General features: G+C 38.4%; 1 protein-coding gene and 1 long non-coding RNA gene across 14 annotated transcripts; one reads left to right on the forward strand and one right to left on the reverse strand.

Annotated features, from left to right (window-relative positions):
* The first annotated feature begins 7,977 nt into the window (after positions 1 to 7,977).
* TDRD15 (tudor domain containing 15) lies at positions 7,978 to 213,880 on the forward strand. Of its 10 annotated transcripts, XR_010830659.1 has the most exons (17): positions 7,978 to 8,109; positions 8,666 to 8,746; positions 38,653 to 38,723; positions 38,819 to 38,961; positions 52,258 to 52,295; positions 65,745 to 90,811; positions 92,786 to 92,862; positions 98,161 to 98,340; positions 99,923 to 100,035; positions 102,569 to 102,947; positions 104,637 to 104,728; positions 121,297 to 121,494; positions 132,791 to 133,019; positions 133,763 to 133,864; positions 183,052 to 183,119; positions 210,034 to 210,129; positions 211,978 to 213,880. XR_010830659.1 is itself a non-coding variant. In XM_013194843.3 (3 exons), the coding sequence occupies exon 3, from the start codon at positions 10,687 to 10,689 to the stop codon at positions 16,669 to 16,671; it is 5,985 nt and encodes a 1,994-aa protein (XP_013050297.3). In that variant the 5' UTR covers positions 7,978 to 8,109; positions 8,666 to 8,746; positions 10,682 to 10,686; the 3' UTR covers positions 16,672 to 23,941. The 10 variants fall into 10 exon arrangements, 1 of the variants encoding a protein (XP_013050297.3); XR_010830661.1 differs by lacking the exons at positions 132,791 to 133,019; positions 133,763 to 133,864; positions 183,052 to 183,119; XR_010830663.1 differs by lacking the exons at positions 121,297 to 121,494; positions 132,791 to 133,019; positions 133,763 to 133,864; ... (1 more) ...; positions 210,034 to 210,129; positions 211,978 to 213,880 and adding an exon at positions 104,951 to 121,289.
* Positions 213,881 to 252,443: 38,563 nt separating this feature from the next.
* On the reverse strand, positions 252,444 to 274,309 carry LOC136790542 (uncharacterized). Of its 4 annotated transcripts, XR_010830669.1 has the most exons (7): positions 274,171 to 274,309; positions 272,878 to 272,938; positions 272,299 to 272,541; positions 264,065 to 264,225; positions 257,142 to 257,226; positions 256,136 to 256,329; positions 252,445 to 253,964 (listed from the first exon to the last, which is right to left on the reverse strand). It is a non-coding gene; the product is annotated as an uncharacterized lncRNA (long non-coding RNA). The 4 variants fall into 4 exon arrangements; XR_010830671.1 differs by lacking the exon at positions 256,136 to 256,329 and having other exon boundaries at positions 252,444 to 253,964; XR_010830668.1 differs by lacking the exon at positions 252,445 to 253,964 and having other exon boundaries at positions 255,534 to 256,329.
* Between the last annotated feature and the right edge of the window lie 14,049 nt (positions 274,310 to 288,358).

Here is a 288,358-nt window from a genome sequence, read left to right on the forward strand (position 1 = left end):
GAAGTCTAACACTGCAAGGCCTTTAAGAAAAAAGAACAAACATGGAACTAGCTTAAAACCATAGACCTCGGCTTCAAAAAGATGCTGAGCGCTGCTACAGCAGGAATTAGAGATGACCAACATGCCTGAATAAAAGGGTCTTTTACAGATTATAGACCTGAACCTGAGATGAATAAATTTAAATAATCAAAGCCTTTTCCTTTACTTTTTTTTCTTTTTTCTTTTTTTCATGTTTTAATGAAAAGTGTGCGCAAATATTCCAGGTAAAACTGCCATCCTTAAACTTTATGCATCCAGTGGATACCTTCATAGACAGGGTCTGAGCCAAAACAATTATTTGGTTAATACTGTGGAAAGTTTGATTTTAACTTGAACGTGTAAAATTCACACACAGGTCTGCTAAAATTTTAAGTGAGCATGAATTAAGACCATACAAGTGTCGTCAGACCTGCATAACCCAAAACATGTACCTCTTCAGACACCCCACAGTGTTCATTAAACTCTGCAAGAGGCTAAACTTCCTTCTTCATATCCAGCTTGTAGGGCTGGGGCCAGAATTAGTTAATCGATATGGACCATAAAAATGAATAATGTTAAAAACCTATTAGATCATTCAGTTTGTCTTTTTAGAGAAAACTAGATGACTGAGAAGGTTCTTTTCCACCTCTTAGTTCTTGTGATCCCACGACTCAAATTTACGCACCATCACTACATGCAATAGATTGTTCGACTCTGCATCAGAATTATTATTACTCAATATTTCTGATGCATTTCAATATTGAAATATTATTCAATAACAGAATTGCCATCACACATGCAACTTCATTTTTCCCTCAGAGAAAACTAATCTCAGTATATAAAAAATCCCAGACATCTTGATCTACATGCAAAAGTTTTAGAAACACAGAATTACTATGAGAAATAGAACTTTTGAATCCAAGGAACTAAAATTGTTAAAGTTCTATTTTGAAGCTGATTACTCCTCTTCCTGTAGTGATATTCAGCCTCTCCATTAGCCTTTCTCTTCCACTGCCATGATGAGGAACTGGGAATTTACCCACTGAGAGCAAAGTGTAGATTCACTATGGGTGCTTCTACATTAAATTTAGTTTAGAACAGGTGAATCTCCATCCCCACTTACCTCAGTTTTATCAGCACTGCAGACCTGTTTCAGTGTGCGCAAACCTGAATCCTTTGGAATGAAAATAACCCCCAAAAAATCTTTTCAAAATTCTAGTGGGCATCCAGTCCATGTGACCACACTAGAGTTTACCTTAAGCAATCCCTCTGGCTTTAAAATCTACTCGATGTGGATAGCGGGTCATCAGCACCAATCACTTCTCTTTACAGATCTACTCTGAGTGTGCAACAGGAATTGCTAATGTAGATGGAGCCTGAGATTCTCTCAACCCGCACAGCAGATTAAGTTCATGACGTGATGTGATTCTCCTCGTATACTTTGCCCCTGTGAGACCCCACCTGCAGTACAGCATCCAGGTCTGGGACCCCCAGCCCAAGAAAGACGAGGACCTGTTCGAGCAGGTCCAGAGGAGGGCCACAAGGATGATCAGAGGGCTGCAGCACCTCTCCTGTGAAGACAGGCTGATATAGCTGGGGATATTCAGCCTGGAGAAGAGAACGCTCCAGTGAGACCTCATTGAAGTCTTTCAATACTTAAAGGGGGCTTGTAAGAAAGATGGAGAGGGACTTTTTACAAGAGCATGTAGTGATAGGACAAGGGGCAATGGTTTTAAACTGATACAGATTTGCATTAAATATAAGGAAGAAATTCTTCACTCTGAGGGTGGTGAGGCACTGGCACAGGTTGCCTAGAGAAGCTGTGGATGCCTCATCCCTGGAAAAGTTCAAGGCCAGGTTGGATGGGGCTTTGAGCAACTTGGTCTAACGAAAGAAGTCCCCACTCATGGCAGGGGGGTTGACCTTTATCTTTAAAGGTCCCTTCCAACCCAAACTATCCTATGATTCTTATACACAGCTCTACATTATGTCTAACTGACATGGAAGATGATATAGTGGCATGGCCTTACTACACAGCACCACGGAAACTGCACAGGAGAGAAACTCATCCTAACCACTAATACTGGGACTTTATCTACATAGCTGTACTGGTATGGTGTAGTTAGTACAACAAAACTCATCTGCTTTGGGTGGCCCCAATTAACAGAAATTCTACTTTATGCTTTGTTCCATTGTTTAAGAACAAGTCTCAATATGCTCTTTTAACTGTAAAATGGTTGTATGTTCTGATACAATGGGCATATCTCCTCCTTTCTCTAAGAGTCATTGCCACTGAGAAGTGGAATGTGTATTTTAAGAAGCAATAACTACTACCTACTGCTGACAGTATTTCATAAAAGCTGTCTCCGTGCTCTGCTTTTTGATATGTAAACTGCTAAGTTAATGGCTATCTTTGTAGCAGCAATTATTAAAAAATACATTAATAATAATAAAGCAAAAGTAAGATGACATGTCATTTACTAAAATAATTGAAATGGAAGTCTGACTGTGTACTAGGTAAATAGGTATAGCAAATTAAATATATTTCAGAGTTAGTCCAGGTTGCCTGGACTTTTCAAGTGGTTTCAAATTGTGCAATTAACGTGATGACCCTTCTAGTGAAACTCTGCAGCACATGCACTCTCATAGTTCATTATAGATCAGGCTGAATTAATCACTCTAGTGCTCCTTCCTCCTACTGAACTAACACAAGCCTATTTTCAAGCATCCTGCTAAACTTGTGGTTGTTCCTGCCACCTAGTGGCTATCACTCAAGTTAACAGAAACATAAAAAGGACCCATTGAGGATACACTTTAAGAAGAAAATAGAAAAAAGCGCACAAATTTTTGTTTTTAGATGACCATTTAGAGTCCTGCTGTTTAAGTCTGTTGAATACTACAAAAAAAAAGCAAAACAAAACAAAACCAAAAAAACTTCTGGATTGATTTCAGAAACAAAGAAAGAACAAACTGGTATACTGATCTTGCAGTATGGAAGGTTCTCAACAAATTGTTGAGAACTTCAACAACAACCTCATCTTTTCGGGAAAAGCTAACAGAATGATGTGATTATTTTTATATCACCTGTTTCTAATGTAATTTTCATAATTTAAAACAATAATCCTGGGCTTACCTAAACTGGAAACAGTGCTCCATCTACTGTGCGATTTATCTTAAATAAACAGGCTTTCTTCATTTTCAGAAGTTGGCAGTATCTTGTATTTCTGCTGTTGCCACTCAGTTATACCTGTCTGTCACATAAATATTCCCTTTCAAAGACACTTTCATAAAAGACAATCACAAATGCTATTAACAGGAATGCTATTTTGACTTTCTGAAAAGCATTTTTTTACATACAATAAACAGACATCAACGGCTGCTGCGTTTATTTTATTATAAGCACTGCTTTATTTTCAAGTTTTCATGAGCCTCTGAAGTCAGAGGGCTGGAATCAAACCATGCAGAACAAGTTCCTCTGCCCATAAACTTTAGTATGTAATGACCCAGTAAACAAATCCTATAGAAGACAATTTCAAAAGTGCTTTGTTACAGCAGACTGTCCCTAAAAATGAATAAGTGTAACAGCCATCTATTCTAGTAAGTTCTATGATATTATTCAGAAATAATCATAACAATAAAGGACACGTCCCGGAAAACAGATTAAAAGTAGGATGTGCACTAATTCCCCTCCTCTCCCCCAGTGGAATCAAAGCAGTTATGATTTTTACATAATTCTTGCTGAGTATCAGGTGCTTCAGAATGAGATTCAGTCCAGTCAGAATACCATTTACTGAATCATCATCAGGAAGGAAATGTTAAGTATAGGATGAAGTCTTAAAACATTCTCTTCCCTTCAGCTGTGGACATATTCCCCTCTTTTTTTGTAAACCATAACTCTTGCCTTCCACAGAGGTAGGTGGTTAACCAGCTCTCCCACCCCTCCTCCAAGGAATTCAGTGAGGTTCACTCTTATTTTAAAACTCTTACAGAAGAGAAGCTGACAATTCCTCACCTCTTCTTATGTGGTATCCTCCTGATGGCAATGTATTTCCAGGATTTTTCCAACTGCTCAGATCAAATCAAATCAAATCCGTATTCACCCCCCACCAAAGGTGCTTTAGGAAGGCTGCAGACTACTGAGACTACTGTTGGTGTTCACACTGGGAGATGAACGTCTATGCCATCCACAAGGCATCCTTTGGATAATGTTTCAGCATCCATGTAATTTTTTTTTAATAAAGGATTACATTCTCTTATGTTCTGTCCCCTCCAGAGAAGAGTTCTGAACAGTATTTTCAGCTGTTGCTCACCCCCCCACATTGCTATGTTCTACCTCCTGGCAGACAGCAGGCAGTAGAACTTCATTTCTGGTATTGTGCTAACATGTAGTAAGAAGAACAGGTTTGCTTTCTTTATAGCACACTTCCATCCACAAGGAAAACTAATATCCAGTTCTTCACAAGAAACCCAACATGAAAGCATACTGAACACAGTAAAACAGTCAGATTGTCATCTCTTACAGAATTAGAAAAAGAGTACATACAGCCATCTCATACCATGAGCACAAAAGGCTTTTCTAGTGAAAAGTTTTACTTTTTCATTAACTGTTTTTAAGGTCTATGTAACAGTAACAGCAAAAATTTCCTGAAGAGAAGACTAATACTCTGGCCTTACACGAAGTGCTTCCTTGTTAATTAGTTTGATATATACAAAATACAACTTTAGGCTCACTTCAGGAGTTTCATGTTACACACATTTTTTATTCAAGACTTGTTAAGAAAAGCCTCACAAATAAAAAGATAACGTTAATTCTTCTTTCATATTATTTTACATTGTATTATTTTACTTTTATTTCTGTCAATGTGATATAAATAAGCTTACCAGAATTTGTTAACTTTCCATACTGGATAAAACAGCAAAAATATGGTTACCTCACAATAACAATGAGGAAAGAAAGCATAGCTTTTTGTGGGAATAACAGCAATACAGTATTTGTAAAGTTCAACAGAGGAAAAACTGAAAACTTGGAGCTGGATGTTCTACTTACCCAGTAAACAACACTGGGTAAACCACTTCAGATTTAGTACTAACTGACATGCAGTTTCAGCAGTATTTTAAAACATTCACTACTCAAATGTGAAAATTCAGTAGATTTTGCAAGTTTGTCAAAATTCACTGTAGGGATGTTATGGGTTGTATCAATACTGTTATTTCTGCTTTCGGCCATTATATGCTTCCTGAATGCTTATAAAGGCCTCTAGTGACCCTTCCCATCTCAGAAATATTATTGGAGGAGCTAATTTTTGAGATTTGGAAATGTTTTATGTACACCTGACACTTTCCAATGTAGATATCAAGTCTAGTAAAAAAATGATACCAAAGCAAACCAAAGAGCTATCAAAAAATGCCACCCTATGTCAGAAAAGACAATTCCTTCACTGGTTGAAGTAATGTAAAATCGCAAAGAAGTTTTGTAACAAAGGCATAAATAGCTGTCCTCTCTTCCCAGAAAGAGGTGAGAAAGCTACATCATCTAATCTGCCCTGACAGATTGTCCAGTCATCTTCTCTTTTCCTTTCCTCCCATCCACAGTGGCACAACTTCAAAAAGGAGGGACAAACTGCATTCCACCATGCATAACTGCACATGGTTAAAGCACTCTGCAGGGAAGTGGCACACAGTTTTTAAACTCAGTCATGCTGAAAGAATCCATTTCTGATTGTTCTAGCCCTAAGATTATTATATTACAGCTGCCATCGCCACTGTAATTTAAGTAAGAAAGGATGTAGATATTGCTGCCTTTAAAAAACAAAAAACAGTGATAGCTCTGTGCCTTTAGAAGTGAATTTTGGATTGTAATCGGAGAACAGCACTGACTTTAGCTGAAATTACAAGTGAAAGCATAGCACCACCCCACATCCCGCAGTAACATTTAGTATTCATAAACTCAAGATTGCTCCTTCCCTATTGCCATACGGAGGCAGCATTCTCCCTTCGCACTGAAGAGGATGACTAGATGTCTACCTTGGATTGTAAATTTCAGTCTGAGGTTTATAATCTTGCAATAATCTAAATTCTTTACAAGTTTCAGTCTTACCTTTGCTCCCTATAAACACGATACTAATGAACTCCATTTTTACCTAACTCAGCATAATTAGACCAATATGATGGATGTGAAATCTGATAATCTAACACCAAGTAAAATACTTACATTAATCTAGTTAAACTGCTTAAAAACACCTTAGAGAAGGGAAAATTTCAGTACTGCGAGTCTTTCATTCATCTATTACTATGCTAAATATAGTTGTATACTACCTTTAGAAATACACTGGACATCCATCTCTAAAAGAGCTAAACATATGATGATCTTTAGAATAAGAAACCTTAAATTTAGACTACTCTTAAAAGAACACCCAAAAAGCCCTGTCAGTACATCAATGCAAAATGCAGTACCTCCAAATCAACAGATAATACAGTATTTGCAAATTAACAGATTTATATGAACAAAGTGCGGTATGAAATTAGCTGTTAAATTACTGTTCCAGATTTCTTGAGATACAGACTCATTTATTTACAAGATTTGAGAAGTTTCCTTAAGTTTGCACCTCCAGTTAGAGGTGTTCAGGAAGGGTGAGATGCCTCCTGCAGGAAAGCCTTCATGAGAAACTACCTGAAGACAAGTACGGATGTGAAACCCTGCTGCTACTTCAGATTGCCAAGGCCAGTTTAACAGCATATAGGTTCTGCAGCTCAAAAGAGCCAAAATGGGAAGACTGGCGTACAGGGGAAGTGCATAGGACATTTCTACACTGCATTAATGAAGACAGTAAACAATCCTACAGTTCAGAATGAATACGTATACCCTTATTTTCTATCAAAGAACAAAACGAACTGCAACAAAATTCAGTCTTCCAAAGCACTCTGCCAGTAATGACGTACTGTTGGGCAACATAATAATTCAAGAATACACTAGGCATTCTTTCCAGGTTTATAAAGCTAAAGGTGTACCAGTGATAGACCTGTACATTTTTAGTTCTGAGTAAATCTTATGAAAAAAGATAGAATATCATGGCCATGCATGCGCACTTACCTGCAAAATTAAACTGAGTACTCTCAATTTTAGGGTTAATTCAAGTAGGTATAATAGATTTAACGTATATAATCCAGCCTTCACTGTAAACTGTACTTCGAGATTACTGTACCTAGACATTGCAAAAGCATCTTTTCTCTCCTGCCAGTTTCGAAAATATTAACTACAATGCAAGAACCCTGACCTGTGGCAAAAAGCTGTAAAAAGTGAAGGTAAGCCCTTAGAAACTATTATACACGTACAAATTAATTCAAACTGTGAGGGAGAAGTACCGTACATCTTTTGATATTTGCAAGACTGTTCATCATATCAAGTTTCTTGTTGTGACCACTTCACTAAACTTGCTTTCTGAATAAGAAATTTTAAATAAATAAATAAATGAACAAATAAATAAAAGCACAACTTTCTTGTAAAGGCCCTCCCCTGGTTCCATGCACCAGATCCTGCTGATGTGGGACATTTAAAACTTCCTATTAAGATGCACTCAGTTCCATTCTGGAGAAATTCTTGATGATGGGAAAGAATGAAAGCTCTCAGAGCCTCTTCAGGTATTTCCTGAAGATTTGATGACCTGCAACTCACAGGCACCTTTAAAAAAGGTTAAAGACTGTTATGACAGACAGCTGCAAAAAGTAAATATAAGAAAAAAACGAACAAACTAAACCAACAACGTGACCCTGTGCAACAAACTAAACCCACAAAGGGACGACGCCTCAAACCCCGACCGCCTCCCCCCCCCCTGCTCAGCACAAGATGGAGGCCGCACCTCCGTGCTGCACCGTGCCGATTGGTTGGGCGCCTCCAAGGCACTGCTGCCAATCAACCGTAAGCCCCGCCCCTCCCAGGAGCGTGTATATGTGTGTGAGGAAGTAGGTGCGCCGCCATTTTGCCGGCGTGGGACGGGTGGTGGTAGCGGTGTATTGCTCGTCGGTCCGGCGTTGAGGTGGTGGGAAATGGTCGTGCTCTGGTGGTTATGGCTCTCCCACGTCCCTTTCACGCTTGTGAGTGTTAAAGTTGCTGCTGCTCGGGGGTGGCGGTTGCCTGAGGGTTATGTGTGTGTTGTGGGTTTGAGCCCAGCTTCACGCTCTGCTTCTGCCAGGGTGTCAACCAGCCCTGTGCAGAGCTGCTGCTGTAGAGGGTGTGCAAATCCCTTAGGCTCTCACTCCTGTCCTACTTTTGGTTGCACTTTAGAAGTTCTTTTGTCATTCTGTAAATCTGCATTGTAGTGGTGTGTGATAGATTATAGATTTTTGGTTGGCTGAAGCCCAGCAAACAAGAGTAGCTGTGTGACCAGTCTTGTTTAGCAAGTATTTGTAGTGTTCTGGTTATGTGTTCTTTTTTTTTTTCCCCCCTTTTCTCTTCCTAACTTCTAATGAAGAAAGGTCTTACTATGGTTTTAGGAAGGTGGGTTCAGTCTTGTAATGTTGTTTTTTGAAATCTTAACATTTTAATTAAACTGGATATAAAGAACTTCTTCAGGGTGTTTTTGGGAGGAGGAGTGTTTAGAGAAGGAGAACAGGAATTTTACTTTCTAATGAATTTATTATTATCTTCTAGAGAGGTGCAGAGCTGCTATTATAAGGGCTCAGGCTTCTAAGAAGTATGTTCTGAAAGCATAAGCCATATCTGGTGTAGAAGGTGAGTAAAGAGCAAGAAGTCATTTTGTGAGCTCTGAAAATTTGATTGTTTTGGTGTGATGCTATTTGGGTTATGATAACTGGAAAAAAACACTGATGCCCAAATTGGAACACATAACAAATGAAAACGGTGGAAGAAACGAGATTTGCAAAGCATTGATGATGCACCTGGTGTGATTTGATTCTGTCTGTTACGGTCAGGTGTGCCTGCTAGGTAGACAAGATCATTTTCTGAAGGTTGTTTTCATTCACTTAAAAAAAAAAAAACCACAGAACTTAGCTTTCTGTGTTTTTTTTTTTTTTTAACCAGCAAAAGCGCAAAGCGGGGGGGGTTGCTTAAAGAAGGTATAGTCAGATCTGGATTTGGTACTGCTTTTATTGAGAGCGTTGGTTTTTTTTGGTTAGTTTTGTCTTTTGGTTGTGTTTATTTATTTATTATTTTCTGAAAAGTCAAGTATCTACAGTGTCATCTCATCTTCCTTCAGCTGAAGATGTCCTTGCACATGGGAGGGGGTTGGAATTAGATGCTCTTTAAGGTCCCTTCCAATCCAAACCATTCTATGATGGTAAGCTTTACAGTGGAATAAAGAACAACAGGGATCAGTATTTCTTCTGAAGATGTATGATCACTAGCTACTTCACGTATGCCTGCGATAAGAGCTTCTATTCCAATTCTGTTGAAAAATCTTTTGCAAGATGAGGAAAGTCTTGTACTAATAATTTCTAGTTCAAATTGAAAGCTTCAGTTTTAATGTTATGTAAAAAGTCATAGATCAAGCATGTTTTGCCCATTTTGTGTGTTTATGAGCTGTCTTTGCATTTGACAGACATTGACTGCCATAATTACTTGGTTAGAACAGTGGTTTAGTTCACAGAGTTTCTTGGTTAAATTATAGGCATGTATTGCCTTTTTAAACAATATGGAATTGCAGATCCATTGAAATGTCTAAATTTGGATGAAAATGGAAACTGATCTTGAAGACCAAATTATAGATGAAGGTCAAGGCATAGTTTGAATGGTTTGAGGGTATTTAAACTGTCAGAACCAGATGTTACAGAGCACTACAAGTTAAGACAGTACAAAACATATTTGACCCAATTGTTAGTTGATGGGCATGGCAGAAATGTTAGACATAGATAATGTATTCTGTATGTCCTTGCAATTAAGAAAACTTAAAATAAGCTAAAGCTATATGTGATAGTGTAATGAATATAATTCAAAAGGTGAAGTAAACAGTAAATCAGAGCATTAGATGTGGTTGGTTTGAAGAAATGATTCACATGAAAAGTCACATAAAAAGAGCACAGTGTGAAAAGAAGTCCTCGGTAATTCCTATATTAAAAAAAAAGAGAAATAATCTAGAAATACTTCTCCAGGTAAATTCATGTAACTGCAGGTCTAGTAGTACAGTGATACTCTGGATCTCCTTTGGAGACCACTGCGGTTGAATTTATTGGATACAGATCAGGTCACCAGAGATTTATAAAGGACATGAATTGCCTTCCACTTTTTTAGAGCAGAAATACATTTTTTTCAAAAAGAAACAGGTATTTTCCTGGTCTTATCTGCCCCCTTCCCTTCCTACCTTTGTGATTCCCCTTACCAAGGTATCTGATATCTTTAGTTCTCTTTATCATTGTGGGAACCACTTTCTGATGATAAATTATGCTCAAGTGAGAAATGTAGACTGCAGCAATGAGAGCAGCTCTAGAGGTACTTTTTTCAGTTATTACCTGAATATCTTTGTAAAAAGACAATTGTGTCAAGTATATCACAATAGCATAAAACGTGACAGTTACACGTTCAGTATATGTTCTAGCCAGAACTGTAAGAATATGCTGTTAAAACATTTTAAAAACAAATTTCATATAAGGAATTAGTTAATAAAGGAAATACGGAAAATTGTCAGGCTGATCTTGCTCCTTCTCTTTGCAGACAGAATGAAATCTCTGACTCCTTCACCAAAAGTAGTTGATATGAATCTGAAGATCACTCATATAGAGTGCCATCCAGAATGTGTGGTCATAGTATTCAAAGGTCAATGCAAGGTGGGGTGTGAACTTGACTACCACATACTGCAAAATGAAATGCAACGTGTATTCAAAGTAAAAGATAACGTTGACATTGGTGGACCTTGTTTGGTGGAAGATGCGGAAGGAAAATGGCATAGAGGAAAAGTTCTGGAAAAGAAAGAGAATATCTGTAAGGCCTTTCTTATAGACACTGGACAGGTGCTAGTGGTTGAGGAAATACATATTGCTTCTGCTGGTGATGATTTTTTTCAGCTACCTCCAAAAGTAGCTTGGGGGATTTTTGCTAACATACTTCCTCTTGGAGAAAAATGGGGTCCAAAAGCCATAAACTATTTTTCATCACTGGTAGGATTGCAGATTACAGGTCATGTGAAATCTGTTACATCGTACCAACTGTTTATTCTGGAAGTACCAAAGGTCATTAGTGATATTCTTGAACTGCAGTTAGGAAAACTTATCGATGGAGATTCCTTTTGTCTCATTGTAGAAATGTTGAAAGTGTTTCCACCAGAAACATTTAAGAGAATGCCACAGTTGTTGCAACAGAAACGTCCAGTCCAGGAATTGCTTACTTTTAGTAATTCTGAGAAACCATCAGACTTTTGGCCAGTTCCAGATCTCTTTCCATGTCTACCAGCTGGTAGTAAAGTAAATGTAAAAATAACTGTTGCAATAAGCCTGAGTGAATTTTACTGTCAGATACAGGAACGGCAGAAAGAGCTGGAAAATTTGACAGAAGCTATGTGTTTGTACTATGAAGCTATCAGTACAGAGAATAATACATCTTTTGATAGTTTAGGGCTACTTTGTGCTGCTAAAAGGCAAAATGGACAATGGCATAGAGGAGTGATAAAACAGCTGCAGCCCAACCACGTGGAAGTCTGGTTTATGGATTTAGGTAGTATCGAAACTGTGCCATCTAGTTGTGTTCAGAAACTTAAAGTAGAGTTCATGTCACTGCCTATGATTTCATTTCCATGTGCGCTGTCTTGTTTTGGGAATCAGGATGAAGCAGTAATAAATCTTCAGCTGAAAAGATTTATACAGGCCTTGACAGGACAGACTTCTGTGTGTGTCTGTGTTGATTTATTCAATGCCAGTAAACACTTGTATTATATTACGCTGCAAAATCAAAATTTTGGAATTAATGTTAAGCATCCAGAGAACTTGAATGAGGCGGGTGCATCATTTGTCTCACCTTTGGAAACAAAAATCTCTAGCATTGGTGTAAGCTACAAAGCACGTGCCTGGAGTTCATCTAAAAATCGCACTGGAAATAAACAGACAAAGAACTGCTTACCTGAATGGGATGGGTCTTTATCAAGCCACTGCAAAAGAGTAAAAATGCAGGTGAATAGTTCCTATACTGCTTTCGTGGTATATGTCATAAATCCATCCAACTTCTGGATTCAGACATGTGCATATCAGAAAGAATTTCGAGCCCTCATGAAAAATATTGCAGATGCATATAACCACTGTGGAGCTGGTGACTGGGTCCTTGAAAACCCAGAACCTGGATTACTGTGCTGTGCCCGGTATAGCAAAGATATGCATTATTATCGGGGTGTTGTCACTGAAGTGCTTCATGTAAGCGTTACTGTCTACTTTTTAGATTTTGGGAATACAGATACAGTTCCCTGTTATGATGTGAAAACATTGCTTCCAGAGTTTGCTGCTTTGCCGGCTTTAGCTATGTGTTGTGAACTTGCTTGCACTTCTCCTGTTGAAGATGTGTGGGTTAAAAAGGAAACTGATTTCTTCAAACAGATTGTATTTAACAAACTGCTGCTGTTTCAGGTCATTGGAAAGCAAAACAACAAATACATTGTTAATGCACAGTACAGGAATGCTGTGCAGGAAAGTAATGTTGCTGCACTTATGGCTCAGGCTGGATATGCAGAATACTGGGAAAGAAGACCAGTTTCTGCTCTAAATCTGTCAAAAAAACGTCAAGCCCAGAATCCCCTCCAGTTAAAGCAAAAATATGTAAATGCACGGTGTACCTCTGATATTTGTAAAAATAATGTATTACAAAATAGACAGGTATTTGAAAAGGAAAAAACATTAAGCACGTCTTCTAGGCTGAGAAAATCAGTGACACTGTCCTCTTTTGGAAAAGATGCTCTCTCTGAAAATCATAAGGTCAGGTCTCAGTCATTTTCCCAGGTCCCAGTACCTGAGAAAAAAATACTTTATAAAGAGCTTGTGTTTAAACCAGGAGCTGTTTTTGAAGTGGTGTGTTCTTACAGTGTTTCCCCAGCAGAGTTTTCATGCCAGTTGCAGAGTAAACTGCCAGAGCTAAATACTTTAATGAAGCAAATCCAGACTTACTATAAAGAGCATACCATTCCTTACAAAACTGGACAGGTTGCCTGTGTTGTTAAGTGTCCCAAAGATGGGAAATGGTACAGAGCTAGTGTTTTGCAGCAAGTGTCCGCAAATGAAGTTGATGTGTTTTTTGTAGACTATGGTTATCGGGAAAGAGTTCTACTTAATGATCTTCAAGCTGTCCTTCCAGATTTCCTAACTCTGGAAAGTCAAGCCTTTCAGTGCGCGCTTAAAAACGTACCCTTACAGATTGATGCACTTAATTGGCCTGAAGAAAAGTGTAGACATTTTAACGACTTCATTTCTGCTGCTAGAGGACCACTGACTTGCACTGTCTGCGCTCTAATTCTTTTGAGTCCAAACTGTTTACGCAATATAGTTGACTTCCAGACTCCATATATTAGTGCGGAGGAGTTTCTCAAGGAATGTGGACTCAACCGGTCTGAATATATTGGATTGCAAAGACTTGCACCTCTGGGTTCCATGTACAGTTTTTATTACTCATCTTTTAATATAGAAATTGGAAGCGAGGAGGAGGTTTATATAACTCACATACATAGCCCTTCAAAATTCTATTGCCAGCTTAATCGAAACAGTGAAACGATAGAGGCATTGATGGGAAGTGTTACTGAAATAAGTAAGATGGCAAATAATGCAAAGTATGATACCATCAGTACGCGATTATGTATAGCCAGATATTTTGAAGATGGTCTGTTTTATAGAGCTTTGGTTTTCCCTGTGGAATCAACATCCTATCTATGTGCTGACTTTGTGGATTTTGGAAATAAGCATATGGTAGAGAGAGACCAATTGATGCCTATTCCAGACTCTGCCACTGACTTAATATTCACACCCATGCAAGCCATTAAATGCTGTCTGTCAGATCTTAAGGACGCAAAATTTCCAGCAAGGGTTATTAGATGGTTTGAGGAAACTTTCCTTGGTAAGCTGCTGAAAGCTGTAATTGTATCCAGAGAATCAGATGGCCAGATTGTTGTGGAGTTGTATGATGGACAGCTCCAAGTAGGTCAGAAAGTTAAAGAAAAAATATTGGAAGAATTGGCTTATGTGACAAATTATACCGAACAATTTGTTGGAAGTTACGGAGTGATACAACACACAGATAACAAAAATAATGGTAAAGTAAATATTAAAAGTCCTGAAAGGATTCAGTTGAAAAATGAACTGGAATTTCAAGCAGACAATAAGTATTACCAGGCAGATAATGGACAGAATTTTGGAGATGAAGAGCAAATTACGTGTAGAACACAAAACCAGTGTTGTGGGTCCTCAAAGCTGGTAACTTCAGAGGGCAGTGAAGAGCCAGGTTTTCTAAAGCCTTACAGTGCTGCTATGGAGCACAGAGAGGAACCTCTGGATGGAAAGTCTGCTTCTCAATCACCATGTCATCCTTCTTTAAGTTTAAAGGAAATAACTGTAAATGCTCTCTCTGAATCTTGTACTGAACAACTAAATTATACAGGTCAGCAGGAAAGGGATAATGAAAATATTCCAAAATTAATCAGTCTTCCTCAACGTGATATTCAGGTGAATTCTGAAGTAGCAGGGTATATTTCTCATATAAATAGTCCATCGAGTTTCTATATTCATTTTGCAGAGGATGAAAACTTAATAATTCAACTAGCAGAAGAATTAAATGAAAGCATGCTGAATATAGGTCATGACAATGGCTTAGGTGAGCTCATGGTAGGGGATCTCATTTTAGCAGAGCATGCCATTGACTGTTTTTACTATAGGGCAGTTATTAAAACTCTGAAATCAGGAAACTCCTTTGAGGTTGAGTTCATTGACTATGGCAATACAGCAGTTGTAAGCCTTTCCAAAATGTGCAGGATTCAGAAAAAGTGGTTAACTTTGCCAAGGCTCAGTATTCATTGTTTCCTTAGTGCAGTGAAAAGTGCTCCTGATGAAAGCTGGACTAATGAAAGTACTTCCTATTTTGTAAACAAAATAAATAATAAGTTAGTCACTTGCAAATTCTTAGAGCAAGATAGAGAGCAGTGGAAAGTAGATATAATTTGTGATGGAAAGTCTATCTCTGATGGCTTTCAGCAGAAAAGTGGCAGGACAAGTTTGCAAAACAAACCAATATTTAGATGGGAACATATGCCAAAACAAATTCTGGTTACAAATGATAATCCTCAAGATAGAAAGTCTGTGAGTGACTTAGGTGGTCAAAGGAAAAATCAGACTGCTAAGATGAAAAATAATTCTAAAATGTGCTTAAACATCCCTCCTCAAGATCTAAATACTGATCAAGTAGAAAGAGCAGAAATAATTAATGCTTCAGCGGGTGGAGAATTTCATGTACAGTTACTTAAAAATCTGCAAATATTAAATGATTTAAATGTCATGCTGGTCAAAGAAGCACAAAGAAGTGGTTTACTTACGGTGGATAACATTGAAGAAGGGTTGGAGTGCATGGTAAAATCTGAAAGGAACTTAAAGTGGTATCGATCGAAAGTGATAAAGATGTTTATCAGGGAGAGGTTAATGCTAGTTTTTTTTATAGATTATGGCAACTATGAGATGGTGTCCTTAAATAATGCAAAGATTCTCAGTGATGAGATGAAAAGTATTCCTAAACAAGCTGTGCTTTGTGAATGGGTTTGGTTAAAAAAAATGAATAAGGTTCCATTTGTCCATGTAGTAAATGCACTCCTAGATGGTGGAATAAGGATCTTGTTTCTGAGATATTTGGAATCTTCTCATATCTGGGAAGTAGATATCTTAGTAGGGAAAGTTCTGCTTCAGGAATATTTGAATCAGCTCTTAACAACTATTGTTGGACTGGAAAAATCCAGTAATACAGACTGTATGGAGTTCCAGGAGTCATTCAGGATAAATTCAATCACATGGACACTGCTGCAGAGTGGCAGAAGGTATCCTGGGTTTGCAACTGCAGTTACTGATCCTTCAAACTTCAGCATCCAGTTTGAAGACTTATTTGATTCCATGAAAAACTTGTCTTTGCTGCTCTCTGATGTTCCTGATGACTTGCCAGCTTTGCCAGAAGAACTTGTGTCTCCTGGTAACAGCTGCTTGATCCAGTTTGGACTGGAAGCACAGTGGAACAGAGTACAAATATGTGAAGTGACAAGTCAGTCTGTTGTTCTTACGTTTATTGATTATGGCTTTCTGAAAAGCATCCCCTGCTCAGAAATCCATAGACTTAAAGTTATTCCGGAAAGTCTGTCTTATTTACCACACTTGGCTTACTCTTGCTGTTTACATGGTATAGTTCCTGCCACAGGGGAATACTGGAGTGACAAAGCCAAACTTCTGTTTCAAAAGCTTCTTAGTAAACCAGATCTCATATTCCATTTTAAGCACTATGGCTCTGGAATGAGGTTAGAGGTTGATGTTCTGTATGAGGGGAATAATCTAGCTTGTGCCTTAGTTGCTGCTGGCCATGCAGTCTACTCTGCAGGTAGGTGCTGCCGCATTCCAGTTGATGGAGTTGAATCAGCCAAAACGTGCTTGCAGCCTAATTACCCAAATTCTAAGTGCTGTGGTTTCTTTTGTGAACCAGATTATAACTAAGCCAAAAAAAACTTTATTTTTTCTGGTAGACGTAAAGCAAAGAAATGAAACAAAAGTATCTGAACGATAGGACTGCTTGTGATAAAAGTTCCAGAAAAGGTGTTGGGAAAGAGGGTCCTGATACATCGCTAATAAGGGATCTGAGTTCTTGTAACACTGGGGGGGGCATGTGTGTAAGACTGAAGTCTTTCAGCACTGTGATGATACAAAAAGTAAAATTGATTTCACACAGAGTAAATCTACTATCAGAAGTAGTGGTTGAGACTTGTCATTCTGATGAACCCCAGTCTCTAAAGACAGTGTGAAGATACCATCAAGACATTCATTTGAATAATAATTAGGCTGCAGATTAAGAAAAAGTACTACTTCACTGCATGAAAAAGCTCACTCAACTCACATTGAGTGATAACTGTATATTTACTTCATGGGGTTATGTTCTTTGTAGTGCCAAGTAGTACTTAGTTTAAGTGCCTCTGGATAAAAGTTTTAAGGGTTAATTAACTGTGATTCTAACTTCTGGCTATCATTCAGTTCTAAGAGCACATCTTGGGTGTCTGTTTTTTTAAAAGATTATCCAAATACCTTAAATGGCAGTTCTGTTTGTGTAGTATTAATGTGCAACTAATGTTTTAAAATTTGATTTTTGCTAATGTAAAATAGACTGTGTCTTAGCTCAGGTGGCTGTACAATACTTACCTAATGTTACAAAATGGAGCCTAGTAATGACAGGTTGTTTAAAAAGAAAAACCAAAGAGCTGTTATGAGTATGATTTTGATGTTCTGCTAATTGCACATTAGCTTTATTTGCAAGACTGTGTTTTATTTTAAACACGTAATGAATCTAGCTTGAAATTATCATTTCTTTTCTGCAGGTCTGATGGCCAAGCTCCTTAAGGTAGAGATTAGATAATGGGAAAGTATTTTCAGGATTACACTGTAAATGAAAATAAAGATAACAGCTTTAGTCATTGTTTGTATGAACTATCAGAAAGGCATTATAGGGTTATGTTACAATTGTGAAATGAAGTTGCTGGGATGTCTTGCTAAGGATTTGATTCCCAGTCTTCTTTCTTTGTTGTGCACTTCCCCTATCCCCAGCCGCAGCTGTAACAGCATCCTCCTTCCAAGTAGTAGAAGAGGCTATGCTTGTGACCTAGCTGAGAGGGATTGCCAGAGGATTTGGGAGTTTAGATGACTTTTGCTATTTGTCTTTGGGCAGGCATAATTCTGAGTAAAAATACTACTTTGATTTGGTAAAATTTAATTGGAAGCTATTGCTTATCATTTGGTTGTACTTACTAAATATTTTTCTGTACATTATGCATTTGTTTATACATGTCATTGATTACTTTGATTTTTTTTAAGTATGTAAAAGTGATAAAGAGCCAGTTGCATTTGGAATTAAAAATGATGTATACAGTATTCTGCTTTTTTGTTGTGAATAATAAAATGCTTATTTTCTGTGCGTAACATGCCTTGCCTAAATCATTCTGAATGTTTTGAAACTTCCTGTGACCTCCGTGGTTGGTGAATGCGTTAGAGAGAATTTGAAGCTACGTCTCTACTTTCTTTGTGGGATGGTGCCACAGAGCAGTCCTTGCCATCTAGTCCAGCAGCTGTGAAGCAGATTGTATCTGTTGCGTGCCAAATCAAGTTTTAGTTTTTAATGCTGTACAAATGGCACAGCCTTTCTGTGGGCTCACTTGTACAGCTTGCTAGCATGAGATGCATGCCTCCCTCACCATGCATCTGCTCTGTGCTGCTCTTGTACTCTTAACTCACACCTTAAAGGGAGCCAGGCCTCTTGTGGCAGACAGGTAGGTATGCTTTATATACCATACTTGCAAAGTAACTTGCAGTTACTTTGGGAAACACTTTGCATTATTTTTAAAGATGTACAGTGTGTATTGACGACCATTTGAACTCTGTTAAAAAGATTGTGATCTTTTCAAATGCTCTGACATTTTACAGTGTCCCCAAAAGCCTACCTGGTATTTGTGGGAGTGGGTGTCTTTTTCTTGGTTATATATATTTATTTCTTAAGGTAGCTGTAAGATGGTATAACCATACAGTGAGATGTATCTGAGTTTGAGGAACTTACCAAGCAACATTATTCTCTAGTTAAGACTACCTCTTGCTGATTTTGGTGCTCCTTTCTGACTGATTTAGCAGGAGCCCTATGCTGTCTCCAGAGGGAACTGTGTCAGAAGAAATTGTGGGCCTGAGAGAAAGAGATGATTAAGGATTCATCTAGCAAGAAAGGCAGAGGGAAGGAAAAAGGTTTTTCTGGTGATATGGGGTGGTGATTCAAGACTGTTGAAATGTCAGACCAGTTACTAGATGTTAGTATGGGCCAGGAACCATAGCTATTTAGGTTTTCAGGCATAAATTTAGGTTTCAGTGCTCACTACGTGTGAAGGTTTTTCCTGTTTGCAAATGAAAAAACAGGAAATATGAGTTAAAAACTTGACGAAGAACTTTTAGAAACTAATAAGTGATCAACTCTTCCATAAAAGCAAACTTAAGGATGCAGAAGAGCCTCTGACATTGCTTTTAATGACTGCAGAATCATAGAATCATAGAATATCCTGAGTTGGAAGGGACCCACATGGATCATCGAGTCCGACTCCTGGCACCACGCAAGTCAATCCAAAAATTCAGACCACGTGACTAAGCACACAGTCCAGATTGTGTGTATCCAATTTTGCAGTGTCAGAGGTGGCTTGTACCTAATTTGTTGCTTTGCATTGAATAGCACATACTTTATACTGAAAGAGGATGTTTATTTCCAAGTGGTGGAATAGAGGATTGATTAGAGATGGGATCATCTTTTTTCTTACAAATAGCTATCTTTTTATGTATTCATATTTAAAGTTGAGTCAAACTGGAAATGCTTGGTCAGCTGATCTCAGCTGTTATCCAAAATTATGCTGAAAAGGTAAGAATATACACTTAAAAAGATAGTGTTCTTCTTAATTGTGTACACTTTATATTTGGGTTACTTAATTTCTTGTAGACCATTTTATCTGTGCATTCCAATTTTTAGTGTCACATTCAACGTTGTTTTAAGGTCTTTAAGAAATAATCTGTTCTCTAGTCTACCTTAACATTTTCTTTTAACATTTCAGTGCACAATTGTTCTTTTATAGACTGATCTTCTAAGGAACAAAATCTTAGTTTTGCAGGCTGTCAGTTTTCTCTGATGCTCGCTGCTCTTATTCCAGCATTCAAAAGTTGTGATTCTACTGACCAATTTCAGATGTCTTGGTTAGAAAGGAGGACTTAATGGCATTACATCTTGTTAATGCTGGTGGCTGGATAGGAGAGGAAAAGCAAGTTTTGCTTCTTTATCTGAGGGAAAGTGATCCTGGGCTGGTCACCAAGCACCGTGTAGTACGGAGTCAGCCAGTGCTTTCTTTTAGTCAAACATGACAGAAAACTGAGGGTGCAGTCAGGCTCAAGGGTGTGGAGCTGGGGAGGATGTTTAAACTGCCGAATACGATAACAACTGTACATCCCTGCTGAGCAACTTTTTGATTCTAAAGCTCTGTTTTGTATTGTGACATTTTCTTTGACAAACCCAGTAATGACAGAAACAGTCATTTTCACTTGATGTGAAAAGAGCTTGTGATTTTTAGCTTAACTCCTCTTTGGATTTGTTTAGGAGGTGTTTGTATGGTGACAGGGCCTCTCAAAGACAAATTCTGCTAAGCATGTTTCAGAGGCTGAGGAGGCTGCTTGATCCTGATTAACCGTGTTTGAGCTGCACTGACATCTGGTGGCTCTGTGCACAGTTCCTGGTAGGCATTTTCAAGCTATTTATTACATAAGTTTCTTTCAAGTGATGATCTTGTTGTATTTGTCCAGAGAAAAAGTGAAATGTTAAATTAAGCAGAGAAAGGAAAAAAGGAAGTTATTTTAAGGGAGGTCTGATATAAGAATGTTTGCCAAATGGTTTCTCTAGGTATATAGATATTTTATTTGCAGACTGGGTATGAAAAAACTTAGAAATGCTTGTTTCCATTAATGCCCAGTAAATTTCTATTTCTTAATTGTTTAGACACATTTGAAAACCTCCCTGATTTGTCTCTGAGGAAGATTTTTTTTAAGAATAATAAACATTGTGAAAGCAGAATCATGAAAATACTTATCCAGCACTGCACTGACTTTAGGGAGAGCCATCTTGATTCCTGCAGATTTAATAAGGTTTCTAGGACTACCATGTCTAGATCTGCATAATGAAGGAATTAAAATTGTCTGCAGTGTAATTTTTAGTGAGCAGTAAACATCAGGAATCCAACTGGGTGACCCTCGAGTATAACCAGACCTAGTTCTGTGAAATTATTATGCTGCAAATAAAAGGAAATGGAGTAAAAGTGGGGTTTAAATGAGTTTAATATTTTTTTCTACTTTAAAGGAATACCAAGGTGTTGAGAGCAAAACCACTATTTGACAGACTTTGATTCCGATTAATTCTTTAGTGTTTAATCACCCTGATTTCATAGGAGCTTGAACTTAACACAAAATACATGATCAAGCTTTTTAATTACGTTCATTTTCTTTAAAGCCATGGAACCACTGATCTCCTCTAATCTGACATTCCATATAACGTGGAATTTCACTTACTTTTGCATTAAGCCAGTATTCCCCCTTTTGCCTCCAAGGGTTCAGACCCTCATTTCTCACCTTCAGGCGATAAGCATGCTATTCCCCCCCTTGAAGCTGTTTTACTGTACAAAGATTATACTGTACAGTATTAAAGAGCTGTGATACGTCTCTTTTTCTCCAGCCACAGGAGTCAAGTCTAGGAGCTAGACAATTCTTTGGGCAGGGGGAAACCTATGCTCCAGTTTCTGCTCGAATGAATTCTTCGGCATTTGTATGTAAAACACTCCTTGATGCAGCAGCTAGGGGAGCAGGCACTACGACTTCCATAATCCAGTCATGTTCTCTGTGTTTTCCACCCTTTATTTTCCCTAATTAATTTTGCATCCTTTCTGCAAAGCAGGGCACCTCCAGCAAGAGAACTTGAATGACTGATACCTTGGGACTAAAGCACACACCTGAAAGAACTGAGGGGGGAAAAAATCAACTTTGGTCTGAAATAGAGAATGAACTTTGTATTTTCTCCAGTTGGATTGAATGTACCAGCCTGCTTTATAAAAGAGTTTATCCACCTTATGTGCTTTAAAAGGTGAAACTTCAATATGAGACAAATTAGGCTTCTAATTTTGTGAGGAACTAGAGGATGGAAGAACCACCTACCTGCAACATAAGGTGGCTGAGGAAGGGGTGGCATCTCAGGTGCCTGTGCTTGGTGTTTCAGGTCGGCTGCTTTAGGCAGTTCTCCCTTCAGACTCACGAATCATTTGGAGCGTGTCCTGAAACATCTGCGTCTTGTCATGGTGCGGGCTGTGGAGTCTGCTCTGACAGCCGGCTGCCTGAAGTTGGCTTGGTGTGACATCTAAGTGGGCACTTCTCTCGATGCAGTGTATTTTCCTGAGCTACATCTACAGATAGCTTATTCAACATAGTGAGCAGTCATTCATAAAACATAAGATAATGCTCATTTTTCCTATAATGTGCGCTGTTTACATCACTGGCTTTGATGTTAGGAGTTCCAAGAACAAATTCCTACTAAACCACAGCCAGAAGTAAAAGCTCCTGCAGATTGTATGACATTTTGAGAAAAAACATTTTCCCTTCTTACTGAAGCTGTATAGCAGTGTGTCAAGGTACTTGGGAGGGACAGAAGGGAGAGGGCATGGTTTTATAGCTTAGCTGCTAGGGCACAGAAATACAGGGGTTAAGGTATGTGCTCTAAAGCCTCGCTTCTGTGATGCGTTCACTAATTTATCCACAGTGAAACAGTTTTGAGAGGAAGGAATGAAAAATGACCTTATTGTTATAGCTTGGTGATGGAAGGTACGGTTTTGGACACTCTCAAACTGAAAATGTCTCATTTCCTGCTTGGATGTTTTAACAATTAAGCTATTCCTTTGCATTTGCTACCCTCTTCTCTGGCAACTCTTGGAGGAAAAAAAGGCTAAAAAGCACTGTCCCATGCTGTTTATATGGGGTGTTCTCTCAGAGTACCCTTATTGTAAGTGTGGACCCCTAAGAGCTAGGCAGTAAGAAAGAACACCAGTTTTGAGTGCTTGGTTCCTAAAGGATGTACGCTGAAACAGGCCCTGACTTGGATTCCGGCTGTGTGTACGTGGGAGATAAGCACTGAGGTGCTGAAATAGTTCAGGACATGTTTAGTAGCGCAGCTCCGAGTGCCTGGGGAGTTGGGATATCAGACAGGAAGGCAGCTTGTGACTGCAGGGGCCTGCAGGTACAGCAGCTGCTGAGCAAGGTTTTTTTAAATAACAAGTCTGAACCTGAACACTACCATTCTGCCTAATGCCCGTTGTCAGAATTTATTAAACGTAGTCCATGCACCCTAATTCATGCTGTTAGCTTTCATCAGAAATATTCTGGTGTATTGTAAAAGTTAAACCTATTGCTCACTTTTATGTTTGTTTCCACCAAAAGTTGATGCTTTCTGGTATTGAAGTGGGATGGAACTATCTTGTACAACAGTACAAGCTGGGGACCAACTGGCTAGAATGCAGCTCTGCAAAAAAAAAAAAAAAGTGTATCCAGTATCAGGTGTTTGGGTTTCTGATGGACAACAGGCTGAATATGAGTGAGCAGCGTGGCTGTGTGGTGAGGTGAAGGTCTGCCTTGGTACAGGGCTAGATCACTCTTCAAAGACCTAAACTGAAGTTAGAGAGAAAACAGACTCTTCACAGGCCGCAGCACTTTACAGAAGAAGGTTGAGGAATGATGGACACAAATTGTGGCAAGGGAAATGCCAGTCAGATACAAGAAAAAAAAGGATTTCCAACAAGACTGGCAGTTTGCCTGGAGAGGCTCTGTATTTTCCATTCCTTAGAGATCTCAAGCCTTGACTGAACGAGGCCCTGGACAACCCGCCCAGGCTCTGAAGCTAGTCCTGCACTGAGTGGGGGTCAGACAAGTCTGTTCCAACCTTAGCTACTCATAACTATTATTTTCTTGGATTATGCACAGTGTATAGTAGACATACCTGAACTAGTTCAGGTGATAGTTGGGGAAGGGATGGTTTCATGTGGAGAGCTTGCTCCAATCTGGGCAGTGGTGTTAGTGCTCCATACCAGACTTTGTACTGCATTCAGTCTAGGTAATGTATAGCAATGCACATACGTGCTTGATGACATAGAGATGTAGTATAGACACACCTAACTTATCTCCATGCCATTCTCTGGGAACAAATTTAATTTAGTAGGGCTACCAACACTAGGGTACCATCATAATGTGATTTAATGATGACAGACAATGTACTACAATACCCAAAACCACTTTCCCTGCTTTATTTCCTTCAATTTTGAGACTTTTCATATAATGGCTTTTCTTCTCAGCATGTGCTTTATGCAGGTATGTGTGCTTAGGAAGGTACATTTGGCTGAGCTAAGTAGGGCTTAGGAGTTTGTTAGGAGACAAAACCAGGAGTTTGTTTTGTCAATGATTGTTTATTCCATCCAGGCAGTAAGAATCTTATGGCAAGTTTCTGACCCTTTCCACTTTTCAAGATGTTCTGTACTCTGAATCTTTTTTCAACAAGCAGGGTTTTCAATTTAAGGGAATAGACATACTTGATATATTTCCTTGGTACTAATAACTCTAATTGTGGGGTGGGTTACATTTGTAGAACATTACAACATTGTTATATCTGTTATATGGTTATAAATAGAAAAAATTTTGCTTTTTTTTTTACTTTGAAACGTTTCATCAGAATGAAATTCATTTGTAAAAGAAAACTGTTGAAATTCATCAGATTAATGATGGTGAGGGTTAGCTGTGCTTTTTTTTTTTAAAGGGGGCTATTTACTGTATTTCAGAGGTTTACTGTATGAAGTATAATACATATAACTAGAAGTAATGGGAGGAAATTAAAAATAATTTAAACTTCCTGAAAATGAGTTCTATTAGACTGTAGAGTAAGTTCCCAGGGGAAGCTGTAGAAGCCTCATTATATGGCTTATTTAAAACTAGATTAGATGAATTGCCTGAAAGGAGCAAGCTTAGGTTGTTTCCTGTGAGGCTGAAGGAGGTGACCTCAGAGGTATATTTTGCTTCTGAAATATTTTATTCTGTGATGTGGTCCATCTGGGAAAGTCCTGTTCATTCTTATATGATATTTTGTAGGTGCTCCCCTTTCTGTAATACTTGGTTTATGGTTTGGATGGGTACACAGGAGAGCCTGGAGGTTAATTTTGAAGCTGCGCTGTAAAAATCCAGGTATATTTGTTGAGTCTGTTCTCTGCCTCAGTGGCTATATAAGTACTTCATAGGAAGTGGAACAGTCCCAAAACAAAAGGATGTAGGAGACCCATCTCAGAAGATGTCTATAGCAGTGTTCAGAAAGCTCATCTCAGCAATGATAAGCCTTAGTTTAAATAAATATTTGAGGTGGTTCTTAGAGCAGAAACCACAGCTCTTCCAAATTCCCTTTTACAAACTGAGCCTGGCTTGACAGTCATCTCTGTGTTTGGCTACTCTCATGAAATGGGGTTTCACACTTTCTGAAATGGATGTGAAAGACTTCAGCTGGAATGTAAACATCTGAATTTGAGCTAATTACCACAGGCTTTTTTAATAAAATGGAAAGAAACAGACTTTTGTGTTGTGATGCATCGCACTCCAAAGTAGATGTCTGAAATAGGTTGGGTGAATTGCTCCCCAAAAGCACACACTTCTCTCCGGTGTCTGCCAGGGGAGCTTATGGTGTTTGCGATGGCTGCAGCATAAATGATCTTATCCTGATTAGACCCCTTACCTTCTTGTCCTACTAGCAGCAGTCCAAATCTAAACCGTGCTGCTAGATTTGACAACAAATTAATTTGAAATCAATTAGACAGTATGTTCTTCCACTTTTGCAAACCCTGGCAAAGAAAGCGACATTCCTGCAGGCCAAGAACCACCCAGCAATGTGCAGGAAATGGTTTCACACGCATCAGTGACTGCCTGAGATGGCACTTTGGTCTTCTCACCTGCTGTTCTGGGAAGAGCAGCATTGTACAGTTACACAGAATTTCTCTGTCCTGTTCACATGGAAGCTCTTCAATGCCCCTTTTTATTTTTTTTAAAGTGATCCCTACATTAGTTTCCACTGAAAGCTCATAAGGCATGTATGATCTGAGCTTTCTTTGTTTGTAATGTTTATAGAAATCTACATTAGAAATGAGACAGTTTCTTCTAGGGTGGCTTTAGAAATGCTTTTTACAGCATTGTCTTTTTTGCAAGTTGGAGTATAAACTCTCAAAATTACTAAAAGACCCATGGGCTATAAATTTGCAGTACTCCAATGTGAATCCACAGTATCTGCTCCAAGTTATGATTTGATAGCTGATGCCAAAGGGAGTGTAGACATTTGTTTAATTTTGGATCATCAAGTCCAAAGCTGTCCTGGTGATTATAGCATGCTATTATTTTTGTCCCTGTCAAAATCAATGAGCAGTTACACAAGTAATGGGCTTAGCTGAGCAGAGATGCTGAAAACACGAGGTTAATGATGAAGAGCTGGATCAGGCACAAGAGTGTTTCAAAGAAGATTTAAAGGGGGGGAAATTAAGTTGTTGAAAATGAAATTTTCTAGTATTTTCATTAAGTTTACAAAATAATTGCAGTGCTTTCAACAAGAGAAAACTGTGGTTTATGGTACATTTAGACGATGACTATGTTTTTTAAATTCTTACTTGGAATTAATTTTTTTCCTAATAATTATTAAACTTCAGTCATGTGATGCAAAATTGTCTTCCTCACCAGATGGTATATTGTCATATGTTGTGGCACTGAAGTGACCATTCACATCTGGCAAATGGGAATCCACAAACAAATTTCTTTAAAATCACCATTAGATTTTGCCACTTCCGATGATGCTAGCAGATGAACTTTCAGAGCTTTCTTTGACCAACTATCTTTTCCCCCTAATTACTGTTTTCTTGTTTCTCTTTATCTTAGAGGGGATTCCATTTGTTATCTCCAAATGTGCTGTGAAATTTTCAGTTCCTCTCAGGAGGTATTTGCAGAGTTTTTCAGTTTGTGTTGTGTACTGCTCTGTTTTTCTCTGTTTGCTTGGGCTCCTTGAGGATTGTGCGTATAAAACCGAGTAACAAGACACAGATAAAATAGTGTACTGATCAGAATGACTGTGAAATTACAAATGTGGGAGGCACCTGTGAATCACTGTAGGCTGGAGATAATATTGTATCCACAACCCATTTTTGGCCTTATTTAATCGGAAAAAAAGTTGAAAGAACAATTCGACTAAGTCGGTAAGAGATTGAAAAAGTGTGCTGGACAGGTAGCACAATGTTCCTATTTCACCAAAATACGGTTGGCCACCAGGTGGAGACTTTTCATTAACTATTCCTGAACTGAAGATACAAAAGACAAAAGAAGTTATCGGCATAAGAAGCCATTTGCACAAAAATAAAATAATCCCATTTATTTTTCAGTTCTTCTTATAGATAATTCTTGCAGTGAAAAGTTTCCCAAGCTGATCTGAGGAGGCGAAGTCTTAATTCTGGGGAGGAAAAAAAAAAAAGAAGCGTATAGTGTAAGATTTAGCAACATAATGCTGAATTGTTTTATGAAGTGATGGAATTTGCTAAAATTGAATATGTTCCATCTGCCTGATTTTGCTTTTTTAAGTGACCAATCTTGAATTATTTTCATTTTAAATGACCTAGTTATGAAAACTCTTTGGCCTTTGGAATTTGCAGCAGGTTTAAATAACATTTATCTTTGTGTAGCATAGTTAATAGCAAAGACATAATTGCATGCTTTTCTGTAAGTGGAAGTCCTTAAATGCATATACTAATAGGCAGCATCATCTATAACAATCGTCAAATTTATGGAGGAAATTGGTTTTCAAGCTATTTATGTATTAATATGGAGGAGAATAATACTAAATTGGATTTCCACCATTTTTCTTTCTATTTTTATGCAATGAATAGGACTTGTTGCCCTCTAACTAATCTGTCTGTGGACTTTCAGCAGTGGGTCAGGAGGATAAAACTGCTCTATTCCTCTCCGATCAGCAGTAATACCATTTTTCAGCTATGGACTGGTTAGTTGGAAAGGGATGAGAAGTGAGTAAATGTGGATGCTGAGTGGAAGTGAATGAAGGGAACGAAGGATAAAACTGTGAATCAGATTACTTAGTTTGTGCGGAAGATTAGCCAGAAAAATGAAGATGAGGTGATCTTGGATTTAAAAAAAAATCTGTATAGACATGGTATAAATGGGTGCATGGGAAAGAGTGATGTGAAAAAGCAGTGAAAACTGCAGGCAGGTGAGGAATGAGGCTCTAGTGAGAATGGAAAGCAGAGGGATCTCTTTGGGGTTACAGCTCTGTGTGGCTGTACACTTCAATGTGGTTATTTTTTATTCCCAGTTTTTCATCCTGAAGGAATTTAGGCTTGGCATCCCTTCTTTCTCCCATTGGTTCTTGTGGCATATCTCACCAGAAGATACTTTTAAAAAACTCTGCATTTAAAAGAAAGAGTAAGTGGAGTTAAGGCTCATGACAGGGCCAGTGACATCTGCTTTGGGCCTGGGGACAAGACAAATGTTTGGTTGTAGCACAGGGAGGGAGTTATGGAACGGAAGGATGTGCTCTGAAAGTAAAAAGGTGATGCCAAGGAGGATCTCGCTGCCTGTTGCTGATTGTAAGGAAAATGTCTTCCATTCTTCCCTTACTCATCAGGGATGCTGCTATGCTACATCTAACTCGTTCCTTGGTTAAAATATTATTTGCAGCTACATAACAATAACAAGCATGAATTTAACCCCCTGTTTCAAAAGAAGGAAAATTTAAAGCGAAGTTCACAAATATTAGAAATCCAGTTTTAAAGATCTCAGAGGACTTTTATGATCAACTGGTTTGATTTCTGATGTATGGTTCCTGGGAAATTAAGGAATTTGCTACAGATTTTGAGTACCTCTTGATGGGGTACAAAAACTGCAATTATTTTAAAATTGTGAACATGTACCTGGTAGGTTCTGCTGTAGGGTTGCAACTACATCTAAATATGATGCTATGTTGCAATTGTCCCTTGTGTGCTGTTGACAAGAATTGGAGTGCCTTAAGGCGAGTAGGTCTGGATGGGCTTCCAGTTTTCAGCATTTTGTGCTGTACAACAGTAAGGACTTTTTTTCTTGTTATCCACATTAATCTCATAATTTTCTCTTGAGATACAGAACAACTTTTGAAAGGTATTCCATGCAGTTATCAGATGACATCATTCAGTGTAGTTAATTGGCCATCTGCCATTAGAAAGTTATGCTTTTATTTTTATTATGAATTTCTTTTTTTTAAGCTTCCAGCCACTTCTTTGGTGCTTTGCAGTTTGGCTTTGTAAGGACTTAATTGTGAATCGTGAATGCTTAGAAAAATAACCAAAGACTTTTAAAATAAATGCAGAGCCGTGTAGTTAATGATAAAACAATGTGCTGTTTGTATATGAATGATACATAAAACACTCTAAGGGCAGGTTCTCCTGCTTTTATTATTCTTTATCAGTATCTTAGAGTGGGTTGCTTGTGCAGTAAGACAATTCAACATGGTTAGAAGGAGGAGAATCTAGCCCTTAAAAATAAAGATCTGAAAATAGCCTTGTTTCCCTCATAATGTTGTATCAGAAAAGCAATTCCTTTGGTGCCAGTGTTGGTGTGAAATTTTAAGTGAGGGAAAGCCTGTGCTCACAACTATAGGGTTCATCCTCTTACCAATTTTAGCTTTAAGAAACTTTCTATGGTGGTGCAATTCACAGCTCTTCAAGGTGAGGTGGTTACTCTTAGGTAAATTCAGGTTTGGATGTTACGAAAATTTTCAACAACAGGGTGATCGGGCACTGGGACAGGCTCCCCTGGGCACTGGTCACAGCACCGAGCCTGCTGGAGTTCAAGGAGTGTTTGGACGACGCTCTCAGACATATGGTCTGATTTTGGGTGGTCCTGTACAGAGACAAGAGTTGGACACCGTGATCCTTGTGGGTCCCTTCCAGCTCAGGATATTCTATGATTCAATGATACTCAAAAACTGAGATTTCATTTATAAAAGGAGACAGTTACATAATCTGCAGGTCTTAACTCTTTTCCCCTCTTTTTAAATTTGCACTAGTTGCTTCTGTGTATTTCAGAGGAAGAGACTTTCAATGGATTCCGGAAAGGGCATTAAGATTGGAAGAGCTTATTTAATGATTGGACAGTATACTTAAGCCAAAGAAGAGCATTAATTGCAGCAAAATATTAAACCACTTATTGAGATTATTTTTTTTAAATATAGCTTTTGAGATTTGTTGAAATAAATCAGAATAACACAGACTGTCATTGACATTATTTGCATTTGATGAATGCATGTGCTGGCCTAAGCTGCTGAACTATTCAGGCTGAAGGTTTCCACCATTGTCCTTGTTGCTGTAGATATCACAGAGGAGAAGATTAAGAGCATTATAACTTTAACACAAAATTCAGAAATATTATAATAGGAAAAGATAGTCTAAGTACAACAAAAGGCAAATTTGCATAGACTTACTTTTATCCAAACATTTGACCTCCAGCTTAGATGGCTTAAAAAGGAAGAAGAAAAACCTGTACCAGTTTGTCTTCTTGCAATAATCTGAAAGTTATCACATTGAGAAACATTTCTCACTAACTCTGAACTGGATATGCCAATTATTTTTTAATTAAAATCTGCATTTCTCATACCAGTGCTGTAATAGCCAACTGACCATCCCATTGGAAAATATTTTGCATGTATTCATCTTCCTTAATTCAAAGATCTACAAATTGCTTTTCCAGTTGTTTCATCATTCAGTCCTTGCACTAGCTCGCTCTTTAAGCAACTTTGAGTTTGAACTGTCATCACAGCTCTTGACAGCTCTGTCTCTGGTTGTAGCTTGGATTTTGTGTTCCAGCAAGTCCTCTTGACCTGGCTCTTTAAACCTTTTGGAGGTTCAAACACTATTTTTGCTGTAGCTTTCTCAAAGTAGTTTACGATTTTACCCTGCTGTCCTTTAGGAGAAGAACATTTCTCTTTCCTCCATTCACTTGACCACTCCTCTCTCTTTATTCAAAGACTTAAAATTTGATTTTTTGACACACATACTAGAACTGAGTCAATAGCAGTATAAACTACATGAAAAGAAAATCTTAAATCTGAGTTACCTCAAAAGTCTTGAAGTATAGCAGTCTACCACTTAAAATAGATAACATTTCTCTCTTGTTTTAATGAATTGTCTGATACCAAATGAAGAATTGGTAGCTGCGGAAGTTGCTTTCACCTGTGAAGATTTCTGTCATTGGTGGCTAGAAGCATCCAAGCAGAAAGGGGTGAGGTGTCAAAGGCATCATTTTTAAGACATTTATTATCTTCACTATTATTAAAAATTTCAATTGCAAAATGATGGGTCCCATTTTTATTTAAATTTTTATATCCCAATAATGAGACTATTTGTTTCAAGAAGGACTGTATTAAGTAAGGTGGGTCTACAGGAGCCTGTAGTTAAAAATGCTCAGGCAACACTTCACAGTCATCTTCCCTACCCACAAAATTGGATCTGCAGGGATTTGAATGTGCTCACCGCATTTCAATCTCTCTTTATTTGAATCCATTATGTATTTTATATTTCTTATTCTGACAAAACAATCAAACAGAATAGCAATGATGTATTTAAGGCTGGTTATAGTAACATTTAAGGCAGTAGAAAAAAGTGAGATGGTCTGGTTACTAAATCATTCTAATAAAGGACAGCATTGCTTAGTTTTATTTTACAGTCTCCTGAACAATAACAACAGTAGCTTCACTATTTTCATTTCTAGTCAAAGCAACTGGAGAGTAAGATGGGAAAAACATCAGAAGTATTGAAATAATTATGCTAATATTTGAAACAATGATTTGCAAGTCACTGTTATATAAGAAATGTTTCCTTTTTCTGATTTTGTTGTTGTTTTTTAATATGAAACATCTATCAAGTAAACAGGAAAGGAAAACTGTCTTTTCTGAGTGGTTTCATTTCCAGTGTTTCTTTGGCGTCCCCTCAAGGGTCAGACTCAATAAACAGCTGTGCACTATGTGTGAATAAAATCAGCGTTGCAGAACTGCATAGCACACCAGCAAAAAAGGGTTTTAATTCTTTTCTCTTTGAGTGTAACTGGGACACTTATGACTTTAACTTTTCCTATTCCAGTATTTACTCTCGGTGCTTGCACCAAGGAAGAATTCAAAAACAAGAAACAGCTGGAGCCTTTTCTTTACACTTCACCTGCTATTCACATCAATAACCCTTCAAAACACAAATGTGCAGGCAACTCGCACACAATTTTCACTGCACCCACTTTTGTATGGAAAAGAAAAGTAACTTCATCATCTCACTTGGAATAATAAATATCAGAAATCTGCATGATACCATTTTGTGTGAAGGCTCTTATTTCCTATATTAAAGGACAAAATGACTTGCACAAGAAGGATATTCAGTTCTATAAAGACACATGTATATGCTTCATTTGTCTGCATGAATATATATACTTTTTTCTCTTTGGATCATAAAGAGCCAGATAAACCTTGTTACTAGGCATGAGATGTTGCAAGCAGCACCATCTATGCAGGCAGAGGGTGTATTTTAAATGAGGTTGTTCTTCCTGAATGGGTGCAGGGCATTTCTTGGACACCCCAAAGGGCTTGGCTGGAGAGGACTGCAGCACACTTAGCTGAGAGAGCGGCATTTGGTCTGTAGGAATTGTCCATCTGCATTGGGTGGAAGTACCTTTGGGTAAAGCAGTAGCAGAGAGGAGAATGGTAGATGCTTGCATTGCGCATGTGTCTGTGTCAGGGATACTTCCAGCATATTAAAAATGTTTTTGATTGCTCTATCTTCTTGTAGCAGTGAGGATGTCCAGGGGTTCCAGCAAGCACCCAGATCTTCGGTTGCATGTTTGGGCTTCCTGAATGGCTGTAAATGTGTACTGTTTATAAGGACACGATGGCCATTTTGGAATAGATCTTGGGGGGTTCAGATTTCATACAGCTTGTGATAGTTTACTGGCTTGTTCAGTGTAAATGTATCCAACAGGGTCTGCAGTGAGCAGTCATGGAAAATACAAGGATAGGAGAAGAGATTGCACTATGTCAATTTTTGTTAGCAGAGGTAATAAAAAATGTTGGCTATATACCTCGTTTTTATATAGGTCTCTACATTGCTTCTCAGGTAGCTGCCTGTGGAGGCCTTGTGAGTGGGGCAAGGACACAGAGATAGATGGGTGATGGAGTGTTGCAAATCCTCATAGATTGACTCAGGGAGATTTCAGAGTGTCAGAACGGATCCCATAGTTCATTGTATGCCTGGCTAGCTTGCAAACGTGGGCTGAATGAGTCTTCCTTGATCATCAAATTTGTCTTTTGGCTGTTTCAAGTAATCCAAAGAAACAGCAATGTTTTTATACTGATCTTGCCAATGTCCTCCTAGTGTTACAAGCAGTGTCTTCTCTTCCACTTCCCACAAGCTCTGACGTAACTTCGGTTACACAGCAAGAACTTTTTGTAGGTCCGTGGAAACTTTTCAGGGATTTTCTGCAAGTCTAACAATATTATTTCCTTTATACACCTGTCTAAATAGTTTATATGTAGTAATGGTTTCTCTATTGCTTACCTCAAAACAAAACATGGCATAATGGTGTTTTCATGTCTCGTGGTTAAGATTTGTAAGTAGAATATATTCACGTTCCTGTACATGTCATGATATAGGATATAATATAACTTGTCCTACATATAAATTGTAAAATAGGAAGGGCGAGTCATTTTGTGACACAAGGTAGTTCTGAAAACGAAGCTGCAAGGCGGGGTCCTGACCTCCCGTAAACATCTCAGTCTGGGTGGGGATGGAGGGGAGGAAGGGGGCAGATCTGTGGCGTAGCCATTCAGGTGTTGTGCTGGTCTGTTTGGGATGGCACTAATGAGGGGGTCTCTCATTAGGAAAATGGTCTTCATGAGCAACAAATACACGTACTGAGGCCTGCCTCCCAAGATGTGGCCGAATATCACTTGCTGAGGGGAAGTAGAGAATAAGTGTTTTCTCCTTTTGTTTCCATGTGGCTTTTGCTTGTTTTTGTCTCTTTTCCTGTAATTAAACTGTCCTTATCACAACCTGTGAGACTCTTTTTCCATCATATTCTCTCCTTTTGAGGGGGAATGAGAGCGGTATGGTGGTTAGATGCCCATCAGGGTGAAGCCACTGCAGTTGTTGACTTAAGCTTTACTCTGAGATAAAGTTATCTGCTCAAAATATGCAAAACTTATTTTTGCCTGCTCAAATCAGATAGTTCTCATGAGTTATAATCTCAGGAATACCAGGAATTCTCTTAGAGTGACGTACATTGAGGAATACAGAAGAACTTCATTGACAAATGAGAAAAACAGAAGTTGCCTCTTTTGGTCCATGTTAAAACAAATATTAGAGACACACACAGGAAAAAAAAAAGGAAAACTAGTAATTCCCATAATGGTCCAGCCACTGCAAATAAGTGATATCGTAGTACTATGAGTATATATGCAGCTATGTAACTTGATGGAAAATAGGTTAAGCCACCTTTCGTCTCCCTGAAATGATGTGCACATATATATGAAAGTTATCCATGCAAGCCTAAGTCAGTGGAGACAAATACAAATGGGCACATCTAGGGAAACACTTCACCTCATGTAACAGAAGGTAAAAAAACATCCTGCTTTTCTGTGTGGATTTTAAAGGTAACATGAAGACAGACAACTGACTTTAAGATGCTTAAAGTTAGGGAGATGTATCCTACCTCTAGCACATAGCCCTGGGTCAGACAGGACAAGGAGTTACTGTCCGGCTCTGGAGGGCTCCACATCAGTGTGTAGGGTAGCTCTATAAGGGTTGTTCTTTAGGTGTAGTGCTACATCAAGAGACTAAAGATGACTAACTTATACTCTCTGAATCACTATGCAAGATCTCAACATCTTTTTTTTAGGTGCTGCTGTTCCCTTGATTGTTTGGATCTGACCTCCAGTCTTAACAGTGAAAAAACAATGTCCAAGTTTATTTACCTGGTTAATCCAAGCTGGTAATTCATTTCACTCTAGCTTCAGTCTTGGAGGAGGCATGTGCCTTTACATGAATTGTCAGCGGATCGCGATAAAGTAGTGTGACTCGCGCTACATATCCGTTCTTTAGCAGTGTGCTCAGGGACAATTTCTTTTACACGTTGACAGTTTGACACATGATTTTTTTTTCCCTGATACTTAGAAGAAATGAAAGGATTTCACAAACTTGCTAAAGATGCTGATTCCCAAAGCTCTGTATTGTGAGTTTTTTATTAAAGCGTTCCAGCGTCAGAGCATCCAGACTCGTGCCCTCTTAGTTGATAGTCAAGGGGGACATTTGCAGGACTGACTGCACAGTGACCTCAGGCTTCCAGCAGCAGAAAAAATGCCTCAGGGAAACTCAAGAGATTTATCATAATGCTGTTTGTTTACAGAAACTTTCAGGTGCAACAGAGACTGACAGGTACAGTACCACATAGGTTAAACAGTAAAGAGCTAAGCAATAACAATATAAAAAGACAGACAGTCCAATATTTACATTGTATACAAAATTTCTCTTTGTTGGATGATGTTTAGAGTTCCCTAGAGGTATTTTCCTTGATATGCTGACGTTTTTGGGCCTACAGTTCAACATGCTGTACTGGGTAGCAATTCATGAGGCTTTTTTTTTTTTTTCCTGTGATGTTTTTTGCAGCTGGTCAAATTTTGGAGAAATAAAATATTTTAAGGAGGCTTTTGCCTAATACATCCATGCTAATATTTTTCAGAGCCACTGCCATGATAGTTTGATACAGAGGTAGAGTAAGGTCATAAAAATTTACTGGCCACAATTTGGCTTTTCTGTTTAATATGTGGAAAGGAAGAGTCAAGTCCTCACTGGTGAATTGAAGAGTCTAGCTAGCTGGAAGGCAAGTTCCAAGTAAGAATCTCAATTTTCCTTTGATGTAAAGTATCTCTCTTTGATACGTGTACATTTCTGCAAAATCTGAATAAATCACAGAAATATATTTCTCCACATAAACTTTGTAATAGAAAGGGACAGTGGTATCCTTGCTGGACAGATAGGGTTCGGAGACTCAGTGTCCCAGCTCACAGACTTAGTTGCAGAAGTTGTGTTTTAGCAGGTTGAAATTAAACACTGAATTCCAAGTATACAGTCATTAAAATCTCTGTATAATCCTCCAGCTGTACAGATTTTTGCCAGTGAAGTTTCCTTAAATGCTTGCTTAGGCCTTAGGGTGGGATGAATCACTCTGCATGTTCTCCAGTGACCATGAAGGGAACATCAGCTTCCAGATTAGACTAGGCACCTGCCTTGCATGACTCAAAAGATCTGTGAGGTAAATCTAGGTATAAAACAACTAAGCCTCCAAGACACATGATTTCAGGCACAAATCCCACCTTGATTTTTGCTGTTGGTTATGCAGGTAGCTCTTTGCTCAGCTGTGAATACTCTGACACCTTTCTCCAAGCTATTGATGTTCTCTGGAGCAAAGGTCCCTAAAAGTCAGGCAAGTTCATCTGTGAATATAGATCACATGCCATTAGATTCCTGAATCCCAGGCTAGAAAATTATAGGAACATTTTTCCTTCCAGTCATTACATGAAATCTTTATGAAGCTTGATTCAAAATATTTTGTAGCCATTAGGAAATTTTTTTGCACTTTCAGTAGACAAGGCATTCTCAAATTTCAGTTTCACAAATGTGAAACACATTTCACTGTCACAAATGTCTCTCTCATATTCAGCTGCTTTTTTAAAAAAATCACTTTATTTACTGAGTTTACCTGTTGAAAAAGTTTTCATGCTTTTACCTGGAGGTGATACAATTCTTTATTTATTCTAAATTCTGTGGGGGTGAATCATGCTATTCCTATGCACGTTATTACAGTTCATGAAAAATAAAATACAGGTATACATGAATTGCAACACCCTTCAGAGTTTCTGCTCTCCAAACAAGGAAAATAATTTCATTTATGAGCTAGATGATAGCAGCTAGACAAAAAAAAAAAAAGTAATAAAGTAATGCAAAACATCTTCAGGATTTTTTATATATATGTAATATATATAAATATATATGCATATGAGCATGAAAAAACAATGCATAAAGTCTTCTGATCAACCAACCTTGAAATAAACCACAAGCAAAAGGGACAGAGAAATGACACCTATATAATAGTCTCTAAAGGCAAAAAAATAACTATCGGTCTTACAAATTGGTGGTTGCTTGAAGTCTAGACTGCAAACCACATTGGATTGTGCAGCTCTCAAGCCACACAAGGATCGAGAGTATTATAGCAGCTGTTACCGTGGACGTTGACAGAAATCTGAAAAGTGCAAAGGATAAACATAACAAAAAAAAATAAAATAAAAAAAAAGCCTTTCCAGATGGCTTTACAGCTTCCTAAAATACACACTACCACTGAAGGTTGGCTGGATTGAAAAGAAATGTCTAAAATAAAAAAGCTGTAGAAGCTGCTGCATGTTAAAAAACAGTAAATTAGAAGACTTTTTAAGTGCAAAAATTCTCTACTCTCTGTAGAACTTAAATATACAGTATAAAGTTGCAGATGGGAGGTATAACTAAGATTGGTGCATAGATAGTAATGTGAGCACCATTTAAAAAAGAATGGATGGATGGTTAAACGATAAATGCCATATAGCTGCATTTTGATAAAACAGACTTAATGTTGCTAGACTAAGAGAAGCAACTAAAACCAATGTTGACTAGAAAGTCTGCCTGCTGCTTTTCTGTAGATATCTCATCACGCGTGCCCATGCCTGTGTCACCTCCAGATGATGCTAATGTAACTGATTTATTGGGGTCTGCTTTTGGTATGTGGTCCCCAGCAAGCAAAAGAAATGAAGCTGGAACTCATGCATGAGAGCTTGTCAGTGTCTGCAAATTGTAGTTTCCTTGAATAACTGCCTGCTGTTTAAGATGAATGGCAATTCCATATATCATGACACATAGTGAACACCATTAACAGATACATTTCTGGATATCAAAGTGTTCCTGTTACTACCTTCTACTGAGAAACTTCCACCAGTTTGGCTAAAAGTTTCCAGACCCATTTTTCTGCAAGAAAAGTTGGACAATAACCATCAAAACTCTTCCAAAATCAAAACTTAAAGGACTTAGGGCTGCATTCCACGTGATCTAAAATGAGAAATGTGCCATTGTTGCAGTGTTACAGTTATGACTGCTGCAATAAGAGAGTTAAAATTTTGGCAGGTTTCTGCTGTTGTGACTGTCATCAAGAGGCTGTACTGAGTTAGGACATTCCTTCCGGTCTCTAGCATCGAGGTATTCATGGTTGATATACACTTTTTTGTTCTCTTACCAACATTAATCTTTAGCTTTCACCATTTTTCCCTTTAATTTCTAATTTCTAATTAGCTTTATCTTTCCACTTAAGTTTCATTTCCTAGACTGACTGAGCCACCTTCTAGAGGTGTACCTCGAGGTGAGCAATTGCTTACCTCTCATGATCTATCTCCTCCTCTCCCTTGGCCAGCCTTACAGGCCATCCCTGCATTTCTCTCAGTTTGATCATGGGCAACAGCCAGAGGTTCATGAGATATTCCAGTGCTGGTAATGCACCTGAAAACAAGGAAAGGAGAAAAACCAGAGCCTGACATCTTAACTTAAGAATTGTTACTTCTGAGCATTTAATTGTGATGTCTTAACACTCTAAACATTTTTAGTACCATAGAGGCACATATAGAGCAGAGAGTGATATTTTTGAAATAACTGTCTAAACTTCCACTGTCTGTCAGTATAATTCCACACTCTAGTGCTAATTTCAATCTAAATTGCTTCCTTTCAGGCCTAAAACCATGCAATCTAAATAATATATTAAACATGAAGGATCCAAATGAAGCCTGGCAGTCACTCAAGGTGAGATTACAGGCTGTTTAAAATGAGCATGTGCCATTTTAGAGGCAGGTGTCTCAAAGGTAATTGTCATCATCTTCTCCTTTGGATTATTCCAGAATTCATCAGGAAGATTGTGTACTTCCATTAGCCTCGACAGCTGGTTCCGCTGACGCCTGGATGTCATAAAAAGTGTTGTTAGAGTGGTACATTTCTCATGGAGAGTGCATGGGTACATGGAAGAAATACTGCTCTGAACCAGGTATTCGCCTGAATGAATCCTTCCTCCTATAGGATAGAATAATCACTCGTTATTAAAGAAAAGACGCCATTGAAAACATTGTCCAAGCTATTACAAGTGCCTTGGCATGCAACCTCCAGATACAACTTCTTATTGTAAATTCCCTTGCAGGGAAATGATACAAATAACATCTCATTTTAGATGATAGACTTTGCTTTCCTAATCATATTTCCTAGCCAATCAACAGAGTAATAATTTTGTTAAACAATTTAAAACATATCTATGGCTTTATGAATGTATGGACATTGTATACAGCCTCTTTATCGTGCCTTAGCTAAATTAGGAAGTTATATCCTGGCTCGGTAAAGTACTTGCATAAAGAACAATTACTTGGAATATTTATAGCAGTTGCTTAGGTGTTCCCTAGCTGTTTTGATTAATTAAGCCTCTAGAAAGGCTCCCTCCCCAACATCAGCAATCGTTGTTTATTAAAACCATTACACTGCTTTCTCAGGATCTTCCTGTTGAGCTATAATTTCATTATCTCAGTGACTGGCTCCACTGGGGTGTTTCTGTTTGAATGCAAGAAGATTAGTGTGTTAACCCTTTGTTTTGTATATTGCATACTATCTCTGACAAACAATTATAAGTCAGTCATTGTAACTGCACTACATGCAGTAGCTCTAAGCGAAGCAGAAGAAACAAAACTTAGCTCTAAGAAGCAAAGCTTAGATTGCTCAGTGTGACAAAATCCAGATAATCTCCATTCTAGATTACTGAAGGAACTGGTGCAGGAAATACCAAGTCCAGCAGAAAGGATTTTAATGAACTTTTATGTTCATTAAAACATAATGGGTGCAGTAGGATCCCACAATTAGAGAATACCAATCTTTTTGAAATAAGTCCCCATTATCCTCCACAATTTACTGTTTTCTTACTTCTCTCTAGAGCCATCTCAAGGCTTCTTAATTGTGAGCAAAACTGAATTTTGCCACTGCATTGGGTGAGGATCAGGGATATTTATTTTGTCCTCTTTGTAGGGATATTTCAGTTTTGTGATAGTGCGAAGGAGGATTTTGGGAGGACAGAGTAGACAATAAGGGAGGGGATGGAAGAGTTTTTAAAATTTCGGGTGAAATAGAGACAACTGGAAGAGATAAGTGAGATTTTGAGTGCCATAGGTCTCAGGTGCTTTTCCTCTTTCACTACTGTGCCGATCAAATTGCTGTTTTTTCCCTGAGAAAGCCTTCATCCCACAGAAAGGATACTGGTGCAGGCTCAGCATGGACTATGTGCTGAGGACATAGCCTGCCTTACCAGGTCTATGAAAAGTCAGAACTAGAGCTCTCAGGCTTTTCACCTCCCCAGAGCCTCATCTTTTTTTTTTTTTCATATATCCCATTAATACAAAATTTACTCCTGTGTCACCATCCCTTTATATATACCTTCCTCTCCCTTCACCTTCTTCCAGGATAAGATTTATTTCCATAGGGTGTCCTTCTTTTGGCTGGACTTCTCTTTCTCCAGTCCATAACGGCACAGAACACAGTCTCCTACTTTCTCTGAAACTACCCTCTTATTCTTTCTGTTATGACCGGGAGCTCCTTTAATTTTATTTTTTTTTTCTATTTTTTTGCCCAGTCTGGCCCCATTCTGCTTTCTTCCTCTACCTCCATCTCTCCACTATCACCGAGAGCAGGAGCTGGCCGTGACCCACTCTTGCCTCCTGCTCCCAGTGCTGTCAGGGAAGCAGAGACAAGACACAGAGGACGTGGGGGGCAAGGTAAACAGACATCAAAACAGTGGCTCCCCTTGACAGCTGCCATCCCAGTCTATACCTAAAATCGGCCCTATTACCAAGCAGAGAATTAGAAAAGTGTTTGAAGGAAAAGATAATTAAGGAATAAAGGCAAATGGAAAACTAGATAAATTACTGCAGAGTTTTATCAAAGGTAATTTTTGTCAGATTAGCCTATTATCTTTATTTTTTCTATTTCTTCCCTTCCTATGCAGGGTAATGCAGAGGCTTTATCTACTTAGATTTCAGAAAAGCACTTGCTACAACCTTGCATAGGAAATTCGTATGATAGGTGGGATGACGACAATTAGTAGGGAAAGTAGGGTGGATTAAAGAGCTGTTGAAAGGAGAGGATATGCAGAAAGGGGATACTGGGATGGAGAAAGGCTACTGCTAGTATCCTCAAGGGATCAGTCTATGACAGATCCTGTTTAATGTATTCATTAATGACCTAAATGTAGGGAACTAAATATGAGCTTCTGAAATTCATAAATGGGTATAAAGCTGGGAGGTAGTGCTGAAACAGGGAGTGGGGTGGGAATCATCCATTAAAAAAAGGGTGAGGGGAGTATCAGATGACTCAGGCAACTGAAATAAGAAGTATGAAACTCTAGAGGTTCAAATGACTGGGCACTCAGAAACTAGTAATAAAAACTTCTGCTATAAATAGAGGATTTCTAAATTGGAAGACAGAAAACAGCCTTCCTTAGCTGGAAGATGGCTACGAACTGTGAAGGATTTTGCTCATCTTCATGTGTTTTCCATTTTAAGATGGCATTCATTGGTTAAACCTTATTTGGCAGACTAAAAGATTTTGCCTTTTTAACCTAAACAACTGAGTATCAAAAGTGATAAGGTAACTTTCTGCAAATACTTTCAGAGAACAAATATCAAATCGGAAAAAAGTTTTGAAGTTAAAAGATAAGATGTATACAAGATCAAAATTAATCTTCAGCAAGTCTATGAACGACAACAAAAAAATAAAATAGAAAAATTTTGAATTATTGGAATCGTCTTCCACATAGCAGACTGGAGAAGGAAGGGACATTGTTTTAAGATGATGCTTGGTAAACTAATGAAAGGAATTGTAGACCAAAATAGTAGAATTTAAGGAGACTGGAAATGAAGTTTTTGATACAAGTTCTTGGAGATTTGATGTCTTTGAAAACAAGACCAAGTCACTTGATCACACTGTATATTAGTATCTTTCTGGGCTTGAGGTTGCTTAAAGGAGGGTGGATTTTTCCCTGATGATCCACAGATAACTTCTGGGGATTGTGTGAGGAGAGTTGCTTTCCTTTGACCTTCGTGCAAGAGCAGAAATAGGCTCTCTTGGTTTCCCTGGAGCCATTACATGTTCAAGACATGATGGTATGAGTCTTCAGCTTAGATTGACAGGTACTAGTTTTCACCCTCTCTTCTGCACTGTAGGTTATGATCTGCTTTCTGGATTCATAAGATTCATCTGTTCTTATGCATGACGAATTAGATGAGAGTAGGTAAATGGCAGAGACTGAGCTTGAGTCACAGTAAATCTTTATTTATTAAATACCAAATAACAAAAGTGGTGCAGGACATTGGGAACACATTCAGTCCCTTCACATTCCCTTCAGAGGTTCACTGTAGTTGTAGCTTTGAGTTTTCTACTTTAGGTCATCAGGTTCTTTGAGGTTGTACGAGAGGAACTGCCGATGCTTTATGTGAAGCGTCACACAAAGGAAGGACAAGTGAAGTCAATGTGCAATGGATCTTTCATCTGGTGTCCCATTGCAGAAGCAACATTCAGTAGCACAGGTGATCCCTTCTAGTCCTACATTCCTGGTAAAAATTGGTTGAAATGTGAAGTCATTAATCAGGCAAAACTTTTCTTAGAACTCTACTTGAATAGAAGTTCCTTGTAATATTTTTTCTGTGTAGGCTCCCTGCCTTCTCAATCATTTTTTTTTCCTAAACAATAATCCATTCTCAAATCATGGTGTGCAAAGACTCTATAGTCTCTAAAAATTTTCCCAGCAAGAGTCATCAATGGTAAAGAACTATAATGATAAAGGAAGGCATTAAGAGATAGGAATTGAAAAAAAAACACAAACAATTTATCAAAATAAATTGATAAATAATTTCTTTTGTTCAAAATCTCCACCAAAACTTATTTTGTTAATATGTGTTTTGCCTCAAAAAGATTAAATGAGAAAGAAAAAAAGTAGAAATCACAGAATCACAGAAAGAATTAAATATTACTGCTCAAAATAAAAGGAAACATTCAGTTTTGCTTAAAAAGCAATATTTTGAAAGAACTGAAAATTTTCTATTGAAAAATGTTTCTAAGGAAACATACTTTTCATTCGGAGTGTTTTTGACAACCCATAATTATCTTTATTTAGTATTAACAAAACCAGAATTGTGTTTGATTCAGACACAGACTGGACATAGAAATAGGCAATGAGAGCACTCAGGATACCACTGATAAAAGCGATCTGGAAGATGCATTTTGAAGCATAGCCCAAGAAGGTTACAGTATATAAAAGGACAAAATCTATCACGATAGCTTCCTTCGATTTTTTCTTAAATATTTTTAAAGCTATTCTCTTTTGGCATCTATTTGAGGCACAGACATCATTCCCTTCATCTAATTCAGCATCTCTCATGATCATAATAGAGTGTTTTTAAAAGAGCTTTTAAAGCGTAGAAATAATAAGTTCACCATGATCTGAGGAATGCAGGTGATTTAAATTATGTCTTTTTAGAATTCATTTAGATTTTTGGAATTTAGAGTCGTGCTGTGTTGCAAAAATTTTCTAAAAAAAGCTTTGTTTATGGGCCCCAGACCAAGGATATCATGCTGAATGTGGCCCTTTCTGATTTTATGTGAAGTAAACCACTACCTGCTGACTCTAATTCCCATGATCCATATTCCTTGTTCAGGTACATTTTATGTGAATAAATATTTCTTACTATTCCTTTCCTTTAATGAAAGTCTGTAATTCTTGAGACCCGTGTGAACAGAAGAGAGGATACACCTTTTCACTCTGAAGAAATAATTTTGGACTGTTTGGTTTCTAGTGTGTCTATCCAAATACTCGAAGAAATCAAGGTCAGTGGCACAGATGTTGTAACTTGACTGTTGCGTGGTCCCAAGGATTCTCGGCATCCCTCTGGCCTGAGGTAACGTAGTCTCCCAAGCTGTTCCTGTGCATGCTCCAGGAATAAGCTTGTGCCAGGGAGCATTCCCTATTGGCAATGTAGATGTGGCCGATGTGCTGAAGAGTTCAAGCGTGGGCATGAAGAGGATTGTCATGTGTTAGTTTATGAGTGGAGAAAGGGCCATGGCATCCTGTGTTAGAAAGCTAGAAAGTAGGGATTTTGTCTGTTTCAGACAAATCTTTATGTGCCTACCCAGAGAAAGAAGTAGGTGTAAGATGGCTGGGTAGCAGACGGTGGTGTGGGAAACAAGACCAGCTCAGGTAGAACAATGAACTCATGCTGGCAAAGAATGTCACAGTAGAAAGTGTTTTTATCACAAGAGCATAATAGCTGTGGGGCTACAGGAAGTGTGATTGTGGATGAAAGTGCTAAGTACACAAAGTTGTGATTATGTGGGAGTGGGGGTTGTAGAATGATGCATGGAAAGGCATCAAGAATTTTAAAGAATAGATTTTTTTTTTTTTCAAAGGCAATAGAGTTAGTTGAGATAAACAACTTATCAACTTTATGGAAAAAAAAAAAAAGGCTACATTACATTGAGTTTGAATAGACCACAGAATAGTTTTTCAGGGAAATCAGAAAAAGCCATGCCACCGGCAACTTGTACAGCTAAACCGAGTAAGTACTAAAGACTTGCTGCATGGGAAAGGCTGCCCTGAGAAACTTGTCTGGAACTTCTGGAGACAGTCTGTATGGGACATTCTTAAAAAATGAGAAAGGAAGAGAGGTGAATAAGCTGAACCTCAGAAAGTTACAAAACCTAGGGGATTATTACTCCCAAGCATGGTGTCTGGATCACAAGATTATTATTATCATTAGTATGTACAGAGAGAGACAATTAATATTGAGGGATAAACTACTGCAGATTTCATAGGAAGACAAGGAGAGAAGAGCGTATTCATCAATGAGTCATGGAACATTAAAGAAAAGTAGTAGTATGTTATCAAAAGGTAATTATATTGCTTCTACAGAAGTTCTCACCTGTTGTAAATCAGCAGATTTCTTTTGCAGTGGGAATTCTGGTGGTTTATAAACAGAGGAGAACTTGGCTGGCTGCTTGTGTTCCCATGCTGTCCTTGTAACACTTTGGACTGGAAACATTCATGCTCATGTTTTCCTGAATTTTAAGATACTATGGATTGTGAAATATTTGGCAGCCTGAGAAGTGCCATCTATCACTGCTGTTAGCATAATGGGAAAGCTGTTTGACCACAAAGCACACTCCACAACGACAACAAAAGAGAAACTCACTTGAAGTGTCTGCAAACTGGGAACAATGAGCCCAGTCTTGAGAGGTGCAAACCAGGCATAGCTCTCTTTGGAAGCAAATAAGGCAGATTTTGAATGCAAGAAAGAAAAAAGTTCTCTAGGGCTTATTCCTGAAAGGAACTAAAAACATATAGAGTACTCAGTGCTCCATATTGCCACTGAATTCTTATGATTCTGTTCTTGCTTCTTTATTACGTCTTCACAACAAAATGTAGAACATTGTGCTTCTAAATCTGGAGGCTGTTTTGTTTTTTTTTTTTTTGGCATAATGAAGTGTAGTTTTATTTTCATTTCAAAATACATGCTCTTAAAAACCATAAGAAATTGTGCTTTGCAAGTTATCTGACAAAATGAAACTAATAATTTTGTTTGCTGCTAGTATCCTCCAAGCGGTAATGTGAACTGAGGTATCAATTATTTAGGACTATGAAGCACTAATATGGATATGGTGATTTCTCATTTCTACTAACAACTTCAAAACTAACTTTCATTAGCTTGAAATAATTATTTAGCTGCTTAGGAAGTGATTAAATTCAAACAGAAGTATATAATGCGTTTACAAAAAAGGAATTGGTTGACATTACAAAATGTTAATGGCTTTATTCCTTAAAACTGATTATTGGATTGGCCCATACATTTAAGGAATGTTCTTAAAACTGTGTACTGCCTTTTTCTTTCATGTAGAAATTGCATCTAATTTGGGTTTTAAAAAAAGAAAAAAAATTTGGGGGGCTATCAGCTACAAATTAAGCAACAATCATTAAAAACAAAAAAAATCCTAGACGTATGTAATTCAGATTTTAATGAAAAAGCAAAATTATTTACCTGTAATTACTTGGCTAAGATTGTTCTTTTTTGTTGTTGTTGTTTTGTGTTGTTTTGTTTTGTTTTAATATTTGTATTTACAGCACTTAAAGATGGGAAATACAGTAGCAGAAAGAAATCCTGTCACTCATTTAGAGTCCAGAAACTCATAAGTAGGGAAGACTCAGACTCCTAGAACAGACATGAAGTTTGGGTCTCTGTGTTCCTTGCTTGAAATTCTTGAATTTCATTCTTTGAAAGCTTGAGGCTTCCTTTTGAGGGAGACACCTTCTTTGGTATATCTTCTTCAGTTATCTTCCAGGTTTTAGGATTATGTACTCAGCAGTAATGAAAAAGTACTGAGAAACAAGTGTAAAATGAAGTGATGGGAAATGTTCTCTCTGCATTATAACTTCCATCTTGGATGATGCACAGGGAGCTTAAGTGAGGAGCTCAGAAGCAGATGCATGGATGCTATTAAAGCTTATGTGCCAAAGCATTAAAACTAGAACTGTTCTTCTCCATAAAGGATAGAAAAAAGAGGGCCCTCTAGCCATAAATTCGCCAGTAAAGTGCATGTGCACTGTATCATTTGGCTCAATAAAAAATGCAGCATGTGGCAAAATTTTAGACAGATAGATGTAATTAACACTGAAAGGCAGATGGCAAGGAAAAGGGACAAGGGAAGAAAAAATATTTAAGACTGGGATACAGTGAAACTCTATAACATCATAAGTACATTAGGAATTCCATCCTCATAGCAATATTTTAATGCTTGCTTAAACAGAAGTATATGCCACAGATTTTTTCCTGAATTAGGTCCTAAGTTTTCAAATGAGGGTCAGTATATATTGGTTTATGCATTCACTGTTACACATTGTTGTTATCCAAAGTATAAATTTCAAGCATCCTGGAGTTAAGAAATGTGTTTAAGGGTGGCAGTTATACCATTTCTTAGAGGTATGATAAGAAGTGTCAGTGCCCTGCATAACAAATCATGTTTATGTTACAGTAGAAAGTAAACATTTGCATTTCAAACCCACGCAAACTGTGGGTAATACGTTTAGGTTGCTCAAGTCAGCCTTGCAAAAAGTTCTGGAGCCTGCATTCTGAGCAAGGTGACTGTTCTCGAACTAACATGCACTTCATTTCAACCTTCGCAACCTATGGTTATGAGTGTCAAACAGTGGGGGGCTTTCAGTACTTGGATTTAATGGAGAGATAATGGCAAAGAGCGCATTAGAAAAAAGGGAGGAGTGAGGTGGAATTAAACTGGGATTTTAAAAAATGGAAAATCAAAGTATGAGGTTTCAGACCTGTCAAAATGTTTAATTCTTCTTGTTCAAGCTGCAGATGGTTTGAGTCATCTTGTGCCAGAATTAACTTGGTGACACAGTAAAATAACCTTTCAGAAATACGTTTCCCATATTTTATTCATTGTTGCACTTTAGCTGAACCTATTCTTTGCATGAATAAGGTATTTGAGATCAGATGCCCTCTTCATACTTGCTTGGTGGGAATTAGAATGTGACTTGTTAAGAGCTAAGCCTAATTATGAAATGAAGGCATGAAATGTTGCTTTTGCTTACAGTGTGTTGTGCATCTTCATCTGTCTATGCAAAATACTTACGAAGTGTGCTAAAAATGAAACCCTTGTGTCTACATCATGCAAACAATCTGGAATGCCACCTTCTGTTATATAATAAACGCAGCCTCATTTATTATATAGAAGAAAAATAAACCAAATGTAATATCCGTACCGTTGAACTCGCTATTTAAGATAAAAGTGTCAGTTCTACTGTTTGGATGCCAGAAGATACTGTTTGTCAGATGCCAAAGTCAAGTAGAAGGTACGGTGTGGTTGCTGCAGTGTTTGCAGGGGTTTAGCAGGTCAAGGTAGCAAGTAAAAAGCTTGGAATGAGTGTCAGAAGTTACCCGTTTCAAAGGTGGCATGTTTTTTCCTTCCCCTACGAATATCTTCTGTCTTCTACCAGCCAGTCCCTTTTGCTGACAGACGCTGTAGAGGTTCCTTTGTAGAGTGGAGACCATTAGAGCAGGACTCTGTGCAAGATCCAAAAAATGGTCTGTATATCTGGGAGACAGATTTTGAACGTGGTTTTGATACTGCACAAATCAGTCTCATTTAGCATAATGTGTCCCTTTAAGGTGGAATCAAGCCTTTTCTTAAAGACGTATGTAAAGAAGAGAATCCACTTTGAACTCTTAAGTATTACTGGTTCAATGGCTGTCAATGAAATATGTGTGTATATATTTTCACAATACACATATCTCATTATACAATTAATTACAAATAAAATATTTGCTCAATGCAAGCTGCATACATATTTAAGTGGTTTCAGTAAAAGGATTATTCTGATTTTTAAATTCATTTTGGATTTTTTTTCTATCTGAAAAAGTTATCTGTACTTCATACAAGGGACTTCATTGAAGCAGATGACATCTTTCAAACCAGAAGAAGCATTTTAAGTTCAAGTACTACATTTTGGTCCGAGGCAGGTGATTACTTTTATAAATCAGCTGTAAAAGGTAATCCTGAAAGCTCTCCATAAATAATAACCAGGACTGAAAATTTCTGTGTAGTGTGTGTGTATAATGGGAGGAAAATAGAGTTGAGGGAAATGGAGTTGAGGTTAAATGACTTTCCTTATGTAGCTAAATGGGCGTTTCTGCCATGGAAATCAAATGAGGGGTATGCATATGGAAAGAGGGCAGGATCTGGTACAAGCTTTGCAAATGCTTCAGAAAATTATGCTGAGCAGCCCAGTCTGTTACAGCTTTTGAACAAAATCTGGAGGAGTGTTCATAACAAGTATAGAGCAATTTACATATTTTTCAGTTGTCAGACACTGTGCGCCACAAACTAACAGAGATGACTGGGTAGTATGGAAATCTGCTGCTGAAAAGTTGTCCAAATAGATTTCAGTTCAGCATGTTCTCCCATTATTGTCTGTGAACATTTGTACAAGTAAGACTTTGTTTAGAGCTGGTGAATTATAAACCTGCACAGAAAGTTTATTTAATCAAAGCTGTATTTGTGCCAATGTGGAAAATGGTTTAGCACAGTCAGGTCACATGGTCAAGAAACTAATGCTATTTGTTGCATGATTTGGATAGCTGTTCATGAAACTGCAGTAGCAAATTCGTAGCTGTAAGGGTGATATAGCCAACATTTGCAAATAGATATAGCTCAAACGCCTTTTAGAAGTAATTTCTTTAAATTTTCCAATAAATTATTTTCCAAATTCTGGAGAATGTGTTGCTTTTTTGTTTGTTTGTTTTTCAAATACCAATATTTTATCAAATTATTAAAAAAACATATATACTTAATCATTAGGGCTTGGTCTCAATCAGCAGTATGCTGAGTAAGTACGTATAAAGTAATCTGATTTTTCTGGTGACTTCATAGGTAGAAGAAAGGACAAAATTTATTGAATTAATAAATTCAGCCTTGAATTTGTAGAGCAAATATTTCAGTTATTGCTACTTAAACATGAATTTAATGTTCCTCTTTAAAATTTAAACAAAAATATAAAAGTACTGTGTTACCTTGTCATGTATATCTGGATGCGGTTCAGATGGCACTTAATGGGAGTCTTGACACTGTATATAAGTATTGCCTTATAAAGGAAACTCTGAAGAGTTCCCATAAACACAGGAGAAAATTCTAGCTCTATTATATAAAACATTTTTTTTTCACACCAAACAGAGTAGATCCCAAGATTGTTGAAAATGCTCACTTTCGTGTTGTAGAGATTTATGAGAAACAGAAACCATTTTTAAATGACAGAATGTTTATTATTAACTGATGACTGATGAGAAAATGGAAATTGTATCCCTTGAAAAAAATGTTTTAAAAAAATAACCCTTAAGCAAGATGAGAAGGCAAGCCCCCAGCATTTTTGTGGCTAAGATTTGATGGAAAATTCCATTTGAGAAAACTGCAGTGGAATTTTTCAGCTTTCCAGCTATGGCCATAGAAGCATTTTGTCAACTGGGAGGAAGGGAAATGGACAAGAGCCTTCCAGTGCAGCATCTGGGAAGCCATCATTTTGGTTTTCCTAAAGGAAAAGTGTTCAAAAATTTTTTCAATGGCAAGTTCCAAACCTGCTTGATTTGTTATTGTTGCAGTCACAGCTGTCGACAATAAAAATTCCTTAGTCAGGCTGAAGGATGGATGCAGGTCCGTTTTTCTAATAGCTATTTGATTTTCTAGCTGTATTAATCTCTTTGTTGTGCAAGCCTTCAACAACATGCTTTTTTTTTTTTTTTTTCTTTTCTCCCATGGTTTCCCTTCCTTTTGAACCCTTTACCCATCCGTGTTTATGTTACTGCTTTTGATCAGCACATTTCTGTAGTTCATTCCCTCTAGATATTTCATTTATTTTGTGGGTTGCTTGTTTTTTTTTTTTTTTTTTTTTTTTTTTTTTTTTTTATGTGTTCCTGTTACAGCTTTTCTTACCTGCGAAGGTAACAGCTTCACCATAGCAGCTCAAATATACTGCAAAAAATCATTAAGAATTTTCACTATAACCTAGCATTTAAAATAGCGGTCAATCTTAAACTGTTTGTCTGTGCACTGCAAGTTATTAGCTCTCCCCAAGAATGTAAAAATATCCTTGTCAGAATTTATATATTATTGAAAGGGTCAATATTGAAAGGGTCAAAACGCCTGACAAAACATGGTATTGTTTGGTTAGTAGATTTTAAAAACCCAGGAAGGCAAACTGCTTGCAGGTTGCAGAAGGCTTAACATTATCTCCATATTAAGATGGAATGGCAGAAAAAAAAGGGAAGGGAAGGGAAGGGAAGGGAAGGGAATAGTTCAGTTGGAAGGGACCTACAAAGATCGAGTTCAACTGCCTCATAATACCAGGGCTAACCAAAGGTTGAAGCATGTTTTCAAGGGCATTATCCAAATGCCTCTTGAACGCTGACAGCCATGGGGCACCAATCACCTCCCTAGGGAGCCTGTTCCAATATTTGACTACCCTCACGGTGAAGAGGTTTTTACTCATGTCCAGCCTGAACCTCCGCTGGTGCAGCTTTGTGCCGTTCCCGTGTGATCCTGCCATCAGTGACCAGGGAGCAGAGACCAGCACCTCACGCTCCACTTCCCCTCCTCAGGAGGCTGCAGGGAGCTCTGAGGTCACCTCTCGAGTCTCCTTTTCTCCAAACCACACAACCCAAGTGTCCTTGGTCTCTCTTCACAAGACGTGCCTTCCAGCCCTTTTATCAGCTTTGTTGACCTCCTCTGGATGCTTCCAAGTATCTTAGTATCCTCTAAACTTGGGAGTTAATAAAGACAAAGGAGCATACAGACATCTGAGCAAAATGGCTTTTCAATTATTTTTCATGTGTGCAATAACATCTTCTGCGTGCATATTGATCAGAGGACTCGTTCTGTCCTTGTAACAATGTGATTTTCCTGTTTTAATGTCAGAAATGAAGTTCTAATAGTCTGAATTTATAGTTTCACTGTCAAATCAATGCTTTGTCAGGTGTCAAAGATGATGACTAAAAATATGGTGTATTTTATAATGCAATTATTTTGACCAGTGGCTTACACTTGCTCTTTAATAGCAGCAACTGGTCATATATGTAGTAATTAAGGGCCTAAAAATTGGATATCTTTCTGAAACACTCATTTAGGAACTTGACATTTTTCATGCTTGTCTGTATCTGGGAAAATAGTATATTTGAAGAGTTAATACAATTGGAGATACAATTCCTTTAGCTATTTCTGAGTTATAGGTTTATGTTGAAAGAACACTTTTTTCTATTGTTTAAAAATACATATAACTACTTTTTTATTATTATTTCGAACAGAACTGCAGCAATATGTTTGAAGCTTGAAACTCAAATCTTCACACATAGCTTCTTTTAGTGCTTTTCTTGGTTTGAGGGAAAATAAAAATAAAGAGTCATACATGATTGAAAAAACATTTTTTTACTTACCCAGTTTAACACAAAGCTCACAGAAAATGTAAATGTACTCACTAACATTCAACTCAGTGAACGAGGAACTTCAAAGTCTAACTGGAACATTTAAAAATCAACTTATTATGCAAGGGCTCTTTCCCCTTTCTTTTTCTTAGCAGAGGAACAAGAAACTCAGTAATCTGCTACTATTAACTTTTAAGTTCCTTACCACTTAAATGTCAAAATATAACACAAAAGGAAGATTTCTAATAACTGTTCCAACTTCTTTTTTTTTTTTTTCCTAGTGAAATACGAAGATTATTACTGTTTTAAGTTGCAAAAAGTAAGTAAAGCTGTTTGGGAATCTTCTGATAAAATGCTTCTTGGTAAAATATGTCAATTTGTTGAAACAGAAAGTTTTGGCAGAAATACGTTGGCTTTGATTAATCTTTTATTGGGAAATGGTTTCTTGGGCTCAAAATGGAATCTCTCATCAAAAGGAGACACTGAGTGCACAGAATAGTCGATAGCCCAGACACCTGTAGAAGATGCACTTTCAAGTCTTCGCTGTGCTTGATTCAGGCTACTGGCTTGGATAGGAATGTGTTCATCTAAGGTAAAGGCCTAATCCTTGGTCTTGCTTGAGTGCCAGTCCTGTTCTCTCTTCTCTCTTCCTCATGTAATTTTATGTTGTCCTCATGTGAAGCTGGAATATTTTAAAATATGCAAGTATTCTGTGGGAAAGAATGATTTCCACCAGAGCCCTTACAAGAAAAATTGCAGAATATGCATGGTGTCTGCATTAATGTTATTTTTGGCACCTTACCATTATATTAACACCATCTTTCTTTTTTTTCACTCTCTGTGGTTATGTAGAATAGTAAAGTTTAAAGCACCTTAGAGTTATAAATCTCATTAATTTTCAGTGGAAGTTAGTCACAACTGGAAAATTTACCGTTTTGCGGTAGAGAGTAAGTATACATTTAGGAGAAAATGATAATACTTGAGAATAGGATTAATCTGACAAGATGGGCATCTGTAGAGCATTGACCCATTTTAGGGGTGTGCTTCAGGATCAGATGAATCACTGTAAGAGTTATTTCTTTTCATTGACTCTAAAGAGAACATAAGGTTGAGATGTAGATATCTTCACTGTATACGTCTAAAATGAGATGACTATGGGCACTAGTAGTAGGGGCTTTGCAAGTCTGTAAGTGAATCAGGGACATGTGGAAATAATGCTTATGATTTTAACTATGGAAGTGTGTTCTCTGGAAATTCCTTCTCTAAAGAAAGACTTATTGAAGCACCAAAATAAGAGTAGACTTAAAAATAATGCTAGAAAGTTTTTAACTCTTCTGTCAGCTCCCATAACCCCACCATTCTGGTCGTATCCGATTCCTACCTTGGCAATGTGATTTTTATAGTCTCTACACTGGGAACGCAAAATACATGGGACTGAGATGTGGGAGGTGGGAATGAATTGGGGAGATTGAAACATTCATCTGTTGTGGCACTGGGCTGATGCCATGAGGGGACCACATGAGAATATTCTCAATAGTCATGGTCATTCCTCAGCAGAAGGCCCATTGTGACCTTAGCTGCATTTATAATAATTGTACAAACCATAATGGACTGTAAGTCTTAGCTTTTCCATGGCAATTGCTGGGAAACTTGCAACACATAAGGACACAACAATTGAATATTTGAAGAGACTTCATAATTTATCCTTCTGTGGAAGGGGTTCTGTTGAAGTTTATATATGCAAGTGTATATGTACAACATTGCATCTAATCTACTGAACATAGGTTAAACAAACGGAGTCAAGGTTAAATATCTGTCAAACCTTAAGAGTGTCCTATAGCCATCTCTTACCCATTCATGAGTCATGATGTGGCAAATAATTTTCCATTGCTTTTCATACATGACATCTGCTGCCTTTTGTGCCAGTAGCCCAAGGATATATACACATGTTGCTGCTGTGCAGACAAGGCTCATAGCCTTTACTTAGACTGTACTTGCATATTGTTATGAGGATAGTTACCCCCTGGAAAATAATGAGAAAACAATTAATCTATTGCACTAGGGGCTTAGGGCTGGAGCCAGCCAACTGTTGCGTATCCATAGAATCACCCAGCCCTAAGAAAGAATGTCTTAATGATTTAATTACTTTTCTCATCTGAGTGGATATTGTAATTCTGATTACAGAAGCTGAGGGTGAACACGCTTAAAACTAATAAATACAAAGTGCATTCATCTGAAATGAGCATCATCAGCACTCACAATGAAATTTCATTTATGGGCATTGTTTCATTAAATGTAACCTCTGGCTTATTACAGATGCATTATTTTTCATTTTTTATGCATGATGTCATTCCTTTATTTAAACAGACCATTGTAAATATTTTATGAAACCATTAAAGGAACAAATAAAAAATTGCTGCATTAAAAAATGGATCTGTGAAAGGGTCTGGCAACTAAAATACAAACAAACAAATAAACAAAAAGAGTGGAATTATGTTGCAATCTGTCAGAAATTCTCCTGGAGTTTTATCTGTGATTTGGCTACTGTTACTCCATTTCTCACTCAGTTGGCCTATTAACATGAGATGTGTAAAATGGTAGAGATATGTGAGCTACCTTGGGGCACAATATGATGATCTTGCTCTACCTCAGACTTTACAGGATGCTAATTGTATGCTGGGCTTTTTGTTTCCCCCAAAGCCCTATTTCATGTATTTAATTAGAGATTTTTAACTTTTAAAGCATTTGCTGTGCACACTGGCAAGTATTTTTAAGAACCATGTCCCACGTATTGCGGCAATTGTGCAGATTAGCTAAAACAGTCATTAAGCATATCTGCTTGCACAAGACTGCCATAATCCAGTCTCCTAGAATAATTTTATGGCTTTTGCAAAAGGCAGGGTACAGATGGGGTGTTGAACTTAAAGCTTAGCACCTCCTTTGAATTGCATTGATTTCAGCAAAACTGAGAGATTTTTTGAATTTGCGAAATCTGGCCCCTCAAAAGATGGGAACTAATCTAAAGTCAATCCCCACAGTCTTTATGCAGGTGAAACTCACACAGCTTATTGAGAGCTCAGTACAATTCTAATGAAATCAAGAGTAAGGTTCGCATCGACTTCATAGTGAGCTGGATCAAGTAACTAATTACTAAAGATGTGATCTTGCAGGAAGCTGGGCCAAAGCTTCATTATCTCCCAAAGGGGATGATTGTGGTGATGGTGGGAAAAATTCATAGTACTCAGCATCTTCCAGCACTGCTTAGTACGTGAGAGGTTTGAATCTTAAATGAATGAAATTCAAGAGACATTCTCTTACCACTTCAGAAAAAAAAAAAAAAAAAAAAGGCAATGAAAGGAATCTGCATACACAGATTTGAGTTTCAATACTAATGTGTCATTGGCAGCTATTACTTTTCAATTTTCTCATTGCAGAAGGGAGTATTTTTGTCAAGGTCATGCCACAAATAAATCATTTCTGTTTCAGCAAGGTCTTGGTAAACCAACAGTAATCAGGACTGTCTGTAAATTAGGGTTTCCTTCTGAGGAATGGATTCTTATTTCAGATGACCCGTTGCCTCTTTTTCTTTTCCTCCTTCTGTTTTTAACATCTAAGAGATTTGCAAACTTCTTGTATTTCAAGGACATAATTAAAAATGCTGATTACATTGACATCATTCTTAACACCAACGAATGTGAACAGGAGTGCACTCACTGCTTTTTAAATATTTTTGTCCTGTCTTCTATAAATAAACATAATTAATAGAACTCGAGAAATAAAACAGGGCATGGTCTCTCCTCAAAAGGTGCCAGACTGGGAGTGTAGATATTTATGCATCAATAAGAGAATGTAACCAGTGATATGTTGTCTTTAAAAGAGAATAACCTGTGTTTTTGACAAGGCTTGGGCTTGATGAGAGTAAACGGATGCTACTCTGATACTATTATTTCTTCAAATTGCACATTAATATATTTTAGATGCAAGTCATGGCTCTCATTAATGCTATTATTATGGATTACTAAGACCTCCATCCATTAGTTTGGTCATAATGTTATTAATTAATAGGTGACCTATATTTAACCAGATATCATATTTTACATAGATTGTCTGCTGATAACCTGAGACAAACACTGATGCATAATTAATTTTATTTTTTAATTAATTCTCAATCTATGATGCTGTATGGATTCAGAAACAGAAAGGTAATAATTAGAATTTTGTTTTAATTAGCTTTGCATATGCTAAGTGTATTCTTCAGTGCTCATTGTAACAGAACTGGTGATGAGGAGGATGGTTTAAAACTCTTGATGCTGTTAGAAATATGGCTCATAGCAACATAAGTGCTACCAGTGGTGCTCAGGAAGGAAAATTGCAAAGCCATTCTCCCATGGTCCTTCTTCTGGTTGTGCAGGGTCCTGTCTCCAGCTTTGATCCTAGAAGAGTTTCAAATTGGTAATGAGGTGAAGAGGTGTGGATGTTCATGTAGTGGTCTGTAGCTGGCAATGAAGACAAGTGCCTTTTCACCCAACCATAGCTTACTCTACCACTTGTAAGGCGCTGCAAGAACTTCTGTGTGCCCCTTTCTGTGAGGTGTCGACTGGCAGATAGTGAAATTGTCTGTAAGGAAGTTTTGTATAAGCTAAATGCCCCAGGCTCTTATAAAAACACCTGGATTATGGCTCTGCGTGTGATAGCCACTAGAAGGAATTCTCTCAGAAGCTGCCAAAGCCAGCCTATGGCACGTGGTAAGGCATGACGCATGAATCAGGGTAACACATCCAGGGACTGACCTTCTTTATATCTCCCAGGCTTTTCACTTTTTCTCTTCATCTCTTGATATTTTTCTGTTTTGAAATGCTCATACGAGCCTGAATTGTTCAGATGAGTTGAAAAACATCACCTTTCTCTGCAGTGAGGATCCTGGTCTTTAACCCTGAGCTGTTTCCTTCCTTCTGCTATCTTTCACAGAGCTTCACAGAAGAAAGATTTTGATGCATTTTCCCCTAATTTTTGGCAGAGCCACCATTATGACCTCGAAGGCCATCAATAAAGGCAAGATTTTGGCCTGCCTTTTCTCACACTTTCCCCCTCTATTACCACACAACTGTGCCTCCAGGCCCAGTTGTGCTCCGTGACCTGCGCCTCCAGTGGTTGTCCACATCCCTCAGACCAGCCCTGCTTCCCCAGTCTTGTGGGAAGGAATCTACTAAAAACTATCTGACTTGGATGCTGATAATGAAAGCTGTATAAGCAGCAATCTTTCCAAGGCCTTTTTCTCAAAGTTATGAATGTTCAGCGTATTAAGAGACTGGATATGGGAACATCTGTTCATACAACATCATTCAAAAAATCTGGACTATGGAAACAGTAGCTAACTGTCAGAGAAAAAGGACTTGGAGAGATTTTCAATTTGTTTATTTTTTTTCTTTTACTCTTTGTTTCCTCCTGTAGAGCTTCTTCAAGGACTAGAAGTATTTGTAATTATACCAGGCAGGTGCTCCTAGCATTGGATTAGATGTCCTCAGCAAAATAATAAATAAATAACTAGTGCAATACTAGAAAAATAAGGATGGTGAAGAGCTGCATACATGGAATTAAAGTAACACATTGTGGCATTCCAATTGAAGATTTCCATTCAGTGTTAAAATAAGCTTATACTGTGGACGGGAAAAGCAGTCACTCAAGTGGCAGTATTCTTGTTAGCTTTTGCTTTTGTATTTCTTTTTAGAATAAAAATAGGTATCTCTTACATTTCTGAGAAAAAGTTTGGTAATTATTCAGAGCTGGAAATACAAAATTTTGCTTTGGGTGACAGCATAAATTGTTCAAGGTAAAATTTTTAATTTTCTCAGTTTTATGACTTTGTGCTTCAGTATACATATTTAAGAAAAATAATGATTTTCTTATCTATTGTCAGCCAGATTCACCTGTTTTTATGTTAGACAATACTGCAGATACTGAGCATAGCATAATCTAAGTCTTTCTGTGTACATTAAAACTGTAGCAGATCAGAGTTAATGGAGGAAAGAAAAATGATGCTTGTTATAATAGCTCTCTGCAAAAAATATGGTCATATCCAATTCATATGTATCCGTTTTTTAAATACTCTTACAGTATCTGTTTGACCTTAAAACAATTCAGTGTAATGACGTACCAGACCACAGCACTACTAAGTACCTTATTTATTTGTGGATTAGACTTACCATTGCTCATAGTCTGGTGTCATTTTTGCTTGTGATCTACAGTAACAACTTCCCAGGGAAGTAGCATATTAATGAGGTTACAGAAGGGCATATCCCTGCTGTCATTTGTGTCACAGAACCCCCCCTTGAAATCAGTAGGTTTGAACTGCATTAGATGGTAGGACAGCGTGTCCCATTGCTGGTCCTTATGAGCATCTTCTATCTATCCCTCCACAGAAGGAATATGAGCGAAATTTGTCTGTTACCACCCTATTTGGTGTTCTGTAGGGAGCTCCAGTCTTTGGATAAGAAAAGATTTAAGGACCCATTTGTCCACTGTTGCCCATGGTGGCTGCAGAGTAAAGCCCTGCTGGTTCCAAAACTTTCCCGTTTGCTCACCACGCATCTTCTTGCCAGCCCGAGAAGGGGCAGCCACCCCTATGGGCAGGCCAGGAGGCTGGCTGTGATAACGTCTTTGAACTTGCAGGTTCTTCTGCTTCTCTCTGCTTTAGTCTCTGTGTGTGTAGGAAGGGAGGAAAGGGAGTTCACAGCCCGAAGTTTTTCTCGCCTATGGTTTTTTAAAGGATAATATTTGTTGATGTAATGCATAAGATTGCCAAGCACAATATAATGGCCAACTGATGTTGACAAACGTGTTGGGAAGTTAGATGTAGTAGACCAGACCAATTATACTGCTATGAAAGTAAAGATATATACATTTTCAGAGATACAGATGAGACCAGAATCCAGCTTCCCTATAACTTAACATACATCTTGCAGATGAACCGCTTAAATTTTAAATTGTTAGACAAAATTTCCCTACATATAATGATATAATGATGCAGTACAGTCCAAACTTTTGTTGTTGTTATTGTTGATTATGCCAATAAAAGCTTGTTTTTAACCCATCTACTATAGGTAAAAGTAATAAAAATAATTCACCATTATGAGTAATTCACTGCCAGGAAATAAAATTCAAAACTGAAGGCTAGTTTTGGCTGTTTGTTAAGCAGAAGAAACTGTCTTGTAGTATGAAATAGCTGTCCTGTTCAGGTGTCACAATAAATTTATCACCTCCAATAAAATGTAGAAAGTATTGTTTTTCTAATATTAGTAAAAGATGATGTCCATTTAAATTAGATTTTTCATTCATTTCTAATTGGCTTAAAATCCGGTTTAGCTACAGCTCTTTCACTCATAACTTGTTTAAAGGATTCTAATTCTCACAGATAAATAGGCATCCTGACGTTTTTCATTTTCATCCATCATTAAGTTTCTTATGGCTGAGCTTGCCGGTTGTGCATTGCCTTTCCAATATGCTATCAACTTCTGAAGTAACTGGGTTCAGATTGGATACATTTATTTCATTCAGTACCTTATCTGCCTCTTTCCCCCACTTTTTTAAGCACTGCCAAGGGTCATATTGAAAAACTATCTGCAATTCCATCTGAAATCAACCAGGAAATGGCTTTATTTTACTTTTAACTGCAATTGAAATCAACCAGGACTGCATCATTTTATAAAATAGTCATTTATGATACAGAGGTTTGTATGCTATATTGAAAGCACCCTAAATTTTCTATATATGCCTATTTTTCATTTCATTCATTTAGAATTGCTTCAGAAATAGAAAATGTTGTAAAGGCTAGGGTGTCATTAAAAAAATGCATATTGTTTGGAAACGAGAGACATTTCTGTATACAGTGTAGAAGGAACATGTGTACTTTAGATGGATAAGCGTAATAGGCTCTGAAGGGCAAAATAAATCAAAAGACTGTTCCTTTCCAGAAGCCCTGAGAGACTGAAAGAGAATGTCAGGACACAGAGGCAGTTTGTGTATTTTGATTCAAAAGTACACTATTTGCAATAAAAGGAAAAACTGAATGGGAGATTCAGAATTAAAAATTCCTCATACTCCGCTTTTATTTACAAATGCCCATCCCCATGGACCGCTTTCTGAGGCCATCTGTAGTGCGTTTTTGTCCAGCCTTAATTCTTAGCCTTGTTTTACAGTGATCCCAGAAAAATGTCAGGGTGACTTTTCCAGGTCTGGGACTGTGGTTTGAAGAAAGAGGACTGGTGCTAGATTTGTAAATATGTAGCTTGAAGTTATCTTTCACAAGTACAGAGAGAATGGAGCAATGACTCCAGAATAGATTTTCCTGATATTAGGTGACTACCGGAGGTTGAGAGTTTTTATTCTGTACTTCATGTGTTTCTCATCCTCTTTGTTTGAACTGGCCGTGCTAGTAATTGATGAGGACAGCCTTTAAGATGTGTCTATGAAAACTGTTGTTAGTCTTGAAGTTTCTGGCTTATAAAAATGGTCTATCCTATGGCAATACTTTTTTTTTTTTGGTTTCAAATGAGTCTAGGATTAGACACAGACACATTAGACACATTAGATCAGTCTATTAAAGAGACTATCAATCAATCAGTTACGTTTTATAGCAGTTTCTATATCTTCCTCTCTTCCCCCCATCTTTATCTTCACTTTTTAATGGAACTAATTTTGTTAAAAGGAGATATTAGGAAATTACCTCAATTATCTTGTATGAAACGTTCAAGAATGTGGATGTTGAAGCAAAAAGTCTTATATGAAGAACTGATAAATTGATAGAAGATTTTTTAGTGTCTGTGGTACAGATCAGACTCCTTTTATGAAATGTAGAGAGTGAATAATAAGTTTTGTATTATCTCAGGCTGTTTTCTTGTTAACAGTCCACTGAGGAATATGGCATTTCCCATCTGCTCCTGAAATAGTCACTAGGTCTACTTCAGAAATGTCAGCTACGTTCACGGTGGTCTGTTAAATGTGTATCCTGGATAGAGACTGGCTCAGGAGTCTATTTTCACTGCCTTTTTTTTTGAAGGTTTTTCCATCCTATACTTGCTCTTCTCCTTATACTCTTTCACCGGGTATGTGGGGTTGTAAGGATAGAAAGAACATCGACCTGACTCACTGCTGCAGTTCCTGCCCCCGCCCCATTTGCAGATTTTGGGGCACTCTGCATATACCAGCAGGGCACGAGCATTATTTCACTGGCAGGGTTTCTTTGGCAAGGACTGCTGTCAGCATCTCTGTAGCCCCTTCTTTAGTGTCTCCAGCATGCAGAGCAAACCTAGCAGAGAGCGTGCAATCGATGCCATCATATCAAGTATCCTCAGAAACAGAACTGGGGACCTCCAGGGCTGAAAGCAGGAGGTCCAGCAGCATGTGCAGTATCTCAAATAATTACAAGATGCTCATATTGGCTCCCAGCTCTGTGTGGAACGTGTTGATGTGTTGGGGATGATAAAGGAGAGGAGGTTGGGGGAGGGTAGTATATTTGTCTTTTGTGCATGATTTTCCTTCACTCATCCAGTCCTGCCCTTCATAAGCCATGAATTCGCAGACATCTGGCATGAGCTCTTTGACGTCTGGCAAGGGGGTAGCACAGGAAAAGGGAAGATGAACGGAACAAAGCTTGGTATTTCATAAGCGGTTTACAGAACATTAAGGGGAATATTTTGTTCCAGTAGATTTTAGAATTCCTTGCAAATAAAGCTGGAACACAGAAGCGGTACATTTCAGGTTTTGGAGACTTTGATCCCTTTACTCTTTTCTTCTGATTTATTTGAGTGAATTTCACATTTTAAATTGCACCTCCTATAATGATTGAATGCACTTTCCGTATACCCAGTATTTATGGTGCAGCTGTTGGCAATGTTAATGTGAAAAGCACATCTCCTGAACATTGTCAAGCTCTTATTGTCACCTTTAGTTCCCTGGGAGATGGGGACAGAATTTTATTTCAGATTAAAAGGAAGAAAACTGTTACCTTTCAGGGAAAACATATATTTATGTTTCTGGATGTCTCTAAAGTGACTCAGACAAGGAGACACATATTTGAGTTATTGTTACTAGATTTTATTATGCTTGGTGCCTGGGTGGCTATACTATATTTTATGCTGCAAGGCTTAGAGTTGTTTTGGAAGGAAAGGGAAGGGAAGCATTTTGGGGATCTTGATGAGGATGATAAAATGTAAATTCTAAGGGCAAAATTCAGAGGTGATGCCATTGGGAATGTAAGTTTGATTTTTTATACATGACAGTCATTTAAATTCAGGCCTCATCTTATCTCTTCTCTCTTTTCCACCTATTTATTCCTGTTTTTTCAATGAGTAAATATGTCAAAATTTGTGAAATGTGTACGCCAGTAGCGTATAAGAGATATGAATTAAAATAGGATGGCACAAACCTAGGCTCAAGCCCACCACCCACAGGCATCTGACTTGCTAATTCATGTTGTGTGCCTCACCAGTAAGGCTTCCCAAGGTGAACATCAAAATTCCCTGTGTGGTCAGCAGACAAAGCAGATGCTTCTGAAGGACTCCAGAGGGAGAATCTGCCAGTTTTGTTTTATGTACCAAATTACATAGATGACTTCTATGCCTGGAAAGCCTTTAAGATCATCTACTTCTTCTCACTGATGTGAAACTTGTTTTTGAAGGCCTGCCTCATTAGGCCTCTGAAATTTAAGAGTGAGTTTGGTGCAAGAAAGATTAACTTGATCCTACCCTAATTGAGTCTCCCAGGGAGTCATAGTCAGTACAAGGAGAACACGGTACCATGAGCCAAGGGATCCCAAAGAACCGATTCTCCTGGCTCAGGCTGTGACACTGCAAGTAGGGTCACCAGCCGAACAGAAATTCAATCACTAATTCAGGCTCCCAGCTGAAAGCAGGGTCAAAAGCCCAAACATGAAACCTAATTAGACATTGAATATATGCAAAATAGAACTCCTCCTTCCTTTCCGTTCCATCATAATGTTATATACACATTTAATGATACAGTGGTATTATATAAGAATGCAGAACTATTAATTAATAAGTGTTAATATAAAGACTTGGTAATCCACAGTATGTAAACTTCATACCCTTTGATGGAAGCATACGACCCTTTTCAATTATTATTTTTTAAATATTATTGTAAGTACCAATAACAAAAAATAAAAAAGATTAACTTGCACCTTTTAACTGGTGCACATACTACGATTTACAAGAAAATCATACTTTGCTGGAGGGAAGCAAAGGAACAGTAATACAGCACATTATATGAGAAGATTTATATGACTTGTTTTGACTATGGATTTTCTTCACAAGTCAATACAAATATACACTTGCACATATATGTGTGCACACAGACGTGAATCTTAGCAGCTTCTGCTTCAAAAGAGAGAGGAGCTGACCAACAAAAAAGATTGGTTGCTTGTTGGTAAACGTAGTCGTCTCTTAATTAGCTGAAATTATTTAGTGAGGACGGTATCACAAAACAGGAGAAGTATCCTGTTGATTGCTGGATATATGTGATGAAGACCCTTAAATAGGAGAGTACATGCACTGGCCGAAAAAGAAAAGCTTACAAACATTTGGATAGTTGTGAAACATCACATCACTGTTGCTCCATAGTGGTTCCTGGCTCAGAATTCATGCTCAGCAAAGCTTCATTTGTGGGTGAGCACTAGCTCTTGTGGGTGAGCACAGCCTCCAGTCGGTGTGGGCTTGTATGGATGTACTTCCTTATCCATATGTGCTTATCAGGATTTTGGCCATTAAGGAAATCTCGACTCTTCAGCTGATGCATATTTGGTTTTCTTTGTGGCTGCAAGTCTTCACAACATTTCTTCCCCTTCTGACTGATCTTTTTAAAATTTATGGGGCCACTTGTGTGCCAGTATATTCTTAGTAGTATTATATATATATTATTATATTATATTATATTATATTATATTATATTATATTATATTATATTGTATTATATTGTATTTTATTATATTAATATATATATAAATACACAATTTAAAATCAATGTGGGTGTGGTTACAGCCAGCTTCTCATTCAGCAGCAAACACAGGTATTTTTTCATGGAGGAGAAGGTTTTATCCAGTAACTTTAAGAGTTTGAGTATGTCTTTATGTTACAGTGCAGTGTTTTGTGGTGATATAGAAGCTCTGATTTTTCTGTGTAATTAGCTGAAAAATGTGTTGTATTAGACTCTCAGAGAATGCTCTTACCGGATCTATATGGTTTCTGACTCCTGAGCTGGCTTTCTCAGGGCCATCTGAGTAACACTGCTATGGAGAGATAGGCACCTAGTGTTCAGATTTAGGTTATCCTTCGTGTGGGAAGACATGCCTGAAGCTAAAAAATTGTAATTATGAAAATTTTGTTCTCATAGAAATGAAAAAATTAAATACCTCATCTAATCTTGGGACTCATGTATATTCTGTAAGGAAACAGATCTGTCCTAGTAAAACTGAGGTGTATACAGGGGAATCTAAAGTACTTATGTAGTTTCCCTACGTAATGAGTAGAGAGAATGACTTATTCTGTTATAAATTTCAAAGGTAGACATGCCCTTACTTCATATTAAAATTAATTCCTGCTTGCTATGAATATAACTAGAAATTCTTTAAAAATTGCAGAATGTGTACTCTGAAGGAAAAACAGTGGAACAATATCAGCAATGCTGTCTTTGAAAACTTACATGTTAGGGGATCTGTGATCACATTTTGAGTTGACTACACTGAACATCAGCATGAAGAAACAAGCTAGACTTTTGAAAGTCTTTCTTTCTCTCTCTTTTTTTTTTTTTGCCCTGATGGATTTAAACCCTCTTGTATCTAAAACCAGATATTTAATTTATATAAGTTCAAACTGGTGGGAGTGAATTGAACTTTGTATGGAATAGCTAAGGAATTCATTTGACATTTCTAGAAATAAAAAGAAATAATGTAATACACTATAGATTTTTTGCCCTTCTAATAAAATTCCATGCTCGCTAAACTGGCAAGATTTTCTTTCATTATTAGAATTATTTCTATTTTCCTTTCTTGTGTTATTAAAGTTCTCAGTTTTCCGCCAAAACATCCACAAAAATGCACATGCCCTGGGTTTTCATTTATTTCATTATTTCGATTTATCTCAAGGTTCAGTTTGGATGAGAAATAATGAAAATAGCATATGTCAGTTATTTTCTGTAGCAGATAACTCCCGGAGGAGCTTATATATTGCTCAGCTACATTTATGCTGTAGAATAAAAATGATTAAAATGTCATACAATAAGCCACAAGCTAAGTTTCATCCAGGGCCAGAAATTATTTATGAGCTTAACATTTAGCACTAGAAAGTGTCCTTCAGCAACTGTTGGCCAACGTGGTATTTTATTTCTTTGGGCTAGATGGCGCTGCAGTATATAAAATTTGCATCCTCTCTGCCTGGCACGAGGGCTCTGCTTTAACCCTGTGGACTTGCAGGCAGGCTTCCCTCCTGGTTGGGAAAGAAACAAGCCTTTCCTACATGCAGACATTTAGTTCTTTGTTTCTGTATAGACAAACAGAATGAAAACTCTTCTTCTTTTACGTATAAGGTTATTATAAGTTCCTCTTTTCCTTTGTGTGTATTCCCATGTAGAGAAGTGTAGTAAAGTTGCATTTTATACATGCAATATAATCTATTTGCCATAAATTTGAATATGTGCCTGAAACTCACTCACATTTTTTTCTGTGATTTGACTTTTTTTTTTTTTTTTTTTTTTTTTTTAGCCTGGAGCAGGAAAAAACAGCAGAGAGGAAGAAATAGTGGTTATTGCCTGGGATAGTCTGTGTTTCTAGCACAGGAGATGAGCACTTTTAAGTCTAAAGATCTGAAAGTATTGGGAAATGGAGGTGATGTCTGCTGGTCATAAAGCCCTACTTGGTTTCACTGTGACCCACTGTAGCCCACAGAGTCCTGCTGTGGTTTTGCACAGTTGTACACCCGGATAATCACAACATCATCACTGTTAAGCATAAGCAACACAAGACATAGTACTATATAAAAGCCACTCTGAACTCTGCCAGGGCTAATGTCAAACACTACTCATGTTCTGATGCTATACACTGATATCTCCCATCCTACAGAAGCAGGACCTACTTTCTGCTTTGCAAATCCTCTGTGCATCCTCTACGTTCTGCTTTCTACGTCTCTGGGGAGTTCAAGCTACCGACACAGTCTCTCTGCTCCAGCCCTGGGAGAAGTGACTGCAGGTGAGCTGAGTCCCCACCAGCAGCCTCTGCCCCAGTCATGGAAGAGGAAATGGGATCTTCATGTCACCTTGTGGTAAATCTGCACAGCCCAGTGCACTTCTCCAGGGACAGGAAATAGTTCCCCTAACAAGACCAAGCTCTGCCTCCATTAGATTAGAGGAAGAAAGATCTCTTGAGGAGGAGATAGTCGGCACCACCCATCTTACCTGAACACCCACCGACCCCGAGGCTGAGATATGTGACTGTGCCTACTGTAGCTTTCTGTGCTGTCAATACCATGAAAGATTGGTTATTGACCAGGCTTTGTAGAGAGGATCGAATATAGGGGTTAGAGGGAGATGGTCCTGTAGCCTTAAGTGGCAGATTCCTTCCTGCAGGACAGACAGACGGGCATGCTGCCTGTTGTCTTACGTGGAGGCTGCAGTGCCCGTGCAGGTCACAGAAAGCTTTCTGTAAATTAACTGCCAAGCTTTCAGCACTGAACTGAGGTGCTGCTCAGATGAGAAAAGGCAGAGGTGAGGGAAGAGGTGCACTAAACTGCAGTGATTGCATTGAAGTCCTTCATTTGAAGGTAGCTATGCAGGTAGCCAGCAATAAAGCTGGAGTATTGCTTGAACAGCATCTTTAAATTCGTCTCCTAATAGTATTATTCTGAATGCTGTATGTACTGTTTTGGTTTGGGAATAGAAATTAGTTTCAGACTATAAGCCACTTCCTTTGAAAGTTTACTGGACTTAACTGATAGCTGCCTATGAGTTTTTACATACATGGTCTGAGTTTAAAAACATTTTATGAAAACACAGCTCAGATCTTGATCTTCACAAAGGAGTTAAAACAAAGTGCAGAAGAAAAAATAATAGTGCAATCAGTCATTACTTATTTCACAACATTGCCTATGCATCCCTTTATTGTGCTCCAGATGGCATTTGTGTTACTGCTGTGTAGCACAGAAACACCTCAAGAGGAGTAGCTAGCTGGAAAGTGGGATGCAGACTGGGGCTGTTCTGGCACCCTTGCCATCTCTTACCTGGCACCCCATAGTTCTCCATTGTCAATGCCAGGGTAGCCCTTTCTTTTCTGGCTCATGACTGCCTCTGCACTGTGCCCTCTGCAGTGCCAGTTCAGGGAACTGTTACTTGTTAATAAAAAACATTATTTGACTAAAACACCATTATTAGCAGTGTTGCTAAATGTGGAAGCACAGCTATTGCTGGTCGACAGATGTGCTGAAAAAAAGCAGCTACAGCCCTCTTGAGTCTGTAGGCAGGATACTGTTATCAATGAAAGAATAAATACGTTTACCTTATTTGTTAAATTTTGCTCTTTTGGGGCAAAGCTTCTTCTGTCTTTCATGTGTACAGCAGGGTAACGGCAGGCACAAACCACGGAAACCAGCTGGTAGAAAATTTGGCCCCATGGTAGTGTTTCTGCCCTTGAGGATTCAACATGATCAGTGTTTATTGCCAGGAGATGTTTTCCTTTCTCTCCCACCCAGTCACACGCAGTTCTTTTAAGGGCTCCTTCTGCCACTGGCTGGGCAGTGGGGCTTAAATTCACTGTACAGTTAAATTATCACAAATTGGTAGCACCTGAGCTGATGTCAGTAGCAGTGAACTTATATATCCTGTCACACTGCTTGATGTAAAACTGCTGGCAAATTTAGAAATTCTGGGCTTTTTTTCTGTTTGGTTGGTTCTCTTAAATTTTATTGGTGAGGTTTTTAAGAGTCCTGAAAAAAAAAAATCAAATTATTTTAAGACAGTAGTTAATTAATACGGCTTTTGAGCATACAACGGACATTTAAGTTGACTTTGCTGTTGAAGAAAGGCAGTATTGTTTTCATCTCAGATCTTGCATACTTTGCTCATGTTATTCTCCTGCACTATCTTCTCGTGCAAGGAGTCTAGGATTTGGATCTCAGTAAATATATGACACAAAAATATCAGTTTAGAGTCCTGGGCACTGGAAGTTTTTAGGAGATGTCTGCATTCTTTTGTTTTCAATAGAAATTGAGGACAGCTAGGACTTCATTAGACCAGGTTGAATTACTGCAAGCTCTCCAGGGGAAATCAACCATTTCAAAATATCTTATTAAAATCAAAGATGAAACTGATGAGACTGAAACAAGCAACCCTATCTTCTGCTCTTGGCTAACAAAATTACCCTGATTCTCTGGCTGTTGTTATAGGTGTTCTTAAAAAGAATATTAAAAGCAGCTGTCACTTTTTTTTTTCCCCCATCAAAATGGATGAATTTTAAATAGGTCTTGCTATGAAAGCTAGGTCAATATTCTAAGCTGGAATGAAGAAATAAGTCTTTGTATATGTAAAACAAAGGATAAGGATGTTTCAGGGGTGTATTTCAATGAGGAAAACAAACTGACTTAATATAGTTTTTATTTGGTTGCGAATAAGAAATGTCAGCTTAGTAGAGTATAGCAGAAGCGAGGATCCCTGATGTGCTGCATCCAGTGAGAAATATATATGTAAAAAACGTATCAATAGCAAGACATTTCTTTGTGATGAATTGCAGACATTGTTGGAGACACACATCTCCTTTCCTGGTACACCAGGAAACCCCACCTTCAGAAAAATCTGATTAGAAAATCTAGATTTAATACATCAGTAAAACGAAGCCTTCCTAAGCATGGACACCAGAGAGGTGGCCCTTTTAATCTGGGCTGTTCGGTCAGCCTCTGGCTTTTATTCTATTATTTCAAGTGAGTTGTTTAGTGGGTTCTCTGAGTGTGTTCAGGCTTTGTTCCCATTCCCCTCAATACTGCTTCAGATCCTGTCCTGATCACCTTAACATCTGACCACCTTCCTCCAGCTGGGCATTACAAGACATGACTAATATCTGTCATGTGTAGTTCAGTTTGTTTTGCTTCTTGGTCTTCCCTTGGGTTGTTGCAGGTGGCAAATCCTTATCATTTCAGTAAATCCTTCCACTTTCAGCAAGCCTCACTTTTTATGTGTTGTCTTGGCTGACGCTTTCTCACATCAGAAATGAGGTGTCATCTGCACAAGGGGACAGCAATATCCAGTATGCCAAGCAGGATGTTTATGATAAATTTTGGAGTTAGATTAATTAGTAGGAACATCTAAAATGCATGTGACCTACCAAGTGTCTCAAAATCTGGCTCTGCAAATGGGATTCACTCCAGCCACTTTCAGAAGTGCCTTTTCTCATGTGGAAGGCGAACCAAAAGCAAGCCTCTTACAGCTACTGGAAGAAGCACATTGCAAGAAGGCTTGGGCACAGGGATCTAATAAGTTTTCATTCGCTTTTTAGATTTTCTAAGTCTCTGAAGTGATACAGCTTTCAGAACAAGAGCAAAAATTAATTAGTGCAGTAAGAAACCTGTATTTTAATTCAGGAGAGCAGTTAGCCACAAATGGTGCCATAAGGAGGGAGGGGGGAAGGGAAGGAGGGTTGCACCAGGTGACCTCTGGAGGTCACTTTCCAGATGAATTATCTATGAGCCTATATATTTTTCAGTATTAATGTGTTGATAGAATACTTGTTTCTCTGTCTATTTTTCTTAAAAAATAAGGAAGAAGATTTTCTGACCTCTGTGGGGAGTCTGGGTCCAGTTATGCTTTGTCATTTGTACTTCAGAACCAAGTGACTATCATTGCACCTATACTATCTCTTATTTTTGTTCAAAGATAGTGCCAGCTCCAAAGCACTTCAGTATGAATAAACAGCTCAAGAGCGATGAGGAGAACAGCCACACAAAAATGTGAATAATTTGTCCACGTTCATAGAACAGCTTTGTGACCAAGATGGAAATGATTTTTTCTAATGCATGGATACCCTGTGATACTCTTATGTTCTGTATCTTATGTTCACTCCTATTTTCCCTCCAAATAAATTTAGCCCTAAAAATATTTGTGAAGCCAAATGACTGATTTCACAGCCAAAATCACATGCCAAACAGTAGACTATAAGCTATCTGATACCGTTGCAGTCCTATGCACATTTTAAGAGGAAAGTTTTTGTTTGGCAAGAAAAAATGAATTTCAATTGCACTGAAGGGAAGCCTACACCTCTTCTTTCACTCATATGTGATACAACTGCTGAAGGCAAATTGGCAAGGCTTTTAGATTCTTGCAGATTGTTAGGTTAAGAAAAGAGCAGTCAGACCACTTAAACCCATCTCCCTCCTGACAGGCTTTCTGTAGATACGTGGAAGTCCAGCACCTGGGGCAGAAGCAGCAGGACAGGCTGAAGGCAGCTGATGTTTCTCCAGGTTCTGGGCCAGGGTCTATATCCAGATGTTGGCACAGGCTACCAATAAAACCAGTCCAGGATGATATCATGGTATACCTTTCCAGTGGTTTCAGGTGTTGTGCTGCCATTTGCTGATCCGTGCCCCTATCAAGCCTCATCACACTCAGCTCTTGTTTACGCAGAACTTCTGCTAGCTGCAGCTCATTGTATTCAGGCACTCAGCTCTTGATCAAAGCAAGGTTGTTATGCTTTTATAACACATTCACTTGCAGCAATGAAGGTTAGCTCTGTTTTGAGCTGTATAACCAGAGTATAGCCTGAAGATCAAGGGAGGTGGTTGTTCCTCTTGGCATTTGCTAGGCCACGCCTTAGCCATCACGGGTCTCCCCAGTTCAAAGGAGACACCAAAGAAAAGAAAAAAAAGAAAAAAAGAAAAAAAGAAAAAAGAAAAAAAGAAAAAAAAGAAAGGAAAAAAAGATCAGCAAGAGGATTAGAGGGCTGATGAGTTTGACATATGAAGAAGGGCTGAAGGAATAGGGTTTGTTTGGCCAAGAGAAAAGAAGGCTCCAGGGGGATTTACTCACAGTCTGCCAATACCTGAAATATAACTACGGAGAAGATGAAGGCACTCACTTCACAAGGATGTATGGTAAAAGCACAAGAAGGAAGAGGCAGAAGTTGCTTTAGAAAAAAATCCTATAAAGAGATAAATTCTTCATCATGGGAACAATTTAATACTGGGGTGGGTTGCCCAGAGAAGTAGTGAAATCCCTCTTGATGGAAATATTCAAGAGCTGGGTTGACAGAGACCTGGATAATCCAGACTAAGGCTAGACCAGATCATCTCTTGAGGTTTCCTCCAACCCACACACTTCTACTATACTATGATTTTTTAATTCTCTGTACATTCAGCTCCACAAAGCCTCAAATGGATTATTGCAGCAAGGAAAATCTTTTAGGGAATCACAGGTTTATTATGCAGTCAGCTTGATGACACTAGCAACTGTCAAAAACTTGTTTTTATTTTGTGACTTCTATTAATTATTCAGTAACCTTGTAAAATTTCCCATCAGCCCTCTCATTTACTGAAATTGCTTACATGAACTGGTTGAATTTCACAGATTTTTTACCTGGCACCTTAGTATCCAATTAGAAAGATAAATAGATAGTGGAAAATCAATTAAAGCAGAAAAGTTTTAATGTGTTAAACTAGAATTGTTTCTGACCTGGAAGAATTGGGTCGTTATCTAAATATTCCCAAGTCTTGGAATTGGTTTCATCCTGTGGCTCAGCTCTAGTTCCTCAGTACTTCTTAAGAAAATTAATATAAATTTTATTATACAGCAGGATTTCTGAAGAGTTTGAAGACTGCTATATTTGCAACATCAAACAATTTAGAAGCAAAATGAATGACTTTATGCTTCTGTTCAGACTTGTGAAATTATGGGGTCATGGAAAGAGAGGGGTTCTCTTGTTAACTCAGCTGTTTCCATAATTAACATTCATTTGGCTACTTGAGGTTTAACATGCCATTTCATTAAAATAATGCAATTGCAGATAGAGAAAAAAAGTTTTGAAAGTATAATTGGTTTTCATTGTCAATATAACTTAAAGTCCCATTAGCCACAAAATTTCAGCATTGTTTTCCTAATGACTTGCATAATTGGATCATCAGATTTCTCTCCCCCCCAAAAAAAAACGGACTCAGTGGTTTTAAAGGTTATTATTTGCATGATTTTTTCCCCCTTAGTGTTACATTTTCACTTCAATTTCCACCAATGCTGAAAGGTCAGAGACCTAGCGAGTTAAATGAAATCATGTCAAGAGCAACTGGAGCTGTTACTTCCTCCTCTCTCTCTTTTTGAGATACTGACAGCTACTGGCACATACATACATGCAACAAATCTGATTTGAGATACATTTCTTCCTCAACCCATTAAGGCAATTTAGAGCGCTCTTCTGGGTCTTCGATGGTGCTGTTCTCTCTTTTACATGTGCCTATGGCAAGTTTTGTCACTTCATCTAGGAACTCCAGTGCCCTCTTTCTTGACTTCAACAGAGTCTGTTTTGGAGACGTTTTAAAATACAGAGTGTGACAAAGTGGTGGAGGCAGTCGCATCGAGAACTATTTTTCAGACGTAGTACATTCATATAAGTAAACCAGATCTTCCATATAAATTACTGGAAAAAATCCCTTCTCATGTCCCATGTGTTTGTGTTATCACAGGAGTCAAACATAACAAATCACAGAAAAATCACATCTCTGGGAAAGATCTTGAAAGGTTATCCAGTACATTCTCTTGCCCCAAGGCATGGTCAACTCTGCCTAAACCATCTGTGATAGATGTTCAGCTTACTGAGTCTTAAAAATCTCCACTTTAGAAAAGTCCATCTTTTCCCTAAACAATTTATTCAAGTGTTTAACAATATTTACCATTCTTTCTCCACTGCTACATTTTAGGCAAGGGTGATTTGTTCCTTTTCTATTTGATAAGGAGCAGAATTTGCTTCTGTCCTGTATGCAGTAACCTTTTCACATATTTGAAGACCATCAAAATGTTCTTCAAATGCCACTTATCTAACTAAACAAGCCAACTTATTTTGATTTGTCCTCAAAGGTCATGGTTTAAAACCTTCTGATTATTCTTGTCTCTTTAGTTGGTCAGCATTTTTCTTGATGATATTTGAAATCTAGACAAAGCACTTGAGATGAGTGAAATAGAAAGTTTATCTCTGATGTCTTCTATGCGATTCTCTTGTTTATGCCCTCCAGGATAAAGTTGTTTTTTTTTTTTTGTTTGTTTGTTGTTTTTTTTTTGTCTTTGAAATACCCTAGCATTGCTGACTCATGCTCAATTTATAATTCACTATAGCCCATGAACCCTTTTTCAGCAGCGCTGTTATTCCTCATCCTATAATTGTGAAGATGGTTACTCTCACCTAAGTGGAGGTTTGATTTTTTTTGCCCTTATTAAACTGCATCCCAGTCTCTTCAGACCATTTATCCATTTTGTAATAATCAGTTTGAATTCCAGCCTTGTCATCCAGATGCTTTTTCAGTGTCTCCCAACTTTGAATATAGTAGCAAGTATATTGTCTACTCCATCATGCAGTTTATTACTGAAAGTGGTCCATAGACGTAGACTTCAAATTAGTCCCCAGTGGACCTCACAGATACATCCTTCCAGCTTAACAGTTCCTTTTTATGCATAGCATCTCAATCAGTTGTGTCCCTACCTTATGGTAGTTTCAGAAGAACCTGGATTGCATAGAAAAATGTCATAATGAGGAAATTATGAGGAATTTATTTATTTATGAGGAAGGGCTGAGAGACCTGGGTCTGTTCAGCCTGGAGAAAAGAAGACTGAGGGGGGATCTCATCAATGTGTATAAATACCTGAGGTGTGGGAGACAGAGGGATTTGGCCAACCTCTTTTCAGTGGTTTGTGGGGACAGGACGAGGGGCAATGGTCACAAAATGGAGCACAGGAAGTTCCGCACCAACATGAGGAAGAACTTCTTCACGGTGAGGGTGACGGAGCACTGGAACAGGCTGCCCAGGGAGGTTGTGGGGTCTCCTTCTCTGGAGATATTCAAGGGCTGTCCGGATGCCTACCTGGGCAGCCTCCTGTAAGGAACCTGCTTTGGCAGGGGGGTTGGATCTGATGATCTTTCAAGGTCCCTTTCAACCCCTTCAATTCTGTGATTCTGTGATTCTGTGATAAAAGACATTGTCAAAAGCTTTACCAAAGTCAAGGTATTTTTCTTTTCAATACACTACACAGGCCTGTCACCATGTCCTAGGAGGAAACTGGGTTGCTTTGATGTGATTTGTTCTTGACAAATCCATGTTGGCTGATTTTATTCCCTTGTTACCAGTCAGATGTTTGAATATTTGAACCAGTATTTTTTTGGTAATTGAAATTAGATTGACTGATCTACACTTGTTTTCACTTTTTTAAAGATAATGACTATGACCACCTTTTTCTGTTGTCTGAAACTTTACCTGCCCTCATTCAGTTCTCAAAGTAATTGCTAAGGGCTCTGAGACCACTTCAGCCAGTTCTCTAAGTACTCTCAGGTGAATTTCATCAGGACCAGCCAGTTTAAAAACATCCAGGTTCTCAAAGTGGAATTAAACCTGTACTTTTCCTTTTCCATTCCAGGTTCTTACCCTTTTGTCGTTGATGCTAATTGTGTTAGACATCTAATCACAGCCACTGTATCAAGTGAAGACTGAAAGAAAAAAAAAAAGGCATTCTGCTCTTTGGCTGCCTGTGCACCTTGAGTCCTCTTGTACTCAGGAACCAATGGAATGTTTTGATAATCCCCTCTTTGTATAGTGGTAGAATAAGGGAAGAGGAAGAAAGCACTATTCATATTCAAACTTGTTTTTGACTTCAGAAAGAAGAAAAATTCTAGCTTGGGCCAGACACCTATGTAAGATTCATCACACTCATTTTGATCAACAAAAAAAGTCATTATCTAGTCTAAGTATGTTCTTCAAATGTTCCTCTATACTAAATAGAATATAGAAAGACACTTCCAGAAACAGCATTTCCCTTCTCTTACCAAATACCTGTGCTAGATGAAACCCAACGTGGCAACCATGTGTAATGATGATACCAATGCAAGCAGGCATTGAGGACTTGGTGCTTGGAAAGGCTATATTACATTTATTGGCAAAGAGGACATCACCATGAAGAAATGGCCAGGTTTTGTTCCAGTTACATCATTACGTTTAAGACTATATTACATTAGCCCCATCTTTTACAAAAGTTAATCACAATTTGCATTCTAATTCTCAAGATGTTTCATTTTATGCACAGCATTGTGCTTGACACACCACTGTTTTTGCTAGCTTTTTGTTGGAAATCTGAATTACGTAGGAATTATTCATGGGTGTATGAAAAATAATCTGTCTGTGCAAGATAGGAAGTTACTAGCAGCCAGAAACTGGCTACAGCCCATTTCTTCTGTCTTCCTAAATATCTTTCTAGGCTAGAACAAGGTTTTTCTCTAGCAAGTTTTAAAATGACTTCTACAAGATGACTTTTGAAGTAGGATTTTGGCATGGTGTCAGTTTAAGACAGCTTGATCTAATGACATGTAACCAATGTGGTGACACAGCAGAAGCCCAAGATTGTTTTACAGGGCTAAATCCATTTTATATCACCAGTGTAGTCAAACCTTCCTGACTTATTGCCTCAGTTTGCCCACTTTGCAGACTTGTTTGTTCCCAGAACTCATTCTGTTGCCATCCATCCAATTCATAAAGAACTGTGAATCACTATCTTATATCTGATTTATCGTTGATGCCAGGAAAACTAATCATACTATATGTTGGTCAAAGCATTCAGTTACACATTAGTAACCTTCAAATGTTTGATATCGCTATATTGCTTGAACTTCCTTCAGGTCTTTTTTTTTTTTTTTCCTCACCATGAACTTCTTTTAATTTGTAGAATTTTCATTGTCCTTTTCTTTCTTTTCTTGCACTTGACTCGAATTTGATATACCCACTGTGCTCCATGCAAGTCTCCGTTCAGCCTGGATACGTTATAATATGACTGTGTGTGTGTATGTGTGGGTGTCTCTGTGTGTATCAGGGAGAGGGATGTGTGGTGGGTCCCTGAAAAAATGAAAATAAAGGACAGTTTCCTTTTATGCCAGTTTGAATGATCACCCTTCACTTGATAAAGTCTGGCACATATCTTGGTGTTTCCTATCAGCAATCACAACATCCTGGCTATAATGCAGATTCCTGCCCCAGCTTCCTGAGGTTTGCGATATGTCTCCTTATTCCATTATCACTTTGTCATCTGCTCCCCGATGCCACTGTAATGAGGAGAAGGGGTCTAGGGTGAGGTTCTTGATAGTGTTGAAAAGTCTCCTTGTATTGCACTCACTCTCCATCTCGCCCCATTCTCAGTTTGCACAATACCTGCTTACACATTCCTGCCTATCTCATCTCACCCACTGATGTATCTGACATACAACTGGTCCAGCCTCATTGCGGAGGAATGAGAATTTAAATATTTGGTGTTTATTTTGAACATATCGTATCATTACAAGATTGTTAACTGTTACCTTCTGTGTAGTTCCCTATCTGTGTTTAAGAGACCACTCTGACATGACAGTAGGAATTGGCTAAACTAGTTTCTGCAATATCTGTAAGGGAGGGATGTTAGGCATGGATTTCCTTTTGGGATCGTGAGCTCAGTTCTGTGGTGTTTTTGTGTGTGTGTGATTTCTGATGAATTCAATCTATGTCATTCTGTCCCTAAATAAAAGAAGTGGAAATAGGATTGACTGAACAGATGAATAGAAATGCAAAGCAGAAAGGAACTGCATAGTGTTTCCTTCTTTTAGTTCACGTGATTTTAAAAATATTCAAGATGTTCCTGTAGCGTGGCTTTCATTTATAACTTACATACCTTTATTAAGCAGCCATACATAATCATCATTTTTGTTCATTGTGTATATCATTGAAGACATCATATAAATATCATTTATATTACAGATATAAAATAACCATAAATATATATGTTTTACTCTACATGCTAGTAATAAGATACTGTGTATAAATATGATGTAATACTTTTTATACTTATAATGAAGATCAAATAGCTTAGGAAGATTTTGCTGAAGTGCAGGAATAGGAACCCGAAAAACATTGCTAGAAATTTTTTTCCTCTTTAGTTTAGTGCAAATAACTTAACTGCTCTGCAGCAATTTTCTGATCTCTGAAATGGGGACAATAGCAGAGAGTTAGTCCTTGGCAAATGACTTAAACAAGTCTAGATTTCTATGACTGAAATATAGGATATCTGTATGGACTTTTTCTGCTGAATTTCTTCTTTCATTTTTCACATAATTTATTTCAATTTGCCACGTAACTACTTGGTGTCAGCTTTCAAGGTTATATTGAATTATATTTATTTTTTCTGATTGTATTTGAACTGGAATCCTTATCTCATCAACATAGGAAAAAATTACTCCTTCAGATTGTAATTTGACATATTTGTGAATTTGCATATGGCATTATGTTAGGACAATGTGTCCAATATCTTTATCTTTGGAGGTTTGAAGAGCAAGTTAGACTTGCAGGACAGTTTTCTGTATAGTTTTGCTGCAGCTATGGGAGCATAGCTAATAAAAAAAAATTGAATAGTCTGCTTTCTCCCCATGTACTGCTACTATGAGGCCTGTTTCAGGCCTTATAAAGCGTAGTGATGAGTGGTTTCCAATGTGGTCTGAATGGGATGAGTCCATTTACAAAACTGCAATGAATTTACAGGGCCTACCCATAGCAGTAGAAGCTACCTTTAAACCCAAGCTACCTTTAAACCCAAATTGCTTTTTGGCCCAGTTCTATGGGGTCAGAGATTTTCCTTGCAGAGCAACTCAGTTTCTCTGTATTTATTAGAAAAGGCATAGTTATACAGGAAAGCCATGTTTTATGCCAAGGTGCACGTCTTAATTCCTTAGTTCTCAGATATCACACCTTACTTTATTGAGATATATTCTGCACAACAGAAGGCTTAGAACTGAGTCCTTTCTCAGGGTAGAAATCACCCATTATGAGAGATGCTGGGCAGCCTCCGCGCTCGGAGGCAGTGCTGGTGGCAGACAGCTGTGGTCCGTAATTCTGCAAAGGGTGCCTTAGTGTTAGCAAGGGCTCCAAGTCGCTTAATCATGCTTTGCTCCCCCATCGTTAGTGCAGGAATCACTGCCTCAGACTCTGCTGTCATGGTAACAGGGTGACAGCTGCCATTTTAGTTGTCATTTGAGATTTAGCCCAGGAACATTTTGGAACTTAAAACCAGAAGTCTCTGCATCTTGAGCTGAAAAGAAGGTGTCAGTAGCCAAGAGAGAAATAGTTTTATATCCTTTCTGTAGACTGGGCAGCTGAGACAGTCTTCCCAAGAATGGTTGTAGCCCCAGTCTAAGAGGAACAGCTACATAGTGATGTCAGGCAATGTGGCAGTGCTCATCCCCATGCTTATAAGCACTGTATTAAGGGAATCAGGAAGGCGAAGGCACATTTGGGTTTAATAAACCTAGCGTGAACATATATTAGGAGTAGTTGCAACATATATCTAGCTGTCAATTCAGTTCTACTAATCAGCATACAAGCGCCTACAACTTTCAGCAATTAGAAAACTTGCAGAAAGTAATGCTACTAGTGGTGTCTGCAACCCAGCAGCAAATAAACAGTCATTAAAATTCTTCCACAGTAACAGAATCTGATAGTGACTCGGAAGCAGTAAGCGAGAATAGATAGACTAGCTCCAGCCCTAATGGAGAAGGATTTGTGCCAGCTGATAGTTTTCTATTTCTTTTGGTTAAATGAGTGTGAGTGTTGTGGGTTGCAGGCTGGGTAACTCATGCAAGCTGAATCACCTGTGTTCTGAAATTTATGCATAGTAGTCAGACAACAATTTCGCTACTTACTGATATAGTCACCCCCACATGTGTTTTTGTAATACTTGTTTACATTAATGGGAAATACACTGCTATGTGGACATGTGAGGTAGACACAGGGTCATAAACTTGTCTCATCTTTCCATTTGTGTTAGGCAGAGATGAAAAACAGCCCTTATTGTTAGATTCCCACACAAATTAAGACCAAAATATGCTCCTTTTTCTTCCTTCACACATAATACTGACTGAATGCATGCCGTTGGTTATGATGAGTTATATAAATATTTCTACTGTATCTGGGAAAAAAATGGAATGGCTCATTTGTATCATATGATATTAATATCATATCATTCTGTACCAACTTTTTTTTTTTTTCAACAGAAAGCTGATTTATACAAAACATAAGTTACATACTTTTTATTCAGCTCGTTTTAACCATTGCCACTGCAGATTTTTTGAAAGAGCTGTCTGGATCCCTCTCTGGACTGCTTTTGCTTGCTTTCCACTGGCCTTGGAAACCTTAGTTTGAAAAAACAAAAGAGGTTTGGAAGAAAATGAATGCATCAATATTTTTGAAAGGTACAGAGGACAACAGTAATAATTATGGGCCTATTTCCCCAACATTGATCTCAGGAACAATAGTGAAATGGTTGATGCAGCTCAATTAATAAAGAGTTAAAGGAGGTTACTTTAATTAATGCCAATGAACACTGGTTTATGTTAATAGGATTTGTTAATCTAGCTTGATACTTTTTATGAGGTTACAAGTTTGATTGAGACATCTTTTTATTTAGTATAGGTAGACATTTCCAAGGCATTTGATTTGTTACAGAAATATATCTGTAGAGGTAGGAAGAATGGTGCAAAATCATTCAATGGATTAAAAGAAAAAAAAAAAGTAATTTCCAGGCTTTCAAATATTGTTGGAAATGGGAATTATTAGAAAGCAGCCATATTCTTTGAGAAGCCCCAGTAGGATCCATTATTCACTATAAATGTATTCATGTATTATGTTCTGGAAAATACAGAATTGTACTGGTGATTGAGAAAAAGATACATGAAGAGGTAAGTAAGAAAATAGGCTACTACCTTGATTCTTGGGATTGTGGCACAGACAAGTTATTTTCCAGTATCATCAAATACGTAGTCACAGTGGCAGGAAAAAAAAAAGAAAAAAAAAAAGAAAAAAAAAGTCAGTTATACATACAGGATTGGAAATGTGTTCTTGGGAGCAGGAAGCATGAAAAGGACTTATAGGTCATGGGGGTTAATCTGATGAAAATGAGCTGCTAAAGATAACATTGTGGCAAAAAGGTTAATGAGACCACTACATGAATTCACAAGAGGATATGAGAAGTTATAGAGAGATTAAATTACTATATTGTTGGGTTCTGCAGTGACCCCTCTGTATTGGGATCATTTTTGATATCCAATGAAGAATGTTGTAAAATGGGAGGAGATTTAGAAAAGAGCCATGAGAATGATTAATGAACTGAAAAACATGTTATACTGAAGGACTAAATTAGTTCTGTGTATTTAGTTTATCAAAGAGCAGATTAGGGAATGTGTAGATAACATCCAGTCAATGTCTGCTTGGTTAGCAAAGCCATAGTAGCATGTTCTTCCATCTGAACAGCAAAATATAACTTGAGCCTTTTTCTAGGACTTGAAGTTAGGCAAACTAAGACTGGAAATGTGAACACATCTTTGAAAAAAAGCCTTGTTTGTCTTTAATGCATTTTACCAAGGGTTTCTCCATAAGAGGGAAATTTAAAATCAGGATTGGATTTTGTTTTCTAAAATATATCTTCCTGTTGAGATATATCTTTTGATCTGAATCAAGGATTCACACAGGAATAAAGTCTGGCTTCTTCTGTGGGAAACTGTTCTAGGTGACCAGAAAAGTGTCTGTTGGCATCATCATTTACACATCTGAATCTGAAAATGAATGAGTGATTCCTTTTAAAGATGCTATAATTAATTAGTGCCAGTTGGGGAAGACTGTAATCAGGATTGTCAGGACAAATTATCAATCTTTTTAAGTCAAAAAAAAAAGAAAGAATAATTTCCTTCCATACTCGATCTTCAAGCTGCTGTCATATTTTTCTATTTCTGTGATCTCCGTTTGCAATTCCATACCATCCCTGCTGAATGCTAATGACTCTGCATCTTTGAAAACACTATTCATTGAGATAATGTATACTTGTTTCACAGTATCCAGCAAAATAAACAGAATGGGAATTCTTGCTTGCAAATAATACCTTATATACCCTGAGCATACCAAAACAGAATTGAATTTTGGTCTCATATCAAACTGTGGAGCATATACCAGTGAGAAGAATGCTGTGCTGGTGAGGTATATGCACAAGCTGGGGTTCAAACCATCTGATTTCAGCTGTCTAGTAGTTAGCATCTATATAGCCTAGTCAGCTGAGTTGTCACTGCAGTTAGGGATGAGAAATAAGCAGGTCCAGAGGTGGTTCATCCCAATGTCATGGTGGCTTGTACATCCTGGCAGACGTAACTGGGTAGCTTTTCCTTGGTAATGGGAAGAGAATGGATATAGTCATGGATAAAATACAGCCACGAATGCCTCGTTTCATTATGTTGTTAAAGTGCTTACTGGTTTGAAAGAGTGCCTGTCTTTCTTCTGTTTTCTCTCTACCTGGCATGAGCATGAGAAAACATTTCCAAAGGCCAGTACCTGTTTCTTCAACAGCTGATGAAGCAGCTTTCACAAAGGTGCAGGCATGGGAATGGACATCTTTGGTTCTGCCACAACCAATATTCCTCTTACCTCAGGAGGTTTTCGTGATGTTATTTTAAGAGAATATGAGAGAGCCTTCAACATCGCAGAGGCTTTTTTGGTTTTGTTTTTGTTTTCTTTTTTCTCCAAATGCTTCTAGTTTTTGACAAATGCTGTAAAGAATTTCCTTATGGGTAATCTATAAAAACAGAATTAGCCTTGGTTGTTTTTGTTTGTTTGTTTGTTTGTTTTGTCTGACTGTTCTTAAATGGAAAATTTGCTGATTGCTTCCATTAAGCAATAAACTTTTTTCCTTCATTTTTAAGATTGTAAACACAGTGCTTTAAAGAAAATTAAACTAAATAAAGAAAATTTTCAACTAATTTGGCAAAGGGGTTTTTGAGGGATTCCCATGTTTTGATGCTTTTATAAAGAAAAGCCTAAGCTGAAATTTCTTTGAACCTCACCTCTTGCTTTTGCATGCTTTTATATACTAACTAAATACAGGAGTTCTTTTTCTTGATGGTGACTCCCTCATACTGCAAGTTGGAGTACAGGTTTCCTAAGACAGTTGTAAATTTTACTGTGAGTCTTTTTTTCATTCAGAAGCTATCTGTCTAGTCTTTAAAGCATGGAAATTCTTTTTGTGCCTCACAGGGATATAAGTATTAGACCAAAGCTTTAGTCCATACTATAACTGGAAATGTTAATGCAAACATTTTGCTGAGTTCCTTTGTTTTCAAGTTTAGCTGTATTAACATCTCTTTTGTTTGCTTATCTATAACCATTTATTTCAATTTTTGTTGGTATGGATGCTTATTAAAAAGGCACATCATGGAGACAGTTATATAAGGAAATGTATTTGCAGAAATATCTCTATTTACTAATTGCTACTTTCCTAGGCATGCACACCTATTTCCACAATTTCTAAGAGGAAGAAGTACAAGGAGAGGAGAACAAGGAGAAGTAGAAGGAGGAAGATGATATGGAGAAACACATTACGAACATCAAAGCAGTGATTGTAACAAACTAAAAACAACATTGTACAGACATGAATATGCTTAGTGTAGCGTTTGTCTGGTGATAGTGGATGCATTTATAGGTGGGCACTTCCACTTCAGAAAAATCTTGGAATGGCTAGTGTAATTATTTAGTCTTTTGTCTTATTTACCTCCCATAACTTTCTTTGACTTCATTCTTTTTCAGCTCTTCTCAATAATCAGAATCTGGATCAACCTTAAAAAGGAAAAAAAAAAAAAAGTGACATAAAGTCAATGGAAAATATTAATTTACATACAACTTTATTAATCCCCACTAGAATCAAGGCAGGGGAAGTTTTTATTTTATGATATTGCTGAACCTATGAAAAAAACAACTGGAGAGAGTCCAAATTCTGAGATTATCAGAAAGACTTCATTAATTTCATTTTGAAGCAATGACTACTAGAATTTATTTTGGTAATTGTTCAGGATAGTAATTGCCTAGAGTACAGGGCTAACCTTTTTCTCTTTCAGGTTAATAGAAAGATTCCTAATAATTTAAGTAGGAAGTAGCTATGACTATGTATGAGTAACATGGTCTACATTAATTTTATCTTAATGCCTTTATGGAGGTCAAAAAATGGACAATGTATTTTGAAATGAAAACACTGACAGTACTCAGGAGCTGCTTTATAAGTTGTCATCTTCTGGAGTTAGCAACTGGCTATTTTATTTTAATGCTTCAAATTACATCACCATAGAAATTCCAACTGAATCTCTTGCTTTGTGTGGTCCTGGCATGGAGACCCACACAGACTTAGAGTTTTAACTTCTCATATTCAGTGCAAAGAGTGTGTATATAGTCACCCTCATTAATCTTTTATGCCTTTATTCTGAATAAGGTGTGTCATGGACATTCTTCAAGTTTTAGTGGTTTTGCTTTTGAAAATGTAGAACTGGATTCTGTCAGCAATTTTAGTACCTGAGAGATACTTGCCAGATACCCCAAATAATTTTGGTGAGATAAAAAAATGCCTTTTGTGACATATATCCTGGAAAAAATCTTCATCTACAAGTGGTGAATACAACAAACCTTTAAATGAAGAATTCACTGAACACATCTATAAGTATTTATTGTTTCTTCCATGGGTGATACGTTGCATAATGAAAGGTTATATACTGAGTTATTCTGCAGAATGCTATTAATTTTCTGATTATGCACGTGAAAGTTTTTCATTCAAAATTGTTTATATTCCACTGTATTAAAAAATCCCACTGATATTGGTAGGTTATTATCAATCATGGCTGTGTTCTGTGAACATAAATGTGGGATTCATTTACATCTTTTTGTTACTTTGGTCCAAGAACATCATGAGTAGTACAGATGGCATTATTTGCTCCACAGCTCATCTCCTTGACATGTTCTGGATCTGTGCTGTATTACACTGATGGGTGTCTTTGTGGAAAGGTTATGATCTGCCAGCATATTTACAAATGCCCTCTCTGCCTTCATACATCCTGAAAATTGATTAGTATGGTAAACCACTGTGCCCACTTCAGTCCAACAGTCCTATTCAGAGAATATAAGGCAAGGTTATGCCCTTTGCCACTAATATGTTCCACAGATTTGTGAAACAAAGCCAGGCAGAGGATTTTTTGTTTGTTCATTTGCATAAGAAAAGGAACTTTGAGAGTTCAAAAGAGCAAAATATTTTTGTTGTTGTTACTTTGTTTTTTACACTGTATTCAATCTGATGAGCTGCACTTGTATCTTATTTCTCCAGAACGTCTTCAAGAAAGCAATGTATAAATGGGAAGACAAGGAGGAAATAGAGATCAGGACAAGACAGGAAGCTTAAAAAAAAAAAAAAAAAAAAGTGCTATGATACAAATCAGATTGCAATCAACTATGAAAAATTCCTTTTTCCTACTGAATTCACGTTTCTAAATCTCAGTCTCCCATATTGTGCTGTCTGTCATCTTTCATAATAAGACAAGTATGTTAGAAAAAAGGTTGTTTCTGTGTTCAGTTTTTCAAGTTGCATGCTAAAACTGATGACCACTTGATTCTAAGTGAAAATAAAGCACCTTTCCATTATTTATCAGCAGTCCTGGCTATCAGGGGAGGTCCCAGTCGACTGGCGGCTAACCCACGTGATGCCCATCTACAAGAAGGGTCGGAGGGTAGACCCGGGGAACTATAGGACTGTTAGCTTGATCTCAATGCCAGGGAAGCTCATGGAGCAGATTATCTTGAGTGTCATCACGCGGCACTTACAGGGCAACCAGGCGATCAGGCCCAGTCAGCATGGGTTTATGAAAGGCAGGTCCTGCCTGACGAACCTGATCTCCTTCTATGACCAAGTGACGCGCTTGGTGGATGAGGGGAAGGCTGTGGATGTGATCTACCTTGACTTCAGTAAGGCTTTTGACACCGTTTCCCACAACATTCTCCTCAAGAAACTGGCTGCTCGTGGCTTGGACTGGTGTACGCTTTGTTGGGTTAAAAACTGGCTGGATGGCCGGGCCCAGAGGGTCATGGTGAATGGAGCCAAATCCAGTTGGAGGCTGGTTACTAGTGGAGTCCCCCAGGGCTCAGTGCTGGGGCCGGTCCTCTTTAATATCTTTATCGATGACCTGGATGAGGGGATCGAGTGCACTCTCAGTAAGTTTGCAGATGACACCAAGTTAGGTGCGTGTGTCGATCTGCTTGAGGGTAGGAAGGCTCTGCAGGAGGATCTGGATAGGCTGGACCGATAGGCTGAGGTCAACTGCATGAAGTTCAACAAGGCCAAGTGCTGGGTCCTGCACCTGGGGCGTAACAACCCCAAGCAGAGCTACAGGCTGGGAGATGAGTGGCTGGAAAGCTGCCTGGCCGAGAGGGACCTGGGAGTGTTGGTTGATAGTCGGCTGAATATGAGCCAGCAGTGTGCTCAGGTGGCCAAGAAGGCCAACAGCATCCTGGCCTGCATAAGCAGCAGTGTGGCCAGCAGGTCTAGGGAAGTGATTGTCCCCCTGTACTCAGCTCTGGTGAGGCCGCACCTCAAGTACTGTGTTCAGTTTTGGGCCCCTCGCTACAAGAAGGACATGGAGGTGCTTGAGAGAGTCCAGCGAAGGGCAACGAAGCTGGTGAGGGGTCTGGAGAACAAGTCTTACGAGGAGCGGCTGAGGGAGCTGGGGTTGTTTAGCCTGGAGAAGAGGAGGCTCAGGGGAGACCTTATCGCTCTCTATAAGTACCTTAAAGGAGGCTGTAGAGGGGTGGGGGTTGGTGTATTCTTCCACGTGCCTAGTGACAGGACGAGGGGGAATGGGCTAAAGTTGCACCAGGGGAGGTTTCGGTTGGATGTTAGGAAGAACTTCTTTACCGAAAGGGTTGTTAGGCATTGGAATGGGCTGCCCAGGGAGGTGGTTGAGTCACCATCCCTGCATGTCTTTAAAAGACGTTTAGATGTAGCCCTTAGTGATATGGTTTAGTGGAGGACTTGTTAGTGTTAGGACAGAGGTTGGACTAGATGATCTTGGAGGTCTCTTCCAACCTAGACGATTCTGTGATTCTGTGATTTCAATGCAATGCAACGTGCCAGAAATCACACAGCTAATGGGAGTGTGACATTGCACTGGCCAGAAAAGGAACAGCTGCAGTTATTGCTTGAAATTGCACAAGAAGAATCTCTGTCATTCCTTTATAATGGAATCAAAGACATTAGATGTCCTTCATATGCAAGTAGAAAAACAACAACTGTACAGTTGTGTCTGATGGGCCTAGAACCCAAATTCCCCAGTTTCTTTATGAATCTGCTACAGAAAAATGTGGTTATGTTAATGCAATGCTTTTTTTTTTTTTTTTAGGGAAGTAAAGAACCCTGGTTAGTTCTTTGAAAGAACATTTTGAGAAGATCCTAGCTTAGAAGAAAAATTCAGACTGTCTGCCACCCTGGCAATCCATTCTACTATTTGGTCCTGCAAAGTCTTTCTTGTAAAACTTAAGAAAGAGGCACAAAATGGGAAGAACCATCCCCTTGTTAATTTGCTTATGAAAAAGCCTAGATAAGGAACATAAGCAAATTCTCTTACGAACCAGATAAAATTGTAGCACAAGTCTACTTCAAGTCTTGAACTAAAAGCCTGTCTGATTCAGTTTTGCAGAGAACTTCTTTGATTATTTCCTGCCCATCATTCTTCTCTCGGGTTACTGTGACATTTCACAAAACTTCTGCTTACTTCCCATGCGTATTTTCAAAATGAGACTGTAACCATAGTCCCTGGTTATTTAACAGTGTCTCTTGTACCCTCAGTGCAAGAAACCTTAATCTCCAGAACTTTATTGTATTTTGCATCCAGTTTTCTCAGTTTTGCTGGAAACATGTTCTTATAAATGAAACTTAATTTGATTTGATTTTCTCAGTTCACTAATGTAAAATAATAATAATAATAATAATAATAAAATCCCTTCGTTTCTTCCTTTCTTTCCTTCTTTCTCTCTTTCTGTTTCCCTCTGTCTCTCTTTCTCCCCACCCCAAAAAAATTTTTAGGAGGCACAGGAGGCCCAACACATGTCAGTGGTAACCATTTTGTTGTGGATACAAAACACAGGGTTTTTGAAGTGGCAATGGAAAGACCTTTGGATGAATGCTGTACATTCCTATTCCCTGTGGAGCCACTGGAAATGATGATCGTCTTTTTAGGACTAGACAGGCATGGAGGCGTGGGACACTAGGGATTAACTCAAAAGGTAGGGTCAGAGAAGAGATAACGTTTCTAAAACATACAGATGAAAGAGAAAAGAATAAGATTAAGGGGAGAGACACTCTTACAAATCAGTACAGTCAAGAGTGAGACTGCTGCATTCTCTTCACTGAAAAGCTAACACTCCCTTTATTCAGAAATGTTCAGGATAATAAACAGTGCCTTGAACTCCTCTAGCCTCCTTTCTTTTAACCTTATCCTTCTAGCACACCCCATGTTATGTCCACCAGGGAGATCTTTGACTCTTTCAAAAGCAAGTAGCTCAATTAGAAAAGCAGCAGCATTTGCTGCACAGCCCACTCGCTACCGCAGCCTCCTTTAATCCAATCTAAACTGAAAGCATTCATTTATATGTCTGCTCTGTCACAATGGAACATATTGATTATCAATACAGGGACCACATTTTCAAAACAAGTCAACTGTAGGGTTCGCTGTGTACAGTCGTGGCACTATTGTGAAAAGATCCCTGCTCTGTGACATTTATGGACACGTTCTCAATAGATGTTTCCCAGGCTTCGTTACCTTTACTGCAGTCCTTCAATTTATCTGGCCCAAAGGATAGCGGTGCTGAGCTCTTCTTAATACCTAGGGACTGTCTTTTGTTCTGTCATTTCATTAGCATAGTCGGGCTATAATCCTCAAGAAAGCTGCTAATAATGCCATGGTAACGGAAATACAAATAAACAGACAGAACAATAAATATTGCTAATTCTTAATTAATCACAAAATGGATGTTCAGACATTGCTCAATTTTACATTCTATTCTGAAGATCCATTTCTAACTTGAAGTGTCAAAAACAGGGCAGTTGGCAGGTTTGTAATTTTAAATTGCAAAATTTGTTATCTATGTAAAGTGTCCCTGCCATAATGATTAATTACTCCACTGAGCAACTGTACAGTCGTATTGCTCTAACCCACAATGGCTTTCTCCTGCCTGTAGCCAAGAGGAGGTCTTGTCACTGTGGAAGATCCAAAGAATCAAAATCTACCAATTATTGCTTCAACTGCTTTTGTGCAAGGTGTGTAATTTCCTTTGCATTTTCTCAATGCTCTACTCAGAGCTGTAAAAATAAAAATAACAACTTCTACTTCTTGCCAGCTTATGCCACTAAATAACATGGTTGAAAAAACTTTTTAAAAGTTCCTTAAGGAAAACTTGAATCAAGGACAGGAATGTTGTATTGATGAGCTTCAGGGACACGGTCATTTCCTTTATCACAGATTCTTCAACTGATTATTGTTCCCAAGACTGTTCTATATTCTGTACTTACAAGTCTTCTTAATCACAACCACTGTTTTAACACAACAAGCATAACTTGCTCCATTGTCCCTTTGAGGGTAAAGCTACAGCATAAGCTGAGAATTGCTCGGATTTTGAAAATTTAAAAACAACAAAAAAAATTGAACCTGATTGCCTTTTTGGAAAACTTTTCCAGCTATAGTCCTGGACAAAAAATTTTAGTAGAGAAGAAAACCAAAAGTAAAACAAAACAACAACAACAAAAAAGGATTTAAAGGATTTTCCAAAATGTGAATATAATATTACTAGTTCTTTTTTACTTTTCATCTACCCTATTTGATGGCTCCTGAAACATCTCTGGATATTGTAGGATTAAGCAGTTATTAATAGGGACACAGTAATTCTAGGCAAGCTAGAAGGCTTAATATCTGGGGTACTTTGAAAGACAGTAATGTGATTTTTTATCTTGATTTTTTTTCATTGTTGTCCTCCTTTTGAGGTAGCGATGCAATGAAGTAGAAGTAGCTATGTGATACAATGTGAATGTGTTTGCACAGTGTTCTGCTGCTTGTTTTCAGTTTGGTTTAAGGTTTTGGTCCCATGGTTTCTCTTTTTACTGGATGAACATATCTTCTTTTATTTCTATGTAATTTTCTCTGTTTCAACCAATAACAGCAGACATTCTCATGGGTATGTTTACATATTTTGAAATTTATCCCTAATTTAATAATTTCTCAGAGTTTCTGGTATCTAGAGGGATTCAGATTGTAATTCAGGCACCTAATCCCAGTTTTCTACAAATGCACTAGATGTCTAAATTAATGTTAATGGCCACCCATGCTGTGTTCACAGATCACTTCACAGTGTCAGTCTCATTGATCACCAGTCCATTCAACATGACTGTGCTCTGATACGTAGTAAAGAAATGGATGAGGAATTACTTGGGGTTCTTTAAAAAGGAGATAATTTAGAGAGATCCCAACACAAGATGGATTCTTCTTATGTAACTTTAATCATCTGCAAGTTTGGCACCTATTCTAAGTCATTGACTAGACTCCTGGAATTGACAGGGAATGATAAATACCTCTAGGGTGCCACTCATCCTATCCAAACACAGATGTCTAAGAAAGCTGGAGTTAGTAAGATGGGTCCCATGCATGACTACAGAATCTTAGAGTATCCTTACTTTATCTTATTTAGCAGCCCTGAAAAGCTCTATTCAAAGAGCCAAAAGATTTTCACGTTAATTTAGAATTAAAATTCTAATTAGAAAATTTAGTATTAAAAAAGATTGTTTTTCCATTCTTCAAAAGTCAAACATTTGTGGTTTATTACAAGATTTGTGGGCTGCTTAGAAAAAAAAAAAAGAAAAAAAAAAGATTGACATTATACACACACACACCTTAGTTCAAGGTTTCTCATTCCTTAATTATAAAATGGGCACTCCAAAAGGTAGCCTACTAGCACCAAACCAGAATGAAAAATTATTTAAGAAAAGAACTATAGCTGATAAGTGAAAATAGTTTTTAGAAGTTGTGTTGGATACCTGAAGAAACAGAATTTTGCACTGACAAAAGGTATTTTCTTCAGTTAAAAAGCAATCCTGGCTAAGAGGGGGGTGAAGTTGGTGATTAAAAAATAATGGAAAAAATGGTGCCTGATAGCAATGAATAAAATCAGTATTAGATAATGCAGAGAACTGATAAAGAAAACTAAAGGGATCAGTTGAAAATCTATGGTTAATAGGGGAAAGATAACAAAAAATTCTTTAAGCAGGAGTAAAATGCTCAGAGTATTATAAAACTATGGATAGTAAAATTGTGCACCCTGGTAGAAAAAATGTAGGATTAAATAATATGTCTGTTTTCTAAAAGAAGACTTAAATATTTTATTTTCTCTCACTTCTGAGGAAGAGTGCTAAACAGCAACACCAAATATTTTTGAATTTACAGATAATTCTCAGTCAAGAATATTACTTGTCTGTGGAGCTGTCTGTACTAATCCTCTTTTTTTTTTTTTTTTTAGTAAAGCTAAATATTCTAAGACAGTTCCAGAAGTGTGAAGAAATAGTCATTGCCCAACATAACAGTAAGATCACTGACCTTGAAAACAATTTGCTAGTTAGCCCAAACATTACGTAGAAAAAAAACTTGGATGAATTGCACTAAGATTTTAAGTATGATCGATGCCAGTCAATGTGACATTATGGAAAGTAAGTTGTTTTCTGTGTGTGTGTGTTGTGTTTTGTTGTTGTTTTTTTTTGTTGTTTGTTTGTTTTCCAAATGATCCTGTGTCTTGGTGAGATCACAAAATAATTTCATAGACTGATTGTCCTGATGGAACATATCTAGACATTTTACAGTTTCACTGACAGTGTGTGTGGCTGGCAAATGTGACCCAGCATCCATGGTCGCTTGGTGCCTGTCTGGAGCAGCCAGCAGCCAGGTGGGATACGCGCGGTGTCTCGAATCACATAGAACATCTATGTTTAGACAGCCAGATTGTCCCCTGGTGCCCGCACTGAGTGGGATTCATGTGCCTCACTAAAGATATCCAAAAATTAAGATGCCTGTGTTAGAACTTCATTCTTTTTAAAGTCAGCAGAGAAAATAGGCACCTTCCAATGTGCTTCATCTGACTTAGCTGAAATGCCTGTTTTAGGGTGAGGTGAAACATCGCCATAAGGTGCTGAATTTCCCTCCATCAACTGTGGGGAAACTTAGTGAAACTGAAATTAGATGAAAGCAACCCAATGCCTTACAAAAAGAGTATTGACAATTTGAAAAGAGTTTGGAAAAGATCTATAGAAGCATTTCAGGGTTTGGAAAAGGTGCTTTCTGGTGTGGAACTAAAGAAGCACAATCAATTTGTATGTCCAGAAAGGTTAAGAGGTTGTAACCTGTCATTACAAGTGGGAAAATAAATAAATAAATAAATAAAAAAGTATTTGATAGTTGGAGGCTCTTTAATCTACCAGAAAAAAAGAGAAAAAAAAAAAAGAGACAACATCCAACAGCTGAAAGCTTAAACTAACATGACGTCAGTGCAGAAATTAAAGTGCACTGTATTTACAATGGAGGTAGCTGTGTGACTGTTACAGCTGGTGACTGTAAAAGCTTATCTCAGGATATAGAGTCTTCTCATTGCCATAAGTGCATATCTAGATGATACACTACTATGGAAAGTGAAGAGATGAGCTTGGTTAAATTCCTGGTGAGTTTCCGTGGGTTGGGATGCACCAAGCAACAGCCTGAATACTTACAATTATTCATTCTAGCTTTAAAAACTATGAATTTCAAAATCTTTTTTCTAAGGTAGAAGAGAAGCATTGTATATTTGTCAGTGTTGCTGCAAGTTCCAAAGAGGCTTGGGAGAAATTATTAACTAAGGCAAAAAGGAAGGTGAAAAATGGGGAAGATGATAAAGAGGGAAAGAGAAGAATAATTATATAGAATTTCCTCTCCCACTGTCATCTGTTTGGTTAAAATCATTTTAATTTGATTTTGGATCAAAAAGTTATATTATGCTTTATTTCCAGTTTAGTTTCTTCGAGTTTCGGAAATATATATACATATATATATATATATAATTTGCCTGACACTTCCTCTTAATTTTACTCCCTTCCCTCTTTTTCTTTCGCAAAATAGATTTGGAAAGAGAAGACTAGAAAGGGAAGGAGAGAAAGGGCATATTAAGTTTTTTAACCAACAAATTTCCTTGGCTAGAAAAGCACATTTGCCATTTACTTCTTGACATTGCACACAGAAAAGAAATAAAACTATACAATGATATTCTTTTGAAAACTTAATGAACTTTGAAGAACGTATAGATGAACCTAAATAAACAGAAACTCATGTCCTAGTATATAATGATTACGTGATTTTCATGATACTTGTGTACTTTTTTTTTTCCAGCACTTAGAAAAAAAAATCACCACAGGCTTATATCCACAAAAACTGAAGTTTTTGTTGTTTTTTTTTTTACATCTTTATACAGCAGCTGCTGCTGAAGTGCTTTTGTAAGTGCAACCATTTTATAACACAGCATCACATAGGAGCCTCTCTGCTGTTTGTCTAGCTGGGAATGCAGGCAGCCTTAACCCACTTGGTATTATGCCTAGAACTTTTATATATATTTTTTGCCTGCTGTTTACAGCCATTTTTATTAGTGTGCCTCTTTTTTTCAGTACACAGGTTTGTGGAGCAAGCAGCTGTTCATTTGTTTTGTCAGTAATGGAAAGAAGACTTGAACAGCTGATGACAGGTAATTTGGGCTGATGTTCAAGTTCTTATAATAGAACTGTGTAGAAAGCTATCACTTTATCTTACACTGTCTGTATACGTGTGACAAGACTTTCAGAACAGAAGAAGAAATTTGCACTTTACAGGGTAAATAATAAAACATGAGAAAATAGACAGTGGTGTTAAGAGTGACGTATAGGAAAACTACACGCAGGAAGCCATTTCTGGTGCACAACAAGGCATTTTGCTGCTTCTGCACTGCTGGAATTTTTGATAATGATTCATGACTGTCACGCATTAGCACCTCTTCTATCAGTTTTTAATATTTGTACAAGACTGGAGCATGCTCAGAACATCTGTATTTCCTTCCTGGAAAATGAGTAACGTCACCTAACGTGAGTTTCAGGAATTTCTGGGCAAATTTAACACGCTTGTATTTTGTCCGGTTGGAGCCTCATTTCCACTTGTCATTCACTCTCTGGGGATTTCACCTTTCATATGTTTTCTGGCAGTTCTTTGACAGCTCCTGAGTGTTTGCCGTAAGCCAGCCTCATACATTCATGGCAACCCTCTGTTCCAGATCTACTTCCATGCAGGAATTCATATTTCCATCATACCTCAAAGGACACTGTTCCTTTGTGGCTTCCTGGAAATGGCAGTTGTAGTAATTACAGCGGTCCTCTACTCCTTCCTTGTTTGACCTTGAAAGTAGCTTTTGTGTGTGCATCCTTGTCCTCTACTGCTTTTCTCTGCCACTGGCAACCCTCTTACTGCCTGTCCTACCCAGAGTTCGGGGAGTTCCCTGGTACCTGTGTTACAGCAGTATTTGGCTCCCTGCTGCCACTTTTTAATTCGTTCTGTCAGCTTTCCTACCACTGCTGGCTTCAGAAGTTTATTTGCTGTAGGCAACAGAGAGTCCACATATGGAGTGCCTGGAGATGCTGTCCTGGCTGCTGCCCATGCCTTCTGTTATTGTATGTCTCCAGTTGTTCAGTCGCTTCTTAGCTTGCTCATGAAGCTGTGAAAAAGCTCTTTTTTCATAGATATCCCCATACATTTGCAATGCAGATGGAGTGTCGGTCATCACTTGTGATGAGTAACTCAGTGGTTTTGCTTAGCATCACAAAAAATTAAAACAGAAAATATGCTATGAAGAGTTCAGGTGATAGTCCAATCATCAGAAACCATATGCTTCACAAGAATGGGAAAAGCTATTTGGTTCAGCCAAAAGCAGAGACCATGTAGCATATTCCTTATCATTATTTAATAGGATGTAATTATGAAGTATTTGCATACACAGAAATATACTCGGTAGCTAGTCATGGCTCTTGAAAACTTGCCACTTGCTTAGTAGAACAGACCCCTGTTTTATATGGATCCTCATGAATTACTTATTGGTTCTGTTCTTCTCTGTGGCTTCTCCCTCCCAACTTAAGTGTTTTGGGCCTCATTGTGCTACATGGTGTGACTGAAAGGTCATTTTTCAACCTGTTGCATCCTCTGGATGTGACTGCACTCTTGCTGGTACTGTGTCTCCATGTAGCAGTTGGATTAAGAATGGATCATACAGCTTAATGATCTGGCATAGGGATGTGACTCTTGGAATACAAAATAGAGGAGAAAAACTGAATGTAAGTTACTGAAAAACTGAGATGATACAATAAAAAGATACATATAAAGGTAAGCATTATGGTAGGGCAATGCATAAATGGCAAATAGACAAGTCAATAATTAATGACTGTAAAAAGCAATCACCTTAGAAATACAAGGCTCATTTTTTCATTCTTTGAAGCTTGCCTTGTTGGCCACTGTAAATCAACAAAAAAGTTCTCGGATATTTTGTCCTTGGTATTCTTCAGCGTGCCAGTTCCTACCACAGCATGAAGAATTTGTCACTATTCAGACAAACAATCCAAACAGTACAAATACTGAAGTTCTTACTTCTAAGTATAAAAGAACAATAAAACTATCAAGGAATATTTATTTCTGATGTACTGTTGAACTTTTGTATAATCTTCAGCAAATTGCCATTTTAATTTTAAACCCACATATGGGAACCTCCAAAATTAAACAGGTCTGTCTTTCAGTCCCAGTAAATTGGACTATGCAATTAATAACCCATCCAGTGTATTATTTTTGAAGAATGGAGAGTCAGCTATATATTTCTTGTGAGCTGTATTGGGATTTAGCCACCTACCTTCCATTCGCAGTAATGGGACTCGCAGATAAATTGCCCTCAACAACATAGGATTTCACCCTTTGGTCTCAAGCTAGGCATTCAATTACAACCTAAACAACCAACCAACCCCCGGTTATGAAAGACATAAGGCATATGGACATTCAGCATGAAGAACGAAATATCAAAATGAGGTTATTTGTCAGGAAATAGAAAAAAAAAAAAAACACATTATTTTATAAACAGCAGACAGTACAGATGGAACTAGAAGTCATGCAGCTAAGAAAAGGATCAAAGAAGACAACTCTTTCCTTGATGCAGGGAAGAGAAAGCAACAACAAAGTGTGCAGTACAGTGTGTACTCTTGACATAGCAGGGTCAACCAGGAGCTTAGAGAGACTTTTGAGCAGGGTAAAAGGAACTAGAGTGAGGAAGAGGAAAATGCATGAGTATCTTGAAAAGATAGAAGGAAATTTTCTGTTTGTTAAGTTCCTTCTCTGTAAAGTTGCCATCTCTTGAGCTTTCTTTACTGTGTATTATGAAATATATTGAATTATTTTAATATTAAGGTGCCAATACCATTGAGTCCAGTGATGTTTATTTTCTCAAGAAGAAAAAAAAAGGAGGGGGGAAATATAATGTCAAAATTTTGAGAAACATAAACATAAAACTAAAGAACTAAAGTTGTTCTACATGTTTAGGAGGGTGGAATGGAGAGGCAAAGAAAGACAGAGAGGGCCAGGTAGAAATATAACGCCATTTAAATTTAAATTATTTTAACCCAATCTTATGATTTTTATAACCTGTCATTTTCAGTGCTGGTTTTGTGTTTTAGTTACAGAGTCTTATTTTAATTGGTCTTTTGCTTTTATTTAAAATATACATAAATATTGTAGTGACTTCAGATATTGTATTAGGGAACTGAGCAGGCTGGCAAACCCACGTTTTTCAAATGCTCATCACCTGTCCAGGATACATAACCCAGGACTCAGATCTGGATGTGCTAATCCAAATGTTGCAATGTACTGATGTATGCCTCACGTGGTGTGAGTCAGCCCTCTTTAATGTCCCACGGAAAAATCCATTAAACATGCTCTCCTTCTGCATCTGGAGATCATTTTATGTGAGAAAGGCTGAGAAGCCAGGATCTACTGGATTCTTAAATACATTTTACCGGAAAATGGCAAGATCATAAAACCATAGAATCCTCTAAGTTTGAAAAGACCTTTAAGATCATCAAGTCCAACCTTCAACCTGACTTACGAAGTCCCATCACTAAATCACTTCCCTTAGTATCATATCCGCACATCTCTTAAATACCTCCAGGGACAGGGACTTTATCACCTCCCTTGGCAGCCCATTCCAAAGCTTGACCACCCTTTCTGTGAATAAATTCTTCTTAATGTCCAATCTAAACCTCTCCTTGCACAACTTGAGGCTGTTTCCTCATGTCCTATCACTTGTCCTATCACCTGAGAAAAGAGACCAACACCCTCCTTGCTGCAACCTCCTTCCAGCTAGCTGTACCGAGCAATGAGGTCTCCCATCAGCCTTCTTTTCTCCAGACTAAACAACCCTTATTACCTCAGCCACTGCTCATGTGTCTTGTTTTCTGACCCTTCACCAGCTTCATTGCCATTCTTTGGACACACTCCACCACCTTGATGTTCTTCTTGTAGTGAGGGGCCCAAAACTGGCCACAGTACTCGAGGTGCAGCCTTACCAGAGCAGAGTACAGGGGGATGATCACTTCCCTGGTCCTGCTGACCATGCTATTTCTGATGCAGGCCAGGTTGCCCTTGGCCTTCTTGGCCACCTGAGTACACTGCTGGCCATATTCAGCCGGCTATTGACCAACAATCCCAGGGCCCTTTCCACTGGGCAGCTTTCCAGCCACTCTTCCCTCAGCCTGTAGCATTGCATGGGGTTGTTGTGCCCCAAGTGCAGGACCTGGCAAATGATGAATGTGTCTAGAAGAATAAAGAAGAAGAAAAGAAGGCAAGAAAAATGAATATTAAATTGAGAAATATATTTCATCATTCCATTTCGTGTTCCATTAATGGACTCACGAGAAGAACCATCTTACATTTCATAGCAGTTCTTTTTGGTTTTTCTGGAGTTTTACTTGTATTTTTACTATCTGTGGGCTTGAAGCACAAATTATATATTCATTGGTAGCAATGCATTTTACAGCACAAAGCTTGCTTCCTTCTGCCAATGCTCCTTTCAGATGACTCATGGATTCTTCAGGTAAAATAATAATTATCTCCCAAGAATTAAAAAAAATAAGCTGTACTGACTGTCACTGCTTCATTGAAATGTTGGATAACAGGATAAGAACAAATGAACATTTTTAGTTTCTTTCTGGCTTGCTAATTTGTAGCTAAGATTACATTTCTATCATTTTCATCTCCTATGGCTCAAGAATTCTGACATTTGTGCCTGCCTCCTGTGTTACCCCCCAGACTCAACCATGCAGTTCGTATGCCAAAGCGAATATAATAAGAATAAAAATTAACAACTACAAAGCTCTTCAAGAACATTTGGTCTTTGGAAGAAAAGTACTTGTCACATAGTCCTGTTGTTGCTGAAAAAAACAGGAAGGATTTCCATTGCCATCATTAGCAGTTGGATTAGATTCAAGTGTGGGTTTAGCAAAATGGCAAAGGAAAAGTGCTCTAGTGATGCCTCCCTAATTCACATTAGGCAGGAGCCCCTTCTCCCCAAGCATGGTGCAATATCACAGCTATGCAACCTTCCTCTCTCAGAAAGACAATTTCACAATAGGGCGGTTTCCAAGGATCTGTATGTGTATCTGCATCATTATCTGTGGGAGAGCTTCAAAAATCCAAAAAAAAAAACCCCACAAGTTTCTACCCAGTCTGTTTCAGATACTTCACAGTTTTGTGGGTGTTTGTACCAAGGTGGTGTGACTCGTTGTTAGCAATGAAGTAGCTACGTGCTAAGATTTATAACCAGACTGGAATCCAAATTACACACTGATGTTGTGGAATTCAGCTCTAGTGCTGTGGCCTAGGCTGGTATCATATGGCAATTTGCTATTATGGAAATTACATCAGACTGGTGATAATGTTAAAAGTCTGTTCATATGTTCAACTTATGTGGTAATTTCTTTGTTCCCAGAACCAAGAAAGTGCAGAGGAAGAAGAGTAAGCTGAGTCTGCTTAACACCTTTCACTAACACTGAACATCATGCTGTGTGGGTGACAGTCAGTGTAAAAGAAGAGCTTGAAAGCAGGTTTTAATAAATTCAGTTATCACTTTCCTAACTTTGTTTTATGACTTTTCGCCCAGCTGCAATAGGTAAAAGAACATCATCTGGAAATGCTGTAGTATAAAATTTTTCACTGATGCTTTAGCGACGCAAGAGGGACGATACCCAAAGCTGTGTGTAGGGAGCTGTGAAATGTGGCACTCAAATCTCTCAAAGAAACAGTTTCCTTCACTGAATGTGGATGCTGAAAATCAATTATATGTAGATTGGCTATGAGAGAGACAAGCTGTTCTGTTGATTTAGGCATGACCTGTGTGGTGACGCTTCATCTCCCACTGAACTAAATATTCTTTCAAATGACATATTAATGGGAGGGCATCCAAAATACTTGCTAGGCAAATGAATGTGTAATAGCCAGATGGTTTATTTGGATTTTCAGTAATCCTCAGAGGATCAGAAAAGGGAGTTATTTAGGATTCAGTAAGTTATGGCATGCATTTACCTGTGTTAAAGCATCTTGAAATACAGTATGTTATAATTGCATATCTGTTCTTTTCTTATTCTGCCACATTTGTAAAGCACTGTGGAAAATGACAGCCACCTTTTCATGGGGTAGTAGGAGTACATGGGGGTTGTTTAAGAAATATCCTTGTAAAAGGCGTGGTGAAGCAAATTACCCAGTAATCCTTTTGTCACCTTTATGGCTGCTCCCATCACCCTTCTGCTATTCTTAGGACTATTCAAATCTTTTATTCCACATCAGATTCCTTCTATTCAAAATTTAGCATAAAGACCATAGCGCATCTCAGAAGGTGGAATAAAACTTACCCATGGGAGCCTACCTACATAAGTCTATTTAATAGATAAAATATATTTTGGAATGCCTTCTCTTTACTTGAACATATTGCACTAAGACAGAAACTTCTAATAGAATACCATACAGGCTTGCTGTTCATGCTTTTATCTGTGTAAATGTCTGGTCAAAAGTCCTCAGCATATGCACTTTCTCTTCAGCTGGGAGAGTGAGCCACAGGTGTTACATTTGTATAAAGTCTGGCTTTTATCCGTATAGTTCTCTAATATACACATACATATAATTTTTCCTCCATGAGCTGGAATGGGTCCCTTTGATGCTACTGTATATTCTGTATAGAGGGAAAAAGGAAATTGAGTTTCACTCAGTGGTAGGATATGCCTGGAACGCATTTCTTCTGGGGAAAATTGGGCTGTTTCTGAAGCATTTCAGAAATTCATGTCTTTTGTAGACCAATAGTACTATTCTTGTGTCTTCCACTGGCAGCAATAGTGGACCAAAATGATTCCTGTCTATGGTACAGTTAGGGAATCAGCAAAACACTTACAAAACAAGTGTGTCACTTGAACAAAATGTAAGTGTAAATTCTGTAGAATAATTCAGGAAAGCCTCTCCAAGGCCGCTTGTCATCTAATTTGTCCCAGTTGTTACAAACTGGGGGAAACCCTGCCGTACAGAACCAAAGCTCTACCACTGGGAGTGCACAGCAGGATCACATATATACTCTGCTTGCTGCTTGGGAAATCAGTCTCCTGAGTGATACAGAAAATAGCCATTCACGCAGCTAGGGTCTCTTTAGAGCCTCGTTTGTTAAGCGATATCTGATTTTACTGAGTTCTACTAAAACTGTTTTGCAGTGATTTAAGGACATGACAGTAAGACTACAGTGAATTAATTAATTTTTCACAATGACAGACAACTGGATAGTCTAAGGAGAAGACATCATAAGATTTTCCTCCTGCTGACTTGTGTAAGTCTTGGCTTCTACCCTTTCGGCTTCATGCACATGACTAGATCTTAGAGGCAGACTCTTTGCCAGATATCCAGATATTCTTGGAACATGGGAACTATCTGCTTGCTCTTCCAAAGGCTGGGGATAACCCAGTTTCCTTAGCCCTTGTAATGGAAGGCCAAATCCTTTCATGACTGAGAAGGCAGAGGAAGAGCTACGGGCCTGTGCTCAGAAGTGTGCTCAGGTTCTGCATCCAAGTCTCACAGAGATGCCAAGTGGCAGACCAGAGATATCTTCCTTGCTGGCAGAGCCGGTGGGTTGGCTCTGGCATCCCAGTGCTTGATAACTCTCCCAGGTGTGAGCCACATCTGGGGGGGCTAACTGCTCCGTGGTGTCTACAGAGACATCTGGATGTTTCAGATGATCCCAGGACATCCTTACCCACATACAGACACCTCACTTTAAGCTATAACCATGCAGAGCCTTGCCATGTAGACCCACTGTTGAATGCCTGTAATGCAGCAGGAGACCACCCATCATTAGTTATGTCTTGTGACATGTTCCCCTAATTTCCTACACTCCTTGTGTATTCCAGTGTGTAATCGTTGTCCAGAATGCCAGCAGCATGTACAAGCGTCTTTGTGAACCAGGGCATAAAAAAATCTACCTATCCTTGAATTCAGAAGGTAGTCTTTCCACCATTTGTCACTTACCACTCTCTCAGTTTCATTGTGAGCCGTGCTTTTGCATGAAATATGAGCCATAGCTATAAGCCAAATGCCAGTAAAAAAGTAGATTATCCCTGCTTCAGCATCTCTTATTGTGATTCAATTTTCGTACATGATAGGCACTACTGTTCAACAAGCAGCCCTGTCACTGGTCAGCATTTGATTTAAACAAACATTTTCAGACCATAAGCTGGAGAGGTGCTTGGTCAAACAATTGATCAGTGGGGTAGATGAAACTAGTAATACAAACACTCCATAAGGTAGGCATAACACTGGGAAAGCAGATGAAGGTTTGAAGCCAATGATTTTGATTTGCATGAGTACATAAAGAAGGATATTTCTGAAAGTAATAGAGATTAAAGGTGCTGAGAGAAAATAAAAGCTTTTTTTTTTTTTTTTTTTTAAAAGCACTTCGTAGGGGAAGGGGGGGGATCATTTTTACTAGTTTAATCTGGCTGTAAGAAATATATTACTTTGCTTGTCAGCATTTGATCTCAAAATTAATTTTAAGGATTCAGGAACAAAATCTCAGATGAACCAGTGCAGCGCTCGCTTAAGTGGGGAGATGTTTTTCCAATCGTTTTAACAGGCAATATGCAATATAAGTGCGAGTCTCCAGAGGTCAATAGAGTTTGCTGTAGTTATCAGGAGAAAATAGGCTTCATGGTGAGCAGAGAAAACAGAATTCTTTTAATATCCACAATATCATTTTAATGTTTGATAAAAGATTCTTTGTACGTGTGTGTGTATGCATATTTGCACACATATACACACACAAAGAGATATTAGTAATATGCTTCAAACAAAAATATTTCCTGCACAGTGACTTTGCAGTATATTTAAGAAAGCTACAAAAATCCAGCAGAAGACAGCAAAAGAGAGGAAAAAATATGGCTTCATGCAAACTAAAATGAAGTTAATTGTAGGATCTTTTAGTTCACACCAAGAATACTACATGATATGTAAAAAATCTACTGTCAGTCTGAGAAATGGTGTCCGTTCCTGACATCGCTCAAGCCTGTGACAAAACTCCCAGTGGCTTGCATGAAACCAGAATTACATCCATTAAGTTTTTCGCATGATGAAGTACACCAACAGCAAAATAAACTTTCAGAGCTCTAATTCCTCTCCTTTTGATTATCACTACTTACTCTGCCTTACTGTAGTGAAATCTTAAAACAACATGTTACCCTTAATCTCAAGAGGAAAAAGTTGTATATGCTTCTTGAGATTAAATCTCTTTTCATGCAGAATATGCTCAGTGGAGATGCTAAAAGGAAGAGGTTTCCCCTGAAGCCTAGCCCAGCATTAAGTAGAGGTTCCTTAGAACATTCAGCAAGGCTATTTTCAGGAAGTTTTACAGACATTTTATTCTTCATAAATCCGATAAAAATATACAATAACACTTTCTTTTTCCCTTATATCGATAGTGAAGTCTTTCAGATATAATAGTTACAAATAAAGGTTTATTATGTGACCTCCTTTGTTGGTTCCTTGGCAAAAAGTACACTAGAGACAAATGTCAGGATCCAGGCTTCAGTAGGGAAGAGAGGTTGTTATTTTTTTGGAAAATGCAATTTGTTCAATACTGTTAAAAAGTAAGTGTGTGTCTAAATTTAAGACTCAGCATAATTGGAATACTACAGATTTCCACAGGAACACTGGTCCCTCACCTGGTGTGATCTGAAGCTGTGGTCAAATACTTGATGAAATTCTCAGCTGGTTTAAGTAGATGTAATGACCCTGACTTCAACAGATAGCTGGCAGAGAATAGAATTTAGTCTGCTAACTTTTTGAAAGCAACCATTTTATTTATTCGTCAGCTCTGAGCATTTATGTTCCAGCTGGTCTCAAAAATCACATAACTGGAAGTCGTAAAGACATGCTGGGGAAAAAAAGTGGCAGGAAAATTGGCAGAAAAAGAGACACTGAAAACTTGAAGCAGAAACTATGGCAACCTGAAGCACTTGGAGGAAATGCACAGGAGTTTCACCAGTGACACCTGGAGGACCAGGCTTACACCTCAGCAGTGCAGGGAAGTTTGAGAGAGATGATTCTTCCCTTGATTTGTCACATGTAAGACTGCAACCCAGACTGCATCCACACCTGCATTTTTGGATTGTCCCAGTACAAGAAAGACATTGACAAACTGGAGAGAGTCCAGCAGAGGACACCAAGTTGGTCAGGAAGCTGGAGCACAAGGTAGGCTGAGGAGCAAAGAGAGGCTGAGGGAGACGGGCCTGTTCAGGCCCCAGAAAAGATTCTGGGGTATCCTCTGAGATGACTGGTGATATGATAAGTAAAAATCAAAAGCTGGAGCACTGGACTTCCAGTTTAGATACTGGGAATAATTTCCTGACTACGGGGCTGTAAAAAACTGGAACAGAGGTTCTTGGTGCTCTCTATAGACACTCAAAACTCAGCTGGGCAAAGGCCTGTCACCTGCTCTACTGTGGCTCTTCCTTCAGTGGCCAGTTGGACTGGATGACCTCCAGAGGTCCCTCCCAACCTGAATGATTCTGCGATTCTATGATACCATTTGGTTTACTTCAATTATTCTCTTTGTTTTCAAAGAGAAGTGACAGTTTCAGAAATGGATCCAGCTGTTGATTATATGCTTCAGGGGGCAACATTAATGGAGAAGCTGCAGCCCTTCTAGCCCCCTGGTAAACTCAGGCCTCAGTTTTTATTGTTTTCTACCTTCAGCTATTGTATAGCATTGCTGAGCTCATAAAGCAGCTGCTGTGAGTGGTGTGAAAAGTAATTGCTGTATATACTTCATACAGCTTGTAAAATGATTTGGAAATTACTGTAGAGAAGTGAACTGCTACTTTTTTATCAGTATAGAAAAGCTCAAGATGGCAGATGACTAGATAAGCTATATATGTATGCATATATAAATACTCATATATAAGAGCAGATGTGTATATGCATATATATATATATATATATATATATGCATATATATGCCTTGGTGTTACTCTGATCCAAGGATCTGAATCCCAACTGTTGAGATAATTCATGTTACCTTAGAATCTGGCTTTAAAATCTGGCCACAGCCCATTGTTTTTTTTTTCAAGAAATAATGTTAGTGCTACAATGAGCAAGGTGGAGTTCCAGATTACATGCCTGGCTGTTAAGATGGGTTCAATAGAAAAGTGAACAAGAACTCGAAAGGGAAATCCACAAATATCAAGAAAACACGCCAACCTTAAGATATACAATTGAGCAACTTTCGTGCTTAGGGACATGGTTTAGTGGGTGATATTGGTGATAGGAGGATGGTTGGACCAGATGATCTTGGAGGTCTTTTCTAACCTTAATGATTCAATGATTCCCTAAAATGTTCGGGTCTGAACAAGTGAAAAAGGGAAACAAGATATAAGCTTATCTGATAAAGTAAGTCATACACTATCAACATGTATGTTGGTACATAAACTATGCAAGAAGGAGCCTCTTCCCTCCTAAATTCAAATACAGCATGTGGGACTGATTCTTCCAAGAGCATGGTAAGAGTCCTTCCTATGTCCTGCTTGCCTCAGCTTCTGTTGCTTTTCCCTACTTTTCAGATGATAACATCCATGCATCTCACAGGGTGGGCCTAGACTTTTATTAATTAAACTTTTAAGACCTTTGAAGAGGCGAAAGAAAAAGTATTATTATCAAGGATTATTTAAACTACATTTCTGTGAAGCTGAAATACAGTCCAGCTGAGAACTACATACCAAAGCCTTAGTAAAAATAGTCAACCAGTGGGTTTTCAGCCAGTATGATGTCAAATTAAAATTATACTTTGCAACAGTACATTCCATGCTGATAAATCCACGTGGATTAAATACAGAAATCTGAAAGAATAAACACCTTTTTTTTTTTTTTTCCTTTCTCATCTAGGTCATTTTGCTTCCTGTTAGGATTTTATTTTCAAAAAAAAGTAAACCTGAAATCTGTATGTGGAGATGTAAACAACTACACAGGAAAAAAAAGTAAGTACTTAGCAGCAGTGAAGTTTGTCCAAGGATTACCACAGTGAATAAAACCAACTTTGCTTTTAAAAGCTGAGTGTACTATTTTGGGAATGTGACCCCTTTTCATGAATAAATGACGTGGTGACATTTACAGATAAAGCAAGATTTAACTGCTATGAAAGGAGATGACAAATGTCAGGATGTCAGTAATGATCTGTGAACATAATGGTCTCTCACCAGAGCACTGAGTAGATATATAATGTAACTGTCGCCTGCTAATGCTGCCATGGAAGAAGAAAAGCAAAGCAATATGAAGAAGATCAAAAACCTCCCTGGAACCAACCTTAAAGTCTGATTGATAGACATTGGCACAACTTAACTAATAAATTATACTGTTAATGACTTTAAAGTTTTTACCTTGTGCACATTACTATTAAACACTATGAAATTCCTGTATAACTTACAACTAGGTTGTGTCAGAGGATCAAGTGCTGGCCGTCAAAACGGGCCTTCTGACAGTTTCTGTATTCCTGTTGTACTGCTGGGGCTTGGCTGTTGTGGAGGTCTCGCTGGAGCTGGAGGGATTTACAGCAATCAGAATCTGGTTCGTGGAGCCCAGATTACTGCAGAGCAGGATTTTCCTTTGGCATGAGCCAACTGTGGGAGAGACCTATTAGACCACTTAAACATGGCAGGGTTGTCCTCTTCCAGTGTTCTTAAGTGTTAACGTCTCTCAGTTTTTCACTCCCTGGCAGACCTGTGTAGGCCTAGCCTTGTGATTACTGTCAAACTTATCTTGACAACTTCTTTGGGAAGCCTAGAAATATGGTAGGGAAAAAAGCTTGGCATTATTTATGCAGTTGTCTTCTGAAGTTGTCTCAGTCAACTGCCTCCTACCCCCAGGCCCCAATCCAGATCCCCATTTGTCTCACATATTGAATGCTTTCTCCAGCTGACAGTTAAATTGATTCTTGTTTGCTATTTAAAGTGAGGAGAGTGCCTGGAAGTCTGAAGGTTTAAAAATCCAGAGACCTAAGCACAGCGCGGTGTGGAAGGCAGGGAGTTTCTTCGCATCCACTCCCCAGCCTCCTGGCAACTTCACAGCTCTCAGCTGTGCGGCGGGTTTTGCTTTCTTCGTGCGTTGCTCCGACAGTTTGTCGACCTTTTCCCTGAATAGGTTAGCCTGCCACAGGGCTTATGTTACCCAGAAGACCAAGGGTGTTTTCAGAGACATGGTGAAGTTGTGATTGAAAGCCAGACATAGTCAAACACTGGTACAATAAGCCAGGAAGTATTTGGCTGGTAGTTTGTTTATGAGAAGAAATATCCGGGACAAAATATTAAAATATCATGGTTAAAACATTAATACAGTAAAAATGCCAAGTTCTGGAACACAGTGAAGAAGATGCTGAACACTGAATAGATGTATTTTTAAGGAACATTCTGCTCCTGTTAACAGCGCACAAGTGCATCTCTAACACTACTTGTATAGATAAAGCAATCACAATATATTTCAGGCGAATCCGCATTACAAAAGAAACTCATCCCAATCTACTGTATCTTTTGATCTGCACTTTACAGTCAGTCATCTATAACAATGGACATGGAGGTGGCATTTCTGATACGACAGCCAGCATTGCAGCAATCATATACTGACATCTAGCAAGGATTCATCTCGATTAACATTATCCATCAAAAAGTTAGATGTCTTCTCTAAGCGAATTCTTTTAAGCTTTTTGTAAAGTCAATGGAGAGATGCAGGCAGTGCAGAGGGCAATCGACCCTATCCTGAGATAACTATTGTAAGATAAATTGTGCCTATTTCTTGTTATTCACTGTAGAAGGGTCCCAACTATCCGGAATAGGTGCCTGCATCTGAGGCGGCTGTACTTCCGTGAGGTATGTGGGAGGGAGGAGTGAAGAAGTGCTGTTCTAATTTCCATTGAATCAGCTGATCCAAAGGGTCAATTGCTTTAACACAACCTTGTTACTGTGCAACATTAAACTGTTAAACGTGATTAGGGATTTCTAGAGAGCGGTCTTTCAACCACAGTATTTTGCACAGACACAAGAAACTATGTACTAAAGAAAAGAAATACATTTTCTAAAATAGCAACTGCATAATTAAAGAGTGCACAAAAGAAGGATTAAGAACAAAACACTGAGTAGTATAAGAGCATTAAGCTAATTAATCAACATCTATATGGGTCCCTTTTTAAAGGATATTCAGTTAAATAGAAGTGACAGATAGTTCTAATATTGAATCCTGAGACGGTCATTGTGAAACTTTCCTTCTCTCTGACAAAACAGACACATCATTTGGAGAAGCAATACAATCATTCTGATAGTAATTGGGGAAGAGCCAATATCAGTGCTCTCAGGTTGTAAGACAGAATGGATTCCTGTTTGTATCAGTGTGGCATTCCTGCTGATCCAGTGGGGATAGTTGGGTCTATTTGTGTTGATATGAAAGTCCCAGTGAGTAAAGATTATCTGTTAAGGCCGGTTTTGTGATATGAAGCAGTAACTCTAGGGGCTGTTTGTTTAGTCCCTAGGATTTTAGTCCACAAAACCTCTTCTTGAAAATGTTAAAAGATAGTTTCTAGGTGGACTAACCAGGATCTACTTAGGTCTAGCTTTTCACCCATCCATTTTGAGTCAGGGATTTTTAATCTCAAATGCTTCTAACTTGTTAGATGTACATTCTGGTATTAGTGGACCATTCTCCCTTAAACTACTTGGGATTTTTCAGTGTAGTTTGTTTTGCTTTGTTTATTGTAATATTTAATGAACTCTTACAATTGGGTGGATTTCTAGGTTGCAGATATTGGAATATTGTTTAGATCTGTTGGGGTTAGAAGCTCATTACAAAATGTGCTAACAGTTCTACTGTTAACTGAAAGCCTAGGAGAGGGTTTTACTTTTTTAGTTTCAAAACACGCAGTTTTTGTCTATGCTTTTAATGCCCTTTATACCCATGAGCTGAGAGAAGGACATTAGTGGTTATCTCAGCCCTAACGCTTACTAACAAAGAGTGACAACTGCTGACACAACAACCTGCCTTGAATTATTTTGGGGTAGGGGGTGGAATGGGTTGGCTTAACACAAACATATAATTTCAGTAAACCACCATTTTCAGAAAACCACATTGTTTCAGATTTCCTTTGCTGACAGGGAGATGCATTTTTTTCAACAGACCTCTCTTAAAACAAACAAACAAAAAAAAAAGCAACATACAGAGGACTGAATAGGAAAATGGTGCTGAAAGGAGAATTACAATATGTACTTAGTGTCAGTCAAGATCTTCCATTTTAATTTTTATTCTGAGTTCTACTGAAGTATAAATATGTATACAAATTCTTATCCTTAATTAACTGTAGAGCTTACAGAAAGCATTTATTGCTATCCATTTCTTTCCTATCACTCCCCTTATCTCCCCTGATAAGAGCCGCATGTTTAGTAGACACACTATAACCCCGTAATTTGGAGCTACTACCATAGCATCAATTCTTCTGGATGATACCACACCTTGCCAGTCAAAAATGATTTGAACTTAAATTGTCAGTTAAAGATGTTCTTCAGTTTTATTGTCCCGAACTTGCAGGCAGTCTATTGGATGAAGTGAATTACTTTGTTGCTGAAAATGCTTGTAATTTTGTGTGAAGGACACAATCAGAATACACAATATTTTTTCCCCTTTGCATTTCCCAACCTGCTCTGCTCCTTTGGTGCCCAAGCATATTACAAAATTGCTGACATCTAAGCTGATCAATCAAACCCTTCGCAGTTCTGTAAATGATCAAGCTTAACTGTCTATGCAGCTGTTATTTGGCAGTGCTCCATCTGAAAAATAAAATGCAAACATCAAAAGAAGTTCACCTAGGTTTATAGTTCAGAGAAGGTTTTTTTTTTCTGATAGCTTGTCTGTTATATAAACAGAGTCTGTTAGGTCAAATTAGAAGACGACAGACCTTTGTCCTTTCAAAAATCTCTGGCCAGATGACAATCACCTCCCAAAGCAGAGTTGGTGTATCCCACCTAAGCAGTGTGTTGGTGCCATGCTGATAGTCTGCATACTAACATGCATAGTTTCCCAGAAAAACATGGGATATATACAAGCGTATTAAAGAGAAGCTATGGAAAGCTGGGATAGCCATATGGTTTACAGGATTAAAAGGATAGATCTTTTAAGAAATAGATCCATTATCTTCTCTTCAATTCTCCCCAACTCTCTGGAAGGCTTTAACTCCATGGCATGTATGGGCTGGACTAGTTGCCTTTAAAACTGCCGTAATTGATCTGCTACAGCTGTACTGTAGGGAACTGTGTGTATGTTAGATTAGTCTCAATTCAGAAAAAAAATAATACTAGTGTTCATGAAGTGTTTCCCTTCTTCATGTTCTATTCCTGAATTTAAATTATAGCCTTCCCCATAGTTTTATGAATTCTGCTGAACTGTTGATACGACTTGACCTGAACACATTAAGCAAATGTACCAAACTGAAGAAAGAACACAATGTGCATGAACAGTTTGGGATTTATCTAGAGGTGAATATGTGCTTCTATCCCTTGCCACAGATAGAGAGAGCTGGGCACAGAATATTGATGCTGATCTGGTAGGCCGCAAGAAGTCACTAGCCAAGGCTAGAGAGAGACAGCAAATCTCCCGACACTTCATGCTCTGATTGGTCATGCCCAAAAGGCATAGCAGCCAACTTGAACAGATCAACAAAGTTCTCATTAGCCAAATTCTGAGCTAACCTTTCCGCATGCTGATTGTAGAGAGGGCAAAACAGTAATCACAGTGGAAAAGTTATCCTTAGCACCTCTAAAAAGAAACTATCAGCCAATAAGCATTGTTGATCAGCCACAACATTGGATAAAGGAAATGAAAATATATTATTGAATCAAATGTCTTCCTGGGCAAAATGCAGAGGTTAAATGTTGTAGATATGAGTAAGAATACTTTACATGGAATGATGGACATAGTACCAGTTGGTCCTGGTCAGTTAAAATGTTTTCTGGGGTAATGTGGAAAAGAAGGTTTTCTCAAAGGATGTTAAAAGAAATGAAGTGCCCAATACCATTGCCAGTTTTACAACCCTCAGACTGTGTGGAAAACTCAGCCAGAAAACACTGGCAGGGAAAAGAAAATAATAACTAACAAGAACAACAAAACAAGTTTATGTGCTGTACAAGTTGCAATGTATTTAAGAGATATCTTTTTATATGCTTTCTCTTTGAGATGTGCTTTTGCAGTGCATTTTATATGCTGCTTAGTTAAAGACTGCAATGTCAAGATACAGAAATGTACAGCAAATTTTAAGCCTTTTAACCAAAGCCACAATATGCATCTAGCAAAATCATCCTTTTTTTTTTTTTTTCTCCTTGGCAGAAATTAGAACTGCTGCATTTAGAAGCACATCCCATTTCTATCAAATATACACCGTTTCCCCTGCAGCTCTTTTTATGTTAGTCAATATCTTTTAATGTTATCTGATGGTTTCCTAGGAGATGTCCTAAATGGCCAAACTCACTAGTTTGATGCTAGTGTTGGATAATATCTATATGCACTAAACATCTGTTTTGTTCACTGAAGTCTGCTCTGCCCTTTTTCCACTGGTCATTATGTTCCCCCTGTGGGTTTCTAATGGCTGCTAATGAGATAAGAAAAATGCTTCATGTACACTTCCATCTTCTCCGATGGTGTGTGATCAGAAGTCTGTGCTCTTTGTTAGAAGGAATTACTTCAAAATCATTGTTAGTATTTCCTTGTACAGTAGTTTGAATGCAAATTTTACACTTAAGGACTAAAGTGCCTTTTAAAAATCTGTAAGAAGCAATTAGAAAGAGAAAGATCACCACATTATGGGGTAAAGAGTTCTATTTGTGGAAGGGTGGGCTCAGTGTTGATTCATGTTTTTCAGATGGTACAGTACAGGTTGCATCATTAATAGAAGATTAAGATGCCAAATGGGGAATTTTTACCTTCTGTTTCTGAGTCTTTCACCATAGGAAATCACCCGGATATGGCTAGAGGTTGATTTTACATAACATGATGAGCAGACAGAGTGTTCCTCAGATTTAACAGAGCCTGCTGTTACTGTGGGAAGAAGGGCTGACAACTTGGGTAGTATCCATACAGAACTATAATTTTTAATCTGTCAAAATCACTTCCCTTTAGAAAGTCTGATTTCATTAGCATGTTTTTTTGTTGGATGTGATTGTCTCTCTTAGCAGCTTTCCTTTTACAGCTGTCACAAAAGCCAATCAGATTATACCAAGGGCAGGAAATAAGTCTTTTTGTTGTAAATTAATTTAGGCAAGAATAAATCGCATATGGCTAGATTTAGTTCCTACTTTATGAAGTGTGAAATTTTACCAAAGTAACAGATGAGGGTTCTAAGAGCAGGTATTGGCATAAATGTGGTTACAAACTATATTCCTTCTGGCACTCTTGTGGTGACTATAATACATATAACCTATGTCTCATAAATGGCAAAGCAAGCTTTCAGCTAAGCCTACAGTGTAGGCAAAACTGATATATAACCTTCATGGAGAGAGGCCAAATTAAGCTTTTATCAGATTCTGTCTGTGCTGCACTGCTCTGGGGTAATTCTAACCCAAACACCGAGAATTCACTTATGTTCATTTTTCTTCATATTTGATCTCCTGCACTCTTCGACTTACCAGTGTAGGCTCCACTGCCATACTAAAGTTTGAAATTTTCTTACGGCTTTCTATGCTGTACTACCATGGAGTCTCCAGGCTGAAACTTGCCTCTCTTCATCTCATGCATTTTGGCCTGAGCGTGTAAGATAGGAAGGATGTGGGTGCTTTATGGAAACCTGTGCTTGATTCAGCTCTGTTATGCTTCATAAATTTGTGGGGAAAAGTATCAGATTCTCATGAAAAAGTATTTTGCAAATAAGTGGGGTAAAGAACAATTCCCCCAAAGGGTTGTTCCATTTGGCTGCAAAGGTTAAAAAAATGATATTTTCAGAAGTCCTTAGTACACAGAATGATGTGATGAGCATCATGGAAAGAGGCTACTTAGTGTGTTAGCTGGCCAATCCATCTTCTCCTAGGCTGTTTGCAATAAGGGACAGCATGAGTTAATAGCAAAGCTCATCAGTGAAGCTGTAGATTTACTTTTCGGTCACCATGCCCTATCTGGAGAGCAGGTAAAGCTGTGATTTTATTTGGTAATGAGTCTTTCTGTACAGGTGCAGAGAAGCATTCTAGAAAAAGTCAGTGTCCACCTGTGGTGCTATATGATTACTTCGGATAAGAATTTCCTTTACTTTGGAATCTTGCTCCGTTTTCTGTAGACTGTATTACTAGGAAGAGGTAGTAAGCAGTATGTGGATCAGTCACTGTTTCCCTTACAGATAATAATATTACCTGAGCAGACACAATACAAGTCCCACTGTGTTTTTGTTGTGCCCTGAAATAAAGGTGAAAGACTCCATAGTAATTATTTCTTGTAAACAAAGTGTCTTTCCCTTCTGAAAGATTATTGGTCTTCCAGTTTGTAATTTTGGAGTCTTTGCATTTCTAAAGGCTCATTAATTATGTCTACTACCTTGATTTTTTTAGAATTAAAGAGATTCTTCTGTTTTATTAAAACTCTTCCATTTCTTTGTATAATAGGCTAGCTGTTTTTCCTCTCTTCATTTTTTTTTTTTCCCAGTTCCATCTGGGCATTTAAAAACAGTAATTCTGTGTCTTTTCATGTGCTCCAGATCTTCTGCAATGCCAGTCTCTAACTGACAGTATTTGATCTGTTTTATGATTACCCTTCATCTGTTGCTGGCTCTTTTCCTGTATGCTGGTAACTGCTTTGATCACCTCTTGGCCAGAATCTGTGGATTCTCATAATTCCTTCTGGAAAGATTCTTTTGTCTTCTTTTAATTACTTTTTACCATTACCTGGCTAGCATCCATTGTCTGTTGTCTGGTTTTAATTTTTGCCACTAATAGGACTCTTCTGCATTGGGACATTTAGGAAAGTCAATCCAAATTAAATGTTAAAGATCACACTTCAGCTATGTTAAATCCCTGTGTAGATAGCCCTGTTAGAAGTAAAGAAGACCTTAATTTTGTTTAATTTAATACATACTAGAAATGAATTAAGCTAAGACAAATTTAACCACTTCAGTTTTGAGCAGCTGTGTATACAAGAATTGTGAGACTTAACTAATCTATCTTAGATTCATACTTCTTATTAACCTGTTTTTCATTTCCTGAGTTTCTTGTAGACAAAAGCTGGACTTTCTTTTCTATAGGAATTATCATTTACGAACAACCGAATTTTTATTCTGCTTTTCTTGATGTTTGACTGTCACTCCTTTGCTCTGATGGTAACTTCAATAATTTCTGAGAGGTAAGGAAGATTTACAGAACATAGTTGTTCTTATTATTTCATTAAGTTAACTTATGACGTTATAGATTCACATTAAGCTCAGAGTCACACTGTAATGGATGCTGTAAACGCATAGGATGGAATTCATCTCACATATCCTTACTGGGCAAATGGCAGACAGATGGAACATACCTTCAGCAAGTTTGCAGATAATCAAAGCTGAGGGGACTGGTTGATACACCAGATGGTCATGCCACCATTCAAAGAGACCTTGACAGGCTGGAGAAATGGGCAGAGGGGAATCTTATGAAGTTAATGCAAAGCTCTGCATCTGGGGAGGATTAACCCCATGCACCAGTACGTGCTGGGGGCTGAGTGGCTGGAAAGCAGCTTGCTGAGAAAGACCTTGGGTCCTGGTGGATTGCAAGATGACCATGAGCCAGCAATGCACCCTCACAGCAAAAAAGGCCAAGGGTTTCCTGGGCTGTATTAGGCAAAATATTTCTAGTAGGTCAAGAGAAGTGATCCTTTCCCTCTACTCAGCGTTGGTGAGGCCACACCTGAGGTACTGTGTCCAGTTCTGGGCTCCCAAGTACAAGAGAGATGTAGATGTACTGTGGTACATCCAGCACAGGGTCACAAAGATTATTAAGAGACTGGAATATCTTCTGTATGAGAGGCTGAGAGAGCCCTGTTTTATCCTGGTGAAGAGAAGGCTCAGGGGAGATCTTATCAATGTGTCTATAAACACCCGATGGAAGGGAATGGAGAGCCAGACTCCTTTCGGTTAGTACCCAGTGACGTGACAGGAGGAAATGGACATAAAATAAAACAGGTGAGATTCAATCTGAACATGAGAAAACACTCTTTGATTGTGAGTGTGGTCAAGCAATGCAGCAGATTACTCAGAGAAGCTGTGGAGTCTCTGTCCCTGGAGAGTCAAAACAGTTGGACAAAGTACTGGGCAACTTGCTGTTGCTGATCCTATTTGACCAGAGGGGTTGGACTAGGTGATTTCAAGAGATTCCTTCCAACTTAAATGATTATATGATAAAGCTGAATTTCTGAATGCTCCCAGTATAGGATGGTAAATTCCTTAATAGATAGGAGTCTTAGTAAAGTGATGTCTTCTTCTGCTTACATAGAAAGTCAAAATTTGATAAGGTGAACTTATCAAGAATGCATCCATTCATCTATCCATACATTTTATCATAAGAAGTGTTCCTATATTTGATATTGTTACCTATACAGAGAAGATACAGTTAAAACACACATCCAAATCAAGTCATGCACCCAAGGTTGCAGTGTGTCACTTCCAGACTTGTTCCATGTACTCATGCTGCACCCATGCCTTCTGAAATTTTGTACTTTTTAATTCGTCCTTTCTGTGGTAACCCAAGCCTTTAAAACAGTAGCAAATTTCCATAGTGATAACCTGGCACTGAAACAGAACACCGGAAAAGCAGGTGTATATGGTGTGTGACCTAAAAGGTTCATTTCATCACAGAGAACTTCTTGTTCTTGTATATTTTAATGTCCCAAACACACGACTCGGAGCCCACAGCCTTGTTCCCAGGGGGCTGCTGATCTGAAGTTAATGATCCTATAGGCAGGCACATTTGAAAAGTATGCTGACTTTTAAAACTAGCGTGCATCCAACAGCTCCTAGTGAAGATGATGAAGAATTATCTTCAGAATTATTTTAATATTTATTATTTTAAGAGGAGGAGGAGAGACAAGGATGTGACAGCTTCTGTAATGCAAAAAGGATGAACTCATGCAACTCTAACTATCCTTTTGCTGTCTATTAAAATCGTTCCCAGTGAGTCTGTCTCAGCAGCAGACAAATGAACACTCCTATGTAAATCCCCTCCTGTCTGATAGGTAGGCATTTGCAAGCCAAAAAAGAATCCTCCTTCTTACTTCTCAAAAGTATGCTCTGCCTTTCAGATAATACGTACTTTCCCAACCTTGTCAGGTGAGGCAGTGCTTGAAAGCTTTTTAGCACTTACCCTTTTGTATAACTAGTTATCTCTGTAGGAGAGTTTGCAGCAGTCTTTAACCCCTTTGTATTCTCCTTATATCTCAGAGATGTCTCTTGCAAGCTAATAAATTCTGTTAAGTCTCTCCTTTTTCCACAACATTAGTCTCCCATTAACTAGTAATGAGCCTTGGAAGATTCCTTGTGAGGATCTGAGCAACCACATTAATTCCTTAAAACATCTTTAACAATAGTGATCCTATTAACAGCGAGTTTAGGAATGTCTGGTACATACAATTAGCCTTAGCGTTTTGGTGGCCTACATTTATTCTGCTCTGAAATTGCTGAAGTCCTAGAAAGATGTTGCTAAACTCTCTCTGAATGCTGTCATATGTAGTAAACTGGAGCTGTGCTGCTAAATTCATGCTTTTTCATGGTAATTTCTTCAGCTGAATTATTTTTGTAGAGAAGCTCATGTCATCAAAAACAAAGTTTATATAGGTTTCTGCATGCTTTTAAACACATGAAGTGACAGCTAGTTGTTTAGTGTGATTATTTTATTTTATTTTTTTATTTTTTGCACAAAACATACCAGCATACCAGGCAACATACAGCCAACACACACACTGCTAGTCTTCGCTATATGATTTCACTCCACTTTGGATTGTGTGGGAGCTCACTCTTTCATTTTAGAAGTCTAGAGAAAAATGTATGCCTTTGGAGGTTTATAAAGAGGGTTCTTGTTGCTTAAGGTTAAGTATCTAAATTAGGTGTCCAAAATCCTACTTATCTAGCAGCCTACTGACAGCCGACTTACAGCAGTAGGATAGGGATTGAGGGAAAAGAACTAAATCCTACTAGAAAATATCATTTTTTTCCCCCAGAAATCTTGTATTTTATGAACACTTCAGACAAAGTTTGGCTTCTAACTAAGCTCACTTTCACATTCATGTCAAAAAATCAAACCAGTCAAAAAATAAATGGGGAGTCAAAGCTGAAAGTAGATCACGTTCTTCTGGAGAAAGAATGAGAATCGTGGTCTTGCAGAAGACAACTGTGGATTCTAGACATTTTTCTGTGCATGCCTGTGACATTACAATCTGCACTCAGTTTACTTCTGCTGACCTCTGCATTGCTAAAAGGAGAAATGACGCCCATCGATTCAACCCACTCATTTCTGCTTCTTTTCAGCATCAATTCTTCAGTGAATTATTTCCTTCTGCTACAGCAGCTCTTTCAGACTGTCATGGTTTTGTTTTTGTTGGGCTTTTTCTTTTTTTAAGTCTCTTTTCTGAGGCCCATTGTTTTATGCCATTTTAATCTTTGCTTTGTTCCCTTGTGATAGGCATTAAAACTGCAATGCATTTAGCAAAGTTAGTTACATTCATTCTGCCCTTTCACTTTTTAAAAAGACAGTTTTTATGAACATAAAAAACTTTTATGAACTTTATGGAAAAAAAAAAAGAAAAAAAAAGGGGAAAGAAAACCAACTACCCAACCACTACAACTTGGTGAATTGGTGTCATACTTACAATCTCCTACATTCCTACATTCTGTCTGAATATGCTGAAACCTGATAGCACTAGCTTCAACATCATGAAAACCTCTATGAGTTTTTCTCTAAAGCCATAATTTGATCTGAAATCAGCTCCAAAAGGATCATTGATTGCGAGACTATATGCTTGGTTGAAAATAGTTTTTAATCTATATTACAATAATACTTCCAAGTTGCATATATTACAAGAAGAAACAATATGAAGGCCATTACTGAGACTGTGACATGAACAGAGAGCCTAGTACAGCCTAGTACATAAATTATTTAATTATAAGAAAAGAATGGCAATAATCTATCTTTTCTCTGAAATGAGGACAAGAAAACAAGAAAGCCATGGCTGGCAAGTGTAAGTGACACAGTTTAGGTTTTCAAAAGACACTTGAGGAAAGAGGGCTGGTGCAAAACGTCTGTCCCGGTGTGATTAGAGAGGCTAGGTCCTTCTGTTCTGTGTGTGCAGCTGAGCACTCATTGCACTGGCTTGTTGGTTTGGCCTTCAGAAGGTTCTGATCATTTGTTCTCTTTAGACACAAAATCTTTTCTTTTTTTTCTTTTTTTTTTTTTTTTTTTTAAACAAAAGACATTTGAAAGGGTTTTTAATTGACTGCCCAGCATCATTGTTCATTTCTGAAAACTGAGCTTCACTTTTTTGCTTGGTCCATTTGAATTTTCTTGAAGTGAGTGACTTTGATGTGAAAAATTGTGGCCCCTCTACAATAACTGCAGTCCTATTGAGCAAATGGTGTCTCATAGAAATTTACGTTGTAAAAGGACTAACAAGAAAAAAAAAAACAAACATTGAATGCTGCTTTCCACCAACTTGTCTTTTAAATTACCCTATATGCGGAAACAAATGGTGGTAGTTCTACGGTAGTTTCTATATTATGGTAAAAATAATATATAAAGTATAAATCAGTTTTCCCGCATTAGTTTCTGAAATTTTAACTTGCATTTTGGACATTTTATCTTAGAATAGGTGGATCTTCCATACTAGAAAATAAGACTGTGTCAGCTTTCTAAGCACAGAAACAATTCCAGTTAGTGAGCTGGGCTGTTATTTGATTATTAAACTTTACTTGTTCCACAGAATGGCCATCTTAGTTACCAGGTTATGAGCCCCTTCTCAATTCAAAAATTCAGTAGTCTTCCTAGACATATGTGATCTGGACATAAAGGTAGTATAACTAGGATACAAATATGAATATGCCCCTTTACAGAGATGCTTTGGAATTTTCACATGGGAAAGAGTGTGCATATAGAGCAAGACTGCTTCTGGGTTCATTTTCTCTGGTTGTTCATCTCTCTCAGTAACATAATCTCTAGTTTTAGCCAGGAGATGGCTTTAAATACCATCTTGGTGTGATCTCATATGAAATGGTCCTTACATATTGAAGAAACATCAGCACAAGCTGTTGCTAATTTTGTTAATAATTAATTGTGCAGCATGGATTTGTTGACGTGACATGGATAGGGGTCAACTAAATAGATTTTTCTTGGGTTAATAGAAGTTTTCCATCTCCTCTATTTCTGGTGCTTAAAATTTTCTTTGCCAACCTTAAGTTCAAGAATCAGTGCGTAAAATCCTCATGAACAGGCAGCCATCCTTTAACCAAGGCTGCCACCATCCTTTGTATTCTTCTGCTGTGAAACTTTCCTTATTGGTAGGAGGCCTGTGAAATGCTTGGGAACAATTTTATGAATAAAAGTATTTCAAGTGCTAAAACTCATTTTGTATAAATTAAAATAATGTCTTTTGGACTTTCCATAAAACACTATATGCTCTACTCATCCCTGGAGTGGATTTCTTTTACTATTATTACTGTGATGACACATAATTAAGTCAGATTACATTTTTATAGAGAACGGAGAATAGCTAAGACACAGTTTTAAATTATTCATCAATAAGTTTCACAAAAAAAGCAAAAAGATAAGAATTTAAAATGTACTCTCTGTTGTGTTTTTTTTTTCTTCTTTTTTTTTTCTTCCTAAAACTAGATAATTTTATAATGGTATATTGAACAAATAAGTCTCTCTCTTCCCCCCATGAGAGAACAAGAGACTTCATTTAACGCCACATGTGTTATTGTGCTTATCTGCTGATTACCATATTACTTTGATTTGTATGGTAGATTGTAAACTCTTGTAGGATTATGGAAAGATTTCTTTCCCCAGGCTGAAGCAGTGAGATTTTCAGCATCATGAAGCCAGAGATGAGTAGGAAAGAAGCAGATTGGTTATTACGTCTCTATGTATTTTTTACCCACTGGTTCATCTCATTTTTATCACTGCAAAGTCAGCATGAAAGCTGACTAAGTTAATACACCTCCACAACATTGTCACACCACTAAGTTTTAATGCCTTTCCATATCCTCAATATGCTTAGTGAAAATGTGAATTGCTGAAATGGGGTAGCTGTAAGGAAGGGCAGGAGTCAATAGGCTGTGATTCAACTGGTTAAAATACTCCTTTTGATTTCAAATTGGTACTATATGATGAAGGAAAAGGCTGATTTTCTAAACATCAGGACTTCTTTTTGTATGATTCTTTTTGACTTTGGATTGGTTCATCCAATTACAAGACAATTTACTTGGCATATTAAGCTAAGATTTAAAGATTAAAAAAAAAAAAAAAAAAAGGAAATTTAGACCAGAAAATGAGTGTGAATGTCCTATAAAGCTAAAATTGCTAAAATTCCAAAACAGCACCTGGAATTCTGAATGTAGTTTTTGTCAGCTGTGTCCAAGACTAATAGAAGTTATCAAGGAAAGCATAATGTAGGTGAAAAGATGAAAGCAAAGTGTAGGGACAGCTTTGCAGTTTTCACTTCGCAAAAAGATTGTCAGTACAGACAGAGGGGCTCTTGTTAGGACTTGTACAGTTCATCACATTTATAAATTATTTGGAATAACAGATGAATAATGAGGTGACTAACTTTGCTGATACTACAGAATTCTTCAAGGTGACAAAACTGACAACAAAAGTGTAAGCAGATGTTGTGATTTTGAGTGATTGGAGATAAAATGAGAGACAAAATTCAGTGCTGATAAATGAAAAGTAATAGATGCAAGGAAGCACAGTCCTAACAATTTGTACACTGCCATAGATTCATAAATGAGATATTGCTATTTTGGAAAGACATCTTAGAGTTGTAGTTATCTCTTTAAAAGGTGCTCAGTGAAAGGTGAAGACAGTACGAACAACAAAGAAAGCATCAAAAACAGAATGGTAGACATAATTTTTCCTCTGTATAAAGCCAGGATCACCTTGTGTCGTAAATACTCTATGCAGTTTTGTCCATCCTTTTCCAACAGAAAAAAATGTTGAAACAGAGAAGATCAACAAAGATCAAAGGCATTATGAAGACACTTTTGTGAAGATCAGTTAGGCTAGGATTATGGATCTTTGGGGAGAAAAAAAAATGACCAAGGAACAAAATTATATTAGATAATAAATAGCACAGAGAAGATGAACTGCTTTGTTTACTGTTGACCATGTTTGAAGAAATAGGGACCATCTGATGAAATTGTCATGCTACTAGTCTAAGGTAAATGTAAGGAAGTGCTTTTCTCACACGTTTCAGCTTTGGAACTCACTGTCAGATTTTTGTAGTGCCCAAAGAATAAATTAGATTTTAAAAAAGTCAGGAAAGTTAGCTAGAAGAAAAGAACATTATTATCCTCTACAATACTAAGATGTATATATTTTTATTCATATACAGGAGGAATATTTCTTATGCTTCTTCTTTAAACAACAATAAAAGATGACTTCCACAATACTGGAGCTTGTTTGCTGAATCTGATGTACTTAGTTTTATCCGCTATGACTTTTCCATTGTTACAGAAATGAAACCAGTCCACGGAAGGTCTACTATGACATTCAAAGGGAATTCTCATGAAATAAGAAAAAAGACTCTTGCAATAAACCTCATTTAAAATAAGAAGGGAAATGACCCCAATATTTGTGAATTAATCAGAGGATAAACACTTGGAAAGGAAAAGCTGTTTTTCATATAGGACAATTGAGATGTGTTCTGGGATGTCTTGAAGAAATAGTTTTGTATGGGGTCACTTATGCCAGATTTGCATCCAAACACTGCATCTTATCTAGTGTTAAAGCTGTCCAGAAGCATGGAATAATCCAGCTGTGAGCATCTATTTGCCTTTTTCCTTCTATATCTGCAGTTAATTATTGGCAATTAAAATATTTGTGGAGATATTTTAGAAGTAGATGTGAACAATTATACCAGTTAGGAACAGATCAGTACAGACCCTTACCTGGTTGGCTCGATGGAGATAAATGTTACTTAAAAGAGCTTTCAGTCCACCCACCAGTGAGAAACAGAGCAGTAAGGCTGATAGCTGCTTGTTAAGTTGTAGCAGGTGGAAAGACTGAAAATAATTTTAAATTACTTCCCGTCTCCCTCTTCATGTGGGGATAACTGTGGAACCGTTGGAGCAACAAAAAAGGTTTTTTCTTGTCTTGAGAAGTGTAAAGGTACCCAAAGGTATTAGATATGAAATACAGGAGTGTTGCCAGAACACTGTACAAATTGTTGAAATGAAAAGTTGGAGAGGTGTTTAAAGATGCATCTGAGGGAGGTGAGGGCTTAAGAGAGACATAGTTATTTTGTTCTGTCATTTTGGCCTCAGCCTGAATCCTGCATGCAACATCAGGTTGTCTTTCCTTAGGACTGAGCCTGGAATACAAGGATGAGACAACCTGGCATGCCCTGAGGTGGCCTGGAGCACTGACCTTCTTCCCAAGGACTGCCAGAGCTACTGTGCTGAAGTTCAAACTTTTTATGGACTAGTGATTTTCCTGTGTTACTGCCAGCAATCTTAAGCACTCTGGATATTCTGGCTGCAAATCAAGCTGTCTGTGTAAATGTAAGTAACGTCTCTGCCCAAGTATTCCTTACCCCACAGGGTTAAAATAATAAGTGTATCAAAATTGGAGGTGTTCTGGTACCATGGTAATAGAGTCATGTCAAATATGGAACCATGTAAAGTGTAAAATTTTTTAGATGTATAGAGCTAAGTCAAGCTGAAACATACAAATGCAAATTGTGATCTGAACTCTCTCCCAGGAGCAAGAGCTTTGGGTCAGATGTTACTGTTCAAGACTGTTTCCAAGTGAGGGACTGTGCCTTTTTATAACACAAGCCGTGTTACACTTTGATTTCTTCCTCTTCCCTCGTCTGAATTATGCTACTTTTGTTGATACGAATTCATGGCCACTAGCCAATGACCATAAAAGCCTTTCTACACCACATATTGACTTGAAAGACTTAGGTCCCCAGAATAAAAGGGTGACACTTTATCCACTCAGCCAGACCAGACCCTTGATTTTACATTGCTGTTTTCTCTGAGTTTCAGAAGACCTTTTAATATTTCAGAACCATACCAGCACTTTCATAAACTTTCCAAAGGGTGAACAGTAGTAGTTGTATTCCAGCTGCTGCTGAATCTGCTGTGTTTGTTCAGCCCTGAAATGATCTTTTAAGATGTGAAAATAGAATGTTTCACTAGTACTGAGTCATAAACACAAAACTGACCGGGGATGCTATCCACCCAACAAAAAACTACCTCTTATGTATTAGAATATTTTTTCCCAGCTTTCTGCATGTAGACCTGATTATGATTTAACCTGATTCTTTTTCTTTCCCTTTTTTTTTTTTTTTTTTTTTTTTCCCGTCTCCCAGCAGAGCAGGTAAAATAATATTCATAAAATGACTTTTAATTTTTTTTTGAGAAGATAGTGGCTATTACTTTGCCCTTAAACACACTATGAATCTATTGCAAAGACTTATAGGAAACAAAGACAATCTTTTTCTCATAGAAAGCAAGCAAGCCATATTTACTTGTTACAGAAATATTCCTCTGAATGATCTAAGTATTTTGACTCTAGTCACAGAGCTGGTTAAATCTAAGATTGCAAGCTGATCTTCTGATTACTATTGTACATTTTTCCTCATTTCACATTATTTATTTGACTGTGTGAAATAAATTTCTTCTACGTATGCTGTACTACTTTCATATTTTCTTCATAATGCAAACAAATGAGGTGCCAGTACAGGGGACTCTCAAACTCAAGTCCTTACACACGTTTAATGCTAATAGCACTCCATATCAACAATATGAGCTCTTAGCAGAAATCATACAACTCCAAAAATATTTTTTCACTCTCTTTCCCTTTACCAAGCAATTAGGAGGAGAGGAAAACAAACAAACAAACAAAAACTCACACCACAACAAAACAAAACCAATAAAAGCAGAAATGAAGAAGACTGAGGAACTCTACATGTTCTTTGCCACAGTCTTCACTTCCAGTCAGGCTTCCCATGTCTCTCATTTCCCTGAACCCATAGATGAGGGCTGGGGGAGCAAAGTCCCTCCCACTGTAAGCAAAGAGGAGGTTCAAGATCATTTAATGAAACAGATCAAGTGCAAGTCTATGGGGCCTGATGATATGCCTCCCAGGGGCCTGAAGGAACTGGCTGATGGAGTTGCCAAGCCTCCATCATATTTGAAAAGTCCTGGCAGTCAGGCAAAGTCCCTGGTGACTGGAAAAAGGGAAACATCACCCCCGTTTTTTAAAAGGGTAGAAAGGAAGACCCAGGGAACAACAGGCCATTGAGCCTCACCTCTGTGCCTGTCAAGACCATGGAACAAATCCTCCTGCAAGCAATGAAGGACAAGGAGGTGATCCATAAGAGCCAGCATGGCTTCACCAAGAGTAAATCATGCCTGACCAATCTGGTGTCCTACTACGATGGAGTGACTGCATCAGTTGGCAAGGGAAGACCCACTGATGTCATCTGCTTGGACTTCTGTAAGGCCTTTGCAATGGTCCCACATGACATCCTGATCTCCAAATTGGAGAGAGATGGATTTGATGGGTGGACTATTCAATGGGTAAAGAACTGGTTGGATGGCCACAAAGTGGTGATAAACAGCTCTATGTTGAGGTGGAGGCTGGTGATGACTGGTGTGTCTCAGGGTCTGTCTCGGGACCAGTACTGTTTTATATCCTTATCAATGACATAGGCAGTGGGATTGAGCACACCCTCAGCAAGTTTGCAGATGACACCAAGCTGAGTGGTGCAGTTAATCCAACAGAGGGAAAGGGATGCCATCCAAAGGGACCTGGAAAAGCTTGAGAAGTGGACTCATGTGAACGTAATGAGATTCAACAAGGCCAAATGCAAGGTGCTACACCAGGGTCAGAGCAATCCCAGACAGGAGTACAGACTGGGAGAAGAACTCATTGTAAGCAACCCTGTGGAAAAGGACTTGGGGGTTCTGGTGGACAAAAAGCTCAACATGAGCCAGCAGTGTGCACTTGCAGCCCAGAAGGCCAACTGCATCCTGGGCTGCATCAGCAGAAGTACACACTTGAAGTACTGTGTCCAGGTCTGGGGCCCCCAGCACAAGAAAGATGTCAATTTGTTAGAGCAGGTCCAGAGGAGGGCTACAAAGAGGATCAGAGGACTGGAGCACCTCTGCTTTCTTCAGAAAGGCTGTGAGAGCAGGAGCTGTTCAGCTTGAAGAAGAGAGGGTTCTGGGGAGACCTGATTGTAACCTTTCAATACTTCAAGGGTGCTTATAAAAATGATGGAGAATGACTTTTTACACAGGCAGATAGTGATGTCTTTAAACTAAAAGATTGGAGATTTAGATTAGATGTTAAGAGGGAGTTCTTCACTCACTGGAACAGGTTGCCCAGAGAGGTTTTGGTTGCCCCATCCCTGTGGGTGTTCAAGGCCAGGTTGGATGGGACCCTGGGCAATCTGATCTAGTGGATGGCATCCCTGCCTATGGCAGGGGGTTGGATCTGAATGATCTTTAAGGTCCCTTCCAACCCAAGGTCTTCTATGGTATGATTCTATGAAAACTTTTTTCTATATACTAAATGCCCAACTCAAGCAACTATGGACAAAATATCAGGCTCTAATAGGTAAGACTTTGAAATACAGCTGAGATTGTCTTTCCTTGTCATGTCGTCCTCTCACAGCCTTCTAGGTTCCTGTCTAGGTGGGCCTTATGTCTGAATTTTAAAATTCTACATCAGAGCCCAAAATTGAGCTATGGGTGAAATAAAACTTGGAGGGATGTCAGGCTCAGCTGGGTAGGTCAAACCGTACGTGGCATCGTTATGTACTGTTTGTCAAAGTGAACAAGGTGAAATAAGATTTAGAAAGTGGAATGGATCAAAATGAAGACTCTGAGAGAGGACTAGGATAGGTGTTGTGGTGATGTATTGGGAGGAATGAATGTATTTGGGGTTCATGTGAGGAAGTTGGGACAAGGTAAATGAGAAGGGTTGAAAGAAATAGTTTTAAGTGTGTTGATAAAGAAAAGGATGCTTGGGCTGGGAGGATTATGGATCTCCAGGGTCCTAAAGGCTTTGGGACAGGAAGGCTTGAGAGGTATTCTGAGGTGGTTGCAGAATAGATAGGTAAAAAGAAGTTAATTTTACACTTCAGACAGCAGAAAGAAAGATCGTGTAAAAGCCCAGAATACTTAGTGACCAATTACCTCCTGTATACATTCACACAACTCTGCTCAGGTACCTGTTCTGTTTGCCCCTCCAAAAAATAGCACCATGGGCTTTACAGTTAAGTAGGTACTATCCTTTAGGCTGTTTAACGCAAGTATAGACTTGTAAAATACATAGTGCTCATGTTTCAAGTCTGGATACTATCCATGCTGCCAAATTCTCTGGCAATTCAAAACGATGTAGACATGTGAAAATTACCTTGACCAAAGTCAGAAGTGCCTCTAAACAGATTTAAAGCCTGAATAGAATTGATGTTTAAAACCTAGTGACCCAGGCCATGCTCTCTCAGCTTAGTACATTAATATAGCTGTAGACCGTAGAAAACTTGTATCTTTAATTTTTGTCAGAAATCCATATTCTACCAGGACTTTAATCTTGTCTGAATGTTCTTAGTTTAGATGTAAAACCTCTTCTGGAGGCTTTGGCAATGTTTCTAAAAGTCTGTCTTACTATCACTTATTACTATCCCTGTCACTTATTTTGTATTGAGTGGTTATAAATCCTATTCTGGGTTCCACAGCAAGCTCATAGGTCAAAATTGTGTTTAAAATGTGCTGAAGTGTTAACTGGTCCTATCATGCCTTCTGTCAACATTTAAGAAGTTGCTCAGGTCTTGACTTCTGTGGGAGTACTGAAAAAATCATCTTGAATAGCTCTTCCCTTATCAAAGATCTCCCCTTGTTGGCAAATGGCACCATAACCCAAGAGAAATGTGTGACAGACGTGTTATTTCTGTGGGGATTATCTGAGTCTTCAGAGTCAGTAGCAATTCTAAATATTGTATGTTGTAGCTTGATTTATTGCTGGAACTAATTCTGTGCCAGAGAAAGCAAGCTTTATTTATTTATTTATTTTATTTATTTATTTCTCCAGAGCTTTCTGGAATTAACATATGTTTACCTTGAATGGTAGAAAAGTTTCATATCTATAGATGCAGAAAGAAATTTTGTCCATCACAGCATGTCAAGGAATCATAGAATCATAGAATGGCCTGGATTGAAAAGGACCTTAAAGATCATGTAGTTTCAATCCCCCCTGCTCTGGGCAGAGTTGCCAACCACTAGAGCAGGCTGCCCAGAGCCACAGCCAGCCTGGATAGGAAGAAGAGCACTATTAGGTGTGGCTTTATTTATATGCTTGTTGGGAAGATTGTATTGCAGGTTTGAAAGCTGTTTTTACTGCAAGAAGCAAAGCATAGTGGTACATGCATGGTTTTGATGTCATTCATATTTCATTTGATTATAGTTACCTCACCTGTTCTTTTTAATGACCAGTTCATGGTGGGAGCCCACCCAAGCAATTAGTCTTAATAGACTATAGAAAAACACAGAAGGCATCAATACTTTCTGATTTTTTCATGTGACTGTTTTCCAGTGGTTTGAAAGGTCTTCTTCTCATTTCCATACACCTCCATGTCCAAATGCAATTACATAGAATAGGTCTGGAAGCAGTCATAGTCTTATCCTGATAACATCAGCTCAGCATTTGCCAAGTACAAGTTAGGCAGCGATAGACACTAAAGAAATTCTGTTCCACTTCCCCAGTAATATCAATCTGTGTTCCCCAGTAATACCAATCTGTGTGAGGTATCCTCCTATGACCAAGTCATATTTGGTAGCTGTTCAGCATTGCCTTCCCTTTGTATTTTGAGTTGTCATTCACATCTGCTGCATCACACACAGAAGGAACTCTAGATGAGATGATTTACTAATGGCGTGAGCAGTGACGTTGTGTTGTCCTTTATCCCTTTATCCAGTTAAGCTTTGCCTGATCCATACCTGCCTGTGTAGTACTTTCTGAGACAAAATTGAATACATGACAATGGACAGTTTCTGAGCCCTGTGTGATCTAGAACATACTGCCCCGCAGGGCTGTCCAATCCACACTGTTGTACAGGTAATTTGACCATTCTCCAACCAAGAGCTTTTAATGGCAATTTTCCAAAGAATCAATTCAGAGTATCTAATATTAGACAAAGATGCTGCTGTATGTGGATAAGATATGATAGGACATGTGTGCAGGGAAGGTTCATTACTGTTAATAGAGTTTCCCTGAAAAGTCTGTGATCAGGAATCTCCATTGAAATGCATGTCATAGCCACAACTTCCAAAGTGCAAGAAAGTTGTGTTAGTCTGTATTCCTGTCCCTCAGCATGCTCAAGGGGACATCTTACTGATCAAATCCTTTCCATGGATCCATTTGACTTGCCAGTTTTCTCTGAAGATGATGGACAGCATCTGGTGGAGGATATACACAACCCAGACACCTTAACGTTTCTTCCTGTACAAACAATCAACCTGAGTGGCTTCTGCTCTTACCAAGAACAAAAGTAGGAGTGGATAGGTGGCAGCTCCATCTGGAGGCTCACAGACCTGCTTTCCCAGTAGCTGTATCTGTTGTTGGTAGAAAAATCTGTTTTAGCAATCTGGTTGTCTTAGTGAGACAGAGATTCTACTGAGATCTATTTCATTATGAAGAGGGATAAAAGTTCACTTAGTATTAGAGGAATGCTGGTGTTATGTTCTTAGACCATTATTTTAAAAGTATTTGAACACCTGAAGACAATGATGGGTGTGAGGGTATGTTGTGGTTTAACCCGGCTGGCAGCTAAACACCACACAGCCGTTCGCTCACCCTCCCCCCTCCCTCTCTGGGATGGGGGGAGAGAAACGGGAAAGTGAAGCCTGTGAGTTGAGATAAAGACAGTTTATTAAGACAGGAAAATAATAATAACAATAATAATAATAATAGTGATAATGGTAATAGTATTAACAATAATAATGTGTAAGAAAACAAGTGATGCACAATGCAATTGCTCACCACCCGCTGACCGATGCCCAGCCTATTCCCGAGCAGCCGGCCCCCCCACCCCGGCCAGCCACCCCTATATATTGTTTAGCATGACGTCAGATGGTATGGAATACCCCTTTGGCCAGTTTGGGTCAGCTGTCCTGGGTCTGTCCCCTCCCAGCTCCTGCTGCACCCCCAGCCTGCTCGCTGGCAGGACAGAGCGAGAAGCCGAAAAGTCCTTGGCCTGGTGTAAACACTGCTCTGCAACAATTAAAACATCAGCATGTTATCAGCGCTCTTCTCATCCTAATCCAAAACATAGCACCCTACCAGCTACTATGAGGGAACATTAACTCTGTCCTAACTGGAACCAGGACAGATATCCACCCCTTATTCCATACCATTTATGTCATGCTCAGGTTACACTCTGTCCAATACATTCTAATTAATCACCATTTTCATCTATGATATATAGCAATCATGGTAGTGATGACATACATTATTATATAATAATTAACATACTACAATTCAACTCATGGGCTATTCTCACCCAGTATCAAATCCCCTTGAGGTACACACCGGACCTCCCCATTCTTTTGCATTACCCACCAAGTGCATCCAGGTCCCTGAGCAAAAGCAATTCCACGAATGGGTTTGCCTTTTCCTGAGGCAGGAGTAGCCCAGACTGTTTTACCCAGCATGTTTCTTACGTGCACTACAGGAACTTTATCCCCTTCTACAGTGCGTAACAGGTTTGATTGGGCAGGTCCAGCTCGGTTGGCAGATCCCCTGGTATTGACTAACCAGGTGGCCTTTGCCAAATGTGTATCCCAATTTTTGAATGTCCCAGCACCCATTGCTTTCAGTGTAGTCTTCAACAGTCCATTGTATCGTTCAACTTTTCCAGAGGCTGGTGCATGATAGGGGATGTGATACACCCACTCAATACCATGTTCTTTGGCCCAAGTGTCTATAAGGTTGTTTCGGAAATGAGTCCCGTTGTCTGACTCAATTCTCTCTGGGGTGCCATGTCGCCATAAGACTTGCTTTTCAAGGCCCAGGATAGTGTTCCGGGCGGTGGCATGGGGCACAGGATATGTTTCCAGCCATCCGGTGGTTGCTTCCACCATTGTAAGTACGTGGCGCTTGCCGTTGCGGGTTTGAGGGAGTGTGATGTAATCAATCTGCCAGGCCTCTCCATATTTATATTTCAGCCATCGTCCTCCATACCAAAGAGGTTTTGACCGTTTGGCTTGCTTGATTGCAGCACATGTTTCACAGTCATGAATAACCTGTGCTATAGTGTCCATGGTCAGGTCCACCCCTCGATCACGAGCCCATCTGTAGGTTGCATCTCTACCTTGATGGCCTGAGGTGTCATGGGCCCATCGGGCTATAAATAATTCACCTTTATGTTGCCAGTCCAGGTCCACCTGAGCCACTTCAATCTTAGCAGCCTGATCCACCTGCTGGTTGTTTTGGTGTTCTTCAGTAGCCCGATTCTTGGGCACATGAGCATCTACATGGCGTACCTTTACAACCAGGTTCTCTACCCGGGCAGCAATATCTTGCCACAATGCCGCAGCCCAGATGGGCTTGCCCCTGCGCTGCCAGTTGTTCTGCTTCCATTGCTGTAACCACCCCCACAGGGCATTTGCTACCATCCATGAATCAGTATAGAGATAGAGAACTGGCCACTTTTCTCGTTCAGCAATATCTAAAGCCAGCTGAATGGCTTTTACTTCTGCAAACTGACTCGATTCACCTTCTCCCTCAGCAGCTTCTGCAACCCGTCGTGTAGGACTCCATACAGCAGCTTTCCATCTCCGATGCTTTCCCACAATACGACAGGACCCGTCAGTGAACAAGGCATATTTCTTCTCATTTTCCGGTAGCTTGTTGTACAGGGGGGCTTCTTCAGCACGAACCACCTCCTCCTCTGGTGATATCCCAAAGTATTTGCCTTCTGGCCAGTCCATAATCACCTCCAAGATTCCTGGGCGACTGGGGTTTCCTATTCGAGCCCGCTGAGTAATCAGTGCAACCCACTTGCTCCATGTAGCATCAGTTGCATGATGCGTAGAGGGGACCCTTCCTTTGAACATCCAGCCTAGTACCGGCAGTCGGGGTGCCAGGAGGAGCTGCGCTTCAGTACCGACCACTTCCGAAGCAGATCGAACTCCTTCATATGCTGCCAATATCTCCTTTTCAGTTGGAGTATAGCGGGCTTCAGATCCTCTGTATCCCCGACTCCAAAACCCCAGGGGTCGACCTCGAGTTTCCCCAGGTTCTTTCTGCCAGAGGCTCCAGGTGGGACCATTCTCTCCGGCTGCGGTGTAGAGCACATTCTTTACATCTGGTCCTGTTCGGACTGGCCCGAGGGCTACTGCATGAACTATTTCCTGCTTAATTTGTTCAAAGGCTTGTCGTTGCTCAGGGCCCCATTCAAAAGCATTCTTCTTACGGGTTACTTGGTAGAGCGGGTTTACAATCAGACTGTAATTTGGAATATGCATTCTCCAAAACCCCACGACACCTAGGAAAGTTTGTGTTTCTTTTTTGCTAGTTGGTGGAGACATAGCTGTTATTTTGTTGATCACATCCATTGGGATTTGACGGCGTCCATCTTGCCATTTTATTCCTAAAAACTGGATCTCTCGTGCAGGTCCTTTAACTTTATTCTGTTTTATGGCAAAACCGGCCTTCAGAAGGATTTGGACTATTTTCTTCCCTTTCTCGAAAACTTCTTCTGCAGTGTCACCCCACACAATGATGTCATCGATGTACTGCAGGTGTTCAGGAGCTTCCCCCTGCTCCAGCGCAGACTGGATCAGTCCATGGCAAATGGTAGGGCTGTGTTTCCACCCCTGGGGCAGCCGATTCCAAGTATATTGGACTCCCCTCCAAGTGAAAGCAAACTGTGGCCTGCACTGTGCTGCTAGAGGGATGGAGAAAAATGCATTAGCGATATCAATTGTGGCATACCACTTGGCTGCCTTTGATTCCAGTTCATACTGGAGTTCTAGCATGTCCGGCACTGCAGCACTCAGTGGTGGCGTGACTTCGTTCAGGCCACGATAGTCCACTGTTAGTCTCCACTCACCATTAGACTTTCGCACTGGCCATATGGGACTATTAAAAGGTGAATGAGTCTTGCTGATCACTCCTTGGCTCTCCAGTTGACGAATTAGCTTATGGATGGGACTCAGGGAGTCTCGGTTGGTGCGATATTGCCGCCGGTGCACAGTTGTGGTAGCGATCGGCACTTGCTGTTCTTCAACCCTCAGCAACCCCACAACAGAAGGGTCCTCTGAGAGACCAGGCAAGGTAGACAACTGTTTAATGTCCTCTGTCTCCAAAGCAGCTATGCCAAAAGCCCAGCGGAACCCTTTTGGGTCCTTGAAATATCCTCTTCTAAGATAGTCTATGCCAAGGATGCACGGAGCATCTGGGCCAGTCACAATACGGTGCTTTTGCTACTCATTACCGGTTAGACTCACTTCAGCCTCCAATACAGTTAACTGCTGGGATCCCCCCGTCACACCATAAATACAGATGGGCTCTGGCCCTTTATAGCTTGATGGCATTAGAGTACATTGTGCACCGGTGTCTACCAAAGCCTTATACTTCTGTGCGTCTGACGTGCCAGGCCATCGAATCCACACAGTCCAATAAACTCGATTGTCCCTTTCCTCCCCCTGGGGCTCCCGCCGGCTTCTCCGGGATCGCTTGCGTCGCCGCACTGGGCGCCTCGCGGCGCCCGTCTCCGCCGCTCCGGATTCGGGGATCTGAACCCGACTCCCTTTCGTGCCGGTCGATAGACTCTAGAGAACAAACCATTTCATAAGCCATTGTTACACCGCACAGTACCATAACAATCTTAAACCAGGGCCCGGAAAGGATAAACAGTGCAACAGGGAGCACATACAGAAAGTAACGCACCATAAAACTCAATTTGGAATACAGGTACAGCAGACTGGAGATTAAGGCAATCAACATCGTGACTAGCAACTATTAAGCAGGTCCAATACTTATACCAATTTTAGTTTAACACACTCTGGTCAGATTTGTCGATATCTCAACCCTTCGGGCCCCACGTTGGGCGCCAAAAAGACTGTTGTGGTTTAACCCGGCTGGCAGCTAAACACCACACAGCCGTTCGCTCACCCTCCCCCCTCCCTCTCTGGGATGGGGGGAGAGAAACGGGAAAGTGAAGCCTGTGAGTTGAGATAAAGACAGTTTATTAAGACAGGAAAATAATAATAACAATAATAATAATAATAGTGATAATGGTAATAGTATTAACAATAATAATGTGTAAGAAAACAAGTGATGCACAATGCAATTGCTCACCACCCGCTGACCGATGCCCAGCCTATTCCCGAGCAGCCGGCCCCCCCACCCCGGCCAGCCACCCCTATATATTGTTTAGCATGACGTCAGATGGTATGGAATACCCCTTTGGCCAGTTTGGGTCAGCTGTCCTGGGTCTGTCCCCTCCCAGCTCCTGCTGCACCCCCAGCCTGCTCGCTGGCAGGACAGAGCGAGAAGCCGAAAAGTCCTTGGCCTGGTGTAAACACTGCTCTGCAACAATTAAAACATCAGCATGTTATCAGCGCTCTTCTCATCCTAATCCAAAACATAGCACCCTACCAGCTACTATGAGGGAACATTAACTCTGTCCTAACTGGAACCAGGACAGGGTAGGTTTTAAAGAGCTCCTGCAGATACCTTAAATAGTGTTCCAAAGTCCTTTTTTAGGAGTATTATGTGAAGTTCATCACTGGATATTCAAGCTTATCTTCTGTATTCATTATCTATTATTGTCCATAGATATTCCTGATGATTTTGAACCAGTAGGAGAAACATACTTGACAAAACCAAAGAAAAATCTTCGAAGGAAAAGCTCTGTCCTGACTGTTTTTCTGTTATAAAGAAATTTCGTATAAACTTCACAGTGAAGCTCTTGGAAATCCTACTGAGAGACTGGAAATCATCTCCTAATGGAGCTTACAAAAGAACAGATACTACAGGGATTTTATTTTCTGGTGATGAATAAGAGGTGAGGAATCTTAAAACACCAGTAGTACATTTTCTAGCAGATGCAGTAAAAGAAAGGCAGTTACCAGAAAGTGTTACGATTCTGCTGTATATTCGATCTTTTATTAGCCTATAACACTCAGGACAGCATGTTAATTAGTGCTTCGTCTCAGAGGGTACTGGTTAAACCTAAAAACCTACAGGAAACTGTTATATTTAGATGCATTGATAGCTTCTGTAAAAAGAAAAAAAAATCCCCCAAATACAGATGAACATTATCGCATGTTTTCTTAGAGATTTGTCGGCAAAGTTAGCTTTCATGCTAGCCAGCTGGGGTCTTGGGTTTCTATATGAAAAGAATAGCTCAGCTATGTCTTGAGGCTAATACTGAAAAGGTCATGAGATTCTTTTTCATGAAAGGAATGAAAGTAAGCTGAAAAGTACAGGAAAACATAATGTTCACGATAAATGATAGATCTGATTTAGTTCTATGCATTTCTCTGTGTATAGAAAATGACATTGAAATACATTTGTATTTAGATTTAGGGAGCAACTTACTTTCTGCCTGTTCACCAGTTTATTATTTATTTCTAATCCTTATTATTTTAAAATGCCATAGCGCCCAAAATATGCTAGACCATTTCTAAACACAATCACATAATGGATTTTTTCTATGATGAGCAAAGCAGTCATTTGAAGTTCATTCACTGAGACCCTTTGGCCTTTAGAGCATTTAGTGAAGGGTTTGTTTTGTTTATTTTACAGTTCAGTGGAATGGAAAACAATTTTTCTTAAGCGTTACTGGAGGCCATCAAACAGCAAGAAGGAATAATTTGTCTGCTGCTGCATGTTCAGCGGAATTTAAAGGTATCTATAAAAAAACCCAGGTGTAGTGATAAACCTAGATTCCCCCCCCCCCTTTTTTTTTTTGAAAAAGTGTAATTATACTCATCAGACATAATGATCTGTTATTTTCCCCATCCTGCTGTTGCTCAGAGTGTAATGAGAAAAGTTTGCCAATGCTGGGTGGGTTTTATTATTCCCCATTTCTTCCTGTTTTTTCTTACCAAAAAGAAAATAGAAAACCACACTCAAACACAAAATAAAATAAAAACAAATTAAATTGTTTACTTATTCACGAAGTGTGATTTGGATGTGCAGTTCACACACGGAAATAAAGTAATTGAAAATATACTTTTCTCTGCCTGTTGCCATAGAACTATTTAGATTCAGCTTTTGATTACTTGGAGAGGCGATAGGAGGTCCTGTTTTTCATTCCTTGCTTTTGTGTTTTTCAAAAACTAATTTTCATAAGACATTACAAATATTATTAAGTGGAGGCAGGAAACAGATAAATAAAGCTGCTTTGAACAATAATGAAGCAAACTGAGAAATCAAGTGATTGATGATACAGTCATTAATTCATGCAAGTTGAAAACCTGGAGCCTAAACTCCTGTTGAAGTCAACAGCAAAAGTTTACATTCACAGCAACTGAGAGTCACAGCTTCTTCTTAGGAAGACACTATGGTGAAGTTATTCTGACTTTACAACCATGTAGCCACAAGCTGCATCTAAATTCAAGTTGCATTAAAAATAACAGTCTTCAGAATCTCTTCATAAAGGTGAACTCTTGTCTGTCTCTGATACAATGCATAGAAGTAAAAGGTATTTGACCTTTAAGGAGGTTTGGAAAAGAATTTTGGAAAACATCAAAGCTCATTTTCAAGTTGAGTTTGGCTCATAAACAATGCAGTCCTACTGAATATTCGTAGGACTCAATATTCAGGTATCCCTTTTAGATGTGAATGACTCAGACAAAGTGAGTTAGGATCTAAGACCCCTTTACTAGCTAATAATATGCAGACGTCAAAGAAGGGCAGCTTGGTGCTTATCCTGAATGTTCGGATAGACCAAGATCCTGACAAGCTGAACAGCTGACATTCTTTGGAAAACAGTGATATTCTTCTTCATTATATTAGGCATGAAATAGTTTCTCTGAAGGCAAACCAGTAGATTGGAACCCACTTCACTCTTTCCAGAAGGGTATCTTAACCATGCCAGTGTCGAGTAAGTCTGCTGGGGCTGCCAGCCGTGTTAACCCCCTCCTAACACCTTGTCAGAACTGGAAAGCTTCAATGTCAAGCTTCCTCTTGTTTGCACTCCTCAGCCTCAAGACTCTCTTTTCTGCCTAATCATTGGTACAGCTCCCCCAGGCACATTTTACAAACTGCACCCCTCAGGCTTTTATTGCCCACTCTTAAATTCTTACTGAATTTTTAGTGAGTTGTGTATTAGAAAGGCTCTGTGTTTTGACCCAGGTTTTATTCAAAACCTCTTGCCTACTAATGTGCTTCATAGTTCATGACACTTGCCAGCAGTCTGGGGCAATGTTGATCTTGAAAGGCTCCACTGACAAAGCTACTACAGAGTGACTAGGACCAGAATTTACTTCATTTTAATTTTTATTTTTTAAGATAAAGGCAAATATAAACATCGCTACTGTGGGTGTTACATTTTAGATGACATTGGCTGTCTTTTGATTAGAGACAGTAAATTTTGTCTAGTAGAAGATTTCAAGACATGGATAGAAATGTAATAAACATTCAGTTACTCGTAATAGTTAAATGCCTTGAACATGTATTTGCAACATTGGAAAAAGCAAAACTCAAAACACCCAGTTCATTTCTGCTATAATACACGTAGTGTTTTTCCATTTGTTTATTTTTGTGTTGAAGACAGGTGCTTTTAACAATGCATAAAGTGACATTTTCAGGCTCTGGATCTCATTCCCTGCAGCATTAACTGTCTGTGACTATTCAAAGGTGACTTTGTATAGGCTGAGGTTAGCTTTCTACTACTCTCTAGCCTAATATTTCCTATTTAATGGCATCATTTTCTTTCCCTTGGATTCTTATTTTCTATTTTAAATGGTTATAATGCCTTTTATTTTCTCTTTTCTGAGCTTGGACTGGAGTTAACTAGAGTTTTCTGGTGCTTCTAGAGCTCTTTAACAGATCAGTTAGACACCTGGCCTTCATGTTGGAAGGTCATTCTCAGTGAGACTAATCTAGCCTCCTTTAAGGTACCTATAATGGAATAGTCAAACTTCAAAGTGCCACTGTAGAGTCTCTCCATAGCTAATGAGAGACATAAGCATCTCCAAAGGGCAATTCACATAACCTGCCACATGCATCTATCTCTGAATGAAAACAATTGTCTTCTGGAGGTGCCAGTTTCACTCTACTGACAACATAGACTTATGCTACCAACTTTGGTACCAATGACAGGGCAGATGAATTTTACTCAATGTGTCTAGGATATCATAATATATATTATATATATATATTACTGTCCATCTGAAAAATTTGGCTTTAACTCATTTGGTATTCGTGCACATTCTTATTGCCTTTATGATATTATTTTATAAGTGAAGGCTAAAGTAAGTACTCAGCTGTGTTTTCTGCTTCCTTAGGAAGTGGAAAACATTATTTTTAAGCACTTATTTGAATAAATGAAATTTCAAGATGAGTGATACCATGTTATATCTTAAGTTAGAAAACATTAGCAAAGGCATGATTTTTAGTAGACGATAGACGAGAGCTTTATTTCATGGGCTTTAGTTCAATTTCTGATTGATGATTTTTTTCTTCCCCTCTCCACAGTCTTACTATATTTTTAAAATGTGTTAAAATTAAGTAAAAGCTTGCTTCTGAGTAGGTCCAACCAGACACTCTTGGGAGACTTGCTGGAAGGCTAAGTGATCTAAACCCCAAAATACGCAAAGTTCAATATACTTACCTGAAAGTGTCATGACTGACATTGCAAAACAGAGTGAGGCAAAGAGCTGATACTGAGGTCAGCATGCAGTTTATATTCCTCTGAGGAAATGAAAGGGATAAGAGAGTTCAGAGGTTTCTGATTTCTTCCCCACAGGCTTTGCTGCCAAATGGGAAGAACATCATGTAAATATGTGCTACAACAATGATTCCTGTGACATAGTTTCCCTTCCCTTCCCTTCCCTTCCCTTCCCTTCCCTTCCCTTCCCTTCCCTTCCCTTCCCTTCCCTTCCCTTCCCTTCCCTTCCCTTCCCTTCCCCCTTCCCTTCCCTTCCCTTCCCTTCCCTTCCCTTCCCTTCCCTTCCCTTCCCTTCCCTTCCCTTCCCTTCCCTTCCCTTCCCTTCCCTTCCCTTCCCTTCCCTTCCCTTCCCTTCCCTTCCCTTCCCTTCCCTTCCCTTCCCTTCCCTTCCCTTCCCTTCCCCCTTCCCTTCCCTTCCCTTCCCTTCCCTTCCCTTCCCTTCCCTTCCCTTCCCTTCCCTTCCCTTCCCTTCCCTTCCCTTCCCTTCCAGATGAATGTGTATTACTGTCTTCACTCTTGCTAGCCCTAACATCCCTTATCTTTGCATTCATGCTGCATGAAAGATGACCATAGGATTTCCCTGCCTCTTTACCTTCTCCCTATAGAAGAAAATGCATGAAAAGACCAGATGTATTAATAGCAAAGATACCTAAAGGAAGAAACTGAAACCAGGAGGATAAATAAAGCAGCAAAACTAAACACTTTCAGCTAACAAGATAATGAAGGATCTTTCAGACACTTTAAGCATAGATTGATGGTACAGCAATGATAATATCATATAGCATCTTTCATCCTTAAAATACTCTGGGTATCCAGAACATCAGTACAAAGAATTGCTTTGTCTAAGACTAACATGAAATCACCCATGGGGTTACATCTGGCAGCTACTGCATAGGGAATGGTAGTGCTGAAAACATGAGGTGTGGGGAGGTACAAATTATGATCATTAAATTTAAGAGTTCATAGGACATTAACCCTACTTAAACCTGGTTGAAAGATCAGGCCTCATTGTGTTCAGAGGTAAAGTACCTGTTTTCCAAGATAGCTAGTGCTAGTAACCAGGTCTGGTGTATATAAAGGAAGGATGTGCTAACAAGGGGGAATTCACTCCTATTTACATCACATTTGCCAGAGTTTTCACTGCAAAGGCAAAAGTCCAGAATGTCAGCAGGAAAGGTAATGGAAAGCAGCTCTGACCTCTTTCATTACAGTATAGATGGAATCACACTGATGTATATTTATCCCAGGTTAAATATTCATCCAGTTGTTTTCACTCCTCCTGTGCCAGCTCATGTATGAACTGAAGAAACTTTACTGAAATCTTAAGTTTTATTGAGTGATGTGCTTCTTAGCATTTCTCTGCTGGCAAAGAATACATATTGACCAAATAATATTTTTACAATTTTGCTAGAGAGATTTTATCAGTGTACATTTTTGTGAAACTGACTTTTAAAATGCCACATGAAAATGTGTGCAGAAAAGTGATACTCATTTAGGGACTGTTTGAAGGTCTGCAATATTTTTTTCTTTTTTTCTTTTTTTTTTTTTTTGTAAAAATGGTATAGGTTATTGATTATGGCCAGGATGAATCTAAAAATGGCAATGCCTACTACAATGGGAAAGACCTGAATAAAATGAATGTTGAAAAGTGGTTTTAAAATGCTTGTTTATAGTATATTCTTTATGTGCTGGAAGTATCTGTAACACATGATCTTGTTTGCTTGAGAATGTACTTCTCTTAGGCTGTTGTCAGCTGGGAAAAGAAAGGGTCCAGATGAAGAAGGAATCCTTACAATGAGGTCTGTGTTCAGCAGGTCAGTCCAAAACCTTTTGCTATGATGTGAAAGGCTGCAGTGGGCTTCAGTTCAAGCTCTGAATGGTCTGTGCTGACATCTTTAGCTCATGGCATTCATTGCTGTCTTCATTGTTGTCCACGATTTCTCTGATAGGATATAATTTTCTACAGCTGGCTTAGGTGCAAAACCACCACAGGCAAAGCTTTATGCTGTTCCTTTGATGTGCTATTTCATTGTGTGTCTCATCAAAATTAGACAAACAAATGTAGAGAGAATAGGTGCTCCTGCATGTGTCATCCTCTGCATATCAAGTGTATAGAAACAATCCCTCACCCAGAGTCCTGCTTGGGCTGCTGCACACGTCAGAATTCAACCACAGAGGGTTTCATTTGCTCTGTTTCTACATCTTCAGGATCAGAAGAGGTTTAAACACCTACCCACTGCTAAAGCTCATTATTTTCTGCCAGTATCCTAAGTGGGGGTGGGGTAAAGGGAGTATAAAAATTTATTCTAAAACATAATTAGATGCAAGATTCAGGTAGGGATTTAGATATGGCTTGATTAAATCAGAGTCCTTTTCTAATACAAATGAACACTACACTGCGAGTCCCATTATTTAGAGATTTTTCCATGAAGATTTAGAAAATGTGCTCTTTATTCGTTGACATCACATCTTAATTGAAAGCTCCCGTCTTCAGGTGTGTTCAGTAAAGTAGATTCTCAGCTGAAATATAGTCATGTTGTTCCAGTCTTACTGGTGTAATCACATCAGTGGATGTCTTCTAAGGGAAGCTGAGGACATCACTTGAAAAAATGTCTGTGTGAAGGTAAACTCTCCTGCAGTCATTACATCGCATTGCATTAGTACATTAGTGGGAAACCAGAGGGAACAAACTACTGTTGTGTCTCATGCAAGTTACTTTAATAATGAGAGTCATTAGACTCCCTTAATTCCAGTGCTAGACTCCCAAGAATGGTGAAATATGGTTCTTAGAAATCAGTGATCAATACTGAGTTGTATATTTAAAAAACAAAACAAAACAACAAGCAAAAAGCTCAGCTATCTCTCTTGCCATGGCTGGCTTTTGAGCTGTGCCTAAACTTTGCAAACAGGACAAGAGTATATATGGGGATTTTAACTGGCTGGACCAAACAGCTGTGCATTCTGTTTATGTACTCCCTAATGGGCTGGATAATGGGTGCTGTTAAATGAGTAGCACTGGATGAGTGACATACAGGATTCTGAACGTTGATTGAAGCTTAGACATGGTGGATATGTCACTGGCAGGTATTATATAGAGGTCATGAATAGCGCAGATCTCTTGCCTACTGGGATGATTTCTGTGGTTCCCTGAGGAGCCGACAGAATGAGAAGAAAGCTCTCTTCTTCCAGTTGCTGCCATGAGCTCGAAAAAGCTACACGCAATTTCGTTAGTGTTCATCTAGCCAGAGGCTGAAACTAACACCAGGGCGTTTGTATCTGTTGCAATAACAGAAAGCCCCTAAGGACTCCCCAGTGTCTATCCTCTTTCATGGGCTACGGTCTGGGCCTCTGATTCTTCCATTTGGCCCAGAAAATTCACAACAGGGTATTATGGGCAGCCAAACCAGCGTATGTTGGCTGGGTCCTTCTGCGGGCTGCCAAGCTCCTCAGAGCATGTCTGCTTGTTTGGCTCCCCTTCATGCTCTTATCACGGGCAGTGCCTACATCCCATGCATTCCCAGCTCAGCATCGCTACATCTCACCCACGTAAGGATGGTCTGGTCTGTGCCTCCTCCTGTGATCCCATGTTCAGATAATCTCCCTTAGCAGGGTAGGGCAGCAGAGCAGCATCGTGACCCGTTCTCCACTGTTTGGCCAGACGGACTCAATCCTTTCTTGCATGTGTTTTTTCCTCTGGTCTCTTTCTCTTCACAACTCATTACTCAGTAAGGTGATACCCTGGGTGAGCTGAGTTTACACAAGCAGTGACACACACATAGTCACAGCTTTCCAGCTCGACCCATCTAAACACAATGCTCCCCTCAAGCTCATCCAACATCCAGATTTGCTGATGAGAAAGCAAGCAAGTAAATATAGAATGCAGGTTGGAGCTGCAGTTATAGAAATGCAGATTATGATAAAACTATGTATCAAAACATAGTATCTGTTCCTATGAAGCTGAGGTCTGCAATATCCCTGTCATGGGCTATAAGGAATCTGTATCTTAAAAGAAACAAAATTTGTGAGTAAGGAATGCAGAACACTTTTTTCCTTTTTTCAAGGTTATATTGTTTATCAATGAGACACACCAAGGTGAAGGACAAGAAATAGATTAAAAAACAAAGAAAAAAAAAAAAAGCAAATGCTTTTGCAGCTGGTTGGTTTTATTTCTGACTTTGGAGGCAAGATCATCTGCTACCATCTCTAACACAGTCAAGATGAATTCAAAATATTCTGGCACTTGTCTTCATTGTTTTGAAATCTTTAGGTGACCCTGTGAGATGCTGCTTCAATCAGAAAGGCTATCATTTCCTTTTCTGCAGATACCTAACATACCTAACATCTTAGTAATATTACCTTGTCACATTTTAATCAGTTTTTTTTTTTTCCCTCTGTTTTGTTTTCTTTGCCTTGGAAATATATTCTAGCATGCTTTGCAAAGCTGAAGGTCTGCAGAGACAAAGGAAATGTTTGTCGATTGTCTAAATATTTGAAACTGCAATATACAAATTACTACTTCTGTTTTTATGAGATATTTTTTGTAATGCAGTGTTGTGTGCTATTATTGCTGCTCTGATGACAGTGACACTAGAAGCTGTTAGGGACGTTCAGCAATCCTCATTCAAGTTACAGCAATTAGAGAAGATTAAAACAAAGTGACTTGCGCAAATTCAAAAAGCAAGTAAGTAGTGGAGTTAACATTAAATCTCAAACTTTTTGAATCAAAATCAAAAGCTAATAGATTGTCTAATAGGCTGAACAATGATGCTAAGTAATTTAAAAAATATATCATTTGAATCATCATAGATCATATTGTGCTAATCTTGAATGACAGAAAACTTGCAAATATGGTAATGAAAAGAAATCTGCCCAGATGTGGTAACAGTGACTCGATATCAGTAAGACCTTAATCTGTGTACACATAGAAAGATGTTGACTGAGTTAAGCAAAACCTCATTCAGTAGTCCCTTGGGATGCTAGAACTTTTTAAGCATTAAAACACTTGAATAAAAACTGAGGACAAGTGCCAGGACTCAACAACGGAAAACACTACACATTTTTTCATACAGAAAGGGCAAAAAGTATGCTATGCTAATTTTATTTCACATAAAGGAAAACAATAAACAAACGATGCATATGAAATCCCAAGGGCAGATATTCAGTTGCTGTATGTTTGCTTTACTGGAGTTAAATTATCTGATATTTGTGGAGGTTCTGACCCTCAAATGTTAAAATAGACACCAATCTCCCTGTTTCGTGAGCAATAACTTCTGTTGAAAATGTCTTGTTTTTAACTTGTAGACATATTTGCATTCTTCATCTTTGCTTCTTGGTTTTCCATCCAGCTGCTGCTCTGTGGTATGTGATATAAAGAGTGAAGATTTTAAATTGGTCCTACCTTTTGCAAGCAATGCAGCTATTTTCTGTTTGTTCAGATAAGACATTATAGCAGACAATTAGCTCTGAATTTCTAAAGTGTCTTGTTTTTCAATCTTATAAGCCAATATTCAAATTAAAAAAAAAATTAAAAAAGTACTCTGACAGAAAAGTCAGAACTTTTCCAAGATGTGAAGATTTTCTTGTATTACAGATTATAGGATTTTATACGTCAAAATAAATTGAAGCCTAGGTATGACAAACCACAGAATCATAGAATCATAGAACGGTTTGGGTTGGAAGGGAACTCATAGATCATCCAGTACCAAACCCCCTGCCATAGGCAGGGATGCCACACAGTAGATCAAGTTGCTCGGGGCCTCATCTAACTTGGTCTTAAACACCTCCAGGGATGGGGCATCCACAACCTCTCTGGGCAACCTGTTCCAGTGCCTCAACACCCTCTGAGTGAAGAATTTCCTCCTAACCTCAAATCTAAAGATACATTCTTTTAGTTTAAAACCATTCCCCCTCATCTTTCTATGTTTACGTGTGTTTCTACATATTCTCATGTTTATTTTAAATGACATTAGTTATGTAAGATTTTGGTTCTAGGAGATTCTTCCAGACACTTAAGACAAATCCTGTAACACAAATTTTGAGGACATTTGGGGAAGATCTCCCACACTTGGGACACTGTTCCATGAAGCTGTTCAGTGGAAAACAATTGAGATCTGATGGTCTTTTCAACCCTTAGAATTCAAGCCATGACCTACTGGATCATGATGATGAAAGTAAATAAGTTACTTAGTGGTTAACACAGAAAACTTAGCAATTTTCCCTTCCTAAGGGAACATACTGCTCTATATTCATGATAGGGAAAAAGTCTGGAGGAAATCCATGGCAATATTAATTATTTTTAAATGTGCTTAGAGAGATATCACTGGTTTAATATTGTATACCATCTGGATCCAGATTCTCTAGTTTAATATTGTATACCATCTGGATTCAGACTCACTGCTTGAGACAATGTTTATAGTTATGAACTGCATCTTCACTATAAGATTTATGCACTTTTTTCCTTCACTTTCATGACAGTATAAAATAATCAATTTCTACCTGAAAAATGCGGGCCTTAGTCAAACCTGTATGAAGTCAATGCAAATTCTCAGTGAACTCTGGATCACATCCCCTGGCCAGACCTTAAACTGGGGTAAAGATGCTTTCAATCACTGATGACTCACAATGGTAAAGAAAGGGAGTTGTTTTTCCTTTTCTGCTGCGCGGCTCTGAATGCCATTGACAGCCAGCCCTGCAGAGAGATGGAAACAGAATGCAATCAGACTTCCAAATCTTCCCTTAATGCAGTGTCTTTCTTCGGAGCTTTTCCCTGTAGGGTACCTCTCAGATGGGGATAAGTAATGCTGTTAGTACATAATCCAATCACTGATGCAGATTGCTCCTAGACAACCCTTAGCAGCAGATTTTTTTTTTGTTATTGTTATAAAGTGGCTTTTATGCAGGAGAAAAATAAAATAAAATAGGACGTGGCTTAGAAGTTATTAGCAGTAAGAATAAGGCTTGTTATATATTTTATGCATATGATAAATTGGAATCTTAGTTTAACATAAAATATCAAAAGCCAAAGCAAAACAATGAAGCATTTTAGTGTTCAGGACAGGATGCCAGTTTGGTGCTCTCCTCTCCCCTGTTGCGTTGTCCAGTCAGCATGGGACGTGCACTTCTTTCCCAAACTGAACCTGTTTCTGGGATTGCTAAGGTAGAGGTCTCATTCTAAATCTTTTGCTGCCATTGCTGTTCTCTCCCCCTTTTGCTCTGTGTCTCTAGGACTGTGCTTAATATGCTGCTATTGGTAGGGTGGTCTGCAGATGCAGTTACTGCTCTGGGTCTTTATAGATGTGGTTTGGTTTCTTCTTCCAGCCTCACATCTAAATTCTTATTCAATTTCACATCTGCTTCTCCACTTCCATATCCCTCCTATAATGTCTCTCTCTTCTGTATTTTGACTGCAGACATTTTGGACCTAGGATTATATCTCCTGTATAAATGTTATAAAGCTTAGCTCTCTAGAAGGTCAACACCATGACCATGTAACAAGCAGCAAATCATCAAGTAGTGTCCCACCCACCCAGTTTAAGCATCTAACTTTGACCTACTGAAGATGCTGTTGAAGTTCTCCATAAAGAGAGGCAATAGAGAAAGGTGGGTCTTTGAAGTTATCAAGAATGATGCCCTTCAGCTGTCCAGATTAAAAGCACAGCTTCTAGCTCTCCAGGTTATCAGAAACATCTGCCTCTACTTTTGAAACTGTATGTTTATAAACTAGATCTCCCATAAATAGGAACAAAAAGACAGAAAATGTGTATGATTGTTCCAGAAGAACTGAGTTCGATATTATGATAAATGAATGATTTCCTCAAAATCCCTCAGGATTCTTTTAAAACAATGCACTACTACTTCCCAGTTCCACTGAGCTGGTTTGTTTAAAATGTTTTTTGGCGTCTGTTAATGCTTCTAACAAAATGAAATCTGCGGGTATAATGTAATTCTGAAATGTATGTTTAAAGCAAAGACTATACAAAAGACATATGGAAATGGCATAATTCATATCCCTTGAATTATTTTTAAGAACTTAGAAAAACATATATGGTCATAATCTTTCCATCTAATCTTATTCTTTTCCTGAGCATTCACCACATGAAATTTTGTATTAATCCTATGACCAGAAGCCAGATTCAGATCTACCCAGGCCATCTTCTGCATTTTGTAGCAATTAGTGGAGTGTCAACAAATTAATAATGTTAAAAATTATGGTGTAAACATGGTAAAGGCTTATTTCAACATAGCTGAAATCTTAAAAAATGGTATAAAGATATACTCAAGAAAGTTTACCTGTCCTCTTCGTTTTAATATTAATTACTGTACTGTTACTGGACTCCTTAAACCAATAAAGGGATCCTATTTGCTGCAATGGGTGCTAAAATTCATGAAATAGGAAAGCTTCCTAATTTTGAAGAGTTTATAAATTAGAACAAGAGAAAACCTGGAGAGAAAAGCAGCAGAGAGAGACAAAAGGATTTGTTTAGGTCTATAGAAGAAGATATCACAATTAAAACCAATGATTTCTGAATCAAGATTAGTCTGTGACCATGGGTCATGTGCTGCTCTTTGCCTTTTGGATTATCTGTTGCTTTTAGTGCTGATAGGGAGAAGTCCAGTTTACTGGGGATGGATTTTGCTATGTCTTACCTGAGTGCCAATCAATAGTTTTTCCTATTCAGAAAATTGATTAACAGATGATTGAGCAAAAGAAGGGGACATGGTCTACCTTTTCTTCCCTATTTTTTTTTTCTTAATTTCTTAATGCAATTAAAAATAAATGTTCTGGATGATTTCATCAGGCTGGGATAAATCAGATGTAAAAACAGAAAACAAAGTGTGCAGCCTGTCTTCCAAGCTAGAAACTCTCACCATCTCATATAGGACAGAGCTACTTACAGATTTCATGAGGAGTCAGTGCTTAATGGAGGTGAAGAAGTCAGCGGAGGCTGGCTGTTTCTTGTCTTTTTCTTTTTACAGAAACACAGCAAGGATCTCATTTTCTGCTACTTGCATTGGCTGAAGGGGGCAGGGGATGTCAAAATGCATGGATTTCTTAGCAGGTTTGTTAAAGTTTTTGATTCCCTTGATTTATCCTTTCGTAACTATCGTGAAAAGTGAAAGTGCTCGCAATTAGAGTTAATGAGCATTTCATTGCTTGTGACAGTTTATTTCAATTAGTATTGTTGCTGTTTTCTTCTTTAAGTTGGGAAAATGTTCTGGAAAGCTTCTGTGGTAACACATGGAGCCAAGTTTGAGTTCTTTATAACTGGCTGAGAACAGCAGACACAACTTGACCTTTACAAGAAGGGAATATATTATTCTTAAAGGAGCCTTCAAATCTCTGTTGGCTTTGCTGCATAAATTTACATGTTTCTTTAGAAGATTTTTGCCACCAAAGACCTCTCTATAGGTGGACCTCTCACAAAACAAATGGCACGCTCATTTCTGCAGTGTTTCTCAAATGTATTGTTATGCTGGCTGAGAGAGTTGGGGTTGTTCAGCCTGGAGAGCAGAATGCTCTGGGAGACCTTTTAGCAGCCTTCTAGTACCTAAAGGGGGCCTATAAAAAAGAGAGAGACTCTTTATCAGTGTGTATAGAGATAGGACAAGAGCTAACAGATTTAAAATAAAAGACGGTAGAATTAGATTAGACATAAGGAAGAAATTCTTTACTATGAGGGTGTTGTGATTTAACCTGGCAGGCAGCTCAGAACCACACGGCTACTTGTTCACTCTCCCCAGGTGGGATGGGAGAGAGAATTGGAAAGGTAACAGTGCAAGAACTCATGGTTTGAGATAAAGACACTTTACTAGGGAAAGCAAAAGCCACAAGCGCAGGCAAAACAAAACAAGGTATTTGTTCACTACTTCCCGTCAACAGGTATTCAGCCACTTCCTGGAGAGCAAGGCTCATCACATGTAACTGTTTCTTGGGAAGACAAATGTCATCACTCCAAATGTCCTTCCTTTCCTCCTTCTTTACCCCAGCTTTTATTGCTGAGCATGATGCCACATGGTGTGGGACATCCCTTTGGCCAACCTGGGCCAGCTGTCCTGGCTGTGTCCCCTCCCAGCTCCTGGTGCACCCACAGTGTCCTCGCTAGCAGGGCAGCACGAGGAGCTGAAAGTCCTTGTCTGTGTGCAAGGGCTGCTCTGCAACAAGTAAATCATCAGTGTGTTATCACCACTACTTTAATCAAAAATCCAGAACACAGTATTTTATGTCTACAAAGAAAATTAACTCTGTCCCAGCCAAAACCATGATAGTGGGTGGTGAGGTACTGAAATAGCTTGCCCAGAGAAGCTGTGGATGCCCCATCCCTGGAGGTGTTCACGGCCAGGCTGGATGAGGCTTTGGGCAACCTGGTCTAGTCAGAGGCGTCCCTGTCCATGGCAGGGGGTTGGGATTAGATGATCTTTAATGTCCCTTCCAACCCAAACCATTCGGTGGTTCTATGACACACATTAATTCTCTTCCTTCCTTCCTTCCTTCCTTCCTTCCTTCCTTCCTTCCTTCCTTCCTTCCTTCCTTCCTTCCTTCCTTCCTTCCTTCCCTCCTTCCCTCCTTCCCTCCTTCCCTCCTTCCCTCCTTCCCTCCTTCCCTCCTTCCCTCCTTCCTTCCCTCTTTTCATCTATGTTTATATCTCACCCTCCATCCTTACATACCATCTGGCTTCCTCTGTACCTGATGGGAATAAGGAAATATGGTAGAATTCAAGGGATAAATAAATGCAGTGGTGTTGTAACAAATCTGATTCTCAGAGAGTTGATGAAACATATCATGAGTGTCAATAACTGACAATTGCTCATGTTAGTTTAACACTACTAGTTTCAGAAGAGTCCTTCGCCTTCTGAGAGATGAATCAATGAATCTGAGCATGAAAATCAATGTGTAAATGCAATCAACCTGATCCTGCAATTTGGGGTCTGTAAGGAATTTAATACTGCACGCAATAATTCCAGCTGAGGCTGAGTTATATGCAGCATTTGACAGCAGAAAGCTGGACTTCTGAAACAAAGTTCTAGCCCTGTACGTCATTGCATTCGTTCCCTCCATTTTATTTTTTTTTTAAATATTTGTTTTCATGGTCTCTGCTCATTGTTCTGATTAAATAATATTCTTTCATGCTTCTTTATTAAAACAGATGGTAGATTACTCAGCAGAGCAATATTTAGTGCCTTAAATATTCTTGACTGACTGAGGTCAACAGAAGTTTTGTGGGACTTGTTATATTCATTTCACAGAATAATAATCTGTACCATGGAATGCTAAGGCTATTATTACTATGACTACTGTTTTTATTTACATGACATCAGACCTACCTAGGTATAGGACAGGCAAAATTTTGACAAAGTATACACAAAAGCTTTCCTTGACTGAAAAAAATGCTTTCTTTCAGGTCAGGTAGCATAAAATATGCTAATGAACTATTTCCCCCCCAAAATACCCAGAGACTTCTTAGCAAGTTTCTTTAAACTTCTGCAACAGAAACACTGTCTAGCTAACTGAAATTTTTTCATCCCAAGCTAATCATTAACATTATTGTCAACTTTCATCAGGAGAGCATTCAGTCTGCCTCCTTTCTCTGTCTGAAATAGGAAAATCCTCATTTACCCACTTATTTATATCACTGATATTTTTGTTACCAATTCACTGTTGACTGGAATAATTTCATTAGCACTTCATGAACTCAAGTTATTATCACACAAACAAATACGACAGATTGGTTTTATAAAGCTATCACAGCAGTTTACTTTATCCAAAATAGAACACATCTTTATGTAAGTTCATTAATCCACAATATTCTTATATCTTCCTGCGGTTCTGAAAAATCCCATTTCAAAAAGGCCACATAACAATTTAGGAAGAGGTACAGTGGATGGCTACGAGGACAATTGTAGGTATGAATTTCATATAGGATAAAAAAGAAAGGACTGTGAAAAAGGTGGTAGTCTACAAAATCAAGAATACTGTTGATAAAGTGAATGCACAGCTAAATTATGGTTGTCTTTGCCCCAGGATGTTCTGGAGGTCAAAAGTATAAATGAGTTTATAACAGGATTCAGAGGTCTAAGGTGAATCTACCTAAACTTTTTTTCTTATAATGAGCATCCCCAAAAGACCTAGGGGGCTTATAATCTCAAAAGCCAAGTTTTATTTGAACAAGAACTAGAATAGACAGCTTCTGTAAAACTTTAAGCGACTACAAAGGTGACTACAAGAAAGAGAATAAAACTTAAAAAAAAAATGTATAGACTTGTTTTCCCCTATTTGTTCTGTCCTTGCAGAGCAATTCCTTGCTTACAGACTCAGTTATTAACAACTTGATTTTCTGGATTGCCCCAAAATCTCCAGTGACCTTCAGAGATTTTTTATTTATATTTTTTCCTAACTGTATCTGTTGTTGCTTTTCTCTCTCTCTCTCTCTCTCTCTCTTTTTATTTTTATTTTTTTTCAGGTTGTCTGTAACACTTCAGATTCTCACCTCTTACGTGAATCTCACCCTTCATTTGCTTACCACCTCTTGAACTTTTTGAATCTCTTCTAGTTCGTGCAGGCTCTATTGTTCTCGAAGGCTGTGAGATACAGCCAGACATCCTCACCTGGCCCAAACACATTTTTTAAAAAATGATGTGATCTTTAAAAAGGAACTGAGAGGAAACATATAAAATGGGTACTATGATAGGATTCCTAAGAGCATTCAATTTTATTCAATTTATATCCTTTTTTTTTTTTTTTTTTCCTCCCCTCATATTTTTAGTGGTATGCACTTTATTTAGTAGTGGTGGTGTAACAATCCATGGAATTCAATACACTAGTCTCTCTTTTCAAGAATACTCCAAAAGGCAATAGGAACTCCTCCGTTTTATAGTTATACATTATATATATATATTATTCTCTTAGAATAGTTTATAAAACAAGCAGTAAACTGATCATTTTGGCCAAGCTTTGATTGACTTCCAGACATCTCTGATCCCTACCTCACTGCAGGTTCTTTTCTTTTCTGCATCTACAGCACAAAATAAAAGCAAAAAATGGGTCACATGCATGTCACACATACAGTTAACAACAAGTAGTTTACAAAACTACTAAAATAGGAGGTGAAGTTTCCAGGCTTTGTCCGTTAGACATGATGGTTAAAAGGTTGTGAAAGATTTCCCTTAGAGTGACTGAAGATTTTTATTTATTTATTTATTTATTGTATTTAAACTCTGTCCTTCAAGCAAGCCTGAAGCTGTTTGCTTGGATCCAACAACTGTTAAGCAAACTTCAGGGCTCCGCTCACAAATTCCTACAGGGTTTGCACAGCCCAGTTTTCTAGATTTAATTAATCAGCTCCTTTTCTCACCAAATCAAAGGCTCTGTGTAAGTAACTGTGAACTATTATTGAAAAGTCTATGGAAGGAATAATATCCTAAAACCTTGTCTAAGGTTTTGTTAGATGCTCCCCTGGCTTTGTTTCATATGACTCCTTCTTCATTTCTCTCTTTTTTCCTAACTGTACCCTATTAAGTACAAAATTGTATCTTAGTGGTCAGATGTACACATGTAAGAATGCCACTGTATCATACTGCAGACACACCTGATTGTGTACACACTAAAAATGCCATGGTTAAAAAAAGGAAGGAAAAAAAAAAAAAAAGAAGGAGAACCCCAGAGGAATAGCTGATATTGCAGAAGTCAATGATGGTAAATCCAGGTAAATCCTATTCTAAGACCAGAGTTAATTCAAAGGGCAAAGGCTCTAGGGAAAAAAAAAAAGAAAAAAAAAAGGAAAAAAAAAGAAAAAAAAAGTCATGAGTAAATTTGCAGTTATTTAGCTTCACTTTATGACTGTATTTTATGGGTCAGAGAATATCAGAGACTGATATCCAAAAATTATCTGTGCCTGTAATGACTTTAATCAGAATTATAGTTAATTTAAATGAGTCTCGCATAGTTTATTTTGGTAGTCAGCAATCTGTTTTTCTTCATATCATATAGCATTTCCCTATTTTATCAATGGAGAAGGAACGCATCCTTGAGCTTCAAGACTGTACAGCTCTGAAACATGTAGCAGAGTCTGACTGCATTATCTACCATTATGGTAAAAACAGAATTTCACTTTGTGAAGGCATTTCCATGTTTCAGAAATGTTTTCAAACTAAGTTGATACAAAATACTGATGTTTCCTGGAGAACAGACGTCCACAGCAATGGATATTGTATATTAGAAAACATTAGCTAACCCCACTGATAATAACAAAACTGTTTTCAATTTGATTTGATAATCCCAAGCAGCATACAAATCACCTATATATATTTTATCAAATATAGAGCTGCAGTAGACTAATTAGTGTAAACATAACCTGAAAGTCAACACACATTGAAAAAGATTTATGTTTCTAGTATTTTCAGGTGCAGATCTTGAATCCTATCAACAGGAATATTTTGATTTTGATTAAAATGTATATCTAATTAAAAGAGCTTTCCCAACCATTTCCCACATTTCAGAAAACTGGTGGTGTACAGAAGCAATTTTTCCCTTAAAGAAATGTCATGAAAATGTGCTATTCCATCAAAGATATTTCAGTTGTAAGCAAAGACCCTTTGGTAAATTGTTGGAGTCCTGAAAAGTTAGGAGGAGAAAAATGCTTTGATGCTGTGTATATCACAAGCTGGGGTAGTAGTAGGATGTGGGTGATGAGGCACTGGCACAGGTTGCCCAGAGAAGCTGTGGATGCCCCATCCCTGGAGGTGTTCAAGGCCAGGTTGGATGGGGCTTTGGGCAAACCCGGTCTAGTGGGAGGTGTTCCCACCTATGGCAGGAAGGTCAGACAAGATGATCTTTGATGTCCCTTCCAACCTAAACCATTCTATATAGAAAATTCTCTTCATCTGGTGATACATCAATGAAAAATTGGCTCTGGCAAGTTTGAAATCACTGGTTCCAGCAGAAGGCAGCACTCCCTTGTTCTCCCTGACATTACAGTACCTCTCCCTAAACAAAGATGTTTTCAGTGAAAAATGCAGGTCATCAACCCATTGTCTGTAGATTAGCAGTACTAGCAGATACCCACAGAGCTTTTATAAGTCACCTTTAACTTTTCTATTGAACCTATGCCTTAAAAACAGTATTGCTGTACACTATAACCATACTTAAACTACTTCTGTTCAAATATTTCTGAAGAGTTAAATCAAACTTGAAATGCTATTAGCATAGTGCTGTATGTTCATATAGTGTATATCTGTACCAGTATCTCTGAAGAGATTTTTTTTTTTTAATTCTTTAAATAGAAGTTATGGGATCCTGTCCAAGTGTTTATACACATAGCATATGCTTAAATTTAAGTTAACTTACCCATTTGTCCTAATCCATCGATTTTTTTTTCTTAATATCCAGCCTCAATATTTACTGCCACAGTCTAAATGCAGTGAATTTAAACAAGCCCAAATTACTGCCTTTCCTTTTGTGATAGCCTTTAACCTATTTGAAATTTTTTCTCCTATATTCAGTCATTTTTCTTTTTTTCCTTAACAATACCAGTTATTCAGATTTCTCCTCCTAGCCATGTTTTCTAGATCTCTAGCAAGTCACCATCACTGCGTTTCTCTGGATTATTGTAACTGATCCATATCTTTTCAGAAATCCAGGATGTATTGGGCTTTATTGTTGGGGCTGGTTGTTACAAAGTGCACTAGAAGGATAACTACACTTTGATTTAAACATCAAATCTGCTGCTTGAATCGAGAGCCAGACGTGGTTTTTAGTGTTATCAATTGATTTCTCTCAAGTTCTGAAAGTAATTGCCCTAAATACACTTGTAGCATTCATCCTAAAAATAACCAAATGCCATATAAAAGATGCTGACATTTTCCTGACAAGTGTGATTCATGAGGAGCAGCAGTGTGATGACTGGAAATTTTCCCAGCCAAAGTGATTACAGTGACAACCTCACTATATGGGATGAACTGACTGAACAGCTGGTTTTACATTTACTCTTTATATATGCACAGCTGGCAAGCACCATCTTTTGGATAGACAGATGGATGTCTGTTTGTTTGGGGGGGAGATAACATATTTATCATGCATCCGCTCTTATCTCTTGAGAATATGCATTGCAATAAATATTACACATAAAGCTTCAAAACATCAGAAAAGAATGAATTTTAAGCCTCTGTATGTGGTGCAGGCAGGGTTACAGCTTGAAACACTGGCTGCGCTTGCAGTTCTGCAAGACTTACTCAAGTATTATTAATAGGGACAGGCTGAGATTACTAACAGTATAGAAAGTGAACTGAAGGCATAGGCACAAATAGATGGGGAAGAAACTAGGATATGAACTGACAAGATCATCAGCTGCTTTTCTGGAATCACCTGGGCACACGCTCACCCTGACGGCCCTCCAATGAAGGCTGCATTTCACAGAAAATAGATGTATGCACATAACCCATTGCTAGAGAAAGCTAACGTACCAAGTGTATTCCCTAGTGTAGCCTGCAGAAACACAATTTATCCAGTTAAAGTGATGCAATCTACAACAGTGACCACAACTGTCCCAACATTAGCTGTTCTCACAGTGGTGTGTTTTCTCTCTTCTTCAGCTCTAAGCCCTTTGAGGTGCAATTGATGGTAACTAGTGGATAACCATGCCTGCATGGTGGGTGCCATCACCATGCAAATAATTTATCACTGTTTCCATAGCTTTGGCAGTAATATAATAAGAATAAAATAATACGAAATCTGTCTGTAGGCAAACCCACAGTTCCAACAGTCTTACAGAAATATAGTGCTCCTGAAAGGAGCTGGTAAAACTATCTCTTTTTACCTGCATGTTCTCTTCACAGAGTAAAAATGCCTTCAGGGTTCATTCTCATTTTATTTAATGCACATGGTAAAAACTTACGAGGTCACAGAGATTTATGCTAGCAGATTTGGCGGCCTTTTAATATTTACTTAGGCTGTAAAATATAATTTGAATTTTGAAAGTATTTGTCATTGTATCTAAGATGGATAAAGGTATGTTTATTATAGCTGTATTTGCTATGTGTGATTTACATTGTTATATGTTGACTTTTCATTTCCTCAAATGTCACAGTTGCATTTTTGTCTTTCTAACTTCCTCGAAGTATGGAAAGTTAAATATTTTTTTCACACCGATGGCAATCAAATCTTGTTACAAAGTCTGAGGGTCAGACTGCTATACATACCAAGCGATGACTTATTTTTTAAGTATACTTCATGTTGTCTTCTGTTGTACAGTGCAGTGTTATTCATCACACCCAAAAGTAGCGTAGTCCCTGCTCAAGACCTCTATTTATACTACATTATAACAATGGGCTGGGGAGTGACCATAAACAGAATTTTTTCCTTTTCTTCTCCCCCACCCCATTACTTTCAGTTAATATTCTTCTCTTAGGCAGCTCTTCTGCATACTCTGAAGATTATTCTTGCAAGTTCTGAATAATACCCTCAAAGATAACTTCATAGTCCTCTTAAGAGATGTTTTCAACACAGCCAAGAAGCTTATTCTTTCTCCCAGAGCATAATTATCAATCATATTTTATTCCCCTTCTAGTTCTCTGTAAAATCTAGCTATATGGGAGGTAACTTATTTATTCAATCCTGAGGCATTAGTTTTCAGATCTTAAGTAATATTTGTTGGTTTGTTTGTTTTTGTTTTGTTTTGTTTTCTTGTTTCTAAGCTTTTAAAATACATATTAAAATACTATGGAAGGTAATTCCATTGATTCTGACTTTTTTTTGTTTGACTACATTACATTAATAAATTATCTAAATCATTCACTTCAGCTATAAGTTTTAACAGCAATAGTTTTATATCAACTTTCAAATCCCTGACAAAAGTATTGAATGGTCACAGCCTTTCATGAAAACAGATCCAGTGGAACTTGCATGCCTGGTTTATGCAGGGAGTCACAGCCCAGATAGATAATCTTTGCCAAGGAATATCAAATACCAGTCAGAGCAAATGTCTCATTCACTAAACCTCTCTACCTCTTCATCCACAGATTGTGAAATTCCTTTGGATGGAGCCAGAACAACTATATGTATAGTAGTGTATCTTATTTCCATATCTCTAAGTTTTGGGTGAAGACACTTTTGCTTCCTAGCTGTATACAGCAGGAGCTCCTGGTTTTTGTATCCTTTAAGCCACTGCTGCAATGCTAACAATCAGCAATTAGACATTAACCATACAGCAAAGAAAGGCATGAAAGATATTTATTTGCAGGAAATCAGCCCATTCATTAGCTGTCATTTTTAGACCATTTAGACTGTATATTTAGACTGTATATAGATTAGATTCCACAGTTCATCACATCAGTATAAAGGGCATATTTTCAAAATTACCAAAGACAGTTTCTGAAAAAGAGAAAGATTTCTGACTTTTCACTGCTTCTGATTTTTCCTTTTTTTTTTTTTTTTTTTTTTTTTTGTAGCTGCCTAGGTACAAGTTTAGACGTCTTTTGACGTTTTAAAATTTTTGTTGGTGTTTAACCAAAACCAGTCAAAAACTAATCAAAAATGAAAGGGAGCATGAAAACAACCCAGATATTCACAGTACAATAGAATAAGTGTTTTGAGGAATAAGGACTGCTCTTACCTACCTAGACTTTGCACATGTGGTCTGATTCCCCAGCAAGCAGCTAAAATGCCCTGGATCTAAGGCATAGCTTGGTATAACATTAACATTAATAGGATGTGTTGCTTAGTGAAAGAAGCAACTGCTACCTTGCAGTCTCTGGTGGGGGCTGAGGTAACATTTGAGAAACATCTATGAAGGAAAAAAAAAAAAAAAAAGAGTAACACCGAAGGCATCTAATGGCAAGGTAGAGAAGTCAAATGACAGATGCTTGAGAAGCCAAACAGCAAGGGAGTTTGAGAGTTCAGACGGCAGATGCATGGCAAGCAAAAGGGCTCATCTGAGAGAACACCTGCCATTTTTCATGCACCTGTTTAATTTTTGAACTATAGTATTTGTGTATGCAAAGGGAAGTGAGGAAGCAAAACCGAAGCCACAGACCCAAAGGGGTGAGGTCTTAGTCTTTGTATTCGGGACTATCAACAGAGTTGCCCTAGCGAAATCCTTAGCGTAATCAAATGAAGCAGCTGTTTGCACTGCTGGATCTATTCAGACTGCAAAAAAAGGGGTAAACACTTCTAATGCAAATATCAGCCTTGCCTCTCTACACTTGCTGCAATGATTCTGTTATTTAGCCACTTATGGCGGCAACTGGTGCAGAAAATCTCCAGGGCAAACAAGGCTTTAATTAATAATCAGTTATTTTCTGCAATAAGTAATTTGGAGGAAGCTCAGTTGAATGTTTAGACTTGAATATATCTTTGTGATCCAATAAGGAAAGTGGTTTATTCAACTGCTTTGTTAATATTTCCCATATATCTATGTCAAATTGTAGGATAATACTGTTTCTCATAGCTTTGATAAAGAGAAGGAATAGAAATGTGAAGCGGTCTAATCATTAGGATGTGCTGGGTTATAGGAAAACCCAGTGACTGAAAATTTTAATGACTTTTCACACTAAATATAAATAACCCCTAAAGGGAAGTTGGCATCATTGTGAATACTTGCTTTACAAGCCCATAAAAAATGGTAGATTTTATCTAGCACATTACAGGAAATTCATTTATTCCTCAAAGCCCTCAGCGTTGAGGCATGGCATTATAATATAGAAAATACGTGCATGTATACACTCAAAAACCCACAAAAAAAACTTAAGTTTCCAATTTCATAATTATAAAATAGAAGAGTTTATGTAAGTCTTATTCATACTTTGTCTATCCCATATTTGAGTATTCTGTACTTGGAAAATAAACAGAATTCAGGTAGAAAGTATGGCTGTGACAAGAACAATTTGTTTTAAATGTTTTAATGTGTATAACACATAATTTACTAGACACATTAGACGTTGAGAAGTCTAAGTGTTTGATTGTTCTGGGTTTGACTCAGTGATAGAGTTACAATCCTTTTTGTTCTGCAGCATTAACCACTAGTTTGTCTTTTTTTCTCGACCTGATATTGTGCTAAGTGAAATTGAAGAAAATCACTCTGTTTTATTCAAGTACTGGAGGGGACTACATCTTTCCCTTATCTATGTTTCTTCAGGTTTAATTTGCCTTTAGAGGTAAAAATTGTGTGATATTCTCACAAAATTCTCTTTTCATAATTCTTCACTTTTAAATTTTCTCCTAGTGTACTTAATGAATAAACTGTCTCAAAACTAACCAAACAGTTCACTAACCATAAGGAGACATGACAGAACACAAAAGAATGTGTGAATCTAGACTAAGACAATTGTTAAAAATTATTTTCTCTACATACAATTTCATCTTGCCAAATATATATGTATTTTAATTGTATTTCTGACTTGCTTGACACTATGGGTAAATATAGCATTTACACATTTAGTAATAGTGGTGCCTATTTCTATTTCCACTCTCACTTCATTTTTGGTAGCATTTAATATGATACAGTAAGTATTATAGCAAAAGAGAGCAGTTCAAGATCTTGGATCAATAACGTCTATTAGGCAAATAATTTTGTATCACACAGATATGGGAGTATCTAAAAAAATGTAGCACCAGATTATATCCCTTCAGATTATATCCTTGAGTGGGCTGAAATTTCTATCAAGTGATTCTTCCACTTTACTTTTTCAAAACTGAATAATGTAGAATACAGAGTTCTTTTCTATATAACATCTTCAAGACTCTGCGCACTAAATAACCTCCATGACAGCTACTTGAAGTATCTTTCTTATCCCTGTTTTAAACATCCAGTCACAGAGTTTGTTATACTTAGATGATAAGACAGATTTGAATGCAGGTATTTCTCTTTCTTGTTTCTACTTTCAAATATTTTTTTTTTCTTTTACAAAGGTTGTAGATTTTGAACACCTCTTCCATAGTATCTAATTACTCTAGACATTTTTTAATGTTTTCATTTTCATGCCACATATTTGATATATCCCATTGTACTGGATCTGACTGTGACGGCATTATCTTTCCCCACCGCAGCTCCTACTGTGCTGTGCATTGCACATGCGTCTAGAACAGCGCTGATAATAGCACCAGTGTTTTTTTGGCTGTTGCTGAGCAGTGCTGGCACAGCATCAAGGCTGTCACTCTAGCCACACCTCCTCCCTAAATGCCAGTAAGCTGGGGGTGGGCAAGAGGTCGAGAGATGACAATAGACCCCAACTAACTGAAGGGATATTACACACCTTACGATGTCATGTTCAACAATAACAGCTGAAGGAAAGGTGGTGGTGGTGGTGTGGAATAACATACTTATTATGAAGGCATTTGTCTTCCAAAGCAGATCCTATATTTATTGAGGCCCTGCTTCCTAGGAAGTGCAGGAAGTAGTTGAACATCACATGCTGATGAGTAATGATTTTTTTATTTTTATTATTTTTTTTTTTGCTTTGCTTACATGCACTGCCTTTGATTTTCCCTCATTAAACTGCTTTTATCTCAACTGATGAGTTTTTTCATCCTGAGTATGCATTTTGCCCACTTGGCTGCCAGGCACACTGCTGACTCATGCTGAGCCTCCTGTTGATCAGCACCCCCCAGGTGAGCAGCTCTCCAGGCACTCATCTCCCAGTCCATACCTTTGTCCAGCATTGTTCCATCCCTGGTTCAGAACCTGACAGTTTCCTTTGCTGAGCTTCATGCCATTGATGATTGCCCAGTGTTCCAATCTATCTAGGTCATAGAATCATAGAATGGCTTTGGTCAGAAGGGACCTTAAAGATCACCCAGTTCCAACCCCCCTGCCACGGGCAGGGACACCCACCACACTAAGTTGCTCAAGGCCCCCACCAGCCTAGCCCTGAACACTTCCAGGGATGGCGCATCCACAGCTTCTCCGGGCAGCCAGTTCCAGTGCCTCATCACCCTCATAGTAAATAATTTCTTCCTTATATCTAGTCTAAATCTCCCCTCTTTTAGTTTAAAGCCATTCCCCCTTGTCCTATCATTACGCTCCCTGACAAAAAGTCCCTCCCCAGCTTTCCTGTAGGCCCCCTTTATGTACCAGAAGGCTGCTGTAAGGTCTCCATGGAGCCTTCTCTTTTCCAAGCTGAAAAATCCCAACTCCCTCAGCCTGCCTTTGTAAGAGAAGTAATTCAGGAGAGATTCATAGATCCCTATGCAAAGCCTCTCATACCCTTCAGGAGTCAACAGTACCTCCCAGTTGCCAGACTTCTGGTCACAGTATTTACTTTGTGTGACTCAGAAGTCTCAAATGCTGAAAGGAGACTGGCTTAGATAGGAAGAGCGTATAGTTTTCTTTCACAGATATTCCTGAACAATAACTTTATTCTTATATCTGATTGCTATTATAATAATGTTTTTGTGGAGGAGAAGTGTACTCCCTGTCAAAAGCTGAAAATACATCAGCATTCACTGGCTAGACAGCTGCATGTACAAATAATACTGTTAGTCACAGTGCATTATGTGAAACAATATAAACCATAAAGGTTTTAAAAATGTATCTAATAGGGAGAAGTTTTCTGGAGGGGCAAATCAGTGGTTTCCGACAATGCAGATGATAAATAACAGACGAAAGGCAGCGAAACCAAAGCAGTGCTCCAACAAAGAGTGATGCTTACTTCCAGGCTAGTGCATCACTGCCATTCTCTGGTGTGTGATTCATAATGTGATGAAAATAGACTGGGAGAATTGCACCCAAACAGTAGCTACTTTTCTTCAGAAAATGAACCTTGTGTGACTTAGCTTGAGATATCTGCAATGATGATGCCAAAAGTCAAGATGAGTTCTACTGTATAAATTTAGAAATTAAAGAAAATACGAGAAATAGGATACTTCACTAAAACTCAGCCTTTCAGATGATTACAGGACAACCAAGGGTTATATTTTGAAATGTGTCTCTGCTGACCGGATGTTCCTTCAGACCTGTGCTTCATCAGCCTCTTTCAGGCCACTTCACTCAATTGCTGTCTGTGACACTCCTTAGTCTTTCTTTTTTTAATCCTCTGCCATCCTTTCCTGTAATGATGTGTTCTGATAATATGTCTTTCCTCTAAACAGCTCCTATTAGGCTCCCTCTGTTATTCCTTCTGTGAAAGAATTAACATCATGCTTGTAAATCATGGTTTCCTTTTAAATCAACATTTTTTATTACACTTGTATTTTATATACAACCTCATTATCGTTTATCCATCTTTTCCATTTAAAATAGAAATTTAGGGTGTCTAGAAAAAAATTAAATCCTTTCCTTCCTTCCTTCCTTCCTTCCTTCCTTCCTTCCTTCCTTCCTTCCTTCCTTCCTTCCTTCCTTCCTTCCTTCCTTCCTTCCTTCCTTCCTTCCTTCCTTCCTTCCTTCCTTCCCAGAATCACAGAATTGTCTAGATTGGAAGAGACCTCCAAGATCACCTAGACCAACCTCTGACCTAACACTAACAAGTCCTCCACTAAACCATATCACTAAGTTCAACACCTAAATGTCTTTTAAAGACCTCCAGGGATGGTGACTCAACCACTTCCCTGGGCAGCCCATTCCAATGCCTAACAACCCTTTCGTTAAAGACGTTCTTCCTAATATCCAACCTAAACCTCCCCTGGCACAACTTTAGCCCATTCCCCCTCGTCCTGTCACCAGGCACGTGGGAGAATAGACCAATGCCCACCTCACTACAGTCTCCTTTAAGGTACCTATAGAGAGCGATAAGGTCGCCCCTGAGCCTCCTCTTTTCCAGGCTGAACAATCCCAGCTCCCTCAGCTGCTCCTCGTAAGACTTGTTCTCCAGACCCCTTACCAGCTTTGTTGCCCTTCGCTGGACTCGCTCGAGCACCTCGATGTCCTTCTTGTAGTGAGGGGCCCAAAACTGAACAAAGTACTCGAGGTGCGGCCTCACCAGAGCTGAGTACAGGGGGACAATCACCTCCCTAGACCTGCTGGCCACACTGCTTCTTATACAAGCCAGGATGCTGTTGGCCTTCTTGGCCAACTGAGCACACTGCTGGCTCATATTCAGCCGACTGTCAACCAATACTCCCAGGTCCTTCTCTGCCAGGCAGCTTTCTAACCACTCATCTCCCAGCCTGTAGCGCTGCTTGGGGTTGTTGTGCCCCAGGTGCAGGACCCGGCACTTGGCCTTGTTGGACTTCATACAGTTGGCCTCAGCCCATCGTTCCAGCCTATCCAGATCCTCCTGCAGAGCCTTCCTACCCTCAAGCAGATCAACACATCCACCTAACTTGGTGTTGTCTGCAAACTTACTGGTGGTGCACTCGATCCCCTCATCCAGATCATTGATAAAGATATTAAAGAGGACTGGCCCTAATACTGAGCCCTGGGGGACTCCACTAGTGATTGGCCTCCAACTGGATTTAGCTCCATTCACCATGACTCTCTGGGCCCAGCGCCCCAGAGAGTTTCTAACCCAACGATGTGTACGCCAGTCCAAGCCATAAGCAGCTAGTTTCTTCAGAAGAATGCTGTGGGAAATGGTGTCAAAAGCCTTACTGAAATCAAGGTAGACCACATCCACAGCCTTTCCCTCATCCACTAAGCGTGCCACTTTGTCACAGAAGGAGATCAGGTTCGTCAAGCAGGACCTGCCTTTCATAAACCCATGCTGACTGGGTCTGATCGCCCGGTTGCCCTGCAAGTGCTGCATGATGACCCTCAAGATAATCTGCTCCATGAGCTTCCCTGGCACTGAGGTCAAACTAACAGGCCTATAGTTTCCCAGGTCTACCCTCCAGCCTTTCTTGTAGATGGGCATCATGTTTGCTAGCCACCAGTCAACTGGGACCTCCCCCGATAGCCAGGACTGCGGATAAATGATGGAAAGCAGCTTGGTCAGCTCTTCCGCCAGTTCTCTCAGTACCCTTGGGTGGATCCCATCCAGCCCCATCGACTTGCATACATCTAAGTGCTGTAGCAGGTCGCCAACTATTTCCTCGTGGATTATGAGGGCCACATTCTGCTCCCCATCCCCTTCCACCAGCTCAGGGCACTGAGTATCCAGAGAACAACTGGTTTTGCCGCTAAAGACTGAGGCAAAGAAGGCATTAAGCACCTCAGCCTTTTCCTCATCTCTTGTCCCTAAGTTTCCCCCCGCATCCAGTAAAGGATGGAGATTCTCCTTAGTCCTCCTTTTTGTGTTGATGTATTTATAAAAACATTTTTTGTTATCTTTAATGGCAGTCCTTCCTTCTTTTTTTCCCTAACATTTAAAATGTATTCCTATTCCTTTTTTTTTTTGGGTTGGGGGGGTTGATTTTTATTTTTTTTTTAATGTGAGACTTTGTCTATGGCTGGGTTGTGGGGACTTTTGTTTGGTTGTTTCAGGGAATAAAAAATTAGAAAAAAAAATTATCTCCCCAAATAAGTCTGGTACCTAAGGAACTACCTGGATATGTGGGACAGCCAGGTAAGGTATATCAGAAGTAAGCTTGTGGCTGTTCTCAGTACTATTCAATGGAATTATCCAATCTCTGTCATTAGTTATAGATTCATTAGACCATTAAAATCACCTTATATCCCAATGGAGCAAGTAACTTACATAAACTGGCAGAGACTGGATAAAGTTCCCATCCTAAAGATAAAGGTTTCTACACTTAATTGGTATTACAACCAGACTACTTGCTATTCTGAGAAGAGTAGCTGTCTTTTTTTGTATGTTTTACCAGAAATTCCATCCTGGACCAAAGAATCAGTTTCAATTAATCAACATTTTCCAATGAAAAATGCCCCAAAGGACTTTTAAAAACCATGATAAGCTCTTAGTGTTAGTTATTGGCCTGTCCTAATCATTTTCAGAAGTGTTATACAGAATATTTAATATAGATGAGAATAATTAACACGTGAAGCAATAGATGAAGCTCATGTAGGATATAGATATGATATGAATTCAGTAGAAATTGTATCCAAGCTCAAAATTTAACATTATTGTTAGAATTAATTTCATGCCTTTTATAGTATTTTATACACTTATTTTTAGAGGGGATGAAAATTGCCCTTTGGAGGTGCCAGTCTCTCACCAGTGCCAGGAGAGGGACCTTAGATGACTAGCCTAGATAAGACATGTAACTTTTAGATTAATTCCAGCCTATATAATTATCTGAGATATGCTTAAAATGATTCAAAAAGTAAGAAACCTGCAAAGATAGGCCTACAGAATAGGAACTTCATTAAAAAAAAACACAGGTGAGGGAGTATAAAATGTCCTTGTGAAGGGTTCTTAGGTTTATGTCTGAAAGATAGTTAAACTATAGTGGAATATTTGCTATCTATAGATACAGATTTTTGTCTGAGACACCTTCAACAGAACAACAAAATAGACAACCTATAATAATTATCATCCAAAGAAAGCACAAATAAGGAAGTTAATTGTATACAAAGTGAATGTGGTCAATAGGAACAGGAATCTGTATTTGCAGTCAATAAGAGAACTTGAGGCTATCTAAAATCTAATAACTCCTCCCGCATTGTCACAGACCAGAATAACAGGGTCAGAGCTGGGCAGAGTATGACTTCTTCCTTCAGTGTGGGTCATGCTGATCATAATGCTTTTATTGTCTTGTTGCTGTGGGTGATCTAAAATGATCAGAGTGACCATCTGTTTGGCTTTAGCTATAAAAGGTCCTTGGGGGAGAGGTGTGGGGCCTGTGTGGTGTAGTAGTTATCCAAGCTATCTCAAAGAATATAGAAAATTTATAAATGGCTTAATCATCCTACTTGGTAGAAAATGCTTTTAACATATGAAAATGATCGGTCATTTGTCTTTTTGTCAGCTAAGCATATACTACTGAATACTATTATATAAGTAAACAACATTATAGTACAACTGTTGGAGGTAGAATGTAAATTATAACAGTTTCTTGATGCTGCCAGCACCTTGACTACTTAATATTTGCTGAACCTTTCTAAGTCTGTTATGAAAAAATATTCCTTTATGACAAGAAATAGGTGTTCTACCCTCTTCTGTTAATGTATTCATTTCCTCCTTCCACATGTGTAAAACTGTATGTATGATAGGGTCTACCCTAGAAGGGTGGAGACTGCAAGTCTGAGCAACCTGCTCCAGCACTGGACTGTCCTCTTGGGGAAAAAGCTTTTCCATGTATCCAGCTACACCTCTCTTTTTTTTTTCAACTTATTTCTATTCTTCTCGCACCACAGTGTGAATTTTTCATGTTTGCTTCTTAAAGTCCACTTCTTTACCACTTATACAGATTAGCATAGAGTATGTATGATGGCTAGGAACATGAAGAATTACTGCTTACCTACACATAGTCATTGCCGCTTTTGTTATTCCGATTCCTTTTAAATTCCTTTGTTCAACTCTTTTTATTAAGTACAAATGAGTCATATACCTGTTTCCTGGAACTTTAATAATTTGGTCTGGTGACTCAGTAAAAATGTACAGCGCTCCAACCAATTACTAGAACACCTAACAGGGGAGGATATGACCGTATTACACTGCCTCAAGCTTAAATGACATTTTTCCTATTGCAGGTTTATGTTATGAATTTAATTGAGTAAGAAGATAGCACTACTTCAAGAACCTAGCCAGTAGTCAGGAGGGGAAAAATTGCATTGCAAAGATCTTCCTGAAAACAAGTGATTAAAACAAAGCAAAACAAAAACAAACAAACAAAAAAAAACCAACCAAACAAACAAACCTACAACCACTTAGTGCTTCATCTTGGTCTCTCTCAAACTGGTATAATTAGCTATTATGATGGTGTTAGTCTTTATTTCTATCAGTGTAAATGATGTGAAAACCAAACCTCTACAGGTTTTTTGCCATATGCAACATTACCTTAAGAAGTTAGTTTTATTTTTAACTGTGGAGGTATTTTATCAAAAGAGATGAGGAAAATCGGAGAAATGGTCTGCCCAAGTAATTTAATTAAGAAAGGATCTCAAGCCTGATGGACAGCACTGCTCCAGGATCTGTAGCTTTAAAATGGGCATTTACCTACATTTGAAAGTGTGGAGTCTGCCTTTTCCTCCTCTGAAAATGAGGAATGCATGAATACCTCAACACTGTTTCAACACATGCCATAAGCTCACCATCACCAGTCTGACTTCTGAGGTCTGTCACATTGCCTTCAGAACAATATACAGATATTCTTCCAGACAGAAATTTTTCATGCTTATACTGAGGACTTACGCTGAGCATCCCATGCATTTTCTTTCTTCATGATGCTGATCCAAGACCTTTCTGGTGATCTGTTGAATGCCCTGTAGGGGTGCATCTACATTAACATTTTAGTTCAGAGGAGGCTTGCCCCAGTGAACCAAGTGCTTTTTGACCATGTTTTGCTTCACACTGGGAAGCAGTCTTTGAGCACCCAAAAATGGTTTTGTTTGCAATGAAACTAACCCAAAAGGTGTACAGCTAACTTTGTCCAGCCACTAATGGAAGCTCAGTCAGCCACACCAGATTAATACTAGAATGAACCCTCCAAAATGCCTGTAATGAAAATGACAGGGCCCTAACAGCAACTCTTCCCCTCTGTAGATTACTACTCTTGGGCAGCCCTGCCTGATATTGTAAAAACACCCTAAATCAGCTGTAGTGATTGTCAGGTAGGCTTGTTGTAGAAGGGACATAAAGGATTTCTTATTAACATTTGGCTTCAAATGTTAGTCTAGTGCTAAGAAAAAAAATAATCTTATAGTTCTTACACATTTTTTTCCCCTTTGAAGGTCCAGAATCCTGAGCTTTTAGATACTTAGTCTAGTTCTACTCACATAAGTTAAACAGTGCTGGGCCTATGTCCCAGAATTTTGTATACTAGACAGTGAAATTATTTAAATGGTTGCCAGTACAGTTTTGCCTTGGACCGGTTGGTGATGATTCTTCAAATTCTTCATGATTCTTCAAATGATTCTCCAGCACAGTTTGCAAGCTAGTTGAAGTCATGGACCCTTCCCAAAAGGACCTAGGGACAAAGCCACACAGGTGCCTAAGGGTGTTAAATAGCATGTATGCAGCTGGACTATGTCAGCTTGCCTCAAATCTAAGGAAACGGCTCTGTTGCTGGTGAGATTACTTGTATTGATATAGTATCATAGAATCATAGAATGGTTTGGTTGGAAAACACGTTGAAGATCACCTAGTTCCAGCCTCCCTGTCATAATCAGGGCTGCCACCCACTAGATCAGGTTGGCCAAAGTCCCATCCAACCTGGCCTTGAACTTTTCCAGGGATGAGGCATCCACAGCTTCTCTGGGCAACCTGTTCCAGTGCCTCACCACCCCCAGAGTAAAGAATTTCTTCCTTATATCTAATCTAAATCTATAATCTTTTAGTTTAAGACCATTCCCCTTTGTCCTATCATTATCTACCCAAGGAAAGAGTTCCTTTCCATCCTTTTTATAAGATCCCTTTAAGTATTGAAAAGCTGCAGTGAGGTCTCCCCAGAGCCTTCTCTTCTTCAGGCTAAACAGCCCCAGTTCTCTCAGCTTTTCTGAAGAAAGCAGAGGTGCTCCAGCCTGCCGATCATCTTTGTAGCCCTCCTCTAGACTCACTCTAACAGCTCCACATCTTTCTTGCGCTGGGGGCCCCAGACCTGGACACAGTGCTCCAGGTGGGACCTCACAAGGGCAGAGCAGAGGGGGACAGTCACCAGTATCTACCTGCTGGCCACTCCTCTGCTGATGCAGCCCAGGATGCAGTTGGCTTTCTGTCACTGCTGGCTCATGTTCAGCCTTTCATCCACCAGAACCCCCAAGTCTCTCTCCGCAGGGTTGCTCTCAATGAGTTCTTCTCCCAGTCTGCACTCATGTCCGGGATTGCCCCGACCCAGGCGTAGCGCCTTGCACTTGGCCTTGTTGAACCTCATTAGATTCACATGGGCTCACTTCTCCAGCCTGTGCAGGCTGGAGAATATAGCCCAGGTTAGATGGGAAGCAGGCAATGAGCAGAAAGGAAGCTGGAGGCTTCACCTGACTTGCTGCTGAGGCTTTTTCTCTTGCATGTCTGCAGAAGAATTTTGGCACAGGAGAGTTTTTGCAGACCTTTGCCTCCTGGCCTTGCTCTGCAACAGGCCAAATCTCCCCACCCCATTATAGTACATGAAGAAACCATCTCAGTCAAAACATTTAATTAGAGAATGGACAGAACAAATGTTCCTGTCCCTTTAAGTGCTGTTCAGGAGCTGCAAATAATCTAGCTGCTATTGAAAATTCATTTTTTTCTGAAGTGTTTTTAGAATAAATTAGTTGTAGTTTTGTGTAGAGGGCAAATTGTGTTATTTAAAGCGTGGGCAGCAGCTGACAAAATAAAATTGGAATTATTTGTGTTCAGAGTTCAGCCTTCTCAGATTCATCTAGCTCTGCTGGCTGGCGATGAGGGATAGGGAAGAGATGTCATACTGTGATGGAATGATCTATTCAGCAATTTTTTTTTTTTAAGGCATCAGCCCACAGATGTAATCAGTACTTTCCTCTCTATTCCCCTAGACTTCAGCCCAATACAGAGAGTATTCACATGTTGGATACTGACTTCTTTTATTGCCCTGTTCAGCCTAGTAGGTATTGGATGCTGCCTTTTTCATTAGGATTTAATAAAGCACATTTAAATAAAAGATACATTTAAATTGTCTCTAAAATGGAAAATGCAGGACGAAAAGTCTAATTTGCCTAGCCAGCAAGTTATGCTGCACAGAGAAAACAGGGAATTTACAATCTTAAAGATCCTCCCTCTTAGTTAAAATTACAGCCAACATTCAAAAATGGGAGATAGAGTCATGAATAACTCTAACTACTATAAGTCCCTTTTCCTGACAGGTATATTTACTAGTTTTACTAGAATTTTATACTTGTATAAATAAATTTATACTATTTTATACTAGTATAAATAAATATTTACTATATTTGCTATTTACTAATCTTAACTTCAGAGATCTGTAATAAGGAAAAGATGAAACCATACTGTAACAAGATTAACATTGTCTTGTTGTCTGGTGTTACCATATTTACCATTTCTTTGTAATCTGACCAATATTCTCTAGAAGGATGAGTTTATATGACGTCAATAACCTAAAAATTATACTGTGACTTTCTTTAATAGCCTTTTGTGTGTATGTGTGTGAAATCAAAATTAATCTAGAAAATTAGGTTTTAAGTCCTTCATTCACTTGTTGAGAAGTTTGATCTTATTAATGTGAAGAATTGTTCAGGTAGGATTAATGTGAGCTAGCTTTAGCCATCCAAATATCAACTACAGTATCAATGAATAATTTAGGTTGGAAGGGACCTCTTGAGGTCAACTAGTCCAAGCTCCCACTTCAAGCTCATGTCAGGTCATTCAAGTGTTTATACAGCTGAGTCTCAAACACTGCCAGTGATGGAGGTTCTCCAACCTCTCTGAGCAACCGGTGTCATTATTTGACAACCCTCACGGTAATTTTTTTTTTTTTTTTCTGTATATCTAATCAGAATTTCTCATGTTGCAACTTGTCGCTGTTGCCTCTTATCCTACTGCTGTGCACCTCCAAGAAGACTGGCTCTACCTTCTCTGTGTACTTCAATGAGGTAAATATAAACTGCAATAAGGTCCCCCTCGAGCCTTCTCTTCTCCAGTCTTAACAGACCCAGCTTGCTCAGATTCTCCTGGGATGCTCCGGTCCCTAGGTCAGCTGAGTAGCCTCCACTGAATTTGCTTCAGTATATCAATATCTTTTGTGTAATGAGGCACCCAAAAACAATGCAGCACATCAAATTCTTGTAAGGCTTGTTCTCTGGTCTGTCTATATCCTTCTGAGGGGCAACCTCCACCGTGTTGACCGGTCTCACAATCTGATGTCATCTGTAAACTTGCTGAAGTGTACTATCCTATAATTGAGGTTGCTAACAGAGGTACTAAACAGTATTGGTCTCATTTAGTCTAAATGAAGCGTTTGCACTTTCTCTGTGTTTGAGAGCACACTGTCACTCCAGAAAAAGGGTATTCAGCACAGCCTACACCTCCATCTAAAAGCCCTATAAAAGGCAACTTAAATTCTAGGGTGGAGTGACTGAGATTTTATGTAGTGGTAATATTGCTTCAGTCTGGTGTGGATGTATACGAAACAAGTGGAGTTAAATTGGATTCATGCTGCTTTAACTGACAGAGAAATCTTCCTTTTCAAATTGTTTATGGGTTTGTACAATCGATGATCATTTTACTGGTAAAACCACTATGAAAATTAAACCAGTGGTTTACAGCTTTTAACTATTTTATCCTTAGTCCACTCATGACATACATAAATCAGTTGTAATGATTCACTTACAATTAATTAGATGGGGTAGTTAGAAAATATAGTACATAGGACATGAGTTTTCCTATAATTAGGGTGAGCAAATTGTGCTAGTGAGATTATAGCTGACTTTAAAAAAAAAAAAAATCTTTCCTCTTAGTAAATCTCCTTCTGCATAAGTCAATCCATGTATTTGGACTGGAATTAGTGTCTCCTAGATATCAGCACAGAAAGACTGTTTTAATCCATCAGTGACAGATGGCAGACCAGTCATTGGTCCACCTTGCTGTCATGTCTCTACACTTCGTTTTTAATCTGGTCAATAATGTTTGCCAGGATAGCTCTCTAAGCTGCTCCCGGACCCTGACATTTTGAAATAATCAACCTGCTTTACAAAAGAAATGTATTTAGACAAATTAATGAAATGGCTTTTGTGAAGGAACATTTTTTGAGATTTGTTCACTGAGAAATTCAGAATGAGAAATTTTATTGCTGTCAAAAACCTCAGTAGATGAACTGTTTTAAGATCCAGAATGCTGAGCAGGGATAAAAATCAGAAAGACAGGTGTTTCTTTTTTTTACCTATAGCAAAAGAAGAAGAAAAGGTCACTTGCCAAAAGGACAGCTGAAATGGAATTAGTTTTCAAATTATAAGATTAAAGAGTGTTTCCTTGAAGAGAGTGTTATTATAAAGTGTGCAAAGAAAGAGAAGAGATTAAAACGTATGGAAGATCTAATCAGAGCAAAGATAAACTCTGTATCCTATAGGTTATAAGGGTTTCTGTGCGCTTTGTTTGCCAGTAGGGTTTCATAAACCACAAAAGGCTGAAATCTTAGTTTCAAATATGAGGTTCTTTCTTATGTGCAGGAGGAGCTCACCTCTTTTTGATTTTGTATAGGTGAAAATGGAGCAAAGCTTCCACAGAACAGAGGAGAGAAAAATTACCTAGAGAAATTTCTCAGACATAACTCAAGTATTTTTCAATGTCTAGGACAGATTCAGCTGCTGTTTCAGTTGGTGTAAATCCTCAGTATGGGTGGCTAAGTGTTCTCCTTTGCTATTTACAGAGGAGTTTGTGTGACTATTTGCATTGCTTTTTAATAAAAGAAAGTACTTATCATATGCAAATCCGGCATTTCATGGTAAACAATGTACCCTCTGAACTACAGGGCACCACACCTCCTGCTCTGTGTTGTCAAATGGCTTTCAAAACACATGGCAGGTCTTTCTATAATATTCAAGTGTATTAACCCTTCAATTTCTTTCTTTGCTTTTTTTTTTCTTTTTTTTAGTTTTTGTTTTCTCAGTCTTATTCGAGCTTTTAAGTTGAGTGGCAGAAAGGAAGGGATAAAAGTTTATGTAAAGAAAGGAAAAAGACTGGCTGTGGCATTCTGTTATGCTGCTAAAACTTGTCCTTTTCTTCCCAGTTGCTCTCTATGCAGTCAGCCCCTGCCCACACCCTTGCATGGGGTAGCTCTGTCTCAAATTCTGGATTTTTCATTTGCTGTTGTCTAACTGTCTGAGGTTCAAACCAGAGCATTTCTCCAGCCTGCTAGGTCCATCTGAAGAGCAGTTGTCCTCCAAACACATCAACTTCACCCGAGTTTCAGATGGTACCTTCTGTGGCATTGCTTGACTCTTGAGTGAAGGCATTAAAGACCACCAGCCCCAGCACCCACCCTGAGGGATGGCACCAGTGACTGGTCACCAGCTGGGCTTGCCCTCCGCATTTTCATCTAAGCATTTCTGGTTTGTAATGCTGTGATGGTATGGTCCACGCCCTGTAGTAAGAAACATTTTTTTCTCTTTGTTTAGGGAGAAAATGGGGGGAAGAAATAAATAGCTGGGCTGAGGGGGAGGGTGGGGGGTGGGGAGAATACTTATTCTCTCTTGTTGTCTGTTATCCCTCCTTACCTTCAAAACCTTCAATCTGAGAGTCTGATGTCCAGTAACTTCTGATTTGCCAGTTTTTGCTTGATTTTAGGTTTTTGATTTTTTAAGCAGGTTTTTCTAAGCTTTCTTGTAGAGAGTCTGGGCTTTCTAAAACCCTAGATCAGCACAATGATATTTACATAGGTTCATCTTTATTTATTTATTTATTTTTACTTCTTTTCTTCCTCTTTTGTTCTACCATGCTCCCCTCAGCATCTTGAGTTTTCACCATGTTTTCTACTAAGGGATCTTTTTTTGAGTTTTCAATGCCACTTCTGAAATGTGATTTGTGACTCTAGCATGTATGACTGTCAAGGCAGTTCTTCACTTGTAGGGATGTGTACAGAAATGAGGGATTGGTATGATTTTCAGAAATGCAAATGTCCTTATTTCATTATTTTATTCTATATCTCTACCTTCGCAGTTATATATATTTCAAAACTGTTACATGTAGATATTATATAGTGTGATCCCCTTCTGGGAAAAAATTGTCCTTGAAATACTAGCTACTACCTCTGGGCTTTATGCAGTGCTCCTTAGTCATTTGTTAACCAGTGAAAATTCCCATTAAAATTAAATTTATTTATATGAATATGTCAGCTAGACTGAGGTACTTGCATATTTCACCTATAACCCTATGACACTTTTTCAGACTGAAAAGGTAACCTTAAACTCCAAGTAGTCATATTTCACCATCTTATGTTTCAAGAAATATTGCCTTGATTTCTGTGACACAAAACGAAGTAGTTTGGTTCCTACTTAAACAGTCTTCAGGAAGATTTTCAAGATACTCATTAAACTCATTTTTCATTGAGAAGATCTTTTCAATCCCAAGTGCTATAGGAAGGGATTCAAAAAGAATGTATAATGTCTATCAGCAGAGAAGTACGGAACATGTATTTAATGATCTCTGTAGACTTGAATTGACACAATGCAAGTCTGCGATATGCAGAGATGAGAAGCAAAAGAGCTTGAAAGTGCCTGACCCACAATTTTACATCTGCATGCTATTTATCACCTACCATTCAGAACACAGCAGGTGGTCACCATGATGATGCTCAATGGAGTTTTCCATCTGTCTTTAAGAGGACTATGTGATTTCTTTCTCTCCCTCCCCCCCCCCCCTTTTTTTTTTTAGCACAAGATTCAGAGCAGTTATTCTGCAATTTAGAAAAAGTATGGTAGTTTTATTTATAGGGATTTTATTGCATTTATTTTTTTATTCATTTGTTGTCATTAGGCAACAGTTCCATAGGCTGAAAGAGAGCTGGAAAATTGGGATTGCCCATTCCCTACCAAGCACAAATATTTTATGTCTTGTGTTTAGAGCTTGATTTTAGAATCTGTAGGATATGTGCTGCAGTGGAAAAAGTTGTTTTGGCTATTAATGAACCAGACAACCATCCCTAATATCCCTTCTGTTCCTAATTTCTATGACTTCATCATGCTTTCTCACAGTATCCTAATTACTTGTTTCATCTCTGCTCCCCTTCTTCTATCCAGGTCTTAAAAATGCTGTTCTCAACTTTTATTGAGTTTAGTAGATGTGATGCGCATTCAGTGTCTTACATTATCGGCCCAATAAATGCAAAATGATTCACATCATCTATCTTAACTCTGTCTATTCTGCATTTTGGGCACCACATTTTTCAATTGATCCCTTGTAAGAGTACAGCGTTGCTCTTCTCTGCTGCAGTCTGTGTTCTTCTACTGATAATATTCAAACACTAACTCCCCAATTCTTTTCAGTGGGAAATGAACATTATTCAGGGAAGAGGGGGGGAAGCACAGGCAAAGAAAGAAATGTGTGTTTAAGTTGATCACTCAGGGCAGAGAAGGAAAAGAGCGAGGAGGTTAGGAGACAGAAGAAAGTAAATTATTAGTAGGAATGTAGTACTGCAGAAGAGAGGCTATATTAATTTCAGACCTAAGCTGGTAATTCCATGTGATGTTGCAGTGAATCATGTAGACAGACTAGCTTGTATTTCTTCTAGCTCAGAGATCTCTGCAGTACATTTTATTGCAATAGAAGGCAATATAGGCACGTTGAAGAGAGCAGGACTTGGTTAGCCTCTTAAAAATAAGGCTGAAAAGGGACATAATTAATTCTTAAAAGCAAACTCGGGAGAATAAACAACAGGAAAGGGAAAGAATTGTTTAAGGTAGGGGAAAACGTCAATACAAGAACAAATAGTTATGGATCACCAAAGACGAAAATGTGTGGGGGTGAAATAGATTATGTTCTAACTATTAGAGAAGGTGGGTGATGCAAGAAGATGGTTATAGGATTATTGAGGATAAAGAAAAAAAAAAAAGGAAGAACAAATACCTCCCAACACTATTTTGTATTCCTTGCTTAAAAACCTGAGTATCTGGGGCCATGTTTTTAATTCTTCATTCAGAAGAGAAATCTCCCCTGCAATTCTCGCAGGTGCAAATTAAGGAGCCAATAGTCACTTTTCATGCCTTTCCCCATCTTCCCATCTTTTGGGTAGGCATCTCTATGTCATGTCAGCAGGTCAATTTTTAATAATTTGTTGTATTTAGAGAGGACATCATTCAGAAGGCCTTTAATGATAATATATAGAAGGAATGATACAGAGAAAGTGCACTGAGATGGTATATTAAAATCTTGAGTGACCAAATGGGGAGAATACACACATCCCCCCCCACCCCCCCCCTTTTTATTTTCCACAGAAAACATTTTTGCTGGAAAATATAACTTCAAGGCTGCTAAATGATTGACACATTTAGGTCATAGTCAACAAATATTTCATCAATTCAAAGGGCAGAGGAAGGATGGGTCAACATGTTTCATGCTAGCATTTCCTTGAAAAGTTCGAATTTTCAGTCTGTTTTTTAAAGGAGTTGTGGGATGTGAGACTTCAGAGGAATATTTGGGCCAGATATATTCTTTCAAGGCAATAATGTTAATCTCTTCTGTCAAATAGATAAAGACTGCCAGAAAGAAAAAGAGAGAGTGGTAGAGAATGAGCACATACTGATACTTAGCTTAACTACGTTACATGATGAAAAATGAGTTCTATTATTTTCAGAAAATAAAGAAACCTAGGAGACCTTTAAAAATAGGGGAATCTGTATTCTTTTAATCCATAACTCAAACATTTTCTTCACAGTTTGCCCATTCCTTGTGAAGAACTCTAGCCAAAGACATACATGGATCTTATACACAGGGAAGTCTTTTTATTCTTGAAAGCTTCCCTAGCTCTACTTCCTGATATTGATATACAAGGTGGGGGGGAAGGTAATTCTTAAGATAAGTCAAATTTTCTGCAAGTGATGACTTCTCTCACAGCAGTGATTTGTTTCAACAAAGACAGTAAATTTTTAAAGCATTGATGAAGTTTGAGGACTTGTACTGCAGAAAAACAAACAAAAAAATACTCTTAGACTTGGAAATGGTCTTTGTGGTTTGTGTTAATGGTATGTGGGTATAAAAGCTGGGCCACCCTCAATCTTTGTTCTGAGACTCCTAAACTTGTCCTTTTTCTAGCATAAACAATGCTAGTGTAACAATTCAGTCAGAATATTTTTCCTATTACACTGGTCATGTTTAGGTTTGAGTAGACTGGGCAATAATTTATCTTAGAGTGAGTGAAGTGAATGGTAGTGCTTTATCAAAATTTTCTTTCAATTCCATCAGTGCTTTGCTGACTCACACTTAATTCAGACCCTATTTTAGTTTCAGATAACTTCCCAGGTTTCTTCCTCTGTCTTATTCCATAGGGCTCTCTCTATGGCAGGTGATAACTTGGGTCATTACATTTCCCTTTGGGCAGCAGCGAATGCTTTCTTCTATTTGTCTCATTCAACTGCTGTGAAATCTGCCCATGGGTAGCAAGAGTTTATTACTTTTTTCCCCTGGTGTTTTTTTTTTTTTTCCCCTCTTTCAGCAGCACCAAGCCAGAGTGTGCTGCTAAACTATCAGAAATTCTGCTTCATTGATTTCATTTAGAAGCCTTTTGTACGTGTGTCTTTGCCAGAGCATCCACAGCATTATTCTCAGTTCTATGCTGACTATAATCCTTTATATTAATGGCTCTCTATCTGTTCAGCCCTCTGCTGCTTGACCCTTGCCTTGAGCTCTGTGTATTTCTGGTAAATATTTTCCAGTATATGATCTTGAAGCAAAAATTAGGTTAATGCTGATATTTTTTGTAGTATGCATTTCTTGCTCCTCTCATCTATTTAATGGATTTTCCAATTAAAATGGACCTTCCTGGCCGTTTTATCTGACCCCTGTATTACAAGGCTAAAGAAAGCTGCACAGCAATTGCATGATGATGTAATGACAACAGCACTTCATCTTTTTTGTCCTTCAGCTTGGGGGAGAGGCACAGATGAGTGTTAAGCACATATATACATGCGGATGTTCATACGTACCCTCATTCTGTCACTTGAAAAACAGGACATTCAGAATTTCAAAGAGACCTGGTCACAGGCATGTACTAAAAAGCTAATGTTTATGAATAGGATGAGGTATGTTTATTTTCATGCATGGGTAGTCTTTGAAGGATGACTTTGTTTTAGTACAGAGAGGTCTGCAGTAGGTTGTCCTAAACTCTGGCCACACATACACTAGATCTTAAACTGTTCGTACTGGTTCAAAAGATGGAGCAGCTGAGGAACACTGGCAGATTGCATGCTGATTTGCTTTGTGTTTCAGTACCTATCAATAAAACCATGCGTGGCAAGTGTGTCCTAAAATGTGTTCTTATACTCGTCTTTATCTGCTTCTGAGGGAAAGGGCAGAGCTGATCAGTTATAGTTAGTGATCTTGTTAGTGATCTTGGACAAGCAGATCTCTATTCCCATCTCACACAGGTATGTGTTCAAGCAAATATCCAGAATGATAAAAAATATGTCAATTTATATGTAAATATCAGCACATTAAGCACTTGGACTTCCAGACTCCTGCCAAATTGGAAACAAAGCCTGGGGTGTTACAAAGTCTGAGTCTCCTTATAGAAAGGAACAACTTCTTTTTGCCAGTTGAAAGAAAAAAAACAAAACCACCACACATTTGGAACATATGTTAAAAATCCAGAAATCCAGAGATTATTTTTAGTTCAGTTTTCATTTTATGATTAAATCTGGGGGAGAATTTCAGCCTACAAGTTTTACACTTTTCATCACTGAGTTCAGAATTATTATTGTTTAATAAAGACTGATATTCTTGAGTATTTAGTTACCTCCAAGAGAAACAGAAACTACTGTAGCAGTTGACAAGGTTAAACTTAAAACAAAGTCTTGGAACAAAATAAAATGGAATAAAATAATGTACTTATGAAACAGTTATTTTTCATAGAGGACAGATTTGTGGAGGTGACTGAGAAATTCCATGTTGAGGTTCAGAGACTGTCAGAAAGGCAAACATCCTACAAGCCAGGAGTTTCCACTTTAGGGACACATCCATCTTCTTATGGAAATACATGACATTATATTCCTTGAGCTTGTATCTGAATAATGTGCAATATGTCTGGGCATCTGCCTTTAGATATATGTCATCTTCAGAGACCTCATGGAAGTTGGTCTGCTTTTTTGCACTTTGGAAGTGTTCCTTATGATTTGGATGATTTGCATGATTTGCATGATTTGGAGCATCATGCTTTCATATTGTGGACATTGATTACTCTGTGTGCAAACTACTTGGTCATGTAACCAGCTTTTGAAGGCTTTGACCTTTTTTGGAGGGTGAAGATGCTGTACACAAAAATAATATAAATTGAGTGCAATATGATGTCACTATGATAGCATCTGATCTGACTGTAGGCAGTTAAATCAGAGGATACTCACTATGTGAGTGGACGTATATACATTCTAGTAGGAAGATAACCTGCAGTCTGGGATGTGCTGAATGTCCTATCAGCAGGGAAATCTCTCCGTGATTCTCATCAGGTTTATTTCCATTTGTCCTTGCACTGGGGATGAAAAGGATTGCTTATATTTTAAGGATGCTGGCTTAGAGAAAAAGTACGGATTCAGTAGAGAGTCAGCAACAGATGGAGATCTGTCTGTAGAGGAAAGGGATATGAAAACAACAGCAAGTAGAGAGTCTGCTTCGGTCTTTCCATATACAGAGGTAAAAAGTGAATGGAGATATCAGTCTCTAAAAAATTGCTGGAAAAAGGGAAATATTAACTGAGACCTTACTTCCTCTTGTTTTTCACTTTACACAGTATGTGTGGGGGAAAATATAGATTTCTTTTTGTGGGCGTTATTGTATTTAACCACTTAAAATGAGATTTTTTAAGTTCCTTGAATAACATGTTTTGCATGTTTCTAACATAGTTATTCCATTACTGGTTGAGAACAGTCCTGAAGATGGACTGTAGTGTGCAAAATTATGGACTAGTCAGGTGTGGGATGCACACCTGAAGGATGTAAAAGGGTCTTCAGACTGCTCAATCCATAAAAGTCATCTCCATGTTAAGAGAACAATGAACCTTTATATTTATAATTAACTCCTTTTATGATCATAAATAGAATGATACATAAAATGCATAGGAGGGGAGACTGGGGTCTTATAGACATCTGTTAAAATAGAATATCTCTATAACCTTATACTATACATTGTGGGCAGAATGGAGTAATCATACTCACTATTAAGCCTGGGCTAGAACTTCATAAATAGGAACATATTTCTTACAGCACAGTAGCTTGCCATAATTTTTGAACAGCCAATAGAATAATTTTCATTATGTCATGAAGAGACTTGCAGTGAATTAAAGTCTGAGTAGTATCTGTACAATTCATTGAGTCTGAGGCGTATAGGATATCTGCTCTACTTCAGGCTTTCAGTGGGGTAAATGTATGAGTCTGGTAAACAGAGTTTAATCCTATTTGTTTGTGTCTATGTAGATAAAGAGAAAATGCTGTTGGTATTTTGAAAAGTGAAATGTTCATATGCCTTCAAACATCAATGCTATAGCTCAGATAGTTCTTGCCTTTCATAAATATATCTTTGATTTTATGTTATTTAAGTTGCTTAAATAATAATTATTTTCCTGGGATATCATGACAAGTCATCTTCTATGTTGATTTTATTTGAGGGACGTTTGAACTGCATGATTGCAAGCAGAAAGTTTTTTCTTTTGTAAGGGATTTTTTTTTCCCCTTGGTCACAAATTCTAGCAAACTTTTTCGTTTATATTTTTTCAGGATGATATGCTATGATAAGATGTCCCGTTCTTTTCAGCCATTAGACTTCTTTGTGGGAAGTGGCAAAGTTGAAAAGAATCTATATTTCTGAGATCTTTGGAGGTCATAAGAATGTATCAAGGAAAGAAGAAATGTTGCAGGATGGTGTTAGATTGATCAAGCAGGGTTCATTCCTGCGGTGACACTCTGCCATTCCCTATTGTTATTTCCCTATATTTTTGACACTGTACTATGAAGGACATTAATTTTTATATTACCTATTCACCTGAATTCTATACACAGCTTTTCTTTCTTCAATAATTTAGAACATAGTTTTAAAATAAATAAATAAATGGGGAATTATAATATATTTTAAGTATTGGATTGTGCTTTTTTTTGAAGACTGTAATCCTTATAAAGATAATTTCCTGAGGTGAAAGAGGTCTATTGCTTTATTGTGCTTAGAAATTGAGAATCAGAATAAGAAGAATCAGAAGAGGAATAAGAATTATATATGGCTATATTTTCTTGGCAGAACTTTTTGAAAAGTAAAAACAAGTTATATGAATGACTGAAAAGGGAAAAGCTTTAAAAAAAATTATGATGCTTTTTGGAAATATCCTAAAAATGAAATAGTGAGTTATAACTTTTCTAGAAAAACACTTAAGATACAGCTAAATGTTACCAGCCTAAGATTTACTGGCATCTTCAGATGAACCCTGGCATGCATCTAGAAACTATCTGAAATTATCTTTTCATTGTGCTCTTAGACATGTCCTTAGAAAGCCACACTGTCACTTTGGCCTTACATGGAATGTCAAACATTATTTGACTAGAAGGATTTACTGGAGGTTTGTTCTTTCTTGCCTATGCTGCCAGAATAACATTAAAAATGCAAGGTGTTTTTTTTTTTTTTTTTTTTTTTTTTATAGAAGAATACCCAGGCCAGCCATGAGCAAACTCAGACCAGTAGTGGAGGACATGTGACTATGTCAATGAGGAAGGCAGTCTGAGATGTTGGTGGAGAAGCTGGGGGAACAACCTAGACTGAACATGGTCCAAGAATGGAACTGAGTTGCTGCAATATGGTAGTCTGTCTCTGATTCCCTTCACAGGGAGGAAAAGACAATTCCATGCAGAAATTCATCCTTCCCTAAAACACCTAAAAGAGGTCAGATAAACTGAGCTTTAGAAAAGCCTGCTTTTTCCTGTTGATCATAAAAAGCCATAACACATAACTTAGATGGAGATTTTTAATTTGCAGAAGTTGTTTAGAGGCATATATCCTACCCTCTCTGTATTGAACTTAACACCCAAGCTAGCTGGAGTTTCTCTGCAGTCCTACATTAAAAATCTTATCCCTATCTTCAGCATAATTGAGAAATAGACTGGTGAAACCCCAATTAGTTTTTCCGCTTTTCCGTCCTCTCTACAGAGAACAACTCCATTATAATCACATTTATGATTGAACAGGTACTTCACAGTCTTATGAATTAAATTATTTACCTCTTTAAAAATATCAGCAGACAAATCTTGAGTTTTAAATGTTGACACTTCTCTTGGGAAGCAGGAAGGAAGAGATCAGGAGGATATCACAGTGCCAATTAATGAGGCCAAGCCTTCAAGTAGAACATTCATTAGGTTATGTGGTAGTCTCTGCAAGCTGTTCAGAAACATAGTCCAAAGCATATTTAACTGTAGAGCAATACTTTCCAAAACTTTGTGAATTGCTAGAGGAAAAGGAAAATTAAGTGATAGAAATGCAGCACTTTCAAACAGCCTCTCCCCTTCTCTTTGTAGAATAATAGAGTCTGAAGCTAGTACAGTAGCTTTAGGGTCAGGATGAGTTTTGACCTCTGTTAAGTTTCCCACATTATTAGCAGAGCAATAGGCTTGGACAGAAAAGGCATTAATAAAAGGGTGTCCTTTCACTATATTGTTTCTACTATTACAAACAGATAACTAATAACCTGATTTTGCCCTCAGTATACTGAATAGAAAAGAACAAGGTAAATAAATGATGGAAAGAGACAGTATGAGGGAGATGTATGAAAACAGTGATGGAAAGAAATCAGTACACTCTGCCTTATCATCTGAATTCTCCATTTGGGAAAAATACTCCTGTCATCGAATTGGCAAAACATTGACTGCAGAAAGGTTCTGGTTTAGAAAGTACATGGTGTTTCAGGTTATGGAAGTATTTCACTATATCTTATGGGGAATTTAAAGATGTAAGGGGTAGGACATGAAATACATTTCTTGTACTGAACATAGTAACCTCAGTTATAAGCTATTTAATTCTCAATAGACATAAATATGGATTCATCACAGGTAGAGATCAGGTGAAATTGAAATGCCAACAATGCCAGAGGCCAATGTGATGGCAGGGAATCAATTGGACAAAATATATCTAGATGAGCTTACAAGGCATGCAGTATCCTGTACTACTGATTTCCAACCAACCTTACCTGTGGGAAATTCCTTGCTGATACTACCTCTGGAAATGTTTGATCCTGAGCATATGAGCAAGAGACAGTACCCAATTGTATAGGGAGAAAATAAATAAACATTAATTTCACCCTGTTAGTGAAAGGATCTACCCAACCAGAGTCTCATTTCTAGCAGAGTTCATTCAGAAGGAGGACTTTGAATACAGTCCTGTCTTATTAGTAAGCAAAAGCCTCCTAGTAAGCATTATATAATTAATAATAATTAGTAAGCACTGCCTCCTAAAAGCACAAGATCAGGCAATTCCAAAATATCAGAAGTCAGGCAAGCGGGGCAGAAGGCCGGCCTGGCTGACTCGGGAACATCTACTGGAGCTTAGGCGAAAGAAGAAAGTGTATGGCTGCTGGAAGGAAGGTCAAGCAACGAGGAAGGAGTATAGGGATGCTGTTCGTGTATGTAGGGAGAAAATTCGTGTGGCCAAAGGCCAACTAGAGTTGAAGCTGGCCATGTCTGTGGGAGACAATAAAAACGTTTTTTTTAGATATGTGAACAGAAAAAGGAGAACCAAAGAAAACATAGGTCCGCTACTAGATGGGAAGGGTCTCACAGACAATGACATAGGCAAAGCAGAGACGTTTAACGCCTTCTTCGCCTCTGTCTACAACATGGATGATGGACTTCGGGACCCTGGGTACCCTGACCTGGAGGACTGTGATGGTGGGAATGACAAACTCCCAACCGACCCTGAATGTGTGCGGGATTTGCTGCTCCACCTGGATCCATGAAAGTCCATGGGTCCAGATAGAATTCATCCCAGGGTGCTTAAAGAGCTGGCTGACGTCATCATGGGACCTCTCTCAATTATTTTTCAACAATCTTGGGAATCTGGAGAGGTCCCATTGGACTGGAAGCTGGCAAATGTTGTGCCAATTATCAAGAAGGGTAAGAAAGAAGACCCTAGCAATTACAGGCCTGTCAGTCTCACGTCAGTGCCTGGTAAAATTATGGAGAGGATGATCCTTGAAGTTATTGAAGCGCACCTGGGGGACAATGCAGTCATTGGTCCCAGCCAACATGGGTTCATGAGGGGTAGGTCCTGCCTAACAAATTTGATTTCCTTTTATGATAATATCACCCATCTAGTTGATCAACGGAAACCAGCTGATGTAATATTTTTGGACTTCAGCAAAGCTTTTGACATGGTTTCCCATAGGATCCTATTGGACAAAATGTCCAGCATACAGCTAAACAGAAACATCATACGATGGGTGAGCAATTGGCTGAGGGGCAGGGCTCAAAGGGTTGTGGTAAATGGGGCCACATCTGGCTGGCGGATGGTCACTAGTGGGGTCCCTCAAGGCTCCATTTTAGGGCCTGTCCTCTTCAATGTTTTTATAAATGATTTGGATGTAGGACTAGAAGGTGTTTTGCGCAAATTTGCCAACGACACCAAACTCGGAGGAGTTGTGGACTCAGATGAGGGTGGAAAGGCCTTGCAGAGAGATCTGGACAGATTGGAGAGCTGGGCGAACACCAACCACATGAAGTTTGACAAAAGCAAGTGCCGGGTCCTGCACCTGGGACGGGGCAACCCTGGTTATAGGTATAGACTGGGTGACGAGACGCTGGAGAGCAGCTCCGCAGAGAGGGATCTGGGGGTTGTGGTTGACAGCAAGTTGAATATGAGCCAGCAGTGTGCCCTGGCAGCCCCAGGAGGGCCAACTGCATCCTGGGATGCATCAAGCACGGCATTGCTAGTCGGTCGAGGGAGGTGATTGTCCCGCTCTGCTCTGCGCTGGTGCGGCCTCACCTCGAGTACTGTGTGCAGTTCTGGGCACCACAGTACAAAAAGGGCATTAAACTGTTGGAGAGTGTCCAGAGGAGGGCGACGAAGATGGTGAAGGGCCTAGAGGGGAAGACATGTGAGGAGCGGCTGAGGTCACTGGGCCTGTTCAGCCTGGAGAAGAGGAGGCTGAGGAGGGACCTCACTGCAGTCTACAACTTCCTCGCGAGGGGGAGTGGAGAAGCAGGTGACCTATTCTCCGTTATCACCAGTGACAGGACCCACGGGAACGGTGTTAAGCTGAGGCAGGGGAAGTTTACGCTGGATATCAGGAAGAGGTTCTTCACCGAGAGGGTGGTTGCACACTGGAACAGGCTCCCCAGTGAAGCAGTCACTGCACCAAGCCTGTCTGAATTTAAGAAGCAATTGGACTGTGCACTTAGTCACATGGTCTAAACTTTTGGGCAGACCTGTGCGGTGCCAGGAGTTGGACTTGATGATCCTTATGGGTCCCTTCCAACTCGGGATATTCTATGATTCTATGATTCTAAAAGATGAAGGGAATGAAATATTTGCTGATCCCAGGTGAGACTTCACTCACTAACTCCTACCTTTTGCTACATAGGTGGTACCAACACAGTAGGAGGAGGAAGGACTGGGAAGAAGAGTGTGTGATAAAACAGTGGAAGAAAGGTAAAACTTTCCTCGGCATTGTTGGGGCAGGGTGTAGAGCCCAACGTTCATATGAAGCTATAGCAATGGCAGTGTGGATACCACTAGTGTTGACTGGCTGGAGAAACATAGCTCTCTCAATGTTGTGGGAGCCAGGCAGTACCAACTGCATTGTGATAAAATTGAATTAATTTTCAAAACCTTCCACTTACTTAAAAACGTGGTTCACCTTCCTGGTGGGGTCCTACTGCACCAGCTCGGAGCCTAGGCTCTTGAAGGCTGTGCTGCTCAGTGGGGCATTTTGGGCTGCCCTAACCTTGAGCCTCTTGCAGAGATAGACATGGGCCTGAGCTGGGCTCACACCTGCCCAGATGGGGATTGATGTACTCCCCCAAAATCAATGGAAAAGAAAATCATCTCCAAGTGATTAACTAATGGTTTATCAGATCCAAAGACTCCGTCTGGGGACTCCCAGCCTGCCGCAACAGGCACCCCAGAAAAGGCAGTGCCAAGGGGTGGGTAAATATATGGCTTTGGAGGGAGAACACAGAGCTCCTGGATATTGGCAAGTTGTGGCTTAAGGTGGTATAAATTCCCAGTGTGTGTGTGTGTGTGTGTTAATGCTTCAAGCCATTATTGAATTTCTCACCATTTTTTTAATCTGTTTTATCAATTGCCACTACAAGCCAATGTTAATAACTTATTGTGAACTTGGTGAATTATGACTCCCTTAACTGTAAAAAGAGAAAATAGGAATACCTTATCTCTGGGGCACAATCCCCTTTTTTCTTTAAAGCTCCTTCCTGGTCAGTCTAACAGATGCTCTTTGATATTTTATCTGCCTGAGAGTTATTTGTTAATCCTGTGTGCTCCAGGGGTAAGCTTTTTATGAATGTTTTAATAAAATAGATTCAATGAGCCTAGTTGGTGTCCTTGTGCATTTCAGCATGGACTACAAAAGGAGGAAGATCTGATGGTAATAAAACATCACCCTTCTAGAGCTTACTTGGCTTACCTGGCTTACTCACATTTCAAATATTTTGTGTGGTTGCCTCCAATTTTTCAGTTTTATTCTTTGGATTCTCTATAGAAACCTTCTTATCAGTGTTTTACTGTCAGAAAATGTGCATTATTGTCAGAATTCCTTGAAGAAATATAAATGGTTGTATAATTGGTGCAATAAAGAAACAGACCCACCTTCTGGCTAGATTCAGTTGAGAGGAAACATCATTCCTGACTATTGCTGGGGTAATGCTAGCCAAAATCAGAGGCCATTCTTACTGTCCCTAAATGTTTGCAACAGATTATTATTATTATTATTATTATTATTATTATTATTATTATTTACATAGTTCTCAGTAATCAGTCATTTCTCAATTATCTGTCTCACTGTGGATGGATTTAGATCAATTCTCCCAGTTTTATGTGAAACATGGAGGTTTTGGCACTTGAGGACTTTGTCCAGACTAGTTTTACTATCAGTTTGGGAAAGATAAGATATTGACACTGGTTTTTAGGTTGAAAGAAACCCAAAATGCCTAAGCAAAACCTAACTGAGAAAAGTCTTTTTGTGCAGAAACTAAACAAAAACCTTTTGTATTTCACCTGGTTTGTTCAAAATTCTGTCTGTATCCTCTTCTGGCACCTGGAAGTGACTCAGGTCTTAGTCCAAGCTTCTGAAAAGCCTCATGAACCTTAACGAACCTATCAGTAAACATATCTCCAGCTTAAGATTTGTAGCAAAGCGAATTTTATGCATGGCTAGTTTTGAAATACAACAGCGAAAGGAGATACTCTGACCTTTGCTTTATTTATTGAAAAGCATCAGTCATATTCATCAATCATTTTTCTAATTTTTTAACAGTGTGTTGAGAGAAAAAGTTTCCTAACCAGATTCTAGGTCAGATATGAATTTATGTGCTTTATCTGCTGAATATGGGAAAATGCTCATTCCTCTTTTGCTCAGCTGCAGAGGCTTCCAGGTGGCTATGTGAGGGTGTCAGCGTACAAGTAATGCTTCATTCACTTGGGCTTAAGGGATTTTTATTTATAACACGTTGTACATGCATTTATTCATTTATGTGCATTTCCCAATCTGAATGTTGCTTTAAATAGATAACATGAAGGGTATGGAAGACAGTGAGATATGCATCTTTGGTGTTCATCCAGCCTTCGTGCTTCATCCTGGTGATAGCCTCAATTGCCACCTTGGGTTAATAATTAGTAAGTGCTTGGGGATCTGTCAATATAAAAACATTAAAGTAAAAAATGCAAAAAGCTATCATTGCTGATAATATGGCTTTCCTGAATACTCGCTCTGCAATAATATATTGGAAAAAAGTTATTATGGATTTGGCATAACGCACGAATTAATTAGCTTCCAAAATAAATTTCTGGCCAAGGAGAACACTTGGGGGTTCCAGGCAGAACTGCTCTCTAGAGACTGGCAAAGAAGCTCCCTATATGCTTAACTGGAAACACTTTGCCAAGTCATCTCTGTTTGCCCGTTATTCTCAGGTTGAAAAAGCAGAGCAGGAAAGCTGTCAAAACACAAGCACTTTTATATTTAAGCAAGTCACTTTATTTTAGGGTGAGGCTAGTCAGGGGGAAAGAGTTCATGACCCCATAATAAAAAATCACTAGCAGGAACATGCCTAATTGTTTGTTTGTTTGTTTGTTTGTTTTCCCCTACCCCTACAGTACTGAGTCTCAGTCAGGATGTCACTTTAGAGAATGCTTTTTAAATAAATAAATAAATAAATAAATAAATAAATAAATGAATAAATAAAGGAGGGAGGGAGGGAGTTTGTTTATAGTATGAAAGTTGGTGGTTTTGTTTGTTTGTTCATTTTGTTTTTGTTTTGTTTTTCCACTCAATCTGGAGTATAATCTGTAGGCTGGTCTATTCACCGTTGGTGTTTGAATTATTAGGAATCACAGGAGATATACGAGTTTGCTCTTGATATGATGCACTGGGGGGTTGACTTGGGCAATTTCCATTACTGTTAATGGAGATGATGTTCATAAATTACCCATATATCAGTGCCAAAATGGATGCTGTAGTCTACCAAATGCTAAATGTTCCAGTATCACAAACTCAAACGTGATCTTCTAATATTTTAAGAGTTACTTCTTCTTAAATATACAGAATACGAACAGTTTGTTCATTAATTCTCACTTGGATTTAGTTTCTGTTGGGAGACAGGGTGTTTTTCTGTTTTGGTTTGGTTTTGTTGTTTTGGTTTGGTTTTGCTTTCTTTAGTGAAACTGTTGAAAAATTGCAACATCACATAAGGAACCTCCCTGAATGTCTGAAGGACTCTCTCGCTGCAACTGAACCAGTAAAGGAAAGGGTGCTACTGAGCCTTCCCGGGCACTGCAGTTCAACTGTGCATGCTGTTCAATTGCTGGAAGGGTTTCTGGCATGCTGGAGGCCTTTTCCAAGTAGTTCTCCCAAATTGTGGTCTTGTCTGGGGAGGGGGCATGAGGTGAGGACCATTCTCAAACAGTTGTCTGTCATTTTGTTTTGAAGGCCATGAGATCTTAATAATGACTCAGGCTACTTCTTGACAGCTGAAGAATCTGGAGAATGCTTAACTTTAATAGCATAGATTTAGTCTCTTTCTGTATTGTGATTCGTAGCCTATGTAGTTCCTTAGCTTTGCAAAGCTGGTGTATCCTATTGCCATTAATTGCATATCTTCCTTTGAGAACCTTTCACAGAGGCTGAAAGTGCCTTTCTAGAAGAAATATAAGTGGGAATAAAGCAATAGTTCTTACAGGCTCTTGACTGTGCTGAATCTCCTTGCTCAACCCTAAAATGATCAATTAGTGATAAATATGCTGAGTGAATGAAGTGGGTACTTTTCTATTAGGCATAGAACCGAGCAAAGCAATTTGTTTCAGCCCCTCACCTTAGAGACAAAAAAGGACAGAATTCTGTATAACTGACCTGGATAGACAACCCTTTCTTTAAATAAGTTTCTTGAATTTGTGCTCAGGATTAGCCATAAAGATTATATTTATCATTTGTGTATACTAATAGCCATGATTATTTTCAAATCACTGACCAAGAAATAAATGGTTCTGTGTTACCCTCCGAAGTAATTTTTTCTACACATGGGTCATTTTTGCAAAAATATATGCAGTCTTCTGTCTCACTCACAGCCTCCCTTTAAATCATGTGAAGGTTTGACTACCAGTGATGGTCAGGGCAGTTGTAGTTTCAGACTCAAGGGAATGCAGCAGGTGTTGTTAATGTATTTTTAATGCTTTACTCTCAATGAGGACCAAATATATAAAGATTGCAACCTGCTCTATCTCCAGCAGCTTGAGGATTTTAATTTTAATATTCCTTTTTTACACTTACTGCAGCAAAAGAAACCACACTTCAAAATATTTTTTTCTCTCTCCTTTTTCCTCTTCTGTGGTTCTTCGAAAGGTTAGGTTTGACAATAGGAATATAGTCACAGATACTCTAGGCAACAAATGAGAAATGTTCTTTTGTGACCTTAATGTTGGCAAGTGATAATAACCAGTGAACCATGAAATACTGCTGCAATATTGTTCATGACTTTTCTGTTTTCTAAGATTAATTTTATGTTCTGAAATGAAGTGACAATCATTTATTATTCTGTTTTACATAGCTTCCACCGGGAAGCAAATATGAAAAGCTTAATTTTCTAGTCCACTTGCAGCAGTGTTCCTAGTGAAGAATCAGATATATGCTTAAATATTCCTTGTTTAATGTATACAATATAATCCTTTTGTTTAGGCTTAGTCAGAAACGTCTGGCTTAGAATAGAGCTGGCTAATGTTTAAAAGCGGAAATTACTTTTCTCTCCTAGGGGTTAAATAGTTATAGTACTAATTATTAATACACTACGGGTGTGAACTTTGGAAGAATATTTAATTTTGAGCTACTGTTTTCTGAGAACGTCATACTTTCCTAATGAAACATTTTACCTTTTCACCAAACTATGGTCTGTTCAAAATGCTGCGAACAGGATTTAGCTAACAAAGACTCCTTGCTACCAGCAATTTCTACTCCACAAGTAGATTATAATGGCATTTTCATCAGAGGAAACATATATAGTTCTCAGATCAAACCTAGTTCACCTTTCCATGTACACCATTATCTTTTCCTCCATGGACTGTTGCTAATCAAAAAATTTTAGGGTTTGATAGTGCAAATCTTACTTATCTTCAGTACACATAAATGCTTCTATTGACTTTAGTAATATTGCTGCTCTGGTGTGTAAAGTCAGGAAAAAGAAAAGCCAGGAAAGTCAGGAGAATTTCAAGGTCAATTGTATGGGGGAAAGTAGATAACATTTTTAAAGTCAGTAGGTTTTTCTGTTGCTGTTTTTTGTTTGTTTGTTCTCTTTAAAATATGTGTGGTTAAGCATTAGGATATAATTGCATAATCACAGAACCACACAGAATCATCTAGGTTGGAAGAGACCTCCAAGATCACCTAGACCAACCTCTGACCTAACACTAACAAGTCCTCCACTAAACCATATCACTAAGCCCTAAATTTAAACGTCTTTTAAAGACCTCCAGGGATGGTGACTCAGCCACTTCCCTGAGCAGCCCATTCCAATGCCTAACAACTCTTTCGGTAAAGACATTCTTCCTAATATCCAACCTAAACCTTCCCTGGCACAACTTTAGCCCATTCCCCCTTGTCCTATCACCAGCTATGTGGGAGAACAGACCAATCCCCACCTCGCTACAGCCTCCTTTAATGTACCTGTAAAAAGTGATAAGGCTGCCCCTGAGCCTCCTCTTCTCCAGGCTGAACAATCCCAGCTCCCTCAGCCGCTCCTCATAAGACTTGTTCTCCAGACCCCTCACCAGCTTCGTTGCCCTTCGCTGGACTTGCTGGAGCACCTCCATGTCCTTCTTGTAGTGAGGGGCTCAAAACTGAACACAGTACTCGAGGTGCAGCCTCACCAGAGCTGAGTACAGGGGGACAATCACTTCCCTAGCACTGCTGGCTACACACTGTTTCTTATACAAGCCAGGATGCTGTTGGCCTTCTTGGCCAACTGAGCACACTGCTGGCTCATATTCAGCCGACTGTCAACCAATATTCCCAGGTCCTTCTCTGCCAGGCAGCCTTCTAACCACTCATCTCCCAGCCTGTAGCACTGCTTGGGGTTGTGCCCCAGGTGCAGGACCCGGCACTTGGCCTTGTTGGACTTCATACAGTTGGCCTCAGCCCATCGGTCCAGCCTATCCAGATCCTCCTGCAGAGCCTTCCTACCCTCAAGCAGATCAACACATCCACCTAACTTGGTGTTGTCTGCAAACTTACTGGTGGTGCACTCGATCCCCTCATCCAGATCATTGATAAAGATATTAAAGAGGGCTGGCCCTAGTACTGAGCCCTGCGGGACTCCACTAGTGATCGGCCTCCAACTGGATTTAGCTCCATTCACCATGACTCTTTGGGCCCGGCTCAAATTACACTCAAAATAATCTGCTCCATGAGCTTCCCTGGTACTGAAGTCAAAACTAATAACTAATTAGTCAAAACTAATAACTAATTAAGGGCTTGATTCTTGGAGGAACTGAATACCTATCACTTTCATCAACATTAAATTTCTCATTAAGGTTATTCAAGAAGTTAAACATTGACCAGGGATTGTTTATTTGGAATGAGCTGCATTCAGAATGATACAGGTACCCCTTCTTCTGGAAAACTAAGCAGTTTCCCAGTCTGGGTGCATTAAATTACATGTTGGATCTTTTGTTTAGTCATCTCTATCAAAGTAATCTTGTTTGAAGAGGGGATTGATTCAAAAAGAAATTTACATTTTCAGCACTTTTGAACATCATACCAGAGATAGTATCTGTATCTACCTACAGATCAGGTGCTCGGCATTAACAATTTCCAGCAGGAAAATACTGGTCCATATACACTGTGATTTGGGGACAAAAGACAGGGGATTATTGTTCACCCATTTGGAGCACTATACTACCAGTGTTTCTAGCACTGACTAACATTAACTAGTAGACCAAACTGTCACTAATAATTCTGGAGTTTTGAAGTAAACAGATTAACCAGCCAACCAACTAACCATCACCAACAACAAAACATAAAACCCAAATCCTCTGTGTTAATTCTGATAAGTACCCTAAAATCCAAGGTGATGTCTTGTAGCATGACTCAGTTGTGTTCCAGCTGTTCATACATTGCAAACTGTTGTTTCCTGATTTAACGATAATCCCATTTCTTAAGTGTTCTGATTAGATATTTGTTAAAAGCAAGAGTAAAATGTTAGGTTCACTACTATTAGTTTCCAAAGTCTCAGCTGTTAGGAATTAGATAGGGTGCCACTACCACTAGATGTGCAATAAACAGTGTTTGCGTTAAAAGTCTGAGATTACTTTTGTTCGAGACTGCTTTGCTCATTATAACTCTACTTGAGGAGCCTTCTTGAAGATTCACAGCAAAGCCCAAGCTAAGACTAAATATAAAGCTAGCATCCTAGTGGGATTTAAAACAAATAGAAGATAAAGAACCCTTCTTTTATCTACTGAAATGGCCACAACTTGAAGTGGATAATTTACTGAATTGCATTTCATTTCCTTGTAATATTGTACATGACATACAAGCAAGATTAGGTGCTGGGATTCAGAAGCAAAGAAACAGAAGTCTGTAGGTGCTGAGTGGATATTTATACATTTAAGGAGAGAAAAAAAAATTTCCAGGGAAATTAAAAAAAAAAAAAAGGTCTATATGCTGTTATTAAAAAACAGGCTTTATGGAACAATCATGGATTATGTAATCACAACTTCCAGTTTTATCTAAACAACTCGATTTTCACTAGGTAAGCCACTAAGTCTTCCCTGGCATAGGTGTACAAAACCATGACTAGTAAATGTACGTTCTACATGGAGAATACAGAATTTTGCTCTAAAGTTATTAAAATTGACAAATAGAAATTCTGTGCACAGGACAGTTTTGGGGAGTGAAAGCTCAGTAAGAGAGAAACACTAATTAAAAATAAAGGGAGTTTTGGCTTATCTATCTATATTTTCCAATGTCTATCACTGACTGTGATAGTGTTCTTTTTTTTTTCTGTTTTACAACAATTTATGTTTTCAAGTTTTTTTTTTTTTCCCTCTTGAAAGTTATTGAAAAACATTTGCAAGACAACACAGTCAATGGTTATAACCAACACGGGTTCACGATGGGAAAGTCCTGTTTAACTAACTTAATTTCCTCTTAGGGCACGGTTACCCATCTAGGTGACCAAGGGAAGCCATTTGATGTAATCTTTTTTGATTTCAGCAGAGCTTTTGATACTGTCTCTCACAGTATCTTTCTGGACAAAAAGTCCAGCATACAGCTAGACAAATACACTATACAATGGATGAAAAATTGGCTGGTGGGTTGCGCTCAAGGGGCTATAGCAAGTATGAAATGTTCTGGACACAGGACTTGAATGCATACTAAATAGGTTTGGAGAAGATAAAAAAATTGGAGGAGCTATTGACTCCCTTCAGGATTGAGAGGCCTTGCAGAGAGATCTTGATAGACTAGAAGGCTGGGCAGTCACCAACAATATGAAGTTTAACAAGAGCAAGTGCCAGATTCTGCACTTGAGACAGGGTAATCTTAGATGTATGTACAGATTGGAGGATGAGAGGTTGGAGAGTAGCACTGTGGAAAGGGATCTGGGGGTTCTGGTTGATGGCAAGTTGAACGTGAGTCAGCAGTGGCACTGGCAACCAGGGGGGCCACCTGTACGCTGGGGTGCATCAGGCACAGCATTGCTAGCTGGTCAAGGGAAGGAATTGTCCTGCTCTACTGAGCGATGGTGCGTCCTCATGTCGAGCGCTATGTGAAGTTTTGGTGCCACATTATAAGAAAGATATAAAACTATTAGAGAGTGCCCAAAAGTGGGCAACAAAGACGGTGAAATATCTGGAGGGGAAGTTTTAAGGGGAGCAACTGAAGTCACTTGGTTTGTTCAGCCTAAAGAAGTCTGAGGGGAGGCCTCATCACAGTCTACAGCTCAATGAGGGAGCGTGGAGGCAGAGGAACTGATCTCTTCTCTCTGGTGACCAGTGATATGACCCAAGAGACCAGTATGAAGATTCATTGGGAGAAGTTAAGACTGGATATTAGGAAAAGACTCTTCACTGAGAGGGTGGTCAGGCTCTGGAACAGGCTTCCTAGGGAATTGGTCAAGGCACCAAGCCTGCAGGAGTTCGAGAAGTGTTTGGACAATGCTGACAAACATATGGTTTGATTTTTGGGTGATCCTGTGTGGAGCCAGGAGTTGGATTTGATAATTCTTATGGGTCCCTTACAACTTGGGATATTCTATGATTATATGTTGCAGTTAAGCTCCTAGCTGCTCAGCCTAGAATGTGTGCAGAGTGAAACTAGTAGTTTCCAAGGAAACTTTCGTGTAAAAGTTGAATGAAAGGTGGTTTTGACTCCAAACTTCAACTGCTTAAGTCTTCGGGCAGGTTCTCCAAAGCTTATTGTCCATTAAAGCTCTGTTCTGGGCCCTTTGTCCTTTTCTGGGGGTAGGTCTAGCCCTTAAGTTGTTGAATCATCTGGACACAGTGAAACTTTCATCCTCCAGTGTTGAATAATAGCCACAGACATCTATTATTCTCTGACTCATGTGGATTTCAAGGGGAATTTTGGATGTGCAATCATGTGTAATAACAATCATCAGTTGCAGGGTATTTTCAAAATGCACAGATATCATCTGAGTGCTCGTGGACATCAAATAACAAGATCCTGCATAAGTATATCAAAGAAAAGATAGTACTTATTTGAAAATCCATTTCTTTGTTATTAGTTGTAACCAGCTCTGCACCGTACATACTCCATATGAAGACTCCCATCACCAGTAAACAGAAGATGAAATCTAATTGAAAGATTGATTTCCTGCTCCAATTTTAATGATTCCTGTAGATTTTTTCTTGTATATAAAGAAGTTGCACCTAGACCTGAAAAAGAAGTGAAGTAAAATCAGGAAATTATTACATTTCCTCAGCTGGATATGATTTTTTTTCTTTCTGCTAGGAAGAAAGATGTTATATTTTGCTGGAAATAAACAGATTTCTCTGAGTGGCAAAATGAAACTTGTTTGTCACAGTAGAGGGCAGAGCTGAAGGTCAGAGCAAAAATTCTACTTAGTGTGACACATTTTCATGAACTGAATCATCCCTCTGTGATTGACAAATCTGACACTTGCCAGAAAGGGAGTGAGGGTGAAGGGGTATCAGATTTCCTCATAGTTCTGGGGAGGGGTACGAAGGTAAAAAAAGACTGATAGTATGGGCCTCTACACATGAAATTAACATCACAAAAAAAACAACAAAAAAAAAAAACTAAATAGCACACCCCTAAGTCTGAGCCCTTAGAGGGTCAGGTAGAGGAACAGATGATTTCCAGTGGACTTTAATCACCTGCTGCCCTAGGGATTTCCTCCAATACCTTTTTTTTTTTTTTATGGAAATGCAAAGAAATTAGGAGATGTAAGTTATATGTGAATGGAGGAGAGTCTTTGCCTAATAAAATAAATATATTAAGAAAGGAAGTTGCAGTTAGGTTCACTGACTAATCCAGACTAAAATCTTTCAGCAGAGTGAAATGAACTTCCAGGGTGTCTTGAAATCTCCAAACACTGACTTGAAATATCAGTTTCTTTGTCTTTCATTTCACAGTGAGGCTTTCATCTCTGTTTTTGGTGATTCATCTACCTGCCATGAATTTCTATCCTACCGCTCCAGCCCTTTCTGCAGTGGGCAGAGGAGAAACAGTAGACATCCTCTGTTTCAACATCATTGTTTAGACATTTTTGACATGTCAGTTTCATATGCAAGCTAGAGAAATATGGTCTAGAATAAACAACCAAAATTTTGAGGCAAAGCTGGTTGGAAAACCGTAATCAGAGAGTAGGATTCAGTGTCTTAATGTCTGCAAAGATGGAGACATCAAGATGGGAGAAAATGCAAACAAACTGAAGGACAGAATTAGAATTCAAAATTATCCAAAGCTTACCATGCTTTGGAGTAGAGCTCTGGACTAGGTTATTTGACTTTCCTCCAGCTGTATTTGCTAGGATTCATTTCCAGTTCCTCCTTACCAAGATCTCATCTTTTGCTACTTAGCAGTTACATCCCCTCTTACCACGGGCATCAACTCTAAAGTGTGTAACTTTACCTATTACTATTACTCTGTCCTACACGCTTCTCTGAGGATAGAAAGCTGCATCATATCCTAGGTCTGCTGGTTTCATCACTGTCCTCTCTAATTCCTTCCCACTGTGATTTCTATGAAACATCAGCCTCTGCCAGCCTTGTTTTGATTTCTTTAAGGATATCAAGGAAGAAGAGCTATGTAGTGTTGCAGGGAGAGGTGGCTGTTGATTTTTTTTCCCGTGAGATCCTTTTCTATAGTCATTACTGCTTGGATGAATTTTCCTACTGTATCTTGAGTTCTGCATGTGTAATTCTCTGGAAGAGGAGAGATTAGAGAAGTCTGTGCTTGGGGAGGATTGTTTTCTGTGTTTTTGTTGTTGTTGTTGCTGTTTGTTTGTTTGTTTGTTTTTGAGATACATGTGGCAGCTTTAGGAGTGAAGACCAAAATCTCTTATATCTATATGAGCTCCACACTGTCAGTGGGCTTCAAAGACTCACGTTTTCTACTCCTACAGGGTGTAGATCTTGTTGAACTCAACCCATACATCCCTTTGACTTCAGTGAGGTTTAAATCAGGACAGTGCATTTTTCAGTTTGATTCCTTTCTAGATTCACCTCTAGTTTTTCTTTTTATTCTCAGCTTATTTTTTAATTTTTTTTTTGTCACTGTTGTTTATCATTATTTATGAACCCTAAGAAACAGCAATTTCAGCAAAATAAGACTAACTTCTAAGACTGGGAGCTAGCTGTCTGGTGCAAATTCAGTTGGGAAATATGCTTCTACTGCTGTTCACCACTCTCAAACTCATCCTGTAAATCTTAATAAGGTCTCAAATCTGGCAAGGAGGGATACCCTTGGGAGAGCTTTAATGATTTGACAGTACTAAATGTGTAGAGGACAAGCAGGATGCTTTGTCTCTAGACTTGTAAAATGTAAAGCGTTACCGAGTCTTGTCAAGTTACAGACTTACATACTATAAATAAGGACAACATGGCAATGAAAACAGAGGTGGAGAATCTGGAAACTCTTTATTATCAAGGCAAATATTTCTTTGCACCATTAATCCAAAATTTCACAGAATGACATTAGAACAGGGAAGTCAGAGGATTGCAATAAGGAGATGAAAGGTCAGGACTTTTGTGTTTTATTTACTTGTATTTCGGTTTTGCAGGGACAAGGATCAACTTATTCACCATGAAAGAGTTTCAGAATTGCTCATATATCAGAGATTATGTTTCTTTCTCCACTTGTCAACTTACTTTCTCAAACATACATAACAATATAATCTGAGTGCTTCCCTGGTGCATCATACCTTTTCATTACAACTTTTTTTTTTTTTTTTTTTTTTTTAGGATGATTTGATAAGGACTTTGTTTTGGCATCATTTAGCCTTTTTATCAAGATAGAGTTCTGCATGTTTCTCAGACAACTTCTCTTTACAACGCTGCTTCCTCATTGCAGTTTTGATAGCCATAAAATAGAATTTTCTAAAATTGGAGAACAAGCTGATATGCTTCATCCAGCAGAGCTGCAGGCTATTTTTCATGATTGCACATATATTTTGTTGATTGTGATGAAGCCAAAAGATTTTTAAATAGAAAAAAAAAAATTGGGGGGAGGAGGGGGAACAATAGCCTCTTGCTTTCTATAGCCTTGCAGAAGCTTCTGAAGGATATTAAAGATGAAGGTGTCTTACAAAATTATTATTTTTCTGAGTTATGCCCAGGTGGGTGAGTATTTTTCTTCTACTGTGCATTTGCTTTGATATTTTCTCTCTTTTTTTAAAATTGTTGATAATATATTTATATCACACAGTATGGAACATGTTGACGTATATGACTATTTTTGTATATTCGAATTATTTATTAAAGAAAATTATTTAATTGTAGCTACTTCTAGAGAAGCTTATTAAACAGCACCTGCCATTCAGATCTCTCCTGTTATAATGGCTCACCAAGACAGGAACTTGTATGTCACTGTATATAAGAAGAAGGTCAGGTACAAAAGGGTAAAGAAGTATATTAAGCAAACTAGAAGTAGAATAAACAAAATAATAGAGATCTTTTGGCTTTCAAGACAAGGACATTTCTATTTGTTAAAGGGATGGACGCCTTTATTTGTACTTCATTTCCTTTGGATTATCATTTCAATTGATATGCAAAGATCCTACAAACAGCTGTGGAACTGCTGTTCCTCAATGTTCTTGTAGTTCCTCTGAGATGGTAGAAGTTTGGTAGAAGTCTACAAGATTGTGTCCAGGCTGCAAGAGAACTCCAGCAGGAACTATACATCCTTTTTTCCCCTGTGATTCAGACAAGAACGTTATCAAAGGACAGAATACAACTTCCACATCTTATTCCACCAAGTAACTCATTTTCCCCAGCTTCCATTTGTTACTGTTATTATATAGCAAAAATATTTCCCATTGCCTCTGGCCTTCAAGAGAAAATTATGCAAGGTATTAACAGTGGGTCCTGCAGAAGGATCCAAGGAAGATATGGGGAAGTTTGAATCTCTAGTGAATTATTTTTTTTTAATAGATCTCATTTACAAGGCATAGCCCTCAACATTAATAAGAATCAGCTTTTAAAGTGACCCCATTAAATGTAATTAAATTCAATAATTATTTTTTTTGGGGGGGGGGGGGGGGAATAAAAAGATATGTTTGAATTAGTTCCCTGCCAAGCGTGAAATAAATAGAAACAAGTTCACTTTTATTCTTCCTAGGAGCGTTCACAAATGTAAGTCAGTTAATCCACTTTCAAGTCACATTTTTTTTAAGTCAGGCTCATTTTCCTGATTGCCCTTATTTAGACAGGTCTTTGGAAATGGGCTCCAGTTGCAAAGCTCAGGTTAGGATGTGAATGTAAATTAGTGAACTTTAAGCCTGCTGTTGGGATCCTGCCTGGGTCAGGCCAACGTAGCTTTGCCCAGTTAACCTCTTTTACCCTTAAGCAGCAGTTCCTTTAACATCATTTTACTGTTATTAATGCTGCTACTTCCTGTAACTTTTCAAGCAAAGAGACATTGGGCTCTTGTGAGGTAAAGCCCAGCAGTGACTAATAGCAGGGCTAGTGGCACTGCTGCTGAGGAAAATAGCAGTGACAGCAAGAAACACAGATAAAATTGACTCTGAGCCTCTGACATGGTAAAGATTAGTTTCCAATGAAAATTACTCCCTTGTGTAAACCAGCAGCAAGACCGTCAAGGGGATCCTGCCACCAGCATCCCCCTCATGGAAAGAGAAACCAAAAAAACAGTCAGGATTTTAGAAATTGAAGCTAATAGTCTGCCTTCCCCTTCCAGAGGTTCAGATCTGGCATTTGAAATCCTTATTTTCACTGCACCTGCCACTTCCTGCAAATTCACATCACCAGGGGCAGAAGCACCTTGCAAATACATCCTCTGGAAACACCTGTCTGGTCTTTGACCTAAGACATCACTTTATGTGCTCTCAGCCCCAGTTCAACCTTCTTTCTGGATGTGCTTGTGCTCCAGCACCAAGGGTAGGGTTTTCCAAGAGAAGAGATGATTTGATACAATCCTAGAGGAAAGAAGTCCCAGGACATATGTGAAAGAGAGAGTCTAAGGTTTATTGTACAAGGAATTGCATGGAGACAGGCAAGAAATAACATGAGAATCCTGCCTGGCTTACGAGAGAAGAAAGATGTATGGTACCAGGGGATATTGTCTCCCATGAGAAACAAAGCGAGGAATACTGCTGCTGTGGGTCTCTGTATTTTTGCTCGGGAAGGGGTTTTAATTCCCATTTTCTGGACTACAATAAATCAATTTCAAAAAGGGAACTTCAGACCAAAGTGGTGACGCTGTTCTTTCCAGGGTAAATGTGGGCTGAGCTTAGAAGGTGACGTCTTGCAGTGCTGTGCTGCTGCAGTGCAACCAGTTCTTCTGACCAAGTATAAAGTTATCAAACAAACCACCAGAGTCACACCATAACAATGACCATTTCTCCTCATTTAGATATAAAAGGGACTGACACTGCAGGCAAGATGACTCACAGTGCCTACACCTAACTCTGGAGACTTGCCAAGATCTAACCAACTCCAGAGCTTACTATGAGCACAAGAATAGCAATGGTGACTCCTGTGAGAGGACTCAAGGGAACGGCATGAAGCTGCTTGAGGGGAGGTTCAGCCTGGATATCAGGAAAAGGTTCTTCACCAAGGGAGTGCTCAAGCACTGGAACAGGCTCCCCAGTGAGGTGGTCAGAGCACCGAGCCAGCCAGAGTTCAAGAAGTGTTTTCAACAACACTCTGAGACACATGGTCTGATTTTTGGGTAGTCCTGTGTGGATGCAGGAGTTGGACTTGATGGTCCTTGTGGGTCCCTTCCAACATGGGATATTCTGTCATTCTCGGCTTCTTTGTGTGAACAGACATTCATAAACTTACATATGGATTATCTGCCTGCATGATTGTAGCCCAGTGGGCTAAAACTATGGGAAAATCCACAGTGTGTATCTGTGTTTGTTGTAATACACTGAGTGAACATATGGATGGGCTCTACTGGTGTCGTATTTCTTAAGCTCTGTTTGGTGATAGATACAGGCTGGACCTGTACTGTCAGAGAGTCATAGAATCATAGAATAATTTAGGTTGGAAAAGACCTTCAAGATCATCAAATCCAACCACCACTACATCCCTTAGTGCCACATCCGTTCATCTCTTAAATACCTCCAGGGATGGTGACTCCACCACTTCCCTGGGCAGCCCATTCCAATGTGTGACCACTCTCTCTGTGAAATGTCACTGCAATCACTCCTATGTTTCATTTCATTATTTGAGACCAGTATCAAATGCTCCTATTTGATAAGTATCTTTATTTGCCCTAAGTTTCCCTGTTCATGCTTCTAAGCCTGAAAAAATGATGTGGAACTGCATGGGATATAAGATTATTATGAGTTGAGTATGTAAAGTCTGGGGTAGAGTTGAGAGTCTGAATGATTTATAATCAGTAATTAGTTCCTGTTCTGACGACCTAGAAGCTGAAACTTTTAAAAAATAAATCAGCATGATGTTGCTGATACATTTTGATGCTAATATGAAATGCCATTCAGGCTTAAAATGCAAAACACAATAGGATTTTAAAAACTTGTCCAAACATCTTTGTATTGCAATAATATACCTAGTTGCTTTCAGGGGGAGAATGAATGTGGTTTACTCTCCGGAGCCTACAGCATGGCCTAATCAAGTTGAATGAGTTACATAAATAGTACAGATACATAAAATGTAGGCATGGATACAGATGCATTACCTGCTTGTTCTCAGAGGCTAGGTAGCTGGGTTTTGACACCGATCTTTAAAAACGTTTTCTCAGGCAACAGTCTAATTACATGCATTTTATTCAGCTCATTGGTGGATTTACTATTAAATTTCATATTCCTTTCATACAGCCTCAGAATTCCTGCTTATCTCACTATCCGTTATATAATGACATGAAGACAAGTTTGCTTTTGCTGTTAACTGTTTGCTTCACTGGATTTAGCCCTTTGAATTTCATACTGTGAGTTACAGAAATTATGTGAGCAGAAGCGGTTTTAAAAAATATGTGGACAAAAAGACAAAACATTAACACAGTGATAAAAAGAAGATGTAAAGCAAAGATAAAGGAAATCTCAAGAGGTTGTCTTAGCTAAAATGACGTAAAATAGGTTGGAAATTGCATCATAAATTTAATCTATAAGAAAGACATTAAGAGTTTCTTCTTGCATTGGGAAATCACAAAGTTTCCTGGTATTTCATACAGTGGTTAAACTTCAACAGATTTGAAAGCAAGATTTGGATAGAAGGGCCAGGTTTTTTTAAATAAGTTCTGAAATTGAGGATGGTCTTGTGCTTTAGTTATTAAATCATCAGTGCTCAGTGTAGCTTCTGTTCCAGCTCTGTCATATATTTCCTCCATAGAAGTCATTTAATATCTTCCCGCTTCTGTTTTTCATCTTTAGGACAAAGAAAAAATGTCTCATTTCTTACCCCTTTTTGAAAGTCTCATTTATCTATGTTACAAACTCTTCAAGCAAGGAGTATCTTTGACTATCAGTTTTATAATGCACAATGCCTACCTGCGGTAGAGCCTAGACATGCTACTACAATAATAAAAATAGTCATAGAAATGGCAAGAGTGAACTTCACTAATCGAAGACTGGGGTCTCGTGATTTCATCTCTGCATGTGATGTTAACATGAAGATTTAATTGTTGTGTGAAGTTCTTATATACTCTTGAGGGAGTGAACAATCTATTAAACCAGTATCTGCCTAAAAGATTCCTCAGGATGTATGTGTAAAATTTCCATATTTTTTGGAGGAAATCTGAAAAGTCTCTGTTCCCCCAAAGACTCAAAAATCAGAATAAATTTGAAGTAATTCCCCAAATACAATTTTCCAGGTCTCACAAATATACACATCCTATTTTCTGAGCCACTGTTTCAGTTCAGAGTACAGCTTCTCTCTTATTTCACAAGTTGCAACCAAGGCTCTCTTCTCTTTCTTACCTTACTTGGGGAGGAAGTCTAGGGCACACAGAGAAACCATAATGAATAACATATTTCTTTCCCTTTTTCTCTCCAAAAGGATTTATAGCTCAGTACCATTCCTTTCAGAAGGCAGCTGTATTTGCCTTTTTCTAGACCATATACACTTGTTTTGCACTTCTTGGAGTGGTTTCCACAGGGAAATTAAATGATACTTTTCGTGGCAATAGTTTTGTGAAAATTTATACATGTACATATGTGTACATATCTATGCAATTGGTATAAAATAAATCCAACATCTTTTTTTGCATCAGCTATGATACTAATCAGATGCAGGTATTAAGCTGGTTGCTGTTTGTTTGCCATTTTAACTTCGATCTGTGAGAATAAACCCATAATGGTAGCTATTACTCCTTCCTTATTCAGTGATTTAGTGCCTCAGGAAATGCTTGTTCAAGAAATTGGTTTTTTAGCTACCTGGACGTGATGATATCTTGGAACAAGACATCACTGGAGACATTATTTCCCGTGTGTTGAAAATCAGTAACTAAACCAAATAATTTAGTTGAAATATGGGAGAAGTTAAGGATAAACAATGGTATTTTTATTACTGAAATCACTGCAATATGCAGTCTTGTTCTCCTTTAGTCTAACACTGTGTGATGAAGGAGGATACAGATATAAAAAACTGACTGTGAAGTCTCAGGCTGTGGTAGGGAAGGTAAGGGTATTTTGCATTTGGCAGCTCTCATATCCAGGATCTAATACTTTGGGGAAAAAAAAAAATATCTAATATGTATATTCTACCAAAAAGGAACACCATTTCAGAGGAAGGCTGGAAGGCTTTCTCTTGCCCACCCCCCCCCCAATCCTTTTCCTTAGGACAGGCCCACTTGCTTAAACAGATCTCAAAAAAAAAACTATTAAGGTTTTCCTATTCCTTAACTTTTTATACTTAAAAAAATATCATTTTCAATACTTCTCCAAAGGGTTAATGGCTCTTTCATTCTGGCTTTAGAGTGCTGATGTTTCTTTGATAAAACAAAAAAGATTAATTTTACAACCAGGAAATGAAAGTCTTTACTGAATGTAAATGCAAATTTTAAGTAGGGAGTTAATATTCAACTCTTAAGAAGAAATCATTTACCTATTGTAAGTGAAGGACTCTACGAGGAGCCACATAGGGCATAGTTCAAATCCCAGTACATAACCTTCTGAAATACATGTTTCATACAAATTGACACTCCGAGAATCCATCTTTAAGTACTTAGTAAGAGAACAATATGTGAACCTCACTCTTGATGGAAAACAGGCACGATGAGATCCAATTAACTTTGGGGTGATGGTAGTTTTGGCTTACTGGGATTGAGGGACGGTAAGATAACAGTAAAAGAATAAAAACTGTGTGAATGACTCTCAGAGGAGATTTTGGCTTATCGTTTAGAGGATTTGAGCAGAAAGAAAAGGAAAATACATAGCGTTACTATGACCATTATTCAATACCACTATCAGCATAGGAATTCCCTTTCAATCTTTTTGAAGGAGTTCCAATTCTTCTTTAAAGCTGGTTTCACATGAGAGAGAAGGAGGTCCGGGACATGATCTCTAGAAAGATGTGCACATAATTTCAGGAATAAAAAGGGCATTTGAGCACTTACCATAAGCATGGCCATGTGTTGCATTGTCAGCATAGTTAACTGCATCTGGAATTACAAGAATTGTAATGTAATTACAAGAATGCCCAGTTGCCCTACACACATATGTAGGACGTGTATACTTGTATACCTCCATGAAAGAACATCCACGAAGTCTATACCTGTGTGAGTGATTCAGAGTTCTTGTCTTGTTTCACCTTTAGGACTTTTTTGTTGTATTAACAACAAGATTAGTGTCCTAACTCACTTGCATCTATATAGAAAATACAAACTTTTTTTTCCAAAGAGTGGCAAACATCAGCTTGTATATAAAACTATCTGATAAGCTGTCTTATTGTCATAATCCTTCATTTTTTTTGGCCTTCGTTTCTGTCCTAGTCATTTGTTCTTTCAAATTAGATCAGATGTTCTTGAACCATTTTTCTTCCAGATTTGTCTAGTTCTTGTTTAACAGACCTGTATTGAAAAAGTAAAGCTGAACTTGAATGACACAGGTTTTTACCTAACAAAGTTTCTCAGAAAAGTTACACAAGAACTGAGATCATTTGCACAAACTATGGATTTTCTCTCTGAATTTATACAACTGTATACTAGTCCATTCCAATAACTCAGATGTGTGAACACTAAGTTGTGAAGCAGACAATCGAGATCTCATAGAGGCAAAAATGAGAATCTCTAACAGTGTTTCTGAGGTGTTAAAAAGAGATTTTCGTTGATAGCATACATGTTGTTCCACAGATAAAGTGTTGATATCTCTTCACTTGTACTTAGAGTTTGTAGTTTTAAACCCCTGCCCTTCCTGTCTTCAAGCTAGGCTTTGTTGTAAACTCACATAGAAAAAAAAAAATCAGATTCACAGTCCTAACCATGCATCACTGCACTCAAAGATTTGCATGTTCTGAACTATGCACAGATACTCAATGCTGGATATTTGTGTGCCAATCCATTAACTGTATGCAAAACTGTGAGCCTATAGGCTCTTTTTGTCATTGTAAAATGGATTCTGGAACCATATAGAGGTAGGAACCAGGAATTATTTTTATTAATAGAACAGAATGTATGATCTTTGTATGATTACTAGATATCTTCAAGTTTTTCCCCAAATCTTCTCCAGATACCTCTAGATATGTCTGTTACTGACAGATGATTCAGGGGTCCTTTCACATAGATCACTTTTACAGTGTTGGGCCTAACGTGGAAGCTCAGAGCATCCCACTGATATTTTTCCATGTGTCAAATCATTCCTTCCTCCATTCAGTTTGTTTTCTGTGACCTTGCCGTTTTCTAAAAATACTGCACACTCTAGCTGCTCAGAGCAAAATCCTGTTCCCAGTGGAGTCAATTTTTGGCCTTTTTAATAGGCTGTTGTAGGAAACTGTATCAAAGGCTTCCAGGAGGTCCCCATAAACTATTTTAACTGGTTCTCCTTTATTCACTCTTTTGTTATTACAATAAAACAATTCTAGCATATCTAGGACAAGACTTACTTTTCCACAAATTGTTCTGCTTAATCCCTGCTAACTGCTGTTCATGTGTGCAGTTTAGTTCCTCTATCTTTAATTAGCTTTTCAGCTATTTTACCTGGTACTGAAGCAAATCTATTCTGACTGCTTTTCCTAGAATCTGTTCCTTTCTCAGACTAGGTATCTCATTTACTACTTCTCAGTCTTCCACAAAATAGCTAATCTTAATGAGCTTATGGTTAGTTTCTCACAAGACAATGCTTTGTGTTTATTTCAGCTATTTCCTACCCCCTGGAGAGACTTAATCTTCAGTTACATCTAAATGAAGATAAATGTGACTGATTAAATTGGCAATTAATGTTCTTTATAGAAATTATTTTTCAAGTGTTTGAAAAATACACTGGGTTAAAAACCCAGATTCTGGTTCTGCTTTGAGATGTCAAAGGTCTCTGTGGTAAAACAGTATGGTCTAGTGTCTAAATCCAGACTCCGACCCAGAGGCTTAGGTGGACTCTACTAGCACTTTCTATATGATATCTGGCAAGTCACTTTATCTTCCCATGTCTCCTTTCCCTTAGAAGTATCATAATAATTACCTTATTGAATAATACACTTTCAGACTCTTTGGTTAGATGTGTTAACATGGACCCCCTGTTTCTTTCTTCTGGATGGCTTATTGGTGCTCAGAGCGGCTGTTCCAGCAAGAGAGGAGAGTTTGAACTGTACCATATCTTACTTATATTGGTATTTTATGAGTTGAGTACAAACCTAATCTAGACTTTCACATTAGTGTAAACATGGAGTCATTACTTTCTAGATATTGGAGATGAACAAGGATTTCATTTGTATAACTCATATGAAAATTTTCCCCTCAACATCATTTCTTAGTGTATTAACTCTGCTTCAGATAGCTGAATAAAACATTTCCTTCTTATATGAAGCAAGTCCTGTAGGTCCTATAAATCCTAAATTGACAAAAACAGGAACCATCCATTGTGATAATGAAAAAAATCACAGACAATAATTCAAATTCATAGTTTCTTCTGAAGGTTTGAAGAAGATGAAAACAACAAAGGTACATGTTTTGTCTGTGAGAATTTTTTCAGTGGGTCATAGGGAGAAGTGCCAGCAATTTTTAGTTATAAAGACTGTCAGACAAATAAACATCAATAAGTAAATTTAGAAAGAGCTCTGAAGACAAAAAGCTAGCCTTACAGAATCTGCCTTTACTACTTACTATCTAACATTTTTATGTACTCTAGAGTGAAGATTTAAATAGAGAGTTAAAAACCTATATAAATACTCCCCAAAACTCTTCTTTTTATATAAAGCACCTTTCCATCCTCATAGCATAAACAAGATTTTACATGCATACCTTCTGTGCTTGCTTTGCTAAAGATTTGCTTGTATTTTATTTGAATGTTAAGTGTGTTTGTTCCTGCTTTTTCCCCTGTGAGTTCTAATGATTTTTATTTTCTCAGTACAGTGCATATAATAGTATCTTGGTCTAATGAAACCAGCAGAGGGTTGAGCTACTGAAATGTCTGTACGGTAGCTCTAACTGCAGCTTGCTTAGGAAGGTCATTTTTGTAGTGTAATTGTGGATCACCAGATGGCACTCTCGCAGACAGTATATCAAGTCAGAACCCTTTTTGTAAAAAGGGAAAAGAATAAATAACTCTCTTTACACTTTTGCTTTGGCTAATCTCACAAGGTCACACCATTCTGTTGCCATCTTTTTGATACTGTCTCACAAATTTATTTTCCAGTTTCCAGTCAGGCTCTCTGTTCAAATCCAGTAAGTATTCTACGTATATGTACATCTATGGCTTTCACATCTCCTCCTCTCTTCCCATTACATGAAACTTAACATTGTCCAAATTAAATGCAAAGTTCTTTTTTGCCTCTAGTTCTCAATGTCATCATGCTTCCTTCCCACATTTTATAGAAGTGAGAAAGTTGGACTTTTTTTATTTCCTTCCCTCCTCATTTTTCGTTGTTCTTGGTTCCTCTCTGGACCAAAACAAAAACTTACATCAGGTTGAGTTTTGAGTAGCAAAACCTCTTCACTTACTTTTCTAAAGCAGAATTCAGTGCAACAGGAATGTAGTGTGATGGGATGATGGCAAAAGAAGGCAAGTAATGTCAGAGTTAACAAATGCACCTCACTAAAACACAGCTTGGAACTGTAGTTTCTTGTTTAGCAGGAGGTAATATCCAACTAGAGGTACTGTCTGATACAGTCAGACACTGTACAATCATCATACTGTCAGAGGCACTCTCATCAGTCCATCTACATATTTTGGGTGTATTACTCCTACACTCTGCACACTGTTACAGTGGTTCCTGTTCAGTGACCTCAGATGCCCGTATCTCTCCACAAATATGCCTGCGCTGTTCTTCCAATATTTTCCTCCATTTGTAGAAAAGGCTTTGGTTGGCCACTTCTCTCTGTCAGTCTGTCAGTCCTGACCTCTGCTTTGACAGGTCCTCTCTGCAGTGATAAATTTCCCCCATTAAGAGTTACTGCAGAGCCTGCAATTCCATATAATAGTATGCAAACAACAAGCTACCTTATACAGCATTCTCTGAGCCATTTCCCCTTCAATGGCCATTTCCCTACATTTTCAGAGCAATGCATGTAATTTAGTCTGCGTGACTCCTATCAACTGCAAAGAGCTAAATCCTCACCTAAATCTTTGAAAATTTAGGGGTACCTTACCAAGTCTTAGATTATGTATCACTCTAATCAGCCTTATAAATCTGATTACTCATCTTTCAAATAAATAATGATGGGTTTTGCCTGAAGCTTTTACTGTTTCTCAATCTGTATCTATCAACTGAGATTTTATGTGCACTCAACAATTGTTATTCTGTTGTTAGGAATTCTGTTATTGCTGACTGCAATAACATTCATTCAAATGATATGGATATAAAAGATTCTTTGCTTCTCTCACAGAGCAGTTAAATTATAAGACAGCATTAGTTAAAAACCAGCGTCACTATTATGAGAAGTTGTGTATCCAATTTTTCTCATTCTTATTCTGAACAGGTTCTGGAAATGTTTCAGGTTTAAGTTAAAATAACATTTCCAAAATTGATGAGGCAATGGAACAGAACTTCACTGTCCTCACCTAAAAGCTACATTAATGCCAAAAATTAGAAGTTGTCTGAGTCAGAAAATGAATTGAAATCTTTTTTTTTTTTTTTTCAAAATTACCAGATTTCAGTTCATTCAAATTAAGCTGTTCTACTTTTAACTGCTATATATGTCCGAAGCTGAGATATATGAAAGAATCTGTGAGGGTCTGAATATATCTGTACTTAGACATGCCTATCAGATCACGAGCAAAGTCATGTTTGTGATGTTTTTATTTTTATATTCACACACAAGAATATCTACCTACCTGGTATTGTTATTAAAATACATTGCTATGACAGTAACATCATTTTATTATTATTTGTAAAGTCATTTGTCTGCTTTAGATTACAATCTACTGCTGTTTAGTAAGTGGAACAGAATTCACCCTTTGTCAGTTTAGAGCTTGAATCCAAAATACTACAAGTCTGTAAACTTCCTGGTACTGGTACAAATATATTTGTGCAGCACCTGACTCACTGGGCATGGGAGACAATGTTGTTAACACGAAGATTAAGTGAAAATTACAGTAAAACACTCAGAGTGGCATGTGTGAAAGTCACCAAGGAAAAGTTTGAAATAGAGACCATTTTAATGGTGTACCTAGATCTGGTAATCATTAGAACTCCTTGTGCCTCTGATAGTCCATCTCATCCAACCAGCATCATATTTTTTTAGAGAAAAGATGCTTTATACTAGGTGTATTGTCAGACTCTGGGTTAACTGAGAACAGTTACTAGCAGCACACATAGAATTCATGATGAGGTGCAGAGCTAGTGACAGTCTTGACTGTGGCCTTTATGTGTTGTAAGTATAAATATTATAATTATAAAAGAGGAAGACAGTGAGAATCTTTGTATTTACAAGGAACTCCAAATCACACTGGTAGATAGAGGATCTGCAAAGCAACACACCACTACTGAGGTTAGGGGGAAGCAGGCACTAAATCAGTGGTGCAGCATTGTTCTATAGTGCATGATATTGTTGGAAGCATGAAACTCTTACATAAAATGTAAACTGGGTGCCTGGAGACCTGTTATTAATAAAGACCAACATCCATTTCTTTGAGATATCAGAGGCATTGACTCTAGCAGCCTGGGTAAAATCCAAACTGGCAAATACTTATCAGAGGCATACAAAGCATTCATAATGAAATGCAAAGCTGGTAGCAATTCAATTTTGGGGGTATTTTATTACAGACATCAATATGAGCTTATCTGAGTGGAGTAAGTACACATACTTTCAAGTAAAATTAGACATCATATCCCAAGAAGGTGGAAGAAACATCACGTCTGTCTGCCTTGCTAAGTGAAAGTGATCACATTTAATAGATAAGTCTTTTATATTAAAAGGATGTGAAAACGCATGTTCATATAGATGTTTGGATTGGAATGATGTATTTTCCCTGAAATGCTTAAAAAGAAAAATATGCAAATTTAGGCAAGATAGAGAAGGTATTGGGGAAAAGCACAATTAAAAAATAGGAGAATCTCTCTTTTACTATTTAATTAGATTTCACACATCTCTACAAGCTACAATATTCTCCATATAACATCCCTCAACAAAATACAATTTCTCTAAATTCTTCCATTACTTTCAGGGAAAACTATGTATTGGGGCCATCCAAAATGATTTAGATGTCCAGATGAGCCATAATCTAAGGCGGTCTATTTCTCCAACAACCTAAGCCCAGTCACCTGCATATGCTCGGAAATAAACTAAATAACAGCTAGATATTTAACTGAGACTTAAAAGCCATCAATAATCAGGAATCGAGGAAAGGGAGGCTCCACTAAAATTCCCAAGAAATATCATACTAAACCTAAGCAGTACATTTTTATTTTATTTTATTTTGTTTCTGTACAGATGACAGTCGCTATTCAGGTTTAGGAAATCACACATTTCAGGCTCACCTTAGGCTGAGCTGATACAGGCCCACAGCTTACTTTTCCAGGAGACAATCCTAACCTCAGTAGATAAGGCTCTTATGCTGGATTAAATGCAAGATTTCTAGAATCAGGGAGTCCAAAAGTGAGGACCCTAACTACAAAATCCTATGAGATGATGAACTCACAGAAACTTGTTCCCAATAAAAGAAAATCTTTTCAGTTCAGTTCTTTCATCTCTGACAAATATTACCCAGCCTTTCTCTGACCTTCATCACAGATGTAATTTGTTAACATTTATAGCAAGGCAGATGGGTCTGCCAGTCTTTCATAGAAACTTTGTCATTCTGCATTTTGCAAGGGCTGAAAGGCTTTTGGAAATTAGAAATGTCACCTACAACGTCAAGCTGAGTTAAATGTCCTTTCCTGTTCATTCTCACTTACCCACTTAGCCTTAGAGCTTTTACTATCTGCTGCCCTTCTGCAGCTGCAGTGGTGCTCATGTTGACAGGAAGAAGTGACAAGATGCATAGGCATGGAAGCCAATGAGGTTCTGAAGGCAAACAGAAGATCAGCATTTGAACTGACAGCAGCAAGAGCTTTGAAATAAGCTGGTTAACTGAAGAGTTTCAAGGGAGGAAAATCTATGTGTGTAGGGAATATGCTGAAATGGTTGTGCTGCCAACAGTCTGAATAGTCCAGGGCCGTAAATGAAATTTATGAGTCATTGAACATCTCAGGTGAGTTCTGGTGATTTGCTGAAAAACACAGCTGTTCTGTATTTGGGTGCTTTAGGCACAGTACTCCCACTCAGCACTAGCTGTCTGCATTGTCTTTCTAGTATCTCTCTGATTGCCCTTAAGGTTAACAAATTCATGACTAGTGATATGGTTGCAAATACAACTGCAATCCTCAGGCTGTGAATGAGGTCAGGATTCCAGATATGCATTAGTAATAGAGTTAGTGATAAATCTAAATGAAGAAAGGCAGACAAAGAAGCATTTTTATATGTATTTTATTAATGAAATGTTGAGATAAGAGAGTAAGTCTAGGTCTCTACTATGTTTTAAACATAGAGCTCTTGCAAGCCCGCATTCTAACTTTGTTTTGAAACTCTCAGAATGAGTCTGTGACCATGAGTGGACAATGAGCAAACTTGTCAACACGGGAAGACAGAAAGCTTAGCCCTGCATTATCCTTCAGGACAAGCTGGAAGGTAAATATTTCCCCTGTATGTGTGAGTCTAGTATGTCAGAATTATTTCCATTGTCGTCATATGCTATGGTTTCTGAAGAGGTTAGGAATTATCCCAAATGGGCTGTCATTCTAGAATATGATATTGTATCTAGTCTCAGTCAAGAACCAGAAACATAAAGTCCATTAAACAGCTAGATTGTTCAGATATTTGTCATATATATTTTTAATGTATAGGCCAAGGCATAATTTTAGGGTTTATTGAAAGATTCATTCCTCAATTGGCAATGCTTAATAGCTACTAGATATAGGACTGCATATTTTTCCAACTCATTGGAAAAAAGGATATATAAATTAAATGCAAAACAGATGGCACCTAGTACAACAAAAAGCCATTTACTCACCTAGAGAAGGGAAGCACTATCTATTCTATTTAAGGTAACGGGCAGAGCATCCTATTCAGGAAAAGAAAAATTAAAAATAAAAAAGGCATTTGGTGGGGAAAAAGTGAGACAGTTCTGTCCTTCCTTTATAATTTGAGGTATAGCTTAGGTAAGCTAGTATATTCTCCCCAGCTGTGGGTACTCAGAACAGAATTAATTTAAACTAACTTTATGAAATTGATTCAGTTAACTAAACATAGATTTCTGTGTTCAGGGAGGTGCCCTAATGTATTCAAGCTGTTTACATGTGGCTTCTAGACTAGGCACAGGGCACAGAAGGCTGTTATGCTTCCAGGCCAACAGCTGGAAATAAGGGAGGAATCCACGAGGCATGTTTCCAGAATGGAATCCCTTCTTTAATATGTCCCCCATGCAAACACTTACCCCTGAATTTACCCAAAGATCCCAACATGTCAACAGATATAAGCAGGCCCATCTAAGCACTGAATTATCACACTAAGGCAGGAGAAATTGCACTTTAGAGATGCATCTCTCTACTGACTCACCTAAAAGGGGGCTTCAGGTGATAATTTTACAAATAGGGATGGTGTTCAGCTCACAAATTTAGGAATTTATGTGTGGATGCATAGTTCAGCACTGGAACACCAAAACATAGGTTTCTATGAGTAGGTGAATACAGGCATGCAGGGGGACAATCCTCCTGTTACAGTCAATAGAAGTCTAGTTATTACAGTCACTGGAGCTTGGGGGCAAGCTCAGCTCACTCTGAAGTAGGTATGGTTCAGATGCTGCAGTCTGAGCTGGTACATTCCACCTCACCTGCGTTTGCAGATCTTGTGTTGTATCTGTCAACTGTATAAGGATGTCTCAGACACCATGGGACATCTCAAATAGTACCTGGTGCCAGTTTTTGTGCAACTGAGCTATGTCCCCAGTGGCTGGCGGGCTGAAATCTGTTTAGTTCTCCACAAACCACAATGGGAGGTGAGACCCCAAATGCACCTGTAGGCACCTTCATTTAGGTGTCCTAACCTTGAAATGAATCCTTGCTCTATGCTTGCTCAGCTGAATCCCATCATGCAAGATTGTCCCAAGAATGTTGCCCTCAAGCCTTAGCTTCACAGAAAGCAGTCTGGAAGTCTTTCAGTGCTTCAATAGAGCTGAAAACCTGTAAGACACTCTCAACTCCAGCTTTAGGGCTACACGCTTTAGAGCCAGCAGTGTTTTGTGAAGACACAGATAACACCTCACTGCTGGATATGCTGACCTAGACCTCAGGCAGTGGTGTGCTCATTTAAATAGGATTTTGCTCTTCAAGAAGGTGAGCAGACAGAGTCCAAAAATGATGGAAAAATGCTTATAAAGGTTACAGTGGCATTAAGGCAGAAAACTGGACAAGAAAACATTTCTGTGATTCCTCCTAAGAGTGAAGGTGCTGACACACATGGAGTTTTATTTCATTAAAGGGACTTCCCCAGTGGCAGAGATCTGGTTGTTCCGTAACAAGCCTGTGTGCCCTAGAACTGAACCCCCGGAAGCCAGAGCTGTCGGAAAAAAACACCTGCTCTTCATCAAAGAACCACTGAATCCATGAAGTTTTGAGATGACATTCTCTGTACTATTTGGTATTTTTCTGTTCTGTCTCAATGGAAAAAAAAATATCCCATTAGCTTTAGTTTTCAGTGGGGAGAAAGGCATTCTCTTATTAAGAAAATTTCCCTTTGTCTTAGAAGAAATGTATTAGGAAAGCTACTTTGCTACTGCTGTTTCATCTGTATCTGTTGTATCTTCTGTACTGTACATCCTCACTCTAAATTTTCTTAGAAATAGATACATAAGTAATGCAGGAAAAAGCAGCGACATGACTGAAAGCTGGAACACAGGCAAGACAATTGGTTTCATTGTATCTTTGCTAAAGTACATTAATCTTGCAAAAGCAAAATGTTATTAATGGTAATTTGAAAGAAAGAAGTAGGTTACTTTCAAACTGATTTATTTCTCTGGGCAGCATCACTGTATGCTAGTGCATTTACAGCTACAGTTCAAGGACAATAATGTATGCAATTGCTGGCAACCCAGGTAGCCAGCCATACTTTCAGACTTGATAGGCAAATGTCCATTTACCATGACTTTTATTTTCAAAATAGTGTCTTTGTATTTTCAACATCTGTTGACAGAGCCCTAAATATGGGAATTATGCTAAATTTCTGTTCTGACTGCTACACTTTTGTGATATGATCTATTGCAAAAATATCAAGTTGAAATTGGATCAGGAAAGCAGACTTGCAATTGTGAGCTATCAAAACGATGTAGTGATGTTATACAGTATAGTTTCAGAAAATATAGTGGCAAAAAAAGATTGCTGTGGCTATTTTTAAGTTGTGACAGAATAAAAGTGGGAACTTGCAAGGCTTCTTTTTCCAATATTGCAATTTGAGATTTTATGTTGACCAGGGAAATATATATTTATTTGGTAAAGAAATCTAAATGTGTGTTTATTTATTTATTTTTAGAAGAACGATGTATAGGAAAGGTTATTCAAACAAGAATATCAATATCTGGAGTTATTTTTCTTCTAAGGCAAAGATCTTGAAAGGGACAGTGCATATTTTGCCAATGTTCTGCATGGTATTAGGGCCATTTAATTCAGTCACTACATTTTCTTCACCGAATAGCCATGTAAATGATTATCATCTAGTCTATCAGCTTAATAACATTTGTTATGAAACTGTGGGTTTCAGCTCCAATCCTGCTACAAGGAGACCAGGTGACGGCAATTTAGTGGAGCTCCACGCTGGCAGATCCCATAGCAGGACTGCTACCTGTAAATGAGAGGATCAGATGTCACTGGAAGCAGAAATTGGCCAGGAATATGTGTTTACGAATGTGGGGCTGACTAGATTAAAGCCACTAGTTGTTTATCTGGACATCTATCTATGCTATTTTCCAATGGGCCAAGCATATAGATACAATGAGGGCTCACAAAGAGTTATTTCAGTCTCTTCTGACAGCTTTTCTTTGTGCTTAAAAGAAAAACATGATGCTCTATGTGCATGAAAATTCAGTTTGTTATAGCTTTAGCTAAATTTAAAAATCATGAAATAAATGTGAAGTTCACCGTAGAGTCACTCTTAAGATAAAGATCCTACTAAATTTTAGTCAGGACCTGCAGTGCTAATAAACCAGAATGTCATTTCACAGTAGAGTAAGTAAAATGGAACAGTTTTTAATCCAATTTACATTTGAGAGAACATGTGTTAGGTCTGCTCTTAAAACTTGGCCCATTCCCACTCAAAATGCTCACCAGTCTGTTATAGATTGTCTCAACACCACATTCCCTGTTTTTCTTTGTGTAACTACTGGGTCTGGGTAAAGTCTAGTCAGAATTTTCCAGTTCTGAATCTATCCAAGTATTCCTTTGGGAAGCAGGGGCTCCAGGGAAGATTCCCCAGTTCAGCCTTTGGGCTTTTAAAATGAACCCTCACCCCACATGGTCTCTCTAGCATTTGGTTATCTCCTATTTAAGAGATTCTGCACTAATCTCTCCTTGGACAATGTAGTAGAAAAGCTGAAAATACAGCAAAGGGATGAAATTTTAATTACTGTCATCTGGTTCGGCATGAATATTTTTCCTGGACAATGTCATAATCTTGCATTAGATTAGATGAGATTAGATGAATTGAGCTCATGACATAAAATGAAGTTGCGGAATTAAAAAATGGAGATAATTGTATAACTCAAAGGAATCTGTAATTTGACAGAGATGTATTTCACTGCTGCGTTGCTTCCTGTATTTCACTCATTTTGGACAGGGATTTTGTAGCATATGCTGCAGGTATTGTTTCAAAGTTTCTGGATGTTGGACACAAAAGTATCAGGATTATTGATAATAGGAGCAGGCATTTAATTATCCTACCACACATATTCAGGGACATGACCTTGAAAGAAAGAAAGGACAACATATAGGCTCTCTCTGAAGAGTCTCTTCCATAGCAGCTTCATTAAATGCAAATGGGACTTCAGGGAGGATGCTAATCAGTGTAAGGAAAGTTATGACAATATGCTCTGAAAGCAATTGTGCAAAGGTATGTTGCAGCAGTTAAAGAAGAATGAGAGCTTAGCCCTTATAAAATCTAAGTACTCTTAGTTTTCTGTCCCTTGTTTTTCCTTGACCATATTTTAACCTGAGCATTTTTGCTAATAGCTACAGAAGCCTCGCTTTTTTTTTTTTGTCATAAAGCAAACACCTCAAATTATATAATTCCCCCGTTTAGCAGCATGATTTCTGCAGATATGCATATTTCCTCCTCTATTTGCAATGCTAACTGAATAGGGAAAAGAGGCAGTAACCTGGTTTATCCTGGAAACAGCAGGTAGTTTGATCTATTTTTACTGCAGATCATTTCCCAGGACACTGTGATTCTTATATTTTTAATCAAATGTGTGAATCGAAAACTGTGGTGTGACCTTTGGAAAAGACACTGCAGGACATCAGCTGAAGCTGTGAATAGTTTAAGCACAAACAGGAAGTTGACTTGGTTGTTCTATAACAAAAGGCTGAGGTAATTTATGGAGTAGGAGTTGCAGTTTCAAAACATTTTTAATTGCTACATTTGATCTGCTATGCAGTATTGTGTGACAACAGCAAAGAATGAAATGTCAGTGCCCATGTTCCAGCATAAATTTATACAGTGTGAAAGCAAAGAACCCTGTTGATTCCAGCTTTTCTTTTTCTGAGTGTTTCAGATTTGCTTGAATTACTTTCAGGTTAAAGAGGGAGTGCAGAGGCCCTCAGTCTCGCTAAACATTTAAGTAGATGCACAACTTTGTTCTTATTAAGTTTGCCTATGATGGAGAGAAATTTTGATATATCGAGGAAGTGAAATGCAAAGGGATCTCACAACAACTTATGTAGATAAGAGAGAACTCTTTCTCTGAGATAACTCTTTCATAAATGGGTCACTATCAGGACAGTAATGTATTAATAACCACTCTCTTGCTTTTAGTTCATTATGCTGGTAATTTAGGCCCTGTATTGGGTCTGGCTGGGATCTAACTTTCTGTGCAGTGGCCCATACAGTTCTGTGCTCTGCACTTGTAGCTAGACCAGCACTGGTGTCACACCATTGTTTTGCCTGTTGCTGAGCAGTGCTGGCACAGCACCAGGACTCCCTCTGAATCCCCAAAGCCAGTCAGCTGTGGGCGGGCAAGAGGGGACGTCACCAGGGCAGCTGCCCTAAACCAACCAAAGGGATATTCCATACTGTATGGTGTCACACTCAGCAATAAAAGGTGGAAAAGGGGAAAGAGAGGGAGGACTCTTGTTATGAAGATGTTTATCCTTCCAAACAACTGCTAGGCGTATTGAGGCCCTGCTTTCCGGGATGTGGCCAAACATCATTCATTGATGGAAAGTTAAGAATATTTTTTTCCTTTTTTTTTTTAACCCTCCTCCTTTTCCCTTTAATAAATTACCCTTATCTCAACCTGTAAGATAAGATTTTTTATTTTTATTTTTCCAGCACATTTCTTCTTCCCCTCTCTTTTGAGGAGGGGGTGTGAGAGAGCAGTTGTGGTAGAATTTGCCTGCCCAGCTGGGTAAAAACACTATAAGCCCACAAAATCCAGAAGTTTCACTTACAAGAGGAAAGTTTAAAAGCTACTTAGGAATTAAGTTTTTTTTTTTTTTTAAATCTTGAAAATAATAATAAAAAAACCCTCTTGTCATATTTTATAATGGATTATTTCCCAAAATTTAGTACTACAGTTATGGGCTCAAAGTGCCATCAAAAGTTTATGGAAGACGTATTTTCAGATGTATTTTCACAACATACCTTTCAAAATCTCTTGCCTATTTACTTCCTCAGAAGACAATATAACACATCAGGAGCTGCATGCTGCTTCTTGGTTATGTCTGTGCTATACATTGTGGGCATCCAGGTCTTCTTGTAGACCATGAGAATGAAATGTAAATCTGTGAGCAAACTCCTGTGTGATTTCCAGAGACAGCCATTTTGATCATTAGCAGGATCAGAAATGTGTGATCCAGTAGGCTATTTTCATGCAGCCAGTCGAAGGATATACTACTAAAAAAGAAGAGTTGAATCTCTCCTGAAATATAACGTTACCGTTTTCTTAAACAAGATGGATATTTTGAAGATATCAGTCATTAGTTATAGAATAACAAAATTCTTCTGTGTAGCTATACAAATGTTTTCTGTTTCTTTGTCAAGCAGGAGTTCGATTTTAATAGCATCACCAGAAAACACTTGGAGACATTAAATATGTGGGTGTTTCTACACTTACGCATGTGTGTCATCCTCAAAACGCCCAGAAGAATTAAGCACTTTTCTGAATCAAAATTAAGTCTTTCCTTACTGTTCCTGATCTGTATATGTATAGCTTTTGCAGTCAGTTTTTGCTTCATTGTAAATGTTTGATGCAGTATTATCAGTGAGTAAATAAAGATAGCCTAGGCAAGAAGGTTTGCCAATAGGAACCTTTGCAATACAGCACTGTAGGTCGAACTAGACAGTTTTATCGCTGTGTAGAAATTGTTTAGCTTTCAACAGTTAAAATGTACTCAGAATGCATTATTCAGAATTAAAGAGCTTTTTCATGGATATTCAGCTGACATTTAAATGAAAGAGTTCAAGTTCATTACTTGATTTTTTTTTTTTGTATTATACTTTAAAATCCATTATAAATGTACAGTTTTAGCTGTCAATATTTTGCAAGTAATAAAACTGGAAAGCTCTGTCTTTTCATTATGGCGTACATATGCTGCTCTATTGTCTCTTCAATTAAAGCATCTATTTTCAGGAACACCTTTTTAAAACTTTTGTAAATGAGTTAATAATACCTCAAAGTTATTTGCTTACAGTAGTGTTATCAAGAAATGTGTTTTAGGGCATCTTTCATATGAAAATTTTGTAACAAAAACTCGTGATAAGTTTATACCAATAATTTAATATATTTTTCAAGCTTGGAGAGAGGACAGTTTTTTAGTCTGTTTCTTCCATACTTATTTTAAGGACAGAACAGGAAACCATATTGGATGCTTTTACTTTCTGCAAGGACAAAAAGACAGTGAAGAAAACTGACAGTTGGAAAAATGAGATGAACTACTTAGTAATTTTCATCTCTTAAATAATTGCCATGATGCTGAGAAAAGCTTCTTCTTCAGATGAGTAAGTACAAAACAACGCACCTGCATTTTTCCCTGGAAAAAAATCACAGTAATAATTGTGTGTGTTGTCAGTAGTGAGGATTCTCATTCTCAAAATCCTGACTGCAGCGAGGATTTTAATAAAACAAGGAAATAAAGAAAGAAATGCAAAAAATAAAAAAGTAAAATAAAGCCTTTGACTGCCTCCTCTTAAAGTGATCACCACTCAGACAGGCTTATTGCTTTCTGTGCTGTGTTGCTTTCGAAGGGAAATTGTGATGACTTGTGACTTTAGACTGTTTCTTGAAAATTGTGTGGAAATATAGGAATGAGAGGTTGTAGAGCAAGCAATCACAACTCCAGAACTACTCCTGTAAGAGCCATTGGCAAAAAGTACATCAAGTGCAGTGGGGCATAGTCAGTCCCCATCATAGTGGGTGGTTTTATTTGTTGTTCTTTTTTAGCTTGAAGGGTTCAAAGTCAGGAGGCAGAGGATGTAATTAAAGTATCAAACTTGGGAAAGAATACTAATCTTCCGTCAAAAATTTCCAGAATAAGTTTGAAATGCTTTCTTTGTGGATGTCCCTACAGTAGCAGTCAGATTGTTAAAATGTATATCCAATTATTTCAGAACCTTGCTTCTTCTTCCATGCTAATCTTACTTTCTTTTGTTCTTTCCTTCATTCCTTCTTACTGTTCTTCTTTCCTGAGTTCTTTGCCCTCTAGGTAAAGCACTATGTGGTACTGGACAAACAGTTAGAATTGCTCAATCAGAATGAAATGTCTGTTCAGAAAAGCTATCCTTACAACACTGAATTTAGATTAGGATTTTTATTGGAAAATAAGGCAAGGTCTGACCAAGTGCAAAGGCCATTTTTGTTGGCCACAGAATTACTTTAGACTCTATTCTGATAGTACTACCTGGAATCAAGTTTCTTAAATCATATAAAAATAGCAAGGACCACAAATAGGAAAGGATAAACATATTAGGGTTGGCTGTTCATTTTCTTATTGAAAAGATTTTCTAGTTTATTTCATTTTGAGAGAACTCATTTGCCAAAGTCAAAAAGGTCCAGTTTAGCTCCTTTTGAACACTGGGTTTGAGAATCCACTTCTGTGGAGAGGGTCACCAAACTGACAACAGTGGACTCAAACAATCCAGAGCTTCCCTTCAGCCTTCTGCAGAGTCAGGAGCCTTTAAGTCTCGGGTGTCTTTGCTCAAGCAGATGTTCCTGAGTTACTTTCCTGATTCTGCAGTAGCAATCTCTGGAGTCCGAAGTGTCTGTATTTGAAGTGTGGGTTTCCTGTAGTTGGAGTGTTTCCTGACTCTGAAATATTAAACTCTAACTTGCCAAAAGCTCTTACAACTATGAAGGACAAGTTAACATTTCTGAAACAAGAGAGAGAGTGGGAATACCTGAAAAAGTGTAAGTTCAAAGTTGATTTTAGTGAACAAAACTGATGAAGCCTGTTTAAAAGGAAAAATAAAATAATAATTAAAAAAAAAACACATACAGGAAACTACATAGTATTCCTTTTTTTTTTTTTTCCATTATTAAGTGGGATACATTCTTTAAAAAATTGAAATGTCTCACTGGACAGAAATTCCATATTTCAACCATTTCAAGAACATAGAATTCACAAAGGAATTAGTCTCTTTATGAATAATAGTGTGTGACTAAGAAAAGACAGAACTACTTCTGTGTGCAGTCAGATCTACCACATTAAGTCCTCAAGTACCTCCCATCACCGCTGGATACTACTGATTTGTTAGAGAGTACAGAATTTGAAAAGATGACTTTAAGGTACCTTGTAACAATTGCCAGGGCTATCCAGTCCCTTAGTGAAATACCTTTTCAAAGAATATTCCATTTCTATCTCCTCTACTGTTTCTGAATATGTTGTTTGTATTAAGAAATTTATAATCCTAACATTTAGCATTTGGCAGTGAAATACAATGTTCTTTAGGTTAATTATCCTTCCCACACACAGTGGCAAGTGCTATAAGATATAGTATATAGAACAGCTGGGACGTTTTTGTGGGAGATTTTGAAAACCTAAATCTCCTGTGAGTAATGTGAACAACACTTAGTGTGGGAAATGCTTTATGACAGTATAGAATGATGTGTTTAATTAGATGCTGTATGCATAAAGTATATACTCCCTCAGCCACATTACAGCCTGTTCCTCATTAGTGACTCTGCTCTGAAAAAGAAGAAATTCAGCTTTTGCAAACCAACTTCAAGCGGTCACTGCCTTATGGAACAGATCCAGCTCCATTGAAATAATTGGACTGACTTCCATTGACTTCAACAGAACTTGGATCATGGCCCCCAGCCAGTAATTTCAGTTCAGCAAACTTGCACAGATTAAAGGGAGGTTCTTAAAGCATGTTAAAGTCCCAACAGCTGAAGATTTGTTAAGAAAGCTTTCTGAATGACTCTAAATAAGTCAGGAGCCTGACTGTATGATCTTTTCCTGAACAAAATCCCCAAATTTAGTCAAGCAGGGTAGACAACTAAAGGACAAAATGGTAAATATTGAAATATGCACTGGAACAAGTCATATTGCTAGTTTGATTTTGCTTTGCTCTTTTACATAACACATGGTTCCTAGATCTGGGAAGAAAATGTAGAAACTGAAAGCACCTACTGAAGGATGATTCTCTATCAGTTTAGAAACAGGATGACAGGAAGAAGCCAACCAAAACCTCCATGCCTTAAGACAGAAATGAGAGAGGAATAGTCATAGTTTATATCTTCTGGGGGTTTCACACAGGTCTTTTTTTCCCTTTGCTGACTGTCCCTTTCTTATGTGGCTGTTTCTTATGAGTTTATGACTCCTTTCTTTCTACAGGTACCATCTACAACTGATTCTTAGACCAACAACCAAGGTAAACTAGAAATTATTAAAAAGTTACTACGTGATTTAAATTTCATTTTTTTTTTTTATTTTATTTTTAAATAAAGATATAAAAGTGTGTTTGACCCATGGACTTTTACAGACTCTTTCTGTAAAAAAAAAATAGATACTGGGGTAAATTCAAGCAATGTCCACTTTTATACCAGTCATTTTTAGCAACATGAAATTATTTTCAGTAGCTGGAAATATTCAAATGTAAGTTACTACATCATCAGACCCACTCCTGGAAGTGCTTTCCTGGTTTCCCTTCATTTCTTTTGTTATATTTTCAAGCAGGTCTACAAAAGAGAGAAAACAACTCCTAAATGTCCTAAGAAAAACAGGCTATTTTTATGTGACTACAGTCTCATTTTGAATCATGATTGCTCTCTTTTGAACAAGGAAGGAACAGCAAGAAGGGTAAAGATATTAAGTGTCTTACTTGTCAGAAATACCTAAATGAGATAGCACACTACAAAGTGATTAAATATAATACTATTGCTCTAAGTCTAAATCTATAAAAGCTAGGATAAAGATTCAGTACCTGAAGCACTTGACTGGAAAACTTAAACAATTATTCACAGGTTGGCATAAAGTTGGAAATGTATTTTTTAAACATAATAGCTGAAATAGAATGTGCCTTTTGTTGTATTAGAGGGAAATGAAGAAAATTATAGCTGTCTGAATCTTCTGACAGGTTTGTTTTTGAATATAGTGGGATTGCACTTCCACATAAAATATTGACTAAGTGAAGACATCCCTGAGAAAGCTGAAGACCAGTTGATGGCTCTTTGGAGATCTGCTGAGAAGAAGAATGAGATCTTCTCTAGCTTTCCAGTTGCCCTAGAAATCAGCCATGTAGTTCCCAACAAGGTGTCTGAGCTGCCTAAGGCTATCTTTGAAGTCAGTAGACAAAGAGTGGCACAGTAGATGAAGAAGGGTGCATAAATCCCACACATTAAGTTATCTGGAAATCATCAGCTGAGATAGACACATTGCTGTCTAACTTTCTCTCTTGATTTAGTGTAAAGCTGATTCTTTTTGTTTATTTTATTATTATTTTAAATCTGAAACTGTGGATTTCATTAGCACTGTACAGAATAGGGTTTAGAGCCCCAAGGATTTTGTGGCTGTCCACCAAGTTTTTCTTTCACAGAAAAACATTCTCCAGGTATGCAAATTAAACTTGGCCATATCCTCCTCACAGCTCTGCTGCAGGATGATATAAATCAAGAGAGAGAGACCCTCTTGTGACTCCTTTTGCCCTCTCCCCACCTCTTGATCTCCCTGTCAGCATATTAAGTCATGCCATAGGCAAAGCTAAAATAGGTGCCCAGCATAAGGTGAAGCAGACATCTACCCCGCTTACTTGGTCATTCTCAAGGCCAATGCAAAACATATCACCAATGTTTTTCTTTACCTCTGTACTTTTCCTTGGCTTACCTGAGCCTGGAGCCAGATCTTACTTCCATATCTTAGATTCTTACTTACCTGCAGTGTCTGCCAGGCAGGTCTCAAATGGATTATGTTGAAAACAGAAAAATAGGAGGTGGTAATAATAAAGATAGGGGCAATAAATCAAAAAAATATACTTGCTGTAACATATAGAAATACTTTGCTGGTGCTGAGTATAAAATAAATTCCTGTTCTCAAATAACACATGACACATAACAGTCTGCCTCTGGACTGAGATGGAATGAGATGGCTCAGCTACCATCCAAGGATGTTCTGCCCCTTCATTGCTGCTAGGACCAGCACGCTCAATGTACTGAGGATGTGCTTGAACAAGCACAGGAGTCAACCCATCTGCTTGTAGAGAGGTCCTGGCAGAGCTGGCACATTTCTTATAGGTGTGGATCAAATACAATTATCAGATTTTTCTTGACAGCTTTTTGTAAGTGAAAGAAGTGTGAAATGCTCTGGCAATTTCTCCCCATTGCACTGCTAGGGTACTCCAGAGGATGCATGAGTACAGTGTGGTGTGGCTGGGATAGGAAGTTGATCTTAGGCATAACTTAACAGACCTGCATGGGCAAAACATTGGAAATGATCTCTCACTCAAGCTGCAGGACAGAAATCTATGGTCTGCATCATTCAAGGCAGCAAAAGACCAACATGACTTTTTATAAATCATTGCTTTTGAAAGTAAATAAAACTTCCATGCAAATAATGAAATCAGTCCAAAAAAAAAAAAAAAAAAAGAAAAAAAGAGGCTTTCTGATACCTTGGAAGATGGTACTGATTTTCTAGTAAGTTAGAATAACAAAGATAAGAAAGCAATGGAACAACAGCAGCATGTCAGAAATCAACTTTAACAGATGAATAAAAAGATGAAAATGGGTATTATGCCATACACCATACTTGGCTATAGTTTGACAGTACTGCTAGGAGGACAACAAAACAGAAAGGAATATAATTTTTCATTTCAGCTGCCAGGTCCACCATATTTTAGGAACTCAGAATTTGCAATGACACTTTTATATTTTGGTGATTCTGATCCTGAGAGATCAGAGGAGAAGAGACAAGAGAGACACAGAAAGAACATAACAACAGCTTATTCTCCACCAGCTCCAACTGATTCCCGAGTATTGGTTACAAGAAGAGTCTTGTTCCCTTGTGTGTAACTCTCAGCCTTGTTTTTCCTCATCTTTCCCCCTCTTTCCCCCAACATTCTCTGATTAAATAGAATCTGGCTTAGCTTGGCAAGTCTCTCCCTCTCTCTCTTGTTAACCCTGTGACTAGAAAGGCAGCTAACAGTAATGTCTTAAACAGCTTGACATTGGTTCAAGCTTGCCAGGTCTTGGAGTGGCTGATAAGACTATGTGTTGTGTATGTCTTTCTCCAGCAGCAAGGTTACAAATCAGAGTCAGCAGTACAAACAGAAGCTGCTTTTTTTCTCTTTTTTTTTCTCTCTTGGCTATTTTCCCTACTCCCTTTGTGTATGTGCCTGTCCTGTTTTGTTTTCTGAGGGAACTGGCCCAGATTCCAATAAAAAGACAAAAAAGAAGCTCCAGCTACTTTTTATTTTCTTTTTCTCTCCCAAAGGGGGAGTTAATATCATCTTAATACTGCATAAAAAGACACTATCAACTGGGGAATTTTCCTCATAAAAATGTTCTGCAGCTAAAAGAAAGGGGAATAAAGGATGCTGTTAAAATGAAAGTCTCCTTGAATACTTTACATAAGAAATACTTTGTCTGCTTGTCTTCTCTATCTTTCATAAAAGATTTAAAAGATTTTAATGGTGATCATTTGCTGTAAGACTTAGTGGAGCATGCATCTTCACACCCAGCCCCAATAAGTGTATAGCTACTCTGAGCTCTACCAGGAGAAAGTCCTTTGCTTCTGAGCTCTCCAAAATACAAGCAAATCAGAAAACACATGCAATCCTCCTCCCCATATAAAGTGTTTTGTGGATTGCACTGCAGCAAGAACTGTTTCAAAGGGTATTTAGTGCATACATGTAATTTTTGCGGTCTTGACAGGTGCGTTTCCATCTTCCTGGAGGAAAATCACAAAGCCCCTTCAGCTCCTTAGCTGGAGAAGTTGTCATGGCTTGACACTATGCTTTGCAGAAATGATTATCTCCTCTTAACAAGGGCTGGTGTGACTGAGCGGCTCCCGTTGTACAGTGGCATTTCATTGGCTAGAAAGGTTGTCATGCATCACCAGTGTCTATGGTGTTTCGATTCAAAGCTTCGCATTATCTCTAATGACATAATAGCAAAGGGCTCCTTGGGAGGAAGGGAAGTGAAATGTGAGGCTGTATCACCATGGCTTGTGACAGCATGAGGTTTGCCTACTGTGCAAAAACACATGTTATCAGTTCAAACCTGAAATAGAAAATGCAGATATTTAAGAAAATGTATAATTTATACACAGAAGCTGCTGGAGAAAAGGAGGGAGATTGGGGGGAGAAAGAAAGAAAAAAAAGAACAGCTCTGCTTTTCTCTTGTCTAAGTGATGTAGAGTATAATTACATTTCTTTTCTTCATCTTTTTCTTTTTTTTTATTTTAATTTTTATTTTCTTCTTCTTTTTCCCAAAGGGCAATAGAAACCTACAGAACTGTGACTCATCTTTGAAGAAATTTTCAGTGCTGAAATCCTACCAGATGCTTTTCTCATAGAAGACACTACTTTGTCCCTTTCACAAGGACAAATAGAAATCAACAGTACATAAGTCAAAAACACGAATGGAAAAAGCAGTAATTCAACATTTTGACATACTTGTCTAAAAATGAATAAAAACTCTTTTACTGAATCAAACCAGTCAGGTATAGGGAGTGACCAAAACTGAATACTGAAAATAAAATGTGATTTACACACAAGCACACAGAGATATGTGGCATCCCACAACTGACATCCCACGTGTGATGATCTGCAGCTTAAGGCCTTCCACGGCCAGAATGATATTTTTTCACCAAAGTGTTTGACTGTCACAATGCCAGTTACTGGGTATGAATGATATGATCAGTAGAGATAAAAGGCAATGCTGGTGTCTCATGCAGGAAAATCAGAAACTGAGTAAAGCGGAAATATAATAAAATCATAGTATGGTTGTGGAAGGGAATGTATTTGTAGGGCACTTTCTCATGGAGCTGGTAGGCAGGCAATACCATCCGTAAATTCTTCATTGTAGGAAACAGAAATTTTCCAGCTGATGGCATGGATGTTCACAGACTACTGAACTGTGTTTTTCTGTTATTCTGTATTGGAGAGGAAGATGGAAGAACATGTGACTGAGAAATGTCTAGAAGCAGATGCCAGGAAGAGTTCGTTTTTTATATGCTGCTCCCTTGGCCTTTTTAAATTGGGAAGGGATCCCAGAGGTACCCAGCCATGTAATCTACAGCAGAGAAATTGCTCTGAGCCCCAAAACAAAGCTTAAAGCATAAGATGTGAAGATGAACTCATTTCTTTCCATACTCACAGGGCTATTTCTGAGTTAAACTGCACTTCTGTAGGCAGGAGCTGTAAAGGACATAAGACACATGAAATGCCATCTCAACTGCTTACAGCAACAGTCAGGATTTTGGAAGCAGGTTGCAAGTCTGCCCATGATGCTGCTTGGTCCAGGATTGCCTCCCTTCTCATTATCAGGGGTCTTGAGAGGGCAAAATAGCAAGAGGAATACATTTGTTTACACTAAAAAACCTGTCTGATTTTAGCATATTTAAAATAAGCAAAGAAAACAAGTAGCCAGCATGTGGCTTCTACTATTGAATTGAATTGAATAATTTACATCCCACAAAGTCATAGAATGGAAAATATGTTTTAAATGGGGTCTTTAGGTTTGCCTTTAAAGGAGGAGTGCCCTGTTGCTTTTCTTTGCATATATATATATATATATATTTAAATCTGTGTATGTGTAATCGTGACTGTGAGACATCAGTTTTCAAAGTGAGTAGTCTACTTACGCTGCTTAGCAGGATGCATGGGCTGTCAGCTGTGGTATCTTTGCTTCTGCCAGTCCACAGTCACACCTGGTTACAGGATGCACTGCCAGTGGCAGCGTGAGTTCTGCACTGACATGGGAGTTTTGGGGACTGGGTTGACTGAGCTGACACGGGAGTAGGAACCTGCTCAGCCTCCGCACAGTGGGAGGACAAGGATTTAGCAAAACAAGTGAAGCCTAAAGCAACGGAACAGAGGCTGTGGGACTTCATGGAAAATAAAGATGTGCAGAGCAAATCTTTCATTTCCTAATTTAATGTCCTCCAGATTGCATGAATGGCCCTTGCAGGATGCAGCTCTCCCCTGGCCACAATCTGGACATGAAGACAGGCATCCCTTTTTCATGGGCAGTTGACTGTTTTCATCTACAACATATTAAAAAGGGAACCAACCAAATATATCACAATTTGGATTTTCCTTGGGTCCCTCAGTCACTTGTCAGGAAGTTCCCTTCTGCAATACTCAGTTGAGCAAAGTGGCAGCTCCATGTAAAGGCTGTCTTTCATGTACCTCCAACCCAGGGGGTTTCAGGGACCATTCAGAAAGTTCACCTGGCTCATTTCAGAGTCATTCTGAAACAAAGAAACTTTTTCAGGAGTTACAAAGGAAGTGATCTTACATCACTGGACTCTGATGTCTTGGGCCCTTCAGAAATATTAAAGCTCCTTAGAGGCCTTATGGTGAAGGCTTCTTCCTGAAAGACATATAAAATGTGAACTAAACATGTTTGGGCTCTTTACAGCACAAGGCGTGCCCACTGAGCTAAACACAGGTTGCCCATTCAAAGCCAAAATAGAAAATGCTGATATTTTGGAAAATCTGTAATTTATACACAAAAGCTGGGTTAAAAACTTGTGATGTTTCCAGTATCTAAGTAGAATCTAATTATCCTAAAAAAAATTTGGCAGCATCAAGCTACCCAGCTGTGAGTAGCCTATGACTCATTTCAGTCACACAGAGGATGTTTGTCTGGTATGTTTTCCATTCAGAATTCAATATATATTGTGATCGTCCAGGATTATTGTAGGTCAAAGCATGGTGCTAGAATATACAAACTTGATTTGTTTTTCCAATTATTTTTCATAAACGTCCTTCACTTCTAGAGCAGAAGCCACAAACAAGCCAACAAGAGAAAATAATCCTTCTATCATTAATAATTTCATTGTATATTTAGTGCTGGCAATAAGAAAAATATCGGTAGGCATGAAGGTGGAATTAAGTTTATTGTTTAGTCATCTGTAGTACCTGAGAGATGATAATTCAAACTTCCAAACTTCATGTAAACTTGACCATGAGCAACCCTCTCTATCATGGGCCTTTCTAGCATTTTGGCTTGTTCCTGTACCGGCTGAGTACTATTTATTAAGGTGTTGATGTGATGCATGCCTTATTTGCTACAAAGTAAGCAGAAACAAACCATTTGTTTTATTTAGATTGCTACACAAATATAGCATAACAAAGACTTCCAGTCAGTGCTTAGAGATTTAGAGTACTGAATGAATATTAAAAATATCTGTATTATTAATTATAATTTGAGCCAGTTCCTGTTTTTATTTTTAAATCCATTAAATAAATAGCCTACTTGGACAACATATTTTCAAAGGGCATCTGAGGCAAAAATGGGAATGGAAAAGATGTAAGATATTCATATTTTATAATTTCATATGTAAAAATATGAATACCATATAAGGTACTCATATTTTATTTTAATAATTGCCTTTTTAAATTATTATTTCCATTGTTCTTCTTTTCCTATTTCCTCTCATTTAGAAGCTGAAAAACCAAAGGGAAAAATAAAAACAAAAATAAAATAATAATAAAAAAAATTGTTTACCACTTCCATTGAAGAAAGGAAAAATAAAATGGAAAGTGTTTGCAACCTCAAAAGATGGTCATTTCTGAACAAAAAGAATGCAGCTAACAAATCACTAACTCAAATACATCCATTTATATCTGTATTGTTACTGGATTTTATTCAGAGATTGTTATGCTCCACTGGCTAAAACAGCTGTCCATTTCTACAGCTTCAGGAAGTCAGGGAATGGAAGGAAGAAAGGAGGGTAAAAGGGGGAGGAAGGCATTTAATTAAACACCTTGGAACAGAAAAAGTACATCTTAAAAATACTTATTTTAATAGGTAATTCAAAAAGAAAAATGGGAAAAGTGGAATATTTTGCCCAGTCACCTTTCAAAACTTGCAATGTTATGATTTCCTCAAAAGCTGAAACATAATAAGCTACTCTATTAGCAGTAGAGATATGTATTCATGCTTAGCTACATATTTAAACATTCTCCTCACAATTCATCCATGGTTAAGGACAGTGTATTTCAGAAATATCCATCTGCACTAAAAAATTACTTTGCTTGCTTTCAAAATCCAAAATGACTAACATACCTCTTTCTGATTTCATTTCTAGTTTCTTCTTTACGGCACTCTTCAGCACAGTATGTGTTCACCTAAGGAAATAGCTAGTAGCTTAAATAAATATTTTAGAATCGCATTATCGTAATGCATGCATAAAGCTACCAGAGGAACTGAGTTCTAGAGCAGCTTCTGAAGTGGGAAGAAAAGTTTCCTGATTTAACTTTTTATTATTTTTTTATTATTATTATTATTATTATTATTATTATTATATTTTAGAAGAACCTTGATATAGTATTGCGGATTTGTCCTTTGTCATAGCTGCACAAGACAAAAAGTTAGTACAATAAACAGTAAGATTTTCTTTAGGTTTATGCTACATTCAAATATTCCTATTCCCTTTAAAGCTTTTTGACATGAAAATCATACTTCAAATGTTTATTTATTGCCCCACAAAATTAACTTCTGAAATTTCAAAATACTTTGACTGATTAAGCAACTAATGTGCACTGGTGATACATGATCCCATATTTGTGAACACCTCACTTCTCCCATGTGCATACCTCATTTGTATTGAATAGACAATATTGTCTCTTTACTTCAATTGAGATTATAGTCTTTTGGGGGCATGTTTTTATTGTATACTTGTACAATACCAGTAATAATGCAGCTTTGGTCTTCCAGGTGTTACCAGACTACAAATAAATGATAATACTCCTTATTATGAGTATGTGAGGAAGAAAAGAGCCATGTTGTATGATATAATATAAAGTTTACATTTCTCTTTCAAAATAATAACCACAGAATAAAAACAACTGCAGGCTCAGTGACCCAGGGAATTGGTTTGTAGCATGTTTTAACTGTGATTCCAAGCTGCATATAAAAGAACATAAATAATGTAGGCATGCACTGTCCATTGATTTATACATTTTAAACACATGTTTTACTGGAAAAACAAACAGATAAACAAAAACACCTTGGGAGAAAGCAACATTTTTGTACAGGAAATGTTTTCTTAAAGATTAATTGGTGTTGATTTCACCAGGTACAAAACTCAAGTGGAATTTTCAAATAGATCTTGCTATGGGTGGGAAAATTATACAAATCTCAGCTGTGTCTATGTTTCTGCATGGCGTCTGTTATGCTCAAAACCTTGTGTGGGGGTAAAGAAGAAATATTCCATATAAATAAAGCCAAGAATGTTTTGTATTGTATTAAAGAAATCTTAACAACCTACTCAGAGAACCAGCCTTAATCCAGATCTAATTATTATACAAAAAGAAAGAACACTTTTATCCTAAAAAAGTCTCAACAGTAATAATAAAACTAATATTGCTATACACGTTTCTCAGTTTCTATCCCCCTTTCATGGAATTATGCTCACTCTCCCATTCTCCACTGGGTCCTTATCTCTGTGGCTAGGATCCACTTGGTGTCCTTTTTATATGTTTGCTAATGTATCTTGTTCTTCATCATACTGCAGCTCCATGTTGAAACTGATTTTACTATATATGGTGGCTTTTATGTATGATAGATAGTATTTTTATTTTTGTTCTCTTTGTTACCCCTAAGACCAGTCTGATCCAACTCCAGGCCTACACTTTAATGGACTGTTAATGAGCTGTTTATAGCAGTGCAATTTCTAGTGCCAAATCTGTGCCAAGCCTTACCACCCCATATGAGCCAGTACTCTTCTACACCATAACCTCTGTCTCCACCACTCTCGCCAAGGTGATCGGCTACAGACCAGACGTGTTCTGCAGTGGAGCAGGGAACTGAGGTGGGCAGGGCTTTCTTTCCAGCACTGAGGCCACTCGAAGCAGCCAAGGGAGATACCAAGACCCAGCAGCCCTCGTGAGGGAGGCTGACGAGGCATAGGAGGAGCCAGCAGCATCAGCAGTGGGCCATTTAAATCAGGCGTCGCCACCATTTTGCAGCCAGTTCTACAAGTAGCTGGCAGAAATTGCACAATCGCCAGCACCTGTTCTCGTGGGGGACTTCAACTTTCCAGACATATCCTGGAAATACAATACAGCTCAGAGGAAGCAGTCTAGAAGGTTTCTGGAGAGCGTGGAAGATAGCTTCCTGATGCAGCTGGTTAGTGAGCCTACCAGGGGAGGTGCCCCGCTTGACCTTCTGTTCACAAACAGAGAAGGACTGGTGGGAGATGTGGTCGGGAGCTGTCTTGGGCAGAGTGATCATGAAATGGTAGAGTTCTCTATTCTTGGCGAAGTCAGGAGGGGGACCAGTAAAACTGCTGTCTTGGACTTCCGGAAGGCAGAATTTGAGCTGTTCAGGACACTGGTTGGTAGAGTCCTGTGGGAGGCAATTCTAAAGGGCAGAGGAGTCCAGGAAGGCTGGGTACTCTTCAAGAAGGAAATCTTAAAGGCTCAGGAGCGGTCTGTCCCCACGTGCCCAAAGACAAGCCAGCACGGAAGAAGACTGGCCTGGCTGAACAGAAAGCTATGGCTAGAACTTAGGAAAAAAAAAAGAGGGTTTATGACCTTTGGAAAAGAGGGCAAGCCACTCAGGAGGACTATAAGGATGTTGTAGGGCTGTGCAGGGACAAAATTAGAAAGGCCAAAGCTCATCTGGAGCTCAGTCTGGCTACTGCCATTAAAGATAAAAAATGTTTTTATAAATACATCAACACAAAAAGGAGGACTAAGGAGAATCTCCATCCTTTACTGGATGTGGGGGGAAACTTAGGAACAAGAGATGAGGAAAAGGCTGAGGTGCTTAATGCCTTCTTTGCCTCAGTCTTTAGCGGCAAAACCAGTTGTTCTCTGGATACCCAGTACCCTGAGCTGGTGGAAGGGGATGGGGAGCAGAATGTGGCCCTCATAATCCACGAGGAAATAGTTGGCGACCTGCTACAGCACTTAGATGTATGCAAGTCGATGGGGCTGGATGGGATCCACCCAAGGGTACTGAGAGAACTGGCAGAAGAGCTGACCAAGCTGCTTTCCATCATTTATCCGCAGTCCTGGCTATCGAGGGAGGTCCCAGTTGACTGGTGGCTAGCAAACATGATGCCCATCTACAAGAAAGGCTGGAGGGTAGACCTGGGAAACTATAGGCCTGTTAGTTTGACTTCAGTGCCAGGGAAGCTCATGGAGCAGATTATCTTGAGTGTCATCACGTGGCACTTGCAGGGCAACCAGGCGATCAGACCCAGTCAGCATGGGTTTACGAAAGGCAGGTCCTGCTTGACGAACCTGATCTCCTTCTGTGACAAAGTGGCATGCTTAGTGGATGAGGGAAAGGCTGTGGATGTGGTCTACCTTGATTTCAGTAAGGCTTTTGACACCATTTCCCACAGCATTCTTCTGAAGAAACTAGCTGCTCATGGCTTGGACTGGCGTACACATCGTTGGGTTAAAAACTGCCTGGATAGCCAGGCCCAAAGAGTCATGGTGAATGGAGCTAAATCCAGTTGGAGGCCGATCACTAGTGGAGTCCCCCAGGGCTCAGTACTAGGGCCAGTCCTCTTTAATATCTTTATCAATGATCTGGATGAGGGGATCGAGTGCACCACCAGTAAGTTTGCAGACGACACCAAGTTAGGTGCATGTCTCGATCTGCTTGAGGGTCGGAAGGCTCTGCAGGAGGATCTGGATAGGCTGGAACGATGGGCTGAGGCCAACTGTATGAAGTCCAACAAGGCCAAGTGCCGGGTCCTGCACCTGGGGCGTAACAACCCCAAGCAGCGCTACAGGCTGGGAGATGAGTGGTTAGAAAGCTGCCTGGCAGAGAAGGACCTGGGAGTATTGGTTGACAGTCGGCTGAATATGAGCCAGCAGTGTGCTCAGGTGGACAAGAAGGCCAACAGCATCCTGGCTTGTATAAGAAGCAGTGTGGCCGGCAGGGCTAGGGAAGTGATTGTCCCCCTGTACGCGGCTCTGGTGAGGCCACACCTTGAGTACTTTGTTCAGTTTTGGGCCCCTCGCTACAAGAAGGACATGGAGGTGCTCGAGTGAGTCCAGCGAAGGGCAACGAAGCTGGTGAGGGGTCTGGAGAACAAGTCTTATGAGGAGCGGCTGAGGGAGCTGGGCTTGTTCAGCCTGGAAAAGAGGAGGCTCAGGGGCGACCTTATCGCTCTCTATAGGTACCTTAAAGGAGGCTGTAGTGAGGTGGGGATCAGTCTATTCTCCCACGTGCCTGGTGACAGGACGAGGGGGAATGGGCTAAAGTTGTGCCAGGGGAGGTTTAGGTTGGATATTAGGAAGAACGTCTTTACCGAAAGAGTTGTTAGGCATTGGAATGGGCTGCTCAGGGAAGTGGTTGAGTCACCATCCCTGGAGGTCTTTAAAAGACATTTAGATGTTGAACTTAGTGACATGGTTTACTGGAGGACTGGTTAGTGTTAGGTCAGAGGTTGGACTAGGTAATCTTGGAGGTGTCTTCCAACCTAGATGATTCTGTGATTCTGTGAAGGCCTCCATTTTCTGTAGAAGACTATGTTCTTCTGTATGACATTGTCAGAGTCAGAAATATCTTCTGCACAGAATAACTACTTGTTACTCATATCTGTACAAAAATATGATTATACCAGCAAAGCAAAACAAATTAACTATAGCCACTTGGCCAGAAGAAAAATGTCTCTTACGGTGATAAATTAACACAAATTAGCCAGGCTAGTCCTGAGACCTTGTAAACTCAGCAGAAAGTCCGTGGCCTGTTATTAACAAAAGCAACAGTGGCTTTCTGGGCTACAGGTTTTCAGGTCTTTCAGCACTCGGTCTATGCACCTCACTGCTCTTGGTCTTTTTTGCCTTTGCCATACCCCCACGAAACAAGAATGCCTTCTTTTTCCATTGACTCCCCTAATGAAATGCTTTGTAGGTCACATTACTTTTTAAAGGTCAAACACAAAGTTTTGTGAATTAGAATGGAGTGTGATACATTCTAGTTGAATATCTTGCCAGTTAAATTATATTCCCACACAAAACAAACTGAGAGTTTCTCTGCCACTGTATATTCTGATTCTGAGACTTAACAATTAGCTATTCATTTTTAAGCTATACTTTTCTCCTTTATTTTAACGTTTCCTTAAAATTGACATGAAAGGTTTTAATGAAGGTGTGAAATACTTGGCAGTTAAATCTAGCATATGCTATAACACCTGTTAATTTCAACTGTTCATTTTAAGCTGTTAACTTTATTCTTGGCATTTAGTCCAATTCACACTGTGATTCTTAGTTTGAAAGAAAAAGAATCCAAGCTGCTTATATATTCCTTTCTACTGCAACTTTCACTTAATATTTTGTATTTCTGCCATTTTCTGCATTTTATGGCAATCTTCTGCCATATTTGTGTTAAGAATTTCAGGACTGTTCCAATCAAAATCAGCAAAAGTTTCAAATAAGGTAGTGATCCAATATTCAAAACTGATTCATAAGTATACTTCAAGTGCATTTTACAGAGTAGCCTAAATATGTGTCTGTCTTTTCCATGTGTATCAAGTACTTCCATTACTCTGTGAGTATAAAGTTAAAAATGTACCACTGTTAAAACAGGCTCTATAATTAATTGTGAGTCTGGCTGCAAGGTGATAGTATAACAAACTGGGCTAGTAGACCCTAAATACTTAATCAAGTACTTCTGTAGCTCACTCTCATTTTGAAGATTCTACAGGTGCAACATCTGGGGCATTACTGATCTGAAATTCCAGGTGTTTCTTTCCATTACTCATGATACAGGGACATTAAAGGAGGATATTTTCACCTGCTCATTTAAAGGAATTGGTACATATTAGCTGTTGAGACTAAAACCTAAAATGGCAACACATAGGTATGTTATAGGATCTTACTATAATACAGTTTAAAAGGAACTTGTGCCAATCCCCTTACTCCCAGGCAAAAGCAGCGACACCTGTAATTTTACAAGGTAGTGCAGATTTGGATACGGTATATAGCCAAAGAAAGCAACCTAGAAAATACTAGCTTTTAATGGACAAGAGACTCTGTTTCCTAAAAAAAATAAAATAAAATAAAATAAAAAAATCTTAATTGATTTACTATCTCTTCTTCTTGTCAATAAGTGGCATATTGCATCTCAGGAACATTTTCTCCTTGTGATTTAGTTGGTTATTTTTTCCTTTTTAGATGGTTAATTTATGCATGATTATGCACATATGGATCTTAAATTTTCAGCTCTAGAAATATTTGCTGCAGTAGAACTGTGCATGTAGCTATCTCTGGCCTAGCATTTTTCAAAGATCATGGTAGGAAATTTAGAGCTTCAAAAGCTCCAGTTACATTTTGGAAACAAAAGAAGTGCCCAAATGTTGAGTGTTAGATTTGAATCTATGATAAACACTGAGAGATGAGCTCTTTGAAAATTGTGAGACTGGATATTGATCTACCCTGAAGACAAATCAGACGCCAGTATGAGAACCCCACCATGCAGTTTAAATTCCCCAAATGTCCCAAACTACCATAACAACTCTTCTTTTTAAATAACCACAATTCCTATCTGATGATAGGTTTCACAAATCATAGTTCTCAGATTTCATTACTAATGAAATTTGTCGTCTAGGTTTGGCAGCTGTGATTGCCACGCAAATGTGAGCCACTAATTAGATTGATTGTCTATTTGATGCCTGCTGATTAGCTTATGAAAACCCTCTGTATTCCTGACTTCATGATAAAATGTTCCTGACATCATGATTGCTGATTGATGCTCAGAAAATCTGATTACTGTCTTGAATAGCCAAGTAATGGCTCTGTCAATTTTCCAAGGATATAGATATTCACCTGACAATGATAATAAGGTAGGGTCTTACATTTAGCATTGACTATTACATGTTTAAAAGCTTTAATTAAAATGTACGTTATAAGTCTCTGAGCTATAAAAGGTAGACTTTCAGGTGTGGGTCCAAGATCTGCAGGGTAACCATCAGGCATCCACTTTCTGACCTTGATCCTGGAGCAAGTCCAAGAGATTCAGGAACTATGACAGGCAAATTCTCTGATTTGCAATTACAGAGAGAGTTCTAGTGACATACCATTCAGCAATCAGGTTATTAGTGGCGAAAAACAGCATGTTCCTGGAGTTTTTTAGGACCATTTTCTACAGTGCATTCAACGAAAAGATGTAATGCTTTATGAGCTCAAAAGATTGTAAAATTATTGGTTTGGGCTGTTATACTCTCCACAGATTTACTTTGGCCTGATATTTAGATCTTACTGTGAAAGACAATACACCCTTGGACATATATTTTGCATATGTGTCTTAAGCGTTCATAAGTTAGTTTTCCACTGGTTTCTGTATCTGTGAGATATTATTTGATGTTTAAGTTAACAGAGGAAGCAGTGATTTGGGCCAACAGAGATATCTAAATTGTCAAGAAAACCTCAATCTGAAACTAGGCATACGACATCTAGGTGTATTGAGGTTGAGTACACGGAGTACTGAGTGTTTCTTTCACTACTGCTTGAGCATACAGTTGTGAAAAGGTAAAATTGTATTAGACTGATACCAGTGATAGGACCCAAGGGAATGGTGTCAAGCTGCAACAGGGGAGGTTCAGGTTGGATATCAGGAAGAGGTTCTTCACTGAGAGGGTTGTCATGCCTTGGAACAGGCTCCCCAGGGATGTAGTCATGGCAACAAGCCTGTCGGAATTTAAGAAGCGTTTGGACTGTGCTCTTAGTCATATGGTCTGAATTTATGGTAGACCTGTGTGGAGCCAGGAGTTGGACTCAGTGATCCTTATGGGTACTTTCCAACTCGGGATATTCTATGATTCTATGATATCTATGTTAAGAATAGAAACAATCTGTTGATGATAATGTGTTTTTTTAAGGTGTATAAACCTTACTCTTCCTCTTCAGAAAGTAAGGGAACTAATGACTTTGTACTTCTTACAAGGCTGATCTTGACATATTTGGCAGAAATAGTCCTAGCCACCAACTAAACTCTGTCCCAGTCAATTTTCAGTCTGTAGAACAAGTATCCTAAAAGTATCATACACAAAGTGTGGTAAAAGTGAAGTGATGAGGATGCAAAGATAAGCTGCTATATGAACTTCTCCCTCTGGAAATGGCTCAGCCATTGATTCACTACGTAAACCTGGGCAAGTTGTTTAACCTTTACTGTTTCCATTTCCCATATGTCAAATTGGATATCATTGGTGAAGTGCTAAAAATGAAACTTGCCATGTAATTACTAACCACCTTTACTCCTCTGATACTTGCCACCAACATAATTCTGGATGGCTTCAGTACATTGTTGAAAATCAGTATCTTGTTAAAAGACAGTTCTTGGTGCTTTATTGCTTATACAGTGTCAGTGACTATTAAAGTATATTGAAAGGCATACTTGGTTGATATTAGTGACATTTTCTTTGACTTTATTGGATTTATTTTAAAAGCCATTAACTTCAAGAAAATGAATAAAGTAGCAAGGTTATATTATGCCTTACAATAATGTATAAACAATTATATGCAAATTAATTCACATACCAAAGGTCATGGAGTTGAAATGGTGCAACCTTTGGAATAAATCCATTGCAATAATCTTGTTAATAGCAAAACACATTTGAAGTCCTTATTGGTCTTTTAACATTTTATTGTATACGTGCTAGTCCTATTGAATGAAAAAAAGTTGATATTTTGATTTTATTGCAAGAGAGAGACAGTTATGTTTAAGCCCAAGGTACTTTAAAAAGGCTGATTACATACATTGATTGATGATTGGCTTCAGAATAGTTTTCCTTTTCTAGATGAGAAAAGTGATGATTTTGACCCTGCTCATTCAATCAAAATGTTAATGCAACATAAAGCATGGCAGCCTGCAGATTCAACAAGCCAGGAGAGAATCTAAATTATGCACTATTTGTCTCTAATGTATGTTTATGAATGAAATTGATTGTCATCCACTCCCATCCCCTCTGCCAGTGTTGAAACCCAAATACATGTTTGTCGTGTTACAGTCAAACAAGAGAATTTGAGGGAGTCATGAACTGTTTTTAGTATTTAGTTCTTTACTGGAACTAGAATTATTTCTGCTCTGTAATATACTATTTTCTGTTAAAGGTTAGGTAAAATAAATGTATATGATTGCAATCCCTTCTGCACACAACAACAAAAAATTACTCAAAATACACCTCCTGAATGTTCCACATGATGCAGAATAGTACATAAGTTACTCAGAGGTTATTTTACTCAGAGGTTATTCTTCTGGTCTTTTTTTTTTTTTTTTTTTTCCCCTATCAGCCCATTATTTGCCATTTTTACTGCTGCTCCTATTTAGAGACAAGTTAGCTCAACTGTAAATCCTGTCCTTCAAGGAAGAGTTGTTTTCAACTTTCCAACTGAATCATGTCTGAAGATGGAAGACAGTCTTTTAATCAAGACGGGAAGCAGAGTGAAGAAGTTAGAAATGAATAAGAATATAGTAAAAGTGTCATATGTAGTAAATGTTAGCTGGTGACAGAATTTTAACTTCCTACAAACACTGAGGGATGAATCAGTCATTGCCAATAATTTTATTTAATGTCATTGTTTTCTGTACTTGTCTATGATTTGCATGTCTTTCCCAGTAGACAACTTTTTGGCATTTATTTCTGGGCCCCACAGGAAAGCATGAAATCAAATTACTGAACTCTTATGAAGAAATTCTCACTGCCCAGGCTGCAGAATCACTTGAGGGAATTTCAGTGCTGGGTGCTTTGACATTATCTTTTTCTATAACCAGTAATGTGCCTTTTAAGAGTCCATTAAATACAGCTAAATAAATGATTTAATCATCCCAGCATTCTACAGGAAGAAGAGAAAAATAACTTGAAGTGCTCATAGGCCATCAATAGTCACACTAGGAGATGCACACCAGAGTCTCCATGTGGTCAAGAGCCATATACACGTGCTCAGACAGCTCAGGTAAAGGACAAGGATGAGAGAAGAGAGAGGCAATAACTATCCACCCCATCACAGTGTGACTGGGCTAGATAGATAGCTGGCTAAGAGCTACAGTTCTTACTAGCTTTTTTCTACCCAAAACTGAGTACCCAGAAAACCACAGTGTGACTATGACACATTATTGATCATAAGAAATAGCCCCATCTTAGGAACTACAAAGAAACCACAGGTAGCATAAGTCAGTTCCCATCCCCACACTCATGGTTTAGAAAAAGTAATTTCAGTTCAGCTTGAATTGAAGGCAAATATACCCCACAAAGATAGGCTGAAACAGAACAAACAGATCTACAGGAGAAAAATGCCATATTTGGCAGTGTCAAGATTTTTCCAATGAAACAGGTTGCCAGAAGAAAATGCCAATTTAACAACACCTAAATGTTTTTCAATAATGTACCAATTTCATTTAAAATCTTGATGGGAAAATTACCAAAATGAAACATTTTGATAAGGTCAAAACATTTCATTTTGACATTTACTTTCTATTATCATTTAATACATAAAAGTAAAAAAAAAAAAAAGATGAGGCAATTTTTCCAGCTTTATCAGAACAGCAGATTTCTACCTTATCAAAATGTAATGCTTCAGAGCAGTTTAAACAAAGTTTTTTGGAACATTGTGCCTTACAGTAAAAGCTTAGATTTTGAATTCTCTTCCCTTTTAGAAATGAAGATACATTTAAAGTCTGAATTTTGTAGGCAAAGAAGTTCCATTCGGAAGACAGTTCTAACATAGCGTTCACCTTTTGATCTTGTAATGTATTATTTCTGAATAGTATGAACTGTTGAACAGTTCCTGACAGCAGATGGTGAGGTTGCATTAAACCTAAAGGGTGGAATTTGGTTTCTGATAAAGCTACTTGGATGTATAAGTTGTCATCTCAGACTGAATTCCCCCCCAATATGTTGAATTAAAATATAAATATCCATAAATGTGTTGTAAGACTCTTAGACTTCAGGACTCTACAAAAGATAGGCTCCCCTAGAATTACTGGGGGCAGCAATAATTAGATATATATCACCCAGAATCATTACATGGCTTGAAATGAAAGTAATTAATAAATAGACATTTAACTTGGAATTGTCAAAAGATTCAATAGGCACTAGTCACCTAGATCAGGTACCTTCTTTGACAATACTAGCATAACTTTGTAATGCAGAAGGGTTTTAATTTGTCTGATATAGATCTATACAACAGCACTAAAAATTTAAAATGTTGTTGATCAGAAGGCTATTGCCTTCTTATAATGAAATTATTAAACTCTTAACTTGCAACCAGACAGCATGTTTCCTCTGAAATTATTTGATGATTACATTTATTTTTTTTCCCCACTATTTTTAAACCTGTTAATTTATTGAAGTAGAAGTTCAGAGTACCAATCAGAAATCACAGTTTGTAGATCGGTATAATTCATGCTAATAATAACATGGCGATGTGGTTAAACCCTTTTGAAATCTTGGTCTGCTTTTTTTTTTTTTTTTTTTTTCTTGTTTATACAGTGGTGATCTTGAAAATATGGCTCTTCTGTGTATAGTGCATAAACCTAAAAATCTGCACATGTTCCTCAAACTCAAACAAGATACAACAGCTCTTATTTCAAAAGCAGGCATTTGTTTTCTTCCCTATTGCAAGATACAGGTTTTGAAAGTTGTTATCTTCTTCCAGAAGTATGTAAGGAAAAAAAAGAGAAGGCAAGAGCTATTCTTTTATTTTCTCTCTTTTTTTTTTTTTCTTTATTTTTTTTTTCTGAACCGTGAGTTACAGGAATGCTGCTAGCTACACTGTGCATCCACAGCACCAGATCAAGTAACTCTGTTGAGGGCTATGGATATAGCAGATGTAAAGCTCTGTTTCTTCAGAAGTGCAAGTATCCAGTGAACAATTCCAGTGCCTATTACGGCTCACTGACATTCCCAGGAGACCATGGGAGACTATTTCATGTAATACAAACCACTGCATGATTCATTGCATGGTTTCATTTCAAACAGAAAAAAAAAGGTGCACTCGTATTTCTCAGAAAATCATTCTCTCAAGTGCAGGTAGTGACAAATAAAAACACTTTGTTTTGTTTCTGTCAATTTTTGTCTTTGTGGTTTCTTTTATGCCATCTAAATCATGTGGGGTTTACAGTGCAGGCAGCAGAGCTAGGGTAGTACATCACAAAATCGTATGGGGTTGTTTATGATGTCCAGTCACACCTCATTGTGTACAGCGTACTTAGGAGGAGGAGATATTGTATGGCAAATTCTATATCTGTATCATTATATGTATACATGAATAAGTAGAGTTGCAGGATTCAACTGATGCATTTTAATGAAAGAACAGCTGTTTGGAGAAGCGATTTTTCCCCTCTAATGAGAGCAAACTAAATAGAGAGGAAACAAAACAACAAAACAAACAAAATAAGAAATTCATACTATTGAGCTGGAGAGTTAACCAAGAGATAAGAGTGTACTACATTCTTCGCTTTCTGCAAGAACCACATAGAATGGATATCGGACAGACTGGAAAAAGAAGATAATCTGGCTTAAATCAGTGATTCTCCTCATGAATGCTCAACTGTGGAATGTCCTTTTGTAACAATTTTTTTTACAAAGGTATCAGTGAAATAGAACTCCACATAGTCAAAAGAACAAAAAAAACAAATGGTGTATCTGAGGCTTTTGCTCTATTTGTGGTTTATTTTGTTCTATTTGTGGCTTTTTGTTTGTTTGTTTTTGTTTATTTATTTATTTATTTATTTTAAATAGAAGGTTATATTTCTACTCTTGAGGAGTCATTTATCAATCTTATCGATGTATAGAAATATCTTAAATGAGGGTGTCAAGAGGATGGGGCCAGACTTTTCAGTGGTGCTCAGCGACTGGATAAGAGGCAATGAGCACAAACTGAAACACAGGACATTCCAGACAAATATATAGAAAAACTTTACTTTGAGGGTGGCAGAGCACTGGAACAGGTTGCCCAGAGAGGTTGTGCAGTCTCCTTCTCTGGAGATATTCAAAACCCACCTGGATGCAATCTTGTGCAACCTGCTATAGGTGACTCTGCTTAAGCAGGAAGGTTGGACTACAAGATCTCCAGAGGTCCCTTTCAACCTCAATCACTCTGTGTCTCTGTGATTTATTAAGAGCCAAGAATCTTCTAAGACTGGGCTCAAAATGTCTGAACCTCTATTGTGCATTAATGGCCTCATCTTGTTATTTACATTTGGGAGTCGGTAGTATTTTATGACTACTTTGCACAAGCACAGATGACTGATGCTGTAGTAGGAGGTGATCTCCTGACCCTAATGAGTAGAACATTAGCAAAAGTCTTACTGCTATAACCTTAAACAGTCACTTATGGTCTAGGGTTTCAAGTCAAATTATTGTTATCTGTCATTTTCTTACAAAAGACAATAAACAACAACAGCCAAACCAACCAAACAACAACAAAAAGTGATAGCAGAAGGAATTCAAAATTTCCTTCCTCCTTATTTTTACATTTCCTGTTTCTCTTCTTTTAATCATCCCTGCTTGACATAGCTAAAGATTATATTCCCATCATTGCATAGCTCCTATTAAATTGCTATTCTAATTTCCTTTCATTGACATACTAACTTCTTTCACATGAGCTCCTTGATGGATCAGTCCAGGCTAACTGGATAGGCTGTGTTCTGTTCTCTCTTAAGCTGATAGCCTGCCAAGAAGACATAGGCCTAATAGCTCCCAGCAGGACAGATGGAATCTTTCACAATTAATTGGGAAAGAATGGTAGACGACATCTGTGTAGAGCAGACCTCAGGCACTTCAAGTTGATGAGTGCCCATGCTCATGTTGTAGTTGCACCCAGATGCTGACAACAGTGTACCAGTCTTGTTCATACCAGACTTTCATGTAGTCTGATTTCTACAAAAACAAAATACATGTATGTTTTAGACAGGAACCAAGGTTTACTCCAGAAGTCAAGATGAGGCTAGTATCCCTCAGGTTCATCTCAACAAGCACCAGCAATGAAATATAAATTCATAGAATTTGTCCACAAAGCATTTTGAATGTACAATTGATACACAGAGTATGTCCCCAGAATACCAAGGGACTGAACAAAAAAGAGCATCACTAGCCAAACTAACTGAGCATGTATGGTCTTGTAGTATAGATACTCACATACAGCAGAGACTAACTTGGCTGTTCAAGCCTGAACACAAGCAATTCATATTACCTCTGGAATGACCACATATGGTTAAAAGGATTCAAAGGTCACATTTGCTGTCTTTTTGTTTTGTTTTGTTTTGTTTTGTTTTGTTTTGTTATTGTTTTCTTTCCTCTTTGAAAGGAGAAGAGAAAGAGAGTTTAGGACTACTTCAGATCTTTCAGTTGAAATCTTATCCTACCTTTTGTTAGAAAAAGCAAATTAAATGAACATAAACAGGGAGAGAAAATAATGAAAATAAATAATAAGAAAAAAAAGCAGATTCTGTCTCTGGGGCTGATTTTCACTTGTGACTTTGCTGTGGGAGAACCAGACCCATTCACACCTATGTCTGACTCTTGCTTGCTTGATAGGCTGTATAAACAGCTGCTTCTTCCTACTTCAATCACACGTTAGCAGTACTGAAAAAAGGTGAACTCAGTTTTAGGAAAGCAAAGAATATTAACTGAAGGAATAGTTAAGTAGCAATGTATGGCTGAAGGAAGACTGTGGGAAAGGGAGAGTCTTATGTTACAGGTGACGTTCAGTGTTAGCACAGACAGTGGAGGTGCTCAGTATCCTCATATGCAGTAGTTCCCTTCCTCTGATTTTCTAGTCAGGGTGCATCTCATGAACTGCCTGATGAAGTCAGAGCAGTGTTGTGGGAGATCCCATAGTTCTGGGAGACAAACAAATCAGCAATAATAATAAAAGTTGATTCTTCCAGCTTGATTCACTTCCAGTAACTCACAGAACTGATCCAATGCAGGATACTAGTCTCACCTTATTAAAATAAAAAACAAACAAAAAAACAAACAAAACAATATTTATAGCTGTAGAAATTTCCTCCCGCTCCTCCTTTCAGCTCATTATTGTGCCAACTCTGGACATTACCAGGTGCTTGGATGACCTTTGATGACAGTTTTCTTTCTTTGAATGACCAGGTTATTTAGACTGCTTTTATAGACAGTCTCTCTCCACATTCCTTATAGGCTATTCCAGACTTTCATGCCTTTAGGTACATCAGGGTTTTATCATGGGTGAAAAAAATAACTCAGAATGATACATTCAGATAATCTTACAAGCAGCAAAGGGTGTCTGATTAGCAGAGTGGGTGAATTAGTAGTGGAGGGCTTGCAATGTTACAAGGGATGTATCCTCCTTGCAGCACATTCTGAGTCAGTCATATTGGAACTCCTTGTGGCACTACACTCAAGAAATGGCAGGTTTGGATGAGAAGAAGGATGAGCTTTAATAAAACCCAAATTTCAGTTCCAACTAGATATGTACCAGGAAAGTTGTCTCGTCTTCGGTCTTTGTGTTGGTGTTAAGAAGAGGGGAAGAGAAGCATAGTTTTAACAGAGTCCATAAAGGTCAGCTCCACAGTACAATGGACACTTGCAGCAAGGAGAGCTCTTTCTCTTCAGGAAAAGCATGAGGGCTTTGCTGCTACAAGAGGGAAATTATCACCCGCTTCAGAGGCAGGGATTTTGAGCCTTCTTCAGACTTGAGTTGCAGACTGAGAAGCTTTTATGGCTGCAAATGAGTATATGATCATTTAGACTAAGGATTTACAGGTGAACAGATGCTACCGTTGTTCACCTCACTCCCTTGAGTGCCACCAGCTATTAAGACTGCTGGCTTCTGTGCTTAAAACACCCTATTAGCTATTAGGTGAACTGGCTGGTGACTTACATGTTGGGGTTGTGACAGTATTATTATGAAGTAGGTTGATACTGAAATAAAGAGCTAACTATAGCAGGACTGATCTCTGACCCAATAGGAGGAAGAAAGGTACAAGAGGTCAAAACATATGTTCAAAAAAGGTGAAGAAAATGAGCAGAAGAACAGTTTAAGTCTATACATAACTCGTAAAGGGTCTTTGTACACGAAAGATATGCATGTATGTGTAGAAATACTTCATATGTCGGGAGCCAGTAGATGTTGTTCATGGATACACTGTTTTGTATCCAAAGAAAAGCACTGTTTTGTCAGACTGAAAACAAATTCTTGTCATACACTAAAATGGCTTTTTGTGCATAGATGTTTACAAGGATGTTTTAAGAAGTAGCTATATTTATCTTCTATACAGTAAAATGTGAGATGATTTGTGGCAATTGGCATTCAATGTGAAAAAGAAAAAAAAAAAAAAAGATTGGAATGATGCTGAATTGGCTGTCCTGATTTTTATTCAAGCTATCTTTATAAATGCATGAATCCCACTAAAACAAGAAGGAAGCTAAGCTGAATTTGAAACTAGCATATGGTTCATTGTTTGCCCATCCAAATGAAGTTGGAGTGGAGCTTCAACTTGTCAGATTATGTTACAAAGGACATCCAAGATTCTATTATATTCTTATTAACTGTCCAGAACCTAATGAGCTCAATAGAGATAGATTGCTTAATAAGGGCCTTCAAAGTGTATTTTTTCTGTCAGGAGAAGGGGAAGTAATTTGACTGATCTTGCTGTCCAGGAGTTCAATTTTTTAATCACCCAGATGCATGAAAACAAAACAAAACAAAACAAAAAACACTTCCTCAAGAACATCTACAGGAGTCAGATTTTTCTCCAGTTACATCATTTATATACTTTCAGTAATTACACTCCATTTACTGGGTCATGGGAACTGACATTTAACTTTGAAGTGAAATGAATAACAATGAATTCACCTCTACTAGTTTTCCAGTTACTCTGACCTTGCAAAATCATGTCGCAATTATTTTTTGTTGTATGAATTTGCCTATTGTCTTACTAAATAGCTAGGTTGGGCTGAATACAAAATAAAAAATCAGACAGAAATAATTAAAGTGTTACTTCTATCTACACAGATCACTAATATGACCTTGGTGAAAGACTCGTACTCTGTTCTAGGGTGTTTCATTTTATCAACATGTGAAATGGAGGATTAAATATCTAAGTTCAGTCAGTAGGCCTTTTCTGGAACTTGGTGAACTTGCCAAATCTGCATTTGTGGGCAACTCCATATGGATCATGTCTGAGTGAATTATGACATCAGCAAGTTGCATCCTAATTTGTGTGTATATTCTTCCTCCCATGCCAGACAATAAATATCCATTTCTGCAGTTCAAAGCTTTGTAGATACTTAGAAACAAGAAGGAAATAAGGGAAGAAGGAAGGAAAGAGAGTTAGAAAGGAGAAAAAAAGGAACAAATGAAAGGAAGAACGAAAGAAGGAAGGAAGGAAGGAAGGAAGGAAGGAAGGAAGGAAGGAAGGAAGGAACCCACCATTATTCTGAATAATTTCAAAGATAATATAGTTTACAATAATAATTTACTGGGTACGTAATTTACAGTATTTTTAACTATTTGTTTTGTCTATTAGCAGTGAAAAGCACAACAGTCTGAACAGCCCTTTTCCTTGGAACATAGAATCATAGAATCATTAAGGTTGGAAAAGATCTCCAAGATCATCTGGTCCAACCATCACCCTACTTCCAATGTAACCCTCTAAACCATGTCCCTAACCACCAGGTGCAACCTCTCCTTAAACACCCCCAGGGATGGTGAATACACTACTTCCCTGAGACATGCCTAATTTAGAAAAAAATCATGACTGTATCAATTTTTATATAGTTACACTTTAATGATGACAGAAAAAAACAACAATCACCTGTAGATAAATATGAAATTTAGATAAATATTAAATTCAGTAAGTGAAACTGAAATTTTCTTAGGATTTAGATTTAATATAATGGTATCAATGGCATTTAAATCTCCCAAATATCCCAATATCCCAATATCACAAAGTCAGTTGTTTTTCTGAAACTTGTTTTAGATAGATGCTGCTAACATTCTATGTAGAGCTATGCTTATAGATCCCTTTGAACTCCTCCTGAACCTGAAAGTATGAAGACTAGTGGACAACCATGTAGGAAATTCTGATTAACACTTAATGTCCTTTTCACAGATTCACAGAGTGATTGGGGTTGGAAGAGATGTCTGGAGGTCATCTGGTCCAATCCACCTGCTCAAGCAGAGCCACTGAGAGCAGGGTGCCTAGGACCACATCCATATGGCTTTTGAAGTTCTCCAAGAGGGAAACTCACAACATCTCTGGGCAACCTGTGCCAGTGCTCCGTCACCCACACAGTAAAGAAGTGCTTTCTGATGTTTAGACGGAACCTCCTGCATTACAGTTTGTGCCCACTGAGATTGAGAAAAGCACCTATCCTTGTTGGCTCCTCTATCACGATTCCATTGTTCTTGGATCCATTTGTTACATAAAACTTGATATTTTAATATATCGTGAGAGAAGAGCCTCCCACAAATTCACTGAAATATTTGGAAGTGATTGTTGCAGGCAGAATGTTAACAGTTATAAGTGCAACTACCTCCATTTATATATAAAATTCCAGTCTTCCACCTGAATGGATGATTAGCTTGAGACTGCCCACAGCCTTTACCTGCTCTTAGTAATCTAGTCGTTCTTTTTTTTTTTTTTTTTTTTTAATATAACTATTTTTTAAGAAAGAAGACACATCGTCACATTTAGTCTTACCTAAGAATATTTTTTTTTGAAAAATCTTAGGTGAATTCTTTTTTTTTTATTTTTTATTTTTTAAGCACTTCGTGGTGAGACACTACTTGACTCATGACATTACTCTAACTTAAAAAATAATTGTAGAAGAGAAGACTAACCCAGTAGCTTTACTTTCTAATATGTTCTAGGAATTTTAAAACTGTCTACCAATCAAACAGGTCAAGACTTGAAGGCTTTTCTACCTTTTGCACTCTTGATTTCGTGACCTTTTTTATTATTCAAAGGCCCAGAAAGACCACAGTTGCAGTTTCATAAAGCATGCAAAATCAAGCCATACTCTGCTTTCCACTGCAGTGGCACTTGGGGCTAACCAATGCATCTTTGGAAAAAAGGCATAACATTTCACTATGCACTTATAATAATTATCCACTGGAACAAAGTCCTTATGTGTCATCTAAGAGGCCCTAAGGATAAAAGTGATAAGGTGCACAACATATGACTGTCAAAACTCAAGGTTCAATTGCTTCTTGTCAGAGTCTAATTTTCTCTTACATTATCTGTTATCCTATCTAATCAAACACTAATGGCACAGAAAGCGCTCCCCCCACACACTTAAAGAGCTTTGTGTCCTCTCTAGTCTCTCACAGGAGAGCTTTCAAGCTGTATTTCACATGCATTTGCTATTTCCCCAAACTATTGTCTTCTATCACATTAAATCTTTTGATTTTTTGACCACTGAGATAAAAGACAGAATATAGTAGCAACAGTTACTTTTACTTTCTGTTGGATTTTTAGGTTGTTCCCACCTCCACACCCAATCTCAAAACAGCTATTACTGCCTGTAGTAAGAGAAATATTTTTCTTGGATATTTTAGAGCTAAATATTTTCCCTGGCAACACAATAACAGGAGAACCCTAGGTGGGATTGACACCTCATTCTGCCAGGTACCTTGCAAACATAGAAAGGGACAGTTCTTTTACCAAAGAGTTTCCAGTCTGAAGAAATAAGGCAACAGTTGAAACATAGAAAAGCAAGATGCTCTAATTTTAACAAAAAGATTTGTGACAGAAAAATCAAAGTTTGACTGAAATTTTTGAAATGATAAAAATTTCAATGATGAATAATACAGATTTAGGTGGTAAAGTATTTAATTTAGATATTAGATATTAGTAAAGATATTAAGATGGAATCTTATAATAGTGGTACCTAATATTTAAGAGTGAATTTTCAAGGGGGAAGTAATGACTTGTACTAAAAATAGTCATTATTACTTACTTAAATAATTATTTGGATGTGTTTGGTGCTTACAGAAGCAATAAGGAAAATCTTACATTGTTTCTTTTTTTTCTTTTTTTCTTTTTTTTTGGGGGGGGGGGCGGGGAGGGATATTTTGTCTTAGACCTGTGAGATACCAGCTATAGTGAAAGATTCAAGCCTGATTTGGATAGGGATGCAGAAAAAGAATAAATGTCACAGAAAAAGAGAAAGAACAAAAGAGGTAATGACAGCAGATGGAAAAGAAATCACATAAGCTAAGGGAAACAATCGCTTTTGATTCCAGTTCCTATATTTTTTATTCACAAGATGCCTGAACAGGGTGGAGGATATCACAAATTGCACTTTGTTTAGTCTGGAAAAGAGAAGATTAATGGATTGGCAGTGTTTCGATTAAAAAACAAAACAAAACAAAACAAAAAACAAACAAACAATAAAAAAAATAAAAAATAAACATTTTTATAAGGAGAATAACTGCTTGTTTTCCAAAGGCCAAGGAGAGGAAAAAAATCTGTTTAATATACAACAAATTCAGTTTAGATGATCAAGCTGGGGATTGGCCTGCATGATACAGAATCTGTGTTAGATATTTTAAAGAAAAAGTTAAATAAATCTGGGTTGTTGTGATATCATTGATGCTATCTGAAGAAAGTTATTGACCAGGAATTTTCTTAAGTTTTCCACAGGTGTCTTAATTCTCAGATTGCATTGCTTTGCCAGAGAAATGAACTTTAGGAAGAAAAGAAAAACCGAGGGAAGTGAGAGCAGGAAGGCTTATACCATGTCGAAAAACTGAGTATCCCAGGATAAATGCTTAGTTCTACAGATGAAATGAGGTTTCCATGCAGAGAAATTGTTTGCCTGAATTTTCTGTAAGAGTCTCCCAGTGACTAAGAAAATGAATGGGAAAGGACTCACTTGAGAATGCAGTTTGTTCTTACAGGTCTCATTTCAATACATACTATGATACATCCAGAGTTAAACCTTTTTCATCATCATTTGGTTTACTTTCCTGTGAGTCTGACTAATGGAGACACAGGACAGCCATGCACAGTAGTCCTCTCAGGTAATAAAGCATTCTCCTTCCAACAGGGATGTTAGAGTGAGCTCTGTAGCTGACCAACTCTGTAGAGCCCAGAACAGATGTCATCAACAGACTTCAAGTGACTGATCAGCTAATTTGATTAGCTAACATGACTGATTAGTTATAACTACCAGGACTAAAAGTTTGTTATTTCTGGAGAATATCACGTAGATGAAAGAGTTTTCAAATGATGATGTACTAGTTTTGAAGTCTACAAGTATATTCTACCAAACTTTTTAAGAATAAATTCCATGCTAGACCAATTGTAATGAAATTTTTCTATTATTTCTACAATGGTGTCTCAGTTTGAAAACTTGAGACAGTTCAGTGTTGTGTAGTCATCTGTCTTAGAATGCTGAGAAGATGGGGCTGCATTCATTTGCAAACTGGCTGTCATAAAGGCCTTAAACTTTGCATTGTGTTGAGGCAATGGTGATCTCAGCCTTCTTGTATTTCTCTGAGTAATGTAGCTCCCAAAGGAGATCTCAAGGTCCAGAAAAGACATGGAAATAATTGGTGGGTTGTAAGGAGAAATCATTCCATCACACAACAACACCAGAGCTGTCTGTAGAGTTTAGCAGTTAGAAGTTATTTATGTTTCATCTGAACTGAGTAAGAAAATAAAAGTTAATATAAAAGAATGCATGTCTGACAATCATATAACCAGATGGGAGGCTGTTTTATCTGGGTCTGTGGATTTTGTATCTGTATGCTGTTGAGGGGATTGTTAGAATTCTGATTACAGAATAAAGAACCTACAGAAAGTGCAGAATGCAAATGCTGGAGAGCACGGGTCAAAGTTTTATGCTTCCTGGGACTGCCTAGCATATTAACAGGTCTAGGGAAAAAATGACTGTGGTTAAAAATTAATAGCACATTGACAAGTGTGATTTAAACCTATCCAAATCTAAATCAGTCAGCCCTACCGAAATCTTCAAATACTTAAGAGGTAACCTGTAGCCAGTGGTGTCAAAAAGTGCTGTGAGATTTGAGAAATTAATCTGCATTTCTCTCACATAACAGTTTTGTCCTTGTGTGAGAAGTGAGGGATTTTGCTGCCCTTGTGTCTTTTATTTAACCTCCATTAGCACCACATGTAGTAAAATGCTACTGTGTTAAATAAATGTTACATCTTTGAGAAACAAATTAGATGGCAAATAATATGTTAAGAGCTGACTGCATTCTTCCCCCCATACAGTTGAGATGCATCTCTTTTTCCCTCTGTCAAACATTTGCTGCTTTGCACTTCCTTTTCTTTCATTGGAGAGTCAGATAAATTGGTTGCTTTGCACTAGTATATGCTCATTGGAAAGTCGGATAAACTATCTTCAAGCACTAGACTAACTATAAATTGATTGCTTCCTCTAACTGGCATTTATGCTATAGCTGGATCCTCTAAATCCCATTTTACTGCTTTTGCTTACTAAGTAGGTGACAGAAACTTTCATAACTGGAGAGCAGAAAAGAAGGAGTTGTAATTATTTATAAAGAAAATATTTGAAAGTTTTGAAAATGTTTCCCCTGCTCAGCTGCCATCCATATGTTAATCAATCATCTGACCTTTTGCATTACAGCAAAAGTCTTGATTCAGTTATTAATGAAAGTTATTTCTGAAAATACTCAGCCACCTCTGTGCATGCCAAACCATCAATGACACTGTGTAATACAAAGATTGCAGTGATAAATCAGGTTGTGGAATGAATGGCAACATATATATTTGGCTCCAGATCCAAAATGTCATCTATTTTGTCATTTTATTTATGGTAGCACACAGAATGTGTTAAGTGCTTTGCTTTCAGGAAGGACTCCTATCTAAAGGACTTGGAGTCTAGTACGGACAGGTAGTAAATAAAGATTAGGGACAGAAGAAGCAAGAGTAGATAATTCATTCAAATATGCACTTTATTGTAGAAGAGGTTCTTTTCTTCTTTTCTTTTCTCTTTTCTCTTTTCTCTTTTCTTTTTTCCTTTTTCTCTTTTTCTTTTCTTTTCTTTTCTTTTCTTTTCTTTTCTTTCTTTTCTTTTCTTTTCTTTTCTTTTCTTTTCTTTTCTTTTCTTTTCTTTTCTTTTCTTTTCTTTTCTTTTCTTTTCTTTTCTTTTCTTTTCTTTTCTTTTCTTTTCTTTTCTTTTCTTTTCTTTTCTTTTCTTTTCTTTTCTTTTCTTTTCTTTTCTTCTCCTCTTCTCTCTTGTCTCGTCTCCTCTGCTCTCTCCTCCCCTACAATCCCCTACACTACACTCCCTTACGCTCCCCTACACTTCACTCCCTTACACTCCCCTCCCCTATACTCCCCTCCCCTATACTCCCCTCCCCTCCCCTCCCCTCCCCTCCCCTCCCCTCCCCTCCCCTCCCTCCCCTCCCCTCCCCTCCCCTCCCCTCCCCTCCCCTCCCCTCCCCTCCCCTCCCCTCCCCTCCCCTCCCCTCCCCTCCCCTCCCCCTCCCCTCCCCTCCCCTCCCCTCCCCTCCCCTCCCCTCCCCTCCCCTCCCCTCCCCTCCCCTCCCCTATACTCCCCTCCCCTCCCCTATACTTCCCTCCCCCCTCCCCCCTCCCCCCTCCCCCCTCCCCTCCCCTCCCCTCCCCCCCTCCCCCCCTCCCCTCCCCTCCCCTCCCCTATACTTCCCTCCCCCCCTCCCCCCTCCCCCCTCCCCTCCCCCCTCCCCCCCTCCCCTCCCCTCCCCTCCCCTCCCCTCCCCCCTCCCCTCCCCTCCCCTCCCCTCCCCTCCCCTCCCCTCCCCTCCCCTCCCCTCCCCCCTCCCCTCCCCTCCCCTCCCCTCCCCTCCCCTCCCCTCCCCTCCCCTCCCCTCCCCTCCCCTCCCCTCCCCTCCCCTCCCCCCTCCCCTCCCCTCCCCTCCCCTCCCCTCCCCTCCCCTCCCCTCCCCTCCCCTCCCCTCCCCTCCCCTCCCCTCCCCTCCCCTCCCCCTCCCCTCCTCTCCTCTCCTCTCCTCTCCTCTCCTCTCCTCTCCTCTCCCTCTCCTCTCCCTCTCCTCTCCTCTCCTCTCCTCTCCTCTCCTCTCCTCTCCTCTCCTCTCCTCTCCTCTCCTCTCCTCTCCTCTCCTCTCCTCTCCTCTCCCTCTCCTCTCCCTCTCCTCTCCTCTCTTCTTCTTCTCTCTTCTTCCCTCTTCTCCTTTCTTTCACAAATTTAAATACAGAAGGGGGAAAACTGTAACTTCAAATCACCTCAGTTGTTTTAGTAGATTTTTAGTAGTTGTTTATCGCTGGCTGATTCATGGGAATCATAATCAGTAATCATAGCCATTCCAATTGCTGTGTTGCTATTCAATCAACAGTCTCAAACTGGGAATCACTGACTTATTTCTGTGGCTCAGACAGTGACTTTCAATTCCACCCTGGCTTGGCCATGTCTTCTTGCTATGTCCCCACCTACACTACAGTTTTTCTTAGAAGCAGAAGCACAGTAAATATAACACAATAAAGAGATTTCTGTTAGAAATAACTAAATCAGTAGTTCCTTTCCACATGGGCAATGGATATTTACCCTTTCCTAATGGAGACTACAGTGTAAGAAATAATGACAGATCATTCAGAGAGCTTTGAAATATCCATTGGGGATGCTTAGTCCAGAGGACCAGAGTAAATCTTCCTAAAGTACACCATTGAATCACTCTGAATTACTTCCTAACATAAGCATGTCCTTACTATGTCTGATATGGCTTCAGCTGGTTTTAGTGTTCTTGTTCACCTAGTATATAAATTAAGTTAATAGTTCTAAATGAAGATGGAAAGGTTGAGAAATATATAAATCACTGATGAAAAGTGCTTTGAGAACTTTGGACATTAGCCTTGTAAAGCATCAAAGTACTGTCATATGAAGCAAATGCCTTATTGTCTTGATATTTAATGAGGTAAATAAATTCAATGTTGTAACATTAAGGATTGGTTAGAAAAGTAAACATTAAAAACACGTAAAGGAGAAGAACAAGTAAGCAATTGCAATGCCTATGGGGTTATTGCAGGGTTAGGCAAAGAACTATTGTACAATGAAATCTTGTTATAAAAGAAATATTATTTGAATTTTTACTGTTTCATTTGTTGAGTGTTATATTTGAAAGAGAGTGAATCTATCAGGATTAGATATCTAATTTAGAAATGTAATTAAAATTGGTTTCTCTTTCCTTTTGAGTTCACTCATTTTTATAGGATTTTATAATAGAATAAATATATATTTTAAAAAAGAGTAAAAGCAGATAATTATATGCACAATTATTTTTAAAATACAGTAACAATAGCAAGGATGAGATGAAAAGTATTTATACACCATTATGGTGTCAAGGTATGTCCCACACATTAGTAACAGTCAGAGGATTCATGTTAGTGAACAAAAGATATCTTTAAAAAAAAAGTAATAAATCTATATACATATATATATATATATATATATATAGAGAGAGAGAGAGAGAGAGAGAGAGTAACCTAAGAAACTGATATGCAGGTTAGCTTCTTGCTCTTTTTTCTAAAAGTTATAGTGAATACAGCATCAGTGTGTGTTACAAACATTACCCTCTATCCACCACAGATACACACGAGAGCTCAGTCTGCAGGTTCCGGAGGCAAAGAAACTGCTCTGGCTTGATGTGAAGAGCCAATACATAAGTTGCTGTCAGAGAAAAGATGTTGTCAAAGTGTGTCACATCTATGCTAGAGCATCTGTACCACCATGTATACTGCATCTATATGCATCTACTCTACAGCATCTGTACTTATCCAGTCTGGGTGATCTTATGTGCATTCCGAAGACCCAGATGAGGGTCTATTTATCATTTCTGTTTTTACAGACTGAAAATTCTTATAATTTTATACAGAGTGGATGAAAAACACTAAGTGTACTACCAAACTTCACAAATTCTAAGGAAATGGAGATGAGGCTGTGGAATAACCAAATAAACTGTTGACCTAGAAGCAGCCTAAAGATTGTCCTTAACCAGGGCCTTCCATTCTTCATTTTTATACTATTACTTGCCTTCAAGTGCATGATAATTATTTTCTCAAGAACCAAGACCCACTGAATTTTATGGCTGAAATTGCAGCTTTTTTTTTTTTTCCCCCTAATTCTTCTACATGTTGGTTCAAACAAATACCATAAAATATGTAAGTCTTGACATTACTTTGTAGTCAGACAACCAACTATATTTGTCACCTGAGGTTTAAAGCAAAGCAAAAATTTAAAGAGCATATTGATTCCTGAAGATATTCTACGCAGAAATTGTTTTCATATAATATCAAAAGCAAGGGTTTAAAAATCCTCAAAAGTTGATTTCATAGCTACAAATTTCATTTTGCTGTTAAACAGAAATAAAATTATGTATATACTGTAGATCTTTCTTTATTTTTTTTTTCAAATCATGTAATTTTCCAGGAATTATATTTCCTTACAAGAGAACAAAAGTAGCATCTTTCAGAAAGTTAGCTCCTCCTGAAAGCTACTTAGATGAGTAAATTCTTCTAGATTAGCTCAAAAGCTTGCAGAGTTAAAGATCAAAAGTATTTGCTTACAGAGTATTTTCCCTGACACTTACAGTGGAGAAAGAATCTCTTTCATTTTGTAAAGGGTTTGCTTGGTTGATCCAAATAACCAACTCAGTATCCCAAGGGAGAATACTAATTATATAGTGATGTAAATATGTTGTTTCAACAAATAGGAACCGCACAGGACTCCTACCACCCACATAAAACTCTAAATAGAATTCAGCTTGTTTTCCCTTTCCCTGTAATCAGGTAATATTTAACTCTTTTAGTTGCACAAGGTCTTTCCAAGTTTTTAGTGTCATTTTTATATTATTGAAATTATTTTATCATCCATTTAAATCTCAGCTTCCCTGAAGCACAGATATTTTGAATTAAAGATTGTGCATAACCAGCTTCATAGTTAATTCACCTGGGGATGCTATGGTCTAGAGTTTATTTTTATTTTAATACATTAATAAGACTGAGACTAGGAACAATTTAGGGAAGGAACATTTAAAGTACATACTTCATATACATACATATATACATGTATAGATATATCTATGCACCCACCCACATATATATACACGTTCAAGACAAATTCACGTTTGCCTTCAATACTGAAAGACAGGTAATTAACTGCACCTACCTAATGTCTTATTAATTGAATCTTTTCTGGATGAAGTGCATTTAGGACAGAACTCTCATGTTTTGTCAAACATCTTGTTAGAAGTACAATTAATTTTTGCCACTTTTTAAAACAAATTTTCTGAAGCTTCAACAACACTGAATAGAGAGTGGGAGAATTACCTCTTTTGACTGATTGGCTATAGTTTGTTTAATGCACCCCAAAATGTGGTTTGCCCTTTTGGCTGTCAGAGCACACTACTGAGTCATATCAAGCTTGCTGTGAAACAAGCATGTTGGTGAATTCAGACTTTGAGAAGAGGGAAATTCCACAGCAAGTGGAGCTGATATGAATCCCCACTAGCTTTCTCCTTTTGGGATAGTTAGGCAGATTTCAATTTGCCAACTCAAATTCTTACACAAAGGCAGGGTAGTCGGACTGGGTTCGAAAAATGGTGAAGATGAAACCTTACAATATCTTTTAAGAACAAATCCAACATCTTCCCCCAATGCCAAAGTAAATTGGACGTTATTTTGGAGCTTTTGGAGGGAATAGTCAGTGGAGTGAGAGAGTACCAGGCAAAGGCTGTGTTATTGGCATTTATGCCCAAGATATCTGCTTCTGTTGACCATCCAATTTTTCTGCTTTCAAATAGAATACAGACAAATCTTTATGACTGGAATTGTCCCTCTTACTCTTTTTATCCATGGACTTTTACTGTACGAAGACCATTCATCTTTCAGAAGTCTTCTTTAGGACACCAATTAATCTTTTCTTCTGTCCAAAACTGTATTCCATCAAGTTGGTTTCATTCTGTATACACTCTTGTGTTATCAGTTTCATTCTGTATACACTCTTGTTCTCAAGAAGATAGGGAACTATATATTTTCTGAATGAGATTAAAAAGGAGAGGAGAGAGGATTTAAAGCAAAAGAAAAAAAGTTAAGGAGATCACGATAGACATTTATTTATATATATTTTTGTCCTAGTTTTACAGACCACCTTTTCCTATCCCACTGTAAAAGACAAGACCATGTGGAAAAGAAAGAAGGGGTTACTGATGGATTACCTCCCAAAGTGAACCAATTTACCAAACAATTTGGAACATATTTATAGCACCTTTCAAAGGAGATCTCTGATTACATAGAAAATATTATTCCTATGTCTCACTTCACCTCAGAATACTCAGACAGCTTGTTGACTTTTCAAAATATCTGGAGATGCATCATTTTAATTTGTGGCTCTAATATGAAGAAGTAGAAAAACAAACCCAATTAAAAAAAGTTTTCTCTCATTTGCTCATTATAAGGCTCATAAGTCACCTAAGCATTTCCTTGCAGCCAAGTATGGCCTAAGACCTTCAATGAATTTCTAATGATTTTTTTTTTTTTTTTTTGCTTAGCTTGAATATTAATGTATGATGCACTGGGATTTTCCTTACAAAGTGCAATGAGGAAATTTTCAAGGATAAAAGTTCTTCTGGTCCTTTATCCTTTTTTTTTTTTTTTTTTTCTCCCCTGTTGATTTGTGTTAGTGTCACTTTATGTAGCATCCTCACAAATCTGTTACCTTGCTTAATGACCTTTATTCTTAATAAACTGTCTTAAGTTATCCTGCACGTTATCCTAAGTTCATCTGCAATGACCTCGCATTAGTTTTAGATATAGTTTTGTCTCAGAGTCAGTACTCACATGAACTTACTTTTTAGTGTTCTGTTCCCTCTTTCAGTCTCTTGGCATTAGTATGAATGGTGGGAAATGTATGGATATCAAAAAAGGAGTTCTTCCTACAAACAGAAGTTTGTGCATTAATTTGTCTTAAAGAAGATTAATTAAAACTTACAAAGTGTTTTAACAGTAAACTTTATATTCATGTTGTGATGAAATTCTGCTCACATACCCATAGGAATATTTTCCCATGATACACAAATACCCATGTACTTGCTGTTTTGGGCCTTAGGAAATCAAGGCAACTTGATGGCATTTTATCTTTGCAGTTTAATATATGTAAAAAGATTTATTAAATGTTCCCAGGCCATATAATAAGACAATATACTATTGTCTCTTACGCATTTGGATCTTCTAACGTCAGAACAGATGGACTTGTTAACTCTCTGAGGAGCCATGTCACAATTTTAAGACTGGCTTTGAATTTTCCCAGATATATATATGCTCAACCTCTTGCTACTTGTACAATTGCTTAAGTACATTTTTAAGAGAGTCTGCTATTAAATCCTTCTCTGGGTTTGATCAGATTCAAGCCATGAATCTTTTTTATGCATATATATGCTTCATAACAGATTTTTTTTCCTTTCTGTAATAATTGGAGGGTTGATGTCAAGAAGAGTTGACTTGCCATATCTTTTTACTCATCAGAATCCTTTGGAAACTTTCAAAACCAACTTCTATAACAAGGAGCTCTTCTATGATCTAGACCTGACAGGCTGAACAGGCTTTTGATAAAAAATCATATCTATAGATACTGTTCCCAGTACTAATGTTTTTGCAATGGTGAAAACAGTGGGAATAAAAATAGAGAAAATAATGGCTTGAAGCTATGTTTCTTTTAATTACCAAACAGTGCCAAAGATTTGCCTTTATGGCAAAATTGCAGCACATTACTTTGACTAATTTCTCTTAGCCTCTGAAGGATGCAAAATACCAAATGAGAATGATTCCCGGCCCAGGCTATTTTCTCAAATGTACTTATTTGAAAGTATTGGTTGATTTGGAATCAAATCCTTCCAGTATAGATGGAACATTCAGTTATAGATGATTGAGTTCCACTGCATGGGACTGCACTCTTGCACTGTTTCATTTGCTCTTCCAAGAGTTTGTGATAGATTGAAAATTTGTACTTGGCTGGAATAGGGACTAGAAAAAAAATGTATTTGGGTTTTGTTAACTTATTTAGTTGATAAATTCTTCTGACATGTTGATTTCCTGGTTTGGAATGTGTTTGTTTTGGGACGACACGTGCCGTCTGGGCTGTTTTCACACCACAGGTTTTAAGATGCTCTAAGATCCCTTAAATAGAATAAGATATCCCAGCACTTTGTGAACTGTATGACTGTATATAGATTTAAATGAATATGTAAATTTGATAGTTTGAATTGAATTATGGAAGGACATTTTTGAACACTGGTTCCTTGTCACTTTATCAAAGATATCTCTTTAACATCTGCTGATCATTTGCTCTGCCAGGCCAAGGACTTTGTGAACATGAAATGAGTAATAAAGTGCTTCCTTTCTATTATTGTCATCCTGTATTTCTCCTGTTAAGAATTCCTATATTATGGTAACAATCTTACTGTGATAATTAGAAATAACTAAACAAAAATAAAAGATATTAGCCTGCCTGAATATAAACCCGCTATAATCTGAGATATTCAACACTGCCATGTTCTGCTATCCTCTTTTCCAAAATACATTGAATTCCAAACTCTTGCCCTCCTTTTTTATAATGCTGTTATTTGCTGACACTAGATTGCAGATTTAGGAATATTCTCTAACAGGATTCGCAGCATACCCAAACTACTTTTAAAGTTGTTGTCTTTTACCTTCAAAAGGCTAGCTCTTTCAATGGCATTTTGACATAGCTAATATGTTTTAGTTAAAGGCTAAAAGGCTAAGAAAATATTTTTATACAATGGAAATGCTCTTCCAGGTACTTTTAATGATGAAAGGCCAGCCAAGTTTTGCATTCTGTTTCTGTAGCAAATTCTATAGCTATACAGTTAAGCTCGTACTTGCCCTTCTCTCTAAACACTTTTTTTTCCCGCAAGCTTCAAGATTCTGCTGTTCTCTCTTGTAATCATCACAAGATAAAAAAGAAGGTTTCCTTTTTTCTTTTTTTTCTCTTCTTTTCTTTCTTCCTTTTTTTTTTTTTGTTTTTTTCTGGGGGGAAGAAGAAGGAATAATTCTTATAACTTTCTACTTAAATTTCTTGTGAACTTTCAATATCAACTACACTGACAAAAGTTATGCTATTGTTCCTTGCTTTTTTGCCTACAACAAACCTTCTATCATAGTTATATCTCTTTCCAATGAAAACCCAGATGTATAGATGGGCCCAATTTATGACTTCAAAGTTTTATAAGTACTGAGGAGCCACAGATGAATGCTGAATATGGCTTAAACAGTGTTTATTAGTTCAGATTAGTGGGCTGATGCTATCCTCTGCTACCAGAACAGCAAGCACTGAGACTCACTGGGTTGTCTTTTTTTAAGTTCTCTTAAGTTCTCTTTGTTCTTTGAATATGCATCTCAAGCTACTATATTTCTCCTGATACGTCATATTTTCCTAGGCTGTGTAGGCTTAGACATCCTTCTGTGTGTCTCCATGCCCGCTCTTTACAATCTGCCCCTCCCCCTCCCCCCAAGTTAACTGAAGCATTTTGATTTAAAGCTGGTGAACCTTGGCCAAATTATTTTACATTTTGCTGGTGTACTTCACATATATGAAGTTAAACTGAGTGTGTTCTACACTTAAAGAGATATGTTTCTCCTGTTTCTTTCTGCAGTATGCACATATTGCTATCAAGCTTAATTTCACACCTTCAGAGTACAGAAACCTGATTACCTTTCTCTTTCTCTTCAGTGTGAAAATATTACATCAAACAGAAAGTTTCTCAAAAGCCTGGTGCGACACCTATGCACTCTACCTACCTGAAGAGTAGTTTGCTACTTGAGTGTGCTGTTTATTATTGTCTTAGACATATACACATTTCCTGAGATAGTAGCACTGCTCAGTTAAATCTTATACTGGAATGTCTGCAGCAGTCTATTGTTGTTGTTGTTATTATTATTATTATTATTATTATTATTATTATTATTTAAAAGGACTTTATATTTATATTTATATTTATATTTATATTTATATTTATATTTATATTTATATTTATATTTATATTTATATTTATATTTATATTTATATTTATATTTATATTTATATTTATATTTATATTTATATTTATATATTTATATATTTATATATTTATATATTATATTATTATATTTATATTTATATAATATATATATTTATATAATATATTTATTTATATTATATTATATTTAAAAGGACAAGGCCCATCAACTAGTGAGATCAAGTAGAGAAATAAAGAGCATTCTGGTCCAACCCTGTGCTGTACATTTTCACTTTAGAAATATTTTCCATTAAAAAGTCAGAAATGGCTGGTCCTTCAGGGCCCATGAATTTTGTACTTTTGGACTTCATTTAACAAGTGAGGGGAAGGGTGTAATTGCCCAGAACAGCTGATGGTTTAAACACTATCCCAAGAAAGGCTGGCTAAGCTCAGGTTCCCCAGTTCCTTGGCAAGTGTTCCTGCCATCCATGTAATGCTTTGGGGGTATATGGCAGCTTGATCAAGAGCAGCCCTTTTAAGAAAAGTGTTCTTGCTCTCTGTGCATATAATGACAAGAAAATGCATTAAATAGATTCAGGTTTTGAATCTTCTTTTACAGATATGTGTGAGGATGAAATTCAGCTTCTGGCCACCTATAAATTAGGCATTAAGAGTAAGGAAGTCATCAGACTTCTCTTTATACTGAGCAAAGAGAGTTAAATACTTTCAGAACTCAGCCCATCCCATCTTAAAATAGGAGGTTAAAATAGATGGAATGAATGATCCACTGTAAATTTTTATCTCTCTCAGAGATATAACCTAGACAATTAACTTTAATTTTACAACTAGCCTTCAGACACCCAAAGTTAAGAAAGATGAGTCTCACTTTACAGTGACTGAACGGATAATGTGAATATGTACTTTACTGGGTACTGTCGGGTTGAGGTGATATAAAATTAAATCATTTAAGAGATTTTCATAATGTACAATTTTTTATTTATTTGTAATTTTCCCTTATGATTTCAAGACATAGTACAATCTAGAGCAGATGAAGTTTATGGTCACTTGGAAGCTACTGCAGACTGCATGAGACTACTGTCATGTATTCGATATTTTTCATCTTAATTGGTGATCAAGGCAAATTGGATTCCCTGAATAATAATAATTTGTTGTTTTCATAGAGGCTATCTGGATACACACATAACTGGCAGAAGGAGGTTTGTGTTCTGCCTTTCAAACAAGTGAGTCTTCAGCGGTCTCAATTCTCTCTGTTGATCTTGTGGCTTTTATCATATACTAGTCCTACAGTATGTTTTAACTGTGATTTGGCACTGGATTCACTGTGCTGGCTAAACAGTCCAGATGTTTCAGTTTACAAAACCTATGATTTTAATCTCTAATGTTGCATCATCAGCATTTCTAACACAGTGGCATGATAGCTGATAAGGAGTCATTTAGAAGGAAGTTTGTCTTCCATATCATCACAGTGTTTTTTTGTTTGTTTGTTTGTATGTTTGTTTTTGTTTTTTTTTAGGCTTCAAGTCACAAGGCAATGCTGTGTACTTTTCAAACTGTCAGCATTTGTTATGTCTGGGAGACTGATTTTCCTGTGATCTATGTCAGAGTCAATGGGCGCCTGAAGTTGTTTTATGAACTCCTATTATTGCTTTGATGCTAATTGTTTAAGTGCAGACCTAGAAAAGGCAATTGTTATTCTTAGCCTCTTTTTGACTCAGAGAATCATAGAATGGCTGAGGTTAGAAGGGATCTCTGGAGGTCACCTGGTCCAACCCCCCCACCCTGCTCAAGCAGAGACACCTAGAGCTTCTGAATATGTCCAAGGAAGGAGACTCCATAACCACTCTGTGCACCCACACAATAAAGAATTATTTCCTCATGTTCAGGAGGAATATTCTGTTTCAGTTTCTGCCCGCTATGTCTTGTCCTGTCACTGCGTATCACTGAAAAGAGCTAGTTTCAGCTTCTTTGCACCCTCCCTTCAAGTATTTATTGACAAGAGAAGATTGGTAAGTTCCCCCCTGAGCCTCCTCTTCTCCAGGCTAAACAGCCCCAGGTCTCTCAGCCTTTCCTGATAGGAGAGATACTCCAGTCCCTTCATCATCTTCATGGCCCTTCTTTGGACTTTCTTGACTTTTCTTGACTTTCTGGACTTTCTTGACTGAGGTCAACTGAGTCGAGCCCCATGTGTCTGCTTTGGGGTAAACTGAGATGCTGTCAGGGTTCTATTAACTGTATTGTCAGATTTGCATATGGCAGCAGGCTGCCATGTTTAGTCAACTGAATATGTTGTAGGAATCTTAAATAATTTCACCTCAGACTTCGATACAGTATATATCAGTTTATGAAGGTCCATATTTGAAGCCTCCTTTTCAGGAAAGGAATATATATTGAAGGGTACTATTAGGACCATTTTGAAATGTCTGGTTTGGGACGAGATGACTTAGATCTCTGTAAGTACTCTTCCAGTCCATTGAGTATAAATAAATTCTGTGCAAATAATTCAGACATAATTGTCCATATTATAGATTTATAGAATGATTTGAATTGTAAGTGACCTTCAGGATCACTTAATTACAACCCTCTGCCATGGGCAGGGACACCTTCCACTAGACCTGATTGCTCAAAGCCCCATCCAGCCTGGCCTTGAACACTTCCAGGGCTGGGGCATCCACATGTTCTCTGGGCAACCTGTTCTAGATATATATTTAATATATTATGGATATTCAAAGTTCTTAGTCTCCACTGATGCTTTGCATTATGATGACTTCTCTTTCCATTTCTCTTTCTTTTCTCCTACAACATTATCTTCCAGTGTTGTAAAAACAACATTATTAAGCTGTTTTGCTGGTGTATCGTATCACCTTGAATCACATTTATGTAGACAGATGCTATTGTTATATATGTAGATCTCCCCTTTGCTCTAAGAGTTCAGCTGACCTACCACAGTCCTCATGACTATCTCTGATGACAAAGTGAATAAGTCAGTCCTTGTTTGCAAGTCTTACTTTCTCCTATTCTTCTCAACTCGTCTTTTTTTTTTTTTCTTTTCTTTCTTTTTTAATATTTACCTGCAGCTTTCCACTTGTGTAACAGTATGTGAGCATTGTACTTGTACCTCTCTCAATCCTGGACATTTTCCAGCTTCTCTACTAACTCGAATGGCTATGTGGCCAGCTGCTCTAACAGAGGTGTAATCATAAACTGGTTGTTATATTGTCTACTTGGGTTTGTCATTTTTTGCTAACATCAGTGTGGGATTGAATTGGAAGATTTCTGGCAGTTTCTGGTGCTTTTATATACACAATGTACCTGTCTCTTCTTATTTCTTCATGTAAGTGAGGAAATGTGTTAGGTTGCACTAGGCTCTCTACAGCTGTTTTCAAGTCCTATTTATTTTAAACTAAACTTTATTTCTTTACTATCTTATGGGGAAATTAATCTCAAACATATGGGGCTTTGACTTTTTTTTTTTCTCTGTTAACACTTCAAGGACTTCTTTGTCCATCCCTTCTATTGTGTAAACGTAGCTTCCAGGATTCTTGTTCAGTCCATAATAAGCTCAAGTCTTAAGTAGCCAAGAGATGAATGGAAGACATTTTTATTTAAAGACATCTTCTTTAAATTTTGTCACTTTGGAGAAGTCCGTTAAGAACTTTTTCTTCCATGCTTTGGCCTCAGCCTCTCACACATCTCTATCCTATATTTGAATGCTCCTTGGAAACTGGTATTAGTAACCTACCTTTCTTTTCTTTGTATCTTTGTTTGTCTTTTTCCATCTGAATTCTCCACAAATGGACAAGTTCAGGAACCATAATGATCCTGTTCACTCCAGATCCTCATCTCAGCTTTGTGGAGCAGAATAAAATCCTGTGCTACCTGTACTCTTTTTGCATCTTTGCTCTGGAAAAAAAAAAGAAAAAAAAATTAGTGCATCTTTATGCTGTGTTCCTCTTCCCACCTTCCCATTTTATAATGAGTAAAAATAGACCTCCTCAAATCTCTTATGACAGCCCTATACCACCTCATATGTATTGAAATAACTCATGATGTTTGAAATATTTTATTTCATTCATCACTACCTAATATTTCAAAATTTCTATGACTGGCTATATTATTCTTTTGAATGTATTATATAGATATATATATAGACTGGTACATCATAAATTTGAAATAATCTGTGACTGGAAACAGACATGAATTTACTAAGGTAGATAGTGGAATTATAGCCTAGAATAATAACTATGAATATATCATGCACATTCTCAGTCCCACTGTGTAATGTCTATTTCCATGTAAACTATCCTTTAATGTAATGTAATGTAATGTAATATATTTTATTTTATTTTATTTTATTTTTTTTATTTTATGTATTTTATTTTATTTTATTTTATTTTATTAATTTATTTTAATGTTATCTTTTTTAATAAGTAGTAAATTTGTATAGAAAAAGAACTGAATACAAAATTAAATTTTTATACAAAAAAGAGTTCTTACAAAAGAATACAGTTTGTATCCTTAATTCCACTTGACAACAGCTATAGCCATCACAAAGTTGTAAAACTTGGGAAGGGGCCTTGGTAGGAACGGATGTTGCTTGTTGTATGCCAGGCATATATCCCCAACATGGAAAACAGCATCCCTGGAGATCTATATGATTGTCTGAGCAAGGGACAGAAATTCAGTTGTGTCTCATATCTGGTTCTCCACATACCACTTTACATGTAAGAGACTATAGGATGCTAATGTCCTTTGCATTCTTATTCCCTGGTATTTCAAAACTATGTTTTGGTTGTTAAAATTCTACCCTGTAAGCCTTACTTTTAGTTTGACCTTTTTCAGAGCCAAGACCATGCCATCTTCCACCTAATTAGCTATTTCTTCGGAGATATTTTGTAAGCGTGTCTCATTTCTCAGTTTTAGATTCTGAATCTGATTTGATGAGCTAATGATCCTATTAGTAGACTCAGCATGGTAGTGACATTTTCAGAAATAGTATATAGGAAGAGATCGGGAGATAGGTTGTGTTTCTTACACATTACTCATATTCTTCCTGTTCCATCCTTCCAAAGAATCTGCATGGTGACATTTTGAGGATAAATAGAACAAAAATATTTTATAACTGGGTGGCAACATTCTGCTGATTCTGAATTTGAGTTGGTAAACTGCTCCTAGGGTCAGAATATCTTGTCTCATTGCTAATTACCTGAGGTGGTTGTTGTTGTTGTTGCTGTTGCTGCTGTTGTTGTTTTGTTTTGTACTGTCTGCAACATTTTGCTGTATTTGTTTTCATTTGAACTAAAATGTAGCTGGAAATATCCTTTCTATATCTTATTATGCCGATTTTCTATCACCCTTTTTATGAAAAAGTCAGACTCTGACTTTAGCAGCTAAGCCGTGGCTTGAGCAGCTAAGGACTCAATTGGTATTCAAGGATATGTTTCCAAATTTTAACTATTAGTTCTGCAATTAGAGGGAGACAGTTTTCTGCAGAAGGTAAGAGTGGGAGGCAGCAGCCCCAGGAAATGGAAAGATCTGGAGATAAGTTTTACAGCTTTGATAAGGTTTGTGATTTTAATCACTCTTCTACCAAACTGGACAAAACCACACCACTTCCTGACTGGCTCTGAGTATATAAAGACTGGATAAAATACTCAGTGTGGTAGTGCATGTGAACAAAGCTGACAAAGAAAGCATTATGTGGCATTCTCATGATTAGCAGATACAAAAATCGGAAGCTGGATATTTACTGCTGAAAAATATTTGTGCACTATCTATGGTCACTTATTTGTGCTATCAGAAAACCTTACTAGGTTTTGCAAAAATTTATATTAAGTCCTTGCACTCACTGTTACACCCAGCTAAGATTTTTCTTAATCGCTACTGTGATTAGAAGCAGTAGGAGGACTACTGTTAGAGTTGGAATCTTCACCGCACATATTTTCATAAGAAAAAGTATCTTAATGTGAATCCAACTTGGACTAAAGCATTGATGATTTTGGAAAATTAATTAATTCTGCAGTATTTTCAAGTGCCCAGTACTTCTGCTTGAGGAAAGGACACAAGGCTTACGACAGAGCCAGCTTTTCATGTTGCATAGTCCCAAAGCATCATGAAGAATTGGTATTACACTTATACCCTTTCAATTTCAAATGATTTTTTAAGTTCCTGGCTTAACTGATTATATTTTTTAGTCTTGTGTTTTAAATTCAGTATTCTTATCAAACAGAAGAATCGAATTTAAGATAAAACACTCTTCCCTTCATTTTTATTTATTTATATATATATTTATATATTTCACAGTAATGATTGAAAAATACCATAATCTTTCAATGCTCTTGTTCTCTTAAGGCCTTATTTAGTCTAAAATTATATTTTTCTCCTTTCTGTAGTCTTTACAACTTACACAGCATTTGCTCTTCACGACATTACCCTAGATCCTCTCAGTTCATCTTCTATTTCCATATAATTTACTTCCATTATATGTTTCTCTTTCAGAACATCTAGAGTGCTCTCAGAACATTTCTTTCACTCTTCTTTTCAACCTGAAGCCTTTCACGTAGAAACTTGTTATTATCTATCACAGTACTAACATCTTTCAGCTTCTCCAATTTTGTCTCTTTGAACATTTTATTACAGAAGAATGTAATATTGAACAATAATTTTTATATTTATTGGTTTATTTTATTTTATTTTATTTTATTTTATTTTATTTTATTTTATTTTATTTTATTTTATTTTATTTTTATTTTTATTTTTATTTTTATTTTTATTTTATTTATTTATTTATTTATTTTCTGCAGAGCTCAGTCTTCAGTATCACCATACTCTTAAAAGTCATGGAATAATTCAGTTTGGAAGGTCTCTAGTCTGATCTGCTTGGAGCAGGTTCAATCGTAAATACAGACCGGGTTGCATTGTACTTTGTCCTGTCAGGTTTGAAAACCTCCAAATACTGAAAAATAACAGATTCTCTGTATGAGCTGTGTCAAGGCTTAATTATTCTCATAGGTAACATTCTTTTCTTCATATCAAATCAGAAGTTTATTTCAGTTCACGACTACTGTCTTTCCTTATTTCACTATCCACCTAAGTAACGATCCTGGCTCCATTTTGGGAAGCTACCCAAAAGTACTGACAGGCTGCAGTTAGACCCCACCCATGCTAGCTCTTTGTGCTGAAAAGCCAAAGTCCCTCAAACTCTCCTCACAGGGTAAGTGCTCAGGCCCTGACCATCCTGGGGCCACCAGCTAAACTCTCTTGTAAAAGCACCCTTCTTATATTGGGAAGTTCAAAACTGGGTACAGTATTCCAGGTGTGGTCTAAAGACTGCTAAGAAGCTTCCTTGATCAGGCATTATTTTGTTCATGTAGAATTTATTTTTTCTTACCTTGTAAGCCTTCTTCACTGCAGCAGTGCAATGTTGACTCATGTATAGCCTACTATCAGTTAGCACCCCCAAGCCATTTTCTGCAGATCTATCCTTACTCAGTGTCCAGCCTGAATTAATGCAGACGTTTTATTCCTTCCCCATTGCAGGCCTTTGCATTTGTCCTTGTTGAATTTCATAAATTTGTTCTAGGATTGTTTCTCCAGCCTGTCCATGTGTCTGAATGGCAGCCCTGTCCTTTACTGTCCACCTAAAATTAGTATAATTTGAAAAATTGAAGAATGGCCTTCTGCCTCTTTCTCTACATCACTCATAAAAGCATTAAATGAGTCCCAGGGTAGATCCCTGAGAAACTCTGTGCTACCTGGATCCAGGTAGAATATGAACCATTATCTGCTGTCTTTGTGCCCAAGTATTTAAGCAGTATTTCATCCATCTAGTAGTTCAGGTATCTAGATCATAACATGCCAACTTAAATACATGGATTATGTTGAGGAAGCAACAAAAAGCCCTGTCAAAAACTTTGCTAAAGTCAAGATACACAACAGTTACTGTTCTACTCTCACCCACAGGCCTGTTTTTTTTTTTTTTTTTTTTTCTTCACAGGAGACAATCAATTAGGTCTAAGTAGGTATCAAGCAGATATTTAGTCCTTTGTGAATCCATGCTGTCTCTTCCTGGTCACCTTCTGCTTCACATGTTCAGAAGTGGCTTCCTAGAGGACACATTCCATGATTTTCCCTAGAACTAAGTTTGGACTGACTGGCTTGCAGCTTTCTGGACTGTTTTTCTTGACCTTTTTGGAAAAGGATGCAACATCTGCCTTTCTCCTAGTATCTGAGGGCCTTTTGAAGTTGACAGACAGTAGCCTTGCAGTGAAATCAGCCAGCTATCTCTACCCTTCGATTCATTCTTGTGAGTTCTATGGACTTGAGAGGGGTTTGGTTTCTTAAGAGATACATGGCTTGTTCTTCTTCCAGTGCTGATAGTTGCCTTCTTCCTGGAACCTTGTTTTTAGACACAAAAAACCTGAGACCATGTCTGTGAAGCTGAAGCAAAGTAGGTATTGAGTACCCAGCCTTCTCTGCATCCTCTGTCATTGAATCACCTGCCCTATAATTTTTCTTACTTTTAGCATTATATAGCAGTAGAAGCTCTTCTCCTTGCTCTCCAATTCCCTTGTCAGATTCAACATGAGTTAGGTTTCGGCATTCCTAAAAACATCCCTCATGATTTGGCAAGATTTCTGTATTTCTCCTCTACAGCATATACTCACTTCCACCTTCTGATACATCATTTTTGCACTGAGACTTAATCCTGAATTCCCTATATAGTCAAACCAGTCTCCTGAGCTATCTAGTTGTACTTCAAGATTATTCATTCTATGCTTCCTTAATTTATTTATTAAAATAATATGTTTGCAAGGAATTTCAAAAGCTTTTAATATTCAATATTCTGGTGATCTGATATCATATCAATATACTTTATCTTCTATATTTACGCAGTTTTTAAATACCTTATGATTTTAAACACATATTTAATCCTTTTAACACATTAATAAAAATTTCATGTCCCTCTCTCAAAAAAAAAAAAAAAAAAGTTAAATAAGTCTCCTTTCTTTAGTCACTAAATAGTCTTCCTGCTGTATGAATGCTCTTCACTCAGTGGAAATGGGGATATAAGAAAGAGGAAGGATAACAAGGAGTGGTTGAAAAGCTGCTGTTGAAAAGCTCTATACCTAGTTTGTCCAGTATTTTATTTAGTATTTTAGATACAATAGATACTAGTCCATGCAAATTTGCATGAATTTTACCAAAGTATAATTGAAAATAATCTTATAATTTACTTGGATATCATATTATCATATAGCCTTTGCATGGCCTACGGAAAATATGCAGGGCGGGATGTTCTTTTTTTCTCACTTCCTTTTTATTCTTGAAGGATTCCAATTATTTTCCATGTTCTTATGACATAAAGGCTAGCAGCATAATTTTTTAATGTCTATCTCTTCTCTTTTTAGTTCTGCCACACCTGATCACATTTTTTAATCTTAGAGTGTAACTGAAAAAAATTGAAGAACATAGTCCTTGTTTCCACTATTCTTCTAGCTACACCTTCACTTAGAATGTTTTGTGGATGTAATCTGAGCCGAGGTTGCTAATTTGTTAAGCTCATTAACCAAATTGTAAATTCCATCCTTCCCTGGCACTTTTCAATTATGTAATTTTCTTTTGCAATATGAGCTCACTTCATTTCCATAAATGATACCTCTCCATGTATTATTATACATGTATCTGTCTAACCACAGTGCCTCAAAATTTTGATTGTTGACTGGAACCCCATTGTGCTTGGTGCTGAGTAAATACAGATCAATAATGAAGCAAACCTGTCTCTACTATAAAAAGCATAACAATAAGATGAGAGACAACAGGTGGATGCAGACAGATGAGACAAAAATGAGACAAGACTTATTTTCACTGTCTTAGGAGTATGCCCCAACTCCAATATATTTCAATGGGTGCATATTTTCATTTGAGCTCACTTGTGTCTGAGAAATAAATATTTTTTTAAAAAACTAAATTGGTTTTACATTTAAAACAAACAAACAAACAAACAAAAAAAAAAAACACAACCTTGTGCCTGTGGTTTTGTGTTTTGTTGCTTGTGTCCTGTTTTATGACTTGTTGCTAGTGTCTTGTTTGTTGAGATTTTCAGTCTGCAGGTATGACCACTTAAGTACCAAAAGAATAGCTTTTGGCATTATGAGGACATTGTCATTGCTGAAACTTGACAGGAGAGGCTGGACAGCATTGGTGTTGGCTGAATTTTACTCATGTCTCCAACTAATGACTTGAGGGTCTTTACCCTCCTTCCATGGGGACAGGAATAACCCAAATTTTAGTCTGTAATCCATACCAAATTAGTACACTACATTTTGAATTGGCTTATTTGCAAGGTTATTATCTTTTTAATCTTACTGTATTTCACTGTATTATTTTAGTTGGAGATCCCTTAGGCCTCTTTTATCATAAGATTATCTTAATTTGAAGGAACAATATATTTCTTCTAGAATGCTAATTCCAGTTCTGCATATGCTCTCTGGATTTGTACTCTTGGACCCATTATTATTAGAGGCTAGATTTGTACAGTGCCCTTTGAGAACAGATAGCTCTGACAGCTGATGAATTTTGAATTTGTGTTCATATTTCATCAGACAGTGTAGCTGAGTCATCAGCAACAATAATACAGTTTACCACTTGTACAAGCTACCGTTTTATAGAGGAAGGATAAGCAACAATTATTCTGTGACTATACCTGTGTTTGTAAAACTTAGCTGTGATGTTTTGCTCAGATCTGTGATAGAATTCACAAATGCCGTTCTGTGGCATTTCAGTGGATTTCAGTGCTCTGAATTCCGTACAGAGCACACTTTGTAAACTGTCATGAGGATGGACTGTATGATCCTTAGTATGCTTGTGCTCAAAGGGAGGAAGGATAAGGAACTAGTGAGTCAGTTCGAAGGAAAGACAATCTATGTTAAAGAAGTGATTATTACAGAAACCAGCTTAGTTCACTGGCTCAGTTGGACATCCGTGCATGAATACTTTGTGTGGATGGTTCTCTCAGGCATGGTAATTATTAGGGAGGGCTGGGAACGGAATGAGTTAAAGTCTACATGCAGAACTTGCTGAAAAGTAGGGCTTTACATTTGCAGGAATTTAGGGTAATTAGTGTTCTTGTCTATTTCTCAAATAATCCTAGCTATTAGACTGATGTTACTGTCATTTCCACTGGGTGGTTGCAGAGGACCTGGCTCTTGATCCACTGTATGAATCTAGTTTGGATATTTCATAGTTTGTGGAATCCTTGTCCTTACGGCTGATCTGCCAGGAACCCAGCCCTGGAGTCACCCCAAACTTGTTTAAACCCATGATATTTGAAATGAGACCATTGGACTCAATAAACTACATGTTTCTGTATAACTTTTTTTTTTTTTTTTTTTTTGTCAGGGCTTAATTTGATTAGCTGTACAAGTTGGCAGCTGCCTACATACAAATACCTTATCAGTAGTCTAAACAATGTGATTGCTCTAACTGAGAAAAATAAATTGTACTTGACGTACATATGAAGTGTTTCCAACTAAACTTTCTACCACTACAGAAATGCACCTGATTCTTTCACAAAACTTACAGGTGGTAACTGGAAATATTCATCAGCATTCTCTGTTTGGCCTGTGAAACTTTTGGCCTGTGAAGCTTTTAGGATAAAAGGTGAAGATCAGCTATAATATGGAGTTTTGGATACTGCTAAGGAAAAGAAGAATCATACTGAAAACTCTTTTCAACCTCACTTGCAATCATCAAAGAAAAGAATACCAAAAGAATACCGCTTTATCATGGTAAGCATAAATTTGAGCATAGGTCTCCTATAACTGAAGCGAGGTTAAACAGGTTCCAAACAAGGTTAAAGAACACACCCGTAATCATTTCCATAAAACTGTATTTTCAAACAAATGGCTTAAAGATTTAGATTTTCTTACAGTGAAGAACTAAAAAAAAAAAAAAAAAAAAATTAGCAGGACATACAGTTTTCCTCTAGCTTGCTTTGCTTCATTCAGGGAGCAGCACTGTATAGAAATGCCAAAGCCTCCCAAAACTTGTTGTATCTTCATCCACAAGGGCTTTGATACTGCTGCCTCCTCAGCAACATCAGCAATTTACTAGGAAAGTTGTTGTCCACCAGGTCAAACTATGAATAGGAAATCCCTTTTGCCACAACTTCACACTCACACCAGACTTGGCAGGACAGACCGATGAACAGAGAAGTATCTGTAGAAGTGTTAGAACACAGACTTCAAGACAGATTTCCACCAACCCAGGAAAAATTACTTGCTCATCCCTTCAAACTGAACTCTGGTATACTTTCTGGTATGAACATAAACAAGAGTTTGTTTAGAATTAAGCTCAAAATGTTAGTCCTTTGATATATTTTTGTTTGGAAGTGTTTTCACTGTTTCCCAGACAATGTCTCCAGCAAGCTAGCTGTTTGTTTCATTTGTTTTGTTTTGTTTTGTTTTCTCAATAAGGTTTCTTAGAGAAATAAGATTTAAGTGATCATATTGTATGTCCATCCATCCCACCCCTTTCCTTGTCCATAGCTTTTACCTTGTCCACCAGGCTGAATGAACTTTGTCATAGGCACAGTTGTTTCAAAGACATTCTGTTCCTAGACATGTTGTGAAAACAGACAGGTAAGTATTTGGGAGAGAACATGCTGCTGTCTGCAGTATGACCTCAGCCCTTATTGAACAGTAGGGAATACACATAGAAGTGCATTATGAAAACTTCAAGCACCAGATAAATATTATGTGGAAATCATATCTTCCAAGATAACACTGGACACAACTCCATAATCAAAATTTATTGATTTCTTGGTTCATTAAACTATTAGGTTTTAGTTTTAAAAAGTTTCTTTGTTTAAAACACTCTTCCAATCTATATTTCCAGTTAGCATTATTTCCTGAAATATCTAATTCCACTTTTTTCTTTTTTTTTCTATTTACAAGTCTCTTCTTTTTCCTCTCCCCAAGAAACTTAGAACTACTCTCTTCATACTTGACAACTAGATATGGAGCCATATGAAGCAGAAGGAAGTTTCCTTCACAGTTTCTGCTTCTTACAGTATCTCGACTCTTACCTTTACTCTTACCTGCCTTTCCTACATTAGTGCAAAGAAAGCTGTTTTGGAGATTAACTTTACCATCTGATGTCTTGTTTTCCATAAACTACCCTGAATCACGTTTACAAGAGCTGTGCCACGCTGTGAGCATAAGTGTTGCAATCTGGCCAGATATTTGCCTTCTAAGTCAATAACAAAATTTGTCAAGTTAATAACATGTAATTAATGAAAAGGAAATCCTTTTATTTTGATCTGAGTTCACTTTTTTTTTTTTTTTTTTTTTTTTTCTAGACCAAGAATGAATCATGGAGAACCAGCAAAACTCAGGTGAAAAATGAAATGAAAAATGTTAAGGTCGGGCAGCTTGCTCATTGTAAATGCTAATCTGAAAGCAGATGGAGTGCATCTTCATACACTACATCCTGAGACACTCTACTCAACAGGCCAGTCCATTTGATGAAGTACATTGCTGTCCTGAATTTTAATATGACAGGTGTACTTTTAAGTCTCTTGTTTATACTTTAATACTTGAGGTCAATGGCAGGACTACAGCACACTCTTATTTATCTACCCTTATTTGTTGATCATGTGTAGCAAAAAGAGAACGTGCAGAGGCCCTCACCCATACATTGGATCTGTTACTCTGTGCAGCTACATCATTGAGCAAAGTACCAAACTTAATGCTTGTGAAAAGACTTTACAGAAACTACAGAATACTAAAATGAAACATTCACAATAAAAACACATTTTTTTCCTCAGCCAAGCATTAAAACACTTACAGAAGGGCATGGGCTCTCTCTATGCACCTAAAGGTGGGATCCACAAATCCTCACATGGTTTCATCACATCCAGCACACTTCTCTGTCCCTCCTAACTAAACTTGCACAGAGGCAGCTGTTCCCAAATTGCCATTGTGACATAATTCAATTCTATTTCTGAAGTCATTACCCTAGGCCCGTTGCTATGACAACACAACACTCTCTGTTGCTAATGCGTATGTCTCAGAAACAATTAGAGAAGTACTACTATCCCCAAATTGACTTTAATTAGATTAGTTAAAAAATTATTCTCTACTACCATACATCTGTGGAAGGTGTATGATAAATCTTTTCCTTAATAAATGATTACAGACAAAAATAGCTTGATTCTGATACATTCCCCTTAGTTTTATAGCTGTTGACCTTTTATTTCCATGTAAGAAAAAAGAAGGTGAAATTAACAATTCTCTTCCTCCGAGTTAGGAATATGAAATAACCACAATTAACCAGGAAGCCTTAAAAGGAAACTATATATTTCTTTCTTAAACACATTATTTCTTCTGAAAAATTTTAAATGTTCAAATAGATCTAGAGGCTTTTAGGTTCTTACTGTAATTATTATATTTTTTTCTCCTTGTATTCTAGTACTTATTACAAACATGGGAATTCACTATAGGATGTATCTGATTATACAAACTTGTCCTTCTATAAAAATACATGTAATTTGCCACTAAGATAAGTTTTCAAGTCTCATTCCAAATGATTTTTATCCCACTTACCGTTTAATTATATTCTTTTCTTTTTTTTTTTTTTTTATATCTATATAATGTATATATAGATATATTTTTCTGGTAGAACTTTATCCTAATTTTCTGTTTGACAGGGATAATAGAGACTATACAACAAAGTACTGGTAAGATTGGTGGGACTGATCTCACCCTTCCAGTGGGGTTCTGCCAAGCCAACGGGTCCTTTGCAGTCTTGAACTCAGTGTTCTGGCAATGTTTTTGCCTATCATGGTGTGGAAACAGAAGAAGTCAGATTTTCAGCATTGTAGATGCAGCCAGAGATTTATGTTCACATATTCACAAATACATAAATAAATAAATCTTTCAAGATCAATTTGTTGTAAGCTTGGTTCTCCCAAAGTAGCAGATTATTCTATTACATTTCTGAACTCATTATTTGATTGATATATGTCACTATAACAACATGCTGTTGTGATGTTACACAGTAACTTATGGAATTGCAACCAACTTAAAAGTAATTTCTTGCGTATTTATAAAACAGAGAATCAAAGAATCATGTAGGTTGGAAAACACCTCTAAGATCATCTAGTCCAACCTTTCACCTAGCCCTGCCAAGTCCACCATTAAACCATGTCACTAAGCTCTACGTCTACATGTTGAAGACCTCCAGGGATGGTGACTCAATTACTTTCCTGGACAGCCTTTTCCAGTACTTTGCAACTGTGGTGGTTTTAATCGGGTAGGCAGCCAAGTTCCACCATGGCTGCTCTCTCACTCCCCCTCCTCAAAGGGAAAGGGAGAGAAAATACGATGCAAAGGGCTCAAGGGTTGAGATAAGGATGAGGAGATTACTCAACAGTTATCATGACGGGCAAAACAGACTCAGCGTAGGGAGATAGTAAGATTTATTGCCTGTTACTAACAAGCTAGAGAAGTGAGAAACAAAGGAAAGAAACTAAAAATGCCTTCCCCCATCCACCCTCTTCTACCTCCTCCCCCTGAGCGGCACAGAAGAACGAGGGAATAGGGGCTGTGGTGAGTCCCTGATGCTTCATCTCCACCGCTCCTTCATGGTCACCATCTTCCCCTGCGCTATGGGGTCCCTCCCAAGGATGCCGTCCTTCCTGAACTGAACCTGCAGGGGCTGCCCACAGGAAGCAGCTCTTCAAGAACTGCTCCCACATGGCTCCGTACCATGGCGTCCACCCATCAGGAGCAAACTGCTCCAGCACGGGTCCCCCATGGGCAGCAGCTCCTGCCAGGTCACCTGCTCCTGCGTGGGCTCCTCTCCACGGGCTGCAGCTCTGGCCCAGGGCCTGCTCCTGTGGGGGCTCTCCATGGGCCGCAGCTTCCATCGGTGCAGGTCCACCTGCACCACTGTGGTCTCCTCCATGGGCTGCAGCATGAAATCCTGCTCCCCTGTGGTACTCCATGGGCTGCAGGGGGACAGCCTGCTCCACCAGGGGCCTCTCCACAGGCCGCAGGGGACTTCTGCTCCGGTGCCTGGAGCACCTCTCCCCCTCCTTCTGCACTGACCTTGGCACCTGCAAGGCTGTTTCTCACTCCTCTCACTCTCCCAGCTGCTGTGAAGCAGCGTGTTATTATTATTATTTTTTTTTCTTAAATATGCTCTCACAGAGGCGCAAAACAACATCACTTATTGGCTCAGCTCTGGTCAGCAGTGGGGCCCTTACCAAACATGGGGCAGCTTCTAGATTCTTCTCACAGAAGCCACCCCTATGGCCCCCTCTTACCAAAATCTTGCCACGTAAACCCACAATAGCAACCCTTTCAGTGAAGAAATTTTTCCTAATAACCAACCTAAACCTCCCCTGGTGCAACTTAAGGTTATTTCCTCTTGTCTTATCACTTGGGAGAAGAGAATGATCCCCGCCTCTCTGTAGTCTCCTTTAGGGTAACGGTAGAGCACGATAGAGTCTCCCCTGAACCTCCTTTTCTCCAGGCTAAACAACCCCAGCTTCCTCAGCCGCTCCTCAGAAGTCTTGTTCTCTAAATCCTTATCAAGCTCCATAGCCCTTCTCTGGACACGCTCCAGCACCTCGATGTCTTCGATGAACACAGTACTCGAGGTGCGGCCTCACTAGAGCAGAGCACAGAGGGACAACCACTTCCCTAGTCCTGATGTCCACTCTATTTCTGATACAAGCCAGGATGCTGTTGGCCTTCTTGTTCACACTTCTTGACCACATGTTCCACAATAACAGTTTTCATTTCTGAGGGTGGAAAAAACGTCATTCAAATATAATAACAGAAAATCTCACTGCATTACACTTGAAGTTCATTTTTGCAAGTTTTTTTTTTTTTTTAAAGTCTTAACGGTATACGTACATCATCTTTTTTATTTTATTTTTTACATATAGTAACAATAATAATGGTAATGGTAATAAAAACCATAGCAATGCAAACTACTGTTCATACTACATTGCTTTTCTTTATGTCATTTCTCAATGTCTGAGAAAATCACAATTGTTGGATTTGGAACAGTTGATATATTATAGCATTAAGTACTAATTGCTTTCCTACTCAGTAATTTGGCTAAAGAAGGAGAAGCTGAAGAAATGAGGTCTTCACAAAGACAATAAGGTAACTCTGAAACAACAAAACTGATTCTTGCACGTGTGATAAAACTGGTTCCTCAGCTGAGAGTGTCTCTGAGCTCCATCTTACCTTGTGGCTGTAGTGACCATTACTGAGGTATAGATTCAGTCTACCTAAGCTCACTGTCCATAATAAAACAGAAGAAATCCATGTGTACTTGACAGAAGCATGAATGATGTATTTTGTTAGAATTTGGAGATTTTTGAGGAAACAGGAGCCTCCAAAATACGGACTGGTTCAGAAGAAATGAACCTGATGTTGTGAGAGCAGTCAGTTGTGCTGGATCATGAAGAATGCTATCAGAGCAATCCTGGCTTCACTCCAATGTTTTAGTTATTTAGTGAAGGTCTTGCACAGTGTTAAGGTCTTTTCCATTTTTATTTTTTTTTCACATTGCCCTGCCAGTGTTGCTGTGGTTGCAAAAAAGCCACGAGGCAACACAGCCAGGATGTCTGACCCAAACTGGCCAAAGGGATATTCCATAACATATAGAATCATAGAATGGTTTAGGAGGGAAGGAATTTTAAAGATCATCAAGTTCCAACCCACCTGCCATGTGCAGGGACACCTCCCACCAGACCAAGTTGCTAAAAGCCCCATCCAACCTAGCCTTGAACACTTCCAAGAATGGGGCATTCACAGCTTCTTTGGGCAACCTCTTCCAGTGTCTCCACACCCTCACTGTAAAAATTTCTTCTTTATTTAAGTCTATCCTCCTCAGCCTGTCTTCATAGGAGAGGTACTCCATACCTCTGATGATCATTTTTGTGGCTCTACTCTGGACCAACTCCAGGTTCATGTCTCTCTTGTTCTGGGAGCCCTAATACTCCATACCCTGGACTCTTGAGGGCAGAGAAGAGGGGGAGAATCACCTCCCTCGCCCTGCTGGCTGCGCTGCTTTTGATGCAGCCCAGGATACAGTTGGTTTTCTGGGTTGCAAGCGCATATTGCTGGCTCATGTTGAGCTTCTCATCAACCAGTACCCCCAAATCCTTCTCCACAGGGCTGCTTTCAGTGTATTTGTCACCTAGTCTGTACCGGTGTTTCAGATAGCCCCTCTGCTCATGCATTATATTGGGAGCCTGGGCATCTGGTTTGGATTGTTGGGACTCCTGACTTCAAGAAGAATTAAAACTGAGTGTTGGACATCTAGAACAGTAAATACGCATTTTCTCTTTTTTCTGTGGTAGGCAATGGGCATATGTGAAATACATCTGAAACAAAACTATTACCAACTAGTAGTGTTCCAGACAGACCCTTGATGATATATGGGTAAACCACTGTGCTGCAAATTGTACAGACCTCATATTATTATTTTTTTAAAGGCAGTTAAACTTAATAAGCAATGACTTTTATTAGAACACTAAAGAAAGTCTATTCATCAAAGGCTGCATCTATATTAGATGTTGGGATGGAGCAATAATGTAGTTTTGCAACAAATGAATATTACAACAATGAATATTAGTTATTGGTGCTCTGTGAATGAATGAAGTGGTCCTGTGGCTGCTTCACCTTCTATAATGCTGGTAGCGAGGAAGACCCATGTTTCTGCTGGAGCTCTTTCTAGATTGTGAATTTATCCAAATTGTGTTCTGTTCCCTTGGAGGTATAGTAATAAGTAATATAGTACAACTGGAGAAGATCAGTAGATCAAAGCAGCTAAGGCTAAAGGCCTTACATATTCATCATGTGGTTCCAGCATATACGAGCTTTGGACTAGATTCATTTGAAGCCATTGGACAAAAATGTCTGCAAACTACATTCAAATTTATCTTAAGAACCAGTGATTAGTTTGTTTTTTTATATTCCCTTTAGGGGTTGCAATACATTTATGTTGCACCTGAAACAGATCTTTAATTTCTGTTTCTTTAGAGAGAACATTCATTCATGTACCACTAATCCTCTCTGAAACTGCAGTTGTATGGAGTAAATGCGATTATTGGAGTTTTATTGCAAAACTACATTATTGCTTCATCCCAGCATCTAATATAGATGCAGCCTTTGATGAATAGATTTTCTTTAGTGTTCTAATAAGAGCTGAAGCCAAATAAACTGGGGTTCTCCTAGGACCACTACAAAAATATTTCTGCTCTTGATAGCTTGTCCAGCACAGGTAGTCCTGGTCAGAGCACAGTCGCCTCTGACACTTTGTGCATGACACTTAACATAGACTCACAGTTTACACTGAGGTCAATCTGGAAATGCGAATGATGTTGGAGATGAGAAGAAGGAGACAGAGATGTACTTAGGGTAAGTAAGTAATTTCTGTGCCCATTTCTTCCAAGCTGAATAAGAACAAAGTGAATTAGTTTAACAATTTAACACTTGTCAGTAACTTATATCATGATAGATTTTATTTCCTAATTGTTCTGATAGTACATTTTCCTGTCCACTGTAGGTCTGTTCCACTTCCTAGAGCAGTCAAGCTGGATTCTGCCATTTGTCAGCAGAATTTTACATAAACTATTACTGAGTGCAGTCTACATGGATAGAATATAAACCTTGTTTAACTTCCTCCATCAAGTCAAATGAATAAGTATTTTATTTTAAAGGACTAAGCATCTTTTTTTTTTTTTTTGGTCTGTTTTCTATACTTTACATAATAGGTCATGGCACATCTATAAAAACATTCTATTGAAAAATATGAAAACAGTTATCTTAAAAAAAAAAAAAAACAAAAATGTATACCAGCTAAGTGTACTGACCAGTGAAAAGCTTTTTACCAGTTGAACTTGAACCAAAAGAGATACGAGAATTCTGCAAAAAACAAATAAAGACAAGGAATCAGGGTTTCTAGGTCAATCTGATGTAATGGAAAGCCAGCAAGATTTAGAGTGAGTGTTTTTTATTTGCTGTAATAAGTTGGAACATATAATGGTTGTAGCTAAAGTTGTGAGACCATTCAGTGGTGTTCACTGAAGTAGAAGAGGAAGCAACATCTGTTGATGAAAAGCCAAGGTTATTCATAAAGTGGCAGCGACGTAACACAGAATAGAATATTGTATTACTCTCATTGATGAGCTTTATATTTTTACTAGAGGTCTTTTAGCTATATTCATAGTGAAAAGTCTTTACACATAAAATAACATTTATGGAAAGCAAAACTCTCTTTTTATGGACTGTGTACAATTTGATCATTTTGTTCAAATGTTCAATTCATTGCTTAGATCTGTGGCTTTGGTTTCACGCAATTCATTTGTATTGAATGGTGTTGTACAGAGGGAGAACAACTACTAGAACCTCTTGAGAAAAAGTGAAAAGAGGACGTCAGTGTTATTCTAGGTGTACAATTGTTCATGCTGTTCTTGCACAGAACAGGTAAGTTTCTGAAAACAAGAAACACAGAGAACATTTCATGCTGGGGAGGAAAGGTAAAGTCAATGTGGGTTTCCGAGCTACCACTTTAACTCATAACAGGATTTTTTCAGTGCTTGTAGAAGGCAGTGGATCTCTTGGTTGCCTGGAGCTTTAAATCCAGCAGATGCAAGAAGGAGAGTTATGGGTGCTAAGTGAGGTTTGCCTTGATATGTTGAGCTTTGACTTTACTTCCATCCTCTTTAATTGAAAAGAATTTGACAAATTAAAATGCTGTAATTGTGAAAAAAAATAAAAAAATAAAAAAAGAATCAGCAATTTAATGGATGAAAATTTGTTTCCTTCCAATAGATATAAAATATTGGAGCTATTTCTCCTGTTTCAGTAGCTGAATCCTCCTCAATATCTTTCTCCAGCTTCACACTGCCATAGGAACCACAACTGAAATCTACAGCAGCAGAATGCTGCGAAGCGTATATATATTGCATAGGATCCAACCTATGAAAGTCCCAAAACTTCATGGTAGGCCAGCTGTTAAGGACAGTGCAAATAGCAGAAACTTCCATGGCATAAAGTTTTCTTCTTGTGTCTCTCGAACTGCTATTCCTTCTGGTCACTAAGAAGTTCTCAAAAACAGAGTTAGAATAGTGCCACAGACACTGTCATTATCCTCCTCATGGGTCAAACTAATATTGACAGCAACAGAAAATCTCACCACTTGTTTTGTTTTCTTTTTCCTTTCTGTTTTGTTTTGTTCCATCCCCGTCCCTGCCCTCCCCTCCCCCCTTCAACTTTCTTCAGAGCTTGAGATTGGCTAGTTCATGAAATCTCCTGGGTGAATAAAAAAAAAAAAGAAAGAGATTGAATCCCCAAAGGAAGTGTTGATGAGATGTGAGAACTAAGATGTTATGTGACTTAAAAGACCAAACTTGCAAGAATCTATACTGCATCCATAGGGCTGGTGAGCACAGAAAAGCAATCTCCTTTTTCCTTGAGGTGAAATACATCCAGATGATAATGATGATGAGAGAGAACGTAGGATTTGTCATACATTCCTCCTCATTTGTTGAGTCTTGCATTTCTACCGCCTTCAGAAGTGACCAATGCTTGATGCTTGAGGGGAAAAACCCTTTATGGACTTAGCCAGATGTGTTGAAAGGAAGGTGAGAAGGGGATAAATTCTTGACACCTACAGCTATCAATTTATACTCTGAAGCATAGTAATATGTTACTTTAATATTCATATTGTTGTTATTACTCAAAAAATTATTCAGCCCTCTAAAATCATTCTACAATATTTGATTTAATAATCTCCTGCTGAAGTTAATTCCAAGGGATGACAGCATGCTGTGAAAAGTATTCACTATCACAATTTTTACTGTACTTTTGCCTTCCATTTATTTTGTTCCACATCCTTTATTGATTCATTATAGCATAGGGTTAAGAGTAGGGTCTTATCATTCTGCAGTTCATAAAAATAAATGAAAAGAATGGACCATTCCAATTTCCTATGTGAAATAAATTTTGAGGTGTTTTCTTTTTGTTTGTTTAGAGAAGAGCTTTGTGTCTGTATTTTTGTTTATATGGAAACAGAAAAAGTAATGATGGCAAAACTTTCCATGATAAAATATGAAATAACTATGTTTCTTTTAGAAGCATTCTGGATTTATGTTTTATATTCTGCATATACTGTTTCTCTGTGTATACTTTTATTATCAATAGCTTCATTGGAGTTGGCAGGGCTGATAGATAGGGCTTTAAACTAGAGTCGAAGGGGGAAGGGGCTAAAACCAGGCACGCCGGTGAAGACCTAAGGGAAGGTACGCTAGAATCAGAGGGGCTGGGTGCCAGTGAGGTCCTTCGGGCAGATCCACAAGGTGCTGAGTGTAAGGAGACGCACCTGAAGTGCTTCTACACGAACGCACGCAGTATGAGGAATAAAATGGATGAGCTAGAAGTCCTGGCCCAGTCCTGCAACTACGATATCATCGGCATAAGCGAAACCTGGTGGGATGAGTCCTGTGACTGGGGTGTTGCGATAGATGGTTACAGGCTCTTCAGGAGGGACAGGCAGGGTAGGCGAGGTGGTGGGGTGGCGATGTATGTGAAGCAGGGGCTGGACTGTGTGGAACTTCAGGTCGGAGATGGCAAAGTTGAGAGCCTCTGGGTAAGGATCAAGGGACGAACGAATAAAGGGGATGTCGTTGTGGGAGTCTATTACAGACCGCCTGGCCAGGACGATAGCGCCGATAAATTATTCTTTACAGAACTAAGAGAGGCCTCGAGATTAACTCCCCTTGTCCTTATGGGGGACTTCAACTTGCCAGACGTTAACTGGGAGTGCCACACGGCTGACACGAGCAAGTCCAGGAGGTTCATGAAGCACCTAGATGATAACTTCTTGGTGCAGGTGCTAACGGAGCCAACTAGGAAAGGTGCCCTCCTAGACCTGTTGCTAGAAAACAGAGAGGGTCTGGTGGGAGATGTGGTGATTGGTGGCCGCCTTGGTCAAAGCGACCATGAAGTGGTTGAGTTCAAAATTTACGGTGACAGAAGGAAAAGTGCCACCAAAACCTCATCCCTAGATATGGGGAAAGCGGACTTCAGGCTGCTCAGGGAACTAGTCAGCAAGGTCCCCTGGGAAACTGCTCTTGAAGGCCTCGATGTCCACCAGTGCTGGTCATTCTTTAAACGATGCCTCCTAGAAGCACAAGATCAAGCAATTCCTAAATATCGCAAGTCAGGCAGGCGGGGCAGGAGGCCGGCGTGGCTGACCAGGAACATTCTAATGGAGATTAGGCGGAAACAGAGAGTGTTTCGCTACTGGAAGGAGGGCCAGGTGTCATGGAAAGAATACAGGGATGCCGTTCGTGTTTGTAGGCAGAAAATTCGTGTGGCCAAAGCACACCTAGAGTTGAAGCTGGCTGTGTCTGTGAGAGAAAATAAAAAGGGCTTTTTCAGATATGTGAATGGAAAAAGGAGAACTAAAGAATACATAGGGCCGCTCCTTGATAGGGAAGGTCTCCTCACAGACAATGACATAGGCAAAGCAGAGACGCTTAACGCCTTCTTCGCCTCTGTCTTCAATGCCGATGATGGGCTTCGGGACCCAGGGTGCCCTGAGCTAGAGGACTGGGACGGTGGGGATGACAAACTCCCAACCGACCCTGAACGTGAGCGGGATTTGCTACTCCACCTGGATCCCTACAAGTCCATGGGTCCGGATGGGATTCATCCCCGGGTGCTGAAAGAGCTGGCGGACGTCATCGCGGAACCTCTCTCAATTATTTTTCAACGATCCTGGGAATTTGGAGAGGTCCCGGTAGACTGGAAGCTGGCAAATGTTGTGCCGATTTACAAGAAGGGTCAGAAAGAAGACCCTAGCAATTACAGGCCTGTCAGTCTCACGTCAGTGCCTGGTAAAATCATGGAGAAGATGGTTCTCGAACTTATTGAGGCTCACCTGGGGGACAAAGCAGTCATTGGTCCCAGCCAGCATGGGTTTGTGAAGGGCAGGTCCTGCCTAACTAACCTGATTTCCTTTTATGATAAGATCACCCGTATGATGGACAAAGGGAAACCAGCTGATGTGATTTTTTTGGACTTCAGCAAGGCTTTTGACACGGTTTCCCATAGGATCCTACTGGACAAAATGTCCACCATACAGCTAAATAAAAACATCATACGATGGGTGAGCAATTGGCTAACGGGCAGGGCCCAAAGGGTTATGGTAAATGGGGCTGCGTCAGGCTGGCGGGCGGTCACCAGTGGGGTCCCTCAAGGCTCCATTTTAGGGCCGGTACTTTTCAATATTTTTATAAACGATCTGGATGTAGGAATAGAAGGTATTTTGAGCAAGTTTGCTGATGACACCAAACTTGGAGGAGTTGTGGACTCGAATGAGGGTGGAAAGGCCTTGCAGAGGGATCTGGATAGGTTAGAGAGCTGGGCGATCACCAACCGCATGAAGTTCAATAAGAGCAAGTGCCGGGTCCTGCACCTGGGACGGGGAAACCCTGGCTGCACGTACAGACTGGGCGATGAGACGCTAGAGAGCAGCCTAGAAGAGAGAGATCTGGGGGTCGTGGTTGACAGCAAGTTGAATATGAGCCAGCAGTGTGCCCTGGCGGCCAGGAGGGCCAACCGTGTCCTGGTGTGCATCAAGCACGGCATCGCTAGTAGGTCAAGGGATGTGATTGTCCCCCTCTACTCTGCGCTGGTGCGGCCTCACCTCGAGTACTGTGTGCAGTTCTGGGCACCACAGTATAAAAAGGACATGAAACTGTTGGAGAGTGTACAGAGGAGGGCTACGAAGATGGTGAAAGGCCTGGAGGGGAAGACGTACGAGGAACGGCTGAGGTCACTGGGCCTGTTCAGCCTGGAGAAGAGGAGGCTGAGGGGAGACCTCATCACAGTCTACAACTTCCTCGTAAGGGGGTGTCGAGAGGCAGGAGACCTTTTCTCTATTAACACCAGTGACAGGACCCGCGGGAACGGGGTTAAGCTGAGGCAGGGTAAATTTAGGCTTGACATCAGGAGGGGGTTCTTCACAGAGAGGGTGGTTGCACACTGGAACAGGCTCCCCAGGGAAGTGGTCACTGCACCGAGCCTGTCTGAATTTAAGAAGAGATTGGACTGTGCACTTAGTCACATGGTCTGAACTTTTGGGTAGACCTGTGCGGTATCAAGAGTTGGACTTGATGATCCTTAAGGGTCCCTTCCAACTCAGGATATTCTATGATTCTATGATTCATTGATTCCTAAAGAGATTTCAATAGTACCCAAAATGTTAATATGGAAAACACCTATCAATTATTATTTTATTGAGTATGCCCAGCCCTAAATTTAAGTTCTGCTCCAGTTTCATGTGGAAACAAGATTGGGAAATATTACATTTTTAAAGGCATTAGGGGACATTTTGATTACCCTGACATACCTATAACTTCCTCAAGAGATTCTGATTTTTATACTAATCTACACATTCTGGAGGATCTGCTAAAACTGCTTCATATAATTAATTAAATACAACTATATTTATCTTAATAAATGCTGGACTGAGGTTCTTTTGGCATATTTGTGATTACATGTGAAACTGTCGTGATTCATAGGATCACACTGTCTAAAAGAATGTGGAAATAAGAACTGAGAAATGTGTACCAAAACATACCAAAGGATTATCTCAGGAATACTAATAGCATAAGTAATCTCACATTTGGTGAAAATTCACAGAAATGCAGATATTTAAACCCATGTTTGTATATTAACGAGTACAATCTTAATTAACCTTTAGCACAAGTAGCTGATGAAGCTACTTTGCTGTGAAATCAAATCCTGAGTATCTATAACCAACACTGAATTATATTTACCCACTATCTTTATTTCTTCAGGCAGCTCTCTGAGAGGAATGGGAGCATGGTCACTCAAAGAGATGGCCTCTAGACCAGATCCAGTCTCCTTCCATCTATCCTGATTTTTTTTTTTTTCCTGGACACAGTAATTTGAGCAGCAAATGCAGCCTGAGCATCTTTCTGTTTCTCTTCCAACACTGATGCCTGTCTGCTACCGCGATATGATGTTGAGAAGGGGAAGGGTGGAAGGAAAAGGCTTTACTGAAGCTTCTTTTTACCTCTTGTCTTCTCATGTCTTTCCTCCGCATTTGAGTGGCCACACAGTGTGATCTTTGTGCCTCACAATTTGGGCAGCAGGAGAGAGGCTGCTGAGCACCCCTGCTCCTCATCCTTTGTTGCTACTTTTCTGAATAGGCTCCTAAACACATCTGTTTGTGTCCTTATTCCTGTGATGCGTGAGGTCTACAAATGTGCAGAAGTACTTCCAGTTAGGTGCAGCTAAGCAAACTGCTGCCTACCAGAATATGAGATTTCCCCTGACTATCTCTTCTGAAGGTATCAGTTCATCATTTATGGAGCAAATCTAAATACTTTCTGAAAGGATTAGTGTCTGCACAAATTGGAAATGCAAGTGTTAAACTGTCTGAAAATCCTACAGAAAGATTTGATGTACCTGAGGTCTGGGGTTCATTCAGGTCTTCTTTGAATTTGATAGTTTGGAACATTTGATCAGTATTTCCAGATGTTCAGCCAGGTTTCTGTTTACGTATCCACATGGCTGGCCATCCCCTGAAATCAGATCAATCTCTATCTGTTTCTACATACTAGCTTAGTATTTTTAAAGCATTCAGTCATTAAATAGGTGAGCCAGGTTGTGGACATTATTCTGAGTTTTTTGAATGTACCATTCACTGCAGTGGGTACCTGCATACCCACCCGAAGTGTTGGATGACACAGAACCATGTCTTTTATTGCTGGCTGTTGCAATTCTGAAGGTTTTAGGCATTTAAGCAGTAGGTTGCATGCAGTCTATGATGTCTTTCAACGTCTGACCTTTTTATTTTTTGCTATTTCAGTCTTTGCTGAAGATGGTCTAATTTGTGACAATGTTGTAATGTTGTACTCAGTTTGCTTTCTCCATCCTACAGAAAACTGATATTTTCAATTCTTTTTTTTTCTTTTTTTTTTTTTTTTCCTACCAATAATTATGGCTCCTACACGATCAAGAGATTCAGAAGTTGGTAGGATGAGTCACTTTTCCCATTCAACTTCCACAATGTCATGATAATGACACTTTCTGAATCTAAACACCTGCTTGTCCTTTGCAATACCAAAAGCACCTCTGTACTCCATTCCTATCATTTCATTTTGAGTCTTTTCTTCTTTTCTGTTAAATCGCAATCATATAATCTGCATTTTCTTCATGCAATCTTTTTATTTCACATCAATGCACATCCAACAGGTTACCTCCTTCTGTGCAAATAGTACCTCTAATTGATAGTAAGAATCTACCCTCCAGTTCCTTTTTCTGTCTATACTGTAAATCTCATACAAATATGTATATTGTGCTGCATTACAGATGTGTCAAAAAAAAAAAAAGCAATCAGTTTAATCTCTGAAGCTACTAAGTCATGTGTTCTGAGCACTTGGAGAATCACAACAGTTGGAGATGGAAGGGAAGCTGATGCGTCAGGATATTCACTCTTTTCCTACCACCAGATTGTTCTCAAAAATATATTTTTAAAATCATCTGTCCCATTTTTAAATGCAGCTTCATTTCATTCTACTTAAATCCAAACAAGTGAGAGATAGATTACAGTTTTATAGGAGAATAATTCTCTTTGACTCTAAGACAGCTCTGGGTTTTAGATTTATTTTATTGAATCTACAGACTGAGATGAAGCACATTTCATTTTTATAAAGAACTAAAGTATAGGTAATACAAAATCTGAGCTAAAATGGGAACTAGTCCAAAAATGTTAACATATTCACGAATTTCCAGGATCCAAAAAATGTATGATAACTCTCTGAAAAACTATGCCCTGGGACCTTTTGTTGTAACTTCTTTACCCTCAGCCAGACAACTATTATTCTGGACTAAAAATGGGCTGAATACTCAGATGTTATAAATCCACTATCCCTGCTGTCAGTGCTGCTTGGCCTGTTTGCACTAGTTGA

This window comes from Anser cygnoides, chromosome 3 (assembly GCF_040182565.1).
Source record: "Anser cygnoides isolate HZ-2024a breed goose chromosome 3, Taihu_goose_T2T_genome, whole genome shotgun sequence".
Classification (NCBI taxonomy): Eukaryota; Metazoa; Chordata; class Aves; order Anseriformes; family Anatidae; genus Anser; species Anser cygnoides.

What these genes read in the sequence shown, in the direction of transcription:
- TDRD15 (XM_013194843.3), top strand. Translation starts at nt 10,687, where the DNA reads ATGAAATCTCTGACTCCTTCACCAAAAGTAGTTGATATGAATCTGAAG.